Source organism: Cyanistes caeruleus, chromosome 24, assembly GCF_971803275.1.
Source record: "Cyanistes caeruleus chromosome 24, bCyaCae1.hap1.1, whole genome shotgun sequence".
Lineage (NCBI taxonomy): Eukaryota > Metazoa > Chordata > Aves > Passeriformes > Paridae > Cyanistes > Cyanistes caeruleus.
The window spans coordinates 3,681,473-3,902,769 of NC_141724.1; the positions used below are offsets into that span (position 1 = coordinate 3,681,473).

General features: G+C 46.9%; 12 protein-coding genes and 3 long non-coding RNA genes across 37 annotated transcripts in view; 7 read left to right on the forward strand and 8 right to left on the reverse strand.

Moving 5' to 3' along the window:
* Positions 1 to 3,772, reverse strand: part of SRPK1 (SRSF protein kinase 1) — a 24,205-nt gene extending 20,433 nt beyond the window's left edge. For both annotated transcript variants that reach the window (XM_086862176.1, XM_086862175.1), the window contains exons 1-2: positions 3,664 to 3,772; positions 3,518 to 3,578 (exon numbers count right to left, since the gene is read on the reverse strand). In XM_086862176.1, the coding sequence (XP_086718302.1) occupies positions 3,518 to 3,578; positions 3,664 to 3,676 (74 nt within the window). In that variant the 5' untranslated portion in view covers positions 3,677 to 3,772. The remainder of the gene's footprint in view (positions 1 to 3,517; positions 3,579 to 3,663) is intronic.
* A 4,146-nt stretch (positions 3,773 to 7,918) lies between these two features.
* LOC147649419 (uncharacterized) lies at positions 7,919 to 16,071 on the reverse strand. Its single transcript, XR_015279088.1, has 4 exons — positions 15,953 to 16,071; positions 11,029 to 11,192; positions 8,788 to 10,619; positions 7,919 to 7,991 (listed from the first exon to the last, which is right to left on the reverse strand). It is a non-coding gene; the product is annotated as an uncharacterized LOC147649419 (long non-coding RNA).
* Positions 16,072 to 16,188: 117 nt separating this feature from the next.
* MAPK14 (mitogen-activated protein kinase 14) lies at positions 16,189 to 40,765 on the forward strand. 2 transcript variants are annotated; one of them, XM_086862213.1, is made up of 12 exons: positions 16,189 to 16,954; positions 23,688 to 23,817; positions 25,942 to 26,000; positions 26,373 to 26,484; positions 27,006 to 27,035; positions 27,459 to 27,506; positions 27,950 to 28,064; positions 29,028 to 29,099; positions 36,488 to 36,567; positions 37,062 to 37,140; positions 37,414 to 37,587; positions 38,394 to 40,765. In XM_086862213.1, the coding sequence occupies exons 1-12, from the start codon at positions 16,839 to 16,841 to the stop codon at positions 38,459 to 38,461; spliced, it is 1,083 nt and encodes a 360-aa protein (XP_086718339.1). In that variant the 5' UTR covers positions 16,189 to 16,838; the 3' UTR covers positions 38,462 to 40,765. The 2 variants fall into 2 exon arrangements, with proteins under 2 accessions (XP_086718339.1, XP_023797972.2); XM_023942204.2 differs by lacking the exon at positions 36,488 to 36,567 and adding an exon at positions 34,437 to 34,516 and having other exon boundaries at positions 16,450 to 16,954.
* A 214-nt stretch (positions 40,766 to 40,979) lies between these two features.
* LOC111939797 (uncharacterized) lies at positions 40,980 to 57,535 on the reverse strand. Its single transcript, XR_015279087.1, has 4 exons — positions 57,402 to 57,535; positions 44,293 to 44,417; positions 43,826 to 44,089; positions 40,980 to 43,248 (listed from the first exon to the last, which is right to left on the reverse strand). It is a non-coding gene; the product is annotated as an uncharacterized LOC111939797 (long non-coding RNA).
* Positions 42,609 to 56,941, forward strand: MAPK13 (mitogen-activated protein kinase 13). Its single transcript, XM_023942201.2, has 12 exons — positions 42,609 to 43,496; positions 46,430 to 46,559; positions 46,915 to 46,973; positions 48,008 to 48,116; positions 49,143 to 49,172; positions 49,572 to 49,619; positions 50,543 to 50,657; positions 51,017 to 51,088; positions 51,531 to 51,610; positions 52,064 to 52,142; positions 53,025 to 53,201; positions 53,495 to 56,941. The coding sequence occupies exons 1-12, from the start codon at positions 43,378 to 43,380 to the stop codon at positions 53,572 to 53,574; spliced, it is 1,098 nt and encodes a 365-aa protein (XP_023797969.1). The 5' UTR covers positions 42,609 to 43,377; the 3' UTR covers positions 53,575 to 56,941.
* A 3,092-nt stretch (positions 57,536 to 60,627) lies between the features above and the next one.
* Positions 60,628 to 85,671, forward strand: BRPF3 (bromodomain and PHD finger containing 3). Of its 6 annotated transcripts, XM_086862181.1 has the most exons (14): positions 60,628 to 60,666; positions 60,744 to 60,920; positions 66,122 to 67,524; positions 68,466 to 68,622; positions 70,027 to 70,158; positions 72,039 to 72,167; positions 72,540 to 72,852; positions 73,930 to 74,193; positions 74,349 to 74,852; positions 76,831 to 76,924; positions 77,982 to 78,079; positions 79,410 to 79,507; positions 80,962 to 81,116; positions 83,399 to 85,671. In XM_086862181.1, the coding sequence occupies exons 3-14, from the start codon at positions 66,140 to 66,142 to the stop codon at positions 83,580 to 83,582; spliced, it is 3,513 nt and encodes a 1,170-aa protein (XP_086718307.1). In that variant the 5' UTR covers positions 60,628 to 60,666; positions 60,744 to 60,920; positions 66,122 to 66,139; the 3' UTR covers positions 83,583 to 85,671. The 6 variants fall into 6 exon arrangements, with proteins under 6 accessions (XP_086718307.1, XP_086718306.1, XP_023798031.2 ...); XM_086862180.1 differs by having other exon boundaries at positions 60,635 to 60,920; XM_023942263.2 differs by lacking the exon at positions 60,628 to 60,666 and having other exon boundaries at positions 60,794 to 61,093.
* Positions 85,672 to 86,700: 1,029 nt separating this feature from the next.
* On the reverse strand, positions 86,701 to 104,791 carry TBC1D22B (TBC1 domain family member 22B). 2 transcript variants are annotated; one of them, XM_086862212.1, is made up of 14 exons: positions 104,674 to 104,791; positions 100,735 to 100,791; positions 99,481 to 99,800; positions 98,493 to 98,672; positions 97,933 to 98,003; positions 97,446 to 97,574; positions 96,965 to 97,030; positions 95,977 to 96,091; positions 89,342 to 89,448; positions 88,926 to 89,001; positions 88,545 to 88,672; positions 88,217 to 88,312; positions 87,653 to 87,741; positions 86,701 to 87,531 (listed from the first exon to the last, which is right to left on the reverse strand). In XM_086862212.1, exons 1-14 carry the CDS (start codon positions 104,727 to 104,729, stop codon positions 87,414 to 87,416), a joined length of 1,608 nt encoding a protein of 535 aa, XP_086718338.1. In that variant the 5' UTR covers positions 104,730 to 104,791; the 3' UTR covers positions 86,701 to 87,413. The 2 variants fall into 2 exon arrangements, with proteins under 2 accessions (XP_086718338.1, XP_023798034.1); XM_023942266.2 differs by having other exon boundaries at positions 87,476 to 87,741.
* Positions 104,792 to 106,980: 2,189 nt separating this feature from the next.
* On the forward strand, positions 106,981 to 116,107 carry LOC147649420 (uncharacterized). 2 transcript variants are annotated; one of them, XR_015279089.1, is made up of 5 exons: positions 106,981 to 107,430; positions 108,395 to 108,481; positions 109,033 to 109,150; positions 112,127 to 112,301; positions 112,810 to 116,107. It is a non-coding gene; the product is annotated as an uncharacterized LOC147649420 (long non-coding RNA). The 2 variants fall into 2 exon arrangements; XR_015279090.1 differs by lacking the exon at positions 106,981 to 107,430 and having other exon boundaries at positions 108,209 to 108,481.
* On the reverse strand, positions 115,876 to 127,492 carry PHTF1 (putative homeodomain transcription factor 1). Of its 7 annotated transcripts, XR_015279084.1 has the most exons (19): positions 127,326 to 127,492; positions 127,205 to 127,261; positions 127,061 to 127,130; positions 126,221 to 126,379; positions 125,718 to 125,877; positions 125,287 to 125,412; positions 124,314 to 124,464; positions 123,069 to 123,242; positions 122,911 to 122,988; positions 121,775 to 121,984; positions 121,162 to 121,290; positions 120,482 to 120,754; positions 119,837 to 119,968; positions 119,623 to 119,709; positions 118,538 to 118,693; positions 118,073 to 118,168; positions 117,378 to 117,503; positions 116,900 to 117,039; positions 115,876 to 116,021 (listed from the first exon to the last, which is right to left on the reverse strand). XR_015279084.1 is itself a non-coding variant. In XM_086862206.1 (18 exons), exons 1-18 carry the CDS (start codon positions 127,362 to 127,364, stop codon positions 117,019 to 117,021), a joined length of 2,244 nt encoding a protein of 747 aa, XP_086718332.1. In that variant the 5' UTR covers positions 127,365 to 127,492; the 3' UTR covers positions 115,876 to 117,018. The 7 variants fall into 7 exon arrangements, 4 of the variants coding, with proteins under 4 accessions (XP_086718332.1, XP_086718333.1, XP_086718334.1 ...); XR_015279085.1 differs by lacking the exon at positions 127,205 to 127,261 and having other exon boundaries at positions 127,326 to 127,481; XM_086862206.1 differs by having other exon boundaries at positions 115,876 to 117,039.
* An 81-nt stretch (positions 127,493 to 127,573) lies between these two features.
* On the reverse strand, positions 127,574 to 146,292 carry RSBN1 (round spermatid basic protein 1). The gene is made up of 7 exons (XM_086862211.1): positions 145,941 to 146,292; positions 141,727 to 142,397; positions 135,581 to 135,718; positions 135,046 to 135,188; positions 134,031 to 134,198; positions 132,863 to 132,971; positions 127,574 to 132,321 (listed from the first exon to the last, which is right to left on the reverse strand). Exons 1-7 carry the CDS (start codon positions 146,290 to 146,292, stop codon positions 131,860 to 131,862), a joined length of 2,043 nt encoding a protein of 680 aa, XP_086718337.1. The 3' UTR covers positions 127,574 to 131,859.
* Positions 146,293 to 147,114: 822 nt separating this feature from the next.
* On the reverse strand, positions 147,115 to 165,572 carry PTPN22 (protein tyrosine phosphatase non-receptor type 22). 2 transcript variants are annotated; one of them, XM_023942143.2, is made up of 21 exons: positions 165,421 to 165,572; positions 162,493 to 162,601; positions 161,445 to 161,521; positions 160,454 to 160,549; positions 160,005 to 160,043; positions 159,517 to 159,588; positions 159,380 to 159,439; positions 158,853 to 158,995; positions 158,024 to 158,090; positions 156,986 to 157,063; positions 156,367 to 156,459; positions 154,956 to 155,032; positions 153,325 to 154,019; positions 152,223 to 152,309; positions 151,963 to 152,093; positions 151,246 to 151,273; positions 150,798 to 150,878; positions 150,400 to 150,503; positions 149,720 to 149,750; positions 148,908 to 148,985; positions 147,115 to 148,603 (listed from the first exon to the last, which is right to left on the reverse strand). In XM_023942143.2, the coding sequence occupies exons 1-21, from the start codon at positions 165,505 to 165,507 to the stop codon at positions 148,539 to 148,541; spliced, it is 2,298 nt and encodes a 765-aa protein (XP_023797911.2). In that variant the 5' UTR covers positions 165,508 to 165,572; the 3' UTR covers positions 147,115 to 148,538. The 2 variants fall into 2 exon arrangements, with proteins under 2 accessions (XP_023797911.2, XP_023797910.2); XM_023942142.2 differs by having other exon boundaries at positions 148,192 to 148,234; positions 165,421 to 165,555.
* A 1,075-nt stretch (positions 165,573 to 166,647) lies between these two features.
* AP4B1 (adaptor related protein complex 4 subunit beta 1) lies at positions 166,648 to 174,478 on the reverse strand. The gene is made up of 10 exons (XM_086862321.1): positions 174,200 to 174,478; positions 173,905 to 174,129; positions 173,697 to 173,827; positions 172,536 to 172,683; positions 171,423 to 171,919; positions 170,664 to 170,747; positions 169,640 to 169,743; positions 169,281 to 169,488; positions 168,457 to 168,741; positions 166,648 to 168,028 (listed from the first exon to the last, which is right to left on the reverse strand). The coding sequence occupies exons 1-10, from the start codon at positions 174,310 to 174,312 to the stop codon at positions 167,553 to 167,555; spliced, it is 2,271 nt and encodes a 756-aa protein (XP_086718447.1). The 5' UTR covers positions 174,313 to 174,478; the 3' UTR covers positions 166,648 to 167,552.
* Positions 174,214 to 180,684, forward strand: DCLRE1B (DNA cross-link repair 1B). Its single transcript, XM_023947286.2, has 4 exons — positions 174,214 to 174,787; positions 174,894 to 175,038; positions 175,238 to 175,417; positions 175,502 to 180,684. Exons 1-4 carry the CDS (start codon positions 174,371 to 174,373, stop codon positions 176,341 to 176,343), a joined length of 1,584 nt encoding a protein of 527 aa, XP_023803054.2. The 5' UTR covers positions 174,214 to 174,370; the 3' UTR covers positions 176,344 to 180,684.
* A 521-nt stretch (positions 180,685 to 181,205) lies between these two features.
* On the forward strand, positions 181,206 to 206,632 carry HIPK1 (homeodomain interacting protein kinase 1). 7 transcript variants are annotated; one of them, XM_086862313.1, is made up of 16 exons: positions 181,206 to 181,480; positions 182,429 to 183,506; positions 188,898 to 189,021; positions 190,999 to 191,118; positions 191,879 to 191,965; positions 192,791 to 192,975; positions 193,263 to 193,425; positions 193,778 to 194,000; positions 194,840 to 194,961; positions 196,450 to 196,584; positions 199,057 to 199,199; positions 199,353 to 199,535; positions 200,029 to 200,244; positions 200,484 to 200,722; positions 201,052 to 201,188; positions 202,084 to 206,632. In XM_086862313.1, the coding sequence occupies exons 2-16, from the start codon at positions 182,431 to 182,433 to the stop codon at positions 202,567 to 202,569; spliced, it is 3,639 nt and encodes a 1,212-aa protein (XP_086718439.1). In that variant the 5' UTR covers positions 181,206 to 181,480; positions 182,429 to 182,430; the 3' UTR covers positions 202,570 to 206,632. The 7 variants fall into 7 exon arrangements, with proteins under 7 accessions (XP_086718439.1, XP_086718441.1, XP_086718442.1 ...); XM_086862315.1 differs by having other exon boundaries at positions 199,060 to 199,199; XM_086862314.1 differs by lacking the exon at positions 181,206 to 181,480 and adding an exon at positions 181,647 to 181,930.
* A 1,220-nt stretch (positions 206,633 to 207,852) lies between these two features.
* OLFML3 (olfactomedin like 3) lies at positions 207,853 to 210,578 on the forward strand. Its single transcript, XM_023942153.2, has 3 exons — positions 207,853 to 208,065; positions 208,880 to 209,165; positions 209,599 to 210,578. Exons 1-3 carry the CDS (start codon positions 207,958 to 207,960, stop codon positions 210,384 to 210,386), a joined length of 1,182 nt encoding a protein of 393 aa, XP_023797921.1. The 5' UTR covers positions 207,853 to 207,957; the 3' UTR covers positions 210,387 to 210,578.
* The last annotated feature ends 10,719 nt before the right edge of the window (positions 210,579 to 221,297 follow it).

Consider the following 221,297-nt stretch of genomic DNA (forward strand, 5'->3'; position numbering starts at 1 on the left):
TGGCGTCTTCAGAAAAATCCAGCTGAAGATCTCCTGTTAGCCTGCTCTGCTTCCTAAACAGAGGCCACCCTGCTGCACCAAGGCATTACAAAGTTCCCAGCACACCTGTGCAGGGACACCTGCAGAGCACAGAACTGGGGTAAAAGGCTGAACTGCTGGCACATTCCCATCCAGGACAGCTCATGAAACACCAGAACACAGAGAATTACGTCTGCAATTCCATAGAATACAAGGAAAACTAGTAAAAGTGTTCCCAGGAAAGCACTGTCCATTTTCCCCAGCCTCCAAAGGATCAGGGCAAGTATTACATCCAGCACATCTGTCCACCCATGATGAACTCCAAAGACACAGTAACTGATTCAAAGAACTGTAAAAGTCTGGTCAAAAATGAAGAATTGGGCAAAACCAACTACCTGAATGAACTACCTGACCAGGTCTGAAGAGTTAACAGCTGAAGTTACTAAAGCTCTGGTAGGAAAAAAAGCTTTCAAGCCCATGGGCTCATTTTTAAAAACAGGTTTTTTGAGTGCCTTCGGGATTTCACTGACTGTTAGCACCCAAGACGTTCACACCTCAAGAAATGGTAAAATTAATACATCACGTTCTTCCCCAGACTACTTTTGGAAAAGCTACCTTTGGGCAGCAACACAAACTGCAGGAACCTACCTACTAAACTTTTGTTAGCAACTGCTTCTGACATGTGGATCTCCTGACATTCTTAACAGTAAGGAAAAGGTCTCTCATTTTCTAAAAATAGATTAAAGCAATTTTAATTCAAATTTCTTGCCTTTTTGATGGAAAGCAAGTGAAATTAAGAAATCTAAATCAATGCTTCACACAAGGCCACAAAGCAACTCATGACAGTCAACATTAGAACGCAGAATCTCCCTGGCTCTGAGTTTGCATTTTGTCCCTCCAGGGCACTCAGCTGTCCCTGCCCTGCTCCTCAGTTTTCATAGAAATGGGATCTGAAAAAAGGTACACAGCCAGGATATTCTCCCAGGTGGCAGAAATGGAACCAACAAGCAGGCCTGGCAAGTAGCAGCTTCCTGAGCAAACATTTGAGACAGCTGGTTTAATGGATCTTCCCAAATTACCAAAACATTTGGAGTAGTTTTATGGGATTGAGAAATTACAGGCATCTCACCTTCAGAATTCCAAGAAGCTCTGCCTGCTCTCTTTCTACAGAAGAGTGTTAGGATAAATACATTCTCAACTTCACTGACAGAAGATGAATTTTTTAAGATGGGAAGGAGTGAAAGAAATACAATCATCCTGAATTTGCAGAAAATTTGTATTAATTTCCTATAAAATAAGTTTATACACAGAACCATAATTAAAAAAGCTTATACCCAGAACCACAATTAGTATTTACAAGGTGTTTCTGTAAATCATCAGTTTAGACTGGTCTCATCTGAGCCAAACACACAGCAATATTAACTACTGGATGTGAAAAAAATAAGTAACTTTCCAGTTTCTTTCAACCTTACCAAGTGGCATTTTTGTTCTGCTTTCAATTATACTGGATTTAAAGGTAAACTTAAAGCAGGTGTAGATAATTTTTAATATTAAAGATATTTTGAATTGGTTTAAATACCTTCAGAACATTCTCTGCATTTTTATATAATTCAAAATACTAAACTCAACCTTTTAAAATCATTGTTTCATGCTTTTTACTGCAAATGTAAAGAAAAAATTACAGAAAAAAATTGCATGTGTGATCTAAACTATCATGGAACATTAGATATTAAAAGCACATTACATGTGGTTTCAAGTATAGATTTTATGGAAAATCATGAAACAACCCAGTTAAGCCTATTTTAGAAGATTTAACTAGAGCAGCTTTGTATTTAAATAGAATAAATATTGTGGAACTGTACCTAAACTTAGAGGCTGACACTGAGTTCATTTACTTGCACAGCATGAAGCACATGCAAGTTTCCTTAATTTTTGAGATACAACCCAGTAAACTTATGGCACCAGAGAAAAGAGCTGAAGCATTCAGTGTAAGAATATAAACACAGCATTTGACAAATAGCACAGCTCTGCACTCAAATCAAGGTTAGTTAACCAAAGTTAGGCAAAATCAAGAGCTAACCAGCATTGCATTTAACCTGTCCTCAATATGTGGTTAAAAAAAATTCATAAAAAGCCTCTTAACATGCCAGTTCTGAAAGTTATTATTCAGCAACCTCAAAATCTACACAGCCATTAGCCTTCCCAGCTGCACTGTGGACTCTGTTGGCAGAGTCAGTATTGCTGGTCTGCAGCTAGAAAAAGAAAAAAAAAGTAACATGTATAGAAATAGATAGTATATTCATACAGAAATCAGAGAAGGAGGAGAGCATTTCAAAAATTGTCCTAGTGCTACCTTCAAGAAATACCAGGAACACCTATGGAATAGCACGGAACCATAATGCATGTCTCCCAAATACTTTGGTTAAGGCTCCTCACTCTTCAAAAGCCCCATCTCAAAACCACTGACTCTTGGCTGGAGGCAACAAGAAAAAAATATTTTAAATCCCTGTGATGTGTGTGAGGAAGCAACCAAGAAAGCATTACTCTAGGCCTAAAGGAAAAACCCTCCAACTCCCACTCCCAAAGCTTTACTAACTATCTTTGGTTCCTAGGCACCTTCAAGTACAAAATATCCTGAGTCGCCAGAGATTTTAGAGAAATAAGGAGCAGTTTATGGAGTATACAGAACCAGCTCTCGGATTTACATCACCTTTCTGTAGAAAGGAATCCATGAGCAGCACATGCCCTTAGTGCACAGCCTGCTGAAAGCCATTGTTTAGTATTTACTCGAGTTCTTCCAATTTTTATATCTGCCTCCAAAAGTTCCCCACACAAAAAGACTCGTGACATTTCTGCGGTAGGAGAGAAGCCACACGAGAGCATAAAAGTTAGAAAACGAAGTAAACAACACACCACGGCATTCTTTCGGCAATATTTAAGGCAAAAAAAAAAAAATCTCAGGGGAAAGAGAGTCAAAAGGGGAAAGAGAGTGGAGAGAGTGGTTCCTTAAGCCGGGAGTTGCTGAGGTGCGCCGGGGACCGCAGAGAGGGGGTTCTGACACTCCCTCCGGGCTACGGCCCGCGACCGAGGGGAGCCGGCAAGGGCAGACCACCACCCGGAGCTCCATCCCCGAGCACCGCCGCAACTCCATGGCTGGGTTTCGGGGAGCAGCAGGGAAGGCAGAGCCTCCCATTCCCCGTCCAGCCCAAGGAGCCGCGACTGCACCTGGCGAGGAGAGTCGGCCAGAGCTGGGCTGCAAAACGGCCGCCCCGGGCCACGCGCTGCGCCGGCTCCGCCGCTGTCTGCGCCCGAACCGTGCGCTCGGTTAACTCCAGTTAAAAACCTGCCCAGCCCCGGGTGCTTACACCTCCCTCTACCCCAAGCGCCCTCCGGGCCGCCAGGCCCAGCAGCCCCGTCCCCGCGGGGAGGGCCAGGGGGAACAAAGAGGCGGCGGAGCCGGCGGGAGATGCCGCCTGAAGACAGCCGCGGCCGCACTTACTTCCTCTGGGCCTTGTCCTTCTTGGCTTTGGTCCGCTTCTTCCGGGCCTGCAGCGCCAGCACTGAGGGAGAGAAGGAGAGAGAGGCGTGAAGGGCGGCGGGCCCTGCGGGGGCCCCGCGGGGCGATGGAGGCCGCGCCGCGCTCACCTTTCCGCTCCATGGCCGCCACTGCCGGCGGCCCCGGCGCCTGCGCTGCGCCCGCCGGGCTGGGCACGCGCGGCTCGGCCGCCTCGGCCGCGCGGAGCCACCGCCTCCCGGCCCGGGCCCGCCCCGTCCGCCCTGCGCGGCGCCGGCTGCGGCGCGGGCGGGGCGCGGGCGCGGGGCCGCGCGGGAGCCGCCCCGAGCCGAACGGCGGCGGGTGCTGGTGCCGGTAGCGCCGCGGGGCGCAGTGCGGGCTCCGTTTGGCGCCTGCCGCCGGGAGCCGCTCGAGGCACGCACCGGCCTCCAGCACCCGCTGACTTGCAACACCTGTACCCACCCCGCCGGCCTCTCGCAGCCTCCTCTCAGGCTGCAAAGCCTTTCACTGAATCCATGTGTAACATCGCGTGCCCCCGGCAGAGTGCAATGCCCATCACACTCAGAAATTAATTTATTTAATAACGATCATGAAAAAAACCTTTGCAGTTAGCAAAGTTAGTTCAAGAATTTTGCTGCATGTGTTTGTCTCGGTTTTAGAAGAGAGGTGTCTGCTAGGGAGGGCAGGAACCTCCCTTGGAATTGAGAGGAATGATGAGCTTGTCTTTACAAACAAGCTGTGGGTCAGTTGAGAAGATGCAGCTATCAGTGAGAGACGACAGAAACAATGGGATGGATTCCAGTAGAAGATCAAAGTGGCACTGAAAGAACACTATGAATTCCATAAAAGTTAAGAAGGGATTATGCATTGGGGGTGGGAAGGTACCCCAGGTGTCAGGCGTTCCGGGAAGCCTGTACCTCTCAAGTCCCTCAGCCTATGGGGAAAGGGAGAAGGGACAAGCGGCCGGGAATTGGGATAAAAAGGAGGCTGCGCCCTCCAAAAATTTGAGAGACCCCAGGGGAATGCCCCATGGCCTCTCCCTTTATTCGAATAAAGTAAAAGGACTCCTCCATCTCCTTTTTGAACACAAACCTCTGGTGTTTGTGGAATAATTTTCCTGACAGAATGAAAGAATGTAGACCCCCTCCCTCCGAATTATTATAATTCTGAAATCAAGGGGCTTTCAGGCAGAGATCTGGGGATAGGAATAACAGTTCTTTACTAGTATAACCAGGCAAACAAACAACAATAACTACAGCATTAGCAGTGTTATAAATTTGTATTGTGATATTGGCTTTCGCAGATGAATATTATATATTAAATACTTTTTAGCTATGTATGTACTTTTTTCTTGCTAACAAGTCTTAAGTTTAAAAGAATTTCCTAGGTACAAGGCAAGGAAACCCCAGAGGGCAAGGACACTGGGGCCCAAGCTGCTTATCAGGAGAACAATAGAGCCCAAACTGTTATCAGCAGAAGATATGAAGCCCAGCTGCCCTCAAAAGGAAGGATGAGAGGCCCAGATGGTTATCAAAAGTGACCATTTGCAAAAGAAAGGAAACCAAACTCCAAAATAATGCTCATCAGCAAGAATAGTGCTGACCAGCAGAAAATAAAAATGTTCTAAATAGGTGGAACCAGGGAGGGGACATGCTAAATACTTCTTGAAAAAAGTTTGAATATGCATTAAACCTTCACAGCAGTGGGGGATAAAAAGAGTGTTCCCAAGATACCAGGTGTGTTCCTGGCAAGCTGCCAGGGCACCCGGCCGTTTTAAACCCTTTGCTTTATTTCTTTTATCTCCTAATTGTCTTTTGTTTATAATAAATTCTTTTTATAATTTATTAAGTGAATCTCGTTTTTAATAGCAAGAAAACAGAACCAGGGGCCCCGTGACAGCTTTCTCGGCTGAGATGGGATGGAGGAGGCTTTGCTTCACAAATCCCCTCGTGCGGGCAGTCCTGGTGCTCCTGCAGGGCTCTGAGGAACACTTGGCTGGAACAGCAGGGATGAGCTGAGATCCTGGGCTGGTGGCTGAGGTGGATCAGCAGCTCCTCGGCGGTGCCTGGCACGGCCACACGTCCCAGCAGAACAGGGTGTGCAAGGCCACCAACAAAGAGGGAAGAAGGAGAAGCAGCAGCAGCTCCGTCTGGGTGATGCCGAAGTTCCCTTCTCCCCACCGTGGCAGCTCTGCGCCCAACGTTTCCTTCTCCAAAGCTGAAGAAAACCTCGCAACTAATGGGTAAAAATTCCACAGGCAAGCCAGAACTAAAAAAAAAGGACACCTAACCCCCAACAGTGTTGAACAAATAGCTGTGTTTAAGGTGGTTATTACTCACCTTAGAACTCTTGTAGGTTCTACTATCTGCAGTTTTTCTCAACACTATTTAACCTGAAAGGAATAAGATGAATGTGTCTTTACAGTTTTGTGAATCTGCTTGTAGATAGGGCCAGAGACTTGCAGATAAGGAAGAAATGGGAGAAACCATAAATTTCAGAAAATATTACTAATTGATACGGACTGCTGCTCAGCCAAGGTTGTGCTAAACTCCTGAACTTTGGGAAGAATTACAAAGCCTTAATACGGGTTATGAACATTTTTCACCTAGTGGGGACTTGAAGCTAAGTTTAATGATCAGGTATTGTGTGTTATACAGAGGAGTGCCTATTAAGGGGGAATACAGTAGGCAGATCAGGAAGTGTCTACCTTCCAAGTACCTCAGATAGTGGGGAAAGAGAAAGAGAGGGTAATGAGGCAGGGAAAATGAGAATAAAAAGGAGGCTGTGTCCTCCAACGACCTGAGACCCCATGGAGAAATACCCCATTACCTCTCCCTTTGTTCATGAATAAAGTTACTGGACTCCCCTATCTCCTTTTTGGACATAAACCTCTGGTGACATGAATTTTTCTGCTCAGACTCCTCAAAACTACTTGCAGCTCTCTCACAAGCACATTTCATATTTTATCAAGTGTCTGTCTGGGATTCTGATCCCCTACTCCTGTCAGGGAGCCATAGAGGGAGTCACAGCCATCAGCTGGGATGATAGCTACAGCTGTGTCTGGTGTGATTTTAATTTCTAGGACATTTTAAAGCATTCCCACACCTGGGCTCTTTGGCATTGGATTATGGATATCTTCATGGAAAGGCAAGTATGTGTGTGTGCAACTTTGGAAGTCAGAAAAATCCTTTTCATATTTGCAATTGTTGCTGTATTCTACAAGCATCAGATGTTTAGGACATCTGCCTGTTCTGCAAAGAGTTCTCTGGGAGAAGCTAAGACAAGATTTTGTGATATCACAACAGAGGGGCGAATTTCAGCCATTGCTGAATAAGTGATCAAGGGAAGGTTGAGCTGGGCGTCTTGGGTTGCAATGCAAGATGTAACAAAAAGTCTGTATTCTACTGCCAGCTGTTAAAATCAGCCGTGGCAGTGTTCTTTATCTCTTCCATGACCCATCCCTCATAACTCCAGGGGGATCTCTTCTGTTAACAGACCATTGAGCCTCACTGCAGGACTGATAAAATTCCATCATCCCACTGTGAGATGTTCCACCCAGTGGGAGGAGCCAAGCATTCCTACCTGGATATAATCTGGGATTTAGAGCACCAGAGTCAGCCTTTCTCCACTGGATTCCTAGAGGAGACCAGACCCATTTCACCACTACTGAACCTTCAGAAGAAAACTACACCCATCTACAGGATCACTGCTCCAATAGAACCACATCTGTCACCCCAGGACTGCAGCCACCATTTAATGGGACTGCTCCCAACACCCTGCCCGACAGAGTGTCAGGCTGTATCAGTGTTTTTTTTGGTTTTGTTTTGGTTGGTTTTGGTGGTTTTTTATGTACATTTTAATTTTCATAGTAAAGCACTGTTATTTCAATTCCCATATCTTTGCCTGAGAGCCCCTTAATTTCAAGATTATACTAATTCGAGGGAGGTTACGTTTTTCCATATCAAGGGAGGTTCCTGCTTTCCTTAGCAGATACATGTCTTTTCAAACCAAGACAAGCTGAAAGGCTTCTGTGCTCCACAGGGTGTCTCTCTGACTTGGAGCCTAAGGGAAAGCACAAGAGTTCCCACAGAGGGCAGCAACAGCAACAGGTAGTAGCACAAGGACGCTGTGGCTGAACTCCTTCCAGAAGACACCTAACGTCAATTGGGCATGCGGGCAACCAGCAGCTACGTTCCTCTTGCAGTCCAAAAGCTTGGTGCACAAGCCAGCTGCTAAGTGCCCTCCTCATTCGCCTTCTCACAGCACTCACGCTTTCGAGTGCCTGGTGGCGAAGTGGCGTCTTCTGGCACACATTGTTTGTTGTGTCTGCTGCCAAGCACTCTGGAGCATTGCATGCAACGCAAAAAGCTCACCACTCGCGCTTACCTTCTCCGAGCTCCAGAGTCCCAGCTTCCACCTTCCTTGGTCTCCATGCAAGTGGAAAGATATTCTACTGCATCTGGCAAGGAGAACGTGTGCCACTACAACACATATTTGTGCAGCTTACCCCTGAAACTTGCACAAAAAGGGATTTGTGGCACATTCAAATGGCCAAGCTCTTTCTTGCATAACTTGAAATCTGCTGTCAGATGGCTGTACTCCCTGTCAGCTCCAAGCCCCAGCATGCTCATTCGAGACTGACAAGCGCTAAAGAACAGCAGAAGAACGAGGCACAGCACAATGGGCCAGGAAATAACATCAGCTTCATGTGCCCGTGTTATCGCCCAGGAAGAGGTACCAGCACAAAGAAACTGTGGCAGAACTACTTCCAGGCGACAGTTAACGTCAATTGGGCATGTGGGCGACTGGCAGCTACATTCCTCTCGCAGTTCGAAAGCTCTGTCTGGGCTTGCTCGTGTCCCTGAGATGCCCTGCTGGGCTGTGCTCAGCACCTGCTCCTGGCCACAGCTGCCGCTCTGCAAGCGCTGCCCTTGCCACGAGCTGCCTCTGGGCCAGGAGCCTGGCCCACCTCAGCAGCACAGGCACAGCACCATGACTTGCAGGAGCCTCTCAGAGCTTTAGAGCTTTTTGCATCAGACTCTGTCCACCAGAGTGTGCTCAAAAACACATATTGGTGGAGCTCAGCCCTGCAACTTGCGCAAATACGGATTTGCACTGAGCCTTTTGCGGTTACTTTCTCTGAGCTACGCAGTCCCAGCTTCTGCATTTCTTAGTCTTCATGTAAGTGCAAAGATTTTCTGCGGCGTCTGATGAAGAGAACGTGTGCCGGGACAACACATATTTGTGCAGCTTACCTCTTAAACTTGCGCAAACATGGATTTCCAGCACTCTCTCCCACACTTCCTGTGCCTGGCATCTGCACTCCACAGGCCGTTTCTCAGCCCTCGCAGCCTAAGGGAAAGCACAAGAGTTCCCGCAGGGGCCAGCAACAGCAACAGGTAGCAGCACAAGGAAGCTGTGGCTCAACTCTTTCCAGACGACAGCTAACATCAATTGGGCATGCAGGCAACCAGCAGCTACGTTCCTCTCGCAGTCCGAAAGCTTGGCGCACAAGCTGGCTGCTAAGCGCCCTCCTCATTCGCCTTCTCGCAGCACTTGCCCTTCTTTTCAAGCGGCCAGACCCAGAGCGGCGTCTTCTGGCACACATCATTCGCCGTGCCAGCTGCCAAGCACTCTGAATCACTGCTTCTAACGCAAGAGGCTCCTCGCTTGCAGTTACTTTCTCCGAGCTACACAGTCCCAGGTTCTACATCTCTTGGTCTTCATGCAAGCGCAAAGTTTTTCTACTGCGTCTGACGAGGAGAACATGTGCCCGGACAACACATATTTGTGCAGCTTACCACTTAAACTTGCGCAAACATGCATTTGCTCCACTCTCTTCCATACTTTGTGTGACAGGCTTCTGCTCTCCACAGGACGTTTCTCAGCGTCTCGGAGCCTAAGGGAGAGCACAAGAGTTCCCACAGAGTGCAGCAACAGCAACAGGTAGCAACACAAGGATGCCGTGTGTGAACTCATTCCAGACGACAGGAAACGTCAATTGGGCATGCGGGCGAGTGGCAGCTACTTTCCTGTTGCAGTCCTAATGCCTGGCGCACCAGCCGGCTGCTAAGTGCCTTCCTTATTCGCCTTCCTGAATTTGCTTTCTCACACCAGACAGATCATTTTGTTTCCTACAGTTTCTTCATGTGGGGATGACAGAGCCATGCCTGGACTTGGAAAGCGACAGTGAATCACATGTGCAGGCTAGCATTGTATTCCCTTGAGCAGTAGCTGCCACCAGTCTGAATGAGGATACCCTCCCCCTGAGTTCTGCTATAATAACAAGAAAATAAAAACTACTCAGCACCTTCCCCCTTGTTCTTCCACACTTTTCTAATTCGGGGTAAAAACACAGTGAGAATAGCACCATCAAAGGTTTGTTGAGCCAGGCCTAAGCCAAGATAGGCCCATCTTTTCACAACCAGCATGGCACTGTTTTTTAGGGCAGAATAAATGTCCCCAGACTCTGTTCTTATCACTGTGGTTTATCTGGTCCTTCCTCCAAGTTTCCCAGTGCAGAGTGACACACTGCCATGTACAGCTCTAAGAACTGCCCTTGCTATGCTCTGCACAGCATTTGAGGTTCCTCAGTTGCTTTATGTCTTCTGTAGCTACTTCTGTACAAGAGTACAGAAATACGTGAATAAACCATGTGAATAAAAGCACAGGGGATATGGAATAAAACCACAATTTGTAGACTGCAGCATCACTAATGATCACGTGCATGTCTGGGGATCTGTATCTTCTAGTTCAGTGCAGTGGTAAAACAGCCTGGGTTTCTGCAGCAAGCCCTGCCAGGAGAGCATCTTGGCATCCCACCAGCTGGGAAGAACATTAGAACACTGCTGGATGCAAAAAAACTGGAGTTGTTGCAACTTTGTCAGATAAGAACTTCAGGCTGCCAACAAAAATTATAGACAGGCCTTTAAACTCTGACTTCTGTGGGTTTTTAGCGTTATAGGTGGAATATTTGGCTATAAAGCAGGTGCTTTGTCACTTCCCAGCCCATGTCCAGGGATTTGTGCTTGGCTGAACACAGAAGCCTTGTGTCCATATATGGGAACAATGTTATGGCACTGCACACCTGTAAGGGAAAAAAATCAGGATTGGCTGGACTTTCTCTCAGTAGGATATTTGTTTTGAAACATGAATACCCGTAACTTGCACGCTAACATTCTGACATTTGATTTGTCCCCTAGTGCTAAACTCTGCAATCATTGTGGTAGGAAGGATTGGAACCTTGCTGAATAAGATGGAAAAAAAAAAATAAATCTAAGTTTTCAGTGGAGACCTTTCATGGTGCCAATAGCTAGGAATTCATTTCATCTTAAATCAAGGCTGCCACAGAAGAGCCAATAGAATCTGGAAATGAGGGCTATGCTTTTCATGGGTTTTACATTACTCAGTTTGAGCAGAGCTGAGAGGAGCTTGGCATGAAGCCACCATCCAGAACAATGTAGGGAAGCATATGTGGTTTGAGAATTACTCAATACCATTTGGGCGTTCAGTTTTTCCTGTCTTTCAGTCCAAGAAGTTCCAGGATTCCGTTTCCTCTGCAGTAAGAGACTCCACACAGTAACGTTCACGAAAATCCTTTACCATTACATTTTTTGCACTGCAGTACTGTGGCTTCCATCTAGAAACTACCTGGAAGCAGCTGAAATTTAAATGGCAAAAAATAAAAATAATGTTAAAAGAATCCAGTTGAAAACACTACAGATAATTTAATACTAATATTAAAATTCAAATTAGCCATCACATCATTGCTACAATTTAAAAGCCAGGAGGAACAGAATTCAGAGGAGCTACTTTGCTGTTACTGCACACCCAGAAACCACAAAATGCCCAGCAGCAAAACAGATCTGTTCACATGTTAACAGATTTAGCCCAGAGCACAGGATCAGTATACAAAGGATCCATCATTTGAATTCAAGCTTTGCCCTAAAATGGTGTCTGAATTGTATACACTCACAGCGCTGGCCATCCATCAAAAATAATTACCTGCAGCTCTTCACACAAGGCAATTTGTGCCAGGAGAGAATTCTTCAGACAGGATATGGTGAAGCCTTGTGATGTGTATTGCTGGTGTAGCTGCTGTAGCTAGTAAACCTAGGTCACATTTTTGTACTGACATTACTGCATCAAACTCCATGGCTGATCTACAGACAATATAACTAAGCAGATTTTTATTTTTTTTCTGACAGAAGATCTGACAGAAGATGGAACTGCATGAGATGTTGCTACAAAGATTTGCCTTGAAAACCACACACTCTTCTCCTCCCTTCACCATCAGTCTGTGCAGTATTAGACAGTCTACTTTCATTCATATGTATCATTAACATATATAATTAGCTTCTACTGTTTCTGTGTAAGTACCTAAAGTTTTCAAAGTCCTGTCTGAAAGTTTCGGAGTACTACCGTTTTACGAGTAAAGTCTTCAATTCATCAGATGCACAACAAGATTTTAATGTAAATCACAAAAACATGACCCATTATAATGAGCTGCCAGAAGGACTGAAAAAAAGAGAAGAAATTGCCAAGTTACCTGACAGGCCAGACCTCTACACATTATGATAATGTGAAGGGCCTTCTCTCATGTAAACAACATTTTAATAAGTTAGCATCTGAACAAACTACAGACATAAACTCATCAAACATTAAATCATGGCAAGAAACTACATGAAGAGGACTATGGAGAAGATCAGGGCCCAAAATCATGATTCACAGTGACATCCTGGGGGTAAATGTGAAGCTGCCTGCACTGTTTTTTTATGCAGGAGACGCTTCCACGAGCCTCCAGCCATCTCCTCTGCACAGGACTCTGTGCTACAGGAGCTGTGCCAGCACCCATCCTCAGGAATACAAAGCAAACTTGACTAACTTGGTGAAATTCTCACCACAAAGCAGCTGCAGGAGTGGAACAACAATAAACTGAGAATCTGGAGGTCTGGATTCTCACCTAAATAACATCTGCCTGTTAAATGAAAAAGACAGGACATCTTACCAATATCTCGAAGCAGTAATGAACAAAACCTCCAAGTCCTGCAGAAACATTTCATGGTACAAAATAAACCTCACCCAGATATGATATGAAGTCTCAAATATAACATCTGTCATGGAGCTTCAAGAAGCATAAAGGAAGTCATTCAAATTTGGTAGGAGTAACCTAGTCAGTCAAACTCCTAAAAGCCCCAGAAAGTAAAAATCTGTTTCTAAAATCAAATAAATTTTGTATCCTTGGTTACTGTTTTCAAGTACAATTTTGCTGCTGAAAATGTGATAATGTTTATGAAAATTTCAGTTGAGAACCTGATAAAGCCAGGCCAGTTAGTGGCAAAAGCCAATGACATTTTCTGTCATGGCTCTTGCTAATTAGAAATCAGACAAAGAACCAGAGCAACTGCTCAGTAAGGCCACCTTTAAGTGGGATGGTTATGTCTGTGAATATCTAACAGACCTGATTTTGCAAGGTGGATTTTAAAGACCATGCTATTTTGCTTACAGGAAAATGCTGCTATTACTTTATATTTTGAGTAGTGTCCTGTCCTTGAAATGATACCATGTAATACCTGATTACGGGAAAGTTACTTTCCTGCAAATATGCAAATAAATTGCTAATGACTCAAGGAACTTCCAAGCTTAAAGCTCCCACATAACCTGATGACATTAGAAAGAATAGAAACCCACACAGGAGATAGATTATGAAAACCATGATATACAAACAGGAAGCTTGGGTATTTTTTTCCTCTCTGCTTACCCTGAGAAATCTGAAACACACCAACATTTCAACCACTCAAGATCCAATCTTTGAACCAGTATGAAAACAGGCCAGTTTAGGACAGGGAACGTCTCGAGGGTGATCCTCCTGAACCTTCCACAGGAGAAGCTGAAGAGATAAACAATTCCTTTTACAACCTCTGTCTCTGCAATGCTTTTGTGTGACGTCATGCGACCACCATGGTTTGCTCTGTTTGCTCTCTGCAGGCACCTGCACAGGTGTTATCCCAGAGCTGGCACACACCACCAGTCCCAGGCAGGCACCTCTGTGCTCTTGCATTCCACTCACATGAATCACAAATACTCTGTGTGCTGTTCACATGATAGCCTGTCACTGGAGAAGTCCAGAGCACTGGATACATCAATGACTTGACCTAATTAAAACTGCAAAAAAAGAGGGGATGGTATTTTGATTCCTCTTGTTCTGACCTAGAAGAAAACCATATAAACACTCCATCTGGGAAGCAAAAATAAACAAACCTATGCCACCTCCCCAAAACTAGACAAATGTTTCCTGCATTATGTTATTTAGTAAGTGGGTTAAATCAGGACTTGATCTACATGATTTATTTCCCATGTATGTGTTTGAATCAGAATTTCCAGTAGCTAAACTTTGACTAACCCCACCACCCAGTGCTCCTTCTTCGCCCTTTTAATTCCCTAGCAATGTTGGTGATTTTTTTTTAATTTACAAACCAAATATAAGTGAGGCTTCTGGCATCCCTGAACTGTGAACACTGACTACGAGGACATTAACATTATAGAGCTGCATCCCTCTCCATAATTTCACTGTCAAGAGTGGCTCTGCTGACAAGTGGATACAAAATGGAGAACAGAGAAAACACATGAAAGAGGGAAGTGGCAAAGAAATAGGGAAAAGATCATGAAAAAGCAAGGCAGACATTTTTCTGAAATAATGAGCTGGAGGAAGAAATAAAAGAGGCTTTCTTATTAAACATCGAGTGCAGAGATAAAGTTTCCAATAATATTAGCAAAATTCTCCCTTTGAATTCTGGACAAAACGTATTTTATTGCATCAGGTAATTTTGGATGGATAGACTCTTAACTCTACACCACATGTCATAATTATATATACAATTCAACCCTTACCATCAAGTGATTTTGTTTTTCTGACTTCAGAATTTCATCCAATCTCCTTCTTACATTTTTTAAGATATAAAAAGACAACGATGGAACAGAAGGCTTTTGCACAATGTAAAGGATCTCACTATTATAGAAAGTAATCTTGTTGACATGTCTTCATGGTTACTGAAAACTAGAAAACATAACAGTAACTCAAACTACAGCTCTGTCTGCCTGCATTTATCACCAGAAAATTCCTTTACAGCAGTTTAAGTTGGACAAGACTCATAGTTTTAGGCTTCAGTACCATACATGGCTAAGCTGATGAAAGAGCTGGTTATCCAGAAAGAGAAGGTTTGCTCCCCTGCTTTCCTTTCCCTGTGAGGTTCTGTCCCTTTTGGCAGCAGCAGGTTGACAGATTAGCTCACCACACCTTGGAGAACCTCACCCAGTGTCTCAGTCTTGAGTCTCAAGCCCTGTCACGGTCCCAAAACAAGTTTAAGTTTCAGTATACACTGAAACAAAGCCCAAATAAATTATGAATAAGATATCTGTGTTTACTTTCACAGAAGGATTTAGCAGAGCAGACAAAGCCATAACCATTTAGAGTCCAGGCTGGATCCAAAAAGAGATTCAGAAAGAAAACTGCGATATTCAAAGCCAAAACAAAACAAAACAAAGAAACAAAACCATGATCACTGAGACCTGTTTCTTCTGATATCACAGCAGGGACTCCAGCATTATATTTACTGTCTCGTACACATACACATGCCCCAGTCTCTCCAAACCACAGAGAGAGCGAGGTGTGTCTGACATCCTTGAGCACAATCACCCTTTTCAAGGCAAAGTCATACAACAAGCAATACCAACAGGAAGCAAGAGTCTGCAAATTAAAGGTGTTAAGAGAGCCCTAACACAGAAAGTAGTTACTGTATAGGTGCAAGCCGTGGTAACTCCTAAGTGTTTACTCCTGTGGGCTTCATTGATTTACAGCACCATAGGACAAGGTGCCACTTTTTACAGAGAAAAAGAAGGTTTTTGATATGGGAAGCCAAATGTTTTAAAAGCAAGCTTCCATAACCCATTCAGAATGTGTCTATCTTGCACTGTATTGCTAACAATTCACCTTTCTAAAGCTTGAGATGAAAAGCTAAATGGCCTTGAACACATATTCCCCAACATCAATTATTTGCAGTGATATTCTGAACTTACTACCTGGTGAAGACACCATGGCTTCCACTCCAAAATTAGCTTAACCTGCTACACTTAATTACTTGAGACTTAAGCATGCACTTGGAAGCAAACACATCTGCATCTTTGATATCACAAGGCCTTTTGAAAAGTATCGAGAAGTAGCTTATTCTCAAAAAAGACAGAGAAGGATCAGGACACTGGGAAATACGTGCAATGCGAGCTTAACTCTCCCCAACACCCCTGACTTTACACCTCTGGAAGGGAACAAAACATCCTTGGGAAGTTCACAGGAACAATTCATACCAGCTTGCAAGGCTTCAGGAGCACTCAGGCTGAGATACACCCTATCAGGCAGTTACTCACCCTGTGCTGCCCTAACTAAGCTTTCTTATCGATTTTCCTTTTCTTTTTACTTTTAGAACAGCCCAGGGAGAAGCGAGGCGCTCGCTTGGGGGAAGGCGGGACGCGTTCGGCGCGTGCCCGGCCCCGCCGCCCTCAGCGCCGCTCTCGCGAGACAGCGCCGCGCAGGCTCCATATTGGGGCATCTGTGCTCTGCGCCCGCAGCTCTCGCGAGCGCGAGCCTCAGGAGCCCTGAGGTGGCTCCGGGCTGTGCCGCCCGCGGGGAGCGGGCTCTGCGCTCGGGCTGTGCGGGGACACCGAGGCCGGTGCCCGCGGTTTGCGCCCAGGGCTGTGCGGGGTGTACGGAGCCGGAGCTCGCGCCCGCCGCCCGGGCTGCGCCATGAGGGGTGGGGCGTGAAGGGCGGAGGCGGTGGCTGCGGTGTCGCCTGCGCCGTCCCACCTATGGCGAGAGCGTGTCCCCGCCCCGCACGCCGGCGCCCCCTCCTCGCTCGCCGCTGCCCGCAGGACCGCCAGCCGCGCCTCATGCGGCCATCCCGCCCCTCGTGGCACAGCCCGGAGAGGGAGAGCGGCGGGGGAAGGCGGTGACGGAGCCGCGCTCGGCCTCGCCCCCCGTGCCTGTGGGAGGGGGCAGCGGGGGCGCGGGGCGGGGCGCGAGAGGCCGGCGGCGGCAGCGGGGGCGTCGCTGCTGCTGGGCTGCCCCCGCCCGGGAGCGCTGAGGGGAGGGAGCGAAAGAAGGAAGGAAGGAAGAAAGAAAGAAGTCGCTGCTGCTGCTGCTGCTGCTGCAGGAGAAGAAGAAGAAGGAGGTAGTGGCGGCGGCGGTGGTGCTGTTGCAGCCGCGGCCAGAGCCTCCCCCTCCCGCCGGGCCGGGCGGGGCGGGCTCCGCAGCGAGATGTCTCAGGAGCGGCCCAAGTTCTACCGGCAGGAGCTAAACAAGACGGTGTGGGAGGTGCCCGAGCGCTACCAGAACCTCTCCCCGGTCGGCTCCGGGGCCTATGGCTCCGTCTGGTGAGTGCTGGGAGGGGACGGGGCTGTGCGGAGGAGGTCGCGTTAGGTTGCCGCCCCGCCCCGCGCCCCCCTCTGCCCTGCAGGGACCCGCGGTGGGACCAGTGCGGGGTGGGCATCGCGACGAGCGGGGCTTGTCTGTCCCCCAGAGGCTCCTGTCCCCCAGCTCTTCACCGGCCTCCTGCAAGAGACGTTTTTCCTCCCGGGTTTACGCGCGGTGCTGCCGGGAAGCCGCAGTCTCGTCTCTGGAATGCGGTCGGGGATTGCACCACATGGCAGGTGGCTCTGAAACATTTTTGCAGGGGAAGATAATAATTTGTTCCCGCCCCCCCCCCGGCCCCCAATGATCTCATATGGACATATTTCAGTGCGACTTTTTGCAGTCAGTAGGTGGGGAGTGCAGAGGGATGGAGCCTGGTAAGCCCCCCCCATAGCTGTCTTTGCAGAGCTGAGGGCTTGGCAGCTCTTGTCCCAGATTCTTTCTGGACCTAAAGGATAGGTTATATTTGAGGCAATTGTATTTTTATCTCGAATTTGTTGATAGCCAAGAAGTAGAGAGAATGCTGTGAGGACTGTTTTTGTATCCCTGACTTGTTATAGTGGATTTACAAGCACCGATGTTTTCTTGGCAGTAGTAGAGGAACATAGGAAGACTCGTTTTATTGCTATAGAATTACTGCAGTATGTGCTCCCTGGGAGAGTAAAGTCCTGGTGTGAGACCTGCAGAAATACAGGGAGCTTGAAGAGTTTGGGTTTTAATGCTTACCTAATAGGAACAAACCAGGCTACATGTGTGAGATACAATGCATCCTTAATTTGTAGCTTCTCCGCTGAGGTGCGGTGGATCATTAAACATAAATGGAGCTGCATACTTTGCTTAAGCTTAAAGACAAGATATTGTTTGAATCAGTTTGATTCTAGACTTTAGCAGTCATTTAGTAAAGTGTTCACTGCCTCCCTTGATTAAGAAACATCCTCTACATGAGCATTCTGGTTTTTATTCTGTGTTCCTTGGTTCTGTCAAAGTGTGAGCAGAATTTTGAAATATGAGTGCATAATTACAAAGCTGCTTTTCTGTTGTATTCAAGCAGGCATGCCTATGTTTTTATTAACATAGTATGCAAATTTACATTATGGATGTCAGTTTTATTATAAGGAGGGACACATGCTGCATTCTGAAAATAAGTTGCTTTGCATGTGCTACAGTTTTAATTAAATGTTCAACTGTTCTTTACCTGTTATAAAATTGTTGGTAAGTTGAGCTTAAATAACATACATTTTTTAAAATGCTGTGATTGAAGTGTGCAGAGGCTTGCATTTCATAAAAGTAAACCAGACTGGTCAATTTTGTAGCAAGAATAACCAGTATACTTGCCGAGGTGTGTTTTTGTTTGTTTTTTTTAAATACAATTATAGAATTATTTTGATTGGAAGGGAGTAGACAGGTTTCTTTTGGTGAAAGGAGGACCTTGTTGACACAGCTGATAAATACCCATTTAAGTGCCACAGAGTTATGCTACTCCTGAAATGTAATGGGAAATTAATTTGCTCAGTGCCTCGTCCTTTGTATTTTAAGGTTGATCCGACATGATATACCCCACTCCTATTTTCTTTTCCCCTTCCATACAATCTCCATGGTACATGTAATACTTGCAGTTTGTTTTCAACCAGTAACTAAAGAGTTTGCATCATGAATTTCCTGTTTTGCTGTGTCAAAACTTTCAAAGATTGTGCAACTTTGTTCAGACCAAGTGAGACAGTTTTGTATTGGAAGCAATTTCAGACGTGTGGCACAGAGTCTTTTTACAGTCCATGTTAATGGCTTCCTGTATGTTCTTCTAAAAATAGTTTTCAGAAAAGATATAGTGATATGGAAAGTATGTCAGAATTGAAAAATTCAAGAAAACAACAAAAACCTTTGCATATTTATGGGAGTTTATTAAGCTACAAGTGGTGATGCATATTATTTAGGGTATTCCTGCAAGGACTTGTTCTGTTCTCTGTCTCTTTAGAGTTGTTTTTCTTCTCTCCCGTAAAAAGCTACCTAGTTTCATTTGGACTTTGGTGTATCCCTGTTGGGATAGTACATAGTGGTGTTTTAACAATCCTTAAAATGGTAAATATGTTTTCATGTATGTTCATGATTGTATTATTATATTCAAATGTAATCAATGCTCTGTTGTTTAAATTGTCAAAATGAGGCATTTGAAAATGAGGAATCTGCAGAAACTGGAGGGGAAAATGAATAAAAAAGAAAGCGTTAGGCTGCCAGATGAGTCACTTAGACTATGGAGCTGTTATAGGCTGCTTTGAATGTGCTGTTAGTATGTCTTGGAACTCCCTAACACACAAACCTGACTATTGTGGAGTCGGTGGGTGGAGGGAGAGGCATTTTCTGCGGGCAGCCTGAGACACCTGAGACATGTGCCTGAAGTGAGAGCAAATATTGCAGTGTTTTCTGAAGGGTGATGTGCAGTGTCAGAAGAATGAGGTTCAAATGGCCAGGTCAGGTATTTTTCAGGATCCATTTTTTAAAAACTGCAAGTGTTGGCGGTACAAACAGGGATTCGATTCCAAAACTTTGAGAAATATCTACACATATCCTCAGATTGATTCTTCCTAAGTCACATAACAATTGCCGTGGCATCTGTTGTATGAAATGCTGTTTTGTTCATTCTTGCAACATTTTGTGTATTTATACAACACAGTCGTTTGCATGCTTTTGTAACCGGGCCTGGATTGAAAAAAAAAAAGGTTCCCGATAGATGCATTTTGTAATATTTCACATAAGGAGGCAAGGGGCCTAGACAATACAACATCTTGCAGTGGGAAGTTGCTGAACAGAGATGGGATTGATTGATGACTCACTTCACTTGGAGGACTGCTTCGTTTCTTGCATGTGCTGGAGGGAAGTCTTGACTCCTGGCATCAATTCAGCCAGCTCTGAGCTAAGCAAAATGATGTTTTCACAGTTTTTGCCATCAATTTCTAAAAGGCTGTGAAGCACATTCTGTATACTCTTAGTTTACTTAATTATTATATTTTTGCAGGTGTTCTTTGTTGTATTGATGCCTTTGTAAAATAAGGGGCTTGGTTTAATTGCTTTGCAAGCTATCTGTGTTGCCTTAATTAATTTGGAAAGGATTGAACAGCCAAGATTTACTCTTCCTCAAAATCTTGCATAAGATTTTTTTTTAGCTTTTTTTTTTATAGACTGTCAGGTGATACAGCCCTCCAAAACGTGTGATTTTTTTCCCATTTCAACCCACGATTGTACTAACACTGAGTCTGAATTTCTTGGATACAGAGAAACATTATAGATTTAAGAAATTTTAAAACATTAGGCTTCAGAGGAAATTAAATAAACATAAACATCACCTTTGTAAAAACAGTTCCTCTATAGATTCTTTTCTAATCCCTTATCAAAGGGTGCAAGTGCCTCCAAATCCTGTGTGTGCTTGGAGGGACAGGTGCCTGCTCCTCCAGCAAGGTGTGGTAGATCTGTGTGGAGTGATAGGAACAGAACTGTAAAACTGAGTGGGATGAAGCAGCCACACAGGAAGGATTGGCAGAAAATGTGTGAGGAAGGGGAAGTTGAGTAGGAGAAGGGCAGATACAGAAAAGCTGTGAGCAGAGCTCTCAAAGTGCTGGCAAGAAGTTTGAACTGTAGGGGAACTTGGTATATTAAGAAGGGAAATTAGTGTGAGCACATCTGTCCTACAGTGAGATTTTTATTGCAGCTTTCTTTGAAGCAGAAGCTAATCTAGCACAGGAGAATGATACTTGCAACTTTTGTAGTGTGTATGGGAGGTAATGACTGAAGTGCAAGTACAGAAGTGACTGCAGTCAGTAATAATCTGTCAGGTACTAACTGTTTTTCTGTCTGCTTAGGAGTGCATAAATTAACTTCAGAGCTAGCGCTAAGGAGATTCAGCTTGGGTATTTGCAGAGGCACTAGCAATGAGCAGCATATATTTAGCAAAACAGCCTTTGCACAAAAATTAACATTCTGATTATCTAATATTTAAATTGTGCTCATAAGTAACCTAGTGCATACTTTAGTTCCTCAGACTGCTTCAAATGTTACTGTCAGTGGATAGGTTCTCTAAAATAATTCTTTTCTTCTAGCTCCTGTGTTCTGGATTCAATTCAGGTTAGATCAGAATTGTAATTTTAGCTTGCTCAGGGTGAGGTGGATGCATTTCATTTGCTATAGCACAGTACTATGTATGAGGTTTAAAATAGTGTGATAAATTCTAAATTTGTGCTGATCCTGTTTTAAAATGGATTTAAAACTGTGGATCGTGCAATTTTTTCCTAATTGGGCTTCTTTAGCTGAAATATGATCAGTGTAATGCAGCTGTTTTAAGTCTGTGATGAAAGGCAGCTTAGTGTCCTTTAAAATGTTCTCCAGCTGACAGCTGTTCTGTAGTTCTGCAGGAACCATTAGCCAGTTATCTGTATTGGCGGAAGATTACTCAGCATGATTTTATCTGTGGGGAAATAGTCTTTAGGCCTCAAATATGACCAAACTTTGTGTTCTGACCTTAAGTCTAGATTGTGAATGGGCAGTTTTAAAGAATTTTCTTTCCTGGGCTTGTGCATTGTGCTGTTTAACCAGTACTGCTGACTGCAATTCCCTTGGAGGTTGTACAGCTACTGCAACAGTACAGTGACTTGATATGACCCCAAAAGATGTAATTTAAAAACAGAAAGTGAAATTGAATTTCATCTGAATCCTGAAATAGCTTATTGTATGTCTGGTGGCTCTGAAATCTCAAAATCTTGGAAACCAAAAGAGAAACTTGACTCTGGAGTTGTGGAGGTTTGAGATGCAGGGGATCCCCTTCTTTGCAAGATGAAAGAGTTACTGGTATTTGCTGCATTTTGTACCTAAAATGTTTGGAAACTGGTGAAGATCCATGACTAATTTATAAGTGCATGTGCTGAATGATGATAACTACTCTTATATTTGCTCTAAGTTCTAGAAAACACCTTATGTATCATTAAAATGCTGGCATGTAATTTCAGGCTGAACTTGGGATATTTGTGTATTACAAAATGGTGAATTTTACCTGAGGCTGAAAAAAAAAATTGAATTCAGAATTTCATGAAATGTTGCTGCTTAAATACTGATTTTTTTTTTCTAGTAATATATGAAAACTTGAGAATTTGAAATCAACATTAAAAAATGTGTGCTCAATGTCTTCTTTTGTCTGCCAGGCTGAGGTGTAAAGGATGCATGTGGAAGTTGCTAATGGGTGTTTTTTGACCCAGTGTGATGTAGCTTGAGTAATTCAGCTCTGGCAGGCTGCTGCTCCTGTGACCCGGTGTACTCCTGTGTGTTTTCCAGAGAGCTCTTTCCACTCTGAGGATGCCCTTTATAGAAAGGGAGATGCTCTTCTTTCACTGTGCACAGAGGGTTTTTCCATTCCCTGCCAGGGCCTGGGGGAAGGGTCACTGCTCATAAAAAGGTGCTCGTGTAGTGTTTTCTATTTCTCATAAACTTCACTTACCAAATTCCTTGGAAACTGGGCAAATTTGAGATAGAGTCTGGAGGTTAATTCTTGGTGGTTTCTTTAAAAGTAAATGACATCTTCATTTATATCAAATAGCTCCTTTGGTGGGGTGGGCATTGTGGTTTGCATATGCAATTGTGGGTTTATTCTAGGACTGCTTTTGTGATTGGTTTTGAGCTTCATTAGTTAAGCTTTATATTTCACACTTTACCTTTATAAATATGTAGCATTCCTTTTTGCCTGATGTTTATCAAGGACTAGTGCATACTCACTTTTAAATGGAATCAGGAGTTCACCTGAACCATAAATATAGCAGGAAAATCAACCAGTATTGTCCTTGTATGACTCCTTGCATTCCATACTTTCCCCATATTTGTTGTCTTGGTTCAAGTGTTGATTTCACATCCTCTATTTCTCCTCCTTCTTCCTTTTGAACAGACCAGAGCTTTGTAAGTTGCATAAGGAATTACTTAAAATATAATTTTACTGTACTCTATGTGTGTGTGTGTGTGTCTATATATATATGTGTGTGTGTGTATATATATATATGCTGAGTAGGATTAAATAATGGATTCTTAAGAAAAAATATTATTTGTATGTACAAGGTTTCTGCTAAAGGGACAAGATTTGGTAATGTACAGCTATGTATCATTTATTTATATGCACTTTTGTATAACAGAACTTGGTGATTAGATGAGATTTACCAAAGAAATTTAATTTCAGCTTCAGTTATGATTGACAACAGTCATAACTGATTTTATTAAGCACAGGTCCTGGAATTTTGTATGGATTTAAACCATGAAAATAGTATTTTGAGCATAGTATTTTGTGATCAAGTGTGCTGTTTGAAAGTATGTTTAGGAATAGTGGTAGTATTTACAAGTACTCTTCTCTCCAGAGTTTTAGTGCATAATTATGTTTAAGAGCACTTCAGACACCAAAGTCATAAACCTTTCTCTTTTTTCTACAAGATTTCCCGTTACTTTGTGGACAAGACTCATCTTTTAAACATTTTTTGCAGCAACCAAGAGTTGTGTAAATATGTGGGAATTCTGGGTGGTATGCAGGTTATGGACCAGGAAACCTGGAAATCATTTTCATTGGAGAAATGGTGTTGCTTGTAACTCAATGTCTAGATAATTCTGTCTAGAATAAGTGTGGATTTGAAGGCATTCATATAAGGTTAATTTTGATGATTTGAATACTCTCTGTTGCAGTTCTGCCTTTGACACAAAAACGGGCTTACGTGTGGCGGTGAAGAAGCTGTCCCGGCCTTTCCAGTCCATCATCCACGCTAAGAGGACCTACCGGGAACTGCGGCTGCTCAAGCACATGAAACACGAAAATGTGAGTGGTGGGAGAGGGTATGAAATGCTTTTCTGAAGTTGGACTGAGCATCCATCAAGATTGCTTTTAAATATCTTGCTGGATATGTTTTTTGTCCTAGTGCTAAATGCAAAGCTTGCAGTAGTCCAAAGTATTAGAGCTGTAGCATATGCAGAGTAACAAAACCAGCCCCAAAAAACCCCACAGTAACCAATTTTGTATTAAAAAATCATAATATTTTCTAGAATAGTCTCAAAATCACTATTTAGCAAGTTCATAAGGACTTGGAACACATTATTGTGGTTACTTGTTTTAGTAAACTGCAGTTTTTGTTATGTTAAGCATTTATTTAAAGAAAGATTATTGTATTTTAGTGTCTTCTGGAGGGCTTTTATTTATTTTTTTTTTGGCTTGCCTGTATCAGAAAGTTATAAAGCAGACATTCATTAGATTCCTGTGGGTAAAATAGGGAGGAAAAAAAGGGTGGTGATGAAGGGGTGGAAATTAGATGGCTGTTCATACGAGCCATCCACTTAAATCTTCAACAAGGAAGCAAACCAGAATGTGGCAAATGTTATATTGAACTATTTTTTGATAAAGCTTCTATTTGGTCTAGATGACAATTGCCTGACCAATTTCCTCTGTGTGTGACATTAACATGCCAGTGTATTTATACTGCATGGTGTTTAGAGCAAATTCTGTGTGCAATGGAGCAAAAATTCTCATAACCAGAACTTGGTAGAGCTGTCAGAACATGAAGAAGAAAGGAAGGCTCTTGGTTTCTTTTGTCCCAGCAAACTTTGTCTTGGCAGAAGGCAAATACTGTTTGGACATGAGCTGAGCAAAGCCAGGATGGTTACCACACACAGAAAAGCCAGGGATAGTCTGATTGTAAGGATCTCCTGGGCTGATCTGTTCAGAACTTCATGCTGTGGCAGGAATGGTTGTGTGGTGTGGTTCCTGACCACTGCAGTCAGCAGCTGGTATCCCATAAATCATCTTGATGTTTTTGGTGTGGCTCACATCTCTGGAACTTGTGATGCATGTTTGTATTACTGTCAGTATTTCTTCCTGTGGGATACCATTGTCTCAGCAGTAGAGGTAACTTCTGATCCTGCTTAATATCCATAGAAATGTCAAATGCTGTGGGTTGGAAGGGTTCTTAAGACCATCCAATTCTACCTCCTGCCATGGCAGGGATACCTTCCACTGGACCAGGTTGCTCCCAGTCCCATCCAACCTGGTCTTGGACACTTCCAGGGATGGTGTAGCCACTGCTGTTCTGGGAATCCATTCCAAGGCCTCCCGATCCTCGAAGGGGAGAATTTCTTCTTAATATCTGATGTAAATCTACCCTTTCAGTGGAAAGCAATCGCCCCTTGTCCTAGCATAACATGCCCCTGTAAAAAACCCCAGTAGTACTCAAGAGTTTCTTTCTAGACCTTTTCTCATATCTGAGATATTCTTCAAACAGGAAAGCTTTGATTTATCTTTTGACACACCAAAGAAAAGCTAATAAGGATAAGCAATTAAAATTAGTTTGTGACTACAGCTGTCTGAGATTCATTAATATTTTTTGATTGGTATTGCAAAGAGCCTATGTATCTTTAAGAGTAAGGAATAAAAGGAAGTTAAGTCATTTTTACAGATATATATGTGTGTATATATATATATTATCAGTTCATCATACCTTCATTTATCTGTGGAAAGTTTGTCTAGGTTGTGATTTAAAAATCCTGCAGATGCAGAGATGATCAGAGCTGATTCAGGCAGGCATATTAGTGCTACTGTCTTGACTATTCAGATCTCAATTTTGAGTAAAAACATTTGGCTTTATGTGGCACAGAACATGTGAATGTGGAAGGTGTGGTGGTTTGAGGGGCTTGGACATAAGGTGGTTTTTTTGTATCCTGTATCTAGTTCATGAAGATTTGAGCAAGCAAATGGAGCTGCAGAGCTCTCAGGTGTGTCTGCATCAGGTTTTTAAGTTCCAGGAGATCTCGTTAGCTTGCATAAAGCACAACACTGAACAGATGGAAATTAGACATCTACTGGAATAATACTTCAGTGTCACAAAGGATCTTAGTAACTGTATAATGGTATGCTATAAATATATTTCACAGCTTTTCACTGTTTTCTTTTTAGGTTATTGGCTTGTTGGACGTGTTCACCCCTGCCAAATCACTAGAAGAATTCAATGATGTGTAGGTAACTTCTCTGAAGATTGCAACAAAGTGTCTTTGTATCTCCTTATGCCTCCTAGGTTATGACAGAAATATTTGTCTCTTTAATTTGTCTGCCATCACTCACAAGTAATTCTGAATTCCAGCACAAAGTTGTAGTAGCTCCTAAGCTGTTGGACTCATCAGAATTGTTCACTTGCTGTGGTTTGCTGCCCAGTGCTGTTGGAATCACTATACTAATTTGCTACGTTATTTAAAGTGTCATGATCTGTGTTTCATTGAACAACGTGCTTTGGGACAGTCAGCTCTGCCACTGGAGATTTATAGGGAATTTTTATCCTAATCCTATTCAAGAGATTGCTTCATGGCCCACGTGTTTGCTTTTGTCCACAGGTACTTAGTGACGCATCTCATGGGAGCAGACCTGAACAACATTGTGAAATGCCAGAAGCTCACTGATGACCACGTGCAGTTTCTCATTTACCAGATTCTTCGGGGCCTGAAGGTGAGTGCTCCTGTCCTCCCCGAATGAGCACAGCTCACCATGGAGAGTGGAAGTTCTTGGTGAATGTTACATCCTCAGAGATTCAGTTGAGTGCATAGGGGGGCTTCTGTAACTTCCCTAAAGTATTGTATAATAATATTTTATTATGGTTCTTTCACTTCTGCCTCTCTGGAGCTCTGCATCAGTAAGGTTATCTATCATTTTTATGTGTTCCTATGGACAGAGCCTGAAAAATTATGAACTGTGATGCTCCCTGGTCTGCTCTGGCTATGAATTTTCCATTTCTTCAGTTTTGTTTACTTGTGTTGTTCCACTCAAGTGGCAGCACTCCTGGGTGTTCCTAAGGAGAGGCAAACTGGAACACCCACCTGGTGCAACCCACAGACACACAGCTGGCTCCTTCTGCAGACAGTCTGGAGCATCTGAATTGTGTGGGCTGGGGTAGGGCAGTATTTTCTAGGGAAGAGATGAGGAGGTGGCTGCTTGGACTGTTACATAAATTTTGTCATCTTATTTTACAGTACATCCATTCAGCTGACATAATACACAGGGTGAGTATTCATTCTAAGATTGTTTCCGGTAGTGAAACAATATCTTTAAAAATTAAGCATAGACTTTTACAATGTAGCACCAAGAGAAACAAGAGAAAATTTTCTGAGAATTATTTTGGTTTAGTAGTAAAAAGATTGACCAGGGAAAGTGGTTGTCAAGATCCATAATTTTCTTTTGTGAATTCACTTTTCTCTTAAATACAAATATGCAGCACCAGTGTTGCTTTTATGCATTTTTGGTTATATGTGACATCTCTGAGAGCCACAGGAGAGATTTCTGACTCTGTGATGAAGTAATTTATCCAAAGTTAATATTTGCACTCAGTTAGACTCTGTATTTTTATCTCCATTTAAAATTTTATCTACTTCAGATTTGTGAAACATCACATATTCCGCTGTTAATGCTGATGTTTAATTTTTTAGGATTTAAAACCTAGTAACCTAGCTGTTAATGAAGACTGTGAGCTAAAGGTAATGTAATTAAAAAATCTGGTTTGTCTGACTGAGAATTGAGTGAGTGCCATGTGAATGTCCCTTGCAACTGAAGTGTTAAAACAATTCCTTTTGAAAATACTTTCATAGAAAAAGAATAATGTGCTTCCCAGTGGTAGAGTTATAAGGTAGTGGTTTTTGTATCTGGTCTTATGTTTTTAGTGAATTGTCATGAAAGTGCAGAGTTAACAGCTTTAGTTTGTGTTTACTTGTTTTGGAGACAAGATACCCAGACATAATTCTGATTGTTGAGTCCTACGCTGTTCTAGCCTAGTGTCTTTTCACAGGTTGTGAAATTTGGTTTCATAATCTATTTTTGCAGCTCTCCCACCCCTCCTGTCCCCAGTTCAGTGATTGTCTGGTTGTTTGTGCTGGGTAGTTTGCACTGTTGCCCTGCAGTGGTTGGTGTTTTGTGTTTGCAGATCCTGGATTTCGGGCTGGCCCGGCACACGGATGATGAGATGACCGGGTACGTGGCCACCCGGTGGTATAGGGCCCCTGAGATCATGCTGAACTGGATGCACTACAACCAGACAGGTAATGCCTTTAGCACAAGAATTCTCTGTTTTGTCAAGCTTCTGAATTGTGAGGGGGAGGAAGAAAAGAGGTTGTCCTTGTATGTGCTCCCGCTTCATTTGATTGCATACATTGACACTCTTGGTAATTGTGCTTCAGAGCTGGTATTTGAGCCACAGTCTGTCAGATGAAGTTAAGTAACATTGTAATAGCATTCACCAGGCTTCTTTAAATTTTAGCCTTTGAAACTGCAGTCAGCAAAATATTGTCGGCACTTATCCCTTGCTTTTCCTGGCACAGTGTTTTTTAAAATAAGTCCGTGGAATGTGTCTGGTTGAGGAGAATGTCTGGAGCTGTAATGTGAAGAAATGATAAAAAGTGGATAAATCTCCCATCCTTTCCTCTCCTGTTAGCCACTTCTTCACAGGTTTATCTTCCTCACAGTTTCCAGTATCTTCTCTCCAGCAATACTTGCAGATCAAGTGCAGAGAAGAAAATCAAAGTCTGAGAATAGTTCTTGTACAGGAGAGCACCAAAGAAAATTATGTGCTACCCCAATTTCATATATCAATACCTTACAGGGTTTCTTTCCCCCATCTTGCACATGTATGGGCTTGTCTTGTATCTTCAGTGAAATAGTTGGTGGTTGTTTGGGTAGCATTTATGTAAGGCCACATGCAAATCCATTCCTCAGAGTCCTCTTGCACAGGTTTCTTCCTCTGATGGTTTAGATTCCTCCCCAGCTCTTTGGTGTTCAGGTCAGGTTATAGTCTGGAAGGAGGAGTTGCCTGATCTTGAATTCTCTTATTTGTACAAGTTTTAGATGACACAGAATAGTATCAGTTAGCTTGCAATATATTTCAGATTGCCTCAGTGTCATGAGACACTGTAAGAACAGAGTTGTTTGCACTGGTTGGATGGGGTGGTTCTGCTGAGACTGTGTTTTTATGCATCATGTTTTGTTTTCTGTTTTATTTTGTTCAGTTGATATTTGGTCAGTGGGTTGCATTATGGCTGAACTGTTGACTGGAAGAACATTGTTCCCTGGCACAGACCGTATCCTTTAGAAGTAACTTATTTTTTGAAATTGAAATTAGATCTTCATTTTCACATAATTGACATGAAAATAAATTCTGGATTTAGTTATGGACTTTCGTTAATTTGTTTTGAAATTAATGGTTTCTTTTACTCACAGTACAAGAAGGTACTTGATTTGGCTGCACATCTGTTCCTCTTTATTGTTTGTTATCATCACTAGATTTACATAATGTTTCTATTACTTTCCTTTAAGTTTATTTAAATTTATTAGTTGAGTTTCTAGATAATACTTGCATGGATGTTTGCCAAGAATCCTCTCATGCTTCAGGTTTCTTGCAAATGTGATTCCCTTCTGGCCTCTCTTCCTTTTATCCTGGAGGTATCCTGGTGGTGAAAGCTGTGGGTTTGCAGATTCTTTAGTGCCAAAGTTCTCACTAAAGTTGCTCTGAAATGTTTAGGTTCCATTTCCATGCTTGACTGGAAACAGACTGTGAACTTTTTCACAGTGTGCTTGTACTGATGTGAAAAATCAACCTTGAATATGACCTTTCCAAAATATTTTTGTTTTGCCTCATCAAAGTAAGACACTTCGGCAAATTTGAGAGGACTTTGTGAGATTTGGTCCTATTTTCCCCAGAAAACTGGAAGTGAGACTTGATGCAAATTGTTGCACTTAAAATTTTTGTTCAACCACACAAGATTGGGATGTAATTTACTACTGGCAAGATTTTTCATTGCCTAGAAATTGGGCTTTCATTTGCCAGAGAAAATTACGTTGCCCACGTTCTACCAAAGTTTATTATTTCAACCACAGTTTGTTCATTTTAATAACTTTTGTTAGTTTGTTAGTATTTATGTCAGTTAATTCAAGTATGTTAGTACTTGATGGAAAAAAAAAAAAATGGTGTTGGAATTTCTGCCTTCTGTTTAATTTACCTTCAGAAACCATCTGGATTCCAAAACTCCCTCCTGAGAAGCTTTCATTCCAGCTTTCAGTGTCACCTCCCTTTTCCGTGTTCTTTGACTTTATCCTCTCCTCTTTTTCTGCTTGACTCCGTCTCATAATTTCTCTCTAAATTTGTTGTATTTGTACTGTACTATGTAGTCATCTCTGCTTTATTTTTCTGTTGTCAGAGACAGAAACTGAATTAAACAAAAGCTGGTATATTTTTATCTGTTGATTCACCATGTGTAGGTTGGTTTGGACAGATATTTTTTTTTTGTTTTTCTTTTAAGAAGAACTGAGATACCAAGAAATGTTCATTCAAACAAAGCAAAAGTCTTTAAGCTGTTGCCATTATTTGACCCTAGCAACAGTGACACTTCAGATTTTAAAGAAATTGATGATTGCAACTAAATTATTTGTAATAGGATTTGCAATGTATGTGAAATGCTGTAAGATTTTGATTTATTTTGTGGTTTTTATGAATTGAACAAAATGGTGATTCTTCTAAGTCTGAGAAGTTTTTTCTCCAGCTCTGTTCTTAGCTCTAAATTAAAGCCACTGATATCTGCAATGCAAAATGGAGTTTACTTCTAGGGTCTAATTTGTTTGCTTTATCATAATAAGGTACTTCGCTAATTTATGTCTCCCAGCAGATGCTTGTGATAATTTACTTTAAATGCTCAATTTCTTTTGCAAATGGCAGTAATGCTTTTTAATTAAATGCTCTTTCTGTTCTGAGTTTCTCAGATTTAAGAAAAACAGACCAAATCCTTTCCTATCTTAGACAAAACTTTGTAGTACTGTAATTCTTCCAGTTCTTCCGTGTGGTTCCCCAATTTATGTTTGTGCTTTTTGATCAAAAGGTTAAAACTAAAAGGGAAACAGGGTTGGTTCTGAATCTTGCTTGTGCATGGAACACTTACCCAAGGATTGGAAGGGGACCCAGGCTGGCAGCTTTCACTCCAGTCTGCTGACATCTGAAGACAGCAAGCAGAATTAAGATAACAGTTATAGTTTCTTCCTGTCTTGGAAGGCTTTTTGAAATCTTCATATGTGCATTATTTTCCGAGAGAGTTGAAGGGGTTTTCCAGGTTTATATCCTGTTGGGTAGTTCTGGGCTCTTAATAATTTCATTGTACCCACGGATTTGCAGAGGCCCTTATTCCTCCTGTAGTGTCTCTGTACAATTGCTGACTTACTTTAGAATTAATATAAACATGAATAATTTAAGGTATGTTTGCCTTGTGTCCAGTAGCCATGGATGTTGTATATCCAAATCCACTGCAGTTCTAGAAAATTCCCTGTGTAGTTGGAGGCAATGTGATTTTGTGTTGCTGGAAACTGCTCCTGTTTGACAACTGAAAATTTGAAGTAGTTCTTGCTTTTCAGTCTCAAGATGTAAATTTTCTCGACTGTGTAGCCTTACATTTCCAAAATTAAAGTGACAGAATATGTAATGGCTTCTCAGGATGATCATCCCCCTGTTCAGATGGTTCTTTTGTTGATCCCTTTCACCAAGGATTTGGCAGAAATGCTGTGATATTATTTACAGTCCATCACATATTTCTTTGTACAGCCCTGGGATGCACCTGTGCAGTAGACGTAAGCTGTAAGTTCATTTTCAGGTAAGTAATAAAGTTGGACTCTGAAATAATGATCTTCAATGCTGTCTGTGATGACTGTGGCTCTGATAAATGAATATTGAGTTTAAATTTCTGAATCTGTAGGGATTCTAAACACAGCTGTCATTGACTTAAAGCAAGAATTAAGATACTCTTAGAGAAAAACCCTGTGGTTAATTTAGGCGTAACTCTGCAGGATTGCTGAAGTACTCCTAATTTACAACTGAATGTAAGGAAATTGAATTATTCCTATTTTAATCTATGGGTGAAGCATTTGGATGAAAGATGGATTTCTAATACTGGTAAAATCTCTGCCAGGAGGTGGAGAAGGGGTTCAAGATTGTGGGAAATGAGTCAGAGACCAAAAAATGAGGTGATGAAAATCAGAGTGCTTCAGGCATTGGACTCTGATGCTTTCTTGTTGGTATTGTTGTATCTGTCCGATGCCAAGATCAATTTCTGTTAAACACATAAATTTTTACAGCTCTTGTAGTGTGAAGGATTCATACAAGTAAGTAGGAAAGCTGACATTGTTTGAATATTTGATTTGCATAAAATAATATAAAGTAAAAATAAGACTATCTCGATTTTTTTCTTGTACTAGTTTAGCTTTTTCTGTGTGTTTTAAGTTGACTGCGTTCCCTTAAACTATGAAGAGTGTTTTTATTACTATTTTTATTCAGTATTATGAAACTTCCACAATAACTAACCAGTCTAAAATTACACATTCTTCTGATACACTTTATTCTTGCTTGTGGTGGCAGCTAAAACAACTTGGAACTTTGCTTTGCCTGGATAAGCTCTTACAATCTTGTGAGATTTGCTGGTGGTGGTGATAGCAGGTTATTTTCTGAACTTTAGAATCCCTCATCAGTCCTTCTTGAAGCTGGCACTTGGGTTATGCATGCTGTGCTTTCCTTCTCCATGCACATGTGGTGGTGTTTTTCTTCTGCTTTGTATTTACTAAATCTCATTCCTGTCTAATTGCTTGTGGCTCATTTCTCTGGGATGTGATTGGCCCTGTAGTTAAAGAATGCTGCAGTTCAGCAGGTTATAGATGGCAGACCTAAAACCAGAAGCAAGGTTGGGTTTTGGCAGTGCCAGTTCCATATTCTGTGTTTTTTCTTGTTTATCTGAGAAGTATGTTCCACTAGCAAACAGGGCAGCAATATTGTTGACACACCAGTGCAAAAGCTTTTAAATGCCTTTAAATAATTTAAACTGAGCTGTGGCATGTTAGCACTCTAAAATTTGCACTTCAGCTGCTGCTTGCACAAGAAATCTGATATAAATGAGCCAGTTGTGGTTAGTAGTGTCCTTTGCTAATTCTACAGCAGTGGATATTCTGATCTCATTTTAAGCATTGACTGTTCAGAGTTAGCAATTCAGCTGTGCTAAATCCAACTAGATATTGGGTTTACTCTTAGATTTTGAGTGTTTTGAGTAGCTAGAAGTTTGCCAAGTAACTTTACAAATGAAAAATGAATTCAGCTGTTCTGACAAAGTGCTAATTCCAGGGCTTTTAATTTTATAGATAAAACTTTAGACCAAAGTTTACCTCAAAAGATAAAGGTTTTAGCAAAGCATTGGTGATTTCTTTCATACAGACTTTGCCATATTACAGGAACTCTGAGTTGTTCACTAGGTTTTTTTTAAATAGGTGACAGTTCTTGAAGTTCTTGTAGTACTCAAAGGATACTCTTGAGAAGAAACTGCAGCTGTATCTTCAGCCATCAGGAAGGCAATGATCCCAGAATACAAGATTTGTCTAAAAAAATTATGTAACTACTTTTGTATAATTTTAAAGGCAAATGTAAACATTACAGACAGTCTGAAATCCCTGTGAAGGATAATTCAGGAAAGAAGGGAGATTCTGTATTGATGGTTTTAGAAAGGATATTTTGTGTCTCCTTAGTGTCATGAGATTTAGACATAAAACAGTATCTTTGATGGATTTTTCCCCCCTCAATCGTGTGTTTTGTCACCTAGTACTTGTTGGAGGGGACAGCTCGGGCTGGCACATGGCCTGGGGGGAGCTCTGTTCCTGGTAAAACATTCTTTCCATCTGCAGTGTTCCCTCTTGAGAGCTTTCCACAGAGATGTGTTAAACCTGAGCGCCTGTTCTGTTTCTCCCTGCTGTTCCAGCAGGTCTGGAGAGCAGAAGGGATGTTCAGGTGCTTTGATCCCCCTGCCCTGGTGGTCTCCAGGAGGTGCCAGGACAGGACCCTGTGCCAGTGGCAGCAGCTCAGCTGCCCTGGCCGTGGGCAGGGTGTGCCCATGGTGAGGTGATGTTGCAGGGTATGAGCAGAGTCCAATCATTTCCTTACCTTCCCAGCTTTACAAGTGGCTGAATGAGCTTGAAGGTGTTCACAAAAAGCCTTGATTTTCTTCTTAATATGAGTGCCTACCCTTTCCAGCCTTCTGCTTTACTTCAGCTGTCACTAATGCAACCTAATCCTGCTAACTGCAGCTTGGTGTGGGGCCTGAGGGAGTGAAGGGAGCATGGAAATTCAGCCTTTGCCAGTGGGGCAAAAGATTTCTGCTCCAAAATACTTCAGGATGCAGTGCCCAATTCAATGCATGTGGAGTATCTGTAGACAAGATGTTCAATCTGTCTGATGCAGAGAGCTCAGTTATATTCAGTTGTAAACAAGAGGAATATGGTTTGCGTAAAATAGCTTTTCAGTCAAGGCCTTGTCAGGAATTAATTTTCAACCCTAATAGGGTGATGTGTTGCGCTTTTCATTTTGATTTCTCCCAGCATTTTCCTTTATGGTCCATCATTAGATATTGATCAGTTGAAGCTCATTTTGAGACTCGTTGGAACCCCAGGGCCTGAGCTTTTGAAGAAAATCTCCTCAGAGTCTGTGAGTTTACACTTTGATTGTAATATCTGCCCTTTAAGAAGTCCCGAGTTTGTGTGTCGTTCTCCTGAAGTCTATCTATAGAATGTGTTGGGATTTATTTTCTGTTATTTTTCTTCCTTTGTAATTCTTTGTTCTTGGATGGCTTTAAGTTCTTATGCTTTGTGTATCTGATCTTTATTCCTCTTACCTCTGCTCATGGTATGATTTTATCCTTTCATATTCTCATTTTACTGCTTCGTGACTTTTTTCTTAGTTTGTGGGTTTATGCTTTGTCATCTATTGTATGATCAGATGTTACTGGGGAAGTATTTTTCACAGCTAAGAGCTTGAGGCTTGTCTCAGTTGTTTTTTCTCCACATTGCATACCATGGGATCTTTCTAAATAGGAGCAGGTGTGTTATCCTCTAAACACACACAGTTCCTTCTGTAGTGTGATTAATTTCTGAAGTGCTGCTGCCGTATCTTTGTTTTTGTAGCAGAAAATGCCTTGTAGGTGCTTTGCTGTAGCAGCTGTTCCAGGGCACACAGCAGACTTTGCGCTTGGCTATGTGAAATGTTGTTGTATGGGGGCCTTTTACCAAGGGAGCAGCAAAAAGGCTTCCTGCAGTCCACTTTGGGAGGTGACCTCTATTTTCAGAACCTGTGCAAAGACAGTGTGAAATGGCCTTTAATTCTACCTGTTCCTGAAGGTGGAGTGAATAAATCAGAGCCAGGGATTAGCAGGTGCATGCACAGTGAGCACTGAGGTCACTGCTGTTTGTGAGGTGCAGCAGAGGATCAGAGCTGTGGAAAGTGGTGAGAAGATTATGTTGTGCTGCAGCTTAATGTTCTTGTAACTGTGACTGTAAATACAAATGTGAGATTAGCCTTGAATAACACCTGCTGAAGTGATGTGCAATGCAAATTGGGATAAATTGGTCAACTTGCTGAATATCCCACCAATGTAAAAAGCCCTGGGATGTTCCATCTTTGGAGAGGTTAAAGCTGAATAACCCAGGTTGATTTGGTTGCCCTGTGAACTGACCTTAAGGCTACTCTGGTGTTTGAAGTACAGGGGATTAGGAAGAGACATAGGGTGGAAGGTTGACTAAATTAAGCAGAAGATTAATTTACGTGTGTAAGTTGAAGTGGGTCTTTCTTTAAACATTATTGCACAATAAAAATAATAATTGCTTTTATCCAGGTCTGAAACAAGTCTGTTTAAAAAAAAAAATAACAGCAGTAAAATACTATTTCTACTCTTTTTCCATTGTATGGAAAAAGCAAAACTCAGAAGTGTTTGAGGGTTTTGTGTGTGTCACTATAATAAATTCTGGTTTTCTGCTGCATTACTTTACTTACTCTCACTTTCCCTGTTCACTGATACCTGTTAACTCTGTTTTATGCAATGCTAATGTTTTGCTAATTTTGCATATAAAGCCTTCTGTCACCTAGCCCACTTCAAAGGGCACTGAAAGCTGTTCAGAAGGTGTCAGTTGTGAGCAAGTTTCACTTTGCACCACAAGAAACTTAAGCACTTTCTATGCAGCAAGAAAAAAAATCTGGTAACCAGTGCAGAGGGTACAGTTTTTGTTTCTGTTTTAATTTTTGTTCGTTTTCCTGAAGCTGTGTATAGCTGCACAGCACAGGGAAAATGTTGTGGAGTAGCCTCAGCCAAAGGAAACATCTACTCTGATGGCTTAAAATTGCTGGGAAATGTGAACACAACGTTGTTGCAGTGTAATGCTACTTCCTTTGGACAGAAATACTTTCTCTACTGGCAGTTACCAACTGAACAGTGATTCTCCATTGCTTTAAGTGTGCACTCCTGTAATTGCTGAACATTTCACAGGTAGTTGAACAAATTAGTGGACCCTGCCTGTATGGCATTTGCCTTGTGGTTTGCAGAAGAGATGCTTTTGTATGCGACTGTTTTCTGTTTGAAATGGGTTTTGCACTGATTTTAACAAAGCCCTTGACGAGGCACTTAAGATATTAACCAGCTTCAGCAGATCATGCGTCTGACGGGAACGCCCCCTGCATATCTCATTAACAGGATGCCCAGCCACGAGGTGAGATCTGAGCAGAGGAAGGGGGTTTGCAGGGCAGGGCTTCACTCAGAGTATGAATTAAATGCTTGCATGTGGCATGGGGTGGGCAATTAACTACCTGCTCTTCTGCGAGATTTTTGTACTAAATGAAGATTTGGACAGTGCGTGCTCAACCACAGATGTGTGAGACTTGGCTGTGAGCTGGTTTTGCGTTGTGTGCTGTGTTGTGCAGGTCAGCACAGGACAGCAGGCTGCACCCAGCCTTGCTGGGACACCAGGGAGTCAGCTCTTCCTGCACCTCTCTGCTTTCTAGTCTTTACCCCAAGTAATGTCAGCTCTTCCTCTACTGTCATGAGTGCCTTAGCTGGGGCAGGATAATGCTGATGTGCTTAGTAAGTGTCAGAATAAGCAAGGAGACAGACCATAATAACCAGTGCTTCAGGATGGTTGAAAAGTACTTGGTCTTGCTGGCTGGACGATTGTCTGATACTTCAACAGAGCATTTATTTCCACAGGCAAGAAACTACATCCAGTCTTTGTCTTACATGCCAAAAATGAACTTTGAAAACGTGTTTATTGGTGCCAATCCCCTGGGTAAGACCTGTTTATTAAATTTTCCTGAAACTGAAGGTAGCATGTGTTGGGACACAGAGATACCCAAAGTTTTGTTCTGCCTTCAGGAGTAGAACAGGGTTATGTTTATGAAGGATGTGTGGGCCAAGGGTGTAAGAGGAAGAAAATGCTAGATGATGGGTGGGTCCTGAGAAACTACAGATTCCCCATCTATGTCGGGCTTTTAGGAGCTTTACATTTCAGAATAGAGTCACAGCTCATGTGAGAAAACCTCTCTGTCTGGTGCTCTTGCAGCCGTGGACTTGCTGGAGAAGATGCTGGTCCTGGACACGGACAAACGCATCACAGCCGCAGAGGCGCTGGCCCATGCCTACTTTGCCCAGTACCACGACCCCGATGATGAGCCCGTGGCAGACCCCTATGACCAGTCCTTTGAAAGCAGGGAACTTGAGATTGAAGAATGGAAAAGTGAGTCTGGGGGAGGGGAGCGAGAGACAGTCAGCCTCCCTTGTGTTTGTAGAATCATGGGATATCCTGGGTTGGAAGGGACCCACAGGGATCATGAGTCCAGCTCCTGGCCCTTCACAGGGATCCTTCACAGCCCCAGAATCCCACCCTCTTCATCCTTGAGAGCATTGTCCAAATGCTCCTGGAGTTCTGGCAGCCTCAGGGCTGTGCCCATTCCCTGGGGAGCCTGGGCAGTGCCCAGCACCCTCTGGGGGAGGAAACTTCCCTGAGATCCATCCTAATCAGACCTGCTACAGCTCCAGCCACTCCCTTGGGTCCTGTCACTGCTCACAGAGAGCAGAGATTGGAGCTGCCACTCTCAGATCTTGGTGAGTCCTTTCTCCTTTCTCAGTCCTTTTGCCATCTCATGAGCTGAGGTTCAACTAAGCCAAGGTTAGAGGCACAGAAGAAAGTGATAAAAACGTGGGCATGCTGTCGATCCTGTTGTTCCACTGAGTGAAACTGCCACATGCTGTGCAATATTTAGCATAGTCCCTGGTAACTAATTACTGCTAGGACCACACAAACATATCTTTCTGTTCAAACTACTCACATCTCTCAATGCCCTGGAAGTATCATTTATTGTGTATGTTGGTCTCTGAGAGCGGTGTAAGTGTTCTTCTCTTCTTTGTCTTAATTAAGCAATACTTTTTGTTTAAAATAGTGTTAGAATATTGGAGATTGTTTCAGGTTTTCTTGCATGAAGAGGTGTCTGGTGGTGCTATAACAGTCCTGATGCTAAGTTTCTGTCCCACTTCTCCCCCCAGGCCTGACTTATGATGAAGTAATCAGCTTTGTGCCACCACCGCTTGACCAAGAGGAGATGGAGTCCTGAGAAACTGCTCTCTTCTCTTTGTCCCACTTCACTGTGAAGGGAAGGCCTTTTCATAGGGACTCTCCAATTATCATTCAAGTGCCTCATCACAACAATATTCTCCTTAGTGGAGGGGTTTTGTGTGTGTTGAACTGGGGAGGGAGGGGGGAGGGAAGGAAGCTGAGTCTATGTAAACATGCTGCATGCTCTTGTATTCTGTGTACAGCCTGGGGCAAGCCTCTGGAGACCTGTTCTGACTGCACTTAGTTCTTCCAGAGTAACAGTCCACCACCAGTCTGCACTGCTGGGGTGAGGTAGGAAGGTGACCGTTAAAGATTTGGTTGCAATCGTTGCCATTTATCAATTTTCCTACAACTGAGTAACCTCAAAAAGAATGAAAGTTGGTTTATAAGCTTAGAGATTCCTCGGTTTCCTTCAGGACTGAAGATGGGATTGAGGAATGTCCTTGTTCAATACCAGGTGTCTGATTTACATCCAGATCTTCCTGGTACAGCAGTGTAGAGGCCTTCCAGTGTATGATCCTTGGAACACAAAAAGATGTTGTTTGAAACTGTAAATATGTTTGTGCCTTAAATGAATGGGCAGAGAGGGGAAAAGAAGTCTGGGGTAGAAATCTGACCCACTGTTATTGAGGGTGAAGGCTCCCAGGTAGCCAGGCACGAACTCAATGTAAATGGGAAATAACTTCGAGGCAACAATTTCAACCCCTGGATTGTGTATTCCTGTGTTTTTCCCCTTCTTCCTCCTCTTGTTCTGAGGCTTCTCAGCATTATCTCCCAAGAGCCAGAGGTTGGGGAAGATCCTTGCTAGCCAGACGTTTGTGTATTCTGTTCCCTACAAGGTAGTGTGTTTTTGCATGTTGTAGCTGTATGTGAATGTAGAGCTGCTTGATTTTTGTCCTTACTTTTTGGGGATGGCACTGGGGGCAGTTCAGTCGACAGTGAAATGTTTACTGAGTGCCTCAGGCAGTGCCATAAAATCACAGCATCCTTCCTCCTGTGCTGCAGCTCCTTGTGAAATACCTGCCATCCTAGAGGCTTCAAAGAGGGAAGGATGTCATGTCCAACAACAGAGAAACATGCACCTTTTTCTTTGTTCTGACCACCTCTCTGCAGAGGAGGAGAGCTTGGGCTGAAAGGTTTCTTGTGAGATCAAGTGTAACAAATGTTCTTAAAGAAATGACTACAGTATCTTGTACCAGAACTTATTTCCTGATTTTTCTTTTTGGAAGTATTGGAACCCAAAGCAAAGAAATAAGCATGCATAAACACCCAATCACCCTTTCACTGTCTATATCTATAAATACAAATATTTATATACATGAAACTAACATTTACTAGAAGGTTTTTTTTATCCTCTCACATAAGAGCTTCTTGGCTATTTCTTAGCAGGTTGATCTCTGCCCTAGGAAACTGACAAGGGAGTATGTTTGAATACAAACATGGTTCAAATATTCTGTATTTTCCAGGACTCTACATGAGTGAAGTGCCCAGAGTTAGAGACTGACAGGAGGGAGGTTTCTCCGCATGTTTGTGTGCTCCATCTGTAGCTGGGGAGCTCAGGAGCCCAGTTTGAGGGCAAATGTTTGAGGAAACATTTTTAGACCTTAATTTGTTGTAGGCATCCTGTGTGGGCAATGCACCCGTGTATGTGAGGAGAAAGGCTTTTGCGGTATTTTGTATTCTTGTTACCTGTGGGGCACAGAGTGTTTTTATAGTGTTTTTATCCCATGTTTGAAGAGGCAGCACAAAGGGATGGGACGTGGATGACAAAGCCATTGATTCTTCCCAGGCTACTTCCCAGAGATCTCCTCAGGCCAAATGTTCAATAAAGGTCTGGGCTGGGATGAAGAGAGCAGCTCTGTTGTGCTCTAGGATAAAACTCTCCACAGCCCAACAAAACCAAGACAAAAAAATCTCCCTTTTCTGATGGGCCAGCAGTCTGGGTATTCGAATGAAAATGTAGATATACTATGTAAACCTACAGCAAGATTATTTTTATCAGCCATTTTATGTGTAGATGCTACAGTGTGATTTCATGTGGAAATATTGCTATTGGTGTTGTGTGTGTGGGTGTGTCTGTATGTGTGAGTGTGAATGGTTCACTGGAGTCTGTCCTGAGGGAGCCCCTGGGGCACAAACTCCCTGCTGCCAGTGCCCTGCTGTGCTCAGCTGCCTGGGCAGGACACTGCACCCAAAAGCAGAGATCTGCTATTTTGTTTCTATCCATGGATTTTGCTGTAATTGGTTATGCCAGATAAGATGTCACAATACCACTGGTTAAAAATAAACTCTATTTTTCAGATTTACTGCACTGCTGGTACTTGGAAACCTCTTGCACTGAAGTGCTGAGTTTTAGCATGGTGTGAATTTCTCTGCTGTGCTGGATCCTGGGTGTGAGGGCTGGGAGGGGACAAGGCCATTCCTTGCTGGCTGACTCTGCTGCCTTGGGGACTTCTTGTCCATGTTTGTCCCAAGAGAATTTTTTGCTACAAAAATATCTGGAGTTAGACCATGAGTACTGGACACAGAAACCAAACCCCCAGGCTTTTATTTTCTGTTTAGTGCAGGGCAGCACTAATTCAACACTAACAATTCAACACTAATAATTCAACACTAGCAGTCGTGCTGCTTCCCTGGAGCTGGGACCCTCCTGGGTTGTGCTTGTTTGCTGTTTAAAAATTATTTATTTTTTCCTCTTCAGCTGCCATCTCAGTGGTGGTGGAAGGATCACCACAGTGGAGCTTTTCCAGCTTCTCTTGTGTATCAGTGTCACTCCCTCAGAAGAACTTGGCTTGACCAGAGCTGTTCTTCACTCACAACCCACAATCACTGAAGTTCTAGGCCCTGATGAACCCAGGGAGGTGGTGCTGATCCCTGCTCCCATAGCAGTTGATTTGAGGAAGGATAAAGAACAGTGCTGGGGGTGTTCTCTCAGCTCCATGAGCCTTCCTGTTCACTTTTTCTGTCTGCTAGCTGGAGGAGAGGGGGAAAAAAACCCCATACAGGACCAGTTGTGTGTTGTTTTCTGGGAGAAAACCAGTCTCTCACAGCGAAGACTTAAAATTCCAGAATGTGCTGTTACAATATCCTGATCAGCAAAAAATCTCTAGAATCAGTGAGAACTGAAGTGGGGGGAAAAAATAAACTATAAAATCAAATTACTTAACTCATGAAGCTTAACAGCCAGTGTGCAACACATGCAAATTATTGTCCATCTGTGCTCCAGTCAGTGATGGGGCCATCACAGGTGGGAACAATACAGAGGGAGTTTGGGTAGGCTCATGATGAAATGTTTATTACTAGAAGGGAAGCATGGACAAAATTGTAACCCTGATTTTCACCCCCAGCTGCACTGTAGAGAGTGCCTGGAGAAGGATTTTTGCATCATCCCACCACTTTTTTTTGTGGACTTAGCAGAGTTGGGCTCACAGTTAGACTTGACCTTGAAGGTCTTTTCCAACCTAAAGCTTTCCATGATTCTAAAGTTTCCTGTTTGATTTAGTCACTGAACTTAACTCATCTCGGTACAGCCCAGACATGCCCCAGCTATTCAGGACTCCCTAATTGGGAACTGATTTCCTGCGTGTGCACCAGCAGCTGGGCAAGGCTTGTGTTCATCAAATAACCGAGAAGTTACACGTTTGCTTAAGCATCAGGAGCTTTTGCTGTGACACCTCTTGATCACAGGTTTATTTACAGAGCCAGGTAAGCCGTGGCTTATTTCCGGGCTCTGCTGCTGCTGCAGCCAGGGCTGATGGACACAGACACTGCCATAGTGCCTTGTCCCTGTTGGTGTTTATGAACAGCAGGCTCTGATGGGGCTGCTTGAGGAGTATGAGGGGCAAAATGTCATGGTTTGCACAGAAAGCACACACAGTGAATTTTCCCTGCCCTGCTGATTGTGCTTTTCTTGTCGGGACACCTTTACAGGTGACCTGTATGGAAGGAGCAGAGGCTCTGGCCAGGGTGGAGGGCTGCTGGGCTAGGACACTGTGCAAGCAGCTAGGCTGGCTTGGTAAGGCTCGGCTTAGTCACTTCCTTTGGGGAGTGGGTGGGGTGGATGCGTCTCCTGTGTGGGAGCCCCACCTGAGCCTCCTCATGCTGCAGCGAAATGCTGAGGTGCTCTCTGCTCGTCAGGAATGGCTGGGAGTGCTGGGCTGTCTGGGCACAGATACGGCACTGAGTACGGGCTTGGCTTTGTCCAAGAAGAGCCACGAGAGGCTGAAAGCGGCTGCAGGATACGAAACCGCGCCCAGCAAAGCCCAGGGCACGAACCGATCTCGGGACGTTCCCATCTCACAGCTGCTCCTGGAACCCCTCGCAGCAGTCACTTGGAGAACCTCAGCCGACTTTCAGCACCTCCCTACGCTGCTGGGAAGCCGGGCTTAGGAGAAAATCGCTATCGCTGTGACCCCGTGGTGTCCTGGAGCTGTCTGTCCACGGGCTTTGAAACGAGGATGTCCCTGCGTGTCTGACGCGGTGCTGTGGCTTGTACCTCGAATTCCCCGACTCGACGAGCTCTTACTCATCCTCGTGTTTGGAGCAGGTATTTCACGAGCCCCTGTCCGAGCCCCGTGAGGATATTTCTCGGCTGATGGAGCAGCAGAGCCGGAGCTGTAGATGACAGAGGCGTTCCCGAGCAGGGCCGGTGCTCCCCTCCTGCAGCACAGCCCAGAGGCACCAGCACAGCACCGAGGCGTGTCAGGAAACCTGATGCCTCACCTCTGCCAATGTGGAGGCGGAGGGAGGAGGGCCCAAAGACATGTCCTTTCACGATCGCAACAGCTGAAAACAGAGAAGGAAACTTGCTAGAGCGTTTTTTACCAGCGCAGGAAGCCTTGTCCCGCTCTCACCCCAGAAGCCCTCCCGTACTCCATTACTCTGGGGGGGTGGCTGTCCCACACCCGTCGGGCGATGAACATCGCAAGGAGAAGAGGCTTTTACAGACAGGAGGTGAACAACACGCTCTGGGAGCTGCCCAGGAGATACACGTCCCTCCACCCGCTGGGCTCCGGGGCCTACGGCTCCGTGTGGTGAGTGGGGTCCTGCTCACACCCGCGGGCTGGGGGACTTTGGAGTCCCGTGCAGGGGGAGGCGAGGAGGGGCTGGGCTGCATTTCTCCATTAAGGAAGGACATTTGCATGTGTGATGGGGGCCGGCTGTCTCCTGCTCCAGCGCACGGCTGGGTACTCGCTCGCTTGGAGAATTCCCCCTTTGGTCAGCCCGGGTGGGCAGAGAGGGGACCGGGCAGGGCAGCCGAGCTTCGCCTTGGCTCCGGGGCCGGGCAGAGTTTGAGCTGCTTGGGACTCGAGCTCTCGTTGAGGTTCCTGTCTGGTAGCACAGGTAAGAGGCGGGGGAATACCTGGGTATCTGGAGGAGATCTGTCGGTGTTTACAGAGGTCGGAGCTGGAACAGGCTGTCCTTGCTGATGCTGGGCTGCCTCGGGGAAGCAGCTGGGCAATACAAACCCCACCTTGATATTGTTTCCAGTTTGAAGTCATAAAGTGGATAGAAATTATCGCAAATCAGGATCACTAACAGACTGGGACTTCTTCATGGCTGATAAACCCCAGCCTACAAGAGAGCAGCAGGAGCTGCTGTTAATTATTCAGCCGAGCAGAGGTGCCTGAAGCAAGAGCAAGCACAAGTCAAACATTGCTGGCTTCACACTGATGAACCAGACATGGGCAACTCTGAAACGTTAAATATGAAACAGTCCATTGATAGAATCTGAACAGAGCCCTTATTTCATAACATGCTGAGCTAAAAATAAATGGAAAAAAAAAAGAAAGGTGTGTCCATTTTCATAAGTATTGGGCAAAGTCTCACCTGCCACTGGCACTAATCCTGAAACCCTGGTGCCCAGGTTTTGTCCTTTTCCCCCAGCTTCCAATTTACAGAGGGACACCCACTTGGCTGCCCAGATGTGTTCATGCTTCTTAGATTCTTAAGTCCTGCAAAATCAGGCAAGATTAGACTTGACTTTTAATTTATATTTGTACAGTGTTCTCTGATTTTTATCACAGAGAAAATCAGGAAGAAAAATAAAGACAGGATAAAAAAAAATAAGAGAGAAATCCTTCAAAGTTTTCTTGCGCATCCAAAGAAAACAAACATCGAAAGAAATCTTTACTGGTCCCTGTAAAACTCTCGACTGCTCCGGAGCTCCCAAGGAGGGAGAGTGAGAAGGGTATTGAAGCAGCCCGGGGATGCGTGGTGGTTTTGAATGGACAGAGCTCAGCAGAGGACTTGATGCTGATTCCTGTACAAAGCTGAGGCAGAAAATGTGGAGTTAGGATTTGCTGTCCTCTGCTGGGAATTGCTGGGAAAATTTCCTATTGCAGTGTTATGCAGCAGTGGCTTTTACACCCTGAGCAGCTGAGAAGGTATCTCATGAGAAACAGCAAAGGCTTGTTTCTGCCTTTATTAATTTGCCAAAATCTGTAGTGATTTGGCTTCCAGCTGAGTGTGATTGTGAAAGAAGAATCTTCTGACCCCTCCAACGCTGGTCTTGCTGATCTCTGCCAGCCAAGGCAGGGACATAGCTCTGCCTGCCTGAGGTCACCCCAAACTGTTCACTAAATCTGTGCTGGGAGAGCACGGGGGGCTGCACGGACTGAATCGGCTCTGGGCTGTGATTATGGCAAGGCTGTACCCAGTGCTGTCTGTGCTGTGTAGGCTGAAGCTCCACCAGCAGCTCTCCTGTGTTGGGTGCTGGGGTTAGAGGCTCTTAGGTCAGCAGGAACCTTAGGTCTGAGGGAGGGATACCCTCAGATCAGGAAATCTGCCTTGGATTCTGCAGTTTGACTCCCTGGTCTGAGTCCCTTCCTTTTATTTTCCTGGCTTCTCAAAAAATTTTGTGTGGTAAAATTTTACTCTGCTGACATCTGCTGAAGTCCTGAAACTGAGACAAAACCTCACTAAGAGTCCTCCTAGGACACCCTGTAGCATCTTCAGTGCTTCAGCTGCCTTGTGTAGCTGTTCCTGCACTTCCTTTGCTTCTCCTGACTCAATATTTGTCAGTGCAAGGCTGGAGGATGCAGCTGGAAGCCATGGGATTGAACATGATGATTTACAGCTCTTCCATTCCTGTGGGAGACGGGATAGGGGTTTCTGAAGCAGTGGGAACTACTCTGGGAATTCAGAGTCGGATTTAGCAAGGAAAACTCTTTTTTTCATCTGTTTGCCTCTTGAGAGGGGTCAAGGAGGGGGCTGGAAAACACCACTGGGAACCCTGAATTACAGCTGTCTGTCTGAGGACCTCCCTTCCCTCCTTGGCAATCTGAGCAAGGATTCTCCAGAGAAAGAGGAAGTGTCACAGGGTTGCCATGTCCAATGTGACCAGCAGGAAGAGCACAGCATGTCTGTAGCAATGGCTGCTGTACCAGGTTTTCATCAGCTTTATAGAAGAGTCTCACTTTCAGCCAGACCTGCTCTTACACAGAAGCAGATGTGTAATCAAGGATTCTGAACACAGCAGGATTAATTGCAGCAGCATTTTCAACGTGACAACCACTGTCGTTGCTCCAGAATACAGTGAAGGCAGCTGGCCTGCCCTAAAACACAACAACCTCCAAGCAGATGGCAAAGCAGAAATTTCCATATCTTTATTCCCTTATCTCCATGCATTAGGGAAGGAGAAGGCAGAGTTAGAACCAATTCTGACCTTTATTTGTGTTTCCCTTTGCTCTCAGCTCTGTTACCTCCAGCTCATTTCTGCAGGTTCAAGGGAATAAGGATGAGCCACAGATGCTTTTCTTGGTGTCTCACCTCAGGATGTGGTCTGCTGCCCAAAGCCACACAGGACAACATCTCAGAGCCCCACTGAGCTCCTCAAAAGACCTTTCTCTGCTGTCCTTCTGAAAGCACAGGAATTAACTCTTCTCTAGGACATGACCTGTGGGGTCACAGAATCTGTTAAAACATACTGCTGACATCAGAATGTGGTTTTTTTTGCCCACTGCAGTTCAGCCATAGACAAGAAGACAGGGGAGAAAGTGGCCATCAAGAAGCTGTGCCGCCCATTCCAGTCAGAGATCTTTGCCAAGAGAGCCTACAGAGAGCTGATGCTGTTGAAGCAAATGCAGCATGAGAATGTGAGTGCTGATTTCTCCTCTTCCTGCTGACACAAGGCGTGTTTCCTTGCCACCTGGGAGCAAGGTCTTTTTGGTGGCATCACATGTGTTTTAATTGACATTTGGTATGTGCAGGCAGTCTCAGGGTTTACCTGTGACCTGTTTGCTGTTCCCAGGCTGGAGCAGGTGTGTAATGGGTGAGCCCAGGTATTAGTAAGGGGGAAACGATTTGTGCAGCATCAGAGGGAAGTCCATGGGTTGCTCAGATGGAATTCTCTGTGTTCACCCATGTGCATGTACCAGTGGAGAGCTGATGGGTGCCATGTGCACAGAAAATGTTTTCAAGATTTAAATGTGGGCTTCTCTCCTTCCTCAGGTCATTGGGCTGCTTGATGTCTTCACCTCCACTGCTTCCTACCAGGGGTTCCAGGACTTGTAAGTCTAGAGTTGTTTGCTCTATGTAGCCTTAACTTTTCCAAGACAGCTGTGTCTTAGCAGCAGTGTAACAGAGAGGGTTGAGGTGCAAGGGGACCAGACTTGAATCCAGGCATCCCCAAACAATGCAGAGCACACATCAGCTCCCATGGGTGACACACCCAGAACACGTAACCAGACCCCACCCCTGCTCACAGCTGGGACACCACAGCATGCACAGACCAACCTGGGCAATGAGGATGTGTTACATTCCATGGTGCATCACACGGGTGATCCATGCACTGTGTGACTGCTGAGCTAAGGGGCTGTACTCAGAATGGGAGAAGTATTGTTCATCAGGCCTCAGGGCAATTAAACTTACAATTTGAAATATCTGTCCTTCTTTTCCTCTTGATTCTGGCTCTTCTTAATTAATTTTTTTGGCATTTTCCCTCTGTCTTCATGGTCAGGTTGGACAAGTCCTTTTCCCTTCCCCATCACTGCAGATGAGCAGAGTGTGCCTGGGTTTGGGGTTTGGCTGACTGCTGAGTGTTAGCATCTGCAGGAAGAGGAGTTGAAGGCTCTCAGAGCTGTTCCTGCAGGAAGACCATCAATTAATTAGCAGCCTCAGCAGGCAGGCACTGAAGGAAGTTGGATGTTGTCTTCTGAGCCAGGGCTGGAGAACATTACAATGACAGATTTGGGGGCCAATGCAGCTGCTTTGCTGTGTAAGATGTTTCAGCTCCTGGGTGGTGAAAGGCTGTCCAAAATTGAACTTCACTTGAGGTCTAAACTACTTCAGGATCCTGAAGATCCTTGTTCTTACTTGACATCAGATATCTGATTTCAGGGGAGGAGAAAGAGCAATTTTCAGAACAGGTTGAAATTCCAGCTTCTCTGCAGGATGTGCTAGTTAGCCAGGAACACTGTCACAGCAACTCATCTTCCTTACAGTGAGTTACACAGCCAGAAAAACCAAACCAAGTGAGAACAAGGCTAGCCTGGTCTCCTGCATTTTTCTTCCAGACTCAGGGCCTTATCTTACTGCCTTTTAGCTACCTGGTGATGCCATACATGCGGACAGATTTACAAAAGATCATGGGACATGAATTCAGTGACGAAAAGATCCAGTACCTGGTCTACCAAATGCTGAAAGGGCTGAAGGTAGGTGGGTCTGGAGGAGCTTAGTGACTCCCTGTGTCTCCTCTGTGTGTCACTTCTAGGCTGAGCCTAACTAAACTCCCCTCCAATGCTACTCCAATACAGGAGGATGTGAGGAGTTTATGGCATCCCCTCAGAACAGGCATTGGTTGTTGAACCATTCCTGTTGCAGCACACATCAATAAAATAAGTGTTTCCTCACATCAGTCAGTTGGGTATCGAAGTAATCAGCAGCCACAGGCCTTGGGATGGTTTTTCCATGACAGCACTTGCTTCTCTTTGCCTTGCCCAAACCCTCAGCAAAACTGCTGAGAGAGGGAAAGACTGGCAGCAGCAGGAGCTTCTCCACACCTGTCACAGAGGCTCTCAGGGGAGAACACAGAGGGAATGATTTTCTATTCAGGAGCATAAGGAAGGACTATGTTTCTGTAACTGGCTTTGAGGGAGCTGAAAGCAATCACTGCAAACTCTGGGATGCAGAGACAGAGCTTTCCAGCTCTCCTCTCACATCCTTCATCTGGAGTCACAGCAGTGGCTTTCAGGCATCAGTGGGTTCACCTGAATCAGGTCACTGCTTCCTTGAGTTTAAATAAAGTGGGGGAAAAACACACAGAAGGTTTGACCGGTGTGCTAAAAAACCTGCAGTCAGTTTTCACAATTTTATGTTTTTGGGGTGAGATTATTTTTTTGAACACCCAAAGTAACCATGCTTTCATGTCATCTGCTGTAACCTTGATGACTTTGATAGTTTGAGGCTGTTGTTTTACTTGCTCTAAGGAACTATTGCTTCATCCCTCCTCTTCTGCTCTGTGCATCTTCTTTAGACTGGGAATAGCATTGTAAATACTGTCAGTAATTTGGGGCAGAAATTCCTTTGCAAACTGCTGCTCTAGGGACCAGGGACCTGGTAGTAGAAGGCTGCAAGCGTTTGTTCTCAGAAAGTTCTTGTTTGTAGCTCTCATTTTTCTGCTGGAGAAGAGAAAATTTTGTCTGCTGGTGATCACATTGTGGCTCCTCTTTTTATTGCAGTATATTCATTCAGCTGGCATTGTCCACAGGGTAAGTTCATGTGTGCTATATTCTGATTTTTGTCTGAGAATCACAGTATAAAGTTAATAAACTCCTAACCATCATTTCACTGTCTGCTCTTATTTTCCATCCTGCTCTTTTCCGTCCTATACCTTATATATATTTGGATTTGCTAATTTATGCAGCATTTTGAGAAAATGCTGTATTTTCTGATGAGTTGAGAAGCATTTTATGATGCTTTTTGAATTGAAACTGTTTCAAATGGTAATCAAATGGTAATCCAAAGCTGTACAGTATAACAGGCATGGTGTTTATTCAATCATTTGCTGAATTCATACTGAACCTGGGGTGTGGTGGGAGGTTCAACTGAGACTTGTGTTGATGTATTGCAACTTGAACATCCCATTTTCCTGCTCCTGTCCGTTGTAGGACCTGAAGCCAAGTAACCTGGCTGTGAATGAAGACTGCCAACTGAAGGTACATTGCAAAGCAGCACTTAGCAGCACATCAGCTCATGGAGGAACTGCTCTGCCAGCAGGAAATTGGCACTGCATGTTTCCTCTTTCCTCCCCAGCCTCCATTCGGGGTGTTGTGTTCTTGGCAGCAGTGGGAAATACTCCCCTGCTGATGTCACTTGCTGAATCAGGACACAAGACTTCAAACAAGCCTTCTGTCACTGTAATCCTCATAGATGGCAGTGTGTAATGACTTCCTAGAGAAATTCAGCACTGCTGAGCAATACTTGCAGCAGGTGAATGATCCCTGAAAGGTATCTGGATTCAACTGCAGTTGCCCTTTGGTTCTCATGGACATTGTGGTTGTAATTCCAGACAAAGTAATTTTCAGGCTTGCTCTGAGGGGTTTGCTTGCTGCTGGCTGGTGTGGTGCTCTAGCATGCATTTTCTGTAATGTATATTTCAGGGAGTGGCTCTGCTGCCCATAAAGGTTGGGTCAAGCTTGTTCATCTTCAGCATTGAGGGAGAGGCCATGCTGTGTCACCTGCAAGGTGCTCTTATAGGAAAGGGTGAGTTGTGGTGACCTGGGAGCATGCCTTCACCACCAGGTCACAGACCAACTCCAATAAAGCACATTGACTCAAGACATAAGCTTCAAGAAAGGCAGTGACCTTCCAGGGAGCACAAAGCACTGATCCTTTCAGCAGGGTCTTCTTATGACAATGGGGTTTGCAGCTGGCTTGCAATTTACAGTGGAATTAAGACATATTAATTCTTTGAACCATCCCATGGGTATCTGTGGTATAGTTGGAACTTTGTTATTATTTGATTGTAGCTACTCCATTTTCTCATAGAAGTAGAGTCTCACTTGCCCATAGAATTTCTCTTTTCTCCCCTGCCCTCCCTTTTCCTTATTCTTTCTTTGGCACTTCCTTGGCACTGCAGATCTTGGATTTTGGTTTGGCCAGACAGGCTGATGCTGAGATGACTGGCTACGTGGTCACACGGTGGTACAGAGCTCCAGAAGTCATCCTGAACTGGATGCATTACAATCAGACAGGTGAGCAGCCCTGCCCAGCAGTGTGACTCCCTGGTGATGAGCTGGGGGATCCTGCTGGCTCAAATCTTACAGAATTGTCCACTTGTTTTTCCTCTTCATCATCAGTATTCCCTGGAGCAGAGCAGGTCCCAGAGGTGTTGCACAATTCCCAGAGCTAGTGCTTGCTGGAAATTATGAAAGCAGATATTTTTAACAGCATGGAAAGAACAAAGGAGGGTGGGAGGGAGTGAAATTTAAATCAGTGTTTGTTACAAGCAACAGCAAAAGCGACAGCCCCAGTAACCACTGCTGCCTTCTTAATTATTTTTTTAAATTTTTTTCTTCCTTTTCCTCCCTCCCTCCTTTTTCTCTCTGAACAGTGGATATCTGGTCTATTGGCTGTATCATGGCAGAAATGCTGACTGGGAAAACACTCTTTAAAGGAAGAGACTGTATCCTTTCAAGCTGAACCTTTTTTCTGAGCAGAGTAATAATGCTTGGTGTGTGTGGAAGGGTTTGAACGAATGAGGCTACTGAGAAAAATAGGTGTCAGTCTGGTTTTTCAGGAGGTAATCACAAGGACCAGTCTTTCTGGGGAGGAAAACAGGAGACCTCAGAAACGCACCTTTGTGGTGGTCTTCATCAGCTGTTCAACCTTGTGTGGCCATAGCTCCATTCCCAAAGCTTTGCGTATCCTTCCAAGCCCATGGATGTGTGTCCTGGCTTCCACGCCAGGAAGAAAGGCTTGGAGCCCTTTTTGCCAGTATAATGAATCTCTACTTGTGTGACTGTGGTGGGTTTGTATCATGAGCTAATTGTACTCTGGCAGGCTGAGCTGTGGTGGAGGTGTCCAGGGTTTGCTCCTCAAAGGGTGATCTTAACACGGCTTGCCAGACCTGGATCAGCTGACCCAGATCCTGAAAGTAACAGGGCACCCAGGAGAGGACTTCTTGGAGAAGCTGGAGGACAAAGCAGTAAGGAAGTTCCCTGTGGATTTGGGTCCTGTCCTGCTGGCAGAGGTGGCAGGGGAAGAGGTTGACTTGTGTTTGGCGTGGAAGAGGTGCTGCCTCTACAGCAGCAGGGAAGGGCAGCAGCAGCCTTTTGCCCTGGGCTAGGAAATCATTTCTCTGTGCTGGTGGCACATCTGATGGACCTGGTGCTGTGCTGGGAGCTGCTGTGTTAGGACTCCCATGGGAGGTGCCTGATGCCCCATCAAACCACCAATCTTCTCTGTTCTCCAGCTTGGCTCTTAAAACAGTATTTCTCTGTCTTGACTGATAAAAATAGTTCCTTGTAAAGTGCTTGCTGAAATGGGACATCTGGGATGCTTTGCTCTTCATTTGCCTTTGCTCATCGGAGCCATGAGACTGAGAGCTGCATTTCACACCTGTCCACCTACAGTAACTGTGCTCTCCTTGCTCTTCCAGGCAAAGAATTATATCAAGTCCCTTCCTAAAATCCCCAAGAAGGATTTGTCTGTGCTTTTCCCTAAAGCAAATCATCAGGGTAAGTTATCTTCAGCATTTCTCATGAATTTTCACAGCTGGAAAGGAGGCAAGCTGACTGCCACAGCCCAACTTTACTTCTTCTCATCATTTCTTGCTACTTTTTCCCCCTGCAGTTTGTGCCCCTGCCCTTCCTTAGGGAAAATATGTATCAACTAAAAGCAGAATTATCTTTTATTGGCATTACAATGATGATGTTCTGCTGCTCTTGGCCATTTACTACTTTTTTTTAAATTATTATTTTTAAGTACGGCGTAGATCCTCTTTTTTGAATACCTGGAGCTAGCAATAATTAACAGACAGCTGATGTGAACTTTTCAGAGTAAGAATCTCTTAAAAGAGGTCTCTTCTCAGGTTGGTTAGAGGTGAGAGCAAGCAGAACTCTTCTAGAAACTGAATGGAAGAAAGTCTTAAAATGTTAAAACCAAGTGGGAATGGGGCTGGCAGACTAGTCAGCAGCTGAGTTTTCTGTCCTCCTCTTTACCAGGGATGTATAGTTTTTCTATATAGATTACTCATGTTAAGACTCCTTTGAGATTCAGGGCTGAATTAAAGAAATTTATTAAAACTGAAAAATATCTTGAGGTTACTGGCTTACTCCTCATGTTTCTGCAACCCAATCTGTGCAGCAAGGCTTATTCTAGTCTAATTTGTTATTTCTGCACAATTTAACTTCTTGTTAGTAAGAGCTCCCTGAGGCTGCTGTTGGGCAGACTTTGCATCTCCACTGACGGGACCTCCTTGCAGCCTTGGCTGGGTTGAGGAATCTTGTCAGTGTTCAGGTCTGGAGATGAAACACTGGAAATACCAGAGCCACACTTGCAGGGTTCATGCACAGGGTTCTCCCCTGCACCTTGCTTAGCCCTGTTCCCATCCTCTACAGCTGTGGACCTGCTTGACAAGATGTTGCAGCTGGATGTGGAAAAGCGCCTCACAGCCACAGAAGCCTTGGCTCACCCCTACTTCGACCAGTTCCGAGACATCGAGGAGGAGACAGAGGCACAACATTCCTATGACGATTCTCTGGAACATGAAAAGCTTTCAATAGAGGAGTGGAAAAGTAAGTTTATTTTCTTTGAGGTTCCTGTCTAGCATGGGACTTTCCTACCCCTCTTTCTTTCCTGTACAGATGCTAAGGCTGTGATTGTCTGCTGATGCCTCAATGGTAGTGCACAGAGCTCTTGTTTTTATGCATTCAGCAAAGATCCCTCCAGCTCTTCAGGAAGACTTTTTTTGTCTCTCTCCTTTGTCTCTTTCAGCTGCCACTGAATGCCTTTTTTTGCACATCCAACACTCCAACTTTTGTGTCCTCTAAAATCATACATTCATGGTTATTTTGTTCTGTTTTTCAAGAGCACATTTACAAGGAGATCTTGACCTTCAGTCCCATTGCACGGAAGGATTCAAAGAAGAGAAGTGGGATGTCATTATAGCGATGGGTGCAGCTGTAGCTGGGACTCAGCTCTCCTTGATGACACCAAATTCATTCCACATTGCATTGCTGGTGGCCAACTTTTGGCCTGTGGGACCTCTCTCCATGTGCCAACATAAGGATGACACCGTGCCATGGGCATTGGACTTTGTTCTATTAAAGGGGAAGCACCTCAGACAGTTTCCAAAGTAAAAGACAAATATATTCTTGTTGAAACTGTAAGTGGGAGAATTTTACCTGGTGTTTGGTTTTTATTTTTTCCCCTTGTATTTCTCCACTTGTGAGAGGAGGGGTTTCATTCTTTCTCATTAGTCTTTTCAAGCACAGGGTTTAGTACATTAATTATGGATGAGGCAAAGGAAAAGGTAAAATTGACTGGGAAGTGAGTCCTAAGCAAAAGGATCAGAAATACTGAATGTCAGCATAGCAAAACCTTAACCAGTCTCACTCTGGCTGTGTCCTGCTTCCCTGGGCAGTCACAGAGCACCCAGCAGAGCAAGGCTGCTGGGATGGTGTCAGCTCCAGGGCACCAGGGGGTCTGCCTGTGTTCAGAGCAGCTACAAACTTCTCATCCTATACACACAATTCTGCTCAGATGCTTCCCCTCCAAAGAGCCACTGCCTCTTTTTTTTTAATTTTTCCCCTGCTTATTTAATTCCCTGGGATTTGATCAGTGCTGTCTCTTCCTCACTGCTGGCAGCAAACACAGCCTGGGAATTTAAGGCCTCTTCCCATAGTGACAGACTGGGAGTCTCAAGCAGCTGCACAAAAAAAATTAGTTTGAGCATGGATCTGCAGGAAGTTTTCCAGCCTCTGTTGAAACTGGAGTATCTGCAGATCCATGGCTTATCAATACAGTCACTTGATTGTGCAGGTGCAGCTGCTCGTTGTGATAACACCTTTGGACTGCAACACCTATGGTGATCAGGCAGGTTCAGCCAATTATTCCAAAGTCCATCCCAAGGGACATGTGCCAAGAGCCAAGTGCCTACTCTGTATCAGAGCTCAGAGTCCCCAGGACTAGAGAAGAGTATTGAGAAGATATTTGACCTCTGTAATACATACAGTGGTTCTCAACTCCCCCCCTCTTCTGTAGCTGCTGACTTATTTTGGTTTGGTTTAGCCAGGCTGTTTTCAGTACTCTCTAATTTTCTTCTTAAGTAATGGTCAGTTTTGCAGCCCACAAGTAAGGGAAAACTGCAACATTTCCATAATTTTCTGATCTCTCCACTGGGAACTGGACACAATGATGTCATGTTGCTTGGCTGCCTCCCTGTTGCAGCTCATGGCATGCAGCACTGGGGATGACCCTGCAGTGACTGCAGCTTTTTGATAGGATGGTGTTGATGTTTGCTTGCTGTAGCTGCGCAGATGGTCCATGATGATAAGATAAGGTTTCTTTTGGTATCTGTCTGGGTCATGTAAAAGCCCTTCGCTTCACTCCTAGGTAGGGACAGTGAGCATAGAACTGTTGTCATGTGTCCTCAGTTCCCTGGAAATTCAGTGTTTTCTTAAGCAGCACGCTTGTAAAGAGCTAGGCTGGGGGATATGCAGTAATGTTCTGTTGACTTTGTCCTGAAAAACACAGCTTGATGAGATTTAGGCTTCATCTTTTCCTCTTGCTAAGGCAGAAGGGAGTTTTAGCTGCATCTGTCAAACTGCAGCTGGAACACTGTCCTTTTGAACCTGACCTGGCTGCCACATGCATAATCTCAAGCAGAGGTTGGAGAGAAGCTCTCTCCAGCTGCCATTAACATCTTGGAGAGCTGCAGATGTTCAGAACTGCCTGTGCCAGGGTAAAATGAGGCTTGGTGCTTTGCAGTGCAGGGTCACTGTCCAGGTGTTGGTTAGGGTTAAGGTTGGTGAGTGCACAGGGAGATGTTTCAGGGCTGTGGGTGGAGCAGGCTGCCCTCCTGACGATATGAAACCCTGGACATGGAGAGGCAGGTAAGTCTAAAAAGCTCGGTCTTGTAGACAAATTTGAGTACATCTATGGAGACATTTAGAGAGCTTTCTTTCAGAAAGTCATTGCTAAAGTCAAAGTTATCTGTTAAGGCAAAGGTCCCATACAGACAGAGCTCAAAATGGGAATGCAGGGTATTTGTTAATCATCTTGCCCTCCTTCACAAGGGGATAGGGAGACCTGAAGTTTTCTGTCTCAGCTGAGGGAGTTGAGGGAGAAAACATCTTCACAATAAAGGAATGTACTGAGCAGTCTGCTGGTTGTTGAAAAGGGACTGGGATAGTTTTAAAGAATAATTTAAAACGCCCTTTGGGAGTTGTCTGTCTGAGCAGAGGACAACCATGAAGAGGCACTGGACACATGTAATACAAATAGGTGTGAGAAGAACAGTTGTGAGCATAACTGAGTAGGGTACATAGATTTTGCAAACATCAGTCTCACTTGTTTTAGGGATAGCACATAAAGGTTCTTCATCATCATTCTTTCTGCTGAGTATACATCCAGTTTCAGGGACTGTGTTTCTGGGTTTCTCAGTAGGTTTATACTTACCCTGAGTGCTCTGAATTTGCAAGAGCAATCCCAACAGCTGCTGTGTGGGCTCCATCCTTTGGTTTCATTCATTCACTCACCAACCCCATACAGTGACAGAACACTGTGCAAAAGGATTACCCAATACCCCATCAAACATGGGGACCAGGTACTCTGTAAGCCCAGGAACCCTGGAGGTGTATGTGTCTTTGGTTTTTGTGGTATGTATCATCCCAGAACTCAAAACAGACAGTAGAAAATGTAGCAGGTTGGTAGTGGAAAGAGTATCTGTATAGACCAACCATCCCAATGCTCCCATGGCATCTGAGGACCTGTTTCAATGAACAAATGAGCTACCAGAAGGGAGAGGTGGGAGGAAATCCTACTGACATTTCCTGAAAAGAGTTTGAAGGACACCTGCTTGACAGAGCCAGTGACTCAGGCCAAGGCTGGAATCCTTCAAAATCATCACCAGAACTGAGAGGGGCTGTGTGACCCTGACAGGCACTGTGAGTCAAAGGAGAAATTACCTCATGCAGAGGTGCAGGCAGTGCCTGGTGGATGACTCACACTGACACATAATTCATGGACATTCCTTTCATTGCAAGTATAGTTTACATACTTAAAAATACAAAACCGAGTGATAAAGATTCCTCAGCCATTAAGTGGTCCAAAATTCCACAAATCAAGCCAGCCAAAAATATATTTTCTGTTTGTATGATAAAAATTTACACAGATATATGGATGGAATTTTTGTGCTTGTCTCAGATTACATACAGATGTCTAACTTCAAATACTATTTACTTGCTAGTCTTACATTCATTTCTGATTTCCAAGCATCTCTTTTTAATTTGGAAAATAAAGCCTTCAGAAACAATCTTTCTCTGTAGGTTTATTTTGACAGTTAATTAGGTCTGTGAAGTTGCAACTTTATGGGGACTATTTGTTAGGTAATGGCACATGTAAGTGGGAAAGAAAAGCAGATGAAGGAATGATTATTTTATTTTCTTAAGAGATGCCACAAAACTAGAGGATTTTTAAAGGGAGATAGTAGTAGTTGTGTTTTGGATACCACCTAGAAACTTTTCAGTGCATAATTTTGAAAATTTCCACAGCTTCTTAGAAAACTACGTATTATATTTATGTAGGAAAAAGACATATAAAATGTTTTCAAGTTTAACATTTTCACATTCTAGGTAGCAGACTAAACAAATAATGTTCATGTTTTAAGTATGTGATAATGGGAAAGAAGGAAAACTAGAAAATTACCAAAAAAATAGAAAATTATAAACATGTCTGAGAACTCTAGTGAGATTCTGTACAAAGGATGGTAATACCTTTTCATATTCCCATGTCTTTCTGTTGCCTGAGCAACCAGGGAAAGCGTTCCTAATCCTCTGCAGTTTTCCTGTATCATGGGTCAGCAGAGTGTTGGCTGGAAACGTGATTATGGCTGTTTTTCTTTTCACAGCTGAGAGAAACAAGACATTAAAGATTGAATGAAGACCAGAATAGCCAGTACTAATTTGCTTTCCCCCCACAGAACAGACACTCGCTGCACTAATTGTACTTACCATGGAATCATTCAGGTTGGGAAAGGCCATTAAGATCATTGAGACCAAATCCACACTGAAAATGTCAGTTTCCAAGTGAATGTGGTTTAGGGGATGTTTTGCCTGATTTCTCTCTACAAGGCCATTTTTTGAGCACATGAGCTTACACAGCTTTTAATGTGATGTTCAGCTGGTGCTGGCTCACAGCTGATTCAGTCAGCTCTCCTTTTTTGTTTGAATGCACTCCATTAAATAATACTGCATTAGTATAACTGCAACCCTCATTGATTTGCTGTTACATAAAAGTGAGTTAACTTCTTTTAGACAAGTTTGGCTGGAAAAATAAAAATTCTCCTGCCATAAACCATCATTTCAGATCTGTTTTCAGAACATTTTATCCCCCCCTCAAAAAAATGCTTTAACGTTAGAAGACATTGAGATAAAAAACATAAGGACCTCTCAGGAGGTAGTGCTGTGTGCTTGTGTAACCTCTCTGATGTTAGTGAGGCTGAAGAGGTTTATAAATATACATATATAAAATTCCAGTGAAAATACATGGCAACTGAGGCTAATCACTTGAGATACCAGGTTTTAACCTTTAATGCCCAAAGAACCTGATTAGTAATTGCTCTAATTTCAGCAGTTCTGAAGAAAATAGCAGCAGAATAAGAGAGATACAAACGTAACTCAGTTTTGAGGCTTAGTAAATCAACAAAAAAAAAGGTCAGCTCTCAATTCTAAATGATAATTATCTTCCCTTTTAAAGTACATCTTATATGCTTGAATAAACATGGAGAAAATTGTAATATGAATGAAGGTGCCCAACTCCGTTTGAAGTGTCTTGGCTGCTGTTTTCATTTGAAGCAACATCACTAATTTTGCACTTGTACCCTTTGAAAACTGGGACAGCAAAGAAATTGAATTAAGATCTGCCTCTGGGATTTGAGAGAAGTTCAGAATGTTTTTTCAAATAACACATTAGTTCCACAGCTTTGATATAAAACTAAATGATTAATAACTTGATGTTGTAACACATGGCCCTCAGTCATCAGAGATGTCTGGACATCTCTGTGCACAAGTCATCCCACTGTTCTTAACAGGGAACCTAATATGATTATAAGAAACTAATTTCAGTGCAAATTTAAGGGTATAAAGTTTCAAAACTGAGGTCAAAAATGCAAGAGTTTGCAAAAGTCGATCATACTAAAAAAAAGTAAAAAAAAAAAAATCAAGTCAAACACAGGTAAAACTCCCACATAAAGAAGGAAAATCACAGATTGGCTTGGGTTGGAGGGGACTGAACATCTATGTGTAGCCCCTTGCTGTGGAACACCTTTCACTAGAGCAGGTTACCCAGACCTCCATCCAACCTGGCCTTTAACAATTCCAGGAATGTGGCAGCGACAGCTTCCCTGGACAACCTGCCTCACCAGTGTCACAGAGAAGGATTTTTACCCTATTACCTAATCTAAACCTCCTTTTAGTTTGAAACCATTCAGACTAAATTGCCCTGTCCCTACATGCTCTTGTAAAAAATCTCTCTTCATCCTTATTGTAGGCTCCTTTCAGGTACTGAAGGGCTGCAATTAGGTCACTCCAAAGTTTCTTTTTTCCAGGCTGAACAAACACAGCTCTTTCTGCCTTTGAAGTTGCACATCGATTATTGAAATTATTTTATTTACTGTTTAACCAGGAAGCAAATGCAGCTACAGATTGGTTTAGGGCTTCTTTTATCCTTCAAGGCTGGGACCATACTGTTATACAGTAGGGTGAGATCCTTTGTAAATCAGTGAGAGTATTGGGACTTCATTTCTAAATCCTTGGTATATTATTTTTCAAGACAAGAATAGCTTATTTTTTTTCAAGTTTTGATATGTAAATAGTATATATGTAACAAAGTATACATCATATATACATAGTATATACTTCAAAGGTGATATGTAAAGACTGTTCAGCAGTAAGTAAAATGTTTCCCTTTGCTTTTAAAACTGCAACAAGCAGTCCAACCTGAGTACCAGGCAAAACGGACTGTCACAGACTGGCTGCTCTCAGATTCTGGGCTAACATACGTTAAGAGACAAAAGATCTTCAGTTGGACTGTAAATGAAGGAAAACAGCATTCATTGCTTCCTTCTAAAACAGTTAATTCTATAAATTCAGATGGTGCTATTATGCAATACTCTGCGCAGAGTGGGAGGTGGAACACACATATGCTCAACTATGTGGCATGCTCTATAAAAAGTAAGAGTGGGAGCCTCTGCAATTCCTATCTCAATTCTTATATCAGTTGCTAACTTAACTTCTTCCTTGTTCAATCCCCTCAGTCCCTCTCTCACTGTCCCTCCACCCTGTCACACCTCTGCATGTGAAGAGGCCATCTGGACCTGAAATATTGGTCTATAAAATAAATACAGGCTCTTGCTATTTACATTGTTTGTTCAATGTTGCTTGTTTAGGCTAACAGTGGCAGGCAAAGGTTCTCTGGGAGTGTAGCCGGGTTGGACTTTGGCACCTGGCAATGCTCCAGGGTGTTTCCTGGGACCCCACACCTCCTGCACAAAAAGTGGGCTGCAAAATGAAGACACCCCAAATGAGCCTGGGACAAAAATTCCGCCCGTGGCCTGACGGCTCGCGGCTGTGACATACCGGCCTGGGATGGGCCCGCACGGCTGCACCCGAGCTCCCACACCTCAACCCCGCGGATGATGTGGGGGATAGGCCAGGAGCAGGGGTAGCCCGCTCCGGCCACCGGGAGGCCGTGGCTCCCCGGTGCTGCCTCGTCAGCCATGGAGGGGGACACGGGCAGCGGCGGACCTGAGGACATGAGGCTGCCATGAGGGCAGCGCGGAGGGACCCCCCGCCCTCCCGTCACCACCAGCCCCCGGGGCCTCCCGCTCGGCGCGGCCCGGCTGTGGGAAGGCATCGGGGAGGGGCGGGCGGTGCCTGCCCGCGGGGGGAGCGGAGCGCGGAGCCCCCTCCCCCGCCTGGCCGCTGGCTGCCGCCTCTCCCCGCCGCTCGGCCGGCCCGCGCTGCCGCCTCCATCTTGAGCGTGTGTCCCCTGCTCCCCCCCCTCCCCCGCCTCCACAGCACCGAGAGCATCGGGGGCGCTGGAGCCTCGGGGGGGAGCGGGGGGGAGGTGAGGGTGGTGGGGGGCGAAGCGGCACCGGGGCCAAAGCGGCAGCGGCGGGAGCAGCGGTGGAAGCAGCGGCGGCATCGGCAATGAGGAGGCGGCGCTGAGGAGGCGGCGGTAGCCGGAGCGGACGGAGCCGACATCTTGTGCCCTCCCCTCCCGCCGCCGGCTGGGTGAGCCCGTCCGCCCCAGGGGGGAGGGGAGGGGGAGGCGGAGAGAATAAAAAAAAAAAAAAAAATAAAAAAAAAAAAAAAGGAAAAAAGAAAAAGAAAAACAAAAATTCCCCCCAAAAGGAGGCAGCGGCAACGGCGGAGAAGCCGCGACGGCGGCGCGCTGAGCCGGCCAGGTAAAGCTCTGCGCGGGAGGCCGCGACACCCTTCCTTCAGGGGTCTCTCCTCCCTCACACACCCCCGCGCCGGGGTCGCGGGAAGGTGACCGGGCGGGCGGGAAAGAGCTGGGGGAGGCCAGTGCGCCGCAGCCTGCGGGCCTCTCTCGCGTCCCAGCTCCGTCTCCGTGCGGCGAGAGCGGCCCGTGATCCCTCGCCAAGTAGGGGGAAGCGGCGACGAGCGTCCGGGGACAAGGAACAGGCAGCGCCCTATCAGCCGGGCCCCCCCCTTGCCGCCATCTTGTCCCCCCCTTCTTCGCGGTGCGGCGGGGGTGCCGCCCACCTTCTCCCACGCGATTGGCCCAGGCGGGGCCGAGCGCACCCCGTTTAACCCCTCATAGCCTCGCGTTGCTATTGGTTGTGGCGCTGTGATGGACGGCGGAGTTAGCCAATAACCTTGCAGTCCTGCTGTGATGACGCTACTGGCTCCCTCCCTCTCCCTCTCTCTGGAGGCTGTGGCAGTTCCGTGGGGAGCTGGGGCTCGGTCCCGCTGGGGTTCATCGCCTCCTCCCCCGGGACGGCTTCATTTCTGTCTGAGTCCCTGCTGTGCCTTGGCCCAGATCGCTGGCTGCTACTGGAGTGCCCTGCAGGGAGCCCTTGGTGCACGGGGTAGCTCCTGAGTCGAGCTCTCGCCGGCGCCTGACAGCTGAGGGCATGTCACCGTTCCCTCAGTTGCTGCTGAGGCCGAGCACAGCTCGTGGCACATCACAGTTCCCTCGGAGCGCTGCTGCTGAGCTCAGACACAGCTCATGGCGCAATCCATCTGTTGCTGAGCCCAGACTTTATACCTGAAACTTCATCCCACAGCCCGGCTCGCACCCTCCCTTCCAGAGGGAGGGCCTCTCTCGAGGCTGGTGTATCGCCCGGCAGCTAGACTCGGTTACAGAAGTATTTGGACATTGATAAAGATCAAGATGTCTGCATGTGCTAGGGCAAGCAGCTGTCCATGACATCTGTTGAACACTGACATATTTCATTGTAGGTGTCTGTGTGGGTGTGAGGAGTATAAACCCTTGGCTGGTGTGTGAGGGAACAATGGGCCTGTAAGCAAGCACAGACATGGCACGAACACGAAGGGACATTGTCCAGGGCAGCAGGAGTTTTGCTGGCATTTCGGTTGGCAAAAGGTGGAGAGAGCGCTGCAACTGTTCCAGGTTGTTTCTTTTCTCTGGCATCCACTGGTTTAATTTTACAGATTAATTTTCTTAAATAGGTCCATGAGCGTCTGTTCCCCATTGCACAGCAGTGGTTTTTAAATCCAGTGGCTGCATGGAGCTGAGTGGCTGCTGGTGCAGGAGAGTGGTGCTGAGGAACATCTCCAGACCTCTTGTTTGGCTTGATGTCCCAAAGAGGGGCAGCCTTTGGTAACAACAAACCCCAAACTCTTTAGGACTATAGGAGCTGTAGCCACAGCCAGTAGTCATGGTGCACCAGAGTCCAATGATAGCCATGTTGTTCCCATCTTCTGCTGCATACCAAAGTCCAGGTGCCCTTTTTGCTTCAAGTCACTGAAGTTCTTCATTGTCGAGGGACCTGGTTTTTTTCTGGGATCACCAAGCTATGCCAAAAGAAAGGGCCAGGAAACTCCCCCAGCTGCATTGCCTCGTGCTCCAGCCTTGCATCCTCTGCTCATGAGAAACCTGGTGCTGTAAAAGGCGTCCATGGTTGTTCAGCATGGGAAAGCTGGAAGGAAGGACTGCTGCATGAAGGAGAGCTGGGAAAGAGACTGAGGTCTTCTGCAATGCAAGAAAAAGGTTTCTGACCCTTGGAGATGGCTAAGGCAGCACTGTATGGGTGGAAAGTCTATTCCAGGCTGTGTATAATAGGGGCCTGTACTATGATGTTGTACCATATACATTGATCTCTTTGTGTTTTTCAGGGGAGCTTTAGCTCCCTTTCTAGTAAATTTGAATATCATGATGGTGGTCTTGGTTTTTCAGTCACCTATTGCAGCTATTCCCCACAGGTGTGAAAGCTGCTGCTCAGAAGAATCAAACCACTCCCGAAGGAACTCCTTAGGTAGAGTTAAATTCATTCCCAGCAGCTCTCTGAATTGTAGCCACCTTGTTTGCTCTGTTGTCCTCTTCAGGAACTTCACCCCCTGCTCCCATTGTAATCCCCAGTAGAAATGGGTGACAGGAGCTTTTAGTAATGCCTTGAGCATATTGTGGCAATGCAAAGGATGCTTGAATTTTCTGCTTTCATATCAGCAACCTTTGTCCATGGCAGGACAGAATCAGCACGGGCTGAAATAGCATTTAACCCCACACATGTTGAGTATCTTTAGCATTTCAGTGTGCACAAGTGCTGTTTGCAGAGGGATTCTTTTTTATGTGTAGCTGGGAGGTGTTCTCAAGTGTACCAAGGGAATCAAAACATTCCTAGGTTGCTGCTTAGAAATTTCTGTTGTTGTGAACAAGGTCACAGCGCTCAGCTAGGTGTGTCTGAGTTGATTTTGTTGCGGCTTTCAAGGTATTTTGGAGGTGTCTCTCCTAATACCCAGGAGTATGTCTCATTCCAGGCACTCAGCTGTCGCTGGCAGCAATTTCCATGCAATTTTAAATGCTGCTTCATAGTGCTAAGTAATTGTGTGCTTTACAAAAGGGTTGTTTTATGGCAGTTGGTTGCTGTGGTGCAAAGCTCACTTTGGGGTAATTTGTCTAGAAATACACTGATTGTTTCAGTAAAGAAACTCTGCATGCTTGTTTTTCCCATTAACAGATAAGACAGCCCTTCCTTCAGGTGCTTGTTTCACTGAAATTTCCTTGTCTCTCAGCATTCCAAGCAGTTGGCTATTGTCTCATTTTTCCTGAACACAATATTAATGAATTGTGTGGTCAGCTCATAATAATTTATCCCCCATATATCTTTTTGCCTCCAGTATCCTCTTGGCTTGTACCAGCATGAATTGTAACAGAGCTGTTTGTCAGCAGGATTTTCTTTGGTTTGTTTGGGTTTTTTATTTTTATTTTAATTTTATTTTATTTAATAATCAAGTTGCCTTTATTACTTCTTTTTAAAATTCTTTTTTCCTACTGATTGAAGCCACTGGAGTTCAGCTAGGATGAGTGAAGTTGGGTGTCTGCAGTGTGTGTGGATCAAGTGACTGATTAAAGTTTTAAGGCAAAGGTACCACCAAAATTTGTGGTACCTATATGTGCAGATAGAAGTTATCATCCTTTATTTTACATCTGAAGTAAAATTGTGTTTACAGGCTCCATCATTATGGGTGTGCATACTGAAACTGGCATCTGCAGTTTATTTCTGTGGATGCAGGGAATAGTTTGGAAACCTTTCCCTGAGCCTGTTTGTTTCTTAAGACACAGGTGGTGTCATGGCTTAATCTCATGGTTAACAAAACCAGTACTTTAAAAAAGTATTGCTCCTGGAATTTTCTTCTTCTTTCTGGAATAAGCTTGGACTTCTTGTAGGTCCTGGTCCTGTGAGATGCTGCTTGCTGTGGCACACAGTTGAGAGTTTCTGGAACAATGTCCTTCATGAAACACAAATACTGCACTGGCTGAGTACAAATTATGGGTTTGTGGTATGTTTCCTTGTCTGTGCATCCCACAGAAAGGGACTGTGTAGATTGCTTTAAATAAGGGTGAGGTGCTGGTTCAGGCTTCTGCATAGCAACAGATAAGCTCTGGGCTGGCTTATCTTCTCACAGAGAATTTACATTTGCTTTTCTTTGTCTCCTTTCTGACTTCTTTTAGCCTCAGCTTGTTTATTCCCATAAGTCATGTTCCCATCCTTGACTCTGCCCTTCTCTCTTGCATTACTCACTTGGCTTCCTCTCCGCTTTCCCTCTTTGCCAGCTCCCTCCTTCACCCTCTGATCACCGAGCTGCTGCCACCGTTTCTGAATCCTCCCCCAGACCATCTCCCCAGGCTTCTCCTCTGCTCCCCTCTGACAGGCACCTCCTTAATGTCAGCAGCGACTCGCAGCTAATTATCTGGCTTGCTGATTAGCAGTTTGCGAGGGCAGAGCTGCCTGGGGCTTTTTGTTAAGGCTCTGAGCAAATGCCATTTTATGGCTCCTGGTGCTGGAAGCTGTCTTGCTGCTTTCCTGCTTGTAGCCCTGTGGATTCTCCATAGCCAGGTGGCTCAGATGGATGAATGGGAATTGTGGCTCCAGAGGGGCTAACGCCAGAGCTTGTAAGTCCATTGGGATCCATGCTGCTTTTGCCATGATTATCCCTCTTTGCTTCCTCGTGGAAGAGCAGAAGAGATGCACATCTGGTCTCTGCTGCATTGCTCAGTTCATCCTCTGGTTCTGTTTGTGATCCTTGAGAGAAGGAAAAGCAAAACTGGAGGACAATTTTTCACTATGGGACTTTTTGCATCTGCAGTGTTGGATTGGAAGGATTGGTGGTGGCAGCCCTGAGCTGTGAAACTTGGAGGAGCTTCCTCCTGCACTGAGGAAGAACCATTAGTTTTCTCATCTGGAGCTGGCCAAAAAAAAAAATTAAATTGGAAACTGCTTTCATAAGTCCTGAACAGTGCATTCCTTTTCACCTGGAAAACGTCCAGCACATTCAGGGATATAAAAGTCACAGGCAAAAGGGCAGGGGAGAACTTTTTGGTTTGTGTGAGCTTAATGTGAATGGTGCAAGAAGATGTGAACCATGTTGTTTGAATTTCAGGGGATCTGAATGGTTTGCTGATCTGGGTGCACAGCAGACTGTTTGTATATTGTGCTGTCAAATTATTTTGAGTTTTTCTCGCTGGTCATGGGGTGGAATGTACATCTGAGGTGCAAATAGAGGAAGTTGGAGGGTTCTGTGGGTGGCTCTGGTACACATTGCAAGAAATGGCTGATATATTAAATACCTGCCTGTATCTAAGGTGTAAAGACTCAGCGAGCCTGAAATTGCTGGAGTCTCTGTTAGAAATTTGATCTCTTGCAGCATTGAGTAAGTTTTTCAGTCTGTACTGCTTCTTGCTTGTCTCCTTGTCTTACTCTGTCCTCTGTCCTGTTGTGTCCCAGGGTCTCTGGACCACAGGGATGAGGAAGCCTCGGAGGAGGTGCCGGCAGCACTTGGAGGGGCGGCGTTCTCCCTCTCCCTACAGCCTCAAGTGCTCCCCCACCCGCGAGACGCTGACCTATGCCCAGGCCCAGCGCATCGTGGAGGTGGACATTGACGGGCGGCTCCATCGCATCAGCATCTACGACCCCCTGAAGCTCATCACCGAGGATGAGCTGACAGCCCAGGACATGACCGAGTGCAACAGCAACAAGGAGAACAGTGAGCAGCCCCTCTTCACTTCCAAATCTAAGAAAACACCTTCCAAAGGCAAGAAGAAGGAGTCCTGCTCCAAACATGCACCAGGGATGTCTTTGCACTTGCCCCAGCCCAAGTTCCGTGTGGTGGAGTCCTTCAGCCAGCCAGATGCCTGTCCCCTCCCTGCTGCCTACTACCGGTACATTGAAAAGCCTCCTGAGGACCTGGATGTAGAAGTGGAGTATGACATGGATGAGGAGGATCTGGCATGGCTTGAGATGGTCAATGAGAAGAGAAGGGCTGATGGTTATGGGACAGTTTCTGCTGACACTTTTGAGCTGCTGGTGGATCGGTTGGAAAAGGAGTCGTACCTTGAGAGCCGAAACAACGGGGCTCAGCAGTCCCTCATCGATGAGGATGCCTTCTGCTGTGTCTGCATGGATGATGAATGTCACAACAGCAATGTCATCCTGTTCTGTGACATTTGCAATCTGGCTGTGCACCAGGAGTGTTATGGTGTGCCCTACATCCCCGAGGGGCAGTGGCTTTGCCGCTGCTGTTTACAGTCCCCTTCTCGCCCTGTGGATTGTGTCCTTTGCCCGAACAAAGGGGGAGCCTTCAAGCAGACCAGTGATGGCCGCTGGGCTCACGTGGTCTGTGCCATCTGGATCCCAGAGGTCTGCTTTGCAAACACTGTGTTCCTGGAGCCCATCGAAGGGATCAATAACATCCCTCCAGCTCGCTGGAAGCTAACATGTTGTATCTGCAAGCAGAAGGGCATGGGAGCTGCTATCCAATGCCACAAGGTGAACTGTTACACTGCCTTCCACGTCACCTGTGCACAGAGAGCCGGTCTCTTCATGAAGATTGAACCCATGAGGGAGACCAGCATCAATGGCACAACGTTCACCGTGCGCAAGACTGCCTACTGTGAGAGCCACTCCCCGCCTGGCACAGTGAGAAGAGGGTCTCCAGCTGGTGGTGGTGATGGGCAGGCGGTCACTGTGAAGGAGGAGGGAGTGGAAGAACCCCATTCTGGCCCTCCTAGAGGGTCTGTGAAGAAGAACCAAGTGAAATTGAAGCAAAAGATCAAAAAGGAGCCTGATGATGTGACCAAAGGGCGTTCATCCGTGCCTGTGGTGACCATTGCACAAATTCCCTCTTACAGGTGAGTGTTGTGGGTTTAGGGAAGGACTTGGACACCTGTAGCTGAACAGGATCTGTTTTGAGAACTCAGTCCCTCTCATTGTTGACCTTGGAAATACTAAAATTTCAGTCAAGGCTTAGCAATAACTGTGTTCAAAGTGTTCTGCAGCATAACCTGTGGCTGGGTTTCTTCTGAGTGTCACTGTGGTTTTCTGGCTTTGCTGAGCAGCCATTCCAAGCTGTTGTGTAATGAGGACTCTGTGGTGGTCCCTAATGGCAAGCATCCATCTACCATGAAGGCATTTTTAAAACACTTCAGGCATTACAGGTTGGTAGGCAGTTAGGGGTCATCCCACTATTAAAATTTTTGAGATCTCATTTCATAGTTTTTTAATTCCTCCTTTTACCACAGAGCTTGTCAAACCTGACAGTGTTGCAAGCAGCTTTGACTTTGGCTGTATTTTTGTATTTTTCTCCTAGCTCTCCCTCATACAGAACTAGGTAGTGCTGAATTCTTGTTTGGTGCCTTAGGAAGTGTGTTGATGTGTCTTTTAACAGACAGGCTGATAAGGCACCATGTGTAAGACAAGAATGGTAAGCAAAGGTTAAAATAGCTGATCTGTTATTCTTGGACTCCTGTCAAGGTAATTTCCCAGGCTCCAGATTAATAACATCAAACTTAAATGGCCCGTGGAAGGTTCTTGACATAGGAAGTAGTTTTGAAATTAAGGCTTGGAGCTGAATTGATGATTTCATACTTTGTACTGTGGCAAGTGGTTGGTGGGACCCTCCAGTATGAAAAGGGGCCACATATGTCTGCATGTGAGGAGATCCCAGCTTGTCCCAGTTTGTGTGTGTTCTTCAGAGTGAGCATTGCCACAACACTGCAAAACTTCATCAGGAGACCCAAGGGGGCCAAGATTGCTTTGCAGCTGGCTCCATGACGCTCTGTGCTTCCTTCAGGCTGAACAAGATCTGCAGCGGGCTCTCCCTGCAGAGGAAGAACCAGTTCATGCAGAGGCTGCACAACTACTGGCTGCTGAAGCGGCAGGCAAGGAACGGGGTGCCCCTGATCCGGCGGCTGCACTCGCACCTGCAGTCCCAGAGGAACGCTGAGCAGGTACCGGCTGCTCCCCAGCTCAGCTCACATGGCAGGACACACAGCTTAGCTTCCAGGAGGAGATAAGCTTAGCACATGGCTGGGGAGGGAGGGTGAAAAGAGCAGATTTAAGTCTGTTTCAGTCTCCTCTTGGTGTGCTCATGCCTGAAGAGCTGAGTTAGTGTATTAGTGGGATATCCATTGGTGTTGGTGAGACAGCAGTTAGGAGCTTTTCCCCTGAGTCAGAAGACCTAGGATTGTGCAAGGGTGTGATGGGCCCTTGGTGGAATGATCTTTTACATGAATGATGAAAACACATTCCTTGGAATGAGTAAAGAAAATGGGTTTTAACTCCAGAGTTATGGCCAAATTTCAGTTCTGATCATTCTTCCTGCAGCTGCCGTTTCTGCCCATCCCATGCATGTTTAGACATAATCATCAGCTCTGGACTCTTGCCTTCTCTTTTGAATAGGCATCAGTAGTCACTTTATCTTGGTGCTATTAAGCAGCACTGCATTTGGCATGAGAAGTAGTTGCTGAAGTAATGAAGCAGTAGGACTCTACCCTCTAACACAGCCTGTCAGTAGGGAACATGTATATTTTTATTGTTGGAGGAATTTATAGACTTTTGGCAAGAAGACTGCTCTGGGTGTTAAATAAAAAATTAAATATAAATAAAATTAAATAAATTTTAAAAAAATAAATTATTCCCCACTCATCAGTGCAGAGCTTGAGAAAGTGCAGCATTTCCTTGGTGTATTACACTGCTAATTTACCATATGTAAGATCTTAGAAACAAATGTCCTATTAATATAAACCATGAAGATCTTGTGAAGCAATTGTCCTCTTGGCAATCATGTGAAAGTGTCTGCACTTGAGGCATATCATCCAAATCACTAAAAAATCTACAGATTTAGGAAAGGAAGGATGATAGTGTTGTGAAGCCACTGAACTGTGTCTTGGAAGGTGTGAGCTCATCTCCCAGTGCTGGCCATTGTTGGCAAATGTCTTTCCGTAGCTCTGTTTTTTATGGGTTACAGAATAGCTCTTTTCTCCCTTGCTTTTGGTTGCCTTCCCTTTAAACTGTAAATGCTTTGGGCTGCTGCTCCAATGCACAGAAAAATTTCCAGCATCTGTAATAAACTTGGATGTAAAAGCAGGGAGAGGGTGTAAATGAGTGTGCACTGAAGTGTGTTCCCAGGGTGAAGCTGCAGGATAATTTGGGGTAATTTCACAGATAAGGTAAAATCTAGAAAAGCTGATGTTCTCTCTGTTAGACAGCTAAATGCTGGAGGAAGGAGGGGACATGGACTGAACAAGACAGTAAGAGAAAGATTCTGAGAGCAATTCCCAGAGGATTCCTAGAAAAAGAAGGAAACACAGGAAGCCTGTGGTGTTTTCTATCTCACCACTTATGTCTTGCAGAAGGAGCAGGATGAGAAGACAAGTGCAGTGAAGGAGGAGCTAAAGTACTGGCAGAAACTCCGGCATGACTTGGAGCGGGCTCGACTGCTCATCGAGCTCATTCGAAAGAGGGAAAAGCTCAAACGGGAGCAGGTAAGGAGTTCTGGCTGTCAAGTTCCTGCTCTTAACTTCAGTCCCATGCAAGCTCTCTGTGCTGCAGAAAGCATAGGAAGAGCATGACAGTTTTTCTTGAGTCTCTTCCTCTTTTCAGAGGTTCTGGTTGTTGGGTGTGCAGAGCCACCTCTCCCTGTGCCAGTCACAGATTTGCACTGTGCAGCCTCTGCCCTTAGAACCAGGGCTCAGCTGCAGAGTGCTAACAAAATATATTTGCATCATTAATAGTGGATTTGATTCCTGACCTACAGAACCCTTTCTATTTCTGGGCATGGACCAAGTGTTTTGCAGAGTAGAATTAGGTCTCTTTCATGATTATTTCAGGAGTTTGGTAACACCTTCTGCAGGGAGAAGTATAAATCACAATTCAGCTCTTTATTTCTAAAGCTAAAAGTTCCTATTTTTCCTCTAAGGACATTTTTAGAAGAAAAAAATTTTAAGATGGAGACCATTTACTAATTTTTCCAGTTTCTCCTTTGACCTGTGTGTACATTTCTGAAGTCTTACCAGTTGCTTCCTTTCACTGCTTGCCAACCTTGCCTGTCTTTGCTGTCCTTATCTTGTTGGTTGCTGCACCCACAGCTGTGCTCTCTGGCTGGAGTATCCTCCAGGACAGCTCCAGGAAAGGCTCATTTGGCACACACTGAGCCTTTACACGTCCTCAGGCCTTGCCTGGGTGCTTTCAGGCTGTCTGCAGGGAGAGAAAGCAGCATACTCTGATCACAGCTCCTCTAAGAGCAATTTTTTTATGGCCAGAAACTACCCACAGCTTTTCTAGAGTCCTCTTGATGGTTTATTTACTGCATTGCCCTTTATTTACATCAGTGGCTCAGGCCTCATTGCTGTGTGAACATATTTTAGGTAGCAGGATAAAAAAAACCAAAAATAATTCTTGGGCTTAGTTTGCTTTTGATATCTTGGTAGAACCCTATCACAGCTGGCTAAATGCATAGAAGCTTATGGGAACTATGCTTTTTAAAAGCATAAAATACCAGAGAAAAGTGTATCTAGTTGGGCTCTATCCCAGCCCAGTTTTTAGGTGAATGCAGAAGGATGCTCCAGAATTGTGCATCTCTGGCTTTTTTTCCTGTTCCGGGGGAAAAGTGTGGTCTTTGTCTATATTCATTCTCTTATTGATGCTGTCTTGTTGTTGAGTACATCAAATACAGTTTGCTTTGTGTAAACAGACTTGCTTACCTTTGTTAATGAAGTGTTGATTTAATGACATAACGAGTGATTATAAGATCAAAGAAATGAAGATGTTAAAGGACAAATTAAATACTTTTATCCTGTTCCAGTCTTCTTTGAATAGATTTTCTGTGCAAGAGATTTTCAGTACTACATCTTGTTTGCATGAAATCAAACAGTATTAGAGACTTCCTAAAGGATAGAAGGACCTGTATTAGGAATTTACAGACATCTAACCACTCTTGTTCAGTTTCTGCCTTGAAGTCTGAGAGCTTATGTTTTAAATTTTGTTTTTGCTCTCTAGTCTAATTATGGATGTTTTTGTTCATATAAATGCCTGCATAGTTTGAATTTTTATATAATTGCTAATTGGCATAATAACAATATCTTGAGGCAGGGAGTTCTCCAGGATAATTTACCAGGTGTGAAACACCTGTTTTCATTTTTAATTGTAGTATCCTTTGATTTCCTGGAGTTTCCTCTTGTTTTGACTTTATGAGATTGAATAAACAGGAGTTCCCCATGTAAAAGGATTAGACTGGGCAATGTACATGGAGAGTACAAGGTGTTTGCCAGAAGTTCTACAGCAATGATGGCCTGATGTTCTGGAGGGAGACACCACCCACAGATCCTACCCTCAGTGAGTGTCCTCACTGTGTTCCTGTTGCCAGGTCAAGGTGCAGCAGGCTGCCATGGAGCTGCAGCTGACCCCTTTCAATGTCCTGCTCCGCACAACCCTGGACCTGCTGCAGGAGAAGGATGCTGCCCAGATCTTCACAGAGCCTGTTAACCTGAACGAGGCAAGTCTCTTTCCTAGAGGTGTTTAACGGGTTGTAGATGAGATATTGCTGGGCAGAAGCACAAACCACCTTGTCCCAAGCCACTGGTGGACTAAAAACTATCTAAAAAAGGACTCATGATGTGTGTATCCTTCCAGGCCAAAAAAAAGGTATTTTCTTCTGGAAGTTTAGCACATCTTGGATGAGTAATGTTTTGTTGCGCCAGGGTGTGTCTGCCTTGCCTGGGTGACACAGAAATGAACATCTGTTTCTGCTCCTTTCCTGTGGAAAAGGATATTTTCCTGTGGAAAGGATATTAAGAGTGCTTGTGATGGGTGCGCTCTGGTTGGCTAGTAAATGGTTTTTGTAATTGTACAGGTTTTATATGTTTAGGTTCCAGATTACCTGGAATTCATTTCCAACCCAATGGATTTTTCCACCATGAGGCGGAAGCTGGAGTCCCACCTGTACCGAACCTTGGATGAGTTTGAGGAAGACTTTAACCTTATAGTTGCCAACTGCATGAGGTATAATGCTAAAGACACGATTTTCCACCGAGCAGCTGTCCGGCTCCGGGACCTCGGGGGAGCGATTTTGCGTCATGCGCGGCGCCAGGCTGACAGCATCGGCTTTGACACTGGCGTGGGGATTCACCTGCCTGAGTCGCCCAAGCCCCATGACTTTTACCGCTTTTCCTGGGAGGATGGTGAGTAGTGATTAATGTTTTTTTCCCCCTCAGGCAGATCATAGCTTTAGTTCTGAGCACATAGTTCAGCCTGCATGGAAATTGTAGCCATTCTGCATAGAGAATTTGCCTGTCCATCTGTTGACCTAGGGACATGAAGACCTCCTTCAAAACCCCAGAGGGTGGGATTCCAGATGGGTTGGGCACTCTGAGCTAGGTGCAGCTTAGCTCCAGCTCTCCTCGTGCATGTCTGTGTTGGCAGAGCCTTGTAATCTGCCCTTGCTCTTTGATTTGTACCAGGAGTGTTGTACAAACTTGCTATTTTAAAGAGCAGTGCAAAGGGTGGGAATTTTTTGCTCTGGGGAAAGCTCATACATTTCACTGTAAACTGGCAAGATGTACGGCAGCTGGGTTAGATAGAGCACTGAGGGCTTAAAGAGGGTGATGAGGGGTGAAGGTACTGGGACCTAAGCAATCCTTCTAGCTGAGACTTTCCATTCCCAATACAACCCCATCCATTCCCACAGCCCTCTGGAGATGCAGCTCCAAATCATTTGTTGAATAACTTGGCTAAACTTAGTACAGCCATCGAGCACACAGAGCTTGCAGTGTGCCATCTGGTTCCTAAATGTTGAAGCTCTCTTGCGTGCAGATGGACAGTCACTATGAAATTTGTGTAGGTGTTCAGCTATATGTCCTGCTCCCATGGATGCCAGACCTCCAGCTGAGCCAGAGGAATGGCAAATATGTTATATTTTGACCACTTATCTTTGTGGTCTGACTTTGGCATTTAATCTGCCAATGAAATAGGTTTCTGACAAGGGCCTAGACCACAAGTTCTGTGTGGGGTAGAGAAATGTCCTTTCACTGTTGCCCCTGGGGCAGTAACAGGAATTGAGGGACAGTGCAAGTTGAATCAACTGCTTTTTATCCAAAGGAAGGGAGTCCAAGCTCCAAGATTGCTGACTGCTAAATCCCTAGGCTAAAGTGATTGATTCATGGACAGCATCAAAGGGAATGAGGCCTGGCACTGGCCCCAGATGCTTCTCCAAGAAACCTTACTCCTTCCCTTCACTGTTCCCATCTCTTATGCTGCAGTGGATAACATCCTGGTCCCGGAGAACCGGGCTCACCTGTCCCTGGAGGCACAACTGAAGGAGCTGCTGGAGAAGCTGGACACGGTGAGCACCATGCGCTCCAGCGGTGCCCGGACACGGCGTATCCGGCTCCTGCGGCGCGAGATCAACTCCATCCGCCACAAACTGGCCCAGCAGCAGAGCAAAGCCCTGCCCAACGGGGACACTGTGCCACGGGAGGGGCTGGAGACAACATCCAGGGAAGGGGATGAGGAAAGGGAGAAAGGTGAGCAGCAGGATTTTGATTCCAGGTCTCTAGCACTTGTCAGCAGTCAAAACCTGCTGTTTCTCCTGTGACCTTAGTGAAAGATGGGAACGGCTGTTAGTAGATTTGGGAATGACTCTCACTAAAATGTTCAAGCAGATTCTTTATTCCTTTAGGAGATGGTGCCAAGCTCCCGCACCCTCCAACCCTGGAGCCCACAGGACCAGCACCCAACCTCTCAGAGCTGGACTCTCTGCAGGACCCTCCAACACTCAAGCCCATCAGTGAAAGCAGGTCCTTGAACCAGCTGCAGAGGAGGATGGTGTCAGACAGGGAGCTCTTTGACAAGAAGTCTCTGCAGCATGAGAGCCAGACTTTCCAACGCCTGCTGTCCAACAACAGCCTCAACGGCCTGGCTCTGCTCCCTGCAGACAGCCCTGCCAGCCCTGCCCTCAGCAGCGTGGGCCGGCGGACATCTGTCCTTTTTAAAAAAGCCAAGAATGGCATGAAGCTGCAGAGGAGTCTGGAGTGCTCCCTGGAGAATGGGGAAGAGCACAGACAGGGCGGGCAGGGCTCACCCTCCTGCCCCGATGGGGAGCAACAGGCACGGAAACGGCCCCAGAGCAGGACCTGCAGTGACAGCAGTGGAGAGAAATCACCCAGGCAGGCAGCACAGAGAGGTGAGGAAAGGCTGCATGTAACACTCAGGGCCCGTTGACATGGTGTTGTTGGATCCTAGGTTGTACTCGATGATCTCAGAGGTCTTTTGTAAATGATTCTGTGATTCTGTTGTTGCTCTGTTGGGAATGGCAAGAAGAATGACACAGACTCTCTTGTGAGTTGAACATGAGAGTTCTTCCTTTTCTCTTCTTTTAAAGTTTATTACCTCAGATCTTCTTTTATAGACCAATACGTGAAAGTACAGAAAAGTAAAACTCTTATTGGTTAGTAAACTGACACATCACCATCATTGGTCAGTGGGGTTCACCACCCCTCAACCTTCTCTTGCAAGAAAACAAGAAACTCACAAACAGCACCTGCAAAGCTGTCTTCTATCTCTGAGGATTGTTTTAATTTCTCCTTATGGTTTCCCAGGCCACTTTCTCAGGCAAGATTGAGAAAGTTATGTGGCCTGCTATTCCACAGGCACTTTGCTCCCTGCTTCATAGTTAGCATCCATATTCTGTAATTCCTTGGGATTTCTTTTCCTTCTGGAAGCTGTGAGATGGGGCTGAGGAAGGGGAAATCCCAGAGCTGAGTGAAAACTTTTGCATCCAAACTACACACCCAGAACAGACTTTATACTTAGGGGAGAGCACAGTCCTCATAACCAGATGGTTTCACAGCCTGGTGAAAGCTGTTTATAAACAGGGCAGCCATGTCTATAATGAGCTGCACTTCTCCATTGACTGTACATGTTGTTTTTGGTATCATAGCTCATCTCTAGTCACCTCCATTTTAGACATTTAAAGGTACCAAGATGAAGCCCTAGCAGTCACCAGTAATTCTCCTATTTGCCAGGCTGCTGTAAGAAGGAGTTTTCAATTATTTTATAGGGCAAGCCAATGTGCACAACAGCTCACAAAGCTGTTGAGTGCCTGGCTGGAGACTATGGGCTGAGGCATTGGCATTGCCCTTGTGGAAGAGTTTGTGTTGGCTTGGTCATTCCTAGGAGTAAGAGTTTCCTGCTGAAGAAATAATGCTTTTGGTTGGAAGTGTTCACACTGTGGAGTAACTTAAATATTACTTTGAAATCACTTTTGGAGTTTAAATAAAATTAGTGGGAATACCAAGCAGGTTCCTTTTCAAATTAGATCTGCAAACAAGAATAAGGAGCTGAGATGAAATTTGGAAAGACAAAAGAGAAAAGGAACATCTGAGTGACATCACTGTAATTTCTTTTTAATTGTGTGAACAGCCATTGTGGGACAGTTCCCATCTGGAAGGTTTGACTTAGCCTACACCTGAAATACCATCTTATAGTTATTTGGCTATCATAAAGTTGCAAGAATATTGAGACTGGGAGAAAGGCAATGGAATGTGGGGATTGATTTGCCAGGACAGGTTAAGGGAAATACAGATGACTTCTCCAAAGAGTGGAGGGACTCAACATCATCATCTCTTGGTAATTAAAGCAGAAAGTTGTCATCCACACTGGGTAGAGGTCAGAATGAGAGGCTGAAATTTAAAAAAGGAAAAATAAAGGCAGGGTGCTGGAAAATCACTGGTAATAGGCAGTGGCATTTCTCCTCTGCTAAAGCACAGCTGGCTTTTTTCTGAGTTGCACCACTGCTTCTGTGATTCAGCTCCATCTCCTTCCACAATTTCAAACACAATTAATTTGTCCTGACTGGAGGGAGCGTCTGGTGTGATGAATCTGCTATTGGAGAAGCAGGTCAGTGTGAGGGAGATTTTCACAACAAAGTGTTTCCCAGGAATGTGCTCTTTGTGACAATCCCATATTTACAGCTAGAAAAAACAAGAGAGGCTTTGCCATGAATTTGCCCTTTATGTGGCTGTTGGACTTGTGAGCCCATGGGAGTGTGGGGGTGCTTGGTCCATGGACTGGGGGAAGGCCACGGTCACCTGGCTTCTTGTGCCTGCTCTGGCCTTGGGGCTGCTCTCATTCTTTGTCACTCTCATTTGTCTCCTTGGCAGGAGTGACCAATGGTTTTGCAAAACATGCAGGGAGTGGCTCTGACTTGGAGTGCAGCTCTGTCCTGGGCGGTGGGCTGGTGTTTGAAGCCTGCAGGTAAGTGCCCCAGGGAGAACTGTTCCCTGGAACACCTTCTGTGTCTGGATTAATCTCTCTGTTTCTGTTCTTTGACTTCTTAGTTCCAAACCCAGCCCAGACTGTTGCTACTTATGTGTTCACTCTAAAAAACAAAAAGCTGTTGAGTTTTCATCCTGTCCTCTTAAGCTGCAGGTCCCAAAAGCAGTGTTCGATTTTCTCAAGCAAGTGGGTGTGTGTTACACTGTTCTTTCTCAGTGCATGCACATCCTCTCTGCTGATGCAGTTCTTGAGATCCAAAACTTGGAAAAACTTGAATTCCAATTTTCAATTCAGCACTGCAGGTAAAGCTACCACCTACTAAACAGCTGCTTTCTTCCTCTCAGAAATTAAGGGGCAGGACTGGGCTTCAAACATGACTGAACAGACTTAAAGCAAGTACCTGACATCTTCTGATGTCTTGTGGATAACTTGTGCAATTATTCTATTTAGGAACAGCTCTGTTTACTACTTCTTCTCCAGTCCTTCTGTTCCATCACCAAAATCACTCACAGTAGGTTGCTTATTAGAAATCTGTAAAAGAAAAAGCAAATTACAGTATGCAAAAAATATGATTGAAGTGGAGTTAGTCCATTTTATGAAATGTTTGTAGTAAGGGGGTGAAAGGATGTTCAGGATATGTATGGGCTGATAAAGTCCAGTTTCATACTGGAGTTGTACTGGAGGGCTGCTGTGTCATCTCTCAAGCTTATACACAACTGGTGTAGCTCGTGCAAGCTCCAGGCATCATTACATCAGCCCTCAGGCGTGAAGTTTTTACTAGGTTTTCTTCTCATGTTTACATCTGGGTTTCTGTGAGGTCTTTTCATGGCCCATGGCAAAGCTAGGATGATATCTGCTGTGCTTTCAGAAGCAAGATCACATTTTGCACAAATATTCAGTGTTCTTTTCATGTCAGTGGTGCACTAGTGCAGTCATTTTTTGGTTATTTTAACCTGATTTGGGGAACCCATTGTCGTTGTTGTGCAGGACAATCTGTTTTCCCCTAATGCCCTACTTTTCCACATTTTCCTGACAGTGGTTTGATGCCTCCCAAGCGGAGTCGAGGGAAGCCGGCTCTTTCTCGGATGCCCTTCTTGGAGGGTGTGAATGGAGATTCTGATTTCGGTGGCTCAGGTGAGAATTGCTGCCCAGCACCAGCTCTGGACCCACCTCAACCAGGGGGAACACATCTCAAAGCACACCAGGAACCAGTCCTGCACAAATTACCCAGGCTGGACTTGCCTGGGCACTATTACCTGCTTTGCTACAGATTTAGGTTATTGCATATAACATTCTTCCTGCTTCCACCTTTCCTGGTTGCCTGTGCCCTGTGTTCTCCTTGAAGGGCTGTTTTCTGTAGGGCTGATGTGTGTAATGTGCCTGTCACTGTTTCCTCCTGTTTTGGGACTAGTTCTCTTTAATGATGCTGTAATACAAACAGGAAATCATCATTAAAGAGGGATCTTTCTGGAGATGACTTCATGGGTGTTCCCTCTTGTGTTGCTTGCAGGGTCTCTTTTACAAAAGTTGTCTTTGTCAGGCTGTGTTCTACATCTGTAAAATTGTCACATTTCTCTCCCCAAGGCACTGTACCATCCCCTCAGTGCTCACATGACCAGACTATTGTGTTTCTTAGGGTGTGTCAGGGATGGAGATATTGCTGGTTTATCAGGATTCAGCTTTGAGGCCCTGGTACTCCTGTTGCCTGTCTGTGCAGCTTCATTGCTGGCTCTTGTCGTGGCTCTCTGAGAATCATTATTATCCTGCACCTTGTGTGTCTGCTTTGGAGATGAGCTCACAGGGTGAGGCTGGTACCATGAGAACTGGAATCAGTGGGATAGTTCTGGGCTTTGGAATATAATTTCATTAATGAAAGAATACATCTGGAGTGCAGTAGTGGAAAACCACATCAGGTCTGTCCTGACAGGGTGCTCAGCTGGGTTGTATTCAGCATTTTCTAGGTTCAGTTTTCAATGCCAGTATTTGTCCATTTTCCCCAGAGCAAGCAGTACTTGCTGTAAAATTTTCATTAATGAAGATTGCTCCTTTTCCAGGACAAGGAAAACCAATGGCTGATTTCATATCTGTGACCAAATCCATCTCTTGTAGGGCCATTTGATTTCAGTTCACTTTGATTACATTTCTGTGTTGAAGAGTTCATGTATGCACAGACCCATGATTTAGGAGATTGTGCCTTTATCCTAGTGCTGAACCTGACTGTGCTGACAGAGCATAAAGAAGGCTGGAGTTTGGTACATGCTGAGTTTTATCATAAACACCCAGTTCATACAGATACAACCAACAAGTGATTTTCCTGTCTTGTCAGTGTGCTTTAAGTACTACAGTACTTCTGTTTTAGTTGATTGCTACCGAGACAACGAGATGACAGTGTGGTTTCTTGTGTTTTCATAACCCTCTTGCTAGTTATGAAAGCTCCTAAGCACTGTCTCCTGCTGTCCCTTAGGCAGGCCTCTTCTGATGTCCTTTGAAAGCCAGGCTGAGCTGGAGCCCCTGGAGCTCGTGTGGGCCAAATGCCGTGGTTATCCCTCCTACCCTGCCTTGGTAAGTGCCCTGTGGCTCTCCCACAGCCTGACCTTGCAGCTCAGGTAGCCCAGAACACAATTCTGTTGTGCACTGTAACCAGACAGAAATGAAAACTTCCCAAAATAATGTGATATGTGCTTTTTTTCTCCTTTCCCTTTTGCATAGTGAATTTTCCCAGTGCTTCTTGTTTCAGAGCTTTGCAGAGGATTCATAAAACATTGGTCTCTCATGTCAGGGGTAGGAGCTCTTTTCACTCACCTCTCCTCTGAGGAAAGTCATCAGTACTGTAGGGATGAGAAGACCTAAATTTTATAAATGCAGGCACCAGGTTCTGCTGCCTGCACGTTTTCCTGTTTGATGAGCACACTGTAGGTGCCCAGCTGGCCCTGTCATGTCTACATCCTCTTGCAACAACTATATGCTTGATTTAAATATGAGCATATATGCATGTCCCTTGAATGTTATTTCTTACTGTTTATCTGCCTTTGGATATTTATCTATTAATGCCATCAAAAAGGGCAGATTCTGCTGGAGGTGTGACCCTCATCTATGTTCTTACTCCAAGTGAGAGCCCAGAAGAGGGAGCATAGTTGGATCTGCTGGCCATCCTGGCCAGCCAAACCAGTTTTAGTTCTCCATGTGGCTACAGTCAGAGTTAAACTGTGGCATTGAATGGATTTAACCACCGAGACTGCCTCCAAAAAAGGCTTTTTTATAGCAGACTGTTGTGGTGGCAAAGTGTCTTAATAAATTCCTACAGATGGCCAATGTCAAAGCCAGTCTACTTTTTCAAGTCCTTAGGAGTGGAAGAACAGACTGAGCATTGCAGCCACCCTCTGCTGTTTTCTTCTCCTGTGCTGACAGGAGCACAAACATGGACCTGGACATTTCTGCTTTATAGGGGGAGGTCTGATATATTGTGACTTATCTTCAAAATTACTGTAGTCTCTGTTCCCCTGGCTTGATGGAGCCAGCACTGCTTGTCAACTCTCAAAATATTTGGCCTGGTTCTGATCTAATGCAGTGTAAATCTAAGCAACACCACTGATGTCAACTGATTTGTTCCAGAATGGAGCTGTTGTGAAACAATGTTTTGCCTGTGGAGTACAGCAGGAGCATTACATTTATTTCGAGTTTGGCATGAGGGAGGGAAATCCTTTGCTGAACAGAATAATGCTGAATTTGTACTGAATTACACATTAGTGTAAATGCATTTGCAGCCACACAGAACCACGCACATCCCTTTTTCAAGATGAGGTGGCTGGCTTTGGGACTGACTGGCTTCCCTCTCACAGGGGAAGCCTCAGGATTAAATTTTTGTAGAAAGAGACACTGAAAACAAGAAATTTTGCTTACCCACCCAAAGCAGACATAATTTGTATAGCTTGCATACACTGAAAGAACAGAAAAATAATGCATTCTGTTCATTGCTGGGAAGCTTTGTGCTAAATGTCCTCCCTCTGTGTCCCCAGATTATCGACCCCAAGATGCCACGTGAGGGTTTGCTGCACAACGGAGTCCCCATCCCTGTGCCCCCCATGGATGTCCTGAAGCTGGGGGAGCAGAGGCAGACAGAGGCAGGAGAAAAGCTCTTTCTTGTCCTTTTCTTTGACAACAAGAGAACCTGGTGAGTGTGTGCAGACAGCTCCATGGTGAGTGTGAGCAAGATTTAACATAATCTTGGGGATGTGTGAGCATACAGGGATTATGATGTAAATTGGGGTATTTAAACATGCAGCAGGAAAAAGGAGTCTAAATAAGGAAGACAGCCTGTTTTTCCTGGCCAAAGAGCACAACATCTGACAGCTCCACTTGCACACTGAGCAGTTCAGCATCCTTTACCCAGAGCTCACATCACCACAAAAATACTGAGAATTCACATGAAGAGAATTGACAGCAAATTACAGAGAGCATTTGACTTCAGAACACCAGCAGTCTTCCTATACTGCACAGAAGACTTTCTAAAAATTTCCAGGCTAACTTTTTCAAAATGCAGGGTTTATTTCATATTTAGACTTGGCTGATTTTTCAGAGGTGCTGAGTACCAGCCGTTTTCAAATCAAGTTTTTTATTTAAGATGGTTCAAAGTAAGAAAAATATCTGAAGGCCTTTTGTTGTTGTACTTCAGACAGGATGAATCTGCTGATTTTAGGAGTACTTGCTGACCATGCTCACATGGTAACAGCCAGATATAATAAGCCATAAATCAGTGAAGAGCCTTAAAACTACCAATAAGTCTTCGAAATCTGTGTGTGAAACAACGGGAAATCTGTAAAATTTGAGATTTATGCTGGAAAAGCTGACAGCTGCATGCTGAGCCTACTGGATTACTGAACCAGCAAATACCACATGGGAACATGAACAGTGACACAGGAGGCAGGACCTGTGTGCAGCTGGGTCACAGAAACACAGTTTATCTTGTGGATGAAGTGGGTGCTGGATTGTTGGGATGCTGTGGGAACAGAAGAGACCTGGGCTTGCCTTTCTTCTGCTGCCTCTGTAAAATATCAGGAGTTTAAAAAGAAGCCTTGTGGTATTTGAAGGGCCCTTCTTCTGAGGAAGGTTTGTGCTGGCATTCCAGGAAGAGCAGGGAAGCTCCAAGAGGTCAGGGAAAGGCTGGAGGAAGGAGGTGAACATTGCCAGGGCTGGAGGGAAAATAGAGCAGAACCAAACACACAGAGGGGTAAAGCTGCAGGGGGATATTTCTCCTGGCATTTGGGGATTCTGCAGGGTTTTATGGGGTCTGAAGAGATGGGGACAAGGTACAACAAAGGGAGAAGTATTTGCCATCTGCTTGGGAAGCTGGGACGGGGATCAGGTTTACATCACTTGGTGAGGGTGCCTGTGTCCTCTGGGTGAAAGAGGTGTCAGGAGACAGACTCCTGAGGCTTTTTATTAGCACACTGCATTGTTCCCCTGTTCCTGATTACAGGAACCACTTGATAAAGAGCATGTTCTGCAAAGAGAGACTAATGATTTGTAGCAGAAAATCAATGGCAGCATGCTTCCTGTTGCTGTAGTCATCAGTTTTCAAAATCTTAAATCCAAGGTTGTAATTGAAGCTATTTTCCCAATAAAAGTAAACATCTCCTTAGCTTTGTCCTGCTCTTGTTGAATACAAGCTTTGCAGCATGTTTACGCTCTTCAGAAGCCACTCAGAGCCTTGTTTACAGTTTGTGGGAAGCTGAGGTGCTTCAGGAAAGTACTAAAAACCCCTCTTGGAGTCAGATCTAATTTTGATTGACTTCAATGATGCTGCAGAAGGGTGGCAAAGATTGAAATTATCATCTTTGTGTGAAGAGAAGCTGAGCTGCTCTGGATTGCCCTTACTGGCTGAGTGGGGGGTGCATTGAGCTGTGCCAGCAGTGGCTGAGATGGAGCTTCAGGGGGCTGGATGGCATTAGGAGAGGTGGGTGACACATTTCTCAGTGTTCAGTTAACCTGGACAAATAACCACACAATAAAAGCTTGCTACAGACAAGGCATTTGCAATTAAAGTAATCCTTTGGGGTCAGTCTGGGCTTCGGATGTGTCATCCTGGTTCTGGATGATACTCAGATAGTTGTACCCACCTAAACTGTAAACTAATGCTAACAGCTTCTTGGAACAAGACAGAGATTTTTTGAGGATAGAAACTCACTTTGTACCATGAACATCCCTGTATTTGCTGCTGTGTGGAACACAGGAATTTCCAACTTTCCCCTGACCTCCAAGGAGAATTGAAAGCTTTGAGTAAGGATTCCAATGCTTAGAAGGCATTTTGGCAGCAGGGGCTTCTTCTGTGTCAAACACAGGGAATTAAACATGTGTACCATCGTTGTGGGGCATTAATGATAAATAAATACATTGCACGAGGGTAAAAGCTCCTGGGGAGGAGGTGATAGATCTTTGCACTCCTCTCTGCTGCAGGCAGTGGCTGCCACGGGACAAAGTCTTTCCCCTGGGTGTGGATGACACCGTGGACAAGCTGAAGATGATGGAGGGACGCAAAACCAGCATCCGCAAATCAGTGCAGGTGGCCTATGACCGAGCCATGATCCACCTGAGCCGAGTGCAGGGGGACAACCCCTTCATCCCAGCCTCCTATCTGTGAGGGGCTGCTGGGCCAGCCCTCCTGCTCCTCCACACGTCCAGCTCACTGCACTGCAGGGTGCAGCACCTCCAGCAGCTGCCAGCACTCCTTGGAGTACCCCGAAATGTGCCAAAAAACACCTTGTCCAGCTTCTTCCTGAATGTGTCTTGCTGAAGAGCTGGCAGGAGATGAAATGTAGTCTACAGGGAGTAAGGTAGGTAGGAAGAGCTGACAGGTGGCAGGAGCCAAGGTGAGTTGCTGCAGTGAGCAGAGCACACATCTCTTGGATGTTTGGACGTCATACACCATCCCCTGTTCCTGCCTCCCCTGGACTGCCAGGGTTTTGAGTCATCAGCCAGTCCCAGGTAATTCCTGGGAACCTGGCACCCCCAGGATCTTTACAGGAATCCCAACTGGACTTTCTTGTGCCAAATTTAACCTAACCATTGTTGGCCTTTTCATTTTTCTTTATATGACATTGTCCTGTCACATAAAAACCCCACAGAATTGTAGCTGGGAGCTCTGATTGTGATTCTCTTGCCTATGAACATCGTGTTTTCATGTTTAGATTTCTCTCACTGCATTACAAAAAGCTTGAGATTTTGGTAACCTTCCCCCCCTGCACAGTTTCATGCACAGATGTACAGAGCTTTAAAGATGAAAATCAAATTACCTGATCTGTGTCTATATGTATGTCCTAGCAATTGATTTATAGTTTCACATTTCAGTTCTGATTTGTGTGACTCTGCTTGTTGCAGTAACATTTCCTATCATGACTTAGCACAGTACCTAAGAAAAGAGAACTTCCTTTTTTTAAGAAGTAATTTTGGAGGTGTCTGTTGAGCTGGAGCAGCTCTGCAGGCACTGAGGTTGATCAGGGTTGGAGGGAGATGCATCTTTTGTGTTGGTTTATGCACATTTGGTGTAAGGCTCCTCTTCCTTTTTCCTCCCCCTATTTTCTGTCTGTTTTCTTCTGCCACATTTTGGACTGAAACCAAGCACTGAGCAGAGCACACAACCCTTCTGCTGTTTCACTTCTCCCACATGTGCACATCCTTCCCTGGTGTGTGGGTCTCCAGTGTTGTCATCCAGGTAAACCCAGACAGTCCCCTTGGTTTGGGTTTGCATTGCAAAAAAAACGGGGACAAACTATGTTTGGGAATTTGGTGACTACATCTTTTCTATTAGCCAAGGACTTTATGATTTCTCTGATCTCTTCTGTTGCATATCCCTCTTTGCTTTCCCATTTTAAAGAGCCAAAGGTGCAAAGCAAGATTGTAGATTGAATACCGTCATTTTGCTTTTTAACTCAGTATTTTTTTATTATTTTTAACATTTTCATACTGAAGAGAATGTGGAGTCAAAATAATAATTAATGATAATGAAGAGTAGGGAGTAATCACTGCCATTTCTACTTGCTCTACTTTTTTAAAATACCACTTCTTATACATTGGGGCATGGAACTGCATTTGAAGGAATTTTAAGATTCCTGTCACATATAGAAATGGGGCATAGGAGTTTGTAAAAATATTAATAGTGATAATAATGCCCATGGAGTGTGGCTAGGGAAGGATGTTGTGTATATAGCTGTAAAATGTTCTAAATTATTTAGACCTATTGTCACCATTCTTGAAGTCCTCGGTTGTGTTGCTGGGTCTTTTATATGCTACACAGTGTAATTTATTTGAAGGAACATACAGTTTTCCAGGTGGTAGCTCAGCTGTGGACTAGTGACCTGTGTATATGTTTTAAGGTCTTGGGAGTTGGTCTTTTTTTTTTCTTTTCATTTTGTTTGGTTTTTTAAAATGATTTTAGAATTTGGATTGGCTGGTTTCCTGTTGTTGCTACAGAACCTAAATGTTACTGTCAGTCTGCTGTAAAGCACAGATTGCTCTATTTATTGTAGAAAGTGAGTTTATTTGCTTTCTAGAATGGTTTATATCAGATGGTATAAGAGAAGGAATAAGAAAATTTATGCTTGTAAAGAAAAAAAAAGCTAATTTTACCTACTATAATCTGACTGTCTGAGAGTATATTTTCTCTCTGAGAAATAAATGTTCTAATGTATGGAAAAAAAAAAACCAAAACAACAAAACACCACCCTCAAAAAGACTTCTTCCTTGCTAATGTTGTCCTGAAATCCAGAACTTACCGTGATGGCTTTTACTTTTCCCAGTGGTCCCAGGTACAGATGGGAAGAGCAGCGACAGGGAGGGGTTTCTTGTCCTGCCTCTGCCACGTCCTGTGTCCCCTCTGCAGTGGGTGACACAATTGGGTGCTGCATGGAGAGGTCCCACCTTTTGCTGTCTTTGTAGAGTTTGGGGCTTTTTTTGTTTGGCGTTTTTAATTCTTTCTTTTTTTAATTAATGTTAAACTAAGGACCACTCTGTTTTCTAAGAGAAAAACAACAAAAGGCACACACAAAGTCAAATGCCTGAGAAAAACAACTCCACCTTAGGAAAGTGATTTCTTGAGATACTTTTGGAGTTTTATTGGCAACAAGGTTTTGCCTGTCATGCTTGGCCCTGGCCTCACTGCCTGCTGCTTTCTCCCCACTGGGAACAGAAAGGGAACGTGGAGGGACTGGGAGCCTCCACCCCTGCCAGGAAAGCCCTGGTGGCCCAGGGTGGGTTTCCATCTCCTCAATCCGTCCCAAATCCAGCCCACGGCACAGCACAGAGGTTCTGCCCACAGAAACATCCCCAGCTGGGGGAGTTAACAGCACTCACTGCAGGGTGTTGTGGGGGACAGCACCGAGAGCTGCCCTGGCTGCTGGGGACAGCCACTCCTTCAGCTAGGATTGTTCCTCCTCCTATCCCTGGAGTGCAGCCCCAGCACAGCCCTGGCCTGCAGGGCCCGGGAGGCACTGCCAGCACTGCAGCCCATGGCTCTCCAACGGGCTCTCCTTGGCTTCTGCTGGGAGCTCCAAGCTCCTACACTGCCCAAACCCTGAGATGGGTTTCTGTCACACCTCGGCCAGAGCTAGCACTGCAAGAACATGTCGGGGTAGAAACCTGCAGCTCTGGAACATCCCCCTCCTCCAGAAGGGTTCAAAACCCTACAACACCACAGCCAGGCATCCTTCTCAAGCATGGAGAGGATGGGGAGAACAAGGGGTGCATGTTATAAATATAAAATCTGCTACAAAGAGAAGACATATATTGTACATCTTTGACCCATATACACAAGAACACAATATACACAGAACGCCTCGGAGGAGTAGGGATGTTGTCAGGAGATTTTTGAGAGATGTTGCTCCCCTACCAGCACCCCCTCCGTGCCTTCCCCACACGCTGGATGGGGCTGTACTCAACATCAGTCACCAAAAGTTCCACCAAGCTGGCACACGTCATTCCAGGTGTGTGTGGATGGAGTGGTCGTGGCCCCTGTCGTGCCTGCCCTGCTGCCCTGGGGGAGAGGTAGGCGAAGAGGATGGAGAGAAGGAGGGAGGGCAGGCACGAGGGACTCTCTTGTGAACCCACAAAGTGCTTGGGGGGTCTCTGGACCCTTGGAGCAAAGGTAGGCCCTGAGAGAAACTTCTTGCCCTGCCACCCTCGTGGGGAAGGATTCTGTGGCCAGGCAGGTCTCTGATAAGGCATTTTCATCTGGGAGTTGGCGCAGTGTCAGAAGAGAGGAGGGAGCAGATGGGGCAGCGCATGTGGTGTAGGGCAACGGGAGGCAGCAAAGCCGAAGTGGTCCCAGCCAGACAAGCCCAGGACAGGGAGTGGAGAGGACAGGAGGGCTTCATCTCCGGCTCAGTTTATCTGTAAATCTTCCCGCATGTTCTCCCTCGGCCCCTTGAAGCCTCCCTTCCTGGCATGAGCCAGCAGCATGGAATGAAATACTGAGTTGTCAAAATGGCACATCCAGGCGCATGGAGTGGCAGACAGGCACACGTTCAGAGTTAAGACAAGAGTTCAGGTGAGCTTTGTACAGCAAGGAGCAGCTCCTGGCTGGGATGTCCGAGGACCTGGGATGACAAAAATGCCACAGTGATCAGATCGGGCCAGGACGAGGGGCGGGCATGGGAGAGAGGAGCCAGTCTGGGCACCTATCGGCGGTAATGGTTTGGGGCATCTGCAAACATGTACTTGAGTCTGTAAGCTTCAGCCAGCAGCAGCCCAATCTCTTCATTACCCCAGTGTATCGTGGGCAGGTTTTGTAGCAACATCAAAAGGCCCTGGAAGAGGGGAAGGTGTTTAGTTTGGAGAGGCTGAAGGCAGAGCATAGATCCAGTGCAGGCTGGGGGCTGGCCTGAGCAGTGGCAGCAGTGCTTAGTAACTTTTACCCACCACACTTGCAGTCTGAAAGGTTCAGGGACAACATCAAGATGTGCTTGGGTCTAGATCTGAACCAGTGAAGCACCCCAAGCCTCTTGGAATAAAGGGTGCTGTTACAGGGTTACAGCTGGACACAAGAGGGCAAACACTGATCAGAGCCGAGATCTGATCAGGAATGGGATGTTTGAACCCTCCAACAGCTCAGTTCTCTGTCCTTATCACCAAGGCCTAGTTACTTCTAGGCAAAGCTCCTGTGACCTGGTCTTGGAGCCAGCTCTGACAGCTGTCTATGTCCACACTGGGCTCCCAACCAGAGCAACTCCCTCCCTTCTATTTCCCTTCCCCAGGAAATCATCCCCAACCCCAGGGTCGTACTTGGAAATCTTCCTCATCCAGGATCTCCTTCCGCCACTTGATCAAGAAGGCAGCACAGACGTACAGGTGGAAATGGGAGAATCCTTCTGGCTCTGACTGTGGACAGCAAAACTCTGTGTGAATTCCTTCAGCTCAACTGGAGAATGACCCCCAGACACAGATGTCCTACTGGGCTACCCATCACCCAGCTGGCTGTAAACATCCTGGGGCCACACTGCTTCATTTCCCTCAGCACCCCAGCTGGTGCCAGGAGACCTCTGTCCTCATGGGGACAGGGACCCAGGTGACAGTGACAAGCCAGGCAGGGAGGGCAGTGGAGCCTGCATACCTGGTAGGTGTCCCAGAGGCGGATGGTGCAGCGAAGGGGCAGCTCCCTCATGAGCAGGTTGTTCATCCAGCGAAAGGCAAACTGCAGGTACTCGACCTCGTACTTCCTAAAGTGATTATGTACCTGCTCTGAAACAGCACATTTCACTTACACACCTGGGGCTCACAGTGCCCCAGCTCTGCACGCTGCTCACAGCTGAGACCTTTTTCTCCTAAATTCCTCCTCTCCTCACCCTGTGCTGTCACCAGGTTTCTGGCTGACCCTGCCCTGCTCTGGTTCTGTGGGTGTTGTAAGAGATCTCTAACCCTGCCCTGAGAGTTGTCCCAAAGGAGGCCTCCCTCCCTCTGCTGACAAACCTGAGCAGACTCCCGTGTCACCTACCATCAATGCGGCTGACCAGCTCCTCCAGGGCTTTCACTTTCTTCTGGATCCCTGGCTGTGCAAAGGTGTAATTGTCCTGTAGGGAGAGGCCCTGAGTCAGAAGCAGCAGCTTTAATAGCAGCTAGAAATTATCAAACCCAGATCAGCAATTGGGATGAGATTATCATGAGCCAAGGAGACAGGGCTCTTGAGCACCAGGATTGTCTGCCTGCTGTGAGTTCCCTGGTCAGGACAGGGCCATCTGGGCAGCCACAGCACCCACCTCCCCAGGATTTCACCAACAGATTTAGCTCAGTGAAGTAGCAAAACCTCCCTAATGCTGGAGCATGCAGAATACTCCCTCAGTCAGGGAGTGGAGACAAGCACACTGCCACCCCAGCGAGAGCAAAGGAATTCCTGTGGCCCCAGGGGCTCACCTGTATCCCATCCAACAGCTTGCTCATGCACCAAAAACTGTCGGCTTCGATGCTCCGTAAAACATCCTGGGACAGGTTTGTCACGTCAAAGTTTTCCACATCCTCCTCTGCAAAACGGAGTGGGAAGAGCATCAGGGAGATGGGGAACACCAGGGACATGGGACAATCCCAGGGACTTTATCGGGCTAAAGCTTTGCAGGAGGCACTGTAACAGTCCCTGTGTGTTAGGGATCTGTCTGGCACAGTCACAGCACCCATGCACTCACCTATTTCTCCAACTGAGCTGAAGAACCCCAGAAGACTTGTTGATCATGCCCTGAACCCAGTCCACCTCCCCAGGGAAGCATGGGAGGGATCCCCACAGCACTTCTGTCGTCCTTCTGGGACAAGGGCTGTGCAGGGACAAAGATCCGGCACTTTGGAACCCCTTTACACAGAGCACACCTGCCGTGGGGGACAGCAGGTCTCTGCCAGCTGGGAGCACCACAGGGAGAACTGGGAGAGGAGAAACCTTCACTACAGCCAGGAACCAGGGAAGGAAACACTGCCCATGGCTTGGGGCAGCACAAGGGAGCTGCCAGTTCCTGCTCCCAGCTGGATTCATCAGCATCACCCCAGGACCAAAGCACAACAAAGGCACCCAAGCCCAGAGGCTGCCAGCTTTGAGGACTCATGAGAAAGAACTGCCAAAGCTTCAGGAACCTCTCTAGGAGAGCAGGACCCTCAGGCATAGCTGTGAGGACCCAAAATCATGCAAAGATCTTCCTGGGCATCAAAAAAGACACTGAGTTAAATCCAGCACAGGGACAGCTGGGCAATGTGGCAGACAGGGCTCAGCTTCATGGGGTTTCTGCCTCTCCTGGAGCCCAGCTGGCAGGAGGGCTCCAGCAAACAGAAGCTGTCCCAAGCACAGAAGAGGCTCAGTGTCGGGAAGCAGAGATTTGTGCAAGTTTATTTTTCAGACCCAGTGGGAGTCTGACAGCACAAGGATCAGTGGCAGCTCTGTCCCCAAAGGGTTCTCACAGAGTAAAAAAGACTGCTTGCTTTTAGATGGGCTTGTGAACCCCTCAGAGCGTGTAAGAGGATAGAATGACAGTGGTGCTGCCTGAGCTTGGAGCAGAATCACCTGCTCCAAGCCAGGCTCACCTTAACTGGCGGCTGGAGGGGGAAACAGCCATAGGAAGGCAGTGGGCCTGGGGTGGGGAGACAGTCAGGAGACACAGGTCTAGCTCTCCTGGATTAACTGACCCAGCAGTTCCCTCCCTTTTCTCCTTGGGAAGAGAGCACCCACCACGCTGCTGTCATGCCACTAAATCAGATCAAATAACAGGGCCAAGCTGGCCCATTTCCCATTTCAGAGGCTCAGAAATCCTGGCAAGCATCTTTGATATTCCTCCGAAAAAAGCAAGAGAAGGAGAAAGATGGGGCTTGGGTCTGGAGCCAGGCCACCCTCTTGGCTCAGATACACTGCAGGCACTGCCACAGGCTGGGGAAAACCAACACCAACAGATCCTGCCTGAAGGAGGAAAGGCAGGACAGAGCCAGTGACTCCAACACTGCTCCCACCTCTGCTTCTCCTGTGGGGCAGAGCTCGGCTCCAGAGCAAACTGCCACCAGGAGCTTTAGGGACAAACAAGAGCTTAACCCACTCATCTCACAATCTTGTAGTGCAGAAAGAATAGCAAAGCTATTTTCTAGCTGCACTTCATCATCACTGTGCAAAACTGTCACTCTGCTGCTGGCTTCTCTACAGCCACTCTCACATGGTCCAGGTAGGGACAAAGACAGGCAAAATCTGTTTAGTGTGCATCTCCTTCCCGATGTCTTGCAGAGAGGAAGGTGGATGGGCAGGAAGGACCAGGACAGGGACATGTGGACACCCAGGACTGGTGGCAAAGGCCGGCTCAGCCCTGAGGGAATGAGCCCTGTGCAAAGATCTGCCTGTGGATGGAGGATCATGATGGAGCAGGGACTGTGGTTACCTGGCAGGGAACAGCCTGCTGCTTGCACCACCACGGGGACAAGAGAAGCAGCTCTGCCAGCACCCCCATGTCAAAGCAAAACAGTGGCAGGAGATTCCCAGCAGGAGCCAACACACATTGCAGGAGGCTTTGAACCAAACCCCAGGTGCCTGGGATGTGGCTCAGCACAAACATCTGCTTAGCAGCAGCACAGAAGAGGCCTCATGAAAAGGAGATGCCCAACATATGGCTCTGAGAGGGACTGAAAGGAAACCACTGGCTTGGTGATGGCCACACCGAGCCCAGGGGCAACAAGGGCTCAACAAAAGCAAAGTTCCTGTGAGTGACATTTCAGAAGAGCTCAAGAAGGGCACAGGAGAAGTGAAAGACCAGAGAGGCCAGGGCTCCATGCACCCCCATCTCTGCTTTCCATAGGGAGGCTTTAATGACTCTCCATATTCTGGCAGTGGGGGTTCAGGGCAAGACTGGACAGCTGAAGGAGAGTTAAGCCCAGTCTCAGCTCACAAATTCCCACAGCTCTGGGCAAGTCTGCAGTGCCTGCAGTGTGCCCCAGGCCCATGGAGGTCAGGATGAGTGGTGACACAAGTGTTCCCATTCCCTTCACCCAAGTTTCTGCTCCTGCTTGCAGGGAAACCATGTCTTCATTGCACAGTGATTAGGACTTAGCGACAAAGCCAGCTAGAAGCAATACTTCCCATGGAACTGCTCCTCTCAACAGCCCTGCTGTGGCACCAAACAGGTGCCAAAGCCAGGACAACCTCTTAGGCAAGGCCTGGAATCAGGGATGGAAGTGGTGTCACACAGGCAGCGAGTACTGGGAGAGACTGCAGGGCACTCCTGGGGATGCTGAACTCACCTCAGCTCTGTCATTGCCGTCCTAAATGCAAAGACAAGCCCTGAGAGCTGGGAGTGACTCAGCAGAGGGGCTTGCAGGGCCTGAGCTGGGAGGGACTGAAAGCTCAGTATCCCTGTGCTTGTTATGCCCTCTCTGATGACCTGGAAAAACAGGGATATGGTTTCCCCAGGAGGTGCTAAGCTGTCATTCCTTCCCCAATTCCTCAGCTGCCAGACCATTTCCCTTCATCCCCATACTCTCCAGAGGTGCTGGGAGCCTGTACCCATCCAGAGGGCACCAATAACAAGCTCAGCTGCTCCTGCAGCCTCAACATCTCCCTCAAGCTCTTCCTCAGTAGCACCTGCAGCAGAAGCCATCAGTCAGGAGGAAGAATTACTCCAGCTGTGGATCTGTCAGTGGCAGGAGCCCAAAGCTTCCATGCTTTTTGCCAAGTAGCTGAGGCAGTAGTGTCCATGCAGGAGGCAGGGAAAGCATCACAGGAGATGAGCCAGCTTGCCATGTTAGGGCAAAGGAGAAAACACCACAGCTAAACCTATCCCACATGCCACGGATGCAGTCTGCAGTCTGCTCAGCACTGGGAAGAAGCAGCAGGTCTGGATCCAGACTGGATGGGAAAAGCAACTGGTCCCAACTGGCAGAAGGTGTCTGGGGAGTTCAGACAAGGTCTGGAAAACTCTGGGGATAAGCTTCTTCCTGCCTCAGCCTAGCTCGTGTTTTCTGGTCAAAGGGGCACACACACACTGGATTCAAGGTATTGCTCAGAAAGAAGAGGCAGACAGTGTCAGTGGGATGCCTTCAGGAGGGATGTCAGTGGGATGCCTCAGGAGATGCAAGTTAATAATGGGCTCATCCAGTCCCCAAAACACCCCGGGCAGCTGAGAGAAACAGCTTCCTGTGAATGATTTCCCTTCAGTTCCCCCCTCCTTCAGGACCTGGAGAGGACCATATTCTTCCTGCACCTTCCATGGTGGTGATGGAAAGAAATCAAGTCAGAAGCACTGCAGTGTGGGTGCTCTCACCCTGCCCCGAGGCAGCTGTGTTTAATGTCGCTGCACACAAGGGCCTGGAGTTTGTTGGGTAACTGCTGACTGTTTCATTGTTTGTGTCAACTTCAAACAAAGGAAGCTGCTAAACTGTTCCATGGAAGTGACTGCTAAGCTACAAACTGTTCACTGCCCAAAGCACTCTCCTTTTCCCCGTTCCCATCTTCCCCTTTTCCAGTCCTTGCAGGGGATGCCAGACAAGCCCACTGAAGGATGTTTCAGGCCTTGGGCTGGTAACAAAAATAGTGAAGATATTAACAACCAGACACATCAATCAGCTGGTGAGCTCCAAAGAGAGATTTTAACTCATCTGTAGAAAAGATGGTTTGTTGTCTGCAAATGCAATACCTGCCCAAAGCACGGATGATGGATCAGAAGTCTACAATGGACTTGGCAGTTGGGACCAGCCTGTGAGGCTGCTCCATGAGAAGTCCCTGGACTGAGCAGCAGAAGAACAGGGTGCCATCCCACCCTTGTGCTTCACAGCTAAGCAACATCACCAGCTCTGATGCAAACATCCCAGGGGACAATGGTGGGCAACCAGGCACAGGAGCCAGCTGGTAGCACACTGGACTCCTTCAGGGATCTTGTGGTCAGCAGAACACGTGCTCTGAAAGGAGAGAAGGGGCAGCAAAACTGAGATTTGAGGATGGAGCCAGTGCTGGTGCCAACTTCCCAGAGGAAGCTTTCCAGAAAATGTAAGGGAAAATTTTCCAGGCCAGTTGTACACTCCCCTGTGAGCATGGGAATACCCACAGGTGACACACAGGTGTGTGAGCCCTAAGTGGCTCCGTGGGCAGGGACTCGCTGAGCCATACAGGCTGTTCCCTTTCCCAAGGAAGATACAGCTTGAAAAATACAGGGAGAATTTCCTTTGAAGAGACTTCCCACAGAAAGGTGAGCTGTCCCTGGGGGTGTGCTGCACAAGGATTACCAACCTGTGCAAGGCCTCTTCTGCTGCAAGGACTTGGGTGCAGCACAGACTGAGCTGATACAGGCTCCAGGGATCCTGAGAATCAGTGATCCAGCATGGAGAGCCCTCAGCCCTGCCTGCCCAGCTCCTCAGGGGCCTGTCTGCAAAGGCAGCTGTAGAGAGGAGGCTCCAAATCAATGACTTAAATCCTGTTACAGAGGGGTTATAAGGGACTGACCACTGCCAGCTCTTCCCCGTGGAAATTAGAGGCAATTTTTGATTTATCTTTCAACTCTGCTACACAGACCAGGGAGCAGGTAGCCACCACGACAGCTCATGACCCAATGGCTGGCTTTGAGTCCCAGGCTCTGGAGACAGAAGGGTTGTTGTTGCTCGGCCAAATTCAGCACAGCTGCTCTCCCAAAGAGGAATTTTTCCCTGCAACCCAAGTTTCAGAGAGAGTTGGAAACAGGAAGGCCACATCCAGAGAGGAAGCTTCAGTAGGGGTGAAAACAACCCTGTAAAGATGGGGAGAAGCTTCAGATGGGGATGAAAACAGCCCTGGTAGATGGTGAGAAGCATGAACCCAGCACAGAGCCTAACAGGGCCAACATCAGCTGCTACATGCAGGGAGAGCTAATCCCTGACACCCAACAGGGTATAGGACTGCAGGAAGTCACACCAGGTAATACAGGCAGCTCTGATGATTCACACCAGCTCCCTTCTTGCCTAGGTCACTCACTGTGCATGGCTCTGCTCCTAACGCAATAAATCAATTCTGAGCAAGTGGCCTCTGCCAGCACTGAATGCCATGGATGCTGCTCAGGCCATAGGAGAAGCCCCTCAAAGGGAACCTGCTCAGATCTGATCTTCCCACAGAAGGGAATTCACTCCAGCTGCCATCAGAGACACACTTGGTGCCTTCTCCTTCAGGCTGTGAGGAGCAACAGCACTTCCCAGGGACCAACCCTGACCACACTGGCTCTTTCAGTGGCAAGCAAGGTGGCTCAGCCCTTCACAAGGTCCTCAGCAGAGGCAGATTACTACCACTTTACAAAGCCTTAGCTTGATAGCACAAGGCTTTCACTCACTTCAACTTTTGGATCAGATCTTAAAAATATTTATTCAACAGGATTTCTGACACTAATACAGCCTTACGAATTCATTTTCTCTTCTATTTACAGAGGATGCTAAGAGCCTTTAAACATAGAGATTATGACATCCCAGCATTAATGTCAACTCCAAAACACAGCTAGAGCCAGAGAAGGAATAAAAATACCATGGGTGGAAAGGACTTAAACGCCAGCTAAAAGCCAGTGGCTGACAAGAAATCCAGAAGCAGCAGGGAGAAATCAGTTTGCTTTCTGAAACTATCAGTTTGAGGCACACACACACCTGTTACTAGCAGCAAAGGAGGGAATCTGTATTTAAAGTTTCTTTTACATTCTCAGCAGGGCCTCTAAACTTCACACATTCCTTCTAGAGCAGGCACTGTCTGCCAAGTCCCAGCTTTGAAAGCAAGACTCTCCTCCAATTCTATAGATCATGGCTCCCTCAGTGACTAGAAGTTCCCATTCCCCTCCAAGCTGTGAGGTTGTTAAGTGCATTGAAATGCAAACCCACCCTTAGTATTTCACCTTCTGTGGGGCTCAGCAAGATTATGAAACTGAAGTCAATTCAACCAGAGAGGAGAGATACAGAGGTACAACTTCAGCCTGGCCCAGGCACTCTGAAGGAAAAGAACATCATCCCCTTCTCCAGCAGAGAAAGTTTTCCTCATGTCAGCATTTCACACCACTTCAAACGCCATGGTCAGGAGTGCTTACAGCAGCGTCACTTACCAACGTGCTCAGAGAGGAACACAACAAAGAACGGGGTGACCAGGTCATTGATGCCCTGCACATAGCCGCTGGCTGGGTGGCGAATGGCCCAGATAAACAGGATTCTCTCAAAAATCTAGGGAAGAACCAGGGAAAGCAGGTACCTGCATTAGCCATGCACAAAGGGAAGGTAGAAAAGTGTAACTGCTAAGCTCAGGGAATGCAGACCATGCACTGACAGGCTTTTCTGTAGTAGTAAGGTAATGTTAGAAGCATAAAAGTCCTAGGAGAGACTCCTGTGTCATCCACAAATCCCACACACAGGCCAGCTCACTCTTCAGACAAGATAGTCCAAGCTCTTCATCAAAACCTCTGCCTGAAGAAATGCAGACCCAACTTTTCAAATCCCAGACAGTTTAATATCCACAGGACAGGGCTGCCTCTTGGCAGAGCAGCCTCCTTGGCAGAACATCAGTTGGGAAGATTAGGTATCAGCACAGCACTTCCAGAAAAACACCACAGATCAGGACACTTCCCGACAGGGCAGCCTCCCTCACAACAACCAACATTCCCAGACTGCCCCAAGCCCCTGGACACCATGCTCTGACACACACTGAGCTTGTCTCCAGGGAGGACAGGTGCTCACACCTCCTGGCTACCTATCAAACCCTTCCCTGCCCAGGTTGCTCCCATAAAAGAGGTTTTGAAGCAAAACAGAACTATTCCTGTGTTCTGGTTCAAACGCCTTCAATTTGTCTCGAAACAAAAGCTTCAAGTTTTTTACCAGCTCTTGGCTACATCTTGCCAAAGAAGAGATCATCTCGTAACCCCAAAGCTCCAAGTTTGATGTCTTTCAGAAACATGGGACAAGACCAGACAGTTCCAGGAGGTATTTGCATCAGGAGCTGTCAGGCAGGGAAGTTTCCCAACAAAGTTAATTCCCTAGGAGCAGTCACTCCCCACACACATCCCATGGCAAATGCAGGGCAGGAGCCTCACCCCACCTTACCTCCTGAACAAGGGGCTGCTGGAAGAGGGGAATGAGTGGGTTGGTCCTTGGAATGTCAATGTGGATCTGGAAAAGAAGGTGAGTTACACACACCAGCTGTGCTTTCCAGGGGCAAAATAACTTGTCACAGGCTAACAGTGGGGAATCTACCATCAGTGTTCCCCCAGGCAAGAGCTGACAAGCACAGTGAGCTGCACAATGGGCTACAGATGACAGCTGTACTGAGAAAATCATCTACACTTATCTGCAGTCTGCTCTGCTCATGTGCAGGCAGGTAGTTCAGAACCGAAATTTACTATTAGATCTATTTAGGAAAAGCTTTAACAAGGACAGAACCATGGTGCCTTTTCCCCAAAGAGAAGACGACTCCTAGCTACAGCTAGAGCGAGTTCTGGCATGACCACACCCATGGGGACAAGTAGCAGCAAGAGAAGAGGAGAGGGCTATATCCAAAGCAGAAAGGCAGGAGGAGGGTTCCTACTTGTCTGTAGGTGTCCTGGTGGTGCTCCTCATTCCGGGAGTCGTAGTACTGCTGGATGAAGCCGAAGTATTCCTCCCTTTTCCGCTGCAGGGTCAGCTTCCGGCGCTCCGAGTTGGCAGGGAGATAGCCCTGTGTTGGGAAAACTCAGCTCAGGGGAGACCCTCTTTCCTCACCAGCCTTTCTAATCCTGCCAGCTGTGCACCCACAGACATCAGGCACACAACTCTGGAGCTCAGGAAATAGCTTTCACGGAATTTGGCCTTCCCAGCCCCCAAAAGAGAGTGAACCACCCAGTCCCCACACCAATCTGGGCTTTGAGCTCAGAGAGGATGCAGCAATGGCACTCCCTGATCAAAAAACCCTACAGCTCACCTGGAAGCTGGGCACTAGAAACACACAAGCTATGGGACACAGGGAGGTGTAGAGCATGTGTCCCTGAGGTGGCCCAGTCCTCCCAGACTCCGGAGGCACAGCTCCCAGTACTTACTGACAGCAGTCTCCAAGTCACAGGCCGAACCTCTCTGGGCACACCAGGCCAGCTGCATTTTCTCAGCTCATCTGCAAACGGACAGTGGTGGCAATGGATTAGATCCTAGGCACGTCCAGGCACCACTACACCTAGAAGGAGAGGAAAGCCCAGTCTGCTCCTGCAGGCTCTGGAGACAATGAGCCTCCAGGAAGGCTCCCACACTAGCAATGACTGGGGATGTGGGTCTGCTGCAAGGAGAGCAGAGCTGATTTCAGCCCAGCTCAGGCACAGAACTGGGAGCTGCACAGTCACCAGTGTGCCAGGACCTCAGTTCTCATGCAGAGCCCAACAGCCCCCAGTGATCCCAACCATCGTGTGCAAGATGGAGAATCATTAGGGACAGACAGGAAGGGGTTGGAGGACATCACCATCTGCCAACAGAGCAATTCCTGCAAACACCCATCTGGTACAATTGCAGGCAGTGATTTTATCCACCCCAAAGCAGACCTGATGCAGGCAGCAGGCCCCCTGTGCCCTCCCCTGCTCACCCAGAGGCACCCTCATTCTGCCCCACTCACCCAGATCGGTGTTGTGGCTGGAAAGGAGCTGCCGGAACTTCTCCAGGCGCGTTTTCTCCCTCACGGTCATGGGGGGAGCCCCGGAGGCATTTTGGTCAGAGATTCGGGCCACAAGGGGAATGACAGGTCGGAGGGGGAGGGACTGCTGCTTCTGCAGGGGGCTCCGCACACAGGCCTCCTCTAGCAAGAACCAGATGCTGCAGTGAGCTGGGGAAGGAGGTTCCACCTCTCCAACCCCACCTCGCTCCCCCAGCCACTGTCAGACAATGCAGATTTCATCCTTCTGTTCCTCAGCACCACAGAACAGCATCGCCGGCCCACTCCAAGGGATCCGTTCACAGGCATCTGTTGTGGCTCTTCCACAACTTTCCCCCATTTCTCCCTCCTTCTCTTCCTCCTGCATCCAGACACCTGGCTTCAAGTGGATCAGACTTCCCTCCACATGTGGGTAGGACACAGGAGACACAGCAGAACTGATGTCCAGATCTGCTCTGGACATCACCCATCAAGCTAATTGCTAGTGCAGAGAGAGGAGCTGACAGGCTGTGAGTGCCATCTCCTGAGGTAATCTCACTGCACAGGCAGATGAGGCAGAGTGAGCAGGGGCTGCTGCTGCCCAATTCCCTGCCCAAGCTGTGTCAACACAACCTCAGCCAGACCTGTGCTAAGAGCAGCACACCAAACCACCGTGGAAGCAGACAGTGAGCAAGTCCCAGCAAGAACTTAACAGACCTCAAAACTGACTTAGCACCCAGAACATGTAATACTCTGGGACAGACATGTATGCAGGATATTGAGCAGCTGAGGACACAAGCCTTAAAGCCATGCCTCTGAAAATGGCTGCTTGGAGTACAGGATACTAAAAGGAAGAAAAAGCCTCTGTTGTGCTCATTGCCTCTTGCCCATACTGAGAGCAACAAGCAGCTGAGTTCAGTGGCCAAGTAAGAGAGCACTGGAGCACGAGGCTGCTCCTGAAGATGGCTCTTACCAGAGGTCCTGGAGAGCTGGGCCTCGCTGCTGGACTTTATGACCTTGCAGTTGGTGGGCAGGTCACTGAGAGCAGGCTGACACCGCTCAGGCTTCACCCGCAGCTTGCTGTGGTTCTCCAGAACCTGTGCTGCCGTGGCCTTGGCCACTTTAGAGTTCAGAGTTTGCAAAGAGGACGAGGAGGAGGAGGAGGAGAAGTCCTCATCTTCGTCATCCCCAATGTCCCAGGCATCGCTGGTACTGCGGGCAAACTCGTGGAAGCTGGAGGCTTTCTTGCTTTTCATGGGCAGCCCACTGGCCTTGGAGCGGTCCTTGATGAAGCTGCGAGCCACAGGAACAGGATCAGAGCCATGGATGAGCTCATTTTCTTTCCTCATGCCCTCACTCCAATCAGCCAATCCCTTTCTCCAGTTTCCCTGTTCCTTCTCTCAGACCTAAGGAATACATTAAGTCTCTCTGCGCTGCCCACCACCAGGAGTGGCTGTGACAGGCTGCTGTGACAGCAGTCTCAGAGGCCACAGTGGCAGCACACAGCTGGAGAAGTGCCAGCCTTCCTGGCTAGGAAGGGCAAAAGGTAGACAGGTACAATTCCTCCAGCTCTGCCTTCCCCCACCCTACACAAAACAAGTAGATTAATACCCAAAAAAAGTCTTGCAACCTGGAGAGAGGCATGTTAGAGGGCAGATAGAGCAGGTCTCCTTCCATGGACACTCCCAAAACAGCTGCAGTTGTTCTCAGCAGCCAGACCAGCCTGAGTCTTTCCTCAGGCAAAGAAGGAATTTACCCTTAAGCTACATAAGCTTACAAAGTCCACCACCTGAAGCAGGGAACTTTTGCCACTACACAGCACAGGACGGGGTCAAGGAGGCAACTCAAACCAAGAATTTTGCCTTTTCCTGCTGGAAAGGCTGCTGCAGTTCTCCAGCCTTGTAGCTGCTGGACAGCCTTACCTCTTTCTCTTAATTCCTCCAGCTCCAAAGAGGAGCAGAAGGACCAGATGCTGTTTTAAAAAAAATTAAAAAAAAGTCTGTTTCCTTTGATGTTACTGTATGGATTTCCTGGCCATAAAGGGCACCAGCAGATACGCTTTCCCTGCAAGCTTTCATAGAGCTCAAGGCAGCACCACACCCCACTGCTGTCCTTCTCTGCTGCAGTATCGTAGTGCCAGGGATGCTGGAGACCTCCACCTACTGCAGAACTGAGCCCCAAACGTGCCAGGCCTTGTGGCCTGCATCTCCAGGAGACAAACACTTACTTTTTGGTGAGCTGGGAATCCAGTGGAGGATGCTGTGCTCCATAGACAGGCTGAATGCTGCAGGAAGGGGAAAAGAAAAAAAACCAAGATGCTGTAAAAAGAGATCCTACAAATAATCTCAGCCTAAACTGGGGTCACACTTCTTGCCTGCTTTTGGGAGCAGAGAATGGAAGAACAAAAGCAGCTGCAAAAACCTTCTAATTTACAAGCCTAAAATCCAAAATGCTACGTGCAGATGAAGATTTGTTCTTTGCAGCGGCGAAGAGAAGCCTTGTTTAACTTCTTAGGCCTGGTCCAGCCTGAGGTGGGATTTGAGATCTGCTCTTTCCTGCACCACCAGCTCACTCCATTTGACCATGTGTCTCAGTCTACCTGCTGCATACACTGAGGTTTGTTCTCTTTTCCAACAAGGGGACTTCCAGTTTGGGGAAGTCACCCTCCCAGGCCCTGTGGGACAGGGAAGGACTCCATGCACTGACACTGGGCTCCTCCATAAATGTAGTTCAGGGTTTGAAGCCCATGCTGTTTCTCAGGATCACAGCCAATGCCACAGAAAAGGAATGCCTGGTACAGTACGTGGTTTGACTTGGGTCCAAATCCCGGTTTAATCAACTACTTCTTATGTGGCCTGAAGTGAGTCTCCACCTCTCAGTCCCTGGTTCCTTGGGAATCGTGGGACAAGGAGCTTGAGGGCTCCAGGCCCTACATGGGGAGCATCACCTCAGAGAGCAACTACTGAAAACATGCTCATCACTGTTTTTACAGGCTCTGGAGGTGAGACGGGGATCCTGAGTTATCACCTGCATTGGACGAACTATTCACAGTCACCCCACTCTGGAAAACAACCTCTGGAAAACAAGTCCTGCAATGCCATGGCAGAGACAAAGGCCTTTTCAGAGCTGGCACACAAGGAACAAGTTTCTCTTGGGTCAATAGAGCTGGCCTGGTTTCTAGGAGCTGCAGATGGTGCCCGGCAGTAAAACCAGCAGCGCCCAGCCATGGAGGAGAGGGATGGCAGCCTGGTGCAGCTGGGAACAAGCTGAGGATGCAGAAGCAACAGGTCCAGCTGGCAGGGAAGAGATGCAGAGAGCCAGGGCAGAGGCTGGAAACAACCACAGCACAGAGAGATCCTGGTGGAGCAGCCGAGCTAGGGGTGGGATCACTCCTGCAGTGGCTGTCCCTCGTGGCTGGAAGTCCTCACTGGCTTTATCATCGAGGATTAAGCCTAGGACCGAGTGTGATGACTAATGAGCATCTGGAAGTCAGGACAGCAATTAAGCAGAGGCACTTCCATGGGTGGACATAGCAAAGTGATGATGAGGAGGAAGAAGAACAAGCCTTCCGGATCAGCATTGCTTCCCAGTGACTTGTGGCAGCTCCCTGCAGGACAGGAGCCAGCAGAGCCTCTCCCATGCCCAGTACCAAAGTCACCCTGTCCCAGGATATCCAGCACAAGGTTCCTGCTCCCTGTCAGGGACCCACAGGCTGCCAGGGGGGAACTGCTTCAATTCACCTGTGAAGGCCTGGACTTCACAAGACCAAGGAAGGATGTGTGTTAGAGAGGAGGGGATGTGGCAGCCAGTGCTGGGGGAGGAAACCCTTTCCTGGGGTTCTGAATCAATGTTTGATACAATGGCAGAGGGTCCCACCTGCACACAGCTCTTTTTTAAACTCTTATAACCCAGACACTCCCAAAGAATCTCAAGCTGATCTAAGCTGTGCTCCCAGCCTGACTGGAGGAGTCCCCAGCTCTGTCCCAGTTTAAACTCCTTGGGGCAGGCATTTCCTGCTGCCTGAATGTTCACTGCAGGGTACAAGGGGCGACCAATCGTGTGAGTAACAATGGCTGTGCTCCCTGTGTGACACCTCACAGGATCATCCCAGGGTGTGGGTTATTGACACTACAGAGTACAACAACAGACAACTCTGTTGTCTGCTCTGACAACAGAGCACAGCCATGAAATGCCACTGCCCCTCTGGACACACAACACATTTACTTCCAGCAGGCCGTTTCTCCCCTTTTAAAACAGCATTTAAATAACCCCAGCAGACTCTGGCTGTCTAAAGAGCAGGGAATAAACAACCCATCACAGAGGACAACACACCACAGCACTCAGCCAACACATCCCTAGAAAATTACCAGGCAGAGAATAGCCAGTGCAAAAACCACAAGAGAGCACTGGAAAAACAAAACAGCATTTACCAATTCTAAAGCTACATCTAAAATCCAAACTAAATCTACAGGGGCCAAAAGCTAATGAACTTTAATAGCAAATAAAAGCTAATACAACTAAGTGACCAAACACACAAAGTGTCATGGAAAAAGAAGCTAACACAGTATCCAAGTTCCTACAAAGCCTCTCTCTGCCAGATTGTCAGGGGAAAGAAAGGAGACAGCCAAGAATCTGTACAGGAGGGTCTCCCAAAGCTTGGACAAAAAAGAAGAAAGGGTGGTTCATGTCTAGTGACCATGGATGCAGCACATCCCACCTCCACTCTCCGAGTCAGGTTGCTGAAGACCTGTTGGCGACTGTCCCTGGAAACAACCAGCGCACAAGAGGTAACAAGGCTCCTGGTTCCAGGATATCTGCCAAGCAGGCAGTTAGAAGAAGGAGAGAACACTGCCAAAAACTTCCCATGCAGAGTGTCACAGGCAGGACCAGCTGCCTGCCAGACCGGTTCAACTGGTTTGAGCTTTCCAAGGCAAAGCTCAGAAGTCCATGCAGAAGAGAGATGGTGTCCAAGACCACCAGCTGAGAGCATGGCTGAGACCTTCAGGTAAGAGACAGGAGCAGTTAGGAAATAACCCAGGGAAAGCACAGGATTTTCCTCCCACTGGAGCAGCAGAGGAGGAACAGAGAGGTCCTTGCTCTCCCTTTGCTCACCACAGACATAGATTGTCCAGCCAACTGAAGAAGTTCCACAGTGACAAGCAGATGAGTCAAAGCACATTAGAAAGAGATATTTAACTGGCCCAGCAAGACTTAAAGCCAACTAAGCATTTCAGACTGCACCCATACCCCAGGAGGCAAAGGGCAGGGTTCAGATAAGGCAAATGAGAGCAAAAGTGAGGAGCACTAGGAAGGAAAAGCACTTGAGAAAGCCTCCACAGAGAGGTTGATGCCCTCTTTCCACATCAGCCTTGCTCCCAAGGCATTGTAGGGAGCCTCTCCTTCATCAACACCAGTTTCTTCTTCCTAAATACCATGTCACACATTTCACTTGTTTCTCCCATCCCTGAGTGAGTAAAGATGCACTGAGAGGAACCAGGACATCACAGCCAGAGGAACTGAGGCAGGGGAGGTACAAACAGAGCCCTTACAGTCCTTCCTCTGGAGCAGAGGGGGACCAGCAGTGACATCCCACACAGCTGAGGGTAATGGGGGGGTTCCGTGCGTTATCAGGGTCACCCCTTGGGGACAGAGCTACTGCCACCCAAGGTGACACCTCTAAGGACTTTGGCAAAGATGAGTTTTCTTCAGTATCTGTGGAAAGGAAGATGGCACACTGGGTACCTGGCTCTGGGAATACCCCAAAGAGGCCTTCAAGGCCCCCTGATCCCTCCACCCTGCTTCCCATGGGGGGAGCACAGGGGCCCCACGCAGCCCCCACAAGCCTGCCTTGTCCTACAAATGAGGGAGCAGCTCTGACCTACGCTTGTCCCCTATACATTAATCCTTCCACCAGCAAAATTCCCGTCCCATAGCCTGCGGTGGCCCTGGCATCCCCCCTATTTCAGTGAGGAACCCCGGGGCCCCCAATCAGCTCCTCAGCCCCGCAGCCGAGACAAACCCTCCTGATATCCCCCGAGCCTTACAGGGGTGCCCTCAGCCCCAGAACCAGCCTGGGTGACAGCCCCCTCCCCAGGCTGAGCGCCGGCTCCAGCCTCCAGCCGGAGCGCGGGGGGCGCGGCCCTCGCACCCCTTCCCCGGGGCTCACCTGCCCGGCAGCTTGGCGCTCCGCTTCCAGAACTGCCTGCCGCTCTCGGCCGCCATGGCGGAGGGCGGGGCGGGCCCGGCGGGCCGGCCAGCCCGCGAGCGGGGAGCGGGAACCCCCGGCCGGCCGGCCCCCGGCGCGGCGCGGGGCGCGGAGCAAGGCGCGGCCCCCGCAGCCGCCTCAGGGCCGCCCGCCCGCAGCCCGCGGCGCCGCCATCTTGGCTCGGGGGGGGGCACAGCACCGCCATTGGTCGCTGCACGCCAGGCGTCGCGGATCCACCAATCGCGGGCGGGCACGGCCGTGACGCGCAGGGGGCGGGGCCCGCTGGGCCGGAGGGGCGGGAGAGACCACGGGGTGGTGGGCGCGGGGGGCGCCACCCGGCTCCTGCCGGGGCTGCGCGGTGACATTCCCTGGGGTTTTGGAATTTCTGCTTTTCCAGGGAATTCGCGGCGCGGTTTCATTCCTCGCCCTGGATCCCTCTCGCCTGTCTTGTGGCGTTTTAGGTCCGGTGAAGTGTCTGCTTTGGTCTGACACAGGAGCTGTTTCTGTTCAGACTTTTAGAATTAAAAATATTAAATAAATTAAAAATTGCCTCCAGGCAGCGTCGCATTTTCTGCACCAGACGGTATTATTTGTCTTTTTTTTTATTTATAGTGCATAAAGTCCATAAATAGTGCTCCAGATTGGAGTAACACCTCTCATAGTATTACTATTACTCTCCACCCCACTTACTCCCATATGGAGCACTGAAGAATAATTATACTAATGTCAAATTATGCAAATATTCTATTGTATATGCAAATTAGGGGACAACATTTTTTTCCCACTGCCACCCCATAACCAATACCAAACACCTGCAGCACAAAGAACTGCAAAAAAAGCAAAAATAAATGAAAAAAACCCCACACACATGTACAAAATAGAACAGCATAAAAAGAAAAAAACCCAAACCACATTAAAAAAATGAAAAAGCTGGCAACTGCTTCAGGACCATCAGAAACAAAGAATCCCAGCCTGGAACTGGCTCTTTCCACATTTTAAGTACCTATGGTCTGGGTATCCATGGTCTATCAATCTTGCTAATATCTACTTTCTATTCCTCTATTTATAGTTTTCATACCTGGTTGTTTTTTTTTCTTTTGTCTACTTTCTATTCTATAGTTTAGTCTACTATACTAGAATAGTATAGTCTACTATACTATTCTATAGTTTGTTGTTCATGTTTCTGGTACCCACTTCCTGTCCTTCCTTTTATTCGTGTTTCTGGTATGTACATTTTATGATACTTCTTAGTATCGTTCAATTCACCTTGCTATTGATCTTTCAAGTATCTACTTTCTACTCTCCTTGATGTTTATCTTTCTAACCTAACTTGTTAGGGTTAGCCTTAGTGTTAGGATTGATATTAGGGTTAAGGTTAGGGTTGGCTTTAATGGTTAGGGGTTAGGATTTAGGCTTAGGTTTATGGTTTGGTTTAGATTTTAGTGTTAGGGGTAGGTTTATGGTTAATGGTGAGGGTTAGGATGTGTGGTTAAGTTTAGGATAAGGGGATTAAAGTTAGGTATCGGTGTTAGTGTTGGAGTTTATGGTTGGCATCAGGGGAAAGAGTGTTTGATTTAGCTTTAGGTTTAGTAATTAGTGTTAGGTTTAGATTTGGGTTTACAGACAGTTGTTTTCCATGGGAAGAAAAGAGCTGTCCCTGGTGTCTCGGGAGCAGCTGTGGGATGACCCCTGCAAGACCAAATCCAACCAGAGCTGTCATTCCCAGCAGCTTTTTTCTGGGACCAATCCTTAGCCTTTGGCAATTTTGGGAGTGGAAAACCAACATTCATTCTAAAATTTTCAGTGTTGGAAACCAACATTTGTTCTAAAGCTGCTCCCAGCCAGAAGCTGCTGGCACTGCTTGGTGTGGCCAGCCCTGGCCTTTCCATGGTGGCCCCTCTGCTGCTCCCCGAACTCTGAGGTGCTGAGTTTTCCTTCCTGAGAAGAACCACTCTTCACAGGTGCCTTTGGCTGACAGTGAGATTCCACCTCCTAAACCTTCAAACATCCGAGGATTTCTCCCAAACTGAGGCCATTGGGACTGTCAGGTCTGGCTGGCCCTGGCCTCCCCTGGGCTGCCTCTCGCCTGCGCCCGAAATGCTGGGGCTGCACTCTTCCCTTCCTGTGGAAAAGAGCTGCCATTCTCCTCAAGATACTGGAATCCTGATGCCCCCTTAAAACACAGAGCATGGAATACTCTGGGACAGACATTCAGTGCCAGTTTCTCTGAAATTCAATGCAGCCAAGGATGGCTCCCAGACAAAAGCTGTCACAACAAATAGGCCTGGCCTTGGCCTCCCCTGGGCCGCCTATCATCTGCTCCTCAAACACTAAGCTAAGTGCAAATTTGGGGTTATCTTCTTCCTCAACTGGGGCCACAGAGTCCAAAGCTAGGATTTACACATGGTATAGCTCCAAGACCCCAGATAAACCAGAGCCATGGATTACAAACACAAAACTAACAGCTGATCAGTCCATGATCAGAAAGGCTAAACCAGAGTCTCCAAACCTACAGCAGGGGCTGATTCCTCCAGCCCCACTGAGAGTAACACGTAACCATTGAGTGTTTACATGGGCCTAACCCCTGTAGCTCAGCTCCTGAGGCAACCCCTGGGCTGGGGCTCAACACCACAAACAGGAGCTGAAAGACTGCCAGGGATTTTTCCCCAGAAAGGACAGCAGCTATCCCCTGTCACAGGCTGCCCACAGGAACTAGAGGTCAGCCAGACTTTTCTGTACTGACACTTTCCATGCCTGAAATAGAAAACTGCATTGTTTGTGGCAAAAGTTGTGCTCCAGAGCACTCTGGGGCCTCATGGGCTCACTCATCCCTTTGCAGGTGTGACCCATTTCCATCCCTTCAGGCAGGACACCCTGCAGGTGACAAGGCCGTGCTCGGGTTGGCGTCTCCTCTCACCTCCAGTGAAACATCCCTCGTTATTTGCAGGTTTTTCCTGTACCAGCAGTGCCACCCTTTGGAGCAGGACAGGAGGGGCAGCTCTGATCCCTGTGACAGGGACAGAACCCAGGGAAGGGCTGGAGCTGGGTCAGGGGAGTTTAGGTTGGATCTCAGGGAAGTTTCTTTCCCCAGAGGGTGCTGGCACTGCTCAGGCTCCCCAGGGAATGGGCACGGCCCTGCCAGAGCTCCAGGAATGTTTGGGCACTGCTCCAGGGGTGCCCAGGGTGGGATTTGGGATGTCTGTGCAGGGCCAGGACTGGATGATCCTTGTAGGTCCCTTCCAGCTCAGGATATTCCATGGTTCTCTGACTGAGGCAATTCTGGGTCTGTTTGATGCTTCTCTGACGTGCACAGGGTGGGATCCTTAAGGCTGCCCTGTGAAGAGCCAAGAGCAGGACTCTGATCTCTGTGGATCTCTTCCCACTCAGGATACTCCATGATTCCACGAGTCCTGATGGTGTTGCTGTGCTGTTGCTGACTCCTGGTGGTTCCTCACAGGGCTGGGAGGGTTATCAAGGCTGGCCAGAGTGGGAAGCTGAAGGTGGGGGACTGGATCTTGGCCAGTGCATGTTGGAGCTCTCCCATGACAGTTTCCTGCAGCTCATCAGGGATCTGGGCACCATGCTGACCTTCACAGGGGTGGCTGAGGAAGGCAAGGAAGGTGCCAACACACTGCCAGAGTCTCATGTTTGTCACTGCTGATGTTTGTTTGCTTCAATTAAGGGTTTGAAGATATTCAAAATTAAAGAGACTGAGTCCCAGAATAACCTGAGCTGGGTGGGACCCACAGGGATCATCAGCACCTGGAAGGTGAGTGAGTTGGGAGCTCATTGCTCTGGAAGAGCTGAAGGCAGGTGGGGCAGAGAGAGGCACCTGCCAAGGTGGTTGTGCCAAAAAGAAGATACAAGAATTAACAACATGGTGTGAAATGAGAGAAGTTCCTATGTGTGAGAGAGGGAAATTGCTGCTGACATGGAAACAGGTCCTGTCCAGACCTTGTGCCCTCCAGCCGAGGGGAAATGACCTCTCCTGAGGGGGTTGCAGCACTGTGGGATGATGCTCAGTGAGAAAATCTCCCCCTGCTCAGGGCTCTGGTGATACAGGAGTTGCCAGGGCTTTGCTCCCAGTGGGGTTGGTGCCCCCAGAGTGCTCCTGCTCTCCAAATCTCTCAATTTAAACCCTGACTTTGCCCTTTTTTCCCTGTTAAAACACACAAATTCCCCTAAGCTACATCTCTGGAATACGACAGAAACATCTCGTGGTTCTCTGTGCCAAAACTTACCCTTGAAAAAGAGTCACAATTCTTTTTTTTAAGTGTGGGAAAAACCCTTGACAGTGTTTTTCTGCAAATCCTTCACCAGCAAAACCCTACTGTGTCACCTGAGCAGCAGAGTCCTGGGGACTGCACAGTCCCATCTCCAGCCTGGGGTTTAATGACAGCTCCCACACAACACTGTACTATTATTTCTAAACAAAAATGTAAGTATATAAAATCCAATAATTTGGAGAGAAAAGCTGTTTTCCAACCCTGCATTTTTCTGGATTGCTGCTTATGGTTTTAATTAATCTCCTGGTCATTATTTTGTCAGAAATTTGGCTTTTTTCACCTTTTAAATAATAAATACCTAAAGCCAGACTGTGACTAAAGCCAGCAGATGATTCTCTAATTTCACATTCATTTCAAATATTTAACATACCATCTCAGCCTGCTACACAGAATTTCAAAGACATAACATTCCTTTTTGTTAATGCTTGAAGCAAAGAAAACTCTATAAATTGTAATTTTTCTATTAAGATTTTTATTTTTATCAAGTCTGATTCATTCCAGTTTGAAGGGACACACTTCAAAGCAGTTGTCCAGGGTGATTATAAAGCTGCTGAAGTTTGGGTTGGTTAAATTAGACCTGCTTCTCTGCAGCTTTTAATCTTTGAATCCCAGACTGGTTTGGGTTGGAAGGACCTTAAAGCTCATTTCATTCCACCCCTGCCATGGGCAGGGACCCCTTCCACTTGTTTCCAAAATAAGTTTTCTGAATATCATGTTTCTAGTCATTATTTATGCACAGCCTTACCTGGATTCTGTGTAAAAACATTTCCCACTGCCTCAGTTACAGATCTGGAGCTGAAATGGAGAGATAAAACCTGGAGCTGAGGACACTCAACAAAGAGAGGGAATAAACACCCCTCAATAGCAGGTGGTGAAACCAGAGTGAAGATCAGTCAGAAAAAAAATCTGTGGCTCAGGGGAGCTGGAGTTTAGTGTTTCAGATGTAAAGAATTTTGTGACAATGAAGGAGAAAAGAGCAGAAGCTGTTCCGCTGGAGTGGCAATAAATCTCCTGTTTAAAATTCCCCTGGATGCAGCTGCAAGAGCAGAGTTTGGCTGTCAGCAGAGCCCTGTGTGCAGAGGGGAAATACAGAGTGATGGGGGTGAGTCAGTGAGGGCTCCCAGGGCTGATGCACAGCCAGCAGAGCCCAGGGTGCAGCTTCAGAGAATCCAGAATGTCCTTTCTGTTGTGGCTGTGGAGCCTCACCGGGCACCAGCCCTGGCAGAGTTTGTGCTCTGCCCTCTGAGCCTGGGCACAAATCCTGTTCTGAGTCCCCTCCCTCCCTGCCAGCCCTGGCATTTATTTCCTGGGAATAAATGAATCCCTTCCTGTGCCAGAAGAGACTTTTTAACATTTTCACCAAAGCAGGAGCCTGTCATCTCTTGCCCTGTGTCAGCTGGGAGCAGGGCTGGAGGATTCCTACCAACAGATGGCATTTTCCTTGCCTGTGCTTCTGAATTAAAAATCTGAGTGTGAATCAGGAGGAAAAGTTGATATTTTTAACTCCAGAGGAAAACCTCTTTAAGGATGTCACAGGAAGGGCTCTGAGCAGTGCTGTGGAGCGTTTGGGAGGCCTGACATACCCAAAAAATTCAGTTTAATAGGCTTTAAATTTCCCTTCCCTTAAGATGCTTGAGCACTTTTTCATGTTTTAATAGAATTTGTTTGTTCTTAAGAAATGCAGCAATGCACCCAATGAGGCTGGAACATCTCTAGTTTTGGTGCTTGGGATGATTTTTTTTAATCTTTTCAGAAAAGAAGAGTTTATCAGTTTATAATTGAGCACAGAAGTCCATCTTGGGCCACTTCTTGCCATTCAGGTTCTACCTAAGAGGCAGCTTTTTGCATAGGCTGTGGCTCCTTATTCTTATCCTTCTGCCAGTGTCATTTTGTATCCTGAAATGTGGTTTTCTTCCACAAATGCATGGGATTTATTGTAAAGTGCATGATAACATTTTTGCCATGGACAGGAAAATAATATGAAGTTATTTTAAATGGCTTTATTAAAATGATATTATACTCCAATTTTTACCCAGCTTTTGGGAGAAGACAAAACAGTTAAAAATTCCTGTCAGTGAACTCATTCCCCCAGTGTGGCTCTGGGATCAGTTCCTCACCTTTCCTGGAGCTGGGCTGTGGAAAACTCTGTTGTACTTTAAATAATTTGGCAAGTTCCCTCCATTTTTGGGGCCTTCAAATCCCCATTTGGGGAAGTCACATTGTGGCAATGTGATCTCGGGCAGGTGTGACACAGCTCCTCATGTATTTCCTATTTATGTGCAGATAAATAATTACTATCTGTTTGTAAATAAATAGGAATTGGGGTTCAAATCCCTGGAGTCTTTTCCTGAGCACACGCCCAGTATGCACCTCTGAACCTCCTGAGCCTGGGGTCACATCCTGCTCTTTATCCCAAGAATTGTCACCACTGCCACTGGATTTTAGCCCCAGATGGAAAACAGAAGAACCTGCCTGTATTTTTTTTTTTCCTCAATTAAAAATCAGTCCCCAGTGTCAGAGATTCCCAAGGACTGACCTGCTGCTTTTTCCTCCTGGGGTTGGTGACCAGATTGTGGAAATCCATGGAGAGCCCCCCCAAGGCATCTCTCACACAGGAGCCACTGAGCTGATTCAGGCTGAGGGAACAAAGTTCTGCTGCTGCTGAGCACAGGGACTGTGCCAAAATTTGGCTGTTTGGTTTTGAGGGTCCAAGGCAGGGCAGGAAAGTAGGATCAGGAGGTTCTGCTGTCTCTTCACTGTCACTTCCCTTTGTGAGAGAGTCCAGGTGCTTTATTATTGAATTGAAAATTAAAATATAAAAATTGAAAATTCAAATTTTTTTTTTAAAACATAAGGAATATTTTTGGTAGAATTAGCACATGACAAGTATGTAGGAATATTGCACAGTGTGAAATTATTCCATATTTGTAATGAATCTCTCAACTCTTCCCAACTAATCAAGTTTTTCTACAGAAATGTGCTGATTAACTCTTATTGCCTTTTAATTTATATTAAAATTCTCTGAGCTCCAGTGCTCAGTTCAAAGTTTCAAATATTGTTAAAATATATCTGTACAGATTTACTCCTGCTTTAAGTTTCTAAATTACAGAATGCTTTATTTTTCAAAGCCAGAACTTCAGGAAGCAGGAAAATCTGCTTGGAACTGTCTTCATTTCATTCCTCCTGAGAGATGAAAAAGGATTCTGACCATCACTCCTGGCCCTGCTGCTCACAGAAACCCCCTGAGCCAAGGGACAAACAGAATCCCACAAGAAGGAGCCTCTGGAGCACCAAACTCCTTCAGTCTCTCCCTATGTGGAACCTGAGCAACATTAAAGGCTTCCAGTGCTTTCCTTGTTCTTTCCCCAAAGACTTGGTAAATCTGCAAGTCTTGGGTTTCATCTCTTGGAATGAATAACCCCAACCTTCCACTGTTTCAAATTTTTTTTAGCATAACAGATCCAGTTCATTTAGCTTTATTAAACAATGTAGGTCAGGGACTTTCTATTTTGCAATTTTTCTGTGTAGGCTCTAAAACTGTTTTGAACCCAGACCGTGTCAGTCCTGCAGGGATCCAGCATTCTGAGCACCAGGGATTCTTTCCAAAATCACATCCTCAGGGTTTTTGCAGGTTTTTAGAAAAACACAATACAGAAACCTGGATAAAAAAAGGCTTTGAGAATATGCCACTCCATACTGTTATTTAAATTGAGCTCAATATTTGCTGCCGAGGTCCTGAAATTCTGAAATATTTAGTGATTATTACTTTTCTTGTAGTTATTTGGTCAAATCTCTCACTGTTCACTTCCAGGTGATTGGCATAGCAACAATCCAGCTTCAGCAAATGTAATCTATGAGGAGCAGTCACCACGATCTTCATCTTCCCGTTCTGCTTCTTCATCTGCATAACTCACTATTTACCAGCACCAGAAGAAGCTTTACCAGAGTTCAGGTGTCTGAGGAGGTGGAACAAGCAGAGAACGCTGTGCCGGACAAGATACACCTCAGTCTTCTCCCCAGAAAACACAGAAGAGATGGGAATGTCCCTCCAGCCCTGGGTTTGGAATCACTAAAGGTAGTTTGGAAGCAGGGACCAGAAGGGACAGATCTGCCAGTCCAGCAAAGCCAGGGGCTGCTGAGGGTCACCTCCACAAGGGATTCCACAGCCCCAGGAATGGGGATCCTGAAAAAAAACCAGACAGTTTCAGGAGTGAGAGTAAAACCACAGAAATCATGACAAAAAAGAGTTTTCCATGAGAATGGAGGAAGGTCAGCCAGTCCCCAAAGGCATCTCAGCAAGCCAGGAAGATCAGAAACAGTGGGAAGGATCCAAGGCAGAACACCTGGTGGTGATAAGGTGACTGTGGAGCAGCTGAAAGGGGGAAATGCTAAACCAGGAGTCATCAAGAAAGAGCAGAAGCAGAAAACCCCAGGAAAGGCAGAAGGGTGCCCTGCAGAGTGACACTACCCAGTGTTTGATGGGAATAACCTTCCCTTCAGGAGTTCCAGGAGAAAAACCTCTGAGGATGATTCATTAGCCAGGTCCAGTTCTGAAAAGGCAGAAATTCAAAATCTCCAGCCTTTGCAGTATCCCACTGCCTTCCAGGAGACACAGGAGGCTGACAGTGAACAGACATCACGGAAATGCCAATGAAACCAGAGATGGAACTTCCCAGCCTGAGGGGAATTCTGCAGTGAGGAAAACACCAGTAATTCCTGAGCCATGCAGGGTCCCCAGGGGCTGGAAGGGCACCCCAGCAGCAGGAGTGGCTGGACAGTGGGAGTGACTGACTGTGATTTTTAGAACATGTTCTGATCAATTTTCCAATAAGGCTCATTTAAAACATTAGTTATTTTCACATAGTTGTCTTTTTTTTTTTTCCCCTCAGAAATTGGTTAGAGGGGAGAAAGTCAAAAGAAATTTGATTTGTCCTTATCTAAGCAGCATGAGGGGCCCTGTGGATGGCTTCAGGAACACTGCCATGAGCTGCTGTCCCTTTGCAGGCCATGTCAGCTGCTCCAAGGTTGCCCTGCTGCAGCTTGGGAGCTCTGAACAAAGTTATTGAATGCTTCTGCTGCCAGTGTGGTCCTGAGTCACTCCCTACTCTTGTGCCAAGCTATCTCCTGTATCCAGTCCATCTAATCCTTCACACGTGGGTTCCAGCCACAGACAAGGCAGGTTTGGGCTGGAGTGGGGCTTTTCTCAGTGCATGTTTACATCAGGAATCCCTCGTGGTCCTGCTGACCCAGGGAGAACAGGGTTCTGTTCTGATTCTGGTTCTGTCAGTTCCAGGGCAGCAAAGCCACTTAATACTGCTCCATTGATTTATTTCCTTGGATTTTTGTATCCAACACAAAACCCTGGAGTTAAACATGATATTTGACATAATTCTGTAATTTTGCTTTTTCTGAACACAGCACAATCACTTCAGTGTCTCAGTTCAGGGGGATTTGGTTTGCAAACATCTGCATGAAGAGAGAAAGCTCTGGGCTTTGTTCAGTAACATAATTCCTTTGGTTTCACTCGTGGCAACATGACATCCTCAGCCTGGCTGTAGAGCTGAGACTGAAGTCCCATCTTTAATTATTTATTGCTGATTAGGAATTGGATTTTCTCTCTCTGTAGAGGTAAAAACTGACTTTGGGACAGAAGCTTCCAGAGCAGCTTCCTCAGTGTAGTTTTTTCCTGTGTGTGTAAGAACTCTCACCAATTTTCTCTGAATGAGTAATCAAGGAGTGCTGATGGCACTCACACCTGTGGTTTGGGCTGGCAGGGATATTTTACAGTGGGATGTGATAACATCCCAGAACTCACTGACACATCAGCCTCATGGCCGTCAGAACAGACTGCAGGGGTTTATTTTATTCATAATTTAGTGATTTCCTGACATCTGAAGTATTTAATGACTGCAGCAAAGTGGGAAGGGAGCCCATTGGTTCAGTTTGTAGGAGAAAGGAATAAAAGATTGAGCTTCATTCACTCAAAATTCAAACTGATAGGATTTGTTCTTTGAAAGTAAGAAAATATCTCATTTTGGCTTTGAAACTTTAGATGTTTTTAAAGGCTAACAATGCACACTGAGGCAGCTGTGAATGGAATTCTTCACAAGGACAGCTGACTGCTCCAACAGCTTTTAAAACAAAGACTTTGGGAATTCAAAGGGCTTCAAGGCAGTGTTCAGCTGCTGGGTGATCCACTGAGGTTTGCTGGGGAGCAGAACACATACAAATCCTCCCTGGCTGGAGTAGGGCTGTGAAATATTTAATAAATACTCCGAGTAGCCTGTGCAGATATAATAGCTGTGTTCTTCCCCAAGAGGCTGGGTTATGTTGTGTGCCCTCATCCTGACCACTGAGGACAGTGACAAATCCAGACCTTGAATTCCAGAGGAACTGGCAGCACTGAAATGATTTCCCTGCCATCAGCTCCCCTGTTTTCCTGTGTGTGAATATGACCTGATAATGTCCTACCTGTGTGGGATTTCCCCTTACCTAGACCTTTCTCTGTGCTTCCTGCATCCACCTGGCATTGGAATGCTACACAATGGATGGATGTGCTGGCTGTAAATAATTACCTATTGCACAGCACCTTCACACAGACTCCTGAGGTTCTGACTGGAGAGAGACCTGCAAATCACTCATTATTTTTACAGAGATCTTAAAACCCAACTCCAGTTTGTGGTCTGTTGGTTTTGCACTGTCTAAATCAGGCTCTTGGTTGGCTTTCAGGGCTGTGACCCCGGTTTCATCCATAAACATGCTGCTTTTCTGGAAAAGAAATGTAATTTATTATTGGATGTTTCCTTGACCCTCCATTCCAGTAACAGATGTTCATAGACATGATATAAAAACCAGCAAGTGCTGTAGAAACCATTGGTAATGATGAAGTGCTTGACCTGCAGGTTTATTTGCACATTTTGCTATATAAAACTGTCACCTCCTTTTACATCTCACAACGTTTCCTTGTACAGAAAATAGCTGTAAACAACTGACTACCAAAACTTCTTCTGCCATTTGACTCTCCTGTGAAGGAATGAGAAGTTCATCAATTTTTGCTCTTTTCACTAGTAATAAATAAAAGCCATTTGAGCCAGTGAAGGGAAATATTACAGAAGCCTTCCAATATTTTCTTGCTCTCCATGACCTTTCTAAACATGAACTTGAGGAAGTCTTTTGTCAAAGCTGTTTTTTCCCCCCCAGATGTTCAGGGTGAGGCTCTATTGCAGTGCTGGGCTGCAACAGCTGCTCACACCATGCAGCAGAGCTGTTGTCACAGCCAGGACAGGATGGAGCTGAGTATTCCAGGCAACAGATGTGGCAAAGCATTCTCCAGCTCATGAACACTTTGCTTGTAGTGTGTGTTGAAAGGTTTTTCTCCTGTAACCACTGTCCTCAAAAAATACTGATAATTTCTTTGCAGCAGCCCCAGCACCAGCAGTATTTGGGTGTTGCTGGATTGGCAGCAGAGGGAATTCACCTGGTGCATCCTGGGGTGCTTCAGGATGGAGGCAAAGCCTTGAGCACACAGAGCTTTAAGAAAGAAAAGCTCTTCACAGCCAGGTCAGTGCAGCAAAGGATTCTCACCCTGGAATATTCCAGTGCAGCCCCAGGAAGGCTGACTGGGCCAGGAGGGCTGAGTCCCTCCTTGTCACATGCTCAGGGTCCAGGTTTTACAGAAACATGGCCCCAGTCACAGCCATTGGTGTCCCCCAAGCTGCAGCTCTTACATGGCTTTAGTGTTTGATGTCCCAACCAGCTCCTGCTGGTTCAGTGCAGCTGCCAGGATTTGGCCCCATTAATCCAGTTTTTCTGTGCATGCCATGGGATGACATCAATGATGAGACCAGTTCATTCTGGATGCTGTAGAGCAGTAAAGCAGAAAGAAAACTTCTGATACATACACTGGGAATCTGTTTAAAAATTGGAATTACAGATTTCTGTCAGTTTTTCTCTTTCTGCCCACACTGCTGGTTCTTCTCTGGTGTCTGGTGGAGATGCCCAGGGCTGATGTTCTGCCAATTCATGGTTTAATTTTCCATAACTGCAAAGAGACAAGAAAGGGAGTTTGAGTCTAAGAGGAATGGTCTTAATCTCCAGGTAACATTCTGTGTCTCCTGCCCATCCTGCTCTGCTCAGTTTCAGGATGAGCCACAGGAGGACTGGGATAAGGGAGGAGCCCTGGATTCTCACAGCTTCACCTGAAGGAAACTGAAAATGAAGTGAGCCCTGTCCTTCCCCCCAAAACTGGCTCAGGGAGGTGGGGACACACCCAGCATGTTCTGGTGTCTGGGTTCCCAGTGCAAACCCAGGCCTCTCTCAGGGCTGTGGCCTCAGAAGTGACCCCAGAGCTGCTCTGCTGGCTGGGACAGGGACACTTACTCTGATATTGAATCCTAGCAAGTCACTGATCACTCCTGAGACAGCAGATAGGATGACAACCCGTGTGATGTTGTAGATCAGTGGGTTCATGGTCAGTCCGTACAGCCTGAATGGACTATCCAACTCCTGAAGTGACAGGACAAGGACAATGGTCCATTAGCACTCACCAATACCAAAGAATTCATCCTCTGACTTTTAGCTTAGCACTGGCACTCCAACAGAGTGGGCTGCCTCTGGGTCCTTTCTTAAATACATATACAGGAATTACCAGTGTTCCAGAGACATCTCCTGCTGAACCCAAGATCTCTGCAACAACCCCAGCTGCACCAGAGCCTGACACTCCAGGCTGCAGAATCACCTGACCCAGTCTATGGACTCCCAGACTTTGCTCACTCCTCCCCAAATCTCTCTCTCTGCTGCTGGAAGTGAGCTCCAGCATCAGAGCTACTGAAGGAAAATGAGACTGGAGCAGTCAGGAGATGCTGTGCTCCCCCCAGTCTCTCCTCTCACCTGGTTAAAGCATTGCTCATTGAGAGTTCACAGCACTAATTCACAGCACTGTCACAGCTGCAGCAGCACTGAAAAAACATCTTTGTGAGCACTAACTCCAAGAGCCAAGGGAAGGGCAGGGCCACGTGGCATTGCGATAACTCCCTGCTTCCATAAACTCCAGCCATTCAACTGGAGCATCTCACCTTCAGCAGCTTTGTGGACAGTTTCAGCACATTGTTTACCAGAGACAGCTGCTCCTTCTTGTTTGGCTTCTTCTCCATCTTCAGGTACAAGTTTATCTGTGACAGACATCACAGGCCAGGGGTTGATGTTCTAGCACCAGCCCCCAGCTTATTCCTAACTAAGGGAAATTGGAGCCATTTTTGCAGGCTGCTGTCATGCCTGAAGCAGTGAATTTAGCACTGATAATTTCATTCTTTTCCAATTGTTTTGGCTAATGCAAATTAACACAGAAATATTCTAGAACTGTCCCAACAGGACCAGCTCATCCCTCCCGGGCTGACCAGTGATTTCTTGCCTTCTGGCTAACACATGGGTTGATTCCTACATTTTAAAATTTGATTCCAGTATTTAAGCTGGTTTGAAATACAATAATTATATCCAAACAAACCACAAAGCCCAGGGGAGAACAAGCTAAAGGGAGCTACCTGCTCAGTGAGCAGGATGGAAATGTTGCTGTATTTCTTGTTGGTCTCAGAGCCCAGAGATGCCAGACGTAGCAGAAAGAGGAGCAGTGCTGCCTCCCACATCAGGAACTCCCAGTTGTAAGCTGCATTGAGAAAGGTTTTGTGACCCTTAAGAACCTATATGGGGAGAAAACAAGGCACCAAATGTCACTGACAAAGTGCCTATTCTTGAGACAAGTGCACAAGCACTACCCTTGGTGCTCCTCTGCCCTGCCCTGTGTGCTCTACAGCCACTGACAGCTCTTCCCAGGAAGTGTAAATCACTCCTGTGATGGGGTTACAGGGAAAGGTCTCATTTCTAACCTGCCTTTAGCTTGGAATTGGATATTTTTTTCCTTCTTCTCAGAAAAGGAGCCTTGTTCCTCCTCTCCCCTCCCTCTGTTCAACTAACAGGCAATGAAGTGCCTTTCCTTGCCCCACTGGCAGCCTCAGCCAGGCTAAGCTGGTGCTGCCTTTCCCAGTATGGACTCACACAGCACAACTGGGATTGTCATTCCTTCCTCTGGAAACCTGTGGCTTACAAGAACAGTCACAGCAGTGACATTATCTACAAACACCAGCCTCTGCTACCACAGCTGCTGCTTCAGGGGATCAAGGACCTGCCTGAACACAGCACTGACAGCTGAAACCAGCTCCAGCATTGGCACTGCTGCCTGTAACAGGTTTAGTTAAGGGTTAAAAAGTGCCAGTAATAGTTCTTGACCTGCTTTTCCACATGGTAGTTACAGAGCATGCTTCAATCAGCCCTCTGGAATAAATGTTCTGTGGACACCTGAGGTCTTTGGGCAGTCTCCTCTCCTTTGTGCCCAAATGGCCAGGTCCTGAAGTTTTCCTGATGATAAACCCCCTGACCTTGCTCTGCAAGCACAGAACAAACCTCTTCTTCCATCTAAAAATGACAAAGCTCTTAAAAAATGCTACACTCTCTGTGTTGCTCTGGGGTCAAACAGCTCCACTTCAAGCCTTTTGTAGGCTGGTGGAAGAAAAGCCTTCAGCACTTGGGAGGATTTTCCCTACTTTATAAACCACAAAGGTTAAAATCTCACCTGGGCACAGCAGATAAAAGCAATTGAAAGAGCCAGTAAAAAGACTGAGGACACCACAACATCCACAGATCTCTGGGGGCCTCGTCTCTGCGGAAAAAAGGACACTGTGTCAGGGCTGAGTGTGGTATGCAGCCACAACTCACCACAAACAGCTGGCACTGGCATTGGCACTGGCACACCCCATGCAATAACCAAACCCCAGATCAGAACTCACCTTCAGGTAGGAGCGAAGGGATAACCAGATCTTGATGTTCTCCACCTTCTTGAGCCTGAAGTGAGGGATTTCATATTTCCTGGCTTTCCGAGCAGATGTAATGTGGCTAAAGAGCTTAGCAAACAAAAATCTCTGCAAGTTAAAAACACAGCCATGCCTTAGTTCTTAAAACAGAACAGATTGCTTGGGATTCTTGGTGGTACCTGGAAAAAAGGGTCCCTGGGGAAGCCCAGCATGAGACCTGGCTGCTCAACCTCCCTAGCAGCAATTGTTTTCATAAAATTCCAGATTGGTTTGTATTGGGAGGGACCTTAAAGCTCATCTTTTTCCAGCCCTTGCCACAGGCAGAGACACCTTCCACTCCCCCAAGCCCTGTCCAACCTGGCCTTGAAGACTTCCAGGGATGGGACAGCCACAGCTTCTCTGGCCAGGGGACAGAGTAAGACCTTGGGGACAGGTAAGGGGGGAACAGGGGTTTCAGGAATGATATTGATAAGTATAATTTGTGACTGATCAATAAGAGCCTTCCCAGACTCCCCTCCCTGACCTTGGCAAGGGCTGAGATGAGATGAGCTTTAAGGTCATCATCCTATTTTTATTCCTGCTTTCCAGGTTCCTGAAAGGCACCAGGATATTTAAACCCACCTGTTTGTAGGTTCTCTCCGCAACACACATCATGAAGAAAAACATCCAGGTTAAGCACAGCCTTTCCAGAAAGTTGATGGCAGACAGGATGAGCACAGGGGTGCTGGCAGGGGCTCCACAGAAGATGTGCAGAAGCTCCATCAGAGAAATGGAGCAGAGCTGCTCCAGGTTATCTGTGTGGAACAGTCTGTAGAGGAATGGCAGGAAGGCCAATCCAATGGTGATGATGTTTCCCAGCATTTGATACCCCACTCCTTGCTGGTGGGCATTAACCTGGCAAGCAGGAATAAAATGGGATGATTACCTGGGGTTTGCATCAAGGGAGTGTTGTTGTGGTAGCAAGCAGTTGGTTCCCCTTCCCTTCACAGGACAGAGCCTGAAATAATTCCACACATATCAGTCCAAACCCCAAACCAATCAGCTAAATAATCAACACCCCACCTTAAGCACCCTGCAGAGACAATCAGCAACAATCAGCACTTGTCAGTCTTCAAGAGACCTCCTAAACTGGGGGTTAGACAATTTTTCAGTAATAACATGTGGGACAACCCACTTTGCAGCTGGGGACGGACCAGTTTCATACTGCCCCTAATATCTGCATGTGTAACTATTTCCAGGAGTTTTGGTGGATATTTTCTAAAGTGTGAGGGAGAGGTTGCAATGCCACACGGCCCCCTTACCCTGCTCATGATAATTCCACTGATCTCCAGCACAGACATGTCCACCTTCTTGCAGTCATTCCCTTCCCAGATCAGAGCACTCACTTTGGCAGATGCTGGGCTGGTGTTCTGAAGCCAAAACAGATGGTTCTAGAAAAGACAGAGGAGTGCAAAAGGTGGGTCAGCTCTTTCTGTCCTGCTGTGAGCAATGCCTTTATCTAGAAAGGGCTGTGACCCAGGTTTTACCCATAAACATGCTGCTTTTATGTAAACAAATACAATTAATTATTGGATGTTTCCTTGACCCTCCATTCCAATAACAGATGTTCAAAGAGATGGTATAAAAATCATCAAGTGTAATATTGAGATGGAATAAAAATCATCATAAGCAATTGGATTGAGGGGGAAATTCCATTTTTGCTTTGGGATAAGCAGCAGTGCAGAGGGGAGGGATGGACTTGATCATTGAATCACTGATTTTATTTAGAGCATTCCAGACTTCCACGTGGTTTTGGCCTCATCCAGGTTGCTCACCTTATACCAACAACATCCTCGTTGCCATGCCACTCATATTTGGGAAGACAGGGGGAGAAGTGGGAGAAGCACTCCCATCTCCTGGGTGGAAATCACCGACCTGCTGGAAGACATCTTCCTTCAGGTCCCTGCGGGAGTCCCTGGCAGAGCACTCCTCGCTGTCGCTGGTGCCTGAGGAGCGGCACTCGGGGCCGTGCAGGAGATCATCCCACAGCATGTCCTCAGTCTCTGAGTCCTGCCGCGTGCTCTCTGAGTCCCGCCGGCTCACACTGCAGCTCCGGGGCCCCACGCTCAGGCACGACCTGGGATCCTGCAACAGCAGCAAAGGTCACACCGCACAGCCCACGCACGGTCTGTAAAACCAGCACCTTGTCCTCATCCTCCTCCTTGCTCCTTGTCCTTCTCCTCCTCCTCTTTTCCCCCAGCTTCCCAGAGCTTTGAGTGCTCCCAGTTGCACCCACACAGTGGAAATGGTTTAAGACAATATTTGGGGAAAAAGCACTTCTATACCAGAACTCACACAGAGCCCAAGCACTTCCTACCTCTATTCCCAACCTACAAAATAAAAACTGACATATGTGTTTTAATACAAAAATGTTCTTTTTTATGCATTTTGCATAATCTGTTTTAATATTTCATGTATATTTTGCATTAATTTTTATATATCCATATTGATATCCAACTTGATATCCACATATTTCTATTTTACTTTCAGGTAGGATGAGTGGCAGGAGAAAAAAACCAAAACAATTAAGTGACTTCATATGTCTCCCAGAATAGATTTCTTCCTTCATGTACAGGAGTTGGACTTGATCCTTGTGGGTCCCTTCCAACTCAGTTAGTCTATTATTCTAAAATCAAAATTTATAGCTTAAAAGCTGCAAGCATAAGACTGCCTCCCAACCACAACAGCAATTGCAGCAATTCTGCACAAGCAATTAGAGGCAGCTTGGACTGTCCTTTGCTTCCAACAGAGTTGTTTGTTTATTTGTGGTTTGTTTAATAAAGCAGCACAATCAGGATTGTGAGCATTGTGAAGGTTTACAAAGCTGCCAAGCTGCAGAGAGGGAGGAGGTCACACCTTGCACCTGAGGATTCTGAAGCACAATCATTTCATAACTGTTCTGATGGAGGGGGGCTGGAACGAGATGAGCTTTAAGGTTCCTTCCAGCCCAACCCATTCTGTGAACCCTGCTAGGCCTGGGAAAGCTCCCTCTCGTGACTTTACAACCATACCTGCCTGTATAATGTGGATTCCAGTTCAGACTCCACAACACTGTCAGAGTCTCTGGCACCTTTCAGGGCTTGCTTGACCTGCCAAGACCAAAGGAAAACTACCTCATTATCCATAGCAAAACAAGGTGTGGAAAACAGCACTAATCCCACCTGGGTACCTGTGAGACAGCCTGGTTGAGAGAAACCAGAGGCCTCTTTTTCTTCTCCTCGTAGCTGTTGTCACTGGAAGCCCCTTCCATGCTGTGGCGTAGCAGGATCCTTTGTGCCATGGCCCCAGCATCCTCCTCGCTTGACAACTCATCAGAAACACCGTCCCTGTTGGTGCCATCATCCTGCAAATGCACGGCCAAAGCCACACCAAGGACCAGCCTGAGTCCCAACAAAGGCTTCGAGGCAGAGCTGCCACCCTGGCACAGGCCTCAATGCCTGCAGACCCAGCACACAGAAACAGAATTCTCTTGGCACCACAGAGACTTCACAGATTTTAACTCCTGTCCCCTGCTCTTGTCTTGCCCCAGAGGTAATGAGAGAGAATTTTGGGTGGGTGGAGTTGGAGTTGGGGAAAGGACAGGAAGAGGAGGCGGCAGCAGCAGCTCTGGGCTGTGCCTTACTAGAAGCCTTAAGCCCAGATGTATCTATGAGCTGGGGGGTAACAAACCCAAAATCCTGGGCTGTGCCCCTATACAAAGCTCTGCCCCTCTCCAAACTCTTTCACAGAGAGGGGGTGGGATGGCACAGTATGACAGAATTCCACCCAGGATCTATTCCAAGTTCTTCATGTGGAGTTAACACACCACTGGCCAAGAGGGAACTCAAGAGTAATTCCCAAAATCTTTGAATCGTTGTTTCAAAGCTTTCAACAGAGGTCATAATGCTTTAGCTCTTTCTCTGTCCCCAAGGGATGTCTCAGTCTTACAAGACAAAATATTTTACAGAACTGCTTTGGAAAATGGCCAATTTATTTAGTCATTATCAGCATTCTCCCTTAACTGAACACCTTGTGATCAGAAGTGTCAACAGTTAACAGAGCACTTTGGTAAAACACACAGTCCAGCACTGTCTGTGACCACACTTGGTCAGGTTGGACAGAGCTTGGAGCTGCCTGGAATAGTGGAAGGTGTCCTTACCCACAGCAGGGGGTGGAATGAGATGAGCTTTAAGATTCCTTCCAACCCAAACTACTCTGGAATTCTATTCTATGATTATGAAAAGAAAGTACCAGCACCTTTTCAGCTGCTCAGTGAGAGGCAGAAAGGGGTTTCTAGGTTTCCTAATGCAGGCAAATATTAGCAGGAAGGAATATCTTGTATTAGATCAAACCATACAGTTAAATACCAGCACACTTCTGGGCACACAGAAAACACACTGAAACTGTGATTTCAAAGGATCTCCCCTGGCAGTACCTGATGGCTCTTCTCCCCATCAGAAAGTTTACTTTTCTCTTTGGAGTGCAGCAGCCTGTGTTCAGATCTGGCCTGTCTGGGTTTGATGCAATCACCCACAGCACTTTCTGTCTCGGTCCATTTCTCAGCTACCAGCTTTACTCTTCTATTCCTAGGAGAGAAATTAATGCTTTTATTAGAGAGAATTAAATGCTTTTATGTCAGGGAAAAACTCTTAGGGGTAAAACATTCTGGTCTTCCCTTGTCACACAGGTGCAGCATCAAACAGGATACCTAAGGGATAAATAATTTTCTTTGTCTGACAGGTTTTGTGCGATGAGTCTATTAAAAAAAGATTTATATCCACTTCACCCTCACTCAACATGTCTTTTGTAACTCTAATAGTATCTTAAAACTTCTAAATCAAGGGGAAAGTTTTCATTAGTTTTATTTTTTTAAAAAATAAGCGTAATTCAGAACAAAAATTCCTTGTGAAGAGAAAGCACCTGTGAGCTGGAAACTCACCAGGAAATTCACCTGGGAAAACAGGAGAAAACCATGAAATATTATCCTATACAATCTCTCCTCCTTTTCCTCGAGTTACTTTTAGAGAAGGAAGGTGCCAAAACGAGACAACTGTCCAAAACAAAAGGCACAATTTCTTTTGGAATTCAGCTAAAACAGCAATACAATCTCAGCGCTTACTCAAATGAGGTCACTTATCTGATAAATAAATTCCACCACATTCTACAGCTCATCTAACACTTGGTTTCACATGATCTAATTTTATACAGTCTAATTTTATATGATCTAATAAGGACATACTAAATATTCCTGAGAAATCAGCTTCCCACATTGCCACGAAAGTTTTAATTCAAAAAAAGACTGACAGGTTGTGGGGATGTCAGTGACAGCACACGTTGTGCCTTCATTCTCCACGTCCCAAATTGCTCCCAGTGTCATGAGCAGCACAAACCCAGCAGGGGTCACATACCTCCTCTGGAAGAGCAGACTGGATAAATTGGTCAGCAGAGATGCAGAGCCAGACTGCTCTTCCTTGCTGGTTCTGTCAGGAGGAGACCAACTGTTCCCATCCACACCCACAGGTTTGCGTAACTTCCTGAGTTTTAAGACAAGGAGAATTAAGTTGGTGCAAGAAGCTACTTTTAAGGTCTTTCTTAAAAGATCTGAATGAGATTTCAACAGCTTTTTGGATGCCATTTTTCTGAAGTCATGCAAACAGAATACTGAGTTCCAAATAAAAAAATTCTGCCTATACTCCCAGCACATCAGGGCATCACTGGGAAAGGCATGAGGGACAAAATCCGAAGGGAATCTTTGCTGCAGAAACCTGAAGGAGGGAAAGCTCAATCCAGCCCCACCATGTCCAACTGTGATCCTACCAAGGGCTCTGCTGGTGCTCACCTGCGGCGCCGGCTGAGCCCGTTGTTCCCTGCAGGTCTGTTCACCTGGGTGGACACGATCTGGCAGTGAACTGTCCCCAGCAGCAGCATAAGGCACAGGGGTCCCATCACTTCACTGGCACTCACAACAGGCACCATGAAGTACAGCACCACTGCTACGACTGGAGAGGGGGAAATGGCACCAACGCAAGAATTAAGGAGTCTGGCTCAATTATTTGTTTTTACTATGTTTTGTTGTTTTATTATTTAATTTCTGCAATTACTAGTGCCACGCACCTTGAAATGCACGTTAAGTTCCAGACAAGATCCTCATGCTGTATATTATGGACTCCAAAATCATAGACTCACTAAGCTTGGAAAAGCCCTCTGAGACCATCGAGTCCAACCACTCCCCCAGTACTGCCAGGTCAACCCCTAACCCATTTCCCCAAGAGCCACATTCATACATTCTTTGATGTCACATTCCTTGCAGGAGAAGGTTTATGGCACAGCGTGTTCCCTCACCTTGCATAACGTAGAGCACCAAGAGCCACATAAAAATACGCTGGGAAGTGACTTGTATCCACCACTGGCTGAACAAGGGGAAAAACACTACTCTCACAATTCCTTTCCTCGTCAGCGATGTCCAGGGAATTTCAGGCTTGGCTTTGGCAAAGGTAGAGCCTTGGAATTGAAGGGGAAACAAGCCATCATGAACTGAATCACAAGAACTCCCTTGCTGGAGTTCCCCTTTGGGCAGCCCCAGCCCTGCCACAGAGCTGAGCAGGGGGTGACAGCAGCCCTGCTTCAGACACCATTCAAAGCTACACAGTTCCAGCAGACACAGCTAAAGCAGCTCCTTGTCTTCTCTCAGAGCTCTGGCTCTGACCCTTCCCGGCTCTGCCCTGCTCCCACCCAACACTCCTGCAGAGCCAGCCCGAATTCCTCCCACTCTGCTCTCAGGTTTCAGTGCTCCTTTTGCCTCAGTGCTCACAAGCAGGGGCTCCCCTGGCACCAGGGTAGGTTCTGCTTCCACCACCCTGCTCAAAGCTGTGATGCACCTACAGAATCATGGAATATCCTGAGCTGGAAGGGACCCAAAGGGATTGCCAAATCCAGCTCCTGGTCCTGCACAGATACCCCAACAATCCCATCCTAGGCATCCCTGGAGTGGTGTCCAAAGGCTCCTGGAGCTCTGGCAGCCTGGCTAGTGCCCATTCCCTGGGGAGCCTGGGTAGTGCCAACACTCTCTAGGGGAAGAACCTTTCCTGATATCAAACCCAACCCTCCTCTGAACCACCTCCAGCCGGTCCCTCTGCGGCATCCCTGTCCCAGAGAAGAATGAACAGAGCGAGCACCGCTCACCGCTGATCAGATCCACGTCGATCAGATCGGGCTGGATGTGCCCCTTTTTCTTCGGCTTGTTCTTGAAGCCCTGCAGGGCGGAACACATGGCCGAGTTAGCGGCGAGGGGCGCGGGGGCCGCCCCCCCCACCCCGCCGCCGCTACCTTCATCTGGGTCTGCTCCACGGCCTTCTCCCATATCTGCTGGTCGTAGGCCCCGATCTGCGGGGAGAGGAGGCTGAGGGCACGGCCGGGCCCGCGCCCGCCCGCCCCGCGCCGCACTCACCTTCTTCTGGTACCATGAAATGGAATCGCGACAGGCCATTGGGGGCGGCGGGACCGGCGCGGCCCCGGTACCGACCCCGGCCCGGGACCGACCCCGGCCCCGCTCCCGTTACCCTGGAAACCGCCGGGCGCTCGGCTGGCGCCGCCTGCCGCCCCCCCCACCGCCCAGGCAGCGCCAGCCGAGCGCCGAGCGCCCCCCCCCCCCCCCCCCCCCCCCCAACCCGCAGAAGAAAGAAGCGCCCAGGCGGGTAAAGGACAAAATCAGACTTTTGTTTATTAAAAAAATACTTTACAGGAAAAAAATTCTATGCATTCCGCAGGACTATTTTACAAAGAAATAGCTTAACAGCTTGATACTGGTGTACAGTCAGCTACCGACAGCGCGGGGGGGGCGCGGGGCCGCCCCCGCACACACGCGAATGTCAATAAATACACTAAGGCCGCACAAAGCAAACAGTCGTCCAGGCAATTGTACACGTCCTCTGGAGGCAGAGACCTTAGATAAATTAAAACCACAGAAAAAATAATCGTAGCTGCCAATCAAATCAAATTAAATCACGAAACAGCAATACAGGAGTCGGTATCTTTACATGTTGTACAGAGAAATCAGAAAGCGGGTGTTTGAATGCTCGGGGTGCCCTGGGCACTGCTCAGAGCCCACAGGAAGGGACAGAACGGGCTCTGGGGGAGAGGAAACGATTCCCCCACTCCCCTCAGCCAGCTCAAGGCTGCCCATGCTCAACACTCCTCGGGAACTGCAGAGTTCATCCCTCAGCTGATTCGCACCCCTAACCGGGGCGGTCACGCCCGATAAGAACTTGGGGAAAGCTCTGACAATTTGCCTTGTCCAGGGGAACTGAACTGTAACGTGCAGCAACGCACAGTAGAGCCTCTGTGAAAAGTGTCCCTTATGAATCCCCTGGGAACACGTTGTGGTGCTCCCCCTTCCTGGAAGAGAACGTGGCAGATACCTGCACCAAGCGACCTGGAGCTTGTCTAGAGGAGAGAGGAAACCAAAGCCAGCCAGTATTTCAGCTTTACACTGCATTTACTGGTCCATTTCTAGCACAGCTGAGCCACGTGCCTTTATCCCTGCGATGTTTTAGTCATCAGCACTTGATTTAAAGTCAAGTCTAAGCCTCAGTTCTGTTTCACAGACAGAGCACTTGGGCAGTGACAGCTGTCTCCAGCACAAAGCTGGAGTATTTTCTACCTGACACACATCACAGAGCAGATCCTCATAAATGGAGCATTGAGGATTTGCCGAAATGACCAGCAGCCTTCATATTTAGGAACTGTTCTGTATCTGCTTTCCACTGACAATAACAGAACATTAAGGTGTTGGAATGGACCTTAAAAATCACCCAGTCCAATCTCCCAACTCCCTGCCATGTGCAGGGACACCACCCACTGGGCCAGGCTGCTCAACCTGGCTTCGAAAACTTCCAGGGTTAGGGTATCCACAACCTCCCTGGGCAACCAGATCCTCACCACCTGTCAAATTTCTTCCTTATCTCTGAAATTCCTCCTCTTTTGATTTGTACCCATTGCCTCTTGTCCTGTCACTCAATTGCTGATGAACAGCCCCTCTCCAGCTTCCCTGTAGCCCCTGCAGAGCGTGGAAGGGGCCCTGAGGTGTCCACACTGAACAGCCCCAACTTCCTCAGCCTTAGAACAAGCCATCAAATGTTCCAGAGTTTGATCAGCTCATTAAGGAGCCCACTTTATGAAATCTTGGAGAAATTCAAATAGCAGAACAGGAGATATTCAGAAATATTTACTGGGTTTGTTCTGCTCAAACACTAAGTGGCCTGAACTCATTACTTCCTCTCTAAACTGCTCTAGCTCATGAAATATCAGAGTTCTACAGGTCTTGGGCTGGAAAACATTTGTATTTGTCCCACCAAGGCTTTGGTTCCAGGCAAATGAAGCAGTGGCTGGAGAATGAGCAGCTTCCCAAGCAATTCCTCTCACACTTTACATCCAGAGTTGAGATGGAATTTGAAAGCCTGCCAGTTTGGTTAAAGCACAGCAAAGCTGAGAATGGATTTAGTAAGAGATTCTCAAACAGCTTGTTCCTCTCTCCCTCAGTCTTTCAAAATAGGATAGCATCAGCAACATTCAGGTCATTCAAAGATACCTTTATTTATGTGCATTTAAATCTGACATTAGGTTTTAAGTTAGTAACTGAGCAGAGCACAGAGAGCATGATGCTATTGGTCATGTACCTCCATGCAAGAGGAAGTCAGAGCATTTTCCAGGAATTTCAGGCTGTTGTCACTGATGTCACTAAAGCTACAGCTTGGAAAGTAGCACAAACCACCCTAGTCTTCCTTCATCCATTTGAAAACATGCTATTAGAATTTACAAAGGACTTCCAAATGCATTCTCTCTTCATTCCATTCCAATTTTCCCAAGAAACAGACAGGTTGGTGCATGGGGGCTCTCACTGTTTATGCTGCCTCTGCAGGCTCGCTTGGCCCCTGCAGGTGTGACAGTTCCTGAGTGATCAGTGCTGGCTGCCAGGGAAGGGCCACCCTGGCTGGGCCAGGGAGCAGCACGGGAGAGGCGCAGAATGGGCACGTGGAAGACTCGCAGACTTGGTCAAAAGGAAAGAACACCCCTGGGGAATCTTTGAATGTGAAGGATGAAGTGAAACCACTATTGCCTGTGAGGAATTTTACTTTGCACAACCCTTAAAGCTATGAAATTCCTCTCAACATAAAAAGTGGAAAAAACCCACCAGAGAACTGACAGCTCGTTTCTGAGCCACACTGAGTCATCTAGAATTTCTGCTAAGATTAAATTACACCCCTGCATGAATCACATTACTTCTCATCATAAAAGCTTTCCATTCTAACACCTTATTTACACAGATTACTAAACGAGTCACTACCACTTCAATCTGTAAATTAGTTTTAAATTGAAATATTTCCTAGTCCTCATTTTTGTACCGAAGACAATACATACATACACATAAGGAGTAATACAGGTTCTAACTAATCACTGCAGTATCTTCTGAGGATTATTTCTCTATCAGTTTAAAATAGTGACCTCTACACTGAGGTGCTAATATGTATATAAAAGCCTACACAAACAATATTGCACAAAGTAAGATTTATAATAGAGTAACATATTTTAGAGACCCTTATAAAGAGAAGAGTAATAATTGATATTAAAAAGATGCATCCAGAACTAACACAGCATCTTTGCTTTTGTCTAGTCTAACATAGTGTTTCAAATCTTTCCTACCCCAGTGAGGATTAGAACAAATAGTTATCTGGAGACAGCTTAAGTTGCACCAAACCCCAACTTGTACTCTAAATGCGGGGAGGAGGGAGGGAGAGGGAAAAGGGACTTTTCCTTTTGATGACTGGAAAGGGCAGTAATAAATGGGGTGAGTGAAAGTCAAATACAGATTACACATTTACATCCAGAAACATTGAAAGATCGTTTAAAAACTGTTAATAGCTGACACTCTACACATTGAGCATGTGCTGCTGATTTTTCCACAGTAACTGGGCACCCAGGAGCTACACGTGGAAAAAGCAGTCCAACGCCAAAATACTTTTTATTGTGAAATACTAACACAGAACTTACACAGTAAGGCTGTCCTTATTCTAGGAAGTCTAGTATCAGCTCAATGATTATTATATTAAGTGCATCAGTACAAGGGAAAGTCCAATCCATTGGACACGTTACGACCCGATCAAACAAGCTGCCAAGTTGGTTAAGTATTTTAAAGCATTAAAGTGCTCAAAGATAGCAGTTTCCTCCACAAGACTACCGAGAGGTTCTCTAATTTTGACACTAGCATTTATCACGTTCAGGGAAGATGTATTTTGGAAGCAAAAACCCTCACACCAAACAACATAAGCAGTGCTGTGAGAAGTGTTAGGTCAGTAAGTCATTGCATTTCAACAGGAATCAGACACTTGCTTCAGTTCTTTTTACAGGTCACCCTTGTAGGAACTGTAAGAAACATCAATTTCTATAGCTTGTATATAAACCAACATGTCAAGAACAGACATACCAAAAATTCCACAAATCATCAAAAGTGCTGTGCTTTCTCTATTTTTTTCTTTTTCTTTTTTTCCTTTTTTTTTTTTTTTTACTTTTTTAAGCAATTAAAATGAGATGGGGAAGTCACTTTGCAAGTCTTCTACAAAAGCATCACTTTCTGGTGAAGATTAGAGATAAAGTAAAAGTAGGGAAATAACAGTGACCAATGGTGAGTTCAATCATTTCATGTTCCTGGAGGAATTTCAATCTGACTTTGAGAAGATATTCAACATCTCTTCAGTTAAACAGAAAGAAGTGGTAGACCACTGTTACAGGTTGTACTAAGGGGTTAAAATACAACTTGAATTTTGCATAATCTGTGTAAAAAAGATATGCTTGACATTTTGGAATGTCACCTTTCTTTATAGAATTATAGGCAAGATTTCTCCAATAAAACATAAGCCAGTTATAAAACTATAACTTCACATCAAAATTTTAAAAAGTTGTTTAAAAAATGTTTGAATATATACATATCACACAGAAGAGCCTGCATGATCCTGTGGATTGTGTTGCTGATCAGACTCTGTTTTAAAACCTGTAAGGGGCTGGGCCACCTGATCTGGTTGCACAAGTCCTGATATTGAAGAAACAGAGGAGGAGAGCACCCCTGGGGTAAGCTGAATTTCTATACCTGGTTCTTCAGACTCTATCTTTACACTCACACCTTGGGGTTCACCTTCTGCCTCTAGGTTTCCAGGAACATCACTGCTCAGGCTTGAATTGCTTTCTGCTTTTGGAGAAGTCTCCCCCATGGGGTGATACTGTTTGAGTCTGATGTGCCAGGCTAAGCTGCAGACTGCTGACACTGTTTTGAACTGATGAATGACATTTCTAGGGATGAAGTAGATGTCATTGTCACACAACTGAATCCTAGCATAGCGAATGCCTTCCCGTCTCATTTGGTTTAGTTTGGCTTCATCCACCCATTGAACACACTGGGAGAAGGAGAGATGGGAAAGTTAGTGATAAACTCTTCAAACAATTCAGCATCTTCCTGTTTTCAAGTTAATTCATGTCCAAATCAGAATGTTTCTGTTTCATGGGTAAAACTTCAAATTCAAATGAGAACTAGACTTTTAATATACAGTTTCTCAGATATGCACATCTTTAGAGGAGAATTAAGAGGTTTCTATAGTTATAGTTAAAAACTACAAAAATGGGCTGCATTATTTGGGCTGACAGGACTGAGTTTAGATGCTTCCATAGCCTAAGACATCAGACATTAGAAAAATCAGGAACAGGCACACATGGCTCAATCAACAGATTGTTTCTACAGCACACCCTGGGATCCACAGCATGAACCCCAGCTCAGGGGAAAGGAAAAGATCCCTTCCAACTGAGCTATTTTATCCTGAACTGAGAGAATTATGGGAACTGATGGGATACAAAAGGGCTGACTTTAGGGAGAAGCTGGGATCTGTCAGAAACTCCTCCCAAAACATCAGGAATGAGCTGTCACGAGGGCAGATTTGATACCTGTGACACTGGAGGTTCATGCAGGTCCAGCTGAAGTCTCTGCACAACATCAGTGAAGTCTTCAGCATGAAAACAAACCACATCTTTGGTTATACGAGGCTGGTCACTCCTAGAAAAAAATGAGAATTCCACGAATTTTTAAAGTTTTTGAGTTACAGAGCATTACAGCTCTTCCCAGCAGAAAGCTTCATTGAACCAATGACCTGCTTCAGTGCACAAAGTCTCAACACTTCTCAATAGTGTATTATTTTGAAAAACAGGGATAATTCATAGATTTCTCTTTTTTGTTTCTCCACGCTTGCTCCATCACAAAAGAAATGATGTTTGCATGGGCAATATACTGAAAAGCCTGTGAACCAGGTTCAAACTGCCACTATGAAAGTTCTCTGTGTTCCAGGAACCACAATTTGCCTCAATTCTTCCATTCTAAAATTGGACAGAATAATTCTGCATTAAGGGAAAAATGTAAAATTATAAAGTAACACTGAAGTTGAACCTGTGAGGAGTTTTATTCAACAGCAGAGTATACGAAATACTGGCATCTTTTAGTCTAATGATATCACTAATGATGCTATCCAATTTCTACTGTAATTTCTAACTATTAAAATGATGCAAATCCAGTTTCTCTGCAAGGTCAACAGCAATATCCTGGGTGCATAACCTGAGAAAGCACCGCAGCTGTGAAGCTAATTGCACTGAACTCTCAGACTGCAGTTACAAAAGCTAGAATTAACATACGTGCTCAGGAAAAGAATAATCAAGGATGATGGTCCAAGTTTAAGGCTTTTGTACATCACTAAAATATTCTGCAAGCTGCTACTACAAATTTTTTACTGCCTCTAGATGGAAAAATAGGAGGTGCGCAGCTTGAGGTTTTCAGCTCTATGCAGCTTTTGAATCACAGAATCACACAATGAACTTGGTTGGAAAAGACCTTTAAGATTATCTCATCCAACCTATGGCCTAACACCTCTTCATCAACTAAACCATAGCACTGAGTGCCACATCCTGGCTTTATTTTTAAACACATCCAATGAGTCCACCACCTCCCTGGGCAGATGATTCCAGTGATTGTCTCATTATAGGGTTTAAACTGTTTCTGATTAGGTTTGTTTTGCAAGGAATTATTTTTTTTTTAAAAGAATAGCTGCATTCCAGCAGCACTTACCATTCCCCAAACTGCACAGCCTTGAGCACCCCGACAGCAGCTGTGCTCTGCCAGTCAAAGCCCTGCCCCACATGGTCAGCGTGAGCTCTGGTCCTGTCCTCAAACAGGACCTCACGGGGCTCGCTGGTCCGAGGTAGGTACTGCAGGTTCTTGATCTCGTTCATGGACCTGCAATGGGATAAAAACACACTAAAAATGTCCCTGTTGCTCAAAAATTAACATTTGTACTAAAATAATCTTGAAATAGTGGGTGCTGCAGGATTCCAAGGAACAAAGCATTTCCTTGATTTTTTTCTAGGTGTTTATTTGGTGAAAGATTGAAACAGAAGTAGCAAAGTACAATTCAGCTTATGAGATCAAACTTCCCAAAACAAATCAAATCACATAATTTTTGTGTTCGCTTGTGCTGAAAGACTTCCTCCAAGAATGTATTGGTATTTGAAATAGAGTTATCCTACAGAACCTGAGCTTCAAGTATTTGGGAGTACATCCAAAAATTCTTGAAATGACAATTAAAATATGCTTTCAAATTTCCTGAAATTTGTCTTAGAGCACTCTTTCAGGGACAGAAAGCAAGCACACACAATAATTCCTGAGCAGGCAGGCAGTGTTACAAGTGCTTTAGCACTGACTGCACTCTGATGCAGCACAAGCAGTAGAAGGATCTCTGCTGTTTTACAGCATTCCACCTGCTCTCACCACCAAATTGGTCGTTCACACAGAAATAAGACTAATTAAGCCTCCTGAAGGATAATAAAAGGAGGTTTTAATCTTAAAGCACTGATCTAGGATATGTGAGAAGTACTGAAAGAAGTTGTGAAATAAAATACCCATCACAGGTAACGTTTGCTTTGTCTGCTGAGCCAATTTGAAACAAAGTGAAAGTGAAACTTAAATCTGAATTAGTCCTCTGAAAAGCCAGTTGCACATCAATCACTTTGCTTTTGTTCTCAAATCTGACACAGACTTAACTGCAATGTTTTTCCTCAAGTACAAAAGGAAACCCAAACTGTACCGGCGCCGTTTGAAGGGTGATTTTGGCATATCAGCTGTGGGGATCATCTGCTCTCCCGGCCTCACCCACATGATGGGTCCATCATCACTCTGGGACCTGCACTGAAGTCTGAGACTGGAAAGAGTCCCCCAGGGCAAAGTCATCTAAAAGAAAATAGGAACAGAACAACCCACAAAACACACATAACACAAAACACTGGGTAAGATAGAAAAATTAAATGATGCCTTTGGTAAAACTGGTTCATATCTGCTGTCAGAAGAATTGCATAGAAACTAAGTAAGTTTGAGGAGAAAAAGATATTCCAAGCTAATTTTGTCAAGCATAGTTTTTAGGGAAGTAGAAGTGCATATAACAAACTTGATTTTTTTTTTTTTAATTAGCCACCTTATTCCTTGCCTTTGGACACAGGAAAGAATGAACCTCAGTAGCCCAAATAAGCACACCAATAAAGAAAATACCTTACAGTTTCTAATTACTTGGAAATCTAACAATTGCTTAAATATCTACAGTGCTCTGATCACAAGTTGCTGCTTACTCTAAGAAATGGAGATTCTTCCAACATATCTAGGAATTCTGGGAAGTAGTCCCCAACTTCTTCATCCACTGCTCCCACCAGGCTGATCTGGCGCATGGGTCCTGCTCTGTAGGTGCCACAGCAGTACGTCCGATTGACCTGAAGGCCAGACAGGAGACACAACACCACCACAGCTTTAGTTCTCTCACAGGAGATTAAAACTAACTAATCTAACACAGCTGGGATCAATCTTGGATTCATCTACACCTGTTTCAGCAGCTGTGCCTTTAAGAATACGCACAGGGACTGTTTAGAACAGAAGGGAAAGAAAGGACTCCTGCTTGTACACCTGACAGGAAATCCTTCTGAAGTTTGAATAACAGCAAGTGAATATTTGACTAATTCAGGAACAATTCAACACTTCCAGGCTGACTTGAGAAAACAGCCACACAAGGTTTCATTGTGACTCAGTCTTTCTCCAGCAAGCTTCAACTCTCCACTAGTTTGTGCAGTTGGACTGTTGCTTCTACATTTCAAACCGGATGCTCCTGGGACATTCCTCATTTCAGCCCTGTCCCTGAGGTCCTCCCCCTGGGACTGCAGTGAAAAACCTCAGTGTCCTTCCTGCAGTGGTTCTGGTGGTGCTATTATAGTATACACAGAACACTGGGCAAAAAGCAGAGGAAATGAGAGGTTTAACTGGAAAGCCAGTGCTCACGGAGAAGAATTTTAGGATAACCATTTGCAGCAAAGCCTACTGTCAGTGCTGGGGCCAGAAACACTTTAATCTCAAACTCACGGACATCCTCTAGAACACAGACTGTCCCACCTTCCAGGGCATCTGGAAACTTTTCTTGCCAATTTCCTGTTCCCAGAGGGGAGCCATGGGCAAACTCCAGTGTTCTGTAGCCTCATCCTATGGACTGCAGCTGGAAGATGCCACTGCCCACAGAGGAGGTTCTGTGTAGACAGCACAGCTAAATGACACTATAGAGCACAAGCTCTATACAGCACAAGTCTGTTTTGCACACTCAATTGTGTCTGAGCCCCAGCCTTCAGTGCTCTAAAAAACTCCAGCTGTTCTCCATGACTGAGTGGTGGGACAGTACAGACAATTACTGGTAAATCTTCAGTTTAACAGTCATGTTCACACAGTGTGATGCACTTTTTAACTCCACTTATAGATACATGGGTGGAGCAGCTTAGCTTTTAGTTTCAGTTTTGCATGTTTAGCCAGCAAACCAGATGTCATTAAACTAGTCCATGGAGTTGTTAAAGGTAAATTAGGAGAGACTAATAAAGGAAGAATAGAATTACTGCTGCAATTTTATCCTCCAGCAGAAGCCATAGATATTTCACTTCTTAATTGCAGGAGTTTAGCTCACTCTATTTGCTGAATGCAGTTCAGAGCAGGAGCACTGGAACACCTCAGCAATATTTTAGTTCTGTGCACCTACAGACAAACTGAGGACTGAAGGGCCCTGGTCCTTCTCCAGTGAAGCTTAACTGCCTGGCACCGTTTATGTAAGTGGAGACAGACTCTTTCCAGATGAGTTCTGTGCTACTGAAACCACCTGGTGAGAGTCACTGGTATTTCACAGGTGTTGGCATGAGTTAAAATAAATTAGAATTCCATAAGCAGTTTCTCCTTGTAATGTTTTCAATGGAAATGAAAAATGAGAAGTTTTAACTATTTATTTTTAATGCACTGGAACAATGAAAAAATAATCAAGAACTCAGGAATTACACAGGAAAGAGTATAAATACTTTAGGGAAACATTGGATTTCAATGCTTTGTTAGTTTTTAATAGAAATTAACGGAATATAACAGACTTGAGGATTAAACCTAGGACATATTTACACCGAAAACATGTACCAACCCACAGCAATCCCCAGCAGGCTATACTATTCATCTCAAGCACCTCAATCACAGGGGATGTAGCCTGTTTATGGCTAGTTTAATATGCCATAAAAAAACCTCCACAGTTTTTTTAAAACTGCTTCTCTCTCATTGTTAATTCCTTCTAAGCAGCAAACACCAACACCACCAGTTAGGCCAGTAGTCCAAGAATATGATGTAATGAACATCTGAAAGAACAGGCACCTTGCTCTCACTTTACAGCTGGGTGGTTTTAGTGTCCCATGAGCAAGCACCCTCCTGGCTGTACTGCAAACTCTTTGGCCTTGCATTCACCAGGTGCTCCAGATCCCCTCTGAGCTCTATTCACTCCACAGCCACCTGCCTGCACCCCTCATTGCAGGAAGAAAGCTGAGGTGATGAAATAGCTGAAGTCACTTTGTTATGTCCACTAGGATCTCTCTCAGTGTTTTTTATTTTTGTTTAAAGTTCAGCTCTTGTTTAGGAACTTAGGAACTTGGGGTCACTCCACTTCATACGACTGCCAGAAGTCAGTAACTTATTACCGCAGCACCTCCCTTGCTATAATTTGTTCCCTGTGCTGCTTTAAAAGCAGCAGTGGATCACAAGCAGTCACTGCTACTGTTTTTATTGTTGCAAAAAGGCAATGGGGCCAGTAAGACCACTCAGGCAGCCTGTGCCCTTTCAAATGCCACCCAGCCATCACTGCCATGCGTACCCCCCACACTGACAGTGAGATGGGCACGTTTAAAATTAGCTCTTGAGTGCTCATGGAGACATTTTCTCTCAGCTGCACCTTGTGCCTATCAGTGTTTCCCACACTTGGGTGAGAACAGAAGCAGGCTGAGGCAGTGTTTCCTGTCAGAGGCACAGAGCTGGTGTTTATTTGCATGCTCCTGAGCCACCCCAGCCCCACCACTGGTTAAGTGAGCAGCACAGGGTGAGAAGAGGACACACGGATGAGGCATCAGCTGGAGACAAATGAAATTAAGTCTCAGAAGTTTCTCTCCAGTTGCAAGAAAAGGATGAATCAGTTGACAGCAACAGTATTTCAGTATGCCAAGTCAGCTATAAAACCAACCACACAAACGCTTGGCTACAAGGAAGAAAGCAAGAGCAGAAGGCTGATTCCTGCTGAAGGACATGCCAGCACAGAAAGGGTGACATGTTTGACTAAAATCTGACATCATGCAGGATCACTGGGCATTGGTTGTATGGCTTTAGTGACAAACCAAATTAAGTTTGCAATTCAGATGCACAATTTCTCCACTTAATACTTTAGTAGCTACTGCAAAAAAAAGAAATTACCCTTCCAGAATCAGAGAAGTTCACATGGGTCAGACAACCAAGCTGTGATGTGGTTAATGACCCAAAGCTGTCAGGGGCAGAGTAACCTGTTCTGAGCAACAGGAGTAAGAAAACTTACCCAGTTATCACCTGTTGGCTGCTTCTCCCACCTTCTTCCCAGAAGAAACAGCAGCTTATGGAAAACCTACTTCCCCAATTCTCTTTCCTGGCCTCTTCCCAGAACCCCCACACACCCTCTGTGACAGCCTAACTGTTCTTTGGATCACAGAGAGAATTCATCAGGCAGAGAATTGATCAGTTGGGAAAAAAAGAAGTGTTTTTTAAACTCTAAACATATTCTCATTCACTGAGTAGAAGCAATTGTACTGAAACAAGCGATAAGGAAAATAAGAGTTCATTCCAGCTGCACCACAAAGAGTTTCCATATTAGTGTGCCCTTATGTGAGGAAAGCTTACTGCTCAGTGATTTGAGTCTTGAAAGCTCTCAGACCAAGTGCACAGCTCCACACTAAAGGTGAGCTGCAGTACTTCAGTGTTAGAACCCATGAGTGCCAATGTGAGCAAAGAACCCACAGGACATTAAAGCTGAATTATTTTAAGATACTGAAACCAAACACTTATGTAACAAATACATATTGGAGTGCTTTGCTATAAACTCACTGCACTGAGAACGAAGGAATTCACCTTGCAAAGCAGTTAATTATCACTAGATTTACCAAGTCCTTTAGATTAAAGTCCATATTTTGAATACTGCAATTCAGTTTCACTAAAAACACAAAACAGCTGAATGTCATGCAAGCCAAAGATCACATTAACGTGCAGTTTACAGAACAAATTTAGATTTCTTGACACTGAATCTTCAGGATTCAAGACTCCCTAATGCTCCAGACCCCCTCAGCACAGGTCTGTGCAGCAAACAAACTCATGCACAGAGAACAAACCTAGAACAGAGGCAACTTAATTATAAGTAATCAGTGTTACAGCATACAATAGTGCAACATGTTTAATCTGCAAACGCACAACTATGAAGTGCTTCTGCACTGTACAGTTCTTGTACAGAAGAGTGAAAAGTGAAGCTTGTCCAATCTGTTCATCCCTCACCAGATCTGCCAAGGAACACCAGCCCAACAGCCAGGTTCATCACTCAGGCCCTTGAGCAGGGCATTGCAGCCTTCTCCATTCCAAGACAAGCCAGCCTGCGAAACTTGGGTGAATCCACTAGCAATTCCAATGTTTCCTTCAGCTTTTCCATCACCTGTATTCTCTGGAGAGCCCTGCTCCAGCTGCCTGTGATAGCTCCCCTGCTCTGTTTGCTCAGGGAGAAGTGCACTAACACACTTCAGCCAGAGAGGATTAACCAGGTCATGCTGGAGCTGGGTTTAGAGAAGTGGTTTAGACCAACTGAACCTTATGTCATGACTCAATCAAGTTTAGATAGTACTTAAAATAGAATTAATTGAAGTACTAGGAGACTATAAACCAGCAAAGCCTCTTATTTATTACATTCCTCACGTGTATTTATAGTGCCAGTATTTGTGTTCACAGGACATTCACTGAGAAAAAATGCAATTGTTAAACATTCCAGAGGCTCTGTTTAGCCATTTCAGGGGTCATCACATATACTCAAGCCAGAATGCAATCAGGACACTAAAGAACACAGATAAATCCCTAATACAGAAGACTTTAAAGCATGATCTGTGGACACATCTGCAGCACACAGGTGTGTGCTGTGCAGAAGTGCTATTGCCCGCAGCAGTGGTTCAGAGACTTTTTGGGGTACTCTGCACCCAGACACAGCATAACTAATTACTTAAATCAAGAAACAGAAGCTGGTTGAAGTAAGCGCTGCAGCAGAAAATCACTGTCAAACAAAAAGCCAAGTGTCAGAATTATTCATTTAATGCTATTCAGAGACTCCACAGCAACCAAGCAGTAATTTTCTGTAAAGGAGTAATTGTTTTTCCAATGCAAATCTTGTTTATAAGCATTTGGTAAACCCTGCAGAGACCCAAATAGCCCATCAACAAGCACTGACACTCCAAAGTCTATTGTTAATGCTGTGTTCCTATCCTACTGAACTGAACACCGCTACACTTTCAGATTTATCCTCCCAACAGGTGAACTAGTAAAAATGTAATTAATGTCTCAACTAAAGACCTTAAAGGTAATCAATCGTTTGGATCCATTTTCAGACTAAACAGAAAGAAGCTTTATTCCATCAAAAAGAAATTTATCTAAGCTGTAAGCTTGTGGTATACTCATAGATACTTCTGAGCTTGATCACAAGACTAAAATGCCAGAGATTTTCAGATAGGAATCTTAAAATTAGCTCAGTTTTTACTGTTGCATCCATTTAAGTTACATGGAGATACAGTTTCAGAATTTAGTTTCAGCGTAACATGGAAACAAAGGGAGTAAATAAAATGAAACTCCTTTTCCAAGGCAATATAAAAGATACTCTAACAACCTTCAAGTTAGAAAGTTTAAGCAGGATAAGGCATTGAGGGAATTAAGATAATAAAAACCTTGTGAAACAGATATACTGAAACGTGAAAAGTAACATCATTGCAAATAACCCCCAAACTCCAAGACCCTGAAAACAAACCCCAGCTCTACTGACTTGAAAAGAAGCACTAGCATTTGCAGTCCATGTAACTCCTGACAAAGACTTGGCTGTTGTTTTGAACAATCTCAGTGTTTTCCCAAGTTTAGAAGAAAAATATGCTCAATGCAGATCTCTCCGCAGGTCACAGGTAGCAGTGTCTGAGGCATGATTCACTAGCTACCTGGGAGCACAGAAAAGCTTTACGCAGATGCAGGAATAGACAGCACAGTAGTGTAGCCCTAACATCACTTTTCTTCATCTTCATTAGAAAATAAATTTGTGACTTTGCGTATTTTAAAGCATATCTGCTCTGGGTTACTGAGATTAATCAACTCTAGGTATTGTGCAACATTTATGCTTTTGAATAGTTCTTACCTGAGAGTGAAAATTTGAAATTGTTGTTGTTTCAATGTCCTTCTTGCCCAAAATTTCCATTTTCACTGGAGTATTTGGAAAGTTAAAAGCAAAGTAATCCAGGAAGTCTGGTAAATAGGCAGCTGCTCCGTGCACTATGGCTAAGGCATAGTATGCTGCATTTTTATCATTTTCACTGAATGACAATGCAAGAAACTCTTCTGCAAATCTCTCCATCTCCACTGGAGACAAAAATGAGAGTTCATCCATGTAAGCGTGCAGGACCAGGGCACCTCCATTGGACTGATGCTCCTCGTGAATGAAGTTACTGAATTTAGTGCCAGTCTTCAGGAAGCTGCTGCGGACAGAGTGCTCCTGGTGTGTCACAAAGGGGGTTTGTACTCCCTGGGGTATCCGGTATTCCTGCATGCCCAAGTTCAGCCTGCACAGCTGCTCATCCTTCAGGTACCTGAAGGATTCCTTGTTCATTTCCAGGTTGTCACACTGTCCTTGAGACAGAGTCTCCTTGTCAATGCGAGTGAGCCCAGCACACACAGTCTGCACCTCTTTGTTGTACATCTTCAGACGTTTTCCCCTCACATCTTCCCGGTGTTTCTTTTTCTTTTTTTTCTTTATTTTCTTCATAATAAGACTGTCAGCTCGCTGGGTTTTGCCATTTTCATCTGGAGTTTCTGGTAACAACAATAAAGAGAAGATTAGAGTTCTGCAGTTGCAGCATATTCACCCCAAAAGAATTCAGGCCTCTCACTTGCTGAAGGGATCTACTCCCAGGGAGACTGACCAATCTTAAAACACTTTTAAAGATTAACAAAAGCATTTTTGGTTGTATAATTCAGTCAAAAGTCAGGCTATCTATAGTTATACAAATAAAGCCTTGAGTTAAGGAAAACTTCCAAAATTCTAGCTTAATATTTAGAAATACTTCAATTTAAACAGATTTATGAGAATACCTTTAAAAGGAGTCTGTATTTCAGAACATCTATAATTAAACACATTAATAACTTCTGACATTTAAGGCAGTGCCATACAGGGAAAGAGGATAAACAAGTATGTGTAACATTTAAACATTAAGACTTTCATTACAGAACACTTCCCTGCTTTTAGACAGGTGATACAGAAGCAAACAGAGTAGCACTGAAGAGCTACAAGCTTTACTTACATTTAGAGGTAAAAACACTTAAGTAAATCTTAGTTTGCTGATCTCTTAAAATTAAAGGACCCAAATCATCACATCAACAGATTCAGTCTTATAGTTAACGATTCAGTTGAGAGAAAGAAATTAAGAGCCTGTTTTAGTTGTTCCACCTTTTTTTGAGGTTAATCAACCTCCAAAATGCTGAGAGATAAAATGTAAAGGAGTAGTTCTGTCAGGCAAAACGGAACAGTTTAAGTTCTTATTTCAAGAATAAAAACTAATTTAAATAATGTTTAGCAAGGGACAAAGGTAATTAGAAAAATTGATGCTCCAGCTGTTAAAAACTCAAATTGCCAAGACAAGATTTTAACGTGCCTGAATCAAAGAACTATTTCATCCAACAATGCCCATAAATCTCCTGGAGATGTGTTAGCAGGATAGCCATGGGGATGAGCACAACCTACAGCTGAAGGCGACACCTGACCAAAGATGCAGTAACTAAAGTTTTACCGTTTCCCCTCAGCACAGGGCTTCGTCCTAATACAATTTCCTTTCTTTGGCTACACACTGGTATTCCCTCTTTATTCTCTTAGAGCACTTAAGTTAAAGAAAAAAATACATGTTACACTGTTTTATGAGGAAAGGTGTAGTGATAAACACAGGCAGCTCCAGGTTCTTTAGTGTAACCAGTGTTTAACTGGATCATTACTGGTTTGGTCTTGGAGCTCCTTACTGGAGAGGGTTGACCTTCATAACAGCCTGGAGTAAGGAACAGAGTTACTCATGAAGCAAAGAAAGAGCCGATTGCTTAATCCTCACTTTGTACAATAGTCTTAGGACCTGAAATTCAAGTTTTCACTCTGCTGCTGCAGCCCTTGCAAACAGTAAAGGCCCTGATCTTTCTATTTCAGAGAAACCAGGAAAAGCAGGGTGGTATCTCTTGTTCCAGGAAGTCAACTGAAACGGTTCTTGGAATGAGGTTTTCTGCAAGACTCAGATGTGAGGGGTGCATGGTTTGCTCAGTCACTGGGCTCTCAAGCACAGACACTGCTTTACTCACTAACTGAACATGCAATTCACACACCAGGTATTTGTCCTGGTGAGACCAGAGATCCCAAGCTGAAACTAAAAAAGAATTTCATGCCCCACTGAGGTGTTGGAAATACTTTCCTATGCACGTTTCTAAGAACATTTGGTTGTTAAAGGTCTCTTATTTTAAGCATTTCTGATTCTAGGTATATTTCTAAAACCTCACACATTTTAATTCAAAGTATCTTCCTGCCATATCCTAATAACAGACAGAGGAATCCTTGCATTTGGGAGCTTCCAGTGAACACTTGTCTGTTTTCTGGATAAAAGCTATCCTGGCTGCTGCTGGATACACTCAACACAGCAGAGCCCCACTATTACAGTGAGTAACTACTGTATTCAGTGAAGCTAAACATATACGGCATAATAATGCCTTGCAATCTTGAAGGAAATATTGTTTTAATTATTTCTTTAAATAAACAGAAAGCCTCCAGCACCTCAAACACAAAAAAGCTGTGAATAGGTCACTAAACTATGGGCTCAGTAGTGAGGCATAGTGACAGCAATGCCAATAACTCAGCTACTCTAAAATGATCAGACATCCCACAAGAGAACCAGAACCATTATTAAACCGCAAAAACAGTGGGGGTGGTCACTGTCACCTGGGGCCACATATAGGTAATTTAATTTGACTATAGATCAAAATAAAAACTGATATTCAGGAAAAGAAATACAGCCCCATCCCTAAAGGCACTACCTCTACAGCTGCAGACAGGCAGTGCTCAGATGAGCAAACAGCATTCCCTTGCAAATCTGGAATTCTGATGCTCATTTTCACACTGTTTAAGCTTTCATTAAGAGGCCTAATTTAATTCTGGGTTAGAACTGACACAGTGACACTCCATTCTACAAAGTTATACTGCTCCAAACTTTTGCTTGATAAACACTGCTAAAACCACACAGGTTAACAACGAGGAGCTTTTATAATCATTATTCAAGCACAGTGGTGTGGAAGCATTAACCAGTGGAGAAAAGCCTCTCCCAGTAATAGTGCTGTCTGTTCTTAAGACAGTCCTATCTAGAGTTTACTCTACAGACACTTGATTTCTGTAAGCAAGTGCATCTTTGGTTTTGTTGGCACAAAACCTGCCCATACACTCCTCAAATATAATTCACCACATTATATTTTTAATTACAGCAGCTTTTGCAGTTATTTTTTATCTATTTTGCTCTCTCCAAGAAGATTTTTACTATAACAAATCTCTGAGCAGAACTGAAACAATCACTCTGTACTGTTAAAAAAAAATAAACAAAGCCACACACAGCACACACCAAAATCCAGAGATATTTTGGCATTTCAATGAAAGAAAACACAGAATAATTTGGATCGGAAGGGACCTCTAGAGACTGGCAAGGCAGGGTCACCTGGAGCAGGTGACACAGGTTTGGAATATCTCCAAGGACCTCCCTGGGCACCTGTTCCAGTGCTCTGCCACCCTTCATTGAAAGAAATTCTTCCTAATGTTGAGGAGGAACTTCTTGTGTTTTAGTTTATGGTTATTCTGCCTTGTCCTGTTGCTGGGCACCCCTGAAAAGAATCTGGCACCATCCTCTCACACCCGCCTTGGAAATATTTGTATGGAATCATGAGATCCCTTCTCAGGACACTTATTAAAATCAACAGTTAAAAAAAAAAAAAAAAAAAAAAAAAAATAAAAATAAAAAAAAACAAAAAAAGCAAACCAGCAGCTCCTCACACGTTAATGCAAACACAGAGGGCAGAAACCTTCATTCCCACAGCACTTGCACGCTGAACCTACGATGAGGACGATTCTGACAGCAGCAGCAGCGCACCCACCCCGCGCTCCGTCCCCGGGCCAGTACCGCCGTGCCCGCTACGACACGGCCGGACCAGGGCCGCCGAGCCCGCTGCGCTGCCGCCGCCCTCCACAGGTGCTCCCGGGGCTCCCGGCGCGGCGCCGCTGCCGCCCGGCCGAGCCCGCCAGGGGCACCCGCCGGACCCGCGCCCCTCGCGCCCCCCGTCGCTCACCTCGCTGGCTGGGCCGCCCCGCCGCGCCGTCCGCGGGGCTGCCGCGCCTCGCCTTGTGGCCAGTGGGCTCGGCGTGGTGCCGGTGGTGGTGTCGGCGCTCCCCGGGCGGCGGGAGGCTGAGCGGGGAGAACGTGAACAGTCCCGCAGCAGCGGGGAGGGCGGGCGGGGGCAGCGGCTCAGCCGGGCCGGGCCCCGCCAGCATCGGCTGGCTCGGCCGGGCCCGCTTGGCGGCCGGCGGTTCGCCGGCTGCCGCCCGCCGGCGGCGAGGCCCGCGGGGCCGGGCGGGCCGGTCCGCTGAGGGCGGCGGCGGCTCCTCCGGGGCCCGCGGCACCGCGGCGACCTGCGCGGCCATTTCAGGGGCTCCCTCACACACATTTAAATGGCCCGAGCGCCGGGCGCCGCCACGCACGCGCAGCCGCGGGGCACCATGGGACGTGTAGTTCGGGGGCGGGGGGCGCGTGCGCGCGGCGCAGGTCACGTGAGCGGCGGGGGGTGGGCGGGAAAGCGCTGAGGGGGCGCGGGCCCGGGGAGTGGAGACGGGTGAAAAAACTTTTGCTTTAGTGATGTTTGTCGCTTGTTCTTAAGTACTTCATCCATTAAACACCGACCGCAGTATGCTGCGGACGCTATCCCCCTGAGGCAGATGATGTGGAGCTGTTGGAGAGAGCCTAAGGAGGCCATCCCTGCCCATGGCAGTGGGATGGAGTAAAATCATTGAATCAGAAAGTTGAGGGTTGGGAGGGAATTTCAAAAGCTCGTTTAACCCTCTGCCATGGGCTAGGGCACCTTCCACTACACCAGGCTGCTCCAAACCGCGTCCAGCCTGCGAGAAACAGGAATATAATTTGGGTAAAGGCTTTCACTGGTTTCTGCTGTTAAGAAAACACATGACTACAGTAATAAGAAAGGCAATATTGGGTACTCCCTCATTTTTAAGCCAGCTGAGTTTTCCATTCTGTAATTTCTCTCTCTTTGCCTCCTTTGGGCTCAGTTCTCTGTGGATATAACTTTTCTCTAGTCTCTCAGCCTCTTTTGGACTGAATTCTCTGTAGATATAACTTTTTTCTAGTCTCTCAGCTTCCTTTGGGCTGAATTCTTCTGGGATCCTCTCTCGTGGGGAGTTCCACTTATCTCAGTCCTTATGATTCGAAGAAAACTCCCGAGCTCATTAGCATCTTGTTTCTCGTGTTTATTAACAGGTGATCACAAAACTTGACAGATCTCTCCAGGCTAGTTACAAGGTTAATCTTTGCAATTTGGCACATTTCTTCTGATGGTACAAACAAGGCCTTGTGGCACACTTTGTGTCTGATGCACAAAATGGCCCCGAAATACGCAGTTCTTTTATCTTTATACCTATTTTTACCCAATTAACAGTAGACACGTATATTATTTTTCTTAATGACCCAATGTCCCATCACCTCTGTGATGCACTGAGACATTCTCTATCCAATCACTGACTATTACCCAAAAACCTCTAGGAGAAGAACATGAAGAAGAAAGAAGAAGGGACAAGGGACAACACCCTGAATCCTCCATCTTGTCTCCTGTTCTCTAAACTAACTTTTTCACCCAGTGATTTAAAAAACTTTCTAATCTACACTCTTACATTTTTAGCTTTTTTTATCTAACTTTAACATTTGTTTTCATGTATCATCATGAAAACATGTTCATGAATTTCATATTATATGAAATTAAATGTTTTTCTAGATCTTGTAACTAAGTATCAGAAACAAGGGCACACACTCTGTATTCCAGACTCCAACACATTCCAGCTGTGGTCAGCAGATTGTTCTTGACCAAATTCCCCAAATCCCACTTTGATGGAATCTGGTGAGAAATCCTGTATTTCCTGTTCCCACCTGAAATTCTGTGCTGGAAAATAACAAATCCTTAAAAACAACATTGTTTTTAAAATACAATAATATTTTGCTTGCTGTTGTGGTGTTTTGGGAATTTTTTTTCCCCAGGTAGAAGAGCAACTGGGTCAACCAGTTGTGCGGTCCTTACACTGGTTTTGTTTCTATGGGATCAATCACCATCCTAAGTATTATTGCCCCAAAATCCAGACAAATGCTCTGATTCGCTCAGATGGGGAAAAAAGGCGCTTATTTCTAAAATTTGGGATGCTAATTCCCTCTTAGTCCAAGTAATGTAAACATTTCAGTGTCTTTGATTACAGTACACATAAAAATGTGAGAGGGTCTTGATCCGCCTCTGTTTGCTCCGTTGGCTTTCCAGATCATTCCGTAGTTGTCACTGGGTCCCATCATTGGTTTATGCTCAAATCCATCCTTTTGAAGAGATTACATTCCAAAACATTACAAAAATATGTCTCTCCCTAGGATAAAACTTGTATTCCAAAACTTGTATACCTTCCATCCCATTGTGAATTAACTGAAAGTGGCTGGTCCTTTTACATTTTTGACTTTAAAACTCCAGTTTTAAATTCAGTGAATGTGCAAGTAGTGCCTGAGATGCCAATACCGTGTAACAGCTTTGGATGTGTTTATTTTGGTGGGAGCTTCACTGGGATGGGCATTCTAAGAATTTCAGGATGACTTCACAAATCTGCAACACCAAGTCTATAGAATACATCTAAATATTCCATGCTGGGGGTGGATTTCTTGGTCCCTTAGGTTTTGAAAATCGATTTGCAAAGCCTAGGAAGAAATTATATATATTTTAATGCAACAAATTCTGTATGTTACATATGCTGATTACATAATCTCTTAAAATAACACAGGAATTGAAAATACTTGTAATTTAAGATCTTTCCCAAGCTTTAAGATATGACAGAAAAGCAACATCCTGTAGTTGCAAATAAAGTTGTAAATGTGTAAAAACTAAATATGTAAAACCCAGTGAGCATTATTTGAAATATTTGTAGTTTGTAAGTGTTCTGCCTGGCATTTAGACTCCCAAGAACCAGGTTCTTCCTACCAAAACACAAAAAGAAAAACATACCAAAGTTAAGGAAAGACCTCGGAGAGTTTGTCGGGGCAGGTTCTGATGATTTTGTCAGTGAAGATGGACTGCAGATGCCTAGAAATGAAAAATGAGACTGGAGCAGTTGGTCACTGGTAATTCCAGAGCTGAACTTGTGGAATCATGGAAGCCTTTAGACTGGAAAAGGGCTCTAAGATCAAGTCCAATCATTAAACCAGCACCAAGCCCTGTCCAACCTGGCCTTGGACACTGCCAGGGATCCAGGGGCAGCCACAGCTTCTCAGGGCACCCTGCCAGGGCCTCTCCACCCTCACAGGGGAAATTTCCTCCTTCCTTAATTTGTGCAATCCCGTATTTACAGGAAGTGGATTTACTACTGCAGCAAGACCTGCTGAGAAAACATTTGCTCAGAAGTACTTTAAACCATTTTTAGCAGTCCTGTTTTCAAGATGAGCATTTTAATTTTAGTTGAAAGGGATTTGAGTGAGAGATTCCTTATTTATGCTCCAAATAGCCTGGTCAGAATCTCAGCTGGGGCTCACATTTTCCCAGCACCCAAATCTCCCATTTGTAGGGTCCTGCAACACAGGTTTGAATGACCTGAAGAATTTGATAATTTGTCCCCAAAGGGTTGCACAGCATCCTTATGACATTCCTACAACAGCTACAGCTCTCCAGGTGAGAAGGTACTCAGCTGCACAGCTCTGTGTGTCCCACTCCAAACTGCAGGGAATTTCACATTGGAAAAGTTCAGGTGCTTGGTATTGCCATCCCACACATTTAAATACTTGCTTAAATCTGTTTGAAAGATATTAGCCTGAATGACTTACTTTTTCGCACATTTTTCAATATTTTCAAGCTCTGTAAAAAAAAATAAACAAAAAGGCTAGCTGGAAAAAAATGTCTGAAGCAGTGGATCAGCTACTGTGGTAAAGGGAATTTGTGCACATGTATAAAAACACTGATAAATGTACATGTATAAATTGATCAGCTACTGTGGGAATTCACTGGCAAATGCACAAGTATCACATTTCATAAAAAGCAAACTTTGTGCCACTCTCTTTGGCTTTTCCCTTGTCATCCCAAATGCTTCCAGTTTTTATTTTCCTTGCTGTTTTCCTCAAGCACTTTTCTGTTCCACAATAACAGTACAATCTCATGAGGATAATTAACAGGAGGCTCAACAAGAGGAGTCTGGCCATGGTTCTGTTCTTGTAGGACAGACTCAGACTCCACTGGAGCAACTTTTTCCCAGCAGAACTGGCACTGCAGGTGGGTGGAATACCAAGGCACAACCACTGGCACGGGCAGGGCTGGCCTACCCCATTCCCAGTGCAGACAAGGTTGGTATTTGCAGTTGTACACCGGAAGATTTTTATTACTCTTGTTTTCTTGCCCTAAACACAAGCGCTCTCAAAGCAGGCCCTGTTCCCCCAGTGACCAGTGAGAGAGCTGGGCCAGAGCTTTTCTCTCTCCCTCTAACGGTTTCCACACCTCTTTTTTCTTTTACCTTGCTCCTCCTGAAGCATTTCATGAGTTCTTTGGATGATGTTTCTGAGCCCTTGTTCTCCAAACCCGCAGGAGTCAAGGAGTTTCTTGCAGCAGGCTGCAGACCTGGGAACATACATCATGCGTACGTTTTCAGTGGTCATTCACAAATCCTCCTGCTTTTTTCCTAGTGCTTTGGTGTTGCTTTTCATCTCCTCTAATGCAGCACTTCCAGAAATTTTCTGCAGGTTCCCTACTAGTGTTTATTTTCGTTGTGTTTGCTGAACTGTCCTGCAGGGAAGTGCTGAAGCACTACCTGATAATGCTTTGAACAAAGTGGGCCACACTCTCAGAGACCTACAGCTTTAGGTGTGAGTGTAAAACCTCAGTTACATCCTGAAAAAAGAGCTCAGCACTTACTTGCTGCCTCAGCGAGAACAAACGACTCCGGGGTTCTTTCAGGAAGCGGAGGAGGAGAATTAGAGGGATCCTGGGTTGTCTCTGAGAAAGTAAAGATAAAAGAGTTGGTTACCTAGCTTTAAAATAAAACAAACAAACAAACAAACAAATATATATATTAGAAGCAACCAGTTTATCTCAGCTGTCTCAAAGGAGACACACAATATGCAGACAAAGAGGAGGCTGCAAGGAACATCCTCATGTACAGGATGAGGCAGAAGCAGATAAACCACCAGTTAATTTGATTGCAGAAGTGTCTGCTTCTGGTTAGAACTATTTCGTTGCAGAACTATTTATCAACAATTACTTTTGCACTGAGCACAGGTCCTAAACACATTCACTAAATAAAGCAGTTTTAGAAAAAAAGCAGGTCTTAATTCCAAAGATTATCCCAGTGTTAAACTTATACCTGTTTGTGGGCTCCAAAGCTTCACACTCTGGAAACAAAAAACAAGGCAGGTATTTAAAATTCACACATCCAAAAGTTATTTTCTTGCACACAAGGAAGCCAGAGAAGACAAGGAAAGGATGTGATGTGCAAACACCCTCCCACATACACCTCCATGCTTGTGGAAAGGAAGACAGACTTGTGCCTCATTCTTCCACTTCACAGAGCTGTCACTCAGCTATGGGATGATCAAGAGATGCCTAAATTTTCTTCAGCTTCTGTTCATTCCACAGGGCTGTGTGAAGCTCAGCAGAGCACTAATGTCCTGTCTTTGTTATCCTTCTCTAAATAAGGGACAATATGTTTATTACCCTGTACTGGTCTTAGAATCCCAAAAAATAATGTTTGGAGTAAAGTAGATGTTCATGAGAAGGGTCTAGACTGAGGCCACGTCTTCTTTCCAAACCCACGTCCTGAAAATTCCTGCAAGTGTTCAAAGCCAAGGTTTGGAGCAACCTGTTTTAGTGGAAGGTGTCCCTGCCCATGGCAGGGGGAATGGAATGGGATTCTCTTAAGAGTCCCTTCCAACCCAAACCATCCCATGATTCTGTGATTCTATTAAATAGTTCATGGCAAGTACAAAGTACCAAAACTAGAGATTTTCTCACAGAAGGAAATGTGGTAAGGAGATTGGCATAGGAATAGTGCCAGAAAAGAGGTAAAAAGCCACTTAGTTACCTTACATGGTCTCAGTCTCACAGGGTCATGAAACCCCTCTGAGTAAGACTCGCCACTCCACTCCCAGGACGTTCCAATATTTGGATTTCTGTCTGGAAGCTGGAAATCCAAAGTGGCCTGAGGAAATTGCCCTAGAAGCAATTGAATACCAGAGAGATCATTCCTCATCCCAGACACTGCCAGATGCTATGGAACCACCCCGATGTTGGATGAGCCCTCAGTGCTGCTCAGACCCACATTTAATGTTGTTAATCACTCACCCGGCTCACTGGCCACAATGAAGGACTCGGGGGTGCGCTGGGGCAGGGGTGGAGGAGCATCATCATCATCAGGCTGTGGTAGGGGGGCTGATTGGAGAGACACAGACAGGTTACTGGCATGGCAGGAAATAAGGGGGACCGCAGACCTGTGTAGGGAAGGGGGCTGCTCCTGCCCTGCCACGCACCAGAGATTAAGGTTAAACAGCTCTAAACTGTGGTTTGACATACAAATAATTGCCAGCACCAATGGCACAAGGAAAATGAGCATAAGCCAGCACAGAGCCAGGCACACAGCTGGGGGTTCTGCTGCTGCTTGGCTCGGGCTGCAGCTCCCAGCACTTCCCAAGGGCACTGGAATAACGAGCATGTCTTTGTGGCATTGAATGCTGAGGGGTCTGGGCAGGACAAAGTGGAGCAAGTGCCAAAGCTGTGCACAATAGGAAATTGCACCAGGACTAACCAGAACAAGGAATAATTCCACCTTCCTCGTATGACAGGTGATGGATTTAAGGCTACAGGTCTGGGCAAAACACTTGTGTTGAATCATGGAATCATTGAATGGGTTGGGTTGGAAGGGACCTTAAAAACCACTGAGATCCAACACCCCCACCATGGGAAGGGATGTCACTCAGGTTGCCCCTGAAGCCCTGGATCACTCAATCTCAGTGAGATTTCAGTGTCCCCCGCATGACACTCTGCAGCAAAGAGTGGGGTTTGACCTGAAAACTAGATCCTCAGAGAAAACTGTTTCTGGGAGCTTTCTGAATGCTTTTTGGAGCACCTTGGTTGTAGGAATTTGTCAGCACCATCCCTGTCTCCCTGTGAGAGCTGTTCTGAGCTGACACAGTGGTTCAGAGCAGCTGTGTAATGCAAACACCAAAATTACACTGCTCTAAAAATGTTTGTGGGAAAAAAATTCAGGCAGAATGAAAAGAGTGTGGAGATGAAACCAGCTGTTCCCTCAGCTCCCATGAGAGCCCAGCCCTGAGGAGTAGCTACAGCCCTGCCTGGACACCAGATGACCACACTGACTGCTCCCTCCAGCACACCCCAATCCAGAATGACCTGGTCCCCCATGTCCCCTTGTCCCAGTAGCACTTACCCGAGGGGAAGATCCTCTCCTGGTTCTGGGGAGCATGGTGGGATGATGGGGAGCTGATTGTGCTGGGCTGTAGCGGGGCACTGGCAGAGCACGAAGGGAAGAGCTCATCCTGCCCCTCTAGAAAGGGGAACATGGGGGACACAGGCTCGTCTGGAGAAAGTGATAAGAAGTAGGGGTCTTCTGCTGAGCACAGGTAAGGGTGAGGGCATTGCCCCTGGTTCCTGTGGCCTGGGGGGGCATCTGCTGCTCCTCTGGAGGGGTTCAGGTCCACAGGGGAAAACCCATCCTGGAAGCTCGAGCCGGTGGCTTTTGGCCACTGTGGACTCCAAACAGGCTTGGCATCCCCTGCATCCCATTCCCAGCCTTCTCCCCGCTGCCCCAGTGCTAGAGGGGTTGATACAGTCCATGCCAGAGGGGCTCTGGCACCAGGCCCCCTCCTTCCTGCTCCCTTTGGCTCCAGCTCCAGCTCCAGCTCCCAGCTGCAGTGTTTCTGAGAGGCATCCCCGGCAGCTGCCTGCCTACGGCTGATGGAGTTCAGAGCACTGAAGGAGATGGCCTGTCTGATGGGGGGCACTCCCTGGGCAGAGCTGTGTGCTCCATGGGCACACAGTGACGCCAGGGACACTTCGCTCTGTGCCACTGGCCGGAGCTGTCGATGCCCGTCCTGCTGCTGAGCCTGCTCCTCTCGCTCCGAGCTGCAGCAAAAGCACAAAAAAGTGGTCTGGGGTCAAAGCCATGGAGGGCTCAGAAAATGTTAGCCCACTAACAGAGCCCACAGCACTGCTCCCAGGAGCAATTCCCTCAGGAATGCACAGCACAGCTTCAAGCGAGGAGCACAGGGAAGGACTGGGCTCCATTTCAACGCTGTTAAATGGTGAACAAAGGAGGTCCCTTTATGCCAGCAAACTGAACCAAAAAGCAAAATTATTTACAGAAAGCACTGCCATCCTAAACATATCCACAGAGAGATCCCACCAGCTTTGGAAGCTGCTGGTATTGGGAAGTTGGATCCTCGGGATTGCTATTCCTGCAGCAAGGGCCACTGGAGTGGAATGTGCAGATGGAAGATGGGACCAGTGCAGGGACATTCCATGCCAGGCAGAAGGCTGGGATGACCCAGCCTGTGTGTTCATGGAATGTTTTTCTACTGTTCTCTACTGTTTTCAGTTTGTGTGAAACACTGTGTGACAGGGCAGAACAAGGGGACAGATAATGGCACAGGGAAAAGGCTGGGACACAACAGTGGGAAGAGCAGGAATTATAGGAAATTAGGAAAAGTTTCTTCACTGTGGGGGTGATCAGGCATTGCAACAGGCTGCCCAAGGAAGTGGTGGAAACATCATCTGTGAGTGTTCAAAAAACATTTTGATGTGGCACTTGGGGACATGGTTTAGTGTTGGACCTGGCAGTGCTGGGTTAATGGTTGTGCTCAGTGGTCTTAGAGAATTTTTCCAACCTTTATGATTCCATGAATTATGTTAGGAACAAACATTGAGTCAAAGTGGGACTCAAGGGAGGCAGCAGATCCTGAGAGCTAAAGTGTTCCAAAGCACACATCAAAAAGTTCATCTCTCTGAAATCGTGTGGGTGACTGCAAATACCAACCAGGGATACTTGTGCTGAGGCCTTACCAGGTGAGTAAACTCAGGCCGTAAATGTCTTCCAGTGGAGTCAGGACTGGCTTGGCTACAGGGTGCCCTGCTCCTTCCTAGGGAAAGGAAATGTTTGCAAACAAGGGTGAGGAGGCAGAACGCAAAGAACACCAACGCATTGCTTCAGGAGCAGTGATTTTTGCCAAATACTTCTAGTTACTAAAGCACTTGAGAAATGACATCAAGGTGGAGCTGAAAACTGCTGACAGAACCTCCTGAAGAGCAACTCCTGCCAGCACCTTCCTGAAATGAGAGTACAGTGATCCCTACAACCATCCAGCTGTGCCAAACAGCTGGCAGGCAGCCTGTGCAGACACTCTGCCTTCAGGAACGCACACTGGGCAGGCTGGGTGCTGGTTTTACTCATGACACCAGCTCATGGCCATCCCAGAGCTTGGCATAGTGTCCTCAGAGGACAAGGAGGTTTAGGGGGCCAAGAGGTTTGAGCAAGAGCTACAAAACCACATCCTGACTTGAAATGTCCTCATCACTTTGTGTCAGCCCAGCCCTCTGTGACCTTTGCTCACAGTCTGTCCTTAACCAGTTCAAAAAGACTTTTTCCAGTTATTTTCTCACTCAGCTCTGGCTTGGAATGTTCTGCAAATCCTATGGTAAAACTAAGGCATAAGTCCCATGGCAGGATCCCCTTCCCAGTTCTTAAAAGTTTCTGACAAAATGAGCTCACTGTGACCTTCCAGGCTTTTCTGTGATGCATTTACTTTCCTGGATTTGAGCCAGTGAGGCTCATGTCAGCAGTCACAGAACAGCAAGAGCAAAGAAAACCTCAACCAGAGATGTTTTGGCTATTCCTGTTATTATGCAGCTTCACACCAAGACCACATTTCTTTTCCTCAGAGGTGTAACAGATCTGTGAGACTTTGCCATGTTTTTTTCATGAGATATTTCCCCCTATGCCCTCCAACAGACAGGCTGTAGTGCTGATTCCCTCACTAGCACACGTCTGGTAACATTTTCAGCCTCACTACCTTGTGATCCCAAGCTTCCCAACCTGGATCTTCCCAACCTAGTCTGAAAATCCCTCAGCAGCTTGTGAGCACTCCATGAAGACAAGTTTCACTAGCACATCCCCATGGAAATCAGTCATGATAGAAAATTTGTGCTGTTTTCTTCCCTCCCATTTGACAATGGTGCAAATATATAGAAAATAGAAAATGGTTTTGAGACTGAAGAAGTTCTAGGTCTTGTTTGTGATGAGCATTGCACATTCAGGGGAAGACCTGGATTCATGAGTTAACATCAAAAGAGACAGAGTTTGTGTACCAAGGGGAGCAGAAAATATAGAATTCATCCCAGGTCTGCAGCAGGAATTGAGGTTAGAGCTGGAGTGCCCAGGCTGCAAGAGGCAGGGTGTTTGCCCTGGGACTTTTACCTGTGAAGCAGCAGAATCTTTCTGGGCATCGAATGCTTGAATCTGCCTTTTGAAGAGCTCAATCACCGCATCGTAAACCAGCTCATACTGCTCCTGCATTCCAGACAGGCAAAAAAATGTGACAGCCAGCACCAGTGGGACCTGTAAGTGGCCACCTCTTACCAAGCAAGCATCACCCCAGAGAGAAGTGGCCTTTCCTGTCCTTTGGCAGGGTGTGGATTCTGAGAAGAGGCAGAAGCCACAACTCTCACAGTGTTCACACTGAAGCATTTGCGGGGGGTTTGGGTTTGCAAACCATGCTGTTCTACATTGAGCTTCCCCTTCAGTCTGGTGCAGCTGAGAAAAGTTCCCACTTTATTGCCTGGATAGTCCCTGATTTCACAGTGTAAGTGCTCAATAAATCTCACTGTGAGCACTGGCCCAGCTGTCCACAAGGAAACTCTCAGCTCCCAAATTAATTTCTGCCAAATCATTGTTCTGTTCAGGAAAGAGATTTTGCACAACAGCTTCACACCCCAGCTCCCACCAGCACCACTGCTCTGGGTCTCCCTGCTGTGAACCCTCATGGGAAAAGGTGAGGTCCCAGCAAGGACCAGCTGATGACATTCCCCAAACATGCCTTGGTCTGCACTATGCAAGGTCTTTGTGTGCGCATTTCCTGGATCAGACTGAAAACACTGAAGTTCACTGGAACAATCTGGCGAGAGAGAGAAAAGACAAAATGGTTTTAAACTAAAGGAGAAGAGATTTAGATTTAATATTGGGAAGGAATTCTTCCCTGTGAGGGTGGGGAGGCCCTGGCACAGGTTGCCCAGAGCAGCTGTGGCTGCTCCATCCCTGGAAGTGTCCCAAGGCCAGGCTGGATGGGGCTTGGAGCCACCTGGGATAGTGGAAGGTACCCCTGCCCATGGCAGGGGGCTGGAATTAAAGATCCTTCCAACCCAAATCTTGCCATGATTTCTATGATTTCTCTGACAAAAAAATTACAGACAGGTCTAATTCCACAAATTTTCCAAGTCCTGATGCAGTTCAGAGCATTGTCTGAAATCCAGGCCTGCAACTGCAATAATTTCTAACAAAGCACCTGCTTAAAGTGCTATTTAATTTATTACAAACCATCCTCCTCCCTCCTGTCTCACACTCCATACAAAATACCCTTTTTATAACAGCTGTGGGCAGCACGAAGGACGTGACACTGATTTCCCAGCTGGATGGGTTCAGGTAACTGTAGAACAGAAGACAGCAGGTCTCCTCTGAGTCCTAGGGATTACTGCCTGTACCATTGCTGGAGAGTCAGAGTAAAGCAAGGGGGTGGTTTGGAAACACTGAACTTCTGATGTGTGAGTGTGGAGAGACAAATGTAGACAGCAAAGATGTATTGGAGAATGGGCACAGGCCCAGGTGCTGTGAGCTGAGGGCAGCAGTGGAGGGGAGATTCTGCCCCACTGGTGTGAAGCTGTCAGTGCCTAAAGAGAGAGGAGTGGCACAAACTGGGAATGGGGAACCCGCACTTCAGCCACTGGGGAGCTCCCATGCACCTGAAACCCACCTGAAACCCACCTGAGAGCAGTCAGAGGGGGTAAAAGGCAGAGGGAAGTCTGGGGAGGGACAGGGGGGGTGCAGGTGCCATTGGAGGCAGCAAGGGGCTGGCACTCACCCCGTCCTTCAGCAGCCTCTGGGTGTAGTCGATGGCGCAGATGACGCCAGTTCTGCCACAGCCAGCACTGCAATGACAGCCGCAGGGCACGGGGTGGGCATGCTGTGTTTTCTGACAGGGATGTTTGGACCAGACCAGACCCACAGCCACCTGTGACCTTGCCATGCCACACACAGCCTGCAGACCTGCAGGATGCTACAGCTTCAGCCCATGCAGGGCTGCCCAGGTTTGGGAGGCACAGCTCATCCCTTGAGGACAGCTCTCAGTCCTCCCGTGGTAACCAGCACACATAGACATGACCAGTGGTGGTGGTCTCTGGTCCAGACATTCTCACTTTCTACAGCTCCCTGACAGGAGGGTGTAGCTAGCTGGATATTGGTCTCCTCTAACAAGAGACAGGACAAGGGGAAATGGCCTCAGGTTGCTCCAGAGGAGCTTTAGATTGCATATTAGGGAAAATTTCTATACCAAAAGCATTGTCAAGCACTGGCACAGGCTGTCCAGGGCAGTGTTGAAGTCACCAGTGAAAGGATGTGTAGATGTGGCACTTAAGGACATGGTTTAGAGGTGGCCTTGGCAGTGCTGGGTGAATGGTTGGACTTGACCCTCTTAAGGGACTTTCCCAACCTAAACAATTGCATGGTTCTGTGATTCTGTTGCTGCTGCCTCCTTCCCTTTCCCCTGGCCATCCTCAGAGGCACCCTTTGCCCTATAAGAGGGGCTTGGCTATGGGCTTGGCCAACCTCCTTGCCCTGTGACCCCTCAGGACATGGGAGCACAGGGGTCTAGGGGCCAGCAGCCCTCCCCTGCTGGCAGCCAGGTCACCCACCTGCAGTGGATGCAGACAGGGACCCTGTCATCGGGCTGGTAGCAGCGAATGTCCCTGACGAGCTCCAGGATGGGCTCGATGGATGAGGGGACGTGGTGGTCCGGCCAGTTTTTGTAGTGGAAGTGGTAGATGGTGCGGGTTGCCTGCAGTAGAAGAGAAGTGGCAGGGTCTGGGATATCAGCATGGCAAGGGGAACTGGATTTCTGCTCCATCCCCAGCTCCCATTGCACCAGCTGGCAAAGGGCAGAGCAGAAGTTTGCAGTTGGTTTAGCTGCAAGAGCTGTTTTAAGACGTTCTTGGCCTCACTTACCCAGAATCTGATTTGCCATGACTGACAAACACTTTCAGAAACTGAGGTCTGAGTTAATCAATTTTTTACTTTCTTTGTTCCCTCAACTGCTGTCAAATGTAATACAGCTGCCTGAGCAATGTAAAATTTTCTGCACAAAACGTACCGTATTTTAATACATTATTTATAAAACAAAGCCATCCCAGGTACATTTTCTGCCTTGACCTTTCCTCCTTACCTCATTCAGGGTCACCTTTAAAGTTCTAATCACATACTCATTCCTCTTCTCCTCAGCCTGCTGCAGAAGAAGGAGTCAGAGTCAGATTTTCCGTGGGTGCCCTGAGGTGGGACAAGGTGCTGAGGTGCTGCACTCACACAGGTGATGGAGAAAGGGCCACAGTGCAGGGGGGAGCCATCTACCTCTGCCCAATACCGCTCACATTTCTTCTGTTGGGACAAGCAGGACGTGTTTGGTTATTCCCCACTGGCCCAGCTGTGCCAGTGTCCTTTTCCACTTTTCAGGACAAAATTCATGCTGGGAAGAGGTTCAGCTCTTGCTGCTGTCCAGCTCCAGCCTCCCTTTCCTTGAAGCTGCCACTACTGGTTTTCCCTTTCCAGGTAGATTCCCTATGCTACCAGAAAAGGCTAAAGAATTTCATATAATCAGAGACTGGTTTGGGTTGGAAGGGACCTTAAAGATCATCTCATTTCACCCATAGGCAGGGACATCTTCCATTTGCAGCTGGAGACCCAAAAACCAGCTTATATCGAACAGACACTGGCTGTCATTAATGGGATTTAATGAAAATCTGCATCTCTCACCCTGCCCTGGCACTTAGGGCCACCTGTGATGTGCTACTCACCTTCCCCATTTCAAACTCCATACAAGCCATGACCACGACCTGCAGGAAGAAAGTTCATTAGAAAAGTCTGAACATGAGTTTTTTTTTATCCAGGCAGCAAAATTAAAATCACCTCTTGTGGGTACTTATCAGTGATAAAGAAACCCTGTGGACTGCCTTCCCTCGAGCCCAGCTGCCAGATGAGTCACACTGGGACGTCACCCACAGCCTGGCACATCATCCCCAGCCAGATCCCAAAGGCAGGGACAGCCACCAGCAGACTCCTGCAGACTCCTGCCCTGGCACGAGCTGGGGGAGGCTGACAGGAGAGATGTGGGACACATACAGCATCTGCAGTGAAACCCTGACACTCCCACTGGCCTACAATGGACTTCTGGCTGTAAGGACAGCTTTTCTTAAAAATAAAAGGATAAATGAAATTTATATTTAAATACAAATTTGCACCTTACCAGGACTTCATACTCCCAAATCATCCTCCAAAAGTCAGTGACAGTAGTGGGGAGAGGACCCTGGGTTGCAATGTATGCTCTTGGCCCATAGACACCCTGGAATATTCAAACGAGACATGGACGCATCTGTGCATAGTTCACCAGCAGAAATAAAGTCATTCCCCTCTCTGAATTTACTTCTGTCAGCAAGGCCATTAAGGACTTTTTTCATATATTTGAATTTTGGGCACATACATTAACTCGAGCAGTGGTGTGCAAACCAAAGGCAGGGCCTAGCTGGGGAGCTGGGACTGAGCTGAGATCTGCTCCCAGAGACCAGCACCAGTTCTTACAGTGCCTCTGGGAGCTTGGAGGTGATGTGGCCACAGCTCTGTTGCTGATGGCCAAAGAATGAGCTATGAGCTGTGATGCTGTAGGGAAGGTCTATTTTTCTGCAGACGGGTTACACAGAGCCCTGGGTCACTGGTCACTGTCATGGAGAATGAAGGGAACCTTCAGTGAATGAATGAATGAATGAATGAATGATCTATCTGTCTGTCTGTCAGAGAAGGGTTGTAGGCCCAGGACAGTCCCAAAACTTGTACAGCTGCAGATGGAGCACTGTCCCACACTGATCTTCCACGTTGCTCGCCCCAGCAGCGGGTCCCAGCCGTGCAGCCCTGCAAGGCTTCCTGCCTCTGCACTGGTTGCAGCCCAAGTGACTCTGGCCACAGGCAGTTTTGCACCACTCTCACCCACCAAAGGCAGCAGTGGCAATGAGGAAGTTGCGGCTGTGAAACACAGACTGTTCCACCCCGGCACGAGTGCACCCCTCTCCCCATAGCCCGATGCCTCTGTGCTGCACGGGGGGCTCTGGAGGGCTCTCTCATCTCCCATCAGTTATCCTTGAGCACAGCCCAGAAACTGCTGCAGAGCCCTTTGGTTCACCAGAGCCGCTCCTCCTGGCACCACCAATACCTTTGCAGGACAAAATGCCACAAAAGAGGCAAACCTTGATGAAGCTGGCATTGATGTAATGAGAATCTGTGTCCGATGTAATCAGGGACAGCTCCACTCTGCTGTGGTCAACTGCAAAAGCAGGGGAAGCAGTCAGTGTCTGTCCTTCATGGTCACTGAGCCCGTGGAGGGCAGCACAAGGGGCTTTGGGGGAGCACTCAGGTCAGAGAGCTCCTCCAGGGCGGGTGGGTGGCTGTGCAAGCAGCTGATGTCCCTCCCACACCTCCCACAGCCCTGCTGCCTACACACACAGAGGATCAGGACAAGATCCTTTTGGAGAGTGAGGGAGGTTTAGTGAGAGAGCTGCAGGTGCTGCCAACTACCCCAGTGCAATGCTGATCCCCCTGTGACCATGCAGCACACCAAGCCCAAAACCACCTCACTGTACCCTAGGCTCAAACCAGGTCTGTGGGGTTAGATACAAAGGTTTAAAGCTGGACTCGGTCTTGGAGGTGTTTTCCAACTCCCAACTCTGTGATTTACTTTATTTTTCAAGCTGGAATGGACGAAAGAGACAGTCTGCTCTGACCCTGGGACAGGGTCCTTTGGGGACCACTGCACCAAGCCAAGCCAAACCAGGGTTTGCCTGTTGTCTGCTTTGTGCATCACGAAGACAGCATCATGCTGTCCAAAGGCCATTGGATACAAGTGGTTGCAGTGCTAACAGAAAGCTCGCAAGGATAATCACTTGAGGATGTGTTTCCTAGTGAACAGAAGTTCTTCTGTGTGTAGAAATATCACAGAATCACAGAATATCCTGAGCTGGAAAGGACCCACAAGGATCATCGAGTCCAACTCCCGTCCCTGCACACGACATCCCCAAAATCCCACCATGTGCCTGACAGTGTTGATACGTGCCAAAGTCTTCCAGAGCAGGCACTGCAACAGCCAAAACTCTAAATCTGAACAGCAGGACTCAAAGCCAACAGACAGCAGTGAGATGCTCACATACAACAGCAGTGCAGGCAGGCACCAGAGGATGAGAACAAAAAAAGCAAGAAAAACAAAAGGCTGAGTAGGAACATGTGCCATTTCCAACCTACAAGGTAAGATGTCCTTGTATCTGTTCTTCTTGACATTCTCTGGCTGCTCAGACACTGCTGTAGGGTAGATTTTATCCAATCTGTACTTTGTTGACTGTCTCTTCAGCTTCTGTGATAAAAGAGTGGAACAAATTACAGCAGACGTGCTACAGCCAGCGCACTACTAGAGAGCACACAAAGGTCTCGAGTGGTCACGTTTGCTACCACAAAGCAAGGCCGGCACCATTAATTCTTTCCTGAGTGGCTTTGCTCAGAGCAAGAATAGAGGCAGAACCACCTGAGAGCCCCAGCACAGGCTTCTGAACAGTGGAAAGTGTGTGCTGAGGCAGCCCACACGCCAGCTTGTGAAGTGACACGCTTCACAAGTGAAGAGAAGCCTTCACAAGTGAGTGAGGCCCAGGGAAACCACTCTGAGTACAAATGGCACCCAGATCAGAGGAATAACAATGTCAAAGCACCTTCATCAAATGATACCAGAAAAGACAGGTAAATCTATTGATTTTTCTCACTTTGGTGGAGATGCTCCCATCTGCTGGAAGCAGCGATGCTCAAGTCACAAGCAACTGGAGCAGAGTGGCTCCATGGACTGATGAAAGAATAGGGAGGAGTCCTGGGACAAATCCTTAGGACTGCAAATCTCTCTTTCATTTTCAGGGTAAGGCTGCAGCACTCATGGAGAGTTAAAGCATCTTTCTCCTGGCAAAGCATAGAATTTTATTTCACTGTCACCAGCTCCTAAATAACACACTCTATTTGTTGCCAGCAGTTTCAGAAACACCATTCTTGCTGTATATTTTCTTTCACATTTTTTTGGTTTTAATATTAAACTGCAGTTTTAAAACACTAAATTCAGCCCCAATACCCTAGGAGTTAAACGAGATCTGGTGGAATGAGTGAGGGAGGAGGTACAGGAGGCACAGGATAGCCCATATGTCCAGTCTCTATTAATTAAGAGCATGGGGCAGACACAGTGGGATAGAAATTAGGGAAGCAGGGTGGATTTTGTAGCCTCCACATCCCTGCAACCTTCTGAGCAATTCTGGTGTTAGTCACATCCCCCCCTTCCTCCTTCCAGTGCACCCCCAGCTTCCAGGGAAAGATTTCATGGAAGGAGCATCACTCCATCCTAAAGCCAGTCTTTCCAGAACCAAGGCCCTGAATCATCTTGAGTTTTCGGTCCCTGAATAATTGGACACTAAACCGCTTGGGAAATGCCGAGGTGTGACAAAGGAAGTGAGAATCACAGAACCATGGAACATCCTGGGCTAGAAGGGACCCACAAGAATCATTGAGTCCAACTCCTGGCCTTGCACAGACACCCCAAAATGCCACCCTGTGTCTGAGAGCGTTGTCCAAATGCTCCTGGAGATCTGGCAGCCTCAGGGCTGTGCCCATTCCCTGGGGAGCCTGGGCAGGGTGCAGCTGTGAGTCTGCACAGTGTGAAGAAAGGGACTCTAACAAAACCCCTATCATTTATAGTAATGTCACCACAATTTGCCAGTACAAATTCTTGGTCCCACAAGGAGAGGGTGGAGGAATGACACTGAATATTCCTATCACATTTGGAAACAGAAGCCAACGTGGTGTCCTGCTGAGGCCACCGCCTTGCAGAAGTGGCTGCAAATCAGGTCACTCTGAGAAGATCTTATCCCATACAACAGGAAATGCAGCCTTGACCATTTCCACCTGCCATTTTGATCAGAAATTAATACATCAGGCTGCTGAAGCCAGCCTGAGCGCCAGGGCTCAGAGCCTCACACACACAGACACCGCGGCAGAGAGGGGAAACTCAGCAGGCTGTGACAGAGCTTTGTTCCATGGAACAACAGACTGTCACTGCAGGCTGAGATGAATCACTTCCCTCCACCCCAGACACCTGGAAACCAAGCACTCAGCTTTCCCCAAGTGTTTGAAGTGCCAGATTTTGCTGGTATGACGGAGCAGGGCTGGAGCTCATGGAGACCCCTCAGTAGCCCAAAGCCCACTGCAGGGTCAGTCCAGTGTTTGACATGTTTCAGATCTCACAGAGGTACCAGTTTTGCCCTTCCCTATGTCTGTGAAAGCTGGGCAATGTCACTGCCCCTCAGAGCAGCCTAGACAGCCTGTCAGAGCCACCGGCCTCCATCTGATACACCAAGAGCTACCTCCAGCCACCAGCTTTAGCCATGAGGTGATGCGTTGGCATCTGAGCCTCACCCTGACACCCAAACCAAAAAATGTATCAGAGAGCTCACAAATTCAGGGCAATGCAGAACACAGGGGCTGGTGGGAGCCATCAGCATTTTGTGCAACTTTTGATTTGAGGGAAAATGAAAGTAATTTCCAGGAGGGGCCAGGAGCACTGCTGGATGTAGAGCACACAGATCCCAGATCCCAGAACGGTTTGGGTTGGAAGGGACCTTAAAACTCATCTCATTCCACCCTCTGCCATGGGCAGGGACACCTGCTGCTATCCCAGGTTGTTCCAAGCCCTGTCCAGCCTGGATTTGGACACTTCCATGGATGAGGCACCCACAGCTGCCTTGGGCAGCCTGTGCTCTAGAGAAACAAGGACAAGCTGAGCCAAGGCAAAACTGGAGATCCCTGGCAGGAACTCATGTGCCACTGGTCTAACAAGGGTGTGAAGGGCCAGAGGCTCTATATTCCTCCCTGTCCGCCCAGTTCTGTTACCAGGCAAAGTGAAACCATGTCCCAACAAGCACATTCGCCCAGCAGAAAACAGGAAGCACTCGAGTAATTAGTTAAAAAGCAAACAGTTGAAATACAAACTATTAAATTCCTATCATGTCTTTACATTCCTCTTAGCCCACTTAACTTGTGTCTGCTATAAAACTCCTAGAAAATCTCACTGTCACAGGTTTGAGAGGTGACCGAGCAATTCCCTCTGAAATGAGCTGAAACACTGAGCCAAGCCTTGAGTGAACTCACCAAAAACTCCTCTGCAAACTCTCCTCGGCTGAGCTTCTTGCCTTGGGCCCTTTCCAGGTTCTGTAACAGGATCCCCCTTTGGTCCATGGTGCCAGAGCGTGCCTGGCCTGGCCCTCCTGGGAAGGGACATGTCAAGTGATCCGCGGCGGAAGGCGCCGACGGGGAGCGCTGCCTGTGGTTTTCTGACTTCATCACAGCCCCAAAGGAAATTAGTGCGTAGCAGATAATCCTGGCCAAACAGCACAACACATGGCATGTGGCACCCTCTGCTCAATCCAGCCCCACTTGGCATGGGGTGGGCAGCACCGAGGACAAGGGCAGGGACATGTTGGACACCTGTCCAAACCCCCTACCACCCAATTCCTTCAGCACCGTGCCCAGCCACCACTGCCAGGGGGCAACTGTGGAGCATTCACATCCCAAGGGGCTGTGCTTCACCAGGAAGGCTTCAAACCTGGAGTGTGACTGTAAGAGTCCATAAAATAGCATGGAAAATCCACAGTTCTCCTTCATGCTTTTAATGTAGAATCCCAGAATGGTTTGGGTTGGAAGGGACCTTAAAGCTCATCTCAATAAGCATGGACACCTTCCACTATCCCAGGTTGCTCCATGAGTCCAACCCAGCCTTGGACACTTTCCAGGGATGGAAGTTCTAGTCTGTTTTCCACATCAGCTGTAAAATACTTTGAAAAAATCCTTCAGGCAGATGCTGACACCCAAAGAGGTGCTACTGCCCTGGACTGTGTGACTTCCAGAAAAAAACCCCCATGTGCTTCAGGTCAACTCTTCCAGCCGTTATCATGGCTTTTGCCAAAAGAGACAATCACACCTGACTCCAGCAGATTATAGAAGTCTTGGCGTGGCCACGGCAGAGTAAACGATGGACTGCCAAGTTCTCAGCTACTTTTCCCTGAAAACTGCATAATGCCAATGCTCCAGTGCAGCTCTCCCTGAGGACAGGGACACAACACAGCTGTGGGAACTGTTAACAGGAGCCCTGCTACAGCTTTGAGCTCACCTGCAGGTTCACCCTTTACATTAATTTGACATTTGAGACTAATTATTGACCAGTCACTCCTTAAAGCTTTGCTTAAAGGAAGGTGAGAGAGAAAAGCCCTGTTGGAGACAGAGGCAGGAGCTGGGCTGCAGAGCTGCCCTGATCGACAGCAGTGATCACACCACTCCATCCACAGCCCTGAGGGTTGAAGGAACAAGAAACTCCAGAAATCAGCCAAACAGGATTCACATTTTTATTAGGAAAAGCAGAAGTCTGTCTAACAGTGACAGGGTTTCAGTGAAGTGCATGGAAGGCATAGTGCCATTTGAGGGCCAATCACGTCATTCAAAGAAATCAAAAATTACAAGAAATCAGGCAGAATAGGGTCAAAAAAAGCTTGTGCTCCTCACAGAGTACCTAAAGCCCTGTTAGGTCAATCTCACTGCGTACCTCACCCTCAGTCAAGGAGTCTGGAAAGAGCACAGGGAGCTGGGGGAAACTTCAGAGAGGGCAATTCTCACCTCAATAACACGTTTGAACTAAAAACCCGTCTCTTGGAAGTGGACCATGCTAGTTCCAGTGAGCAGGATGTACCCTGCATACCCTCCTCTGGCACAGCAGAGCTCTCTTCACCCCCAAGTGAAGCTACTACTAAAATCAGACAGCAAATTAAAATAAATGTAAAGGGAGCCAAGAATGAAATAGTCTCTCCTCACTGCACTGATCCTCTTAGTGTGAGATAAGTGTCAGAGTCCTGGTGCCTCTGGCATTTTGTTTTGTTTGTTTTAATTATTTATAATTCTCAGGAAAAAAACTCTCCAAAACACACCCCTGGATTCTGCTCAGTTCTGGTTCCATCAGTGACATTTGTGCCTCATGACAACCCCCACAGATGCCAGCAGTCATGTGATTCACACCAGAGTGACCCTGTCCTTTCTCCAGCCCAGGGGGAGGGCAGACCCTTCACCCTGCCCTGTTCCCCAGCCCCAGCCTCCCCCAACACCACCCGGGCTTTCCAGGTAAACTGGAAACTGTGTAGTTTCAAACTACCAAACCAGCAGTGGGTGTGGCAAAAGCCTGAGAAATCAACTTTTCCTGTGCCCTGAGCACACATCCTGCTGGGAGCAGGGACCAGTCAAGACTCCAGTCCAGCCACCGCCTCCAGGACTGTCCTCAAGGCTGAGATGAAGGATTGCAGAGCCTCTGGCTTTGCTTCATTTTGCTTCACCGAAATCTGCAGCTCTGAATCTGCTGCCTCAAGCAGGAGCTCTGTGAGGAAGAGGCAGCCCGAGTCATCCTGGGCACTCAGATAAGCTTTCCAGGGCTGGGCTCCAGCTTTGCTCATGGCAATGGTCTGGATGTGCACAACACGAAGGGCTGTCTGGATGGCGTCTGCATGGACAAGCCCACACCAGGGCAGAGAGAGCTGGCAGCTCGTGTCCAGGCTCAGCCAGGTCTTCTCAAACTCTTCTGCAGTCAGGGAAACATCAGGAATCAAGCTTAGGCTGCCTGCATCAGGATGAGCCTTGAGGAGTTCTTTATTCCCTTCAGACACTGGAGTATCAGGGTGAACATCAAGGACTTCCTTACTCCCTTCAGAAACCAGTGACTCTGAAATGAAAGCACAAACACATATGAGATGAAGCTCCCAGCTCCACAAATCCCATCTGATGGAGCAGAGGAAGGCTGGAATCCCAGTACCACCTGCAGCATTCCCTGGGCTAGTGAGGGACCAGCCACACACTGCACAAGATGATCAGAACACCAAATTCCCAAAGCACTCTGACATTCTTCCAAACAAACCCACAGGAGAACATCCTGGCTGCCTAGAGCAGCTGTGGCTGCCCCTGGATCCTTGGAAGTGTTCCAGGCCAGGTTGAACAGGACTTGGAGCAGCCTGGGACAGTGGAAGTTCCCTGCCCATGGCACAGGTGGAACGAGAGGAATTTCAGGGCTCCTTCCAACCCAAACCATTCTGGGATTCTGTGATCTGCTGGCAAGGGGAGAATGGCTCCCAGAGGAAGGTGAGGCAGGTTTACCTGTGTCTCTGTTTCTGGAGTCAGCATAAGGTGAGCAAGAGTAAGAGGGTTCCACAGGCTGCTGAACAGTGGCGAGTGCCCAGCGCTCTCTGCCGTAAACTGTGGCCAGAGTGTTGAACTCCCAAGCCCAGGCATTGACAGGCTGCTTGCTCTGGTCCCCCAGGAGCCCCAGGGAGGGGTCAGACTTGGGGCTGCACAGGACCCGCTTCACTTCCTCCACCCCAGACTGCAGAAGGCGATAGTAGAACAGCCCACGGTCCCGCACGGCCATGTCCTGCTCCTCCTCTGGGAATCAGAGATGCAATTCATGAGAATCCTACCAGCCACATTTCCCCAGAGTACTGACAATTATCAAAAACAGACTTTCAGGGATACAATGCAAGCCTGCTTACAGGCAGACAGTGAAAGGACAAGGGAGGATGTTTTAAAACTAACAGAAGGCAGGATTGGCTGGGATATTGGGAAGGAATTGTTCCCTGTGAGGGTGGGGAGGCCCTGGAACAGGCTGCCCAGAGAAGCTGTGGCTGCCCCTGGATCCCTGGAAGTGTCCAAAGCCAAGCTGGACAGGGAAGGTGTCCCTGCTCAGGACAGGGGGTGGAACTGGATGATCTTTAAGGTCCCTTCCCAACCAAACCATTCCATGACTCTGTAACTCCACATCCACCAGGCAGCCAGGGGCCAGGCAGCAGCCTAAGGCATGGAACCACCTGTCCCTGCCAGCCTGGATGGCCTCCTCAGAGGCATCAGAGCATCTGAGATGCTGACACAGCCTGGGGACACAGCCAGAGCAGGTCCCAAAGCCTGTGAGGACACAGGGAACCCACCAATGCAGTAGTAGAGCAGCCTGCCCAACATGTCCTGGCACTCAGCAGGCCGGGCCAGGAAGAGCCGCAGCAGCGCTGTCAGGAGCTCCATCTTCACTGCTGGGAATGTCTCAGACTTCACATTCTCCACAAAGTCCTCCAAGACATAGGGAGCATTGGGGATCTTCTCCCCATGTGTGCCCAGGAGCCAGACCAGCGCTTGCTTGCCCTAAAGGAACCACACAAACACCAGCAAACAGCTGCTGTGTGCCACATGCTGGCAGGAAATTAGCATGCTGAGAGAACAAATCTGAGGATTTCAGATTTTTGCCCCCAATCTCCAGGCAAAAGGAAGATGAACAGTCCTTGTCCATCCTCACCTCGCTGTCCTGGATGGTGTCCTCACAGCCAGGCAGCGCCTGGCACACAGCATCTGTGCACTGGGGACACAGCCAGGCCAGGTCTCGGAAAGCACGGACCACAGCTGCGAGAAAAACAAGTTACCAGCATCCTCAAAGTTATAAAAACCATTTGGGGGGAAAAAAAAAATCATTTCAACTGCCCCCCCCACTCAAGAAGCTTTGCAAATCTCAGCCAGGAGGGTCAATGCCCTGCCTGTGACTGTGATTTGAGGCACCCTCCTTCCCAATCCCATGACATTGCATTTGTCAGAGTAAAGCTGCACCAGGTCTAAAATAAAGCAGAGACTTCATATTGTTCCTCTGCTGGAGAGTAGCCTCTCTTCTGGCCACTGCCAGCCTTCAAAAAGCCTCTGACTCACGATGCTTCAGACACATGAGGTTAGAATGACAAATTAAAGCTGACCCCAATTCAAAATGAGGCTCGTGAACTTTAGGTCAAAACTTTAAGGGTTTTTCTGCTCACTCAGACACATCAACAGCTCCTGAGATGGAATTCAACAGCTGAGTACAAGCTGTGTGGTTTTCAAACCTGAGAGCAAGACCAGTTAAAAGAGAGCAGCAGGAACAGCAGTGATGTGAAGGTGGATCTGAGAGCAGAAGAGAATAAAGGAAGCTTGGGTACAACTGAATCAGACCATTATGTGAGGAACAGAAATCACAGAGATTCAAAAGATCTATTAATCATCTTGGCTCTCAAACAGACACTAAAATGTCTCTGCTGAGCCACTCACTCCCTGAGTCAGCAGGTGGCAGCCAGAAAGAAGCACAAACACAGCTACAACCACCTTCCCCTTTCCCACAGAGAGCAGTTCCTGCAGAAGGAACACACTTTTTACCCCTCAACCCACCTGGAAAACTTCCACCTGAAGGTACCAATTAAACTGAAAGCCAAGTGCCTTTGAGGGTGTTGAGTTTGGGATCATGAGCCCCAGCAAGGGCACCTCCTGAGAGCACAAAGCAGGCAGCAGTCTGCAATGGTTACCTGAGGTGATGTGCTCCTGCTGAAGCCCTAGAAGCTCTGTCAGAATCCCCACACACTGCTCTGTGTATGTCCTGGCAATATTGGCTGCAAGGATGCCAAAAAGACATAAAAATCAACCTTCTATCAGAGTGAAACAGGAATCATGAGTGCAGCTACTCATCACAAACACTCTTCAAAGAAAGTCTCTCTCCTTTCCCTTCTGACTACCATTTCTAAAAGTGTGGCCAAATGAGCTTGTTCTCCACACCAGGGACATGTTCTTTTCTTTGAGGCCATGCCTCAGAAGATTTCGGAACTTTCCTTAAATGTAATACAATAAAAAAGGCATTTTACCATCCCTAATTTTGTCCTTATGAATACTGTCATAATTCACCTATTTTTAAAGCTCACAAAACCAAAACTATCACCTTAGCTCCGCCCCCACCACAACTCAAAGAACAAACAGGTATTAGAGCTCCTCCACCCCCTGCACAGAACACTCTAAGGCTCATTAACAAGATGAAATGACACATTTTCTCTAGAACATCTCCTCACAGCACAAGATTCAAGGACATTCTGACAACCTGAAGCAGCTCAATGCTAGGACTTCTGAAATAATCAGTGCTTCAGTAACACTGACACAAACCACTCCTGGGCAGGTTGGAGTCTGTGCTGCTGCAGCACAGAGCAGTGACTTGGTGCTTGTCCAGGTACCCCTCAGCAGAGAACAGCCCCTCTGAAAGGCCCAGGGCTGCAGCCAAGCCAAGGTACAGCTCTCACCTATGGCAAAGATTGCTCCCTGCGCCAGCTCCACTGACACGTCTGTGCAGTAACCCTTCAGCTCCTCCAGAACCTGCTGCACGTTTTCATCATTCACCAACTCACACAGCACCTCCATCTTCCGGCATTTGATATAGTGGGGCTCTGAGTAGGAGCAGAAGAACTTTTTGTAGTGGCTGCTGAAGTGGCCGGGCAGGGTCCTGAGGATCTGGTGCACGTGACAGAGTGCGGTGAAGCAGAGCTCCCTGCTCTCCGAGGTGCAGGCAGACAGCAGCGGGCCCTTCACCCGCACCAGCACATCTGTCTGCACATCTGGGTACTCCCTGGCCAGCACCAGGAACAGCTTGGTGGCTGCCATCACAACGCTGGGGCTGCTGCTCTTGAGGTAGCCATCGAGCAGGTTGAGGATGTCGAAGAGCTCGTCCTCGCTGCGTGGTTTGTAGCGCAGCAGGAAGGTGAGCACCTCACTCTGCCCCCACTGATCCAGGTCAGGCATCCTGCCAGGAGCACAGGGGCACAAGTCAGGGAGGGCAGGAACATCTGTGCAGAGGCCTCAGCCTCCAGCTTCTTTATGGCCTCTGCTCCCAACCAAGCGGATGCCACAGTTTTACCACGAGAGAACTGCCTGGTTATTAATTCAGTATCAGTCATGTGCACTTTTGCTGGTGTTTAGACCAGGCAGCAACACTGAGAAGAACCATCTGGGCAGAGCAATACCCCTCTTTTCCTACATCAAGTAGAATTACCTGCAGAAAAACTGATTTCTTCAAGCACGACAGCTATATATCTTTCAGTGGATCTGGACAGACACACTAGAACATACCTGTCCCACAGATATATCATGTGTATTATCATTATAAAAATCCCAAAAGTCTAATCACATTAACCTACAATTACAAACCAAACCATCAGCTGAGGCAAAGACTGCCTGGAAGAGCTGGGCATCCCAGATTTCTCTTAAGCCTGAAGTGGTTTAGTTTATCTTAGGATGGCCACCTCCATCTTTGGGTAGGAGAGAGGTAGGTTATGTCCCCCCAGAAATTGCCTCTGCATACAAAACATGAGAAAAAGAGAGAAGCTTCCAGCACCATCTTAATACCAAAAAAAACAAACCTGTTGAGGAGGTGATGGGCAATTGGTTTGTTGATGACAACACCTCCCTCCTTCTTCAGGATCTCTTCCAAGGCCCTCAGACAGTTCACTACCACAATGGGGTCCTGGTCACGAAGCAAACTGTAGAGCTCATTCACCAGAGCACCATCTGCAAAGCACAGAGCTCCTGCCATGAAGATCTACTGCCACACTGCAGTTTAATCACTGTATTTATCACAAAAAAAAGACGTGGCTTGAACTGGATCAACAAAACTTCAAGCACTGCAAGAACACCTGCCCTTGGCACAGCTTTTCCCTGAGGGTCTGTGTGGGTCACAGTGACCCCTGGCTGATCAGAGACTGGGGATGGAAGAAAATCATTGTATCATTAAGTCATAGAATGTTATGGGTTGGAATGGACTTTAAAACTCATTCAGTGACACCCCTGCCATGGGCAGAGACACTTTCCACTATCCCAGGTGGCTCCAAGCCCTGTCCAACCTGGCCTTGGGCACTTCCAGGGATCCAGGGGCAGCCACAGCTGCTCTGGGCAACCTGTGCCAGGGGCTCCCCAACCTCACAGGGAACAATTCCTCCCCAATATCCTAAACCTGCTCTCTTTCAGTTTAAAGCCGCTCCCCCTTGTCCTGTCACTCCACGCCCTTCTCCGAAGTCCCTCTCTCTCTTACAGGCTCCCTTCAGGTACTGGAAGGCCACAATCAGCTCTCCCCGGAGCTTTCTCCTCTCCAGGCTGAACATTCCCAATTTTCTCAGTCTTTCATTAATCACCCTCCACTTTCTCTCTCTTTCTGCCCTGCAGCCACGCTAACACAGGGGCAGTGCAGGATCCCAGGAGAGCCCTAAAACCTGAACGTACATCACGAACACAGCACCTGCGCATCCCCAGCCCCACGGCCGGTACCCCCAGCCCCACGGCCAGCATCCCCAGCCCCACGGCCGGTACCCCCAGCCCCACGGCCGGCATCCCCAGCCCCACGGCCGGCATCCCCAGCCCCACGGCCGGCATCCCCAGCCCCACGGCCGGTACCCCCAGCCCCACGGCCGGCATCCCCAGCCCCACGGCCAGCATCCCCAGCCCCACGGCCGGTACCCCCAGCCCCACGGCCAGCATCCCCAGCCCCACGGCCGGCATCCCCAGCCCCACGGCCGGCACCCACTCACCCACTTCGCAGTCCCCCTGCAGCTTCACCATCTTGGCACAGCCCAGCACGGCCACCCTGCGCACGTAGGACGCCTTGTCCCTCAGCCCGCTCACGAGGGGCTGCTGCAGGTACTCCTGGATCCCGGGCATCCTGCGGGAGGGCAGCCGGCCGTCAGCGGGGCACCGCGGCCGGGGACAGCCCGCGGCCCGCCCCGGGCCCCGCCGCACCTGAGGCCGCACATGGTGCGCAGGGCGAGCCCCCTCACGGCCGGGCTGGGGTGCGCGCAGTCCTTGCGCAGGGAGTTGACGGCGAGCAGCGCCAGCTGCGGCTGCCGCGGGGCCTGGGAGCGCACGTAGAAGGACACCAGCTTCTTCTGCACCACGTCCGGCACCGCGCCCGCCTTCACCATCTCCGGGAACAGCCCCGACACGTCGACGCCCTGCGCCATCAGCCTGCGGCAGGCACGGGGCTCAGCGCGGCGCGGCCCGGCCCCGCGCCCCCCGCCCAGCCCGCCCGCCGTACCGGATCACGCGCAGCACGGCGCCGCGATACCGCGCCGGGTCCGCCTGCACGTGCGGGTTCGACAGCGCCCGGCGGAGCTCCCGCTGCGCCTCCTCGCCGCCCAGGTACGGCATGGCCCCGCGCTGCTCCCGCTCCGAGTCCTAGGAGCCGGTACCAGTCGCAGATCCCAGGATGCGGTGCCGGCCCCAACCCCACTCCCCGGCCCCAACCCCAGTCCCGTTCCCGGTGCCGCTCCGCCCGCCGGTCCCACCACCCCGCCCACATGACCCCTGCGCATATGGCGCTGCCCCGCCCCTGGCGCGCGGCCCGGCCCCGGTCACGCCCCGCCCCGCCCCTCCGGCGCGTGCGCGGCGCTTCCCGCCAAAACCGGTGTGGGGGGGAGCAGGGATCTGGCCCGCCATGAGCGGGACAGTGCTGCCTGGGACCCCCATCGCCGTGGACTTCTGGAGCCTGCGGAAGGCGGCCGGTGCCCGCCTCTTCTTCCTGTCCCACATGCACTCGGACCACACGGTGGGGCTGTCCAGCACCTGGAGCCGCCCGCTGTACTGCTCCCCGCTCACCGCCCGCCTCCTGCACCGCCGCCTGCAGGTAGGTGTGTCCTGCCCGCCCCGGCCCTCATCGCCTGGGCACCCCATCTACTTGTCCCAACCCTCCTCACCTGCCCTGCCCAGCCCTCACACCTTGACCCCTGCAGGTGCCGATGTGCTGGATCCGGCCGCTGGAGGTGGGGCAGAGCCATGTCGTGGATGAGGTGACGGTGACGCTGATCGACTCCAACCACTGCCCTGGCTCCGTTATGTTTCTCTTTGAGGGTACCTTTGGCACCATCCTCTACACAGGTACATGGCAGGTTCCCACAATCACAAAATTGGTCAGTTTGAAAGGGACTGCCAGGTCACCTAGTCCCAGCTCCTTGCATAAGCAGGGTTGTCCCAGAGCTCATGGCACAGAATTGTTACCAGATGGTTCTGAAATACCCTCAGTGAGGGAAACTCCATGCCCTCTCTGGGCCCTACCCTGCCATCCCTGTCCTTGCAGGAGATTTCCGCTACACGAGGGCCATGCAGGCTGAGCCAGCACTGAGGGGCCGCCACATCGACTGCCTGTACCTGGACAACACCAACTGTCACCCCCAGCGGGCCCTCCCCTCGCGGGCGCTGGCCACCCGCCAGGCTGCCCACCTCATCCGTGCCCACCCGCAGCACCACGTGGTCATTGGTGAGTGCTGCCCTCCCTCCAGCATGGCCCCAGCTAGGGCTTGTGTCCCCCTGCCCTTTCCTTGAGCTGCTGCTCCCCTGGCAGGTGTGTACACCCTGGGCAAGGAGACGCTGCTGATGGACCTGGCGCTGGAGTTTGGCACGTGGGTGGTAGTGAGCCCGTGGCGCCTGGAGCAGATGCGGCTGCTGGAGCTGCCGGATGTATTCACTGCCGAGGAGGGCGCAGGCTGGATCCGCGCCGTGGATGTTGCTGAGATCCGCTGGGACACGCTCGTCACCTGGAACACGCTTCACCCCACCATTGCCATCATTCCCACCGGCAGGCCCATGAAGGTCACCCACCCCAACATTCACCTCATCCCATACTCGGATCACTCGTCCTTTGCAGAGCTGCGCGAGTTTGTGAAGTGGCTGAAACCCTGCTCCATCATTCCCATTGTGAAGGGTGACATGTGCCAGGTTTACTTTCAGGAATTCCTGAGCTCTGCTCCCCAGGTACTTCCTGACTTCAAAGTCTCAAAGGCTATGCAAGAGTCTGGACAGTGGCAAAGCCGAAGGAGGAGGCAGAAACACACGAGTCTCTGGAAAAGAGCCCCATGGCGTTCTGTGCCCCAAGGGGTTGTTTATGAGTCCCCAGAGAAAAATACTGAGAAACCTGAAACGTTCACAGATGTTAAGGTTCCTCAGCACTACTGTGATCCAGCTCTCTGCTCCAAAGAAGGCTGCACTTGCCACAAGGGTGAGAAGGAAGAGCTGAGTGGGGAGCAGCTGGGAAGAGCAGGGGCAGCATCTGTTTCCAGTGAGCACCTTGCAACTACATTTGCAGAGCAGTATTTGCTCACTCCCTTAAATATCCTAAAGCAGAATTCCTCACAGACATTTGATCAACTAGTAGAAGACTTTTTTAGGAAGGGAGACACACCCTGAAAAATAGTGTGACATTGCTGGTGCCAGTGCAGCAGGTAGCAGTGTTCCATTCTGCTCCATGCTCAGGTTTCCCATTAGGAGAGAGGAGCTCAGCTCTGGGACTCTTTACCTCTTTATAGAGGACAAAGAGGAAACTAGATTTTAGATGGTACATCTTAAAAACTTATTTATTTTTTTATCTCTACAACTGCTGTGTCCCCACACTATGCTGGGAGCTGTGGTCCCACCATCTGTGTGCCTTGTCAGTCACCTTTCACGGTGACTTGCCTGTCCCCTCTTAGAAAAGTCAGTGAGAGGTTGATTCAAGCAGAGCTGCAGAGGGTGTGAGGTGTCTGCAGCTGAGTAATTGATGGAATGTGATGAAAGGAGCAAGGGGGGAATCTGAGAGCCTCAAAGATTCTCCTTTCTGTAAGTCTGCAATACCTCACTAACTATGAGTTCATTCCAAAGTCAATTAAAAGATTTTCTGTATTAAGGTGCTTTTTAAAAGTGCTGCCTAAAGAAATACACAAAATGAAGTGCCTTGAAGTCCAATAATCTGTTTTCTATCTGTTAATCTACTAATACTTTCAGCTTTTGCATCCAGCCAGCCTACTGCAGCTGGATGTAGTCCTGCTCGCCTGAAAGTGCCATCTCAACACTAGTTATCAGTGCTTTTTCAGGTTTGTGGCTAGGAAAAGTAAGAATTGTCTGGGTTCTTGAGTTGTAGGCTTTGCAGAGTAGATCACTAAATCCTCTTCAGTGTCTGCACTCAGCCTTGCACCTCTGAATTCTGTTTGATTGCAGAGCACTCCTGGTAACTGCCAGTTTGCCTTCCCATTCTGCCTGCTCTTGCCCTTCAGTGGCAATTAGAATGGGAGATAACGAAACATCTGCTTGGTGGTGTGATCAGTCTGAGCAGCACTGCTTGGAAAGATTGTGACTGAACAGCAGAACTGTCTCTGTTAGAGGTTTGGCACTTTCCCACTCTGCATCAGCTGCAGAGCCCCACCCTGACAGAGCTGGGAAGTGTCTGTAGTGTGACAAACCAGTGGGTACCCACTACAGCTGACTGTGCCAAACAGCACTGCCAACGTTTCAGATTGGCCCCTCATATGGTCAGGGCAGCTGGAGTGGAAATGGTAACTGGACACTGTCCTGGAATAACAAATCAGTTTTTTCCTCAGCTCTTGATCCTCCTTTTGTTACTGTCTAGGCAAAATGTTTCAAAATTTTCTGAACATAGTGTCCTACAGGGCCTTTCCAAGTGGCAGCTAGATGGGTTGAATTCCCTAAATTGAGTCAGAAAATGAAATTTGCTCTTGGAGTAGAGCCAGGCCTTGTGAAAATCAAAGGTGCCCCTGGATGCAGCAGTTGCAGCAGTCACAAACAGGGCTGTCTGGAACAGTGAGAGTGTTCACAGCCAGAGTGGGGATGTTTGGAGAGCTGTTTGTTTGGCAAACATGCATCCTGATTCCCAACCCTGTGCTTTCCCAGGCATGGCAATATCTATCCCTGTTACATAAGGAGTGCCTGTCCCTGGGACTGCTGTGGGCCCTATGTCTTGCTGCTTGGAGTTTTCTGTGTGGATTATTTCTTAATCAAATTCAACTGCAGAGTTCTGTCAGGTGGGTGTGAGTGGAGACACCTGCACATTTTGTAACATGGAAATGATAGTTCTGTGCTTGTAGTGTGCTGGCTACTGCTGCTGCCTGGGAAATGCAGGCTGTTATTTAAATATTGTTGAAATTCAAGTGACTCATTTGACAGGCAGGGGAGTGAAGCACTGCCTGAGCTCCCAAATTCCATGTCCTGCTTTGAGCAGCCTCTCCACTGCTGGGGAGGAATGCTCACCTTCTGAGTCACTGTTCCACTTGGGCATGTTGCAAACGACCTGGGATGTTTTGTGGCATCCAGTCTTTCCTCTTTTATTCTTATCAACCATTTATTAAAGTAAATGGAGAACCTCCTGGTCAGCCTCTGGGCAAAAATGAATTGTAAATGGTAATTCTTTACAGAGGTAAATCTGAGCTTTAATCATGCACAAAGAAGTGAACATTGCAGACTTCAGAGTCTGGGGATCTGCATCCTATTTCTGTGTGTTCAGTTAAAGCTGCAGAATAGAATGCTGGCATCACTTTCTAGAGCTGAAAAGGTAATTCCTGCCACTTGAGGAGGGAATTATCCATCATGCAGAGCCAAGGAAATGTAAAATCTCTATTGGCTTTAAAAGGCAATAGAAGCAGGAGAGACTTGACTAACAGTCAGTTTGTTGGAGACCTTTGCCTCATCACAGCAGGTGCACAAGGCATTTTAATGCCAAACATTTCTTCCCTGTTAGGTGTTTAGGACAGCACACAAAAGTATTATTTAAAAGGCTGGAAAATAAAATGTGGTCTTATGGGGAAAACTGGAATTGCTGACTGTTGGAATTTCTGGACATCCTTCAGCTTCCCATAAAGATGGGTTTAGTGATGGGCCTGCCCATGCTGGGCTAATGGTTGGACTCTGTGATCTTAATTTAATTTTCCAACTTAAAAGATTCCATGAAGTCTCCTGGCAGTGAATATTCAGCTTCTCATAGGCCTTGTTCTCCCTTGCACTTGTCTCCATGATTTCCTATTTTCCTGCCCCCCAGCCTGTCTCACTGGGGAGCAGCTGAGAGCTGGAGTGTCATGGAGAGCAGGCTCTGAGCCTCCTGCTCCCAGCTCACCTGCACTGCTGCCCACAGGTGTGTTTTGCTCACAACAGTGACAAAGAGGAGCTGCAGCCCAGTATTGGCTTCACTGTAGGGGATCTGAGGGCTACATGCTTGGAAACTTCTGTTATCCTGGCAGGGAGTAGAATGTGCTCTGAGCAAAGTCCTCCCAAATCTATACACACACAGCATGCTCCAGCTGCTTATCTCTGCTCCACAGTTGGGAACCAAGCCCCAGTGGGGGGAAACAGCTCAGCCAAGGCCTTGCAGGGGAACAAGGAACGAGCTGAGTTCCCTTTGGCAAGTTTTCAGTAACGTTTTACCAAGCTGTGATCAAATGCTGGCTTGTTGTGAGGGCAGGTTCTGGAGCAGAGCTGCTTGGCGAGGGTCAATCACTGCACTGTGAACAGCTCAGTTGGCTCTAACTTCTCTAAACACTAGGGAAGCATGAAGGAGTGCCCTGTTTATGCTGTGGAGAGCGGAAATTTACTTTCTAGGTTGTTGTTGGGAGGCTGAGGTAAAACTTGCCTGGCTCCTGTGCTCCACAGAAACAAGAGTGTAATGTCACCTTGCAGGGAACAACCCAGAGTGCTGCTGGGTTGGGTTTCTGACTCTGCTTCCCCAATTACAAGGCCAAAGCTCTTCCAACAACTTCTCTCTTCCCTGCTGCAGAGTGGCTTTCTGTTCCTGCAGCACATTGGCTTCTTTCCTAATTAAAAAAAACTGCAATGGTGGAAGCTTTCCTTCACCAGAAAATGAATGAGTTTACATAATTACAGTGTGTTGTCACTTAAGGCTAATTCCAAAGCCTGAAATCTCTTTGTGCTTTTTTATGGAGTCCTCTGAAGAGGTATTAGAACATGTTGAAAAGGTTGAGTCATCTTGATGATCATGTGAGGTGCTGCCTTCAAGTGAGCTCCTGTGGATGTTCTGTGGGTGTTTGTGATTTCTTCTGCTCAATTTGGGATGTTTGCCATGGCCACTGCTGTGCTGAAGTTTTTCTGGCTGTGGCTTTGCCCTTGGCCAAACCCCAGCCTGAGGCACAAGCAGCCATGGGTTGTGCAATAAAACCTTTGGGACAGACCTTGACCAGGAGCCTCTTGGAGGCTGGAACTTCCTGAGCAGATGCTGGGGAAGGTGAGACTCATGTTCCACGCTGTCTTGGAGGTCACTGTGAGCCTGCAGTGAACTGTGCTGAGAGCTGAGTCCTCCATACAGGACTGAGACCTCCCTGTCCAAGGTACAGAGCTCCTTAACAGTGTTTTACTGGAGGGGCTTCATACTTGTGCTGTTGTTCATGTAAACAGGCAGCTGTGAGAGTATCTGAGGTTTTCCTACAATCACGGAATGGTCTAGGTTGAAAGAGACCTTAAAGATCATCAAGTTCCAAACCCTGCCATAGGCAGGGACAACTTCCACTATACCAGGTTGCTCCAAGCTCTGCCCACCCTGGCTTTAAACACTTCCAGGAATGGGGCAGCCACAGCTTCTCTGTGAATCTGTGCCAAGGCCTTACCACCCTCTGAATAAGTAATTTTTTTAGAATATCTAATCTAAATCTACTCTCAGTCTGAGTTTTGGTACTTTGTAATTGTTATTTTTAAACGTTCAAAGAATCTTGTAAACTTTTGCAAGAAAGCCAATAAACATCTCTGTAACACTGACTTTGGAAAAGTCTGAATTGAAACACAGTGGAGGTCTTGAGTTGATGGTGACTGGAGCGAACTAAATACGTTCTTGGAAGCAATTTGACCTGCTGCCACCTCCCTGCTCCAGCAGGGCCATCCCAGAGCAGATGGCACCGGCTCATGTCCAGATGGGTCTGGAACATCTCCAGTGAGGGAGGCTCCACACCCTTTTGGACAACGTTCCCTCACAGGAAAGTTCTTCCTCACGTTCAGGTGGAGCTTCCTGAGCGTCTGTTCCTGCCCATTCCTCTGGTGTCATCGCTGGGACCCCGGAGCAGAGCCTGGGCCTTGCTCTGACACCCAGAGCGCGGCCCGGCTGAGCTCCCTAGGCCCGGCACAGCCCAGCCCGGCCCGGTTGCCGGCGCTGTCCCGTTGTTTCCCGGCCCCGCCCCGCTCGGTCCCGGCCCGCCCCGGCGCTTCCTGCGGCCGCCCCGCCCCGCGGTCACGTGCGCGTTCGTCCGCTCGGGGCTCGGCTGGCTCGGCCTGTGCAGGCGCTCAGGACCCGGAGCGGCGGCGGGAGCGCGGCGGGGCCGGGGGCGCTCGGGCCCGGGGCGGTGGCGGGACGGGGCGGGGGGAGCCCGGCCGGGCCGTGAGGGCGCGGCGGAGCCTGGCGGCGGCGGCAGAGCGGCCTGGGGGCTCCCCCCGGCGAGCGCGGGCCGAGCGGGCCGGGCCAGCGGCCGTGGCGGGGCTATGATGAGCCCTCTGCGGGGCTCCGCACCCCCGCGTGTCCCCCAGGCAGGTCCGGCCCGCGGCTGAGAACCCCCCACCGGCGGTGAGTGCGGGTGGCGGGGCCTGGCGGGGCGGGCAGGCCCGGGCCCTCCCCTTCCCCCGCGCTGGGGTTGCGCTGGGCCGGGGAGGGCCCGGGGCGGCGGCGCGGCCGGGCCCGAGTCCCGGTAACGGCCCGGCCCGGCGGCCTCCGCTCCCGGCGGGCTTCACTCTGGGCGTTCCGGGCGCTGCCCCGCGGGGTGGTTGGGCCTGCCGGGGTTGGGTTTCCCACTGCCTCTGTTTTTACAGTGCCTAGGAAACAGGCCTGGGGACGGGATCGTAATTTTCGCGGGGTCTTCCCACTTCCTGCGCTCCCCTGATCTTCTGTATTGTTTTCCTCGGTACCGGGGTTTTTTTTTTTAGCCTGGAGGAAAGGCGGCTCGGGAGTGACCTTATCACTCTCTGCAACTCCCTGAAAGGAGGGTGTAGCCTGCTGGGGGTCGGGCTCCTCTCCCAGGTAACGAACGGCAGGACAAGAGCACAGAGTGTTTATCTGCGCCAAGGGAGGTTTAGGTTGGACAATAGGAGGAATTTCTTCACTGGTTAGACATTGGAACGGGCTGCTCAGGGAGGTGGCGGAGTCACCGTCCCTGTAGGTGTTTGAGAACTGGACGTGGCCCTGAGTGCTCTGGTGTGGGTGACAGGGTGGTGTTTGGTCACTGGGTTGGACTCGATCATCTCAGAGGTCCTTTCCAGCCTAACTGACTGTTATTCCTGTCGTGTCCTTGGTCTCCTTTCACCCTTAGAGGGCTGGATAAGGAGCCATGTGCTTCTCAAATGCAGTAATCCCACTGCACAGCCTCACTCGGCGATGCCCTTAGGAGCAGCAGTTACAGAGGTTCCCTTCCTCTGTGGTGGGTGTCACATGGTGCTCAGAAAAACAAAGGTTTTTGTGCAGATGGAGAATCTTGTCTGTCACAACCTGCTGCCCCTAATGAGTTCTCTTCTTTTCTAGGTATGGCCTCACAGCTGCAGGTGTTCTCCCCTCCGTCAGTATCCTCGAGTGCCTTCTGCAGTGCCAAGAAACTGAAAGTGGAGCCGTCTGTCTGGGATGTTTCAGGACAGAGCAGTAGTGACAAGTATTATACCCACAGCAAAAACCTCCCAGCAGCTCAAGGGCAAGCCAGCTCCTCTCATCAGGTAGCCAATTTCAGCATCCCTGCCTACGACCAGAACCTCCTTCTCCCTGCTCCCTCCGTCGAGCACATCGTGGTCACTGCGGCCGACAGCACCGGCAGCAGCGCCACAGCATCCTTCCAGAGCAGCCAGACCCTCACGCACAGGAGCAACGTTTCTTTGCTGGAACCATACCAAAAATGTGGATTAAAAAGGAAAAGTGAAGAGGTTGACAGCAACGGTAGTGTGCAGATCATTGAGGAACATCCACCTCTCATGCTGCAAAACAGACCTGCGGTGGGTGCTGCGGCCACGACCACTACGGTCACCACAAAAAGCAGCAGCTCCAGTGGGGAGGGGGATTATCAACTGGTCCAGCATGAGATCCTGTGCTCTATGACCAACAGCTATGAGGTCTTGGAATTCCTGGGACGAGGGACGTTTGGGCAGGTGGCGAAATGTTGGAAACGTAGCACGAAGGAGATTGTAGCCATCAAAATCCTGAAGAACCACCCTTCCTATGCCCGGCAGGGCCAGATTGAGGTGAGCATCCTGTCTCGCCTGAGCAGTGAGAATGCTGATGAGTACAACTTCGTCCGCTCCTACGAGTGCTTTCAACACAAGAATCATACATGCCTTGTCTTTGAGATGCTGGAACAGAACTTATATGATTTCTTAAAGCAAAACAAGTTCAGTCCGTTGCCCTTGAAGTACATCCGGCCCATCCTGCAGCAAGTGGCTACTGCCTTGATGAAGCTGAAGAGCTTGGGTCTGATCCATGCTGATTTGAAGCCAGAGAACATCATGTTGGTGGATCCTGCACGCCAGCCCTACAGAGTGAAGGTGATAGACTTTGGGTCAGCCAGCCATGTGTCCAAGGCCGTGTGCTCCACGTACCTGCAGTCACGGTATTACAGGTAAGCACTGCTCCTGCTCACTGAACCAGGTCAGGCTGATCCTGCTGGGGCTTCGTTCTACAGACACTGAGCTCTTCTGTCTAACCCCAGCTGAGGGGCAGCAGGAAATCGTCAGCTCTGCACGTTTCCTGGAGATTTCTTCTGAAAGTTGGATGTCTGCCTTGCAAGAATGGCCTAATCTGCAGCCCAGTACCTTCCTTTCCCCCCCAGATCAGTGCACTAAGTTGATTTTACCCTGTCCACTGGCTTGTGACACTGTATAAAATAGCAAACTAGAGAAGCAGTATAGGAGTGTTAGGTAGTGCATTTGGGGTTGTCTGCCATGATCTGAAACTGGTCCATTAACCTTGGAGATTTAGAAGGGAGAGAAGTCAAAGGGATGTCAATATCTGTTTGCTTTTGTTTCTTCTGATTCTTCATCTTTGTCTGAACCTCCTTGACGAGCACATGACTTCCTGTGTCAACCCTGGCTAAGTCATGCTTTCATGAGATCTGCAGCTCCCTTAGAGCACTTAGGAAAAATATCTCTGCTTCCCTTAGCAATATGTAGAGATGTCTTCTACCCTACTCTTGCCCAAGAATTAAAAATAAATTATGGGCAGAGATGTTAAAACTTAGAGACTGTGCACAAAGCAAGCTGTGCTTTTTCTTTCAATTATTTCTCCAGCTTGGCTCTGTTAAGTGTGTATTTGAATTTAAGTAGCAGCAGACTTCAATAAATGGATGCAGAAAGAAATTCTGGCTTCAGAGGGCTGTGAAGAGTCTGTGCTGTGTTGTCAGGGTTGCTTTGGGTGGAATGTGAGCTGACTTGACGCAAAACTCAGAACTAGTATCTAGTCCTTCCAGCTGGGACCAGACAGGACTGAGACACTCCACCCCACCCCGTGTCTCTGCCCTGTTTGATGTCTTCCCTGGCTGCTCACTTCAGTTTTAAAGCCTGGCTTATTGTAGGTTTGCTCTGCTTATCCCTCATGCTCCCTGTGTGCTTGCTCCCTTTGTTTTTGTGTTGTTTTTCTTTTTAACTCTAACACCCAGTACCAGCTTTCTATGACATTACTTTCATGTGATACAGACTTTTCTTAATCCATTGCTCATGATCTTTGCTCAGTTTGTTGGCACCAATCTTTCCAATTAAACTATTGATTGGTATGGGTTTTTTTGTAGCACTGCTGTCCTGTGCCCCACAGCTCTGTAAAAATGCTCACTCTAAAATACATCATCAGTTTTGTTGTTATTGCATGGAAAGAGGTGACCACTGGTCAAGAATCTGCTCTATCTGACTTGCCACATGTGTCAGCAAAGCAGTTTGGGGAGGCCCATGGTGCTTTTCAGTTTCTGGTATCTCAGAAAGCAGATTTAGCTGAGGAAAAGCAGTGAGGGTTGATAAGAATCTTCCAGAGGGTGCAGGGAGAGAAATTCCTGCTCCATCTGTGTGTGGGGCACGGGACTCCCAGCCCCTTCCAGCTTCCTGGGGTGACTGACTCTGCCAGGAAGGCAAATAACCTGGGATTAGGTGGCATTGGACTGTCTGCTTGGCTGGAGTAAAGAATGCTGTGATGTGGAAATCTAGTATTTAGTGATATGTAATTAGTCTAATGGTGATGATTACTAAAATCCATAATCTAGGAATTTGCGAAGATGGCGCAGAAAATAGCTTGTTGTGGGAGAACTGGATTGCTTTACCCATATTCACTTTAAATTGGTGTTCAGATGAGTTCCAAGTTGGAATTTTTTCAATGCTGTGTTTAATGAAAGAGCATAGACCAATTCTTCATATGGTTCTCTGTCAGCCATTAAAAATAAACTTCTCTGTGCTCGCTTTTTAGCTTTCAATCCTTGTTACTGACACTTAGGTAACCTCTCCTGTAGAGAACTCTAAACCAGCTACACTCGGGTGCTGTAGGATAGATTTTCTGATTTATGTACCCTTGAGGAAAAAAATCTTCCTTTATTAATTTCTGTGCTGCTGGAGGTCATGCTGCCCAAGCAGCCCAGCTTGCTTAGGGTCTGGCTGTCCTGCTGGCAGTGACACCTTGCTCCATGTACAGCTCCAGCAGCATTGCTCGTTGGGATGTCACACTGGGTTTGTCAGGACAGGTGTGCCACAGCTGAGTCAGGATCCCTTTTCCACAGACACTGCTGCTGCCTGACCCCACTCAGGAGGGGAAATTCTACTGCTCACACTTTAAAGAGTGAGTAGCAGTGCCCATGAAGAATTCTTTGGGTCTAAAGCCCATCATGGAGTAGTAGATCAGCTCTCTGCAGGGAACAGTTTCTGTGGAAGCTCTAGGATGTTTTTGCAGTAATTCCTCACCTGAAAACTCAGGTGAGTTTGCTTTTGTTCTTGGGGAGGATGAACAATGGAAGGACAGAGTGTACAGAAATAAAAAAACCCTTGGAATACTGATCTCCCTGCTGTACAGAGTGGGGTTTACTCATATCCTGTGTTATATGTGAGTGCAGCCATCCTGGGAGTTTTACTCAGCTCCCTGTCTCGGGGTGCTGCCTGTGGGCCAGTGTGGAGCACAAAATGTAGGACTGGATAATTTGTGCTATGAGAAGGTGGCCCTGAGCACTGAGGGAGCTGCATAGTGCAGGAGTATCCATTTCTCACCTCTGCTTTGGGCTCCATGACCTAGTTCTGTCCCAGCCATGCTGGCTGGGGAGCAGCAGCGTCTGCTGCCAAGTCTGACTCTGCTAATCCAGCTCTGTGCTGGCCCTGCTGCTCCCTGCATTGCTGCACTTGCACAGGCTCTGTGTTCCCACCATCCCAAAGCACAGGTGTAAACAGGGGGTGTTTGCAAATGCTGGGACAGAGTCTTGCAGTTTTCTGGGGATGCTGTGAGTCCTTTCTCTTCTGAGAGTGCCTGAGTGTATTTGTCAGCTTTGGGAGGCAGTGCTTGGCAAGCATCTGTGCAGAGTGTTGTTGATTTTATTTCAAAGAGCTTAAGATGGTAAAATCACTTTTATCTCTGGCAGAGCAGCTATGGAAGTGACCTCTGCCTGCTGTCCTGGTTCAGCTCACATCTCATAAGGCTGCTAATTGCAGTGGTGTAAAAGGAGATGAGAGAAATTCTGATTTCCCAGCTCTGTTCTGCAATCAGAATGAAATCAGGTGGCTCATGAGACGTTCATTTAGTTGCAAGGAATAGAATACAAGACTTCAACTTGCTGTCATCATGGTATTGAGATGCAGAAATACAAGAGTCTATTCCATCCTGGAGTTAAAGTCCAGCAAACTGCCACAAATCTCTATTTCCATTGGAATTGGAGGGGGTGTTTTAACACACAAGAGAAGAATTAGCGTGCTCTGCATATTCCACAAGCCATCTATATTTTAGTTTTTTTGCCAGTCCAAATGTAGCATTCTTTATATGACAGATCTGGGTCCTTTCTCATTTGGAAATTCCTGCATCAGGATAATCAAGAGGGGCAGTACACTTTGCTGATGATGTCTTATGAAGTAATGGCAAGGGAATGCTCCTGTGTAAATGTATGAATTGTATTTTTTCTACTTGTGAAGAAAGAGATTCCTCTGGTTTGCACCTCTTAGCCTGTAGAAATTTGTATCTATTCTAACGTATTTCCTTAAAATATAAATGTTAGCAGGACAGTCAACATTCAAATATCAGCTGTTGCTGATATATTATATATGATAATATATATTATATCTATATCTATTTTATTTTCACGTGTGAGAAACTTCTCCAAAGTCAACAACTGCCAGGAGCAGCCAAACAAGAAGGTAGAAAGAGACCAGTGTTGAGTAGAGAGTGTCATTGTGTCTTAGCTTGAATGAGCTATTATTCTGATTACTGGAGATGTATCATGGCTCTGGTTTTGGGGGCTCAGACTTCATAAAATCTAGATAGTAAAGAATAAAAGTGACCTCACTGCAACAAGCAGCTGGGTCGGCTGTTTATCATTTTTATAAAATCCCAGGCTGGTTTGGGTTGGAAGGGAGCTTAGAGCTCATCTCATCCTACCCCTGCCATGGGCAGGGACACCTTCCACTATCCCAGGTTGCTCTAACCTCAGTCCATTTCTGATATTGTGCTTTCTCAGGTGCCATGTGCCTGAGCAACTGGGCTGAGTGCCTTTGTTTTGGAGACACCTGTGTAGACACCTAAAACAAAAGGTGTACCTGTGTCACCACAGCACAAAGGGTGATTAATTGGGAGTCACTTCTTGCCATGGACAAACAGTTGGGAGGTTGAGCAGTAGAGGAGGGTGGGTGTCAAATTTACTGACACCTTACCAAGCCCTGGTTTTTAGAATTCTGTAGAGGGATCAGAACTGATTTCAGAGCCTTTCTTGAAATTTCCATAGTGTAACACCAGAAATGTCACACAGGCCCTGGGGCATGACCAGGAAATGGATAGCCTGGAGTTTAGAGCTTTTCTGTCTTCCTTTGCTGTCCTGTTAGTTATGCATGATGAAGGTCAAGGCTTTTGTATTTACTGTACTTTTCCAGAGTAAATTCCCACACCAGCTCACGTGGGGTTTGCAGCACCTAGGGTTTTGTGGTCTAGGCAAATGTAGGACCAGAATTTCTCCTGCCAGATCGGCCTCAGTTTGTTTCAGAACTCTCTGTAGGTGAAGAGCTGTACTAAAACATCCTTCTGTGTTATGAGTCAGCTCCAGACAGAAATCTCCCTGAAATTCCAACCTGTTAGAGAAGCAAACCCTGCTCAGAGTGTGAATTTTTTTTATCACCTCCCCATGAAGGCTGAGCCAGACAGGTACATTTTGCATTAGGTGTGGTTGAGTGCACAGAAACCTGAAACACAACCTCCAGCTGGGCTCTCTGCATCCATTTTAAACTCAAAACTCTCTGAGCAAACCCTGCATAAAAACCTGCTGATAGAAACCCAGCAGCTCTCTGAGGAGCTCCTTTTCCTGGCCCTGCAGGTGCTCTTCTTTCTCACATGAAGCAGGCAAGCCTCCTGCAGCTGCCTGGGGTCTCAAGACCTTCTAGAAAAGACTCAGTTTGCTAGAGCTTTTCCTTGCAATTCTGTTAGGATGGGCTGGACTAAATGGTCTTGAAGAGCTCACCATAATTCTGTGATGCTGTGTGCTGTCTCAGGGATATCTCGCATGCTGTCAAGTGTAATTAAACTGATTACTCACAGAGTAACTTAATGCAACTGTGATATAAAGGTCTCCTAGGAGCTGGGGGGAACCGTGGCAAGAAAATAATCCACCTAAGTGATTAAAAGGTTGGGATCCATTAGGCCACCCAATGAAAGAACTTCTGCATTGAAGTGAATAATTTATATTCACACAGATTTACTTGTTCATGGAGGGGCTTTACCCAGAGTGATTTACAGGTTTACAGCTTTCAGAGTAAATTATTTGACTTTGGCCTTTTCTCTCCTTTTCCCTTTCCAGGGCTCCTGAGATCATCCTGGGTTTGCCGTTCTGTGAAGCCATTGACATGTGGTCACTGGGCTGTGTCATAGCTGAGCTGTTTCTGGGCTGGCCTCTGTATCCAGGAGCATCTGAGTATGACCAGGTGAGAGCACGTGGGGGATGTGGGATCTTCACATGAAACCAAATTTTCTGCCTTCAAACCCTCCTGAACCCCTCATGTCCTGCATCAGTTTTCATCAGTGCACATTGCTGCTGTCTGAGCTCATTTTCTCTCTGTGATATTCCCATTGTCTCTGGGCAGGGAGCACAGAGTTCTGTGTGTTTTCACTTGAGCTGAGTGTATCCTGTCCAAAAAAAAGGGGGCCAATTTGCAGTTAACCCCTGGTTTCCAAACCCAAAAGCTGTTGAAACACCTTCCTGCCAAAGCAGAAGCGAGGTGTGTGTTCCTGGTGTGAAGCACCCTCTGTAATTTCACCATGAGGGCAGTTTTTCCATGTGGGGACAGAGCAAGCTTATCATTCCTGCCCTGTTAATACCTACAGCAACCCTCAGTTTTTATGCAAAGTGTGAGCCTCAAGCTGTCTTTGGAATCCAAGGGCAAGACTCTGAGAGGCATCTTGAACTAATTAGTCCTGTCTGTGGACTTGGCATTATTACCTGGCCTAGTCAGTGCCTATAAAAGGACAAAAAGTCTGTGAGAGGGGTTTTTTTCAGAGTAGCTTTTCCACTGGGGTTTTTGTGGTGGGATCTTGTTACAGTGCTTGGTATGGTTTTCCTTATGTGATAAAATACATGAAAACTTACTAAGTTTGAAAACTTACTTGTCATGTGTCTTCCCAGTGCTGTAAATTTCCAAAGGAAACACAGTTGTACCTTAATTAACAGAATGAGTTAGAAAGTAGCTGAGGTAGGGCCTGGTGGTTTCCTTGTGCACTGAGTTTTGTGTAATTCTGAGAACCTTATCTGCTCATTTAGGTGGCTGGGGAGGAGCTGCTTTTTCCATTGCTTAATGACAGGATTCTGCAGCCCTCTGTGAGGTGTGACTTCATCGGGTTCATTTTGATGTCTGAATTTCCCTTGAAGACTGGGGATGACTTGGCTTTCATGTTTTCTGAGATCCTGCAGCAGAAAGTGGAAGTTGAGGTGGAACATGTGAGAGGACGTCTCCAAGAATAAGTTAATGGGCTGGGATGGGATTTACAGCTATTTTTTTAAACACCCTTTGGCTGTAAAGCAAAAGTTATGTCCTGTAACAGTAGAACTGCTACCTGAACTACTGTGTAGGTACAAGAAATATTCACGTGCAGACACTTGGATCCACCTTGGCTTAATTGAAAAGTGAGCCCATAAATTCAGGTTATCACAAGATGTGACAGTGCCCTGTTTTGGCACAGTGGCATAGCAGGAGTTTGGCAAATAAGAAATGCTAAGGATCTGTAATTGATGTTTTGATCAAGGCACAGTTACATTAACACTGTGGAGTTTTTAATAAATTTGCTATTTTCTTTCCTTTTGAGCATACCTTTTTATTTGTTGTCTCTTTACCAGTGTCTTATCAATACCATCACAAGGATTTGAGTGCATCTTCCAAAATTCTGAGCCATGTAAAAATTTACATTTTTAACATGTAAAAATTAGTATATTAAATGTGTTTGAGGATGTTTGGTCTAGGTTTTCTGGTCAGTGAGAGCTTTTGCCATATTCTAAAGTTTTGTGCCTAGTGTATTGTGTAGGCATGCACAGCGGTGTTGCTTGGATAATTATGCCTTTAATTATTTATACATACATGATAAATTTTGCAGTATTTTTCCCTCAAAATATGTATTTCTTACACTGTTTAATGTCTTAAAAGCCTACAGTCTGCTTACATACACATTAGCAAAAAATATTTTCATAAAATAAGAAAGATGCATTTGAAACTTGAAATTTTTGTGTGGTTGCAAAAGTGGCTTTATAAGTACTTGAGATGGTCCCTTTAATTTTGCAGTTTTGCATATCTGGACAGTCTTTCTTTACAGGTAATTTTCTATTAGCTATGAACAAACCTGGCTGTTAATTACCTCATTAGCTGTGAATTCTTTATGGTGGGAGTCCTCACTCTTGTAATTTTCTTTCCTAGATTCGTTATATTTCACAAACTCAAGGCCTTCCAGCGGAATATCTTCTCAGTGCAGGAACGAAAACAAGCAGGTTTTTTAACAGAGATCCAAATTTGGGATACCCACTGTGGAGGCTCAAGGTTTGTCTGTCTCTTCCAACCCCAATTCTCGTTTGTTCATTGAAGGCTTGATCAAAATTCCCACCCAGTTTTGGCGTGCTGTGAAAACATTGTGAGTGAGGATTGGCTTTGAAACGTGGCTGATTTGGGGTCTGTGAATTGCAGGAGCTGTGCAGAACTCCTGGTGCTGCTCTGCCAAAAGCAGCAGTGCATGATAGCACCAGCAAAGAGTGGGTGTTCCATCATTGAGATAATGGGTGCTTATTGTGGGCTGCTCATTCTCAGGGAAGTGTGTCACCTTGTTGTCATCTCCTGACAATCCAACCAGTAAAAAATGCAGTATTTTGTGATGGATTTGTTAGTTTAACAGGAATCTGGTTATGGGTTGGCAGAGGACAGGAAAGAATGGGATGTAGGCCTGATTTACCTTTAAAGCTGAGCAGCAAAAAGAAGGGAATTTTGCCTTTCTTCTTTGTAGAAGAGGGATTTAAAATATTTATAGCCTCTTCCTAAATCAGAAACCTTCAGTTCTTTTGGCTAATGTACTACCCAAGGAAGCCTTGAAATGAAGTCATCCTGTTTTTAATTCAGCTTTGCAATAAATGATCTTTCCAGCTGAGGGAATGGGATCCCGGGGCTCTTTGGATTTGACCTGGTGTGTGGTATGTCTGAAAGCAGTGAATGATCATTTACCTCAATTTCTTATACCAGCAAATTTCTTGCTGCTTTTTCCTTATCAATATGCAATATCTATGTTTATACTAATTTGTTTTTTTTATAGACCCCAGAAGAACATGAGTTGGAAACTGGAATAAAATCAAAAGAAGCTCGGAAATATATATTCAACTGTTTGGATGATATGGCGCAGGTGTGTGGGGATCTTGGGACACAGATAACTCATGAATTTTTCATAAATTTAATTCAGTAACTCTAATTTTTGGGGGAATCTCTAAAAATGAGGAGTAACCAGTCGTCTTTCACTGGCAGTTCAGAGCACTGATGGAGGTTTACCATAGTGCCAATTTGCATCAGAAATCAGTGGATTAAAAACAGTCAAAATGTTAATTATGAAGCTGTTTGAAATGTTTTGAGTTTTCTTATGCCTCAGTGTGTTAGACAAGAGTGTGCCCAGGCTGTTCCCAGCATAGTAGAGCAGTAGGAGAGCTGAGCCCCTTCAAATGCATTTGTAGGGTTAAACCTCTTATTAGACTTTGGAAATAATGACAAGAACTACAGGTCATTCTTACTCTCATTCTCTCTTTAGAGGTAAAATGAAGGAATATCTGAGTGGTTTTACTATCATGAGGCCTTAAATCTTAAATACCAGTTTTCTATCACTCTTGTAGCTGTTACCATCAGGTTACATCTGTGCAGAGAAGGTGGAATCATTCTGGCTTGCCAGCCCCATATAGATCCCAGAACATGAGGGGATTTTGCCAGTGAGTGGAGAATGAAGCCTGGTTGATACCTTTGAATAAACCCAACCCCCTGTTGAGAATTCCACATGAAAGTTTGACTTTCTCTCCTAGAATGAGCAAGGGAAGGGTGGTGTTTTAACACTGTAATACCTGAAATTAGTCTGGCTAAGAGACAGTAATGCTTAATAAATATTTCTGTGTGATGTGAAGTTACTGAATTGTTAGGCAGCAATTAATTTGATGCTTGTGTGAACTTCTCCCATTTGTTTTTCTAGGTGAATATGTCTACAGACTTAGAAGGGACCGACATGTTGGCAGAGAAGGCTGACCGAAGGGAATACATTGATTTGTTGAAGAAAATGTTGACAATTGATGCAGATAAGAGAATTACTCCACTGAAGACTTTGAACCATTCGTTTGTTACAATGGCACATCTGCTGGACTTCCCCCACAGTAACCAGTAAGCTCCCTTGGATGAGTTGTTTTGTTTCAGGATTTGCTGGAATCACAGAGCAACACTTCCCAGCTTTCTGTCAGTGCTGTTTTGTGCAGTTCCTGGCTGATCTGAAAATACCAATGGCATGTGTAAGGAATGGAATGTTCATAAGCTTCCTTTTCATGTTTTAGGACATTCTTTGTTGATTTAAAAGAACCTAAACCTAAAGCACGTGCATAAAGTTGGGAATCTGTCACATCTGTGTCCTGTTTTTACAAATCTGATGTTTTCCTTCTGTCATTCTGTTCCAGTGTGAAATCTTGCTTTCAGAACATGGAAATCTGCAAGAGAAGAGTGAACATGTATGATACAGTGAATCAGATCAAGAGCCCTTTCACCACTCATGTTGCTCCTAACACAAGCACAAACCTGACAATGAGCTTTAACAACCAGCTCAACACAGTACACAACCAGGTATAGCATCTTTCACCTGTTTTATCCTAATCAAAGACATGGAGTAGGCTGATCTGGTGCCATCCGGCCAAAATTTAAACTACTGTCCAAAATTCATAGTCTGGTCTCAAGGTGTAATTTTCCAAAAGTCAGTACAAGGAGCCTCTTCATGTATTGAAAATTTGTCAGTTCAGCAGCAAGTAAATTGGGTGCAGTTCATGTTTTTTTGTTCTGTGTTGTCTTAAGCTTTTTACCTCAAGCATTTTCCAGGTGCTTTCCTCCTAGTTTAATATTGATGGTTCCTGTTGTTTGTTTTATAACAAAGAGAGATAAGATTACAAGAGATAAGTGATTTTTTTGTTTATTTTTCTAGGCCAGTGTGTTGGCTTCCAATTCCACTGCTGCTGCTACTCTTTCCCTGGCCAACTCGGACGTCTCCCTGCTCAACTACCAGTCTGCCCTGTACCCATCCTCTGCAGCCCCAGTGGCAGGAGTGGCTCAGCAGAGTGTTTCCTTGCAGCCTGGAACCACCCAGATCTGCACACAGACAGACCCCTTCCAGCAAACATTCATTGTTTGTCCCCCTGCTTTTCAAAGTAAGCCAAGAACCCTTTGTGTGATGCTGTGGTTTCAGTCAGTTAAGGCAGGAGAAATTGTGATTTATACTAAACTGAGATAACCCTGGCTTGAGCAGAGCTTTCTGTGGGTGTCACACAGGGTTCTTGCATCAGATGGAAGTGTAGAACCAGGTCAGACATGTGCAGGCAGCTTGATTCCCTTCCAGATCGTGCTGGAACAGGTGACAGGATCTTGCCTGCCTGGCTTGCAGGTTCCAGCTGGTTGCTCAACCAGTTTTTCCCCCTGAACTGAACACAGCAGCATTCCACAGAAAGCAAGGAGCAGAGGAGCCAGACCTGCCTAAAAATCAGTGTGTCTTGCTGTGTTTTCTCAAGAGCAAATATCTGGTGTTTGAGCCTCAGTTCACAACCCTGATGCAGGTTTTTGCTGCCAGTGGATTCTCACAGGTTTTAGGTCAGTGAGCTTAGCACAGGCAGAGCTCTGTTCATGCTCAGGGTTCTGTGGTTATGCTAATACCTGGACAGTCTGAAGGGTTATTTGTGATAATGTTATTTGTGACTTGGGAACTGATGGTGTAAGGCTTGAGCTTTAAACTTGTCTCAAGCAACTTGGAACAGCATTACTGTTCCTGCAAACCAGGCTCCACAGAGCCAGGCTGGTGAGGGCTGGCTGTCCATCATGGATCCCAGGATGCAGAAGTATTTCCTCCAGCTGGTGTTTTGCTGGGATTTTGTCAAAGCTTTTTTTTATCCCTTAATCCAATCCTATCCTCTGCCCTTACCTAGTAGGAATTTGATTTTTGGAAACAAATGAAAGAATAATAAGGCAGCTTAGTGATGTGTCTTGTCCTCCACAGCTGGACTTCAGGCAACTACAAAGCATTCTGGGTTCCCAGTCAGGATGGAAAATGCTGTCCCAATTGTGCCACAAGCACCTGCAGCACAGCCACTGCAGATCCAGTCTGGAGTTCTCACACAGGTAAAAAACCCATCCCAAACCCCTCATAGGCTTAACTGCAATTCCACCATCCAGGAGAACCTGCCTGAGTGCAGGGGATTCTCAGGACACTCTGAAAGGTTAAATGCAGGTCACTTCTAAGACAGTATTTTCTTGTTTTGTTTTGTTTTTCTGAAATATTTAAAGTCTGAGCTAATTTATATCATGTACCTCCCTGGTTTTAGGAGTTTGATTTAATAATGGGAATAAATATGTGGTTTTCAGCTGCTAAAAACAGGCTGTATTTTTCAGGCATGAACACTGCCTTACAGGCAGTGCTGGTCATTTTTGCCTACACTTTAAAAACGTGGCAGGAGAAATCATTGCTGTGAGAAGTGAGATCCCAGTAAATAGAGGTGACAACAAAGATCACTCATGCTAAAATTTTGTCTTTAAATCAACAAAATTATTTCTGAATCCTTCTCACCTAGTTATATTCATAGTGTGAATTAATGTATAGTAATGACATATCTATTTCTGCAGTTTGCAGTTTAAGCAACATGCAATACCAAAATTTGCAAATCATTCTAAAAATGATGTTATAAATATTAGTGATGTGTCATAAATTAAAACCATTTTAATTTCCAAAAAGTAATCCTTTAATATACAATAAGTTCCTGGTGATTCACAAGTTTTATTCACTGAAAATTTGTAGTTGCCTTTATAATTAAGTGCATTTTTATTTATTTGGATAGTGTTAGTTTCTGCTGGCATTAACATGTACTCTGTTAGTTTTACTCTTCAGGCAGTATATTGCACTTACTGACCTTCTTGTAGATGAGTAATTTTTAGTTTGTTTAGTCCAAATATTTCTGTATTGCTGGTTTCTTTAGCATTAATGATACAGGTCACAGTATCCAAAAAGCAGAATCCACTTGAAGGCCCACCTGAATCCAAGAGTGCACATTGCACACCAAGAATATAATTTTAATTAGACATTTGACGGACTAATACATGTCTGGGTGGTTTCATCACAGATAATTTTGCTCTTCGTGACACCAAAGATCTGCTGTGCCTTCCATGAAATCCCATAGTTTATCTTTCCTCAAGAGTTTCGGGTGTGGATTTGAAGGTCTGACAGCAAGTGCAGGAGCTGCCTGGGGTGCAGTTTGTACCATGGCTAGTGCAGCGTGGCTGTCACTTGCTCTCTGGGACCCAGTAAAGTGCCAGTAGCTGAACTCACTTTGACTTTTGAACTGTGTCATCAGAGAGAGATCCCATCCCCAGATTTTTCCCCAACTTGTTTTGACTTTTGAACTGTGTCACTGGACTGGAGATTCCCAGTTCCTCGTGCTCTCCTCAGGGCCATGAAGGTGCCTGTGGAGGAGCTGCAGGGTCTGGGTGTTGGTGTTGGTGTCGGTGCGTCCCTTCCCTCCCGTGCCTCAGAGCACCGGCGCGGTGCCCAATGCACTGACCTGCACTTACCTGCCTCAGCTCTGTGTTTCACTCACTGCCTGATCTACATTTCAGGGAAGCTGTACACCACTAATGGTAGCAACTCTTCATCCTCAAGTAGCCACCATCACGCCGCAGTATGCGGTGCCCTTTACCCTGAACTGCGCAGCCGGCCGGCCGGCGCTGGTCGAACAGACGGCTGCAGTACTGGTAATTGCCTCCCTTGATTGTGTTCACTAACTGAGTTTTTGTTTTAACTTAGACTTGCAGAGGGCATGGAAGCATGTGCCATCTTGTGGCTGTGTTCTTGCTACATCTTAATGTCTTGTTGTTTTCCTCCCCAACATTGCTGAAGCACTGTCTGACTCTGACGTTTAGTGTGGCTCTGTAAAGAATCCAGATCCATTGACTATTACCTTTGCTAGCCTAGTACTGAAAGCTCTTCTAAACTAGACCCTAGAAGAGTTGTAATCGTTCTTGTTCTTCGCTTACTCTCCTATCTCAGCCTTTTGATTGTGGAATGCAAAGGAATCAGTCTTTAGCTTGACTCTGCTACAGGTACCTGGATGGCCAGAATTTGACCTACTTGGCAAGTTAGCTCCATATTTTTTTTGCAACACATGTAAAGCTGCTTCGTATGGAGAAATGTTTCAGATCATTAAGCACAGGCTAAAATCCCTAATGACAGCAAATCCTTTAATGTATTCCTCTAGCAGTTGATTTCTCTTAACCTCTGTTGAACATTGACAATGATTTTCTGGCCTTTTGTTATTTATAGCCAATCGCACGTAGCTTGCTTCATCCAGATAAAGATTCTGTTCCTCACAGATACTTTCAGTTGATACGTATTTCTTGGTTGAAATTAAAGGTGAGCTCTAGTATCCAAAATGGCAGTAGCTAGCTTTTAGGTAATTTGGAATAATTTGAAAAAAGGATGGGGGAAGGGAATGAACACACCTTTAAGAAGTGTATGTTTGCAAAATTGTTCTCTTCTGTATTCTGGCACCTGCATCAGAACAACTTTGCAAGTGCCACAAAGAAGTCATTGTAAAACTCCAGAATCAGATCAGTGAAGCTTATGAAAACATTGCAGTGCACTGAAGTGCTGGTATCCTCACATGTCCTTCAAAGCACATTCCATTGTGTGAACCATGTTGTTTCTTGTGGCTTTAAAGTGGTAGTTTGAATGTCATTTTCTTCCGAGAGGGAGGCCTCTGCTGAAGTGGAATTTCCTCGAGTCATACCTGTCCTGAAATTTAAACCCTTTCATTTGAGTTCTTGTGAACCAAGTGAGCTGTTCCCTGGTTCTGGGGATGGGAAGGCAGGAGAGTGGGGTTCTCCTGGTCACAGCTCTGAGCTAAACAGACCCAGGGGTGCTTCTTCTTTCCTATTGTTGAATTTTGATTGCTGAAAGTCTGCAATCTGGGCTCCAAAAACAGCAAGGGGTGACTGTAGCAGAGCTTGGGACACAAGCAAGTTGTTAGCGATGTTTTCCAAGCTGTCTTTGGGCTTTGATTCAACAGGCAGATTCTGTTCTGCTGTGTGTGTGCAGTGGACCTGAGGTTCAGCTCCCTGTACAGCAGGGGAGATCAGAGCCAGCTGTCTCCAGACTCTGAGCCTGCATTCTGAGTTTCTCTGGAGGACTTGACTAGTTCTGTTTGGATTCTGGGAGCCTTTGGCGTGAATTTGCTCACCTTTAGTGCTTCCAACACTTCTCCCTTGCTGCTTCCCCTGAGTTTGCATTAGCCATTTGCTAAGCTTTGCATATTTTTGTCCTTCCTCTGTCAAAACAGTTCGTCGCTTGGAAGGCCCGATTTCTGCCTCTCATTGGGAATTTATATCTTGCTGTATTAAACTCTCTGCTTTGTCTTGTGCAGGTGTTGGCTTTTGGAAAGACGCATGGTGTGACTTTTAACATATTTCTCTTTTTATTTTTTTATTTTTTCAATGTTATTGTTGTTATTATTGTTATTATTATTCTGCTTATGTTGGCAGAGGTTTTAGCAGCTCTCTGCTTTGAAGGCTTCTTGTTCGGAACTGGTATTTGTACTAAGTGGATCTGTTACTTGCAGAGATACTGAATTTAAAACAGCATGTTTTGCAGTTTAAGCTGCAGGAGAGAAAGCCATATATTATCAAAATAATGAAAATATTACAGTATCAGATTTATTTGGACAGGAGCATTGATAATATTAATGAATTGAACCTGCCTTCATATAACTAAATTATCTCTCAGTGTGGCTTTTCTTAAATGCTTCAGTTGAGGTGGGTGAATGTCCACAATAGTAACACCATCTCAGCTCTCTCAACATGAGCCCTGCAAGGCAGAAAAACAGAAAGGACCAAATTGTTTTAATATTTTGGGAGTTTTCAGTAGAACAGTGGTGTAAGGTTATGTTCAGAAACGGTCCTAAGCAGTTCTGCTGCACCTGGCAGTGCAATACCTGGCTGCACATGCAGCACAATATAAACATTGTTTTCTTCTGGTGACAGCAGTGATAAAAGAGATCTGAAAAGTTCATTCCTCTGGTTTTCTTGTTCTTGAAAAAACGTGCATGGATGAGCTATATCTCTGCAAGCTAACAATCCACCCCAGTGCATTTATTGCTTGGACAAATCTCTGCCTGCCCCTGCAGGAACTGAAGCCTAGTGAGCCTCGTGTCTGTGTTTGTTGTTTTGCAGCAGGCCTGGCCGGGGGGAACCCAGCAGATCCTGCTCCCTTCCACCTGGCAGCAGCTCCCAGGGGTTGCTTTGCACAACTCTGTCCAGCCAGCAGCCGTGATCCCAGAGACCATTGGCAGCAGCCAGCAGTTGGCTGACTGGAGGTAGGGATTGCAGGGCTCCAGCTCCCTGCCAAGTGGGAATACATCCATCACAGTGCCCACAATGTCTCCCTTCCCCTCAGGGGCTCGCTGCTGCTTGAGGTTCCTGCAGTGTAGTCACGGGATTTGGGTCTCTTGTTTTTTTCTTTGCTCCAGGAATGCACATTCCCATGGAAATCAGTACAGCACTCTCATGCAACAGCCATCTCTGCTGACCAACCATGTGACATTGGCCACAGCACAGCCTCTGAATGTTGGGGTTGCTCATGTTGTGAGGCAGCAGCAGAGCAGCAATGCGCCAGCAAAGAAGAACAAGCAGCCAACACCAAGCACAGCCAAGTAAGAATTCCATTGCTTCCTTTCCCAGTCCTAGAAAAGCCACAAGTTTGTTTGTGGAGGTTGCCTTTATGGTGTGAAAAACACATCTTCTGATCACAGAGGCATTTAGGGCATAACTTTATTGTGCTACATTTAAAGATATCTTGGAGAAAACCTTTGTGCTGTAGTCACTGATTTAAATTGTATTGATTTCAGTGAGTGCAAGGACATGATTGAGCAAGTGCTTTGCTGTCCTGGTCAGGGGGATTTTACACTCCCAGGATGTTGGTGCCAAAGCAATGCGAGTGGCAGAATTTTTGAATGAGGGGTGGCAGTTTCTGGCAGTGTTCATGTGGGTCAGTCCCATTCAGAGCATTCCTGAGTGCTTTTGGCTGTGTCTGTGGCACTTTGCTGTTTGTCTGCACTGAGGTTCTGTTCATGTATGTATGTTTATGCTTGTATGTTCCTGATGTTCTTTTTCCTGGAGCTGAATCCTGCTGTGCTTTTCCTGCAGGCCCAGCTCATCTCTGGAGCCTGTGCCCACCCAAGTGTACTCTCTGATTGGGAGCAGCCCCCTGCGCTCCACCTCCTCCTCCTCCAACGTGCTCGTCCCTGTGCAGGAGCAGCACCAGCCCATCGTGATCCCTGACACCCCCAGCCCCCCTGTCAGTGTCATCACCATCCGCAGCGACACTGATGAGGAGGAGGACAGCAAATACAAACCTGCCAGGTGGGATTTCATTTAGCCTGTGCTGGGCTCAGCTCACACATCGGGGAGAGTGGGGAACACGCTCAGAAGAGCTGCATAAGACACAATATTCCCCATCACATCTGTGTGTTGTTGTGCCTGCAGTTAATCTGAGTTTTATCTGACAAGGAGGGGGGTGTGAGATTCCAGAGGGAGATCTGTAATCTGGTGGGCAAAGTTGAATGTTTCCCATTTGCATTTTGTCTTTTTCTCCCCTGCAGTTTGGGTATGAAGCAGAGATCCAACGTCATCAGCTACGTCACTGTTAATGATTCCCCTGACTCAGACTCATCCCTGAGCAGCCCCTATGCCCCAGACCCCCTGGCCTCGCTCAGGAGCACTGGGAGGGCCCTGGAGCTGCCCAGCAGAGCTGCTGCTGACAGCTCCAGCTCCCGCACCATCATTGTCCCACCCCTGAAAATGCAGCTCAACGACTGCGTTGTAGCCACCCAGGCGTCAGGTGGGTATCTCAGTGTGCTTTGCCAAGGCTCAGGTGCTCTCCTGTGCCCGTGTCACATTCATGTTCACAGTTTTGGACTTTCCTCAATGGGTCTTTCTCAGCTGCTGTTCTGAAAGCATTGGTCTGTTTTCATAGTCAATGACAGATTTACCTTTCATTTACATTTGGCTGCATTTAGGAAGATCTGTAAACATTCCTGATGGTTTCTTAGTCACATTTGAAATCGTAATTAAAGCAAAATCTCCGTGACAGAAACAGTCAGTTTGGTGCCCAGAGCTGGTTACCACCAGCATGGGAAGGGGGAGGACTAAGCTTGTGACATCTTCCAGGCATCCTGAGCAGCACCAGTAAGACCAAGCCAGTGGCCTCAGTGAGCGGGCAGTCATCAGGATGCTGCATCACACCCACGGGGTACCGCTCCCACCGTGTCGTCACCAATGGCGTGCAGCCCCTCAACCTCAGTCAGGTGAGCCTGCCCGCTTCTGCTGGCCTCAGGGATGCTTCAGAACTGCTTTAGAAACATGGGAGGCAGGGAGAAAGGCTGGCTTGCAAGAGGATCAGTAGTTGCAAGCACTAATTCTTTGGAGCTGATCCTGTCCTGGGTTGGTGCAGAGTAGGACAGACTCTGTGGGGAGTACAGGGAGGTTTCTCAAGGCAAAGAATTTGTACCAGAGAGCAGGAGAAGGAAGTCTCTCTCTGTGCTCTTTGTCACACCTGAATTGTAGCAGGTCCTTCTTGCCACTCAGGATGGTGACACCAAGATCCAGCTGCTGAATTAGAGTAACTTTGAAGGTGCAGTATAAGGAAGTTCTTCAGTTCTTTACCTTTCTCTAGACTTCACAGAGTTCCAAGCAGTAGATTAAGACTGGACTTTATCTCTCAAACTAACAATTGGCACCTGACATCTTCGAATGCTTCCATTCAAAGATTGGTTTAGCTTCATTTTGTGTCAGGACTTTTGATCTCTGGGTCACACTGCAGCAGCCTCTCGGAGGAGAGGGAGCATTGTTACCCCTGCAGTTCACTTCTGGCATGGGCACCAGACAGAATTTATGGTGCTAAGACAGGGCAGGCCTGCTGCCACCCTCCCAACATGAAGAGGAGTGGATGTGTGAGGGGTTCTGGGTCAGATCTAGGACCTGCCTGCACCTGTCCAGCTGTGGAATCCCCCCGAGTGGCAGAGCAGAAGTGTAGCCTTTGTCCTTGTGGAGGTGCTGTTACCTTCTCAGATCTGTGGGAGGGTGTTACGAGGGGGATCTGCAGGTATGTCAGGGGGGATGGAGCTGTCCATCAGGGGGCTCCGGCTGCTGCTTGCCCACCTGAGCACGACCACTAACTTCCTTTACTCCCTCCCCTTGCAGAACCAGCAAACCACAGTGCTGGCCTCCCAGGAGAGAAGTGGCAACGCTGTCCCACGCCGGCAGCAAGCTTTCGTGGCCCCCCTCACGTCAACGATTTCTCAGGCTCCCTACACGTTCCAGCACAGCAGCCCAGTGCATCCTCACCTGGCAGCAGCCACGGCCAGTGCCCACCTGTCCAGCCAGCCCCACATGTACACTTATGCCCCCACCACTGCGGCCACGCTGGGCTCCACCACCTCCATCGCCCACCTGTTCTCCCCTCAGGGCTCATCTCGCCACACCACCTATGCTGCCCACCCCAGCACCCTGGTGCACCAGGTCCCTGTCAGCGTGGGGCCCAGCCTGCTGACCTCTGCCAACGTTCCCCCGGCCCAGTACCAACACCAGTTCGCTCCCCAGTCCTATATTGGTGCTTCCAGAGGATCTGCTATTTACACTGGATACCCGCTGAGCCCCACCAAGATCAACCAGTACTCCTACTTGTAGTTTCCATTGAAGCACTGTCCTGCGACGGGCCTGAGAGGCTGGAGAAGGATTTCAGGTGAACCTTTGCCTGGGAATGACTGCCTAGTTTGTGTTTCTCCCTGATCTGCTTGTATGTTCTTCCCAAATGTCTCTGGTGAGTTCAGTCACTAACTGAGCAGCATGTTTTGTTACCAGTACGAGGGTCACTAATTAAGTTTTTAAAATATTACTTACTTTTTATAGATGCTTTTAAAAAATTCATGGTCACATTTATTTAAAATTGTTCTGTTGTGCTAATCAAAAGGGGTGTCAAATCAGTGTCTCAGAAGACAGATCCTGATGTCTTTTTTAACTTGTGTACTTAAACTAAAAGATTTGCAGATTCTATTTTAGTAGCTTGCACAAATCCACATTGCCACTAAAAATGTAGTGCATGTTTATCTCATTACGTTGCTGGGGCAGTTTTAAAGTCAGATTTACTATTTTAACATCTGTTCTCCAATTCACTTCTCTTTAACAAATTGCTGGTTCTGCAAAAGCCATTACATCTTTCCATGTATGTTTCTGTCAAAGGTGTTTTGTTTACTCCTCTACTTTGTTTAAGGACTGGTAGAGGCAGCTGCCTTATGCCAGCAACACGATACATTCAGGAGTCCTGTAAACCCTGGAGTCTGCTTTGTTTCCTTGAAAATTCTCCATTAACCCAGCTGAATTTTTGTTGTGTTCATTGAAGAATTCTTCTAAGTGGTTCAAACTGTATTCAGGATCTCACTGTGTGACAGAGCTCAGCAGCTCTGTCAGGATGTTGTTGTCTCCAGTTGAGAATGAATAATGCAGCATTGCTCTAAAATTTGGTTTCTGCAGCTTATTAGATGCTGGCCCTATAATGGAGCTGGATTCCTTCACAGAAGCACAGGGCTTTGCTTTGTTCTGTTTTTCTTAATATTTTTGCCTCATATGATTCATTTAGGAGGGAGATGAATTTGAAATACAATGAAACATCACTGTATTGATGTGTACAGCTTTTTATACTCCTGTGAGCGTATCCTCCTGGATATGTCAGCAGCTACTCTAAAGCGCTCTTAAATAAGACTTGTAAACAGTACATGCATGTAGGAATTGCAACAAAAACAAAGAAAAAAAGAAAAACGAAGACAAAAAAAGAGAAAAAGAAAAAAGGAAAAAAAAATCCAGATTTTAAAGTTTATTACTGAATTTAAAACTATTTTAGAAGTTTTGTATTGGTGGTGTTTTAATATTTTACAGAAAATGAAATATGTACATATTGATTAGAAAAATATAACAAGCAAAACTTCCTGCTAACCCCAAATGTTCTGTCTTTGTAATCAAAATGTGTAGTGATTATACTTGAACTCTGTACTTAGTGTTTGTCTAATTCTTAAACGTTCCTGGGGATGGAAGTGTTGTATCCTTTGTATTTAAACCAAAATGAATTGATTCATGTTGGAATGTATGTGATATAATGCAATGGTTAGAGCTCATCACTGTAGCACTGAGAGAGGAGTAGAGCTTCACGAGAGGAAAGGATACCTTGGATTTGTTTTGCACAGGTATGTGTGATGAAGAGTTGTTTGGTGTGTCCCCTTATTGTAGTGCCTTAAATGATGATGTAGTGTGACTAGAGTTTACAGTGAGCTTGCCTTACGAGGGACCAGCAAGCCCCCGTCGAACTGAAGCAATTCACCCACCCAGCTTTCCCCAGCCAGAGCAGCAGGATGGTGCAGAGCCCTCTCCCTGTCACCGCTCTCATCCCAGCTCCGTTCTTGTTCCCAGTGAAGTGATGTCCCCTTGAAGCTTTCCCTTGAAATGGCACATGTACTGTTAGTGTCTGTCAGTGCATTTCGAATAAGGTAGTGCTGGGAATGCATTGGAATGTTTAGTCTAATATTGCAGAAGTGATTAAATACGTGCAATCACTTTTATTAGGTTTAGTGTAGCGTTACCTTCCCCCACAGGAATAGCAGACGTGTCGTGTAAAATATTGCTAGCTTGGTGATAGAATATTTATACCAAAGAGAGCCTGCTGTAAAGCACATAATACCATTAAAAAGTTTTATTATGCTACTGCTAATGTGGAGTTGTTGGGAAGGTCTGTCAGCTGTAGCCCTAGTTAGTGTTCTGAAGAAATACTCACTTTGGATAATCAGTGCAGGTTTTGGACTACGTTTTGTTTTCTTGGGTCCCTTGTACTAGGAATTATTTCTCATCTAATACATAAAGTATCTTGTTCAAAAGGATGATGATATAAACTGGTTCGAGCGGTCGTGTTACTGCAGCAATAAGAGGTTTGGTAACCTTGAACCCCAGTTTATGTTCCGTCCCAGTGGGAAGGAGGCCAGTCCTGACCTGGCTGTGGCAGGAAATGCCCGAGCCATTTCTGCAAGCCCACATTCCTGCTAGAAGGAAGCTTGGCCTGAGGTGGATGGACTAGGGAGGGATGGAGGGCTGTGGAGCTGGACGGTAGCATTAGCCCACGTTGATGTTCAGTGTGTTTGTAGTCGGAGCACTTCTGTGAGCGTGCGGAGAACCAACCTTGCTGTGCCACATCGTTGCTGCAAACAATGCTCTTTGTTGCTGTAGGCGCTTTCTTGCTTTTTTTGACATTGCTTGTGTTCAGTACTTGCCTTGAGATACCTCTTGGGTACAGAGTTGTGCCTTTCCACCAAAAGGCAAACCAAGCTCCAACTCCCTGTTTCACAAGTAGGACTTCATGGAAAACACTTAACTAACAGGAAAAAAAAAAAGCCAATATAAAAAGACCTCTATCAAAATCTGCTAATAATTTTGAAAACTTGCCCACTTTCCCCTAAGAAAAGCAGCTTGAAATGTCCATTTAGAGACCTTGTAACACAATTAATTCAAATCAAATGTATTCCCAAAGCGTGGTGTCATCTCCTCCACTGCCCAAGTTCCCCGAAGTGTTGGAACAGGGAGGATGAGATGGAAATGATGTAGGTAAAATCAAACGTGCTCCATTTGGAACAAGCTGTAAAACCCCAAAATTCCTCTGTGATACACATCAAACCCCACCCCAGCAGGGCCAGGGCCTCCCAGTCTAGCCCCAGTATATGATGCCAAATTTAGGTGTATTGTGTTCTGCTCTAAGGAGGTACATCCTTCTTCCCTTGCATATCCAGCCTCAAAATGGGTTCAAGAATTGACTCTCCTCATTGTCAGGGCCTGCTACACATTTTTGGAGAGAAATCTATCTCTGGATAGGAATTGGCATCCTTTAGTTTTCTTTACAACTAGTTTGGGATTCACCTTTGGAATATTTGACAGCCGTGGTCCCAGCTAGGTTTGTCTCTGTGATTCTTGAGCTGTTCAATCAGTTTTCTCTTACCTGACCTGTATTTGCAGCTGTGATAGCCCCTGCAGAGGCAACTCCTGAGGCTTTCCTGCTTAGCACCTAGTTGATGGGATGCAGTAGTTTACCTCTGACTCAGCAATTTCTTTTACTACATGAAACTAAATTGCTTCTAAATGACAGGATTGGCACAGCCCTGCTTTCTTTTTATTAATTTTATTTAAACTTCTGAATGGTGCCGCATGTCCACATGGTTGTTTGTTGCTAAACTTTATATAATGTGTGATTTCAGATTCAGCTTGAACTATATCTATCTCACTACATGTAGCAGTACATTATATGTAATGTTAGTATTTCTGCTTGAATCCTTGATATTGCAATGGAATTCCTACTTTATTAAATGTATTTGATATGCTAGTTACTGTGTAAAATTTAACTTTCTTTTATGGTTGTGCTCTTCCTTTTTACAAGCCGCTAGATACAGGTAGTTTCTGACAATTACTGATCTATGTTTGTATTGCTGATGTACTTAGGGGGTATGTAAAAATCATTTTAACAAAAGAAATAGATATTTAAAAATTTAATACTAACTATATGGGAGAAGGGTCCATTGTGAAAACATAGTTTATCTTTGGATTCAATGTTTGTCTTTGGTTTTACAAAGTAGCTTGTATTTTAAGTATTTTCTACATAATATGGTAAAAATGTAGAACAATTGCAATGCATCAATAAAAAGGGTTAATTTTCTGTACTCTATTCATTTGATCACTTGGTCTGTTAAGGGGGGTGGGACGGGGTTTGGGGGTGTCCAGAATGAGGTGTCGATGGTGTGGGATGAGGATGCGGGTGTCCGGGATGCGGGTTTGGGATACAGCGGCACTAGGTGGCACACTCGCTCCTCCGCAGCGCAGCGGTCCCGGCTCCGATCGCTCCCTGCCCGCTGCCGGTGCCCGCAGAACCGCCCGGCTCGGCTGCATCCAGGGCACGGAGCTGCAGTGTCCGTCCATCCATCCATCCATCCATCCATCCATCCATCCATCCATCCATCCATCATCCATCCATCATCCATCCATCCATCATCCATCCATCCATCATCCATCCATCATCCATCCATCATCCATCCATCCATCATCCATCCATCATCCATCCATCCATCATCCATCCATCCATCATCCATCCATCCATCATCCATCCATCATCCATCCATCCATCCATCATCCATCCATCATCCATCCATCCATCATCCATCCATCATCCATCCATCCATCATCCATCCATCCGTCCGTCCATCCGTCCATCCATCCATCCATCCATCATCCGTCCGTCCGTCCATCCATCATCCATCCATCCATCCATCCGTCCACCCGTCCGTCCGTCCGTCCATCACGCCACAGCCGGGCGGATCCCGTCCCGGGACTGTGGGAGCTGCCAAGTGGCCTCACACCACCGGTGGGGCCAGCTCTCTCCCCAAACCCGGCGAGTGGCCGGGCAGCCCCGGCTGAGGGCAGTGACCAACGAGGGCCGTGTCGCAGCCCTGGCTCTGCCCAGGGGGATCCCCGGGACCCCGTTCCGGGGAGCCGGGCAGGAGTTGCCAGGTCAGCAGCCAGGCCGGGGCGACGCGGGCAGAGAGGGACACGGGCTCAGTCAGAGGGGACACGGGCTCAGAGGGGACACGGGCTCAGAGGGGACACGGGCTCGGGACCGGTGCCCATGGTGCTGCTCTGGCTTTGCCTCCACCAGACTGGACATGCCGAGACTCAGGTTGGCCGCTGGCCTTGGGCACCTGTGCGGGCAAGGGGCCAGGGCTGTCCCCTCGCTGTCCCACGGGCTGTCCCCACATTACGGCTCATGAGGACGTGTCCTCTCGCTCGGGGCTCCTGCACCCCAAACTCCTTCCAGCAGCCCGTCCCCGTTCTCCTGCCCCATCCCCGCGGCTCGGGGGCACGAAGGGGTTAAAGCGCCCGGGGCTGTTCTGCGGGAAGGAGCAGCCTCGCCTCCCTCTGCACATCTGGATGCAATCAGGGCTGGGGAGGCCGGAGCATTCCTGAGCACTGAGGTGGAGGCTGCTGTCGCTGCCGGCCATGGGGCCCTGGCGCTGCCTGCTGCTCTTGCCGCTGCTCGCCCCGGCCCTGCGAGCCCAGCAGCAGCAATTCATGGAGTACGTGGAGCGGCGCCTCACCCTCCTGGAGGTACAGCCCCGAGCGGGGCCCCGCACCCGCCCCGCACCCCGAACCGCCCGGGACTCGGCTCCCAACCCTTCTCCATGGAGGCCGGAGGGGCTGGGAGCGGGGCTGGGTAAGGAGGAGCTGGGATGGGGACGGAGCAGGGTGTGGGGTGCCCTGGCAGATCCTGCCAGGGTCCTGCAGAGCCCAGCACCAGGATACACAGGGACAGATGGGCCTGGGAGCATTGTGGGACAGGCGGATCATGGGAGCGGGGGCATTGTGGGGCTGGGAGAACCATGGGGACACCCCAGGAATGGGAACATCACAGAAACAGGCATTGTGGGGCTGGGAGAACCATGGGGACACCCCAGGAATGGGAATATTGCAGGTCTGGGAACATCGTGGGAAAGCAGGAGCATGGCAAGTCTGGGAGCTTCACAGGGTCATCACAGGAACAAGGGCATCAAGGATCTATCTGGGAGCATCGTGAGAGAGTAGGGGGCACTGTGAGTTCAGGAACATCTTGGGCACATCCTGGGGGTGTCACAGGAGAGCAGGGCCCCAGGTTCTTCCCAGCACGGGAATGGGGGCATTGTGGGTCTGGGAACATCATGGGGGCATTGCAGGAATGGGGATCTCGGGTCTGGGAACATTGCGGAAGCAACACGGGAGCTTTGTGCGCTTGGGAGAAGCACAGGAGTGGGATCAGGGTGGGATGGGACCTAGAAACACAAGCCCTGTGCAGGTCCAGGGGTTCCCACAGCCTGGGCAGGCTGACACAGCTGCCATTGGTGGGCTGTGAGGTTTGGAGACCTCAGTGTCCCCTTGGCCACCCCAGGAGAGGATCTCACAGTGGCACGACCAGAGCAGCCGCTACTCCACGGAGCTGCGGGACTTCAAAAACCAGGTGCTGGGGATGCTGGAGGCGGCTGAGAAGGAGCGGGAGGCGATGCGGGTGGAGGCGGAGAGCGCGGCTGTGCGCGTGGACCGGCTGGAGCGGGAGGTGGATTACCTGGAGACACAGAATCCTGCCCCGCCCTGTGTGGAGGTGGATGAGACGCTGATGGACAAGCAGGTGGCCACAGCCAAGCAGAGGAAGAATGAGAAGTACACCAAGCTCACAGGTGAGGGGCTGCCATGACTCCCTGAGGGATGGCCCTGTCTGAGGGTTACCCCAACCCTTCCCAGCCCAGCCCAGGTGTCCCCCAGCCATGGGCCGGGGCACCGTGTCCCAGCAGGGCATCTCAGGTGTCTCTGGCACAGGCTCCTGCATCCCCCCCCAGCCTGGGAGCTGCAGCCAAGCCCCAGGCTGGAGCCCTTTGCATCTCCAAAACCTCTGGGGCAGGGCTGGGGTGAGGGTGGCTCCCCTGCCTGTGGCATGGATGCACTGGGGGACTTCACAATGCCACCAGGGATGCACTTAAATCCCTCCAGCGAGTTTCCAAGGCAGCTGCCTGAGGCTGGGGTGGGACAGAGTGAGAAGCCAGCACGTGACAGGAGCAGCCCCACTGCAGGGCGGGCTGTCTGCAGGCTCTCACAGCCACCCCTCTCTTGCAGATTGCAGTGACACCATCGCCAGTGTCAGGGCCATGAAGATCCTGAAGCGTTTCGGCAGCGCCTCGGGGCTCTGGACCAAGGACGCTGCGGGGAGCTCGGAGAAGATCTATGTGTTCGATGGCACTGCCAACGACACTGTTTATGTCTTCCCCCGCATGCGGGAGTTCACCCTCTTCTCTGCCACCCGCAAGGCTGCCCGCATCAAGCTGCCCTACCCCTGGGTGGGCACCGGGCACCTCGTCTATGATGGGCACCTCTACTACATCCGCCAGCAGGGCCTGTCCTTCCAGGTGATCAAGTTCAACCTGGCCAACAAGACAGTGGTGGACAGCTCGGTGTTCCCGGCCGAGGAGCAGATCCCCGTCTTCGGTCTCTCATCCTCCACTTACATCGAGGTGTCGGCGGATGAGGAGGGGCTCTGGGCCATCTACGCCACCAAAGAGGACGAGAAGAACATGTGCCTGGCCAAGCTGGACCCTGCCTCGCTGGATATTGAGCAGATGTGGGACACGCCGTGCCCGAGGGAGAATGCGGAGGGTGCGTTCGTGGTGTGCGGGGCGCTGCATGTGGTGTACAACACGCGCCTGCCCAGCCGCGCCCGCGTCCAGTGTGTCTTCGACGTCAGTGGCACCCTGGCCCCTGAGGACGCCTCCCTCGTCTACTTCCCCAAGCGCTACGGCTCCCACGCCAGCCTCAAGTACAGCCCCCACGAGAGGCAGATCTACGCCTGGGATGATGGCTACCAGATCATTTACCGCATGGAGATGAAGAAGAAGCTGGAGGTCTGAGGGGCCCAGCCCAGCCCGTGGGATGGCATCTCTGCCCCTTCTCTCATCACTGTGAAATGAGGAAATACTGGACCCCTGCCCCAGCCACCCCATGGCACTGGGTGTCCCTGCCTGGGAGTACCCAGCAGAGTCCTGGACTAATTTAATGAGTCTTTTCTGATACAATGAATAAATACTACGCAGCGAAGTGCAGCCACCTGCCTGGGGGAATGTGGGGAGCTGGGCAGGGCTGTCCATGTTGCCCCTGAGACACCCCAAAAGATGCTTCCCAGGAGTGGGGTATCCTTGCAGGGCTCAGAGCAGGAGCACAGGCAGACCTTGGGTGGGTGCCTGGGCAGAAGGGCTGGAGCTTAGGGCAGGAGTTTGTGCTGGGGGCTTTGAGTGAGGGTTTGGAAGGGCTTAGGGCGGAGATGGAAAACAAGGCTTTGGGCAGGCTGCTGGTCAGGGCCAGCTTGTTTTACATATACAAAACTGTGAGCAAACAGCAAAATCCCTTTAATCTGGGAGTACAACAGGAGATTTCCCACCCCTGCCGGAGCGGTGCTCCAGCCAGCAGGCCCCAGATGTTGCTGATTTACTGAGTTTGTTTCTAATGAAGCACAGGCCACTTCCCTCTGCAGCCACAGAATCTCTACCTTATGTAAGGCCTTGGTTTGCCCCATCCCCTTCCCTCTTCCTCTGGCACCAAGTTCCTGCACAAGCAGCCCCACAGGGGATGGGGCAGGACAGGGCAGGGGCTGGGGACAGCCCCACGTTGTCCCCACGCCATGTGCTTCCTGCCCCAGCAGAGACTGTCCCTCGTGCTCTCCCTCACCCCGCAGCCCTGCACAGTGCAGGATTTGCCCCATTTCTGTCCCTGGGGCCCCCAGAAGCCCTGGATTGTTGTGGTTTGCTCCCATCACAACACCCTGAGAGCACAGAGGATGGAGCAGGAGGTGTTTCGGTGCTGTCCCTTTTTTCCATAGGAGGTCAGTTCTGGGGATTGGAGCCATGGCCAGGCTGGATGGGTGAGGGTTGCATCCTGCTGGTGCCAGTGCCAGACTGCCTTTGGGATGAGAGGCCAGGGGCTGCCTGGACACCTCAGGGAGGTGCCAGCCCCGTGGGGAGCACCACTGCCAAGCACCTGAGGGGCCCCCTGCTCTCCCAGGCCCTGGCACCCTCCTGCCACCCTAAAGCCTGTCCAGCATCCTTCTGTGCCCAGCTCAGGCCAAGCTGTTCTGAGACATGGAAGGCACTTGGTATTTGCCTTAAGTTCTTTGGTATTATAATCAAATTTGTTACATAAGAAAAATCTTCAAATATACACTTTGAATGACTGTAATTGGCTGGTGCTGAAAGTTCAACACACAGTGCAAGTCAAGCAGAGAAATTATCCAAGTGTGAAGGACTCTGTGAACTGTCAAGTTAATTTATGGGCCTTTTCAAGATCAATAATGGCAGTAACAGAAATACAATTTTCAGAATTCTCACAGTTGTAAATAATTGCACCGATGATTTCTCCAGCTTGAATTAAAATTGATGGGGCAGTAATGATTCTGCACCAGAAACCATCTCATAGCCTTCAGCAAGTCCTGCACTTCCCTGTGACACCTGGAGCCTTCTCCTCTCCAGGTGAGCACCCCCAGCTCTCCCAGCCTGGCTCCAGAGGGGCTCCAGCCCTTGGAGCAGCTCTGTGGCTCCTCTGGCCTCACTCTAGCGTCCTCCCTGTGCTGAGCACTATGGGCAGAGATGCCTCTCCCTAAATTATACAACAAAAAGTTGTACAAACACTTTGGGAATGAGGAGTAAAATGAAGAAAATAACTGCAGTGCCCAATGGGCTCCTAGAGCACAGCACTTATCTCACACTCCACATCTTCAAAGTACTTCAGGGAGAACATCAACTAATTAATCCTTGGAATAACTCCCGTAAAGCAGAACAGCCTGATCTCCATCTGCTGACAAACACAGAGACAAAGCCCACATGTTTGATCGTGAGGGGTGGCTCAGCTCTGGGTGGCTGTGACACACACTGGAGACCAGGACCCTTCGTGCTCTGAGTGATCCCAGGAATCAGGAATATCCTGAGCTGGAAGGGACCGACAAGAAGCATCCACTCCAACCCCAGAGACCCCAAAACCCACCCTGGGCATCCCTGGAACAGTGTCCAAACACTGGAGCTCTGGTAGCCTCAGGGCTGTGCCCATTCCCTGGGGAGCCTGGGCAGTGCCAGCACCTCTGGGGGAAGAAACTTCCCTGGTATCCAACCTAACCCTCCTGACATAGCTCCAGCTGCTGCCTTGGGTCCTGTGCTGCTCACAGAGAGCAGAGATTGTCCCCAAGATGCCTCCAGGATGGGCTCACCCTTCTCATCCTGCCGGAGCTGAGCCCCTGCCATCCTGCAGTGCCAGGGATGTGTGGGAGACACTCCTGCCAGATATCCCACAGGAGAGGGGTGACTCGTGGAAGAGAGGAGCAGCACGGCTGCAGGTTCCTGTTTGCCATGGGATGGACACCCCCAGCCCCAAGGGGCCCTGTAGGAGCCAGAAGTCATCGTCTCCTGCAGGGGTTATAGATTCCTTTTTTTGCCCTTGTTTAAGTATATATTGGCCCCCTAAGGAGAAAGCAAAGGTTGTGCCACAGCTGGGGGAGTTGTTGTCAGAGCCCTTGGTGCCCTCAGGTGTTGATTGTCCCCACCAGCCACCCTGGCACTGCCCACGCCCAGCCAGGAGCCCCAGAAGGAGCGGCAGCACCTCCAGCCCTGCCCGTGGGACCCAGGAATGCCTGGTGGGATGCAGGGACTTCCAGCAGGATCCAGGGAGCCCAGCGGGATGCAGGGACCATGGCAGGATACAGGGAGCCCTTGTGGGATCCAGGGATCCAAATGGGATCCAGGGACCCTGGCAGGGCTGCCTCAGCTCCCTCTGTCCTGTGTGGAAGTGGATTTTTGTGGCTGCTCCCAGTTCCCCTGCCTTGCCTCTGCTCTCCCAAGCATTCCTGCTGCATGGACAGATTTTCAGGGAAATTCACCCTTGACTCAAGGTCAGCAGTGGCAGAGACTCCCTGGTCCTGTGCAGGTTAGCTGGGGCCCACAGGGGCAGCCAGACCCTCTTCCCCACAGAAAGTTGTGAAAAATATTCCTTCATTCCCCTTAATTCCCCTTTATTCCCCTGCCTGGGACCTGTTCAGCCCCAGTGCAGGCAGCTGAATAATTTAACATTAACATTAACATTAACATTAACATTAACATTAACATTAACATTAACATTAACATTAACATTAACATTAAAAAAATAAATAAAAAATAAAATAATAATAATAATAATAATAATAATAATAATAATAATAATAATAATAATAAAATTGTATCATTATAGTTACATCATTAGCTCTGGGGCCAGGATTGCTCCTGTCCTCCATCCCAGGGCTGCAGCAGGAGGTGGCCCCACACCAACCCTGCAGGGGCAGTGGGATTGTCCTTTCCAAAAGGAAGGGTTCATGGAAAATATGCTAATGGGGCTGGGGAGTCTGCAGCTCCTTGTGCTTTCATTGCCAAATACTTTATCTCTTTAAAGAAGAGCCTCTGTAAGTAATAATCCCTTTCATCTCTGCTCTTGAAAAATATTCCTCTTTGCAGGGCAGTCTGGTCAAGTAAATTGAGAATTTGTGTTATCAGTGGGAAAGAGAAACAGATCTTTGGGCTATTTTTCTCTCCTTTGTCTCATTCTCGAGGATATTGACTTTATTCACCTCCCTGACTCTTTTCCAGCTCACAGGAGCTATTGATAAAGTGAAATTGTTCTGCGTGTCCTATTAGAAACATGGGAACTAAAATTAGAACCAGGCAACTTAAACAAGTGCATTATGAAGCTCCCATTGTATTGAAACAGGAAAAGGGGGATAATTCTCCATTTAATACTTTCTTAATGGCTGGTTGGCAACTCTTAATTACTGGCTTTTTACTTCAAATCGGTTCTCCTGCCCACGGAACATCTGGCTGAGGTGTAACTCATCACACACCAGTCGGGAGGCAGCAAAGGGAGCAGCAAATCTCCCAGGGGTTCAGGAGGGAGGACACGCCAGGAGGGACCTGGCAGCAGCTTGCTGACAGTTCTTGGCATTCCCTAATGGAAGTGTAGAATGAGCAAAGCCAGACTCATCCAAAACGCTTCCTGACATGGAACTCATCCCTCTGACACTGGGATCTGGGATGGGTCACAAGGGTTTGGAATGTGAGCTCCAGCCCAGCTCTTTTGGTTCTGATTTTGGCACTGCCAGTGAGCAAAGGGACCCAGGACCCTGGCACTGCAGGATGGCAGAGGCTCAGCTCTGGCAGGATGAGAAGGGTGGCCCCATCCTGAAGGCAGCTTGGGGACAACCTCTGCTCTTTGTGGCCTTGGGGCCAGAAGGGCCCCAGGGCTCTGGGTACAGGGACAGGAACCCTGGGGTGCCACAGGAGGCTTTCCTGGCCAGGTACCCCTCACCTGGAGCTGGCCTGGCCAGGGGTGTTGAGCCTGGCAGGGCAGAGGCCTGGGGCCCCTCACCCACAGCCATCCCTGGTGCTGGAGATGTTGGTGCTGCTCTGAGATCTGGGGACTGCATGCTGGGCTGGCTCCAGCCTGTCCTCACTTCTCCTCCTCAGACACCAAACCCAGCTCCTGCCAAATCCTCCGTGGCACAGAGCTCCCCTCAGCCCTCCCAAACCCCTCAGAGCACTCACACCCCCTGCACTCCTCTTTTCCAAGCTGCATCCTCCCAAAGGGAGGGACACAAACCAAAATCCCTTTTTAAAAGATTAATTTTGCAGAATGACAGGAACCCTGCAGATTTAGATCCCTGCTGCTCCAGCCAGCCTGGGAACCCCCAGGCTCCTCTCATCCTTCCCAGTGTTGTTACTCCTTCCTTTCCTCTGGAAAGGAGGAATAAAAATAAAGCCTCCAAGCTGGGAGCTTGCAGCTCTGACAGAGGAGCGGTGGCTTGTGACTCACCACGTTCCAATATTTTCTGGACAGTTTAATTTACTAACAGATTTTTCTGCTATTTTGGTTCTTTGATCAAGATGGATTATTTCCCTGAGCTGCTCCCATTTGTGGGAAATGTGTCTTCATCCCTTCCAGGAAAGATTTTGCTGACATGAGAAAGACCCATGCCGGTGGCTCGCCCCATCCCAGGGATTTCACACATCCTGCAGTCTACATGATTTCACCAGGATTTTCTTTGGGGTGTTATTATCACTAATGCTGTTATATCAAAGTTGTTTCCTGAGGACAGAAAAATACCAGCTCAGCTATTCAGCTAAGCAGTTCTTTAATTTCTTGCCTCTCAAAATCAGCTCCCCAGTGCCTTTTTGGAATAGATACGAATTTTCTGCTTTAATCCCTCTTCCTGAGGCAAAAGTGCTGAGGGGTGAAGTGACTCTCCCTGGAAGAGTCCAATGACTGGTCTCTTCCCCAGTGTTGCAGCTCAGGGATCATGAGTCAGCTCCAAGAAATATCAGGTAGAGATTTTTTTGTCTCTTTGCCTCCAAATCCCTCATCCCCAGCTGGGAGTCAGCAGCAAATTTGGGGTTCCCAGCCCTCCTGACTTTCCATCTGCTGGCTGGGGAAGGGTGAGTGGTGCAGGCAGGGCAGGGGAGGCTGGAGTGGCACAAGGATACAGAATTTGGGGGGGCTGGAGCAGTTCCCCCCAGCACAGCAGCCCTGGCTCTGCCCATGCTCCTGTGTCCTCCTGCTGCAGGTGGCCGAGGACCTGGAGGGAGATATAACCATGGAAACTGGGATTATCCCAGAAAATTGCTGCCATTACTGCAGAGGTAGGGTCAAAACAAACAGAAATTATCAATTTTTCTCTTTCTAATAAAATGCAGAAGCATGTTATTGACTCTCTAATTGCTCAGCTAAATGGATTTCTCCTAAATTACCTCCTAACCCTTGTAAATGAAAATGGTGCAGATTAGCACTTCCATGGATTTGCCCAAGGGAGGAAAAATGAAAGATTTGATTCCCTGCCCCAGGCAGGGGCACTGGAACTTGATAATCTTTAAAGTCCCTCCCAACCCAAACCATTCCATGAGTCTATAATTCCCTTTTAACCTAAAATTGCTCCAAGCCTTGCATCCTGGGGGATTCTTGGCACCACACAGGCCACGGAGCCACATTCGGCTTTGTGAGCAGCTCCTGCAGGAGATTGCAGCTCTCAGCTCAGCTCTGAATTGTCAATTCTCCCCTGAGTGCAGGTTTTCAGGAAATCAAAGGTTTAAATGGGAATTATTCCTCTCCAACTGAGCCCCCTCCGATATCAGTGTCAGCTGCCACCTCCTCCCATTCCCGACCCAGGCTTGCCTGGGAAAATGAAATGTTCAGCTTGTTAGAGAATAAATGAAGAAAGAAATATAATTTAATCAAGAGACATCAGTACCAATAAAACCCATGAAATTTTGCACAGCTGGGGTGTAGTGTCATCATCCCCTCGGTGCTCAGCTGCCTGCTGGAAAACCAGGCAGCTCTGAGCTCGCTCTTCCCTTCTCCTCCTCACTGCAAGAGCCACTTCCAGAGGCAGGGACAAGCAGGTTTAGGAAATAATTATTTTAATTGCATCATCAGCTCCATTCCTACTGCCAGGAACTTTTGTTTTTGGAATGGCAGCAGTGTCCAGGAGAAGCCCAGGCAGCACAGCCCTCACTGCCAGGGAGGGATGAGCTTGGAGAACTCCTTTTTCTTGTTATAGATACATATTATCATCGGCTTTTCACAAATATTAAAATAAATGTTATATGTATAATGTTGGAAAACTTTTCTGTATTAATATAGTTTCTTTTATTTCTGTTATGGATAAAAATTCCCCTCTCCCCAATAGCTCAATCTCGGCTCCATTGAGTCTCATACTCCCCAATAATAGATGTTCAATAAATTCCTCCTTTGGAGCTCCAGTCACTGCTGTCTTCATCTGGATAAAATAATCTAAGAATGCAGGGGGGGTTCCGACTATCTTTTCAGTCTCTGGATTATATGAACAAAAGCAGTCTTTATTTTAATACCATGCTACAGCCTAAAAAAAAATATATATATGTATTACACCACTTTTTCTAAGTTTTATCAATAACAGAAATAAAATAAACCACATTAATACAGCAACGTTTTCCAGCATTATACATATAACATTCATTGTAATATTTTTGAAAAGCCCATAATATGTATCTATAACAATCAAGTCCCAGAAAAAGCACATGAAATGATCTCCGGGAGGTGGGAGCTGTGCTCGAGGAGGGGATTTCACCTGCCTAGGACTGCTCCTGTGCCAGGGAATGCTCCTGTGCGACCAGGGTCCCCCCTGGGCTGGAGCAGAGCCGAGCTGGGACAGGGATCCTTGGCAGGGAGGGGTGGCCAGGGTGGTCTCCAGGAAACCAGCAGAGTGATGGGCAAAATCCTCCCCTGGTTTCTCTCAGACATCCGAGAGGACCGCCGGCAAAGCGACTTAATTAAAAAATTACCGCTCCTCCACTCCGTCCCTGTCGACAGCCACAAACCCTCAACCACGGCAATTTGAAATGGAGAGGGATGTGCAGCTGCTAATGGGAGATTAGGAGAAAATTTTCCACTTTGGAAGCAATTAACGAGCCAGAAAAGTATTTGCATATGTGAATTGGCTGCTGGGTCGCGCTCCCCATCCTCCGCTTGGCTCTGGGCTGTTCCTGCCCGGTGCCCGAATTCCCCCCAGGGCTGCCCCACATCGTATTCCCGTGGGGATCCAACATTGGCATCGCCCCTGGACCGCTCCCGACAGCTCCTCCGGGCCCGGGAAACGGGATCTGGCCCAGAGCTGCCACATCTGGCACCGCAGCCGGGCAAACGCCGCCCGGCCTCGGGCTGCTTTTGTCCCTAATCACATTTCCCTGTTATTTCGGGAGCCGCAGGTTGCGGCTGCTCTCGGCTTGGATGCCGGCTGTTCCCACGGCAACAGAACAGGCTCTGCGCTTGTCCTGGCCCGTTCAGGTACTTCATTAGCTTTAACGAACAGCATTTTTAATAGAAGCCTGTGTTGGATTTTTGAAATGTGTGTGCTTTAAATGCCATGTTTTTAATTAAAAATGACATGGGAACATAAAATATATAATTATGTTTGCATGACTAATGCACTGTCTTAAATGTATATATATATGTATATAAAGCTGTAAAATATAATTACGGATTATCTTTGGGAAAAGTCCAGGAAAAAAAAATACATTTCTTGTACATTTAAGTAGCATTGCTGCTGAAGGCTGGCTGCGGGGTTTGGGAGCCAGGGAGAGCTCCTGGGACGCCTCTGGCTCTTGGAAAGAAATCCAGAATATCCAAGCCTGTGCTTCTGCAAAGAGAAGACAAATTGCACTTTTCCCAGGCTCACCTGCAGCTCTAGCTTCTCGTCAAAGCGGATTTTGGAGTGATGCTCACCCCAGCAAAGGAACAGCATAACCTCCTGTTGCCAAATGGATCATGGAATTATGGGGTGGTTTGGGTTGGAAGGGACCTTAAAGCTCATCCAGTTTCAACCCTGACACCTTCCACTGTCCCAGGCTGCTCCAAGCCCCATCCAACCTGACCTTGGGCACTCCCAGGGATCCAGGGACAGCCACAGCTGCTCTGGGCACCTGTGCCAGGGCATCTCCACCCTCACAGGGAACAATTCCTTCCCAACATCTAAACTAAATCCACCCTCCTTTAGTTTAAAACCATTTCCCCCTGTCCTAATCCAGCTGGCATTTCTTGCACTGTGCAGAGACAGCCCAGCTCTCCTGGGACATCCAGTGCTGGGAGGAGCACCCCAGCCCCCTGTGGCCCCTGGCTTTGTCCACCCAGGAGCTGAGACTCCCTGGAAATGACAGACAGGGTTTGTAGTCCCAGGGAGAACATCCTTGCATGAGGCATTTGAAGCAGAGATGAGATGCCTGACCTGGCATTTAAATAAGTGCACAACTGCAGTGATGGATAATCTTAATGGCAGGAAGAACAATGAGGGCCCTGGGGGAGAAAACCTCTGGCAAAATGAGATTGAGAAGTCTGGGGTTGCCTAATTAGAGACACGATTAGCAGGGCAAATAACAGAAGTAGTAAAAGTGAAGAACAAACAGAGGACTGAGATCAGGATCTCAAGCATCAGGGCTGTAATTTTCTCCAGTGAGTTATATATAGCTTTCTGTCTAATTTATTATATTACAAGCAAAGATAAAATTATCTGGACTGACATTGCTTGAACTAAAGACTGAAGGAGGACTGGGATGTGTTTGGGACTGAGCCCATTGACTGAATGCTCTTTATAGGCTAATCAAAAATTATTTATAAAAAAAAAAGGTTTCTGAAGAAATAAACCAAAATTGAAATCAAAGCACACAAAGCTGCTCCTGCCAGAGAGCTGGGCCCAGGGCAGCTGGAGTTGCCCTGTGCCCACAAACCTGTGTCTGTCCCCACTGAGTCACCCTTTGGAGTGCCCTGAGAATGTCCTGAGTGTCCTTGCACTGGCCTCTCTGCTGCTTCCATGGGAATTTGCAGCTCTTGGTCCCAAACACTTCTTGTAGCATAAGTGATTCCCAGCCATGGGGACAGCCTTGTTGTGGCAGCTGTGACACTCCACCCCTCTCAACATCAATATTGAATTACATTTATTTCTTAGCTGCTATTTTTTTTTCCCCTAAGACAATTAAAGACCATGTTTGTTTATTTCTTAAACCCTTATAGACCCCCAATTGTTTTTTTCCTCACTGGTTTTGTTTGGTTTGTTGTTTTTTTTTTGGTGTGTGTGATTTGCCAACCTGTGAGTAGCATTCTGTAATTAGCAATTAAAGGCCACATTTGGAGGCTAAATATAAATTGTTATGACAAGATTCTTCACTTTGCCAAACAAATGTGTTGCTGATGTATGAAAAAAAAAACCCACCACACAATAATGTGATCAGTGGGAAGCCAGTATTGTAGAATATCACCCTGGCTAGATATTGGGAAGGAATTCCTCCCTGTGAGGGTGGGCAGGCCCTGGCACAGGTGCCCAGAGCAGCTGTGGCTGCCCCTGGATCCCTGGAAGTGTCCAAGGCCAGGCTGAACAGGACTTGGAGCAGCCTGGGATGGTGGAAAGTGTTCCTGACATGGCAAGGGTGGGATGAGATGGATTTTAATGTCCCTTCCAACCCAAACCATTCTGGGATTCCATGTCTGGAACTCACTTCCCACTGGATGTTTTCCACTTTTCTTCTCAGATACAACTTATTTCATTCTCAAGTTGGTGGGGAGGAGCAAGGTTGGGACAGTTCCCAGCCCTCTGATCCCTTGCAATGAGCTGGACCCATGGGATTTCCCTTGCCCCTGAGTCCCCACATGAAACCAGCCTTGGCCACCCTCCCTTCAGTGTCCCCTACCCTGCTGCAGCCAGTCAGTCGTTGATGAAATTGGGGACTGTGAGACGAAAACTGAAGAGAAAGGAGGAGAAAAATGAAAAGGAAGGTCTGGGAATGCTCCACGTGTTTATTTTGCTTGCAGTACTCAATAAAACAGACTATTCATTTGTGGCTGCTTGCAGCAGCATCCTCCCCTCTGCAGTGACTTTCAAAGGAGCCCCAGCATGACCAAGTCTCCTGTGGGATGTGGCCCTGGGGTGACACTCCTTATTTTGCTTAGAAATAATTGAGATGTCTCTATGAGTTTCTATTACAGGGTCAAGAGCAGCAAGCGAGGAGCAAGAAAACAACTCAACAAATCTTGGCACGGCACTTGTGTCGGGCTCAGCTCCTTCCCAGGGTTCCAAATGCCCTCTTGATGAAAGGGAAGTGTTTGCCCTGGTGTGTGGAGCTCACACACGAGTGTGACCAATCCCCCTGAGTGGCTGACAAACACACAATGGGCTGATTATCCCCTGGCTGAGGGATGTGGCAAAATCTCAGCGTTTTAAATATAAAGATTGGGGGGGA

Bases quoted from the DNA above. Each gene is read 5' to 3' on its own strand.
- MAPK14 (XM_086862213.1), top strand. From the start codon at position 16,839: ATGTCTCAGGAGCGGCCCAAGTTCTACCGGCAGGAGCTAAACAAGACG. The intron at 26,001-26,372 runs GTAGGTAACTTC...TTTTGTCCACAG, and splicing joins CTAGAAGAATTCAATGATGT to GTACTTAGTGACGCATCTCA. The intron at 26,485-27,005 runs GTGAGTGCTCCT...CTTATTTTACAG, and splicing joins AGATTCTTCGGGGCCTGAAG to TACATCCATTCAGCTGACAT.
- MAPK13 (XM_023942201.2), top strand. From the start codon at position 43,378: ATGAACATCGCAAGGAGAAGAGGCTTTTACAGACAGGAGGTGAACAAC. The intron at 46,560-46,914 runs GTGAGTGCTGAT...CTCCTTCCTCAG, and splicing joins AGCAAATGCAGCATGAGAAT to GTCATTGGGCTGCTTGATGT. The intron at 48,117-49,142 runs GTAGGTGGGTCT...TTTTTATTGCAG, and splicing joins AAATGCTGAAAGGGCTGAAG to TATATTCATTCAGCTGGCAT.
- BRPF3 (XM_023942261.2), top strand. From the start codon at position 65,251: ATGGGAATTGTGGCTCCAGAGGGGCTAACGCCAGAGCTT. The intron at 72,168-72,539 runs GCAAGTCTCTTT...TTATATGTTTAG, and splicing joins AGCCTGTTAACCTGAACGAG to GTTCCAGATTACCTGGAATT. The intron at 78,080-79,409 runs GTGAGAATTGCT...GCTGTCCCTTAG, and splicing joins TTCTGATTTCGGTGGCTCAG to GCAGGCCTCTTCTGATGTCC.
- TBC1D22B (XM_086862212.1), bottom strand. From the start codon at position 104,729: ATGGCGGCCGAGAGCGGCAGGCAGTTCTGGAAGCGGAGCGCCAAGCTG. The intron at 100,792-104,673 runs GTGAGCCCCGGG...CCCTTCCTGCAG, and splicing joins AGCGCCAAGCTGCCGGGCAG to CATTCAGCCTGTCTATGGAG. The intron at 96,092-96,964 runs GTAAGGTGGGGT...GTTCTTCCCTAG, and splicing joins AGCAGCCCCTTGTTCAGGAG to ATTTTTGAGAGAATCCTGTT.
- PHTF1 (XM_086862206.1), bottom strand. From the start codon at position 127,364: ATGGCCTGTCGCGATTCCATTTCATGGTACCAGAAGAAG. The intron at 127,131-127,204 runs GTAGCGGCGGCG...TCCGCCCTGCAG, and splicing joins TGGAGCAGACCCAGATGAAG to GGCTTCAAGAACAAGCCGAA. The intron at 121,985-122,910 runs GTATGGTTGTAA...CTGCTGTTGCAG, and splicing joins AATCCACATTATACAGGCAG to GATCCCAGGTCGTGCCTGAG.
- RSBN1 (XM_086862211.1), bottom strand. From the start codon at position 146,292: ATGGCCGCGCAGGTCGCCGCGGTGCCGCGGGCCCCGGAGGAGCCGCCG. The intron at 135,719-141,726 runs GTAAGAACTATT...TCTGGCCTTCAG, and splicing joins TTTCAAATTTTCACTCTCAG to GTCAATCGGACGTACTGCTG. The intron at 134,199-135,045 runs GTACAGTTTGGG...ATCCCATTGCAG, and splicing joins TCACCCTTCAAACGGCGCCG to GTCCATGAACGAGATCAAGA.
- PTPN22 (XM_023942143.2), bottom strand. From the start codon at position 165,507: ATGGACCAAAGGGGGATCCTGTTACAGAACCTGGAAAGGGCCCAAGGC. The intron at 160,550-161,444 runs GTTTGCCTCTTT...TGAATATTCCAG, and splicing joins TCAATGCCAGCTTCATCAAG to GGTGTCTATGGGCCAAGAGC. The intron at 155,033-156,366 runs GTAAAAGTCCCA...TCCTTTCCCTAG, and splicing joins AAGATTCTGCTGCTTCACAG to GAAGGAGCAGGGCACCCTGT.
- AP4B1 (XM_086862321.1), bottom strand. From the start codon at position 174,312: ATGCCGTACCTGGGCGGCGAGGAGGCGCAGCGGGAGCTCCGCCGGGCG. The intron at 169,744-170,663 runs GTAACCATTGCA...TTTTTCTCGCAG, and splicing joins GCAGGAGCACATCACCTCAG to CTGTGGTCCGTGCTTTCCGA. The intron at 168,029-168,456 runs GTAAACCTGCCT...CTTTCATTTCAG, and splicing joins CTCCAGAAACAGAGACACAG to AGTCACTGGTTTCTGAAGGG.
- DCLRE1B (XM_023947286.2), top strand. From the start codon at position 174,371: ATGCGGTGCCGGCCCCAACCCCACTCCCCGGCCCCAACCCCAGTCCCG. The intron at 174,788-174,893 runs GTAGGTGTGTCC...TGACCCCTGCAG, and splicing joins TCCTGCACCGCCGCCTGCAG to GTGCCGATGTGCTGGATCCG. The intron at 175,418-175,501 runs GTGAGTGCTGCC...CTCCCCTGGCAG, and splicing joins GCAGCACCACGTGGTCATTG to GTGTGTACACCCTGGGCAAG.
- HIPK1 (XM_086862313.1), top strand. From the start codon at position 182,431: ATGGCCTCACAGCTGCAGGTGTTCTCCCCTCCGTCAGTATCCTCGAGT. The intron at 191,119-191,878 runs GTTTGTCTGTCT...TTTTTTTTATAG, and splicing joins ACCCACTGTGGAGGCTCAAG to ACCCCAGAAGAACATGAGTT. The intron at 192,976-193,262 runs GTAAGCTCCCTT...ATTCTGTTCCAG, and splicing joins GACTTCCCCCACAGTAACCA to TGTGAAATCTTGCTTTCAGA.
- OLFML3 (XM_023942153.2), top strand. From the start codon at position 207,958: ATGGGGCCCTGGCGCTGCCTGCTGCTCTTGCCGCTGCTCGCCCCGGCC. The intron at 208,066-208,879 runs GTACAGCCCCGA...TGGCCACCCCAG, and splicing joins GGCGCCTCACCCTCCTGGAG to GAGAGGATCTCACAGTGGCA. The intron at 209,166-209,598 runs GTGAGGGGCTGC...CCTCTCTTGCAG, and splicing joins GAAGTACACCAAGCTCACAG to ATTGCAGTGACACCATCGCC.